Genomic DNA, 288,358 nt, shown 5'->3' with positions numbered 1-288,358 from the left:
ACCCGTATTGTAGATCAGAGAGGGTGTGATTTTCCTCCATCCAATCTTGTAATCTACTTAAGATGATACGTCCCGCGATCTTTGCAAGTGTGTCAAGCAGTGAAATAGGACGATAACATGCGGGATTATGGCGATCTCCCTTTTTATAGATTGGAATAATTATAGACTCAGCCCAGGTCGAGATTAAAGTAGTTGAACAGCAGGCGCGTAGCGTAGCACCTGCGTCAATAGTGGACCCCAGAGAGAAATATTAGATTTATAGATATCAACTGGGACTCCATCCGGGCCTGGGGCTTTTCCGCTTTTACTTGCGTTAATAGCGTCAGTGACCTCGTTTAGAGTAAATGGTAAAATGAGGTCATAGGAGTCTAGTTTACGGTGATTTATTTCTAGTGCCAAATTTTCTGAGGAGTATATGGCAGAAAAGAAGGCAACCCACTCTTCTTCCGTGATGGCAATTTCAATTTTTGGTATTTCTTCATCACATAGGAGCGGGGAGTTCACAATTTTCCAGAATTTTACAGTATCGTTCCGAATGCTTGCATCATAGAGGGATTGCCATTTTTTAAGTTCTGTTTTCTTTTCTTTATGGCATTTTTATACTCCTTCCTCTTTGAACTTAGTTGGCGTTTATCTGGGTTTTGTGAATGTAAGTGACATTTTAAATTCTTACGAGCTTGTGTGCATTCAGCATTGAACCAGCCTTTGCCCTCTTTCGCTTTCGATTTACTAAAAGTTGCCTTAAGAGACTGTTTTATACCAGCCGTAATTACCATGAAGGCCTCAATACGGTCTCGTGGACTCATGTTGTCTGCAAGACAAATAGTAAATTCGTTAGCATAATTGGTCACTAGTCGGTTCATAAAACCTATAGGTTCAATGTCTGACCACCGGATGGTGTAACCATTTCTTGCTCCCAATTCAATATTTTCTACTATCTCTTCCATGTCCCTATGTACAAGGCGTGTTGGGGAAATGTAAGGCCTAGGATTTGAGGGTTATGGTCGCTGAATATTGTGTCTTGAATGTTGTAATCAAGTACATAAGGAAAGAGGTTACTGGAAAGTAAGATAAAATCAATTGTCGGGTTGGCTTGCCTACCGTTAAAAGTGGGTTTCAATTGTGGCCTACCCTGAGTGAGGCAGTTGCATAGGATGAGGTCAAGGCTAAATAAAACTTCATTCAACGAGTTGTCTGAATTGTTGTGTATGAAGTGTAATGAATCATCTTCACCATCAGGGGCGTGAGGGCAGTAGCCCTTAGTTGAGCTGGGACACAGGTGTATGTTAAAATCGCCTCCCCACACAATATAAGATTGTTTATTTGAAGAGTCATATACTCGGTCTATATCATCCTGGAGGAGGTTGAGTACTAATCGAAGATCTTGAAAAGGTACATTATTATAAAACTTAATGACCACCAATTGTGCAATATTTTTTAAATGACATGAAATCACTTGGTAAAACATGTTAGATATTAGAGCAATGTCCTTGATTATATCACACTTATTGGATATAAAAGTGCACAAACCCCCCTTAGCCCTGCCTCGTGCGGAAGGAACGGCAGGAGTATGTAGTGTCCTATAGCCATCTGAGTTATCTGAGTTTTCCCTGAAGTAGTAATGGTTTCTGTGCATACCAAAGGAGTCAGGGCATAGGTAGAAGTTTTTTTTGGCAGGGCTCTTAGAAAGAATTCATCATTGACAAATTGCCTAGAAGAGGGTTCCATATTCGATCGTTCTTCTCCAGTGTCTGCTGCCGAATTGTCTGTAACCAGATGGGCGAGGTTCAATATTTCTGTAAGATGCTTGAGTCTGCAGGGTTCCTTGTCGGATAATAGTCAATCAGTATCTTCCATACTGAGCCCCCAAAATCTGTTCACGGTAGGAATCATATATTGCGACTCAGGCCTGGTTCTGTGATCCTCAGGACAAAGGCCAGGTCCATCATAGTTTTTGGTGCTCGTATAAAAGAAACCCAAAGGAAGCAGGGCAACACCATGGTTGGTAATCTGATGTGGATTTAAACTCCTTAAGATATCTTTAACCAGCGTAGGGGTTTTAAATGAAAGAACTACGCAATCGCCCTTGAATATTTTACAATTTCTACCCACCCATTTTACCCTTCTGACCATCTTGATGTCTTCAAAAAGTTTATTTGTCAGGCCAGGTTTCAGGCGAGTTGCAATCCAGTGCAAGGCCTTGTTCCTCAGAGCTGCCCATGATTCCCCCGTGCTCCAGATAAAGTGGGGACATTGGCAAGGACTTCCACATAGGGGGTTGCCGCAAGCAGGAGGTCAAGTATGTCTCTCCCGGTTAAAGGGGCACCCTGATAAACTTTAGGAATAATTACGTGTTCCCCTCTTTTTGGTGATATTTTGTGGGATTGGGCATTGCCAGTTCTTTCGGGTGAGGCGCAAGGGTCAACTTGTCTTTGAGTAATCTGTGAAATGATTGGTTGGGTCTGGTGCGTTAGAGGGGGCCTGGCGTTGAAATCAGTATAACAAAGCTGTTGTGCAGTTGAGGTTAAAGGGTTTATTAATTGTGGATTCAATGTTTTAAGCAGATAATCCATTTTCCCCTCCAGTTGGGTTAGACATTCCATTACTTGATCAAAGCGTGTACTAACTAATTTTTCTAGAGCAGTCGATGGCTCTGCGGTACTAGTTTTCCCTTTCACTGTATGAGGTTTATTCTTATGGTCAGATTTTTTATTTTGAGGGCAAGTTTGAACATTTTGGATACATGCATTGGGTTGTACTTTCGAGGAGCCATGTCTAACGTTCACAGGCGGCTCTTGTTTGGATGGTATATCCTTCCTTGCTAGTTGGGGTTTCCTCTTACGTTTTGGTGAGGGAGGATGGTCATCACCATCTGAGATTAAATCAATTGTATCTTGAATACAACCATTAGTAGTTTTAGACTGGATTTTGCTTCCGAAAGGCTTTGCCGGATGTTCAGGAGTTGTTGTTAAAGGGGGAGGGTTAGGGGTTACTAATGACCTATTCTGGGTGAGTATTTTCCCCTCAACATTGGTGATCTGTTTGTCGATTTCTCCCATTGCTCCTGAGATGAATTTCAGAATTGACGTATGGTTTTTTTGAAGTGAAATATCATTTACAATGGGTTGTTTCCTTTTTCCCATTATTACTAGCTGCCTTAAGCACAAAGGTTCTATGATAATTGACTGCTAGGTAAAAGTACACTTAAAAGGTGGAATAACAAACTACTGCTTTTAGGAAGATGGGGGCGAAGAAAGGCGATATGCAGGCTACAGAAATATAGTCACGGAGGGCCAAGGGAGAGAGACACAGTACCTGTTTTAGAGATATGGATACCAGGTCCTGAGCTCGCGGGGAAGATCTCAGGGGGGTGGCACAGCCCAGCCTCTGCCGGCCGCTGACGGGTGCAGGACAGGCCCGCCCTTGGCCCATGCTTCGCCCGGGCGCCGCCCAAGCGTGTCCCGCGGAGCGGGAGCGCGAACATCGATTTAAAGGGCTCCTGCCCTGCTGATCACTGCTGCCGCCTCCTCCACTTGCCAAACCGCGCTTCCCGCAGAGCGGGAGCGCGAAGATTGATTTAAAGGGCTCCTGCCCTGCTGATCACTGCTGCTGCCTCCTCCGCTTCCCAAACCGTGCTTCCCGCAGAGCATGAGCGCGAAGATCGATTTAAAGGGCTCCTGCCCTGCTGATCACAGCTGCCGCCTCCTCCGCTTGCCAAACCGCGCTTCCCGGTGAGAATCCAAAACTCTTGAGGTGGTCCATTTCCCTACAGGGGATGGACTTTACGGTGGAGCATCGCCCGGGGATTGACCACACCAGCGCTGCTGGTCTCTCCAGATACTTCCGCCTTAGCGATGAGAGCTCCCAGGAGGTTGGGTAGCTCTCCCCACTTTCAGCTGGGGGAGACACATGTTAGACCAGACACCCTTAGGGTGGTCACCCCTAATTTTTTGCCTGCCTCCCTCCACTTTTTGGACTCTGTTTTTGCTGGTTTTTAGACTCTGCACACTTTACCACTGCTAACCAGTGCTAATGTGCATATGTTCTCTCCATTTAAACATGGTAACATTGGATCATACCCAATTGGACTATTTAATGTACTTATAAGTCCCTAGTAATGTGCACTGTATGTGCCCAGGGCCTGTAGATTAAATGCTACTAGTGGGCCTGCAGCACTGGTTGTGCCACCCACTAAAGTAGCCCCTTAACCTTGTCTCAGGCCTGCTATTGCAAGGCCTGTGTGTGCAGTTTCACTGCCACTTCGACTTGGCATTTAAAGGTCCTTGCCAAGCCTAAAACTCCCCTTTTTCTACATATAAGTCACCCCTAAGGTGTGCCCTAGGTAACCCCTAGAGCAGGGTGCTTTGTGGGTAAAAGGCAGGACATGTATCTGTGTAGTTTACATGTCCTGGTAGTGTAAAACTCCTAAATTTGTTTTTACACTACTGTGAGGCCTGCTCCCTTTATAGGCTAACATTGGGGCTGCCCTCATACATTCTGGAAGTGGTAGCTGCTGATCTGAAAGGAGTAGGAAGGTCATATTTAGTATTGCCAGAATGGTAATACAAAATCCTCCTGACTGGTGAAGTTGGATTCAATATTACTATTTTAGAAATGCCACTTTTAGAAAGTGAGCATTTCTCTGCACTTAAATCTTTCTGTGCCTTACAATCCACGCCTGGCTGGGTTTAGTTGACAACTCCTTGTGCATTCACTCAGACACACCCCAAACACAGGATACTCAGCCTCACTTGCATACATCTGCATTTTGAATGGGTCTTCCTGGGCTGGGAGGGTGGAGGGCCTGCTCTCACTCCAAGGAGTGCCACACCCCCTACTGGGACCCTGGCAGACAGGATTGAACTGAAAGCTGACCTGGTGCACTTCTAAGCCACTTTTTGAAGTCTCCCCCACATCAAAGGCACATTTGGGTATACAATCAGGGCCTCTGCCCTACCACCTAAGACACTTCCTGGAGAAGAAACTTGTAACCAGAACCTGCATCCTGCCAAGAAGAACTGACTGGCTGCCCAAAGGTCTCACCTGACTGCTTTCTCTGAAGAACTGCTGCCTTGCTGTTGCCCTGCTGCCTGGCTGTTGTGAAGAAGTGCTCCCCAAGGGCTTGGATAGAGCTTGCCTCCTGTTCCCTGAAGTCTCCGGACTAAAAAGACTTCTCTCTTGCAACTGGACTCCTTGTGCGGCAAAAATTAGACGCACATCTGGCTAAAAATGATGCACAGCCTGTTCTGCGGTGAAAAATTCACAGCACGCCGAACCAGGCCGCCGCCGCTCGACTTCGCAAGGAAAAGATCGACGTGGCACCTGCGGTGCAACCGGAACTTCGACGCACGGCCCACCAGATCGACGCACAGCCGATTTGGGACAACGCCGCCCGACTTCCAGAGGGGAAATAGATGCAGCGCCTGCCGTGAGGGAGAAATTTCCCTGCACCGCCCACCGGAACGACGCAGAGCTTGTCAACCAGCCCAGGATTCCACGCACAGACCCTGGGGCATCTGAAAACCCCCAACCCGAAGATGATCCATGACCGAGTGCTGGAAATCGACACCCAGCTGTCCCTGCATGGAAACTAAACGACGTATCGACTGTATGCGGCCTGAGAAATCGACGCACACCCCTTTGTTTCCACGCTTCTCGTCCTCTGCGGCCCTTTGCGGAGATTTTGACCTGCTAATACCCAGATAAATATTATATATTTTTCTAAACACTGTGTGGTGTATTTTTGTGGTGCTATATGGTATTATTGTATGATTTATTGCACAGATTCTTTACATATTGCCTTCTAAGTTAAGCCTGACTGCTCAGTGCCAAGCTACCAGAGGGTGGGCACAGGATAATTTGGATTGTGTGTGACCCGGACTAGAGTGAGGGACCTTGCTTGGACAGAGGGTAACGTGACTGCCAACCAAAGACCCCATTTCTAACACTGGGGATCAGGGAGGACTTCTGGACATCAACACAACACTGGTGTCCTTTGCAGGGGTGCTGGCAGACATGGCCAACACTATGACGGAGGCAGTGGCACACCACTGGGCCCCTGACACAAACCAACAAACAGCCCTCCACCTCTGCTGCCGCTAGTGGACAGGAGGCCCGCCACAGGAACAACAGACCACCAGCACCCCTCCCCCTGCAGAAGGAGAACCACCCAGCAAACGTTCCCTGCGATCCTGGCAGAAGCCAGAGACTACTGCCAAGACCCCTGCCAGGAAATAAGTCACTCTTGTGTCCCACTCAGTCACCCTGTCCACCTTGAACTGCCATTGCTCCCCTTCCTATGCCCCCATGGACAATGCACCTGTGACACAAATAGACTGGACTCTATCCTGGACTTTCCTCCATCATCACCCCAGCCCACTGCACTTCCCCCTCTACTTCTTAGCACTTAAATAACACCCTTTGAAAAAGTAGAAGTATGGAGTATGTCAAATGATTTAAGTATGTATTTGTTTGGCAAGGTTTAAACATTGCAATTCAACTGTACAGTAATGTATACATAGGAAAGACCTGTAGTTGGTTGCAATGAACACACCAGGAGCGGTAACTGGGCACCAACATCTGCAAAAAGAGTTGCCAAAGGGTACAGTGAGTGGCCTTAGAATTGGGCAATCACAGCCTGCCAGTGACAATGTCAAACACAACACTGTCAATTAAATGTGAAGTTACACTGTCTTACCTGTGTGTCATTGGAAGTACTGATGAATAATTGCACTTCTGTTGTCCTCATCTTCTGCCTCCTCATCTTCACTGTCCACAGGGTCTACTGCTGCCACAAGGCCATCTCCAGCCTCCTCCTCCTGCAGAAAGGGCACCTGGCGACGCAAAGCAAGGTTGTGCAGCATGCCACGATGATCTGGTAGACCTTCTTGTGTGAGTAGCACAGGGATCCACCTGTTAGATGGAGGCAATGAAACCTGACCTTCAGGAGGCCAAAGGTCCTCTCTACTATTCTTCTTGTTGGCCCATGTGCCTCGTAACGTTCCTCTGCCCTTGTCCTTGCATTCCTCACATGGGTCAGTAGCAATGAGAGGTTGGGGCAACCAGAGTCACCTGCAAATATCGAGGGACAACTGTTAGCCACACACTAACCCTTAGGGCCCACACCATACCCATACACCAACATATACTGAGTGGGAACCAGGGCTCACCTATTAGCCACACCCTGTGCCTCTGGAGTTGACCCATCACATTTGGGATGCTGCTATTCCTCAGGATAAAGGCATCATGCACAGACCCAGGATACTTTGCATTGACATGGGAGATGTACTGGTCCGCCAGGCACACCATCTGCACATTCATGGAGTGAAAGCTCTTTTGATTTCTGAACACATGTTCATTTCGGGGGGGGGGAACAAATGCAATATGTGTTCCATCAATAGCCCCAATAATGTTGGGGATATGTTCCACTGCATAGAAATCAGCTTTCACTGTGGCCAAATCCTCCACCTGGGGGAAAACGATGTACCTGCACATGTGCTTAATCAGGGCAGACAACACTCTGGTCCGCACTATTGAGAACGTTGGCTGAGACATTCTTGCTGCCAAACCCACTGTCACTTGGAAAGTGCCAGTTGCCAGGAAATGGAGCACTGATAGCACTTGCACAAGAGGGAGGATCCTGGTGGGGTGACGGATAGCAGAGATTAGGTCTGGCTCCAATTGGGGGCACAGCTCCGTGACTGTGGCACTGTCAAGCCTATAGGTGAGGATAATGTGACTGTCCTCCATTGTTGCCAAGTCCACCAGGGGTCTGTACACGGGAGATGTCTCCATCTCCTATTCATCCGCAGTGGTTGCAAACTCTGGGTTAAAATAGTGAGCAGATGGTCATTATCTCTACATTCCAACCACTACAGTTCAATGCATGTTGTGATTGTAACAGTATTTTTCTGGAGATGTGCAAATGGTGCATTTGTGTACTGTGATGCAGTTAGGATCCATGGCCTGCACCGCCCCCTGAAATGGCATCCGACTGTCCTGTATGGAGCGACAGGTGGAAATGAGGTAATTCCGCTAATGTTGTCCGCCGTTTGGGGAGGCGGTCAAGAACCGCTGTGCCACTCCTCATTGGTTAGCATTGGGGTACAGTGGCCAATGGTGATGTACGCCTGCTGTGATGGTATGCACTGTCACGGACATCACCGCCATTTTCTATCTAATTCCTCACTTGCTACCTGACCTTCAACAGGAGAGGACCTATACTGCTTGTGCTGCTTTGACCTGTGTCTGGAACTGACCATGGCTCGTGTGACTGGGGAAAGGGTCCCTGCCTTCACCTCGGAGTTGGAGCGACTGGTGGATGGGGTCCTACCCCTGTACCGACTGCTGTATGAGCCTTCAGACCAACAGGTGAGTACACCGTGAGTACGATGCATGGGGCGTGAATGCATGGAGTGCTGTGTGTGAAGGCCAGGTGTAAGGGGGGTGGGTGGATGTCCTCTGGGCAACATATTGGTTGTGTGCTGGGCCATGTGTGTGGAAATGGTGATGTGAAGGGGTATGGTGGGCCATAAGTATAAGAGGCAGGACTGTCTGACTGGAACTATTTTGCTGTGTGTATTCCCTCTGCAGGTCAGTGCCCATCAAAAGAAGGGTATATGGCATGCCATCGCCAAGGACGTGCGGCCCTGGGGGTCTATGGCAGAAGGAGCACCCACTGTTGCAAACAGTGGGAGGACCTGAGACGCTGGGCACAGAAGATGGCAGAGACCCAGCTGGGGATGGCCTCCCAATGAAGAAGGGGTGCCCGGCGAACCCTGACCCCCCGATGGCCCGCATACTGGCAGTTGCCCAACCGGAGCTAGATGGACACTTGGGTGCATCACAGCAGCCATAAGGGGGTGAGTACAGTGCCCCAATATACAACTTGCGCCTGGTGGGGTGGTATCCGGGTAGGGGGTGTGGGCCCTGTGGGTGCCCCTAGCCCAGGCCTGGCATTGCAGGGTAGGTTTTATGTTGGGCAGGGTTCTGATGTGAAAGTACTCCAACCAAGTTAGTAGGCATCCACTACTGGGCAGGGGTCTGTGGGTCTCAGGTATACTGCAATTGGCGTTAGGTGTCCCTATCCATGGGCTGGTGACTAGCATTGTGACTGGTAGTACATTGCCTAGTGCGTAGGGCTGTTCCCTGTGTGTGAGTGTGTCGTGTACGCCAATGGTGGTGTTGTTGGCGCCATTGACCACGTGTATCCTTTGTCTCTCCCCCACCGTTTTCATTTTGTCACACTGTCCTTATGTGCATTAGCATCATCTGGCAGAGGAGCAGAAGCACCAGCGACTGAGGGAGCTGCATCCCACAGGACCCACGAGGTCAGATCCACTGACGGTGAGGGCACAGTGGGACGGAGGGCGAGGGGAGCACCACGGCGGAGACAGGAGGGGACAGTTCAGACATGGATACCTCTTCCAATGGGAGCTCCCTGGTGGAGGTGGACAGTTCTGTGCCCACCCCAGCTACAGGTACAGCCACCACCTCCCGTAGCAGCACCGCCCTCCAAGCAGCCCCTCATCGAGTTTCCTGTGCTCACTCACCCAGGAGGGTGTGCAGCTCCTTTGCTCCAGGCACCTCAGGCCCTGCCCCAGTTAGCCCTGCTGCCCTGAGTGAGGGGGCTATAGGCCTCCTGTGATCCATCTCTGTTGGGCAGTCAACCATTGTGAATGCCATCCAGGGGCTGGCAGCCCAAATGCAACAGACAAATGCATTCCTGGAGGGTATTCACACTGGCTTAGCGGCCGCCATAGATCAATCCGGGCTCTGGCCTCCTCTCAGATGGCAGCCATTGTCCCTGTTTCCAGCCTCCCCCCTCCAACTTCCTCTTCCCAAATCCATTCCCCTCAACCCCAACCTATCCCAAGCACACGGTCAGATGAGCATGCACCCAGGACAACACACAAGAGTGGACATGGCAAACACAAACACCACACTTCATCCCACAGGCACTCACACAAATACCATCCAGAAGCAGACGTACCAACATCCACTGCCTCCACTATGGCCCCCTCCTCCTCCTCCTCGTCTACCTCCCTCCCAGTTGCGTCTCCACTCACACCTACATGCACCACATCCTCATCCACTACCACCATCACCGGAACACCTAACAGTACACGCCCATCACTGGCAGTCACCACCCGCACATACATGCACACGTCCCCTGTGTCCTCTACCACTGTGTATGTGCCCCCTCCTCCCCAAATTACACAAACGCAAGCACTCAGCCATCCACCTCACAACAGTATCCAGCCCATGCACCTGCATCCAAACACAGCAGACAGACACATTCTACCACCTCTCCCTCTTCCTCCACTACCAAACCATATCCCTCTTCCTGCCCCAATGTCCCTATGAAGCTTTTCCTCTCCATCATTGACCTCTTCCCTACCCCTCCCGCCCCCCTTCCCTCACATCAGGGCGGTCAAAACTCAGGCAAGCACCTCAGCCACCCAGGCCACGGGCACAGTGGTGTCCCCAACTACTCCAAGTGGGAAAGAATCCCGGCCACCAGCCAGCCAGATGGACAGGGTGCCAGCCCCAAATGCATCAAGGAAGGGCAAGGAGTCAGTCCCAGCTGCAGGAAGGAAGGGCAAGGAGTCAGCCCCAGCTGCAGGACAGAAGGGCAGAGAGGCAGCCCCAGCTGCAGGACGGGAGGGCAAAGAGGCAGCCCCAGCTGCAGGAAGGAGGGGCAAGGGCCCTGCAACAGCAGGCAGTAGAGACAAGGGGCCTGGTGCAGGGACTCAGTCGGAGCCCCCACCACCAACCATGGTGGTGCAGCTGTCCGAGGCTTCAGGGAATGGGCTGGATCCTCCTCCCACCACTGTCAGCACCACCACCAGCACCGCCACCAGCACCACTGCCAGCAACACCAGCCCCAGTGGGCAGCCGTCCGAGGCTACAGGGGATGGGCTGGAGCCTTCCCCCACCACTGCCAGCACTGCCACCAGCACCGCCACCAGCACCACTGCCAGCACCACTGCCAGCAGCAGCAGCCACAGTGGTCAGCCGTCCGAGGTTGCAGGGGATGGGCTGGTGCCTTTCCCCACCACTGCCAGCACCACCAACAGCACCGCCACAAGGAGCAGCACCAGTGGGAAGCCATCCGACGCTGCAGGGGATGGGCTGGAGCCTCCCCCCACTACTGCCATCACCGCCACCAGCACCACTGCCAGCAGCAGCAGCCCCAATGGGCATCCATCCGAGGCTGCAGGGATGGGCTGGAGCCTCCCCCACCACTGCCAGCTCCACCAGCAGCACCACCACTGCCACCACTGGGCAGCCGTCACCGCCGGTGTTAGTCCTGCGTCCATGGGCTGTTGAGCAGCCTGGCCACAGCAAATCCTGTGGGTCAGACACCCAGGTGAGAGACTGTGACCTTGCACTCCCCAAGATCTGCATCACAGGGCACAATGCCCCCTCCAGAACCAGCGGAGAAGCCATCCACTCACTCCATCCTCCACAGGATGAAGCTCACAGGGCACAATGCCCCCTCCAGAACCAGTGGAGAAGCCATCCACTCACCCCGTCCTCCACAGGATGAGGCTCACTGGGCACAATACCCCTTCCAGAACCAGTAGAGAAGCCATCCACTCACCCCATCCTCCACAGGATGAAGCTCACTGGGCACAATGCCCCCTCCAGAGCCAGTGGAAGAAGCCCTCCACTTGAGAGACTGTGGCCTTGCACTCCCCAGGACCAAGCACAGGACATGTAGCCTCCTTCAGAGACAGTGGGCAGGTCACCCACTTGAGAGACTGTGGCCTTACACTCCCCCGAACAAGCACAGGGCATGCTGCCCCCTTCAGAGCCAGTGGGCAAGTCACCCACTTGGGAGACTGTGGCCTTGCACTCCCCAGGACCAGTGGCGTTGTACCATCTTCCGGCTGAGGTGCCCCCCATTCCCTGTCCCCCTGAGGTGCCTGGCTATTTTCGTCCTGATGCCCCTGCAGTGTTCTCTCCGTGTTGTTGCAGGAGTGGGATGGGGCCTTGGACTATGTGATGTGGCCCTATGGCCCACGGACATTGAGGACTGGACAGTGTCTCTAAATTTGTAAATATATATATATACTCGTTGATTTATACTATTTTATCTTATTACACTCACTTTTATCAATTCATTTTGTCCTTGCATTATTCCTGAGGGGTACAGGGTGAATATGTAATGTTATTGCATCTGCTTGCGTGTATGGTGTTGGGGCTGTTGTGTGTGTGTGTCACTCTCTTCCCCCCCCCCTTGTGCTAGGGAGCAGTACTCTTCTTCGCCGGCGTTGGTGATCGTAGTGGAGCAGGACGTAGAAGAGCATGCGGAAGACATGCAACTCAGGCTCCATAGTGGCTGGTTCTTCCTTGAGTCTCCAGAGGTGACGGATTGGTGTGTCATAATACAATGGGCGGAACATTGTCTTCCGCCTAGCTGTAGGCAGTTACCGCTGTGGTGCCTGTTGATTTCACCCTGGTGGTCGGTGTGTTTAAGTGGCTGTCTGTCTGAGCGGTTTCCGCCATGATCATAAATTCATATTTATTACCGCTGGCCTGTTGGCGGTATTACCGCCACTGTATCACCGACCACCAGGGTTGTAAAAAGGCCTAAATAATCCTTTCAGGAACTGCTTGATGAGCCTGCTCGACCATAATGATGGTGATGTCACTGATCTTTTGAAGCGGGAAATGGCTGTCAAGTGAACCGTAAAGAATACATGAGCAAAACCCGATTTTGCCAGATGGAGAAGATAAGGAAGGATTTCTTCCAGTGTGTATGATATGGGATGTACATTGGAGCGCTCGGACCAGATGGAAAATCGCTTCTATTTGAGGAGGAAAGTCTTATTTGTATTGTCTGGCTGAGATGCCCCTGCATTCTTCTGAATATTTAAATGTGCACATTCATTGAATTTATGAGGGAGGCTGGCAAGTGCACGGATGTGGGATACTGGTGCAGAACTTGGCCCTGTGGATACCAGCTTGCATATAACCAGCATTTCTAGTTCTGGGCTGGTTAAAAGAGGTCTAAATTTGGTTTGCCCCACTGGTGAAATATGTTCTCCAGAATCTTCTGATCGATTTCCCAATTGTGGCAAGCGGTTCTCATCCTGCTGAGAGTGTCTGCTACGATGTTCTGCTTCACCGAAACATGTTCCTCTGTTATATGACCTTTGTGATGGATGTATCATTCCAAGATATGTTGCGCTTTTTGGGACAGCATGTGAGATATTCTGCCACCCCACATGTTGATGTAGTGCATGGTGGTAATATTGTCTGTGCAAATGAGTACTGCAGAATTGGTTATTTTGGGAAGAAAGGCTTCCAAGGCAAGATGTACCACCTCTAGCTTGAGCAGGTTGATGTGAAAAAGAAGCTGAAAGTGTCCCCATTTGCTGCTGACCTGTAGATCCTGTAGATTAACTCGCCAACCCTCTAAGGAGGCGTTGGTGATTATAAACAGGGGAGACGCCTGAGGTGTAAAGGAAAGACCTATGGAAAGTTTTGCTTGCTGAGTCCACCAGGATAAGGCATTGATCATGCCCGAAGTGAATAGGATGAGGTCATTGAAAGAGCCTGTTGTTTGTATCTGCTGCCTGTCCAATTCCTCCTACAGCCGACACATGCGCAGGCAGCAGAATGGAATAGTAGAGGCGAACAGAAAGTTACTTTTTTCTTTGGGTCAAATGTGCTAGGGTCAGCAATTTTTGGTTGTCTTTCTGGTGTGGGATACACTTTGTTGAGCAAAGTATCCAGTGTGGCCCAAAAATGTTATCCTTTGAGACGGTTGAAGGTTTGACTTTTGTGCATTTAGTGCGAGACTCAGTTTGTTGAATAAGTGCATGTAGGTAGTAGTTGATCTTTGGGTGGCCTGGCAGAAGGATGCTTTGACTAGCCAGTTGTCAGGATAAGGAAACACTTGGGGGAAGATTTATGGAAAGTGGCGCTGCACCGAGTGCAGAGCCACCTTCCCTGCGCCCCTTAGCACCCCCCTACCGCCACCATGTGTGCACTGTATTTAAAATATGGTGCGCCATGGGGGCAATAGCGTCATTTCTCATGATGTTAGTGATGTACTCTGCAGGAGTAGCGCCAGAATATTGAAAAGAAAAGAAGCCCCCTTTTAAAGCCTGCTCTTGAGAATGCTTTAAAAGTGTCGTAAAAAATGGCGCAAGGAAATCTCATGGATTTTCAGCTCCCCTAACAGGGGAACGCCCCATTTGCCTACATTATGCCTGGCACAGGCATAATGTGACGCAAGGGTTTACAAAGTGGCGCAATGCATGCATTGTACCACCCTGTAAATACGGCACAGGGATTTCGGCCTCGTTGGGCCACATTAACATAAAGATTTATGACGTTAAGGTGGGGCTAGGGCATTATAAATATGCCACTTGATGTTTCTTTTTTCTCAGAAAAGCTACTGGTGGCAGGCACATTGTAAAAATGTAATGGGCAGATTTTAGGCCAAATACTGATAATGGCTGTCGGCTACTGTGAATCTTAGAAGTTTTCTATGTTTTGGGTGGATGGGGACATAAAAATATGCATCCTGGAGATCGAGGGTTGTCATATAATCTCCTTGGTTTAGCGGCTGCAGTATGTCCTGCTGTGTTACCAGCTGTACTGTTGGTAGTCTCCTCTAAAGGAGGGTTGCACTCTTCCCCTTGCTCCTAAAAAAAGTATCTTTCTGTATTGTAGGGTGCATAAAGACTTGACCGTATCAGTGTCCGTTTTGATTGCCTGGAGTGCGTCATCAACATGCTTGCCGAAAAAACCTTGCCATTGTAATGAAGGCCCAGTATTTTACTTTTAATTTTCAGTCTAAAGGAGGTGGTCTTGAGACAGCCCTGTCTCCTTAGAAGTGCTGGTCCTGCCAGTTGTCGGAAACTTGCATTGGAAATGTCCATGGCTCAATCAATGATATCAGATGAAGTGTGTTCTCCTTCCTGCAATATCTTTTTGGCTTCTGCCCTTACTTCATCTGGAAGTTTGTAGATTGAGGGAGTGATATCCAACAACACCTGGTGATCGTATCTCCTGAGAATGGCTAAAGAGTTTGCCACCCGCATCATAAGCTCGGACATTGAGGAAAAATGATTTTGATGTCATCAACGCACCTACCTCTCTTTATCGGGAGGGGCTGCTATAGGTACTGAAGGGTTTTTTGAGTGATGTGGGGTCGCCTGGGTGATCACTGAATCAGGCATAGGGCACCCAGTGAGACAAGGAGAGTGCTCTGGAGCTTTATATGTTTTATTTAGCAGTAGTAACACTGCAGCTACTGTGGCCAGGATTTTCATGGTTTTGATGCCCTTATCCCAGATGTAATCAGCAATGGGTATAGCCCTGATGCCCTTGCAAAAGGGTTCCTTAACATCATAGAGAAAACAGCCTCTTTGTTTTGTAGGCATGGGGAGTTTGAATCTCCTTGCTGCTCTCTCTAGAAGATTATGGAATTCTCCTATATCCTCAGGAGGTGAGTATACACGAGCAGGGGTGTGGAATTTTTAATAATATATCTATTTGTCCATCTAAAGAGTTGCTTCTTAAATCGACTTGTCCGGTAAAAAAATATACTTGTCCCTTTGGTGCCATGTAGTGCGGCGACAAATTATGGCAGCAATCTTATTATGTGAGAGCTGCCTCTCTGATTATACCAGGGCTACTACTATAGTAGGCCTTGAATACTTGTAATTTCAATCCCTGCTATAGCAATTTGCTTATTTTGCCACCTTTCCACAGATCTACATAGTGGGGCTGGAGGAGGCAGTAAGCAATAGTTTCACGGCTGGAATGCCTTTGATCCTGCAAACCTACTAACTTGTATGATTTAACGATTTTCACCAGCTCTTCTCTGATCTTTTCTCATAATGAGAAAGGTTGGAAATTTACTCCGGACAAGAAGTTCTTCCAGGGTTGGGAAAAAAGTGGTTGGAGAGAAAGTGAACTTGTAAACACTCAATGGATTTTTACATGAGCAAATCTACACATGCATATTTGCTCATATTTGCTTGTGCTAATATACAGTTCACTAATATTTTGTAGGAGTACGATTTACTGGTCTACTTCTGTAAGTTCTTGTGAATTCATGAAAGCCACTAATTCAAAGACATATACCGTGGGTGCACTTTTGTGACTTTCTTTAAGAATTGGGTCCCTAATTAGGTCTGGCGTTAACAAAGACATTTTGTTTTTATTAAGTAGGACTTGGACTGAATCTGGCCGAAGGTGAAATAAAATGACTGAAAGGGAGGACTTTTGATGAAATAGGAACCTGGTCTTAATTGCATTAAATTTGGTGACTGGGGAGGTAATGAAGAGTGAAAGCACAAACCTCACATATAATATATTCACATAGGCCCTCATTGCAAGTTTGGCGGTTTTCGGGCAAGACCGCCATGCGAAATGGCACCACCATATTGCCAGCAGTGTCGGTATATAAGAGTCACAAAACACAAACCGCCCAAATATAGACACAAAACCAACACCGCCAGGCCAACCCATGGCAAAAGAGTGACTGATCAAGTGTTGGCCCTGCCATGCTGAGACCATTCTGACCATCATATTAAGAGGTAACCTCCAGCACAGCGGAACATGCACGGCTTAATCTGCTGGTGGTTCCCACTGCAGTGGAACAAAAAGGCACCGCGGAAAGTAGCCAACACCACGTTGGCTAATTCGAATATCACACACCTGATAACAATACAATACACACACCACGCACATCTGCACACGCCACCATATAACACCCCCAACACACACCCACAATCTCTTGCGACAAATATGAGCAGCCGCAGCCACACTCGAGATGAAGCACACCCCAAACACAGCAAACAAATTTCACACAGCACACATTGCACAAATCAATACCACAGCCTACCAGCACACAGAGCCAAACACCCCCACATCACCACACACCCCACACTGCACCCGACACTCAAACCACATACCCACCCCACAACATGCCACGACAAAAGCATACACAGTTCACTGAGAATGAGCTGCAGGTCATGGTGGACAAGATCATCAGAGCAGAGCCACAGCTCTTGGGAGACCAGGTACAGCAAGCACCAATAGCCAAAAAGACAGAGGTATGGCAGAGGATCGTCGACAGGGTCAGCGCAGTCGGCACATACCCACGCACAAGGGAGGACATCAGGAAGAGGTGGAACAACCTCAGGGGAAAGGTCCATTCCATGGCGTCCAGGCAGAGGATAGCCAGCAACAACTCTTCAGTTGACATCCTGGGAGAAGAAGTTTCTGGACATCATGAAACCCAAGGGCCTGGCTGGCATCAGGGGAGGGCTAGACTCTGGTAAGTCATCAATACTCCTAAGCACCAACCACCCCTGCCAAGCATGCCTCCCCACCACTCTCCAAACCACTACAACCCACCCTACTGCCCCGTCCCAAACACCCCACGCTCCTCCTCTGCTTGACACACCACCCCACTCCCACCATCCCTGCTCACATGCTCCTAATGCATGGATGACAACCACAATGTGAAGAACCACAGCTCCCACAATCCAATCCAAATCAATGTCTGCAGTGCAGCAGCTGTCATTGTCATCACTAGGAAGCAAGTTGAGGCACTGCATGCATCACAACAGGGATATATCAACTATAGTCACACAACTAACATCTACCGTTTCCATCTATAGGTACCCCTGCCACTGACACCCTGCAGAGGACACCAGGCTCAGACAGCCCTCCCCAGGATGAAGGTCCCACTGGATGTCTGGATGAAGACGACTTGCCTGGGCCATCTGGGGCCACTGGACAGTCTGCCAATGGCACAGCCACCCTGGATACACCAGACCCCCCTACCCATGTGGCAACAACACCACAGCCAGACCCTGAATCCCAAACCTGTGTCCCAGGGACCTCTCAATCAGAGGTGTTCCCCATAGTACAGGGGCCAGAGGCAAGGGCTCCAACCCCAGACAATAGAGGCTCTGCTGCTACTGGGAGTGGGCACACTGCGCCAGGGGCACAGGCACAGGGGGCCAAGGGAAGTGGGAGGGGAACCATGTTCCAAGGCTCGGGACAGCCACACCAACTGACTGCCCAGGAGGCCCCCAACCAAGTCCTGGGTGTATACCAGCACACTCAGGACACAGTGGACCAGATCCTAGCTACTGTGCAGGAGACCCAGTGGCTGCAGGGGCAATACCATCAGGAGGTCATGCTACAGTGGCAGGCCCACAATACCACCATGGCCTCCATAGTAGGGGTGCTCAATGACCTGGCCACTGTCATGCGTGAGTCCACCACCCACCAGCAGGCCCTTACCACTGGCCACATCCCATCACAGCCCTCCACGTCAGTGGCAGCCAGTGGCATGGAGGCCCACCACAGGACTCGCAGGATACCAGCACCCCTACAACTGTACCTGAGGAACCCCCACACAAGCGAGGACGTCCAAGTAGACATCCCGCCGGACATGATGCCCAGACCACGACCACCGCCAGGAAGCGACCCTCTCCTGAACATTCTCCCTTGTGTGTGACTGTGACATCCTGTCGACCATCCACTCCCATATCTCCGTCTACCCATCGCCAGCAGACTGGACATGACCTACCTACTGCTGGCCTCATAACTCTGATGATCTCTGCCACCATGACCCCACTCATCACCCCTTACACTTGTCTATCCCAAATAAATGACAATTGAGCTCAGTTCATGCCTATGTATTTATTTGTCATGAGTACGCATGGAACTGCCAATACGTGTACAACTAGCAACCCATGCCCAGCACATACATGGGAGTTTGACAGAGGGGGGAGCAAAATGCCGGGAGGTCAATCGTGGAGTAGCCAGTGGCTGGAGATATGTGTCAAAGGAGGCAACAGTCCAGGCAGGGACCACAGTACACCACTACATTGTCCTGAAAGTAAAGCAAGACAGGGACAACAATCACTGTATGAGTCACAGATACCAACTCCACACAAATGCACTGTAGGAACAGGTATCCAATGCAGATATGGCAGTCAAGTACACAACCATATGACCAGTACCAACCCACAAAAACAACACATACCAACCAAATGGCCCCACCCTCACAGCACCCAGGGCCAGAACTGACCCCATACCCACTGCCGCCAACAACAATGTAGCACTGCCACCCAGTGTCGACTCCCAGGATAGATGATGCACAGATGAAACAACCCTGTGTGGCACACACATAGCAGTTGAACTGGCAGCCCAGGTAACATTCTACATACACGTTGATGGCACTACTGCACCAGCACAACATCTGCCTGACTATAGGCCTTGACCTGTACACTGTGACTACCTAAGTCGTAGGCACATGTGGCACACCCCCCCAACCCACCCAGAGCTGCAACCAGTACCGTCAGTGGACAATGACAACAGGCGGCATCAGGGACAGGGCAGACAGATTTAGAGGACATATACCACACAGTTTACACATACCTGCATCTTAGTCAAAGTAATGTCAAATCATCTCCACCCTGGAGTCAGCCGTATCCTTATCATCCTCCTCTTCACTCCTCATGTCCCCTTCATCAGCCACTGGTACAGCTACCCCCTCCTCTGCATCCAGCAATGGGATCTGACGCCTCAGGGCCAGATTGTGGAGCATGCAGCAGGCCACAATGATCTGGCGCACCTTCTGTGGCTTGTAGAGCAGGGCACCCCCGGAAACATGCAAACACCGGAACCTGGCCTTCAGCAGGCCGAAGCGCCTCTCAGTTACCCGTCTGGTATGACCGTGGGCCTCATTGTAACGGTCTTCTGCAGCTGAAGTTGGATGCCTTACAGGTGTCAGAAGCCAGGGCAAGTTGGGATAGCCAAAGTCACCTGTGTGCATAGAGGAAAGAGGCATTTCAAGGCCGGGAGGGCGATAGGGCAGGGACACAAGGTTGCAGAGAGCTGACAGGCACACATATGCAGGGGTACATACCGATGAGCCAGGCCTGGTCCCTCTGGAGTGGTGGCATTATGTGTGGGACCCTGCTGTTCTGCAGGATGAATGAATCATGCACAGAGCCTAGTTACCTGGCCGTCACCTGGGAGATGTACTGGTCCGTGAGACACATCACTTGCACATTGACCGAATAAATGTTTTTGCGGTTCCTACACACCTGTTCACTCCTCCTGGGTGGCACCAGGGCAATGTGGGTGCCATCAACAGTCCCAGTGACATGTGGGACGTGTGCCACATTGTAGAATGCAACCTTGGCAGTTGGCAATTCAGCACGTTGGAGGAACAGGATGTAGCTGCACAAATGTTTTAGCAGGGCACATAGTACATCCCTCAAGGCGTTGCTGAACATGGCTGCGGCAGCCCTGCTGCCAGGCCCAATGTGACCTGGAAAGAGCCTGAGGCAAAGTAGTGGAGGACTGAGAACACCTGCACTGTGGGAGGGTTGGCATTGGGATGGCGAATGGCAGGCAACAGATCCGGCTCCAACTGGGCCACCAGTCCCATGATGGTCACACAGTTCAGGCGATAGGTCTGGATGATGTGACGCTCGTCCAGGGTGGCAAGATCGACTAGGGGCCTGTACACCGGTGCATTCCTCATCCTCAACTGTCCATCGTACCTGGGAACAGGAGAGAGTTGGTATTATATCATGCACCGTAGACTGTGTCAATGGTGTGAATATGGCCGTAGGCCAGCATAAGGCACCCATGACGCACTAACTTTCACACACATTACACATTGGACATGTAAAACGGCAGCCACCTGTCTGCATGCATGGGACAGGTGGAAGTGAGATCATCCCGCTGGCATAACACGTCATGGTGGTAGGCAGTCACGACCGCCGTGCAAATCACCATTGGTCAACACTGTTGCCTATGGGAGGCAGGAGCCAATGGTGATCGCCGCTGGCGGTGACGGTGATGTCCGCAGTGGCCATGACCACCATTTCATGTGCTCATGCTCACTTGACTCCTGAACCTGATGCACTGCAGACCTCCACTGAGTGTGCTGCTGTGTTCTGACTCTGGTAGCCAAGATGCCACGTCCTGCAGGTAACAGGGCCCTAGCCTTCACCCAGGATGAGTTTGAGTGACTCGTGGACGGGGTCCTGCCCCTGTAAGGACAGTTGTATGGGGCACCAGAGCAGCAGGTGAGCCCAATTTCATTGTCCTGTATGTGATTTGTGTGCATGGGGGTGGGGGGCTTGGTAGGTGGCAGTGTGTATAGAGCATGGACATGGGTTAGGGGCCTAAGGCTACTTTGGGTGACAACGTGTGGGTGTGGAAGTGTGATATGTGCTGTCCACTACTGTCCAAGGGATGCCACTCTACATGACTGTGTCCTTCTGTCTGTGTCACCCATGCAGGTCAGCACCCATCAGAAGAAGGGGATTTGTCATGCCATCGCCAAGCAAGTGCGGACCCTCGGGGTCCATGCCTGGCGGAGCACCCACTGCAGACCTGGGATGCTGGGCCCAGAAGACAGCGGAGGCCCAGCTGGGGCCGTCCTCCCAATAAGGGAGGGGTGCCTGTTGGACCCTGTCCCCCCTAATGGCCTGCACATTGGCGGTGGCCTACCCTGATGTAGATGTGCGCTTGAGGGCAGCACAGAAGCGACATGGGGGTAAGTGCTCACTCTCACTTGCAACATGTGTTGGCATGGTGGCTCTGTGTGGGCACCATTGGGTAGCTGTGGCGTGGATGCTAGGTACAATGATGTCCAATATAGGTTGTGTCCATCTGGGCAGGATTGGCATCACAGGTGTAGGTAATGCCATGCAGTCATTGGTAGTGGGGCAGACTCCTCCAATGTTGAAACTGTGTGGCCACCTACTAGCTAGATGTGCTTGCCAGCTCATGGCAATTGGATGATTAGTCCTGGGGTGTTAGGGCATTGTGATTGGTCCTGACTAACCACTGTGCCGGGGTGGATCCAGGACCTCAATCAGCTGGCAGGTAGTGCATGTGTAGTGGGGTGGGTGCAGCAAGTGGTGACAGTGCTACTTGACAATAGACAAGTAGGCCTCCCAACCAGCCGTGCAGTATCTTGTTGGGTGTGCAGTCCTTTACATGCCTGTCTCAACGGCCATGGGTAGTGGGCAGGTACTGGACAGGTGTGGCGGGTATGACACTCCCCATGTACATGTTTACATCAGTCAGACCATCAGCGGTTGACATGTGCATTGTTGATGTTTCTCCCATGGTGTTCCCAAGTTGTAGGATATTCAGAAGTGGGCATAGTGTATCATGGCATGGCATCAAATGCTGATGTTCTACCCTGTGTGACTGTTGTGCTGGCATTGACCAATTACACACCTGTCTCACTCTCCCTCCCTCCCTGTCCTTCTCTGTCTTTGTGTGCATCAGCATCATCTGGTGAAGGAGAAGGGGCACCAGCAAGTAAGGAAGCTGCAGCCCACGGGACCCAGGAGGCTGACACCAGCAGAGCTGAGGGGACCAGTGGGACGGAGGGCGAGGGGAGTGCCACCAGGAATCAAATCAAATCATTAACATTTATAGAGCACGCTACTTACCCGTGCGGGTCTCAAGGCGCTAGGGGGAAGGGGGGTTACTGCTGCTCGAAAAGCCAGGTCTTGAGGAGTCTCCGGAATGCGGAGTGGTCCTGTGTGGTCCTGAGGCTGGTGGGGAGGGTGATCCAGGTCTTGGCTGCCAGGGAGGAGAAAGACCTCCCACCCGCCGTGGAGCGGCGGATGCGAGGGACGGCAGCGAGCGCGAGGCCGGTGGAACGGAGGAGACGGGTGGGGGCGTAGAAGCTGAGGCGTCGGTTGAGGTATTCAGGTCCCTTGTCGTGGAGGGCTTTGTGTGCGTGGGTGAGAAGTCGGAAGGTGATCCTTTTGCTGACTGGGAGCCAATGCAGGTGTCTCAGGTGTGCGGAGATGTGGCTGTTGCGGGGTACGTCGAGGATGAGGCGGGCGGAGGCGTTTTGAATACGTTGCAGACGTTTTTGGAGTTTTGCGGTGGTCCCAGCATAAAGGGTGTTGCCGTAGTCCAGGCGGCTGGTGACTAGGGCGTGGGTCACGGTTTTCCTGGTGTCGGTGGGGATCCAGCGGAAGATCTTGCGGAGCATGCGGAGGGTGAGGAAGCAGGAGGAGGACACGGCGTTGACTTGTTTGGTCATGGTGAGAAGAGGGTCCAAGATGAAGCCGAGGTTGCGGGCGTGGTCTGAGGGGGTCGGTGCGGTGCCAAGGGCCGTGGGCCACCAGGAGTCATCCCATGCGGTCGGGGTGTTGCCGAGGATGAGGACTTCCGTTTTGTCAGAGTTCAGTTTTAGACGGCTGAGCCTCATCCAATCTGCGACGTCCTTCATGCCATCTTGTAGGTTGGTCTTAGCGCTGGCGGGGTCCTTGGTGAGGGAAAGTATAAGTTGAGTGTCGTCGGCGTAGGAGGTGATGATGATGTTGTGCTTGCGACTGGAAGACTGGATCGATGACTGCATCTTGTGATTCTTCCTCCTATGGACGCTCCCTGGCTATGGCAAACCCATTTGGGACCATCCCAGCACCATCCTATTCCGCCACCCCCCTTACCAGCACCGCCCTCCCTGTGCCTCCCCACCCAGTTGCCCGTGCCTGCTCATCCAAGAGAGTGGGCACCTCTGCCCCTGCCTCAGTCAGCCCTGCTGCCCATGAGAAAGCTACTGACCTCCTGAGGTCCTTCTCTGTGGGGCAGACAACTATTGTGAATGCCATCCAGGGACTGACATCCCAGATGCAACAGTGGAATGCGTTCCTGGAAGGCATTCACAGTGCCTTGTCTGGCCTACAGAGATCGTTTCAGGCTCTGGCATCCTCCTTGACGGCAGCCAGTGTCCCTTCTACTTCTGTCACCCCTCCAGCTACCTGTTCCCATACCCACATCCCACTCTCCTCACTTATCCAAGGCACAACTACTGACTCACATGCATCCACATCAACAGACACGGTGCGCAAGGACGGACATAAGCACCACAGATGCCACCACCGCCATGCACACATGCAGACATTACAACATCCACACCTTACAATGACTCCCCCACCACCTCCCCCTTCACAGTCGGCACACCACTCACACCTGCAGTCAGCACCACATCAGTCACTGATCCTGCAAAATGTGCCCTCACTGCCACCATCACCACATTCTTTGACCCACATTCATGCACTCCATACACCGCTGGTGCAGACACCACAACTGTCAACACACCCACATGCAGCATATCCACACTACCTGCAGACACTACCCCAACATACACTAACACATCCCCCTGCTATCTCCCTGCATCTCCTCCCCTCCTCCTGTCAGTACATTTAAACACCCGCACTCACCCACCCAACAGTCCCCGGCACACACATATCATCCACCCATGCACCTGCACCCAAGGCATCTCCACGTACACACCTCACAACCATAGCTACTCCCTCAACTCCGAAACGTCCTTTCCTTGACCTCCCTTGTGTCCCCAAGAAACATTTTCTAGGAGTTTTCCCTGTTCCCCACCACTGACCCAGTCCCTGTTCCCCCAAGCACTCTGCTACCATTCCAATGCCCCTGCCTTCCGCCTCCCATTCTGCCATTGCCCCTGGTCATGCCCCTCCACTAGCTGCCACTTCTGCCCCCTTCATGTCCACTGCTCCTCCTGCCAAACCCAAGTCCAAGCCCACTCCCTCCACTTCCAAGGCCAAGCCCACTCCTTCCACTTCCCAGGCCAAGCCCACTCTCTCCACTTCCAAGGCCAAGCCCACTCCTTCCACTTCCAAGGCCAAGCCCAAACACCCCCCGGCCAAACCGCCCTCCTCCAAGGGCAAGCCCAAGGACTCCCCATCCAAGTCCACCCCTAAGGACCCCTCTCCAAGTCCAGACCAAAGGACCCCCTCTCCAAGCCCCAGGCCCCCCACCCCACCTCACCCCTAAGATGCCTGCATTCCCCATTGATGCCCCTGCCCTGTGGAGGCCTGCACTTTGCAGTCAGGAGTCAAGTTGGGGTGTCAGCTTGTGCCCAGTGTGGTTGGGGCAATGTGGACTTTTTGACTGGCCCTTGGGCCTGTGTGTAAATACTTTTGATTTTTCTAATGTATCTGTGCCACAACACCATTGGTATGTGTGGAGGTTGTGGGTATTGGCATGTATGCATGTGTGTGTGTGTGTTGGTAAGGGTGTTTGTTTGCGTGTGTGTGTTTGGGCGTAACTTCATGTGTTGTGTGTGTATTGTGTGTGTGTACTAATGTCGTTCCCTCCAGTGTGTGCTAGGCTGGTGTGCTTACGGTTGGTGTTGTGGTCGCCGTCGCTGGTCCGGGGTTGTTGCGTGGCCAGGTAAAGGATTGGGAGGAGTTGCAATTAGTGTGCCATGGTGCCTACAGACGTGCATGTGTTCCTGAATGTAGGTGTTCCCTTTTATATTGTTTGTTTCTGCCAGGCTTTTGGTGATAGTTATTCCGCCCCGGAAATCCTGGCAGTGTGCTACCTCATAATATGGTTGTGGGATACTGCCTGACCACCGGCCTTAAGATGGCTGCCGCATGGCACACCAGCCCTTCTGCTGTGGCAGGCTGAATTGTAACTTGGCTGTGCCTTCCCAGTACTTGTGATATGATGCTCTTCACCGCGGGCCCGCGGCCGTGCGTCCACCAACTTTACTGCAGCGGTACACTGACCGCATACTCGTAATGAGGCCCATAATGTCTAGATGGTGACGTTATGGATTTATAAGCAAACATGTTGTAGCAACTCAGATTGTCAGATATTACAATGTGAAGTTTGAATATTTTCTCTAACTTTTAAAGAAAGTAGTTGTTTTTTAGGAATGTTTATGTTAAGCAGCCCTGAAGAAACGCCTGCTGTCAGGAAACATGCGTTGGCTGTTTGTCATGAATTGTGTTTTTTGTGAAAATCAATATTTATGGACATTCACAAATAAAAAACACAATATATATATATATATATATATATATATATATATATATATATATATATATATATAAATATATAATATATGTTACCTAGTGGCGATCACCACTGGCGATCACCACTAGGCCGTTATAGTTAGGTCTTCTTTTCCATAGAAAGAGTGTATGAGGTTTGCTAATAACTTTGGTCTTGTTTGACGAATGTTCATGAAATATTCAACAAAAAAAAAGGTTATCCACCTCAGCTCCTTCCTCTCCTCAGCTCCTTACTGGAATGTTTCGGGGAGAACCGTCAGGCGGGTGCTGAGAAAAAAGGGGGACCCTAGAACGCAAGATCCTTATGCTTTTTCCATAGACTTCTCTTGGCAGGGCTACAGCAAAAACTGCTGGAAGCTAGATCTTGGTCCGCAGAGTGTGCTTTTAGTGATTTTGTGTGACTGCATTTGTCCATTTTTGAGAAATTAAGGGTCAGAAATAGTTGTATATTTTGGCAGTTGGGCTCATGAGAGTCTCTGAGACTCTTGCTTGAGCGCCATTTTAAAAACATCCAACCACAAAGGACTATTGAGTAAACAAGTGCAGGTGGGGGAGCATTGGCAAAGCCAATAGGTCTCACCTATGCGAGCAAGGGCAGACTGGTCGGACCTCACGGTATGCCTTCTGCATTGAAGACTATTTGCCAAACGTTTTTAGGGTCGAGTCTGCGATAGCATGTGCTAGCACATGTGTATCACTTACGAGATGCTGTTGTAGTTAGTAAAGGGCTTGGAGCCTGCGTGTTGCTCACCATTTGCTGGCTTTCATGGCACTCTTCTTTCCAGCTCGTAATTCGTCCACTTCAGGCCTGACATTGTTTCTGGTCTGTCCGTGGAGCAGGGAGCAAGCACTGTTAGCGCTCCGTTGGCTTATCTATTCCATAATAGTAAGTGACTGGATGCTGATCTAAGGTCAATTAACCTTTTGGCTCGTTTAGATTATATTGATTGACAAATTGATTATTATAGGCACATAAAACAACAACAATAATAATAATCACCAAAGAATCAATATACGACACACCATGACCCATTTGGTCATGAATAACCACACCTCTTAGTATCAATTAAAATATTTATTTCCCTATATTAACAATGCTAAGGTCACAAAATTATTCTCAACACCAAATGGTACAAATAAAGAAGCATCACAGGCTGACGGATTGGCCTGAAGAATCTTGGTTTAAACAAGGAAAATAAAACAATGAGCTCAATAGTTAGAACACAAAGCAATAAAATGAACATATGTGTAAGAGAGATAAAATACATTGATGCAGCAAAAAAACAATGTCAAATCATAGGCATAGAGAAAACATCTCACTAACCTCAAATTAGCACTAGCATGTTTGGCTTCATGCAAACGTTTTAGTAACATCTAGCTATGGCTCTATCAAAAACAACAGCAGAATTAAAACATTAGCAGCTGGTACCTGTGAAACAAAAATCAAATAATATTTCACAGAGTAGCACATTTACTAATCCTAAAGAGTTCAGCAACACAGCATAGCTTCATTAGGGGGTCAGCAGTCTCAGCAACAGGACAGGGGGCAAGGAAAAGGGGTGATAATTCAGAATCTGAACTCTAAGTTCTCTGTACCATCAAATTCATTATCTAAGGCAGGCATCAAAGAGCTATAGGCTGTAAGCATTGAGCGCCAGAGAAAGCATCAGCATCATTGCATGGAGCATAGAAAAATAATTCAAAATAATAGAATACCAGAATGTCAGTAGACTGACAGGCAAATCATGAAATGTCGAAGTGACAGATCATAAGAATGAGAAGTGAAGTCTCTGGAAACCAGGAAGCAATGAACCTCCAATGTCTGAATCTCAAACTCGTAATTAAACTTGCTAGACTTCTCTGATTGGCTAAAAACTTCATATGTATAGGAATCATCCAATCATAAAACATTAGCTCATCAGAAAGTAGCCCAGTATTAGCTTAAATGCTTTTTATTTCTCTGCTTCTTCCTTTTGTGTAAGCTCAAACGATATTAATTGTTATATATCGGATGCACATTTCCACTATTAATACAGTTGCTGCTGTACCATAGTTTTGGAAGAAGTAGAAACATTTTCAAATCAATTCTTCTCCTTGAGAGAAACACATTCCATTAGAAGGAACACAGAATAAACTCATAACTAAAACAAAAGAACCTTGTAATTCTAGGAGATTAACTATTACAGTTGATACTTTAGCTCAGCTTGGCATACAGATAACTACACGCTGTGACCTTGCTTGCTTGACACACAGCAGAGAACAAGTGTTTTCAGTTCTTTTGACAGACATTCAACATTAGCTCTGGTCTTGCTCTGCTAAAAGGCACAGCAGAAACCCAAGAAATAATTGTATTATTTCATCATTTATTTTTGCAGAGAACATGTTCTCAAAGAGACAGAATATTTTTTCTCATCACTAAGTTATCACATTTGATGAAACATGTACAGGCCTTTCACTAGATGGTGGCCACTAAGTGAGGCACAATTTTCATGTTAACATTTATTTTTTTATTTAAAGTGTTTCATATTATTACATAAGTATGATTACATAAAAGTTAATTATTTATGTCAGTATGTCTGCACTCACAATCCCTCCTCTGATGACTACATATATCATCACACTTACATCTCAAATAAATGTATTTATTTAATTGTACTCATTTTCTAAAACGTTGTTTCTCTCACATTTTTATAAGTTGTTTTCTTCTTTGAGTTCTTCCCATATAATCTTCCCAATTGAACTTCTTCCCTCCACTGATTCTTTTCAAATCTTCCCTTTTTTGATCACTTTCTACAATTTGCATATTCCCCATATTACAATTAGACAAATCACAATAATTGAAACTCCTTGTATTATTTTCATTACCAATTCTTTTCCCAGGTTGCCAATCCAGTTCCCACAGAAGTCAATCCTTTGTCAGCTTTTTCCCACAGTGAGCTTTGTTAGTTCTTTTAATTTAGTTTAATCTTTTCTTACATTGTTAATCAAGCCTCTAACCTCTTTACTGTTGTCCGGTATGAAGGAACAACAATGACACAGACCTAGTAATTTACAAACTCTGCCCTCATTTGCTAAAAGAATGTCTAACACAAGGTGGTTCTGAAGAGTCATAGCTCCTACACCAACCTTTTCTGTATCCAAAAGGATAATAGCTCCTGAATATCTTGCCTACAACTGTAGACAACTGTTGAATTTTAATAGAGTTCAGAACGATACCCACTGAAGGAATTATTGCTCCAAATATGTCTCCAACAATGCTAGAAACTGATTCTCGCTTTTGTCTCTTTGGTTGTAATTCAGTCATTTTAGGAAATTTACTCAAGTTGGTACATTTTCTGGAGGACTATTCCCAAGTAACATGTGCCATACCGTCCTCTAGGAAGACAGTAATATGCATTTTTCCCAGAGATATAATAGACTCCAGGCACAGGTGGGCCTTGACCATTTAACATAATGTCCACTTATTCTCAAACAAAACGACGTCTGCATTCAGGTCAAATTATTCCTGTGTGCGAACACAGTTCCAAACGTTAATGTAGGTTCAAAGAAACCCTTCACTATTTCTATGTTATTATCCTTAGCTATCTTATTGAGATCCCAAATGATAGGTACAAAAAACACCATATCCACATTAGAATAGAAATATTGGATATACTCCTGGTTATAGAGTCGTGTTAGTAAAAGGCCACAATTTATGCCACAAGTAAGCGGTAAACTATGATAGGCAATTCCCTCCTCAACAGAGGCTGGAATCTGTGTGCAAACTTAATAATTTCTCACATCCATTATATCAACATACTCACGCAAGAAGTGATAGAAGACATTAGAAGAAAGTTCTCCCTTTGAATGCAAATATTTCTCTTCTATTTTAAATCTATCTATTGTTGAAAGAGTAGGCACTAATTCTGAAGAAGCTGTTTCTACAGCTATGGTATGGTTGGTCCTACTGTTATCAAAGACAATCACACCCACAATCAATATGAAACATACAATTGCACAAACAACCAATACCCATGTATTTACAGCATCTATTTTTACAATTCTGCTGGCATGGTCTGTAAAGAATCAAAAAGTAAAAACAAATAGAAAAATATGGCTATGCAGCAAAAATAAAAATAAAAATAAAAAAGTCAGCATTTTCAAGTCTTCAGTCTTCAATTTAAATCCCTCCTTATTTTTTTCAGTAACATTCACAGCTTCATTCACACAGGACCCTTTTGTCAAAAATTGGTAAAATTGTCAGAATCAGTTTAGCAGCTTGTCAATATCAATTTATCAAAGTCTCTCAAAAAATATTTTCTTTTTCAACAAAGTCTCTTTCATTTAGTTTTCACATTTTCATTTTTTCTCAAACAAATCTCCATCAGTTTTCTTGATGTGCCAAAATATAGACCTGGAATGTTTCTGTGAAAACAAAAATTCAAAAATTCTTCTTGCCATTCATTAGTAGTTGCATATGCCCATTCAGGACCAGAGTATTTTCAATTGGCAACTCTCTTTCTTTTTGATTTTCAACCATAACTTGATTCACCATCACTCAGATTTTCACTTCTAGGTTTATTGATTTCTTTCTGTATTGGTTGCACCAGATTTGTCTTCTTTGACTTTGGACTTGTTTCTGGCCAGTTGCTACCTTTCAAAGACTTTCTTCTTAATGCTCTTTTTAGTATTGGACTCAAATTCTTCTCCATTGATGTTCTCGCATCCGGTTCAGAAGGAGTCAAATCTGTTTGGCTTGGATCTTCCTCAACTCTGTTCCTGCTGGGGTCAGTCACTTGTTTAGTCTTGTTTGTCAGACAATCTGCTTCTGAGGAAACCCTCCTCTGAGCAGGTTTTCTCTAAACCGGTTCCCTTTCTTGCTCTCTCTGGACCGGTTCTTTTACTGTTTCATTTGAGGATGTTGATGACGTGTCATCCTCATCTTCCAGGATTCCTTCCACACAAGACGTGGACAAGTCAACTGGAGCCTGTTCAGGAACTTTCCCCAACTTGTTTGTTCTCCTGTCTTGTCCTGAAATACGTTCAGGTGGTGGTAATCTCAACAGCTCTTCTTCTTCTTCTTCTGTTGGACTATTCACCTTCCTAGTGTGGCTCTCATGGATCCAGTTTGGAAGTCCTTCACACTTCACAGCTGTGGTAGTGATCAATACCACCTGGTGAGGACCCTTCCACAAGGCTCCAAACACGATTTTCTCATGTGCCTTTGGATCACAACCCAGCCACCTGCCTTCAGGTTGTGTCCTTGCTCTTTCGACTGTTGCAGTGTGGTAGCTTCCACCTGATAAGAGAAAGAGCGAACCACATCAGCTAGACCTTTGCAGTAGTCCAATACTGTATCCTCTGTAATGTTCACAAGAGCATTTGCAGGTACAGCTGGCAATCTTATGGCCCTTCCCATGAGGAGCTCATGGGGAGACAGTCCTGTTTTCTTGTCAGGAGTACTTCTCATTGATGTTAGAACCAACGGCAAAGCATCTGGCCATTTCAGATATGTGGATACACACATTTTTGCCAATCTAGATTTCAAAGTACCATTCATTTGTTCTACAAGTCCTGAGGCTTCTGGGCGGTAGCTACAATGAAGCTTCTGCCCAATGTTTAAAGCTGAACATAGCAATTTAATCACCTCATTGTTGAAGTGACTTCCTCTATCTGATTCTAAAGAGACCGGTAAACCAAAATGTGGTATTAACTCCCTAAGTAGCAACTTTGCTATTGTGAGACTGTCATTTCTCCTTGTAGGGTAAGCCTCAATCCAATGATTGAAAAAGCACACAATCACCAACACATATTTCAAACCAGCACATTCAGGCATCTCAATGAAATCCATTTGCATCCTGCTAATTGGTCCTGCAGCCATGCCTGTATGCCCCATGTTGACAACTGTTCCTTTGCCCACGTTCATCTGCTGGTAGACAACACATCTGTGGAAAACTGTTTCGGCAACCTGTCTAAATTTTGGATTGAACCACAATTGCTTGAACGGACTAACCATGGCATCTCTTCACACATTTGCTTGACCATGATAGCATTTGGCCATCTGAGTTAGTAAACTGTTTGGCAATACTACCTTTCCTTCTCCTGATACCCGTATGTCATTGTTTCTTTGTACACACTTCACTTTCAACCAATCCCTACGTTCATCTTTCCCAACATTGTCTTGAAGAGTTTTTAATTCCTCCAAGTTATCAATGACATGCATCACATAATTTGCATAGATTTAACCATCTTCAGGCCATTCTCCTTTGAAGGATATGCCGTTCAATGCGTAAAACGTTGCGACTTGGGGCGTGGCTTCGGGCGTCAAGATGGCGGTCGCACTCTAAGAGTGCTCTGGACCCCTCCGTCATCCGCCCTACGAAGCTGCCGCTATTCACACTACTGGCGCTGCCCTGGGGGTGCCCATCGGCTCCTGGACCCCAGAGATCCCCCCTGGAACCACCTACGGCATATTTGAGCCGTAAAAGCACCAGCCGCGGCTGACTCGAAAAATTCAAGATGGCGGCCGGGACCGCGGCGCTCGGCCGAACTCGAGGTGGGAGGCTCCCCTGCTGAGGCGGCCGCTCGGTGGAGGACGCCGCAGATGCCGGCCCTGCGATCCGGGGCCCGGGCCCCTTGTGGGCCGATGTGAGGCGAAACGTGTCTGCGGTGAGGAGAGAGGCTCCTGGCGGCCTGGACCCCGCTGCGCATCTGCGCGGGGGCCCGGGAGAAGTGGGGGATATCCCGAGACGCGAGGAGGTCTCCTCCGTCCGGATTGAACGAGGCCCGGGAGTCAAGGAGGGGCCGTGAACGCGACTCCGGCCGCGCTCCTGAGGGGAGCTGGCTCGCCCGGCGGCCACCCCGAGTGGAGGGATTGGCGCCGGGGACACCGACGCTGTGCCCCGGGATCCGGGCCCCGGTGGATTGGACCGTGAGCACACGAGCGGCGGCTGAAGGACTCTTGGGGGGTCGGAACCTCTGTGCAGGTATGCGGGGCCCCGAAAGATAAAACTGATCTCAACAAAGAGGCTGCCAAGTGAGACATTCCTGCTCCCAGTCATTGACTTTGAGCGCCTGGGGCAGAGTAGGTGGCCCCCCAGAGATCGCTGGCGTTGGGCCCTGGAAGACGAGGGAAATCCCCCCCCTCTCGGAAGAAAACAAAGGCACCCCAGCACGAGCTTGGCGGGGAGGGAACTCCCGATCAATACAATACAATACAACACATCACAATGGGCGCTTGAATCCAGGAAAGGACTAACCCCACCATCCTGACTGATACCGAGAGACCTCTCTGGCCCCCTGGGGGCGCAGTGCAGACAACACTTTTCGACTGGCCCCGGACGAGGGGGAGCCGCCGGAGACGCCCTGGACTGCAGGGAGGGCAAGGAGTCCTGCGAGCCCCCGATGACCTGGAGGCACGAGGCGAGACCCGACGCAATGCTGGGCAGTCGCCTGACGGTGTGAGTTAACGGAGTGGAGAGGATCGGTTCCCGTTGGACCCCGGGGGGGTGATTGGGCTGTGCCCACCAGCGTGTGCTCTGATACCCCGCCGGTAGACCCCCTCTGAGGCGGTCCCCTGTCGAAACGGCCCGGACGCAGGAACCTGGACGAGGTGGATCTGGGTGACAACCGGACACCCCCAACTTCCTGAGACAGAATGGGAAAGGACAAACCAAACAAACAACCCCCGACCTCCCAGCAAAAGATCGACCAGTTCACGATGCCAGCGGGCCCCAGAAGAGAAGGGGAAACCGCCAGTGGAGGCCCAGCGCTTGACGGAGTGAGCGCCATCCTCCAAGCAATTCAATCGTCGCAATCGGCTGTGGAGACCAAAATTGGGGAAGTGCGTGAGGACATGGGCCTTATCAGACAGGACCTCAGAAATGCAGTGAGCAGAATTACTGAGGTGGAGGGCCGGGTCTCCCAGACCGAAGACGAGCTGGCCGATCTTAAAACGAAAGTGGCCCAGCTACAAACACGTACCAGCGAGCTACACCGCCGTGCCGAGGATGCAGAAAATCGATCGAGACGCAACAATCTGCGTTTTATCGGATTCCCGGAGGGCGCGGAGGAGGATAAAGTATCAGAATTTTTGGAGCGCTGGATCAAGACCTGGATACCAGACCAGGCCCTCTCACCCTGGTTTGCAATTGAACGCGCTCACAGAGCCCTTGCACCGCGCCCCCCTCCGGGCGGCCCGAAGCGCCCAATGATCGCACGTTTTTTTAACTTTAAAGATCGAGACAACATCCTTAAAGAGGCGAGACGCTTGGAAGATCTTAAATGGGAGAACCACAAGATCCTGATATTCCCAGACTACACACAGGAGGTTCAGACCCGCCGCCGATCGTATGAGCAAGTCAAACAGAAACTCAGAGCAATGCAACTCTCATACATGCTCCTCTTCCCGGCACGGCTTAAGGTCATCATGGCTGGTAGGGCGCATTTCTTTGAATCTCCAGAGGAGGCATGGGACTGGCTGACCGAGGAGGGCGTTGGAGCCCGAAAGGGAGCCCTGAAACAAGGAGGAGAGCCCGCTCGGGATAGACCCCCCCTTTTGGGGGGACCTCGAAGGAGCCGGAGGCGCACCAGATCTCGGAAAGGGATGCGGGATGGTCTGGCCGCTCCTGGAGGTGGAGGGATGGCTGGAGACTCTGGCTCCCGGGTGGGGGAGATCTCCATCGAGTCCCCAGAAGGGCAGGAACAGATACAAGCCGAGGATGATAGACGTCTGAGCCAGTCCCCGGTGCTTGGCTGAACTGTTACACGGAGTTTTTGCTGTGACACATGGAGGGGATCGGGGAGAACGATCCGCCCTTGCGGGGCCCCTGGGGCGCGTCGTCGGATGACTCGGCGGCCCCCCGGGGTTCGCCAAACAAGATTTGAAGACTTTTCACTTATGATTGCAGAATGATCCGACTGAATGGAGGGGTCCACCACTCCACTCCCAAGACAGTCTTACTGGCTGTTATGTTCTGGTTGGGGTTAGGGGCGACAGATGCTTCCGGGGTGGGAGTATGGGGTGGGGGGCAGTTGGGGGGTGAGAAGTTTGAGTTGGGGTTAGATAGTAGCACTCGGTACAGGTTTAGTACCTCAATGTTATGTTTTAAGCGGTCATCCCTGTTTCCACTGACAGCCACCCAACAAGATATGATACCCGCGCAGCCCACGCCTGGTCCTCACTGACACAAATCATCTCCTGGAATGTAAACGGGCTCTTAGATAAGATCAAACGATCTGCAGTTTTCAACACCCTCCGCAGATACTCCCCCTCAGTGGTCCTACTGCAGGAAACTCATCTCCTGGGAACTAAATGCCCTATGCTCACACGGGGAGGTTTTGATAGGGTTTACCACGCAGGTTTCTCCAGGGGATCCAGGGGAGTGGCCATTCTACTCAGCCGCTCTCTACCTATGGTGATAACATCTACGCTGTCTGACCCACAGGGCAGATTCGTAATTGCTTCAGGGATGCTTCACGGTACACTGCTGAACCTTGTATGCGCATACGCCCCCCCAGCGGGATTCGACGCCTTCCTACTCTCACTCCGCCAGGTGGTAGCGGGACTCCCCCAGGGAACCACATTGATAGGAGGGGATTTTAATGCTGTTCTGGACCCCAGACTGGATATATCCGGGGACATTACCACTGGTAGGGCCTCTCGGGCTGCGAGTCTTAACAGATGGGTGGAGAGCCTCGGCCTCTGCGAGGTATGGAGAACCTGGCACCCTAAAGAACGTCAATACACACACACATCAGCCGCCCACTGGACACATTCCAGAATTGATTTAATATTTATGCCTGCACTAGACGTCATCGGTGTCACGGGGGCTGATATACTGCCACGAGGGGTCTCAGACCACACACCTGTACGAGTCCGACTGGGTGGGACGGACCCCACCAGGCGCCCATTATGGCGCCTGAATGCATGGTGCTTACAAGACAACGAATATACCCTTGAAATAAGAGACCGCCTTGCTCAATATTTTGAGTTGAATTTGGGAACGGTCCAGTCCCCAGGTATAATATGGGCTGCCGGCAAAGCCACACTAAGAGGGCATGCCAAGTGTCTTCTTCGTGCACGTGAACGCGCTCGGGACTCAAGAGTGTCTGAGTTGGAGGCTGAGGCGCTGAATCTGGAGCGCCAACAAACGACCTTATCCTCGGCCTCTATTCTGAGGCAACTTACTAGGACCCGAGAGGAAATCAGACATTTGGTCCTTGAGTCAGCAAAACACATTTGGAGAGCATCGGCCGCCCGAATATATGGCTGGGGGGACAAGAATGGAAAACTCTTGCATTGGCTAGCCACACGCCCCCTGGCCAATAGAATCATACCTGAGATTAGAGACGACTCAGGTGCTCTTTCCAAAGCGCCCATCGAGATAGCTCAGAGCTTTGCCTCTTACTATGCACGCCTATACGCAGAGCACCCTCGGCCCACCATTGAAAGGGAATCCCCCCTCCTGAACGACATAACTCTTTCCAGAGTCTCCCAGACGGCCAGGAGCAGTATGGATGAGGCAATTAGCCTCACAGAAATAACCAGCGCGATTGCCAATTTGGCATCAGGCAAGACCCCAGGTCCTGATGGATTCCCACCAGAGTTATATAAGAAATGCAGCGATATTCTGGCTCCACATCTGCTCAACATGTACGAAGAAGCTGAGCGGAAGGGCCACTTCCCTCCTGGGATTGATCTAGCGACAATAGTAGTGATCCCCAAGACACAACCCCCGTCGCAACACTGCTCGGCATACCGACCCATTTCACTCCTGAACACTGAAGTCAAGGTCCTAGCCTCAATCCTCGCCTCAAGACTAAGAGACGCCATACCCACACTGGTGCATCCTGACCAATGTGGCTTTATGCCTGCCCGTAGCACTAGACACTGTATTAGGAGATTACACCTAGCGTTGGCGCATCAAAAGACCCTGTCTCGAGCCCCTCTGGCTTTACTTCTACTCGACTTCGAGAAAGCCTTTGACACGGTAGACTGGTCTTACCTCGAAAACGTCCTACAAAGCAACGGCCTTGGGCCCAGATTCCGAGGATTGGTGAAGCTACTTTATTCTAATCCCACAGCACATGTCCAAGTAAACGGAGTAATCTCAGACCCATTCCCTATCGGCCGTGGCACCAGGCAGGGATGTCCATTATCCCCCTTGCTTTTTGCATTAACAATAGAGCCTCTGGCGAAAATGTTAAGGGAAGATCCGCTGATAGAGGGCTGGTCCTGGCCCGTCTGCCAAGAGGACCGCGTGGCACTGTACGCGGATGACGTCCTGCTGTACATCTCAAACCCAGCCAAAAGTGGCCCCCGCATTCTACAAATTCTAGATCTCTTCTCGGATGCCTCAGGGCTGACCCTGAACCCTAGTAAGTCCTTGCTGGTCCCTCTCCATCAATCTCGAGACTGCATAGACTGGCAGCAAAACATTCCAATACGAAGAAATAGTTTTAAATACCTGGGCGTGCATGTCTCCTTGCTCCCTGAACTAACATGGGAGCTTAACATCACACCATTAACCAAAAGAATAAAAAATGACCTCCAACGGTGGAGTGACCTCCCCCTTAACTTGTATGGGAGAATCGCTCTTTACAAGATGATGGTTCTCCCCAGACTTCTTTACCTCCTCCAGAACTTCCCTTACCCTATCCCCATGAGATGGTTCAGGGAAATGGACTCACAGGCACGCCAATTTTTATGGAATGGCTCCCGTCCTCGATTGGCGCTTAAAACATGCCAGAGGGACTTTTCTGAGGGGGGATTGGGAATGTCCAACATCCATTACTACCACCTAGCAACGCAAATACTAGTGATAAATGATTGGGTAGGGGGTGGATGGACAGATCCGGCGTATCGATTAGAACTTCAGACCATGAGTTATCCAAAGATCTTTGATGCTCTGTATGGAGGCCCGATCTCGCGTGGGACCCCGGAGGTGACCGGAGTGGTACTGCGGGGTTGGCGGACGGCCCAAAAGGTGACAGGGTGGTGGGGACGCCTCACCCATCAGACTCCACTATGGCAGGGAATACACTTAAGAGAGATAGCGAGATTGGAGGGATTCCAGAAGTGGGACAACATTGGTATTTCTACACTAGGCGATGTATGGGATGGCTCACATATGCGCTCTTTTGAAGACCTCCAGAAAATGTTCTCACTAAATAAGACGCAATTCCATAAGTATCTCCAGATCCGCCACGCCTTGCTGACAGAAATCCGGACAGGGGATAACATACCTGAATATAGCCCTATGGAGGCGAAAGCCCTGATGGGGAGCCTAGGTAGAGGAGGTGTCTCCCAGATATATCGCTCGTTGATTGCCACCACTGGTGCTGCCATGGAGGGACTCCGTCAGAGATGGGAAGGGTGGGTGGGTCCTATGGAAGAGGTAGACTGGAACGAAGCATTGGCAGCTCCACACACTTTAACGATGACGACTCGTCTCCGTCTAATACAGACTTACTATCTCCATACTGCTTACCTAACACTCGTCAGGTTGTACAGGGCAGGTCTCCGTGACGCAGCTGACTGTCCACGATGTGGGGACCCAGACGCTGACTTTTTCCACATGGTATGGTCCTGCCCAATTATTAAAGCTTACTGGGGGGCTGTTATCATGGAGATCTCAACGGCCTTACAATCTGACATCGAGTTGACGCCAATGCTGCTCCTATTGGGGATCATGGGTGACACTGGACTGAGGAGAGCAGAACGGACCTTTCTGGGGGTGGCATGCTTAGTGGCCAAAAGAGACATAATGACGGACTGGAAAGCCCAAAACGCACCAGCTTTGACTAAATGGAAAAGAGGAGTGGATTGGTGTGCTCAACGTGAAAAACTCGTTTACGAGGCCAGAGGGTGTCCGAATAAATATGATAAGGTTTGGGGAAATGGGATGCCACTACACTCAACCTCCCTGCATTGTCGACTGGCCCAGCACCAGAAAGAACCTAAACGGGCTTCCCCCTCCCCCCTTTAAAGGGTGGTAACAAGCATGGGATACTTTACAGAGAGATGCATAATCTTCACACACAGTGTACTGTCTGAGACTAGGGATTGACCATTGTTTGGTGCCCGTTGGCACCCAGTTACATGTATGTATTTCGCCTTTTTTTTTTTTTTTGTTGCAGAACCAATAAAAATGTCTTTATAAAAAAAAAAACGTTGCGACTTGATCCGCATATGCATTTCCCAATGACACATAGGCCCTCATTCTGACCCTGGCGGTCGGTGATAAAGCGGCGGCCAAGCCGCCAACAGGCCGGCGGTCTAAAATATGCAATTCTGACCCTGGCGGGAACCGCCAACACAGCCCGCCAACTTAACACTCCGACCGCCACAGCGGTACAAACAAACAGCGCGGCGGTTCCCGCCAACAGCCCGGCGGCAGACAAAGTACCGCCCACCCTATTACGACCCACCAATCTGCCACCTTTTCCGGGGCGGGAGCACCGCCGATAAGAACACGGCGGAAACAGACTACGAACGGGAAAACGCTCACCTCTACGCACTCCACGCGAGATTCCGGCAGTATGGAGCCAGAGTTGCAGGTCATCCCCGCACTCCTATTCCTGCTCATATACCAGGAGCACGCCCGGCGGCGCGGAAGACATCGGTGAGTACGGCACCTACGACACAGGGGAGGGAAAAGATTACCGGCACACACCCACCCACCCACACCCACTACAACACACACATCAATGCATTCCCACAGATCACTGTCACAACCCACAAACCACCCCCCTCCGAAATAATGCAAAGACCAAAAGAAGAGATCATAAACGGGCAGATATATTGAAATATGGACACCAGTAATCCCAATAAATAAATAAACTATGTACAAAATATATACAGCTACTAAATGTAGTCCAACCACTGTCCGTGGACCACAGGGGTCCTGAGCAAAGGGGCAAGGCCCAGTCCCACGACAAGAACTCCACGGAGAGAACACTGCAGGGGCATCAGAACGAAAATAGGACAGGCACCTCAGGGGGAAGGGAAGGGGGGGCACCTCAGCCACTTGAGTACACGACGCCAGATCCACGAGGGGACTCCATGACCACTGGGCCATCCTGGGGAGAGCAAAGCCACAGTCCATACAGTCCATACAGTGGGTGGCCTGCCCACTGGCCCATCCTGGGGAGAGCAAAGCCACAGTCCAAACAGTCCATACAGTGGGTGGCCTGCCCACTGGCCCATCCTGGGGAGAGCAAAGCCACAGTCCATACAGTCCATACAGTGGGTGGCCTGCCCACTGGGCCATCCTGGGGAGAGCAAAGCCACAGTCCATACAGTCCATACAGTGGGTGGCCTGCCCACTGGGCCATCCTGGGGAGAGCAAAGCCACAGTCCATACAGTCCATACAGTGGGTGGCCTGCCCACTGGCCCATCCTGGGGAGAGCAAAGCCACAGTCCATACAGTCTATACAGTGGGTGGCCTGCCCACTGGGCCATCCTGGGGAGAGCAAAGCCACAGTCCATACAGTCCATACAGTGGGTGGCCTGCCCACTGGGCCATCCTGGGGAGAGCAAAGCCACAGTCCATACAGTCCATACAGTGGGTGGCCTGCCCACTGGCCCATCCTGGGGAGAGCAAAGCCACAGTCCATACAGTCCATACAGTGGGTGGCCTGCCCACTGGCCCATCCTGGGGAGAGCAAAGCCACAGTCCATACAGTCCATACAGTGGGTGGCCTGCCCACTGGGCCATCCTGGGGAGAGCAAAGCCACAGTCCATACAGTCCATACAGTGGGTGGCCTGCCCACTGGGCCATCCTGGGGAGAGCAAAGCCACAGTCCATACAGTCCATAACAGACCCCACTGCCACTGGAGGAGGCAAGTTGGCCAGAGGACATCCTGCAGCCCTTCCCGAGATAGATCCTGCCCTGCCACGTCTGCCAAAGGGCCAGCGGTTCTTGCCCTGAAGGGCCCAGTTCAGCGGTTCTTGAGACGGCGGGGCCCAGCGGAGCGGTGCTTGAGACGGCGGGGCCCAGCGGAGCGGTGCTTGAGACGGCGGGGCCCAGTTCAGCGGTTCTTGCCCTGAAGGGCACAGTTCAGCGGTTCTTGAGACGGCGGGGCCCAGCGGAGCGGTGCTTGAGACGGCGGGGCCCAGTTCAGCGGTTCTTGCCCTGAAGGGCCCAGTTCAGCGGTTCTTGAGACGGCGGGGCCCAGCGGAGCGGTGCTTGAGACGGCGGGGCCCAGCGGAGCGGTGCTTGAGACGGCGGGGCCCAGTTCAGCGGTTCTTGCCCTGAAGGGCCCAGTTCAGCGGTTCTTGAGACGGCGGGGCCCAGCGGAGCGGTGCTTGAGACGGCGGGGCCCAGCGGAGCGGTGCTTGAGACGGCGGGGCCCAGCGGAGCGGTGCTTGAGACGGCGGGGCCCAGTTCAGCGGTTCTTGCCCTGAAGGGCCCAGTTCAGCGGTTCTTGAGACGGCGGGGCCCAGCGGAGTGGTGCTTGAGACGGCGGGGCCCAGTTCAGCGGTTCTTGCCCTGAAGGGCCCAGTTCAGCGGTGCTTGAGACGGCGGGGCCCAGCGGAGCGGTGCTTGAGACGGCGGGGCCCAGTTCAGCGGTTCTTGCCCTGAAGGGCCCAGTTCAGCGGTTCTTGAGACGGCGGGGCCCAGCGGAGCGGTGCTTGAGACGGCGGGGCCCAGTTCAGCGGTTCTTGCCCTGAAGGGCCCAGTTCAGCGGTTCTTGAGACGGCGGCCGGTCTATGGCCAACTGCTAATTGCCTGGTGGTGCCCTCCTGGGCAGCGGGGATGGTGCTCCTTCACTGCCCACCTGGGCTGTGGGTGGTGGGGCCCTCCTGGCCAGCTGGGCTGGGTCCTCCCTGGGCAGCGGCTATGGGGGTGGTGGGCTCTCCCGGGGCAGCTGTGCCGGTTCCTCCAGGGGCAGCGGCTATGGGGGTTGTGGGCTCCTCCTGGGCAGCAGGCCTGCTGCCTGACCTCTCCGACTTGCTGCCCTTGCCCTCCTTAGTCGTCGGCCTGTGGCCCTTGCCTCCCTTTGGAGCTGTGGCTGGTGACTGTCTCTGGGTGGTGTCCGGGGGGGATGTAGAAGGCGGGCTCCTGCGGCGACCCTTCCGCCTTCTGCTCCTCTTCCCAGGGGGTGGGCTGGCTGTCCCCTTGCTGCTGGGCGAAGACCCAGACATGCGGGCTGGCGGGCTCCAATACCCCTGCACCCTTGTCAAGGGGGCTGCAGGGCTGGTGGTGGCTGAGGTGCTCTTCTTACCCCGACGAGAAGGAGGGGGGGGCTCAGGGTCAGGAAAGAAGTTAGTAGTGGCGAGGAAGAGCTTCTTGGGACAATGGAGAGTGGTAGGTACAGTGGGAATGGGAGTGGAGGGAGAGGATGTGGTTGTAGGTGAGTCACGTTTGCTGTCTTTGGGTGCAGGTGCAGGAGGGATAGGCTGTCGTGAGGTGGATGGCTGTTGGGTGGGTGGGTGGCTGCGTTTGTGTGGTGTGGAAGAGGGGGTGACAGACACAGTGGGAGAGGACACAGGGGACGTGTAAATGGCAGTGGGGGTGGTGACTGCACGTGTGCGGACTGGAGTGGAGGGTGTGCTGGTGATGGAAACACTGGCTGATGGTGAGGTGAATGGAGGTGTGAGTGTAGACGTCACAGGGAGGGAGGAGGGAGACGAGGAGGTGGGGGTCACAGAGGTGGTAGTGACTGTTGGCATGTCTGCATCGGAATGTTGCGTGTGTGAATGTCTGCGTGATCTGTGGTGCTTATGTTTGGATGAGCTTCTCTTGGGTGTTGAGGTGTGTGCAGGCTGGTCTGATGGTGTGGGTGGGACAGGCAGAGGAACAGGAGACTGGGAGGAGGGAGTTAGTAGAGGCAGGCAGGAGACAGGGACAATGGCTGCCGTCAGTGCTGAGGCCAGAGCCTGGAACGATCGCTGATGGGCAGCCTGACCCGAATGAATGCCCTCCAGGTACGCATTGCTGCGATGAACCTCCCTCTCCACCCCCTGGATGGCATTCAAAAGGGTAGTCTGCCCAACAATGAGCGTCCTCACGAGGTCAATGAGCTCCGCACTGAGGGCAGCGGGGGTAACAGGGGCAGGGCCTGAGGTGCCTGGGGCGAAGGAGATGCCCGGCTTCCTGGCAGAGCGGGCACGGGGCGAACGCTGAGGGGCTGCTGGGAGGGCGGAGATGGTGCGCTGGGTGGCGGCTGTACCTGTAATGGCGGGGGGCACGGATGGTGCCACCCCCGCAAGGGAGCCCCCTTCCGAGGACGTGTCCGTGTCGCTGCAGGCTCCAGTCGTCCCCGTCGTGGAGCTCCCCTCGCCCTCCGTCTCACTGGTCCAGTCTGACTCTGTGGCATGGCCCTCCTGGGCCATGTGAGATGCAGCTCCCTCCTGCCCCGATGCCACTTCTCCTCCGCCTGATGATGCTGATGCACACAAGCACAGAAAGACAAACAAAAAGGGGGGGGGAGAGAGAAATAAAGGGATGTTGAGTACATGGATCTCCGGTACAGTTAGCGGACATGACAGACACAGATGCCCCCTGCACTAAGTTGCGCACTTGGGGTCCGCTACGCATTCCGTGGAACATGCCCTACACGCCTAGAGTTGACAACTGCACCCATGGATGACACGGCCCAGGGATGGCTGTACTGACAAACTACTGAGGGTGGTGGCTGGGGACACAGGGGCTTACGGGGGTGCCCAGCCTACAGATATCGCCCTGGCCTAGGGGGACCCCCAGCCCTCCTCCCCCACCCAGACACCTCCACTGCGCGACAACAGAGTAGATAATGCTTGTACTCACCCCCTTGTGTCTGCTGTGCTGCCCTCACGCGCCCATCCAATTCAGGGTAGGCCACCGCCAGGATCCGGAACATCAGGGGGCTCAGTTGACGGCAGGCACCCCGCCTACGTTGGGAGGCCATCCCCAGCAGAGACTCGGCGGTCTTCTTGGTCCCGCGGCGGATGTCCTCCCACCTCTTGCGGCAGTGGGTGCCCCGTCGATGGTGGACCCCCAGGGTCCGGACTTCCTTGGCGATGGCACGCCAAATCCCGATCTTCTCATGGGCGCGGACCTATGTGACACGTACAGGGAGGGAGAAATACCACGTTCAAGTTTCTCAGCATTTTCCTTTCCAGTGGCCCAACGCCCCCCATCCCCGCCAGGCCCAACATGCCCCCCATCCCCGCCAGGCCCCCCGCCATGCCCCCCGCCAGGCCCAACATGCCCCCCATCCCCGCCATGCCCCCCGCCAGGCCCAACATGCCCCCCATCCCCGCCAGGCCCCCCGCCATGCCCCCCGCCAGGCCCAACATGCCCCCCATCCCCGCCATGCCCCCCGCCAGGCCCAACATGCCCCCCATCCCCGCCAGGCCCCCCGCCATGCCCCCCCGCCAGGCCCAACATGCCCCCCATCCCCGCCATGCCCCCCGCCAGGCCCAACATGCCCCCCATCCCCGCCAGGCCCCCCCGCCATGCCCCCCGCCAGGCCCAACATGCCCCCCATCCCCGCCATGCCCCCCGCCAGGCCCAACATGCCCCCCATCCCCGCCAGGCCCCCCGCCATGCCCCCCGCCAGGCCCAACATGCCCCCCATCCCCGCCAGGCCCCCCGCCAGGCCCCCAAGCCAGCCAGTGTCCCCAAATCCAGATTGAATTAAACTCACTTGTTGGTCTGGAGGACCGTAGAGTAGCGCATACTGGGGGAGGACCCCATCCACGAGTTTCTCCAACTCCTCTCCAGTGAAGGCAGGGGCCCTTTCCCCAGGTGCAGCAGCCATTGTCCCTTCCAGACCGAGGTCACAGCAACACTTGCAGTATAGGTCCTCTCCTGTGAAAGTTCAAGTCGCAAGTGGATAAGTAGATAGAAAATGGCGGTGACGTCCGCGGCGGTGCGTACCGCGGCGGTGCGTCCCGCCACCGCCGGCGCCCTTCGCCATTGGCTCCTGAAACCCATAGGCTTCAATGTTAACCAATGCGGCTTTGCGCCGCGGTCTTCGCCCGCCGCCCGCCGCGGTGTGCCACGCCAGCGCATTGACCTCACATCCCATTGTCACACTTCACAGGTCAGGCAGCCGCCATTTCCAGGGCCCACATGGCTCAATTTCAACTGCGTCACACAGGCCTAGGCCTTGCATAGCCACTCAGACACGCCATTCACTGCATAGAGAATCGTTTACTGTGCTAGCTGTGAGTACGTACCTGTGGGTTGCTTGACTGTGTGCTCCATGTTGTCCTTCCTAGGCACCGTCCGCTGGGTTGGGCGAGGAGACGGATGAATCCTCCCGTGTACCGACCGCTGGTGGACCTGTCGACAATGGAAGAACGCCACATTATCCTGACCTACCGTCTTAACCGTGCCACTATCCATGAACTGTGTGCCCAGCTGGAGCCCGACCTGATGTCCCCCATCCGCCAACCCACAGGGATTCCCCCTCTGGTGCAGGTCATGTCAGTACTCCATTTCTTGGCAAGTGGGTCATTTCAGACAACCGTGGGAATTGCTTCCGGGATGTCTCAGCCCATGTTTTCGAAGGTGTTATCCAGAGTGTTGTCTGCCCTGATGAAATCCGTGAGGAACTACATCATTTTCCCTGAGGTGGGCGAATTGGCTACAGTGAAGGGTGATTTCTACGCCCTTGGACATATTCCCAACGTAATTGGTGCCATTGATGGGACCCATGTGGCTTTGGTTCCCCCAAGAGACAGGGAGCAGGTGTACAGGAACAGAAAAAATTACCATTCAATGAACATCCAGGTGGTGTGTTTGGCTGACCAGTACATCTCGCATGTAAATGCCAAATTCCCAGGGTCAGTGCATGACGCCTACATCCTCAGGAATAGCAGCATCCCTTACGTGATGGAACAGCTACAGAGACACCGTGTATGGCTAGTGGGGGACTCTGGGTACCCCAACCTGTCGTGGCTACTGACCCCAGTAAGGAATCCCCGGACCAGGGCAGAGGAACGGTACAATGAGGCCCATGGGCGTACTAGGAGGGTGATCGAACGCACCTTTGGCCTCCTAAAGGCCAGGTTTAGGTGCCTGCATATGACAGGTGGATCCCTAATGTACTCACCTAAGAAGGTGTGTCACATCATCGTGGCCTGCTGCATGCTTCACAACCTGGCTTTGCGTCGCCAGGTGCCTTTCCTGCAGGAGGATGGTCGAGACGGTGGTGTTGTGGCAGCGGTGGAACCTGAGGAGAGTGACGAGGAGGAAGACGACGGGGCTGAAACAGACAACAGGGACAGAATCATTGAACAGTACTTCCAATAGGACACAGGTAACATTTCTAAGATAATTTAGTAAATGTTAACTACTCTCCTGCATCTCTGCTGCCTGTCTATTTGCCCCAGTGTATGATGACTGAGTTTTGGCTTTTCCCTCCCTATTTCAGATCTGGGGTCCCCACTACGAGTCCTGTGCTTCGTTTCCCCATGGACTACAGCTTTGTGGCAGCTGTTTGTTGACTTCACCATGTACAAGGACATATTTGCACTGTCATGTCAATTACAATCTATTGAAATCACAGCCAGACTCCAGATTTTTTGGTGCAAAATAGGTGTTTATTTAAGTGCTCAAAATGGGATGGGTGGTTTCAAGTGGGTGGGGGCTATGGTGAAGGAATGTCCATGGCAGAGTCCAGAGTAACAGTCACACAGGTGCATTGTCCAGAGGCCTGTGGAGAGATGGAGCATGGGCAGTTCAAGGATGGACAGGGTGACAATGTGGGACAGTGGGATGACATCAGGTGGTATCCATTGCTGGCGGGGGTCTTGACATCCTACTCTGTCTTCTTGCGAGATCTCAGGGCCCTCTTGCGGGGTGGTTCTTCTCCTGCAGGAGGTGGGGGTCTGGTGGGCTGCTGCTGTGCGGGGGCCTCCTGTCCACTAGCGCCGGCGGAGGTGGATGGCTGTTCTTGGTCCAGGCTAGTGGCAGGGGCCCTTGGGTGTTGTTCAGTGTCCGCCCTGCTGTTTACGAGGTCCTGCAGCAGCCCTACCATGGTAACCAGGGTGGTGTTGATGGCTCTGATGTCCTCCCTGTACCCGCGATAGTGTTCCTCCTGCAGCGCCTGGATCTCCTGGAACCGGGCCAGTACCGTCGCCATCGTCTCCTGGGAGCGGTTGTATGCTCCCATGATGGTGGTGAGGACCTCGTGGAGAGTGGGTTCCCTGGGCCTCTCCTCCCCCCCCTGTCGCACAGCTGCCCGCCGAGTTGCCCTGTTTCCCTGGGCCTCTGCCCCCTGGCCGGTGTGCCCACTACCACTGCCCCCAGGTCCCTGTTGTTGTTGGGGTGGTGGGTTATCCTGGGTGCCCTGTAGTGGTAGACACACCGCAGATTGACGCGCCCTGGAGACAGAGGCATGGGCCCGCTGGGTGGGAGCTGTGCTGGTGTTCCCAGAGGGGTTTGGGTCTGTAGTGGCCTGGGCCTGTGTGAGGGGAACCGACTGTCCAGAGGTCCCCGATGGTCCGGGCTGGTCATCGGTGTCCAGGTCGACAGAGCTGCTGTCATCGCTGACGGCCTCTTGGGTGGGGGGTGTGGAGAATTCTGGCCCCTCCGCCGCGGTGTGTTGACGGTCGGGTCCTGCAGGGGTATAGAGGTATGGTTATAGTTTCAATGTGTGGCATATGGGTGTATCTGTGGGTTCTCGTGTCCCCAAGTGCTGGCATTCGTGTGTGGGGGCTTTGGTGAGGGTGGCTTGTGGGGGGGATGTGTATATGCATTGGGCATGCTTTGGTGATGGGTGTCCATGCTTAGTGGACGCATGCAGGCCTAAGTTTTGGGATGTGTGGGTTGTGATGGTGAGACATTGGCGGGGAATAGGTGTGCTGGGGGTGGGGGTGAGGATGGTGGTGGGGGTGAGGATGGTGGTGGGGGTGAGGGTGGGGGTGAGGATGGGGGTGGGGGTGAGGGTGGGGTTCGAGGATGGGGGTGAGGTTTGGGGTCTGATTTGGCATGCAGGTGGGGGGGAAGCAGCATTGAAGCTTCAACTTACCAGTATCCATTCCTCCGCCGACTCCTGCGAGGCCGTCAGGATGCAGGATGTTCAAGACTTCCTCCTCCCATGATGTGAATTGTGGGGGTTGAGGTGGGGGTCCTCCGCCAGTCTTCTGCACGGCGATGTTGTGCCTGAATACCATGGAACGCACCTTCCCCCGTAGGTCGTTCCATCGCTTCCTGATGTCTTCCCGATTTCTGGGGTGCTGTCCCACTGCGTTCACCCTGTCGACAATCCTCTGCCATAGCTCCGTCCTCTGGGCAATGCTGGTGTATTGTATCTGTGTGCCGAACAGCTGGGGCTCTACCCGAACGATTTCCTCCACCATGACCCTGAGTTCTTCGTCTGTGAAGCGGGGTTGTCTTTGGGGTGCCATGGGGTGGTGTGTATGATGTGTGGGGTGGAGTATGTGTATTTAAGTGAGTTGAGTGTGGTGGTGTGTGTTGTTTGGTGTGTGGATAGTGTGTGGGTGATGGTGTTGAGTGGCTGTGGCTGTTATTTTTTGGATGCTGGTGTCTCGCTCTTGCCTTCTTTCCGAATTTTTTAGCGTAGGGGTTTGTGGGTGATGTGTGTGTGTGTTCTATATTGTATTGTGTGTGTGGGAGTGGTGTGTGTATGTGTATCAGGTGTGTGGGATTCAAATCGTCCAATGTGGCTGAGTTTTGTTCGTTTGTGTGTATTCTGACCGCGGCGGTGTGTCCCGCCAATGGAATACCGCGTTTGAATGACCGCCGCGTGGATTCGTGGGTCGTAATGGGATGGGCGTATTTCTGTTGGCGTGGCGGTGGAGGTTTGGTCACCTCCACCTTTCCGCCGACCGCTGGTCTGGCGGTCTGTTGTGGCGGTCGGATTTTCGGAGGTTTGCCTTCTGCGGGTCAGAATGACCGTGGCGGGTTTCCGCGACCGCGGCGGGATTATGGAGGATTTCTGACCGGCGGTAGGCGCCTTTTACCGCCGAGGTCAGAATGACCACCATAATCTTGTGACCTCTGATGTGCACTGCATATTGCCAAAGCAACCGTTTCAGCTATTTGAATTGCTTTGACCAAATCATTCATTATTTCACCATTTCTTACTGGTGAACCAGAAGAAGTCAGGAAATGTCTCTGTGACTACAATTGGCCAAAGTCATGCACAATGCCGAATCCATATTGACTATCTGTGTAAATAGTCACTTTCAATTGAGTTGAAATGTGGCATGCTCTAGTAAGAGCCACTTGTTCCACCACTTGTGCAGAAAACACTTCTTGAAGCCATGAAGCTTCCAGTATGCCTGTGGTGACACTTTTAGCATATCCTGCTCTTAATCTTAATATGCCCACATTATCTCTCAGGCAGGAACCATCAACAAAGATACTTTGGTCATTTTATTCCAGGCAAGTATCTCTAAAATCTGATCTGGGTTTTGTGCATAACTCTGTAATTTCCAGACAATCATGTTCAGTATCATCTAATGTGTCAATGTTTGCTTCCTCATTTGGAAGTCAAGTTGCTGGGTTAAGCACTGTACATCTCTTAATGTTTACATTTGGAGACCCCAAGATTGCTGTCTCATGTCTGGTCAGCCTTTATCTGGTCAGATACTGTGTTTTAGACCTGGTAAGAAAAATCTCAATAGAATGTGGTGCCATTATAGTAAGGGGATAACCCATCACTATACTCTCGCTCTGAGCGAGGCTCTGCTCAACTGCTGCAATGGACCACAAAGAACCGGGTAAAGCTGCTGCGACTGGATCCAAAGTGGCTATAAACTCTGCCACCAAGCGATTCAACCACCATGAGACTGTGTCAAAACAGACAAAGAACATGCAACACGTTCATGACAAAACAACAGAAAATGCTTAGTGTAGTCAGGCATACCCAAAGCCGGATCTTGACACAAACTCTCTATCAAATCAGTAAATGCTTTCATACAATCCTCATTCAGCACTATAGGATCTCAAACATCCTTATGAGTCAGCTTCTGCAAGGGCTTTGAAAACACTGAAAAATTTGGGATCCTCTGGCGGCAGGAGCCCACCATTCCCAAGAACATCCTCACATCTTTCTGAGTAGTTGCTGCTGGCATTTGCAAAATAGTTGCAACTCTCTCTCTAGAAATCCTCCTAGCTTTTTTCTCAATCAAATGAACCAAATATTGCACCTTTTTCTGACAGTACTGCAATTTCAGCATGGGACACTTTATGTCCATTGTCTCCCAGGAAATTAAACAATGCAATTGTATTGTATTTATACCCTTCTTTTGTTTTGAATGCAATAAACATATCATCAATATATTGCACCAATGTTGACTGATAAGGCATCGCTAATGATTCCAAATTCGTTTTCAAGAGCTGGTTGAAAATATATGGTGACTCTGAGAACCCTTCTGTAATTCTACACCAACAGTTGACTTTGTTCAGGAATTTAAACCAAAAGAGATATCTGCTGTCCTCATGAAGAGGCACAAAAAAGAATGCTTGACATCAGTCCACCACAGTGAACCATTGAGCATCACATGGGATCTTAACCTTAATCACAGCTGGATTTGGCACAACTGGGCAACACTTAATCACTAAGTCATTTATTTTTCTCTAATCTTGCACTAGTCGAATTTCCCCGCAAGGCTTGCGCAGTTCCATTATAGATGAATTACACGGGCTGTTCAACAATTATTTCAGAATCCCTTTCTCCACAAACTCTCCTATCAATGGTCTCACTCCCTCAGTTACATCTTTTGCCATCGGGTATTGTGGAGTCTGAGGAAAAACTACATTGGACTTCACTACAACTCCAACTGGCTCTACTCCTGTTATCAATGTCTTTTCCTGAAAAATCCCAAACTTCAGTCTTAACACTTCTCTGTTAGTCATCAGGAAGATCTTTCACTCCAAATACTGGAAATAAACTGATCAAAGGAGCTTCCTCCCTCACTGTCTCATCAAAAATGATCAAAGAAAATTCTTCAGACACTGACTTTTTGTTAACAGTAAGTGTTGGGTCTTCTTTATCATCACTGTTTGAATTTCAATTCCCTCATCTGAACAGGTAGTGTAACATCTTGTTTTGCACAATAAATCCCTTTCCAGTAAGTACACGGGACTTGAATCACAAACCACAGACTTGCGCAAGCCTTTAAAATTGCCATTTTTAACCAACACTGGTTCTGTAATTGGGTTCGTCAAATATTGATTAGCAACCCCCACAATCTGAACTGTCTTCCCTGACAAGGGCAAATCTGGAACTTCTGCAGATCTCACTGTGGAGCGTGGAGCTCCAGTGTCAACCAAAAATTAAACTCCGTGACCATTCACCTTTCCTTTAATACAAGGACCTTTCTGATCTACTTCTAAAGAAGCTGCCATCACTCATTATTCTTCATCTGCACTCTCAGACATCCATTCATCGTTTATTCCATTCTCACTGTGTAATGGAAATTGATGTAGTGTATTTTACTGTGATTCACACTTGGACCTGTGACCATCAGAGAAAGCATCACCTGCTGCTGATCCATAGGGGCTTGAGGTATTTGAATTTGTCGTCTAGGCATTTGAATTTTATTGTGCCGGTACCATCTGCACTTGTGGCTGCATCTGCTGTAACTGGGGCATTCGTATTTGTAAAGGCTGTACATTTTGCATGGGCTGCATGGGTTGAAAATCTTGCATTGAGTTTACACTATTCTGAAAATTTTGAATTTGACCTTTCATTCTTGGTCCTCTCACAGTTTGAAATGAATTGACATAATTTGCTTGCTGAATCTTACACTGCTGTTTCCAATGCCCTATTCCCCTGCAAGTATGACAACATAACATTCTCTTTCCTTGCTGCTCTCCTTGAATCATAACTGTATTTAAATCCAAACCATATGATTAACACTTCCCATTCCACCACAACCGCTTCCTCTGCCTTCATTCTGAAATGTACCTAGATTCTGAAACATGCAATTTCCCTGTTGCTGCTGAGGCTGGAAACTTCCCTGAATCCCTGTGTGTGCAGCCTTAATCTGAATCACCATTGCTTTCTCCTTCAACTTTTTCTGTTTCAATTCAATCTCATCACACAGTAGTATGCATACCGTAGCAACTCATCAATCGGTTTGGCTTGCCAGCAAATCAAATGACTCTTAATTATCTGACTAATTTCTGGTCTGAGTCCCTCAACAAATCTGAACACAAAATGAATAATGTCTTTTGACTCAATTGTTTCTGTACCACTGTAATGTTTAAATTCTTTTAGCAACCTCTCATAGTATGCATGAATTGATTATTTTGCATCCTGAACAGTCCTATCTATACATGGCCAATCAATGTTTGAGGCAAAATTCTTGTTTTCAGAAATGTAATCACTTTATAGTAATATTTAATTACTTCAGGAGATGGTGCACCTGTTGCTGGCTAGTCTGCACTGAGCTCTGTGTCATGTTAGGATTAACCTGTGTGGAACTCTCAATCATGGTAAGGCTACTCTGTATTGAACTCAGTGATATGTTAACCTGTGTTGGTGCATAAGGATTCACACTAGTACTTGGACTGTTCTCTTGTGCCACATATGCTGGTGGTGGACGATTTCTTGATATCTGTAAAATAAACTCATCATCGTCTGATTCCTCATTATTAATCAAAGACCTTTCATGTTCTTTTAATGCCTGTTCTTCATCTGATGAAGAAAAACTCTTTTTATATTTCCTAAAAGCTTTCTTTGCATCCTCCTCACTGTCTTTAGACATTGCAGGAAATATCCCAATACTATGTAAGGTATTGAGTCTCCACTGTCTCTGGTTATTGTCCCACCTAGCTTCTGCTAGTGACTTCTCTGCTCTTCTAATTTTTCTCTCAAATTTCAATGCTTGTTGTTGTCTAACTACACGCTCCCAGGTCGCTAATGCCTCAAACTGAGCTAGTCTTGGTGGAGGTTTTAAACCATACATCACTTGTCTCAAATTTCCTAAAATTCTCAAATTAAATGTCCCATTTTCAGGAAACGCTAAGCTCCCTTCTTTTCTTGTGATGTTGCACAAATGTTTTAACCAAAGGCATGCTCCAGTACCTTTCTCTTCAATTACAATATATGCTGGAGTTCCTTCTGGCAGACAAATTTCTCCTACCCTAGCTGGAATATATTCATCTCCTCTAAGAGCACTTTTTAAAGCTTTAAAAAACTTCATTTTCACAAATTTATGTAACAAAATCAATAATCAGGAAGTGAATTTTAATCCCAGAATCCTCTTTATCTACCTTCTCAACCAATTGCGCTTCACGGTTGTCCACCAATCCGTTCACGACCCTTCTCACTAACCAACCTATCTCAGCGCAGCGCAAAATGACATCACACTTACAAACAGTGGCTGACAATGTCTTGGGGCTTGTCCTCCTAAACTCAAAAACATTCAAACCTAATGTAATATTATTTGCAAGCACTTCATCAAAACCAAAAAAAAAAAAAATATCTATTTGTCTATTTACTACAGGTAGGGTAATACAATCACTTCAGGAACCTTACGGATTTTCACTGATGGCTTTTCGCTCTAGCAGCTATTCTTCTTTCTCAGTTACCTAGATTTGCAAGCAAAATATGACCCGCAAATTTTACTCTAAATTGATCAATGGATACTGTCCTGGCACCCCTAGGATTCGCCAAATCTCAGTCAAAAAGACCTTGCACTCAACTTTACTCACAAACTCGACTTGCCAACCACGCCGATTGGCCTACTAAATATACAAATTATAACAAAAAACATGTTTCTCAATACACTTTTAATATACTCCAGAGTCTTAGACCTACTTCAGGGTCTGTATACCAACAACCAAGTGGACAATTTTTGAGCACCAAGCGCTACACACATGAAGTTCACCAACTTCCCCATTCTCACATTTTGGAGTACACAAACCCCTTCTTCAACAACATTTGGAGAAACCCAGCTCCCCTAAAATCTCACAAACACCTCAATCACCTGCAAAAAATTAGCTAAAGCTGTGCAGCATATGAGCTACTTCATTCGACCTAACAAAAGAACGCTGAGAACATTTCCCACCAACATAGGGAGACTCCAAAAACTGGGGACAGTCACCTTGGGTGTTTAGGGATACTTCTTCTCCATATTCTTCATCAATTTAAAAAAAATCAATATATCTCAATCAAAAATCAATAAATAATAATAATCTAAAGAGACGTAACTATTAAACTTTGGCTACCAAAACTGTTAACACGCCCTTGGCTTATCTGTTTCATAATAGTAAGTGATTGGACGCTGCTCTAAGGTCGATGAACCTTTTAACTCGTTTAGATTATATAGATTAACATAACGATTGTCATTGATACATAAAACAACAACATTAAACAATAATAATAATCACCAAAGAATCAATATACGACACAACATGACCCATTTGGCCATGAATAACCACACCTTTTAGTTTCAATTAAAATATTTATTTCCCTATATTAACAATGCTAAGGTCACGAAAATTATTCTCAACACCAAATGTTACAAATAAAGAAGCATCACAGGCTGACGGATTGGCCTGAAGAATCTTGGTTTAAACAAGGAAAATAAAACAATGAACTCAATAGTTAGAACACAAAGCAATAACATGAATATCTGTGTAAGAGAGATAAAATACCTTGATTCAGCAAAAAAACAATGTAAAATCGTAGGCATAGAGAAAACACCTCACTAACCTCAAATTAGCATGTTGGGCTTGATGCAAACATTTTAGTAACATTAATTTAGAAAACATCTAGCTATGGCTCTATCAAAAACAAGAGAGAATTAAAACAGTAGCAGCAAGTACCTGTGAAACAAAAGGCAAATAATATTTCACAGAGCAGCATATTTACTAATCCTAAAGAGTTCAGCAACACAGCATAGCTTCATCAGGGGGTCAGCAATATCAGCCTCAGGATAGGGGGCAAGGAAAAGGGGTGATAATTCAGAATTTGGACTCTAAGTTCTCTGTACCATCAAATTCATTATCAATTCCATAATAGTAAGTGATTGGACGCTGATCTAAGGTCAATGAATCTTTTGGCTTGTTTAGATTATATTGATTAACATATTGATTATTATAGACACATAAAACAACAACATTAAACAATAATAATAATCACCAAAGAATTAATATACGACACACCATGAACCATTTGGCCATTAATAACCACACCTCTTAGTATCAATTAAAATATTTACTTCCCTATATTAACAATTCTAAGGTCACGAAAATTATTCTCAACACCAAATGGTACAAATAAAGAAGAATCACAGGCTGACGGATTGGCCTGAAGAATCTTGGTTTAAACAAGGAAAATTAAACAATGAACTCAATAGTCAGAACACAAAGCAATAACATGAATATCTGTGTAAGAGAGATCAAATTTATTGATTCAGCAATAAAAAAATGTCAAATCATAGGCATAGAGAAAACATCTCACTAAACTCAAATTAGCATTAGCATGTTGGGTTTCATGCAAAAGCTTTAGTAACATTAATTTAGAAAACATCTAGCTATGGCTCTATCAAAAACAACAGCAGAATTAAGGCAGTAGCAGCTGGTACCTGTAAAACAAAAGACAAATAATATTTCACATAGTAGCATATTTACTAATCCTAAAGAGTTCAGCAAAACAGCATAGCTTCATTAGGGGGTCAGCAGTATCAGCAACAGGATAGGGGGCAAGGAAAAGGAGTGATAATTCAGAATTTGGACTCTAAGTTCTCTGAACCATCAAAATCATTATCTAAGGCAGGCATCAAAGCGCTACGGGCTCTAAGCATTGAGCGCCAAAGTAAGCACCAGCATCATTGCATGGAGCATAGAAAAATAATTCAAAATAATAAAATACCACAATGTCAGTAGACTGATTAGCAAAGCATGAAATGTCAAAGTGACAGATCATAAGAATGAGAATTGAAGTCTCTGGAAACCAGGAAGCAATGAACCCCCAAAGTCTGATTCTCAAACATTAAATTCAACTTGCTAAACTTCCATGATTGGCTAAAAACTTCATATGTACAGGAATCATCCAATCATAAAACATTAGCTCATCAGAAAGTATCTCAATATTAGCTTCATTGCTTTATATTTCTCTGCTTCTTCCTTTTGTGTAAGCCCAAACAATATTAATTGTTAAATCTGATGCATATTTCCGCACTGTTCAGTAAAGGTCTTTGTTCAGCCATTTCAAAATGCACTTTCTGCCGGACCATAGATAGGAAGAAGTAGAAACGCTTTCAAATCAGTTCTTCCCCTCAAGAGAAACACATTCCATTAGTACAAACACAGAATAAACTCATACTTTAGCTCAGCTTGGCAGACAGATAACTACACGCTGTGACCTTGCTTGCTTGACACACAGCAGAGAACAAGTGTTTTCAGTTCTTTTGGCAGACATTCAATATTAGCTCTGGCCTTGCTCTGCTAAAGGGCACAGAAGAAACACCCAAAATACTCATATTATTTCCGCATTTATTTTTGCAGAAAACATGTTCTTAAGGAGACAGAATATATTTTCTCATCACTAAGTAATCACATTTTATAAAACATGCACAGGCCTTTCACTATATGGTAGCTGCTAAGTAAGGCACAATTTTCATTGTAACATTTATTGTTTCATTTAGCGCATTTCATATTAGTACATAAGTATGATTACATAAAAGATAATTATTTATGTCAGAATATCTGCGCTCACAGCACTGATTGATTTAATTTCATTAGTGCCCGTCCGCTGCTCCTGACATGATTGAGGTACTATTTCTCCCACCCTCCCCCTCCTGCTGCTCCCTTATTAGGGATTTTTTTCAAATTTTAGTTTTTTGGGCTGGACATTACAGCTCTTTATATGAGCACCTGATTACATTACACGATTTTTTATTTATTTTTTTTAATAACAGGGTGATTAAGCGATTTGCCACTAATCACAGGATGTTGATTTAACACTGACCCTCAAGCCTGCTTCAGCACTTCTAAAATCAGCTGCTCTGGCATTACGTCACAGTTATTTTGTGCGATTCCCTTGTGACCTGCCCACTGTGAACTCAGTGAATTGGGTCACTGTTATCACGCTGGCTTTCCCATGGGTAGCCTTAGTCCAACCAGACTCCTCCCCGCAGCACGTTCTGTAGCTCAGCCCAGTCACCCGAACTGTATATCATTGTGCGGTGTGTAACCTGCTGCGGTTCCTTGGCTTCCCTTCTGTTCCTGTGTATGAGGACCTCAGTTCTTCTTACTGGTTGAGACTTCGGTTGTTACTTGTTGCCCTTACTGAGTGTACATTGTGTGTTTAGGGCTCAACCTCCTGAGCTGCCAACTAGACAATCTGTACTCTACTCTTCTGACCTCCAGCCCTGTTTCTATGCCGCTTCCTGGGGCTACGAATGCAGTGAATGACTAACCTGCAGACTGGGACTGCCTTCAGACTCCATACCACAACACCTTTTCTCCAAACAACATGAGATTTGATTTGGCTGATATCACTAAAGGCCTCTCGGAGGGCAGGGAAAAGCCTTCCACTTGGTAACGGCCAGGCTCCTGCGAGATTGCAATTATGGACCTTCCGGTTGGTATTTGTCTCTTAGCTGTAACTACAATACCTGGACAAGTCGCAGTCGCTATTTTCTCTCACATTGTGATAAATGACCATAGTTGATTAATGTTGAATTTTTATGTATCCAACCAGAAAGGATTATTGAATAAACAAGTGCAAGGTATTTTTAGTGTACTACAACTGCCTGTTACTTTCACAGCAGTATTGCTAAATAGCAGGTTGCCTAGTTTCAGATTTTCATGTTTTGCTGTGCAGAGTTGCATAGCGCTGTTTTGCTATTTGTGTGTGTGTTTGTGACCTTTCGAGTGAAGATTTATCAAGATAACAATTTGGCCTATGTATTGTTAGTTACAGAAATTCCCCTTGGAATTATTTTGTTACCTCTGAATCATAGAACCTTCTCTTACATCACCTTCAAATGCACTCTCTCTTCTGTCACACTCCGGGACTCTTGTCTACATTGTCTTGGGTACTTTCCAGTCCATCCCATGTGATCTCTTCTCTTCACACACTTATGTGCTCCAGTCCATCGTAACTGCGATATTCTCATCCCCATCTCCCAGTAATATTTTATGTTCATCCAGTATTCCCACATCTACATTTTCGGTCCCTCCATATGTACCTTTTGTCATCTCTGTGTTTTAACATCAGTCCTTTGAGTACCCTGCAGAACATCCCCTTCGTTGTCAAGGACTTGACACTGGAACAATTTGGGATGGCATTGGTCCCACTTTTATTCACAGCTTTAAGAAAGGAGGTGTATACCCCCTGTCTCAAACTATAGACTTGGTTTCAGTTGTTTTTTTCTTTAAAGTGTCCTACTCATGCTGCTCTCCATAAACAGCTTTTGTGTAGAGCAGGGGACTCCAACCTTTTTTTGTAATGAGACCTACTTGTGTCCAGTGAAACTCATTGAGTGTTACTAATGTTATTTGTGTTGTAGTAGTGACTATATCAGACGAAATTACATTAGTGGTCATCATATGCCAATTATTACCAGCACTGATCACCACAATGTTATCAGGCATGTTTGCCATCAGTAATTTAATGAAGGCTTTGTCAATAAGGAATGGCTCTACATAACATCCATAGCTGTGTTGCCTTTGTTCCCAAGATTACACAATCTGTAAAAAGTCTCCCCAGCGGCACATGATTTATCACTCAAATATCAGCTTTAGATATATGTTGGAAATGCAGTCACTGTGCTCTACAACATAGCTATTCATTCACCACTTCCTAAACAACTTCCTAAACAAACTGCACATCCCTCTCTATCTTCCTTTCTGTCTATCTGTACAGCTCTCACTGCTATATAGGCACCATGGCACATAATTCCACTACACACATACACTCCACACCACACAATTTCACAACTAACATTTCCAATACAATTCACATAATTCCGCAACATATACATCTAATACACTCCAAACCAAAACACACAGATAAAAGACATTGTCATTTACAAGGCCAGTAGCTCTAACTCTCGCAAACGCAAGACCTATTGCATTGCAAATGTTTGTGTTGTAATTGTCTTTCCAATGCCCTGACATTCACCCCATCCTCTTCTCTGGGTTAAGCCAACACGCCCTCTTTTTCTCCTTATCTGCCTTGTGCCAGAAGGTGACAACGTGTTCGCAGCTTCTCTGCACTTTCTTTTCCAGGCACAGCAAGTGTGAGGTACAGTTTGACGCCATATGCTTAGCTGTGGACCGTGCAAATTCTCCGAACTTCTCCCTCAGTTAGGGGAGGTGCAGGGTGGAGCTCAGCGTGATATACTGACCCTGTTGCGACCCGCCATTGGGGGGCGGGGGCAAGGGATTAGTGCGGTAATTGGCTTGTCTCTTATAACTTCAACCAAATTGATGGCCAAAACATATGCCATATTTTAGTTTGAATGCGTTTTGGAAATAGCCATTAGGTCATTCGAGTGGCATTTCGTTTTGTCAGACCATCATCCGTAACTTTAAATTGAGAACCCTGATACTGGAGAGGTGTGACGCAGAAACATCTTAAGGATTTCGGGGGCCGTGGCCAAAAAGTATTTTGGGGCCTTCTATCCGGAACAGCTCTTTTATTCCCTTTTTGTCCAGGGACTGACGGTGAAGAGGCACGCTGGCCCAACGTGTAAATGCGTAAAATATTATATTCAGGTGCGGTGTTTTCTATATTTTAATACAGCCGCTGTTCGCCATTTCTCATACGCGAGGTCCTTTTTCGATCTAAAGAATTTTTTTATGGATATTGCATGGTATAAAAAAACGTATCTGCAAAAATGTCTTTAATAGCCTCGATTGCATCACCCACATTTAATGAAAATCATAATAAGGTGGTATTTAAACAATCTGTTGAAGAATTATTTAAGGTCATCAGGGCAAGATACGGTAGATCAGAGCTGGCTCGCTGAAAGGCTGGGGGTCCGGCCAGTGTCCACTTTACCCATGCCTTAATACGTTTCTGGTCAAACCGAATGGTCGTGGCCATTGCATATATGCATCTTATGTTTGGGTTGGGATGGTAGGCAGAGCGAGGCCCCTATTACCGCACCCCGAGAATTGTTTTAAACCGCACAATGAGAGTAGAAGCAGTCAACAGGGGTGCGCGGACGTATTCTATTGGCATTTTACATATCACATTTTACTTCTGGCCAGGCGTTGGGCATTTTGCCGAAGCACAGTACCGGTACACTATGCCGTGTCACTGAAAGGCGCCCGAATTTTGGTTAGAACAAACCCTGGCATACCACAGAAGACATCATCCAAGGAAGCGCAAGCACTAGGGGCGCTTGTTAGATTGCTTTCCTTCCTGCTTCCGTGGGTCAGTCTGTGCGTAATGTTGATGCAGGGGACTGAATTATGAAACTACACTGTGGCCGTCCGTACCCTTTTAACACATTTACATTGTACGGTTTTGTTGGTACTGTGTTGGATCAGTTATCATTTAAAATCCGCCGATTTTTTTCACTCAAGGGGCTAACAAAAATATTTCTCAAAAATAGAAGCCGTTAAAACCATTTTGGAGTTTTTAGCGCCCGAGAATGTTTCTTGAGCCTCCAGTTTAGAAAAGGATTACGCTCCTTGTACATTTTGCGGCGAACTCACAGGGGCTAAGTGGCACCCACTGAAGTGTGAATGTGGTTTCCGGGTTCTAGAGCATTTGTGAAAAGTAAACGTGTGGACGAGGCGGCACGCAGATCTCCACCAGATATGTTAAACTGCGCCCGAGTAGCCCCGCTCTGTCACAGTGACATCTTTATATACCCTGCCTGCACAGCCAATCGCAGGAGCCAGTGCGACTCTCTTTGGGGAAGTGGGGGGGGCTGGCTGCCTGGCATTCTTCGCAGGAGTAGCAGAAGCACTAACCGAGCCCACTTCTGGAGGGCATGCGGCGTCCACACCTTTCTCACCCTTCGCTACTGGCGCGCGCTTCCTTCAGAAGCTCAACATGTTTTGTTAGTCTTTTGTCCGAGTAATGTTTACACGAAGGCAGCAGGAGCCTGTCATCCAGTTACTGATGCTGGGTGTTTTAAGGCGGTGTCGAGTATTTCGGGTGAATGGTACAAAACAGTTATTTGGTTTTGCAAACATAAATTGCAATAAATCGCATCCATGAGCCGTGTCTGCACTATTATCACACATTAACAGACAATTGGATTTAAGGATGTCGTTTTTTTTTCTTTTTTTAATTGACACTAGAAATATTAAACCAGCCAACAATCAAATGACTAATATTTATGTAGCTCGTGATTATTCTTTTTTAAGTTCTTACATCTGAAGTAGAATCCGGTGTGATTGTGAAATCAAATTTACCATTCGGTTTCCTTATATTTTTGACTGAGTCAAAGTATTAGTAAATAAAATGTGCATATATTGTTTTGGGGAAATTTGGGCCAATGATGACCCAGCCAACTCGCAGGATGAGGTGAATGAATGAATACGTAACACACCGAAATATATGCTCATCAATCGTCTCACACTAAACATGTTTATCTCGTGTGATTTAAAACCAGATTACACTAAATCCTGAATAATGATGTAATTGTATTACAAATAAATCGTTTAGTCAAAACACTGATTTCACAAGCTCTGTATCTTTGAGACCATTATCTAGGCAGCAGGAATTCGTGACCACGATTTCATCGCCTGTGCGTGGTACTCAATAACCACATGATTTTTGTGGTGTTTTTCTTCGAGCGCGTGCTTCCTTTCCACCCTACATAATTTGTTAGTTAAGCTAACGCTAGGACCCAGTAGCAGAAGGAAGGAAGAAAGATAAATACATGGAGGGGCGTGCAGATGCACGATCTGTTCGCCTCTTCTCAGCGTCAGGTTAAGCTGTTCAGATCTCAATATACATTGGTACATTTACATGAAGCACTAACCCCTCTCCCGCTAATGGGCCCGTCTAGGGAAAGCCGGCACAACAGTCCTCTTAAACCCAATGGACTTGGTATTTTGTTACCCATTTTTGTTGCTGATTGGCGGCGGCTCGAAACTGTGTAGATCTATTGTTTCCTTTTCATTTTTTTGTTTTCATGGCATGGCTCCGTCAATTAAAAGAGTGCTTTTTCATTGCACATTGTAAAAGAGTAAGGAGGACGGCTCTGTCAACTGAATTATCATATCACGAGTTCGAACCCTGGCACGGCTGCCACAGCATTCCATCCTTCGCATATGGTATAATGAATACCAATAAATGGGGTTATAATAAAACTGGATATTTTCATGGCCTAGACACGGCACAACTGCGGGTTGTAATGTTAATAGAATTTATAGAACATGGCTGCCCTAGACATGGCTTCTTAGCGCTGACGAGCGTCACAGTAGTGCTTATCCACGCACAAGCTTCGTATGAAGCGCAGTGGAAAACAAATTATTATTTGCATGACCAGAATGCATTTGTTCATGTGTGTTAAACTATGCCACACATTCAACGGCGCCGGAAATACCGTATTTGCATATTAAATTATTAAATCACGTTCTTACCTCCTCTCCGATGTCACATGATCCGCATCTATAGACCCACTAAACTGACACAATCCGGAATGTTAGAATTAGATCAGCAAATCAGTTTTAGTGGCCAAGATAGGACAAACACCAACATAAAAATTCAAATTCGGGACGGGGACATTTATCCGTTCTTGAAACACGTCTTTTAAACACCCAATTCCCTTGTTCTGGAGACCAGTTAAGTTTCCTTTTGTGCTAAACGTCTTTTTGTATTGGCAATCGGTGCTCTCTTCGGGATGCTTCAATTAGTTTTCACGTACAAAAAAAAAACCTCTCACCACTACACATCGTATTACAATAAATGACTGATTCCCCGGAAGCTACTGTTCGACTGCTTGTCTAGAACCTTCGTTGTGAAATGTATGCATTGTGTACTATCTGCATATCCACACTTCACTCTCTCTCACCCACACTGCTGGGAAGAATTTCGTGACTCAGTGTATCTTCCAGAAGTAACAGGGACGCTTTATTAATTGAATATTTTATTATAACACATGCAGTTGCGCAGAGTATACTAGTCTGTGTATTATTACTGTTGAGTGTCAGGAGGGGGCATGACTCAGAGGTGAAGTCTTGAATGAAACATGACCCCCTCTCTCCGACCCCCTCTCTCCCCCCCCCCCTCCCCCCACAATGATAATAAATAGCATAAAGTACTCAGAGCTTTTGCACATATGGGTTATGCCATGGATACTTTCCATGTGTATTTATTTTAACTAATGTGTTTAACTAGTTAGAGAATGCATTTCTGCAGCAAGGTAAATTCCCATTCAATCGATATACTATTTGTAGTATTGTTTTAATATATTATTTGTTGCATGTAATCTGCGAAGCAATTTTACTGTGCTGTGGTAATACATTTTAATGTAACCGTTGTTGTAGGGATAAACTGCTGAATGCATGTGTATTACTACATTTCCTCTAAACGTGCTACATACATTTTCACTGGCATAAGTATGTACGACATGCGCTCTAAAGTGTGTTCACTGGTGGGCTTCCTGCAATAGATCGTGGGGAAAGGCTCTATTAGTTTGTTATATCAGTTTTCTCCACAAACGACCGTTCAGTACATTGCAATGGTTTGAAGAGCGGCTTCCTTAAGGACTCCCGGAGAGGGCAGTCGGTATTGGAAAAGCACGGCACAATCTTTACACTCACGCTTGCCCTTTATTGTCTTTACATCACTAGTCAACCAACCCCAGTAGCGCTGCATAGCCAAGGGTGACTAAGATTCTCTGGTACTAGGTGCACTGGGATTACCATAACTAATGTGGGGCTGAGCTGCCAGGGACGAGGACGACTGGAGCGAGAAGGTGCTGTAGCAGGGGCGATGGAGGGGGGACGTGCCGGGACTGGAGAGCGTTGGTGGACAGTAGCGCATTAGATGTGGAGAGTGGTGGCGTGGCAGGTGTGGTGTCATGGATAGAGGTGGCGGGGAGAGTGGCATGGAGGGACACTGACCGTAGTGGGGGGTAACAGTACTGGAGAGCAGTGCTTTTGGAGAGTAGTGATGGTGGTAAACTGAACAACAGACACCCTCGACGCACGCCAAGAACCACGTCATAAAAACTCTTACTTTAACAAATAAAAGAGTACAAAGCAATACATGTTGTCTACTGGAAACCAACCCCATAAATCATAAACAGATGCCTAGATGCAATTGCATGGAGGGGAACCACGCCTAGATCCTGGGTGTGGTTGGGGAATCAGCTTTGTATGCAGTATAAAAGGCATGTGTGCCTTCAATATTCTTTTCATTTGTCACTGTTCCTAGTTTGGAAAGTATATCTGGACTCTGAAAAAATACAGTGCAAAAGTAGCCACTCAAGACAAAACCACATGTGACAAAACAAATTACGCACAATTAACAAACACAGCATAAGATGTATTGCATTCTTTAAATGTAACAGTAGTATGTTTCATGTGTGACCATTTGAAACATATGTTCGGTTATGGTCTCAAAGAGCGGAGACAAAAAAGTAAACAGTAGTGTGTGAGTATGTGTATTTTTACTATTCCATATTGTGGACGCTGTGGCGTGTTTGTGAACCACTTTATATTTTACCCCCGTGGGATTAGTACCAACTGCCGCGGGTAAAGCCTGGGCCTGTGTAATTTGTATAAAAAAAGATAAATATTGGCCAGGCTTTGTCAGCGACGCAGTTTATCTACATCGTAAATTATAAATGTATTGTTTGTAATTGTAATGTAATTATTCTGCCATACGTGTGGTACATAAAAAAACGTGTTGGAGTTGGTTACTTAGCGATATCTTCTCATGAGTAATCGGACTTTTTCAGTTAGTAGTTTGTCTGGATAAACTCGTTGTCTTATTGATATTTTAATATGGCAGACTTAATGGTGTTGTCCCCTTATTCTGCTGCGGCCACACGTGAAGGATAAACGTACAACATACGATCATTATCCGTCTTCACAAACGTTAACAACGAAACGTACAAGCGCCAAGTGCCCTAATTGTCCATAAAATAGACCCTCGGGACACTCGCCTCAAGACAACTGAGTCAAATTGTTGCGAGTGAGAAGCTACTTTATTTCTGTGTCAAAACAACTATTTACGTTTTTGGTCGGGGAATTGTTCCTTAGTGTTGGGGCACTGCTGCGGTTTCTTCAGAGGTATCACAAGCTGTAGTGAATGGCCTCGTGCAGCTGGGGCTGGGGACATGCGTTGAAAGGCCAACCATCCGTATATTTTAGCTAAACTACATCTCACTCGGTAGATGGATAAGCGGAGACACTAAATATAACTGGAACATATAGTGTTCATTAAGCTTCCGACCTTAAAGGTATGCGGAACTGAGAGCCGATTGGAGCACGGACTGTGCACCTCGTGCAGAGTTGGCTGTTACGTACTACGAGAATGCAGTGGTTAAAAGCAATACGACAACTTGGAGTTATGGTACTTATTTTATGCATTGACTGTATAAAATGGTGTTGCATGTTAAACTGGGAGTGTATACGTTAATACGAAAAATACAAATGGCAGAAAGGGCAGTCAGCTCTCAATAGATGTGCTCTGGAAAAGGGCTTGCATGGGAAAAGCGAAGTTTAAACTGGCGACCTCCTATGCATGCTGCATCGCTTGCTTTTTTGTAAAATACGACGTGCAGCACACAGCTGTGAGTCAATTTGGGCGTGGTCTCTATCACAGCTTTTTAATAGGAGGTACGTTTGTTTTTACATCGAAGTGCTTTTGTGAAGCCACCCCTGTCACCGTTGTAAACAAAGTCGCGTTCCGCTGAGGTGGGATACGCGGAAGCAGAGTCGCCTAGGGCTGTGCGCTATGCGCCTGCGCAAGATGGCGTCCCCGTTAACAAACCCCTCCTCTGTTCCGGAGGGAGACTAGCACAAAGCGAGCAGTTCTCTTAAAGCTGTCCCTACACAATCCCGATGGAGATGTATACTACACCTCACACCGCCGTTTTCAGTCACGGTTAATAACGCAGCTCTACGATTCCTTCGACAAATGGCATCAGCATTCTCCCCCCGCCCTGCTTCGTACGTGCTCGCTTGCCTGACCTCCCCCCCCCCCCCCAATCAAAATCCAACCTGGTGCGTGCACATGTTGTGTCTACTAGCTCCGTCCCCCCAAACAGTGCCGCTAGCAAGAGCACTGTGATAAAGGAAGCTGAAAGAATAGATTGGGTTGGTTTATTGACCGGTCTTGATTGACGTCCACAAAATAATTACGGCGGTCATTGTGGCACAGACAAAACCAAAGCTACGAATCAACACACTAACTTCCACGTAACTGATGCAGTGTTCTCGATGCACCGAATAGGCTATTTGTTGGGTCCTGTAATATTCCATATACACACATTTCGCATTGCGGTTTGAATTTTTCGGAGTCCAGTAGTCGGTCCAGACTGCAATACTCCGGATCAGTGTTAAGAAAGCATTGCAGTTAGCCGTGGCTTTTAGCATCTGATTTTCTGAGGCATAGTGGAAATCTGAACGAGTAGAGATGCTGTTTGATACTACTGAAGTGCACTTTGCATTGTTTCTAACAAAATGTCTATATAAACAGGACAGTTGCAACTGTTTGTAATATCTGGCAAGCGAGTCCTTAAAATGTGCGCTGCCTACTAAAATACAGCAACGCTACATTTGCAAAGATAAGTGAGCGTGGCTTTTAAAACGGTTTCAGTGGTGATGTTTTGTAAGTGCTGTCAAAGTAAGTTTTAAAAATAGCGAGCGGAAAACGAGAATCGTTAGAGTGCATTTTTGGAGTAGATCGGCCGTACACAGCAATTTGCTTACAAGTGTCAGCGCACCCGCAGAGACTACTCTCTTCCTACCGGAGTATCCGTAGCGGAGATTGGCGAGAGCTTCCGAAATGTCTAATTCAAATGTTCGACTGGCAGGATGGTGAAAGAGGGAACTGCAGCGCTTCCCTTTTCACTCAGCCGTTCGCTGCTCCCACACGGCAAAGGACAGGAAGAAGGGTAACAAGTCTGTACACTAAAGCAGACGCATATACCACGCGATACTAAAACAACTCCGCGCTTCAAAAATGTTATCGAAATTGTCTTGAGGAAGGGGCTGCACGGGTCGATTCGAATCGGGAACCTATGGCGGTGATGGCTGGTTTGTGCAAAAAACAGACTCCCATCCGAATATTTCAACTTAAACTGTCGGTTATTTTTAAGGTATGCGTAGAAGACATGCAAGATGTTTCCCCAGTGTCTGCACAGAGAACATACGTTTGTCAACACACAAGAAGAACAATACGTAGATACCTGCGACAGGATAATAAGGCGGAAGAAGGTGCTGTCGTTTGATGGGACCTACAGGTTACAGTAACGCTTAATGATCATTAGATTTTCACGTGCAGGTGGTGATCACGACTTTATATTTACCACAAAAACACCTAATCAGAAGGGATGTAAACTGTAAAACGTCTGAGGTGCCCTCTGACTTCGAGTACAAGGAAAGGGTTTGGTTAATTTTGTTTTTGGACTTCAATCAAATGAACGAAAAAACTCATCGCCCCAAGGTCCACTGTCACCCGGAATCTTCCGAAAATAAAATCATTGACTTGTGAACTCGAGGTCGTCAACCAGGTACTGGTGAGGATGTGTAAGAGACCTACAATATTTTCAGCTAACCCCGAAAACGTTTATAATAGGCTTTTGTGGAATTGTCGATTTAAAGTGTAAGCATGACAATACATACTTTCATGACAACACTCTTGAATAGGTCTCTGTAAGGAATATTTCAGAAACGTCTCCCAACTTTACCTATTTGATGCAAATGTCTAGCGTGATTTACACAACGTCTCAATACCGTAAAGCATGAGTCAGCTCCGAAATGCTCTGTTCTTCCGGGTCCCTACAGAGGCTTTGCTGTGCCACACTTTATCGATTGATGATTTAGTAGTGTGCATCCGCTGAAGGGGTTCTTTGCTTTAGAGTCGAGTGCAAAGTCCAAATAATAGCACCACGCTGGTGTCCACCCTACAAATAACGAATTCAGACCTTTTGCTTTGTACTTCAAACGCAGCAACGATTTGTCCTCTTGCGCAAAATGTGGTTTGCCTTACTCTGTGAAATAAGTCGGTTGACGAAGGAACGTTATCTGGACTACAGTGTTGACGGGACGGATTGTGTCTACCAATTTTGAACTTTCATTTTCCCCGTGGCTGTATTCTTATTGGAAGTAGAGATCCTGTCTGCAAAGTGCTCTGTAGTTAAGACTGGGATTTCCGTTAATAAGGGGGACCAGTTAATTCTTACTGGCATGTGTCAGAATCCGGCCTGTGGGCTAGCCACGGCATGGCGCAAAACCGAGATGACTAAACCTTATGTTTGCTATGGGAAGACTCTTTAAATATGACACGGGTGCCTCCCATCCATTTACCCTCAATGGGGCTTGAGGGCGCGGTATGTTGTGAGGGGAGGTGATGTGACACGGGGCAGAAACGACGAATACGACTGGCCCTCCTCTACCGTCTACCCACATGTCCGCCTGATGTCACAAGGGCAGGAGATTTTAGGGTTACACAGAGGTGCCTCAAATCTAGAAGTCGGCGAGTGTGCTTTTTTCTAGTCGAGCCACTGAGTAGTACAACTATGGATGATGGCTCCCTCCGAATGGCAGGGATCGAAAGTTTCTCGGGAGTTCACTTTATTTAATGTAAAGTGTCTCAATGGTGAATATACTTATCCAGTTAAAGAGTATACGCGGAATGCCCATGAGACTAGCCGATAAACAAGCAATTTCCAGGAAAACAAAATACCCATAAATGTGCAAGAGGGTGTTTTTTATATTGTTTTCTTTCTTATGGGGAAAACCATCAAAGCAGAACAGAGTGTATTGGTAACATTCATCATTGCCGATAAAAGCCATGGCTAGGTAATAAGTATTTCTTTTTATCTTTGTTTTAGGATAGAAAGTGCTTTGGGGATTTATAAAAGTCGGGTTCTCTTGTGTGTTGGTAACACGCACACACTGTTCTCCTGAGGAGCATGAGGTTGGCTCACATTTATGTGTTACTATACAAGCACTACATTTCTGAAGTTGGTAAAGGGTGTTTCCGTTAATAGTTATCAGGATAAATCATGAAGGACGGATATCACCCGTGTATATTCAAAAGTAATTATTTAATAACTATAAGCAAGACAAAGCGATAGAGTTGTGCTTCTTTTTCAGACGGGAGGCAATGAAACGTTTAGCTATACAATTTCTCATATAAACATGAAACAATATTTTTATTATAGAATAAATATCCTCACAAATGAATAACTGATGGGTGGTGAAGATACACAAAGTTCGGCCAAGGCAGAAGCTGAAAGGGTCCTGTACTCTTCAGTCCGACGGGACTTGCAGTCTTTCCATGTAGTCTAATACTTCGCAGGCTTGCCACAGCTCCCCTTCCAGGCCACCAACACAAAGAAAACGCACAATCCACGTGTTATGTACATGTTTAAATACATGATTGATTTCCGTTGGTTTATTACTCTAGCTCTGGAAAAAAAGCTTTTACAAAATGTCTTCGCCGAGAAACACGGCTTCAAATTCTACATTTCTGTCGATTCTCAGTACAAAAAAATGTCAACACGTTTAATCAAAAAAGTAAACAGATTGCATGCTGATTGAGAATTTTCAGTTGGCGTTATTGGAGCATAATTAATATTCCAACGATTAGTGAACGGTTCTATAATAAAATATAAAGTATCCCCTTAAAAACAAACCCTCTGCAAGCTCGCTTTATATTTATTTTTTACATCTGTATACAAATTAGATCTTCCACTCAAAAGCCTACATTTGTCAGATCACGAACGCGAGACATTTATGAACGTGACATCGGCAAAGGTTGAACAGATTTGGAGAAGTTAACAACCATATTCGAGTGCTCGAGACACAATATTTTCTTTATAGTATTTATAAATATATGATACAATACTGTTTCCTGTTATGTCATATACCAATATGGCATTCTTTAACAAGCATAATGCCACCTGATTCTTCAAAAAGCGAATCATTAAAAAAAAAAAAAAAAAAAAAAAAAGTCAGTGAAAGGAACTAACAAGGCCTTTTTTAAGCATGGAGTTTTTAAAATTGAAGTTGACATTCTTTTGATCAGTTCTGGCCAGATGAAATGGTGGCGAAACAAAACAACTGAGTTGTAACACATTCACAGTGACATGGCAGCATAGAATGTTTAATTCTATTCACATATTTAATACATTTTAGAGATTAAAACGCGAGTACTTTTATGTATTCACAAAAGTATAGCAACAGGAAGATTGTGATCCAGAAACATTCTGGAAAAAAACGGCTAATAGATCCACTGCAAAAAAATAAAAATAAAATTTTAAAATAACTCGCATATCCAAGGATAGACTACTCCAGCTCCCCCATTCAGTATTCTCATGTCAGACTTGTTTCTTCCCAGTTGACTGAAATATATTCTTTGAAAAGCAAAAGTCGGTTCAGTCATTATTAACCACTCTAGTCTTTCACAGTCAAGTTCCTGTTGAACTACATTAAAGGTCGTGGTTGGACAGTCACGTTTGAGCATCTATAAAGCTGAAGCTAGCTAGGAAATTGGCGGCCAGTGCGCAGGCCCGTGACCCTTCACCCGGACGAGGTTGCTGAGGAGCCGTTTACTGACGCCGTGCGTGCCCTGTTAGTGAAGGGGGACTGCAGGCCGCTTCCTGGTGCGCCGCTGGTGCCGTTCATTGTGCTAGAAATGTGAGGGAACTGCGGGTGCGGGGACTGCACGGGGGTACTTGGACTTGGTAAACAGGACGACGTGGAGGGTACAGCGCCGGCCGGACTGCAAGCCTTGTCGCTGCCAGAGTCACTCTCCATCCCACCGCCGATGTTGTTTAAAGCCGGGTGGCCGAGCTTCATCCGTTTACAGTTTGGCCGCACGCGGTACTTCAAGGGAAGGGGCCCGTTCTGCAAAGGAAGGAGAACAGCACTGTAAGCACATGCCGAATTAAAGCAACCACAGACAGCTGCAGTACACACAGGGCACCAATACCCACCCTTCTCCAGGTGTAGATGTAGGCGATGTCCATCAGGGTGTAGTAATCTTTCAACGGCTCCTCTTCGTACATGACATCGATCTGTGCAAAGATACAGTTTCGATACTTAGGGTATTTATTTATTATGGAGTTCCATAAAGTAATGTGTTGGTAGCTGTTGAATGGTGTGTCTCTCCTCGACTTCAGAAATCTTTAAAGCGAGTCTGGGCCACAACAACATGTTAATGAGGTAGCATATTAAAAATCCCGCCTCATCACGCCGCAGAGAATTGCACGGCGATACAAAAATTTAACACTGTACATAAGATTTGCCTGCCTACTTAACTAAAGTTAATACCTTCACAAGTTAGAACAATCGGGAAAAGATGTACTATTGTAACATTATCCCAAACAAAATTAATACATTTCGACCAACTATGTGTTATTAATACAAAGGAAATATAACTAGTCACATCAAACATCCCTTGTGCGTGATTAATAACCGATAATTATTGATCGTCTTAAGCAGCTGAAGCTCATTTGACATTCTGTTTCAAGTGAGTGTTTATTTAGAAAACAAACAGACAAGGCTTGCACTTACCGCCAAGGGAAAACAAAAAAACACACAGCAAATTGTATTTTACTACCCAACGAATTGGATAAATGGGGGGCTATTCGTTTTGTGCATTTCACCTTTTACCTATCAGAAAATCCCCCCCATTTAAGAAATGCAACAGAGTTTACCATGAACATTATTCAAATCTCAACTATAACACTTCCCACGTGGAAGAAGTCGTTCAATAGACGGGTGACAATCTCGAGAGCAGCATTTGTAATATCTGTATACGACCGTGAAACAATTGCGTACATTACCTGAAAACTACTGGGAATGTCCATTTTAGTTCTAAGAAACTTTCTCAGATGCATGACAGTCATGGCTGCCGGGCAGCGCAGATATCTTTTGTCGGTCACCTATTAATACAGTGAAAGAGAAGCCTCAGTGAGAGATGAGGAAGCTTGGAAGGGCACTGTAACAAGATTGGAAACTGTACAAGAAGTAGAAAATCTGGTGCAAGGGTAAAATCCTAAACCCACTTGAATGCAGTACAAATGAACAACTAAAAGGCCATTTTGGTGTGTTGTTCCTAATACTGTACAACATTTACTATACATTAACTATAAGCCACACTGAGTCCCAATTTTTGCGCTGAAAGCCAAGCCTCTCGTCACCAGATGCACACAGTTAAATAAACATTAACTCGATGTTGTTCAGTATACACGGAAACCAATACTTTTTCCAACATAGGGTTTAGGGTGGTCTTTTAACATTCCTGCAGGGACAGATACTTGCCTCCTCTTTTGCCTTTTCCACGTCTTTGTTGTAGCCTTCGACTTCCGATCTAAGAGAAATCCGTACACAGAGAAATGTCAGTAGAGGCTTTGTTTAATATATACAATGCTTAACTAGTCAAAGTGCATACTTGCAAGGCAGGTAGCTATCAGATGATGCTTTAACACGCACTACCTACTCCGGTCACGAATACCACCAATGCACCTTGTGAAACGTGACTATTACAAAGGTTAACGAGACATTGCACTCTTCTGGTTAAAACAAATAGCCATATACAAACAAATTATAGATTGATAGCGATTATAACGTATAGACTCTCACGTCTCCTTTAACTGTTAAAAACATGAAAACTAAAACAATTAAATAAAAAAACTAGCAGTGTTGGGGAAGCACAGATTCAAAGTGGGAGACAGTAGGAAAAGGCCAAGAAATAGTTACTAGGCAATATAAAGACTGCCTTCATCGATAGATTTGAGTCCAAAAGTACCGTGTTAGTGTCAACAGAATCAGAAGACACATTGTTGAAAGGATAAGCCCAAACGAAGCATTACATTAATTGCAATGTTAATTTAGGCGCCTCACTGTACTTGCCTATTCTGGTCAAAGAACTCAATGGAGAGGCTTATAATCTCATCATCTGCTATTATTCGTTTGTCTTCGTCGGCAACTTCGCCCCTGTCTTCGTTAGATCCGTTAGCAACTGCAGAGACAGGTTGAAAAAGTCAGGACACTGAAGTGTACCTTTCATGTTCTCAAATGCGCACGAACAACTTCAAGCCAAGACCTCCATCCTTGTGCTGTAAACGTAGAACCGTCTTAACAAAGGAAAACACACCTCGCAGACAGCACCTCTATTTCCATACCTGCTGGTCTTGGCTACATCCCCACATTTTAGACAGTAATACATAGCTCTAACTGCAAGATTACACAGGAATAATTACACCCGTATGTAGTATTAAATGATATCGGATTTTGTATCAAGCGTGCATTTCACCGAATACACATAACCAAATTGGCAACCTGAACATAACGCTGTAGCACAAAAGAAACAACTTTACCATCCGCAGAAGGGTGGGCTGCATAGAAATCCCGTCTTCTTTTCATTTCATCTACAGGAGGAAGCAGGTCGGTATGAAAATCCTCAAAATTAGCAAACTTAACATACACACGAACTTGTTTTAAAAACGATCATTTACTTACTTTTAAAAAGACCTGGCACCAACTTGTACACGATGTCTTGGAGAGTTTTATCGGCCCTGGCAATGGAAAAATAAATCAAAGTATTACAAGGTCTTCTTGGGCAGATGCAGGTATGTTTACCCACATGCAGTTGAAACACATATGGCCACAAGAGCGACAGATCAATTATGTCGTGATAAATATGCGCATCTATTTGACATTAATCACACCTCAAGTAAACGTATCGTCCAGTGATAAGACACTGTGCTGAGGTTCTAAAAAGACAAGGAGTGAAAACCCTGTCTGAATGCCCTATTAGAAGACGGCAACAGCAGTTATACTGGACATAAATCCTCGTTTTAACGCGCACGGTAAGCGTAAAGCAGAGATCAGTAATACGCTACTCAACTCCTGCGATGCTAAACGTGCACAGTTAAAATGTGGTCTTGTAAAGGGTTGTATTAACAGTACAAATCAGGCTTTAGCGAGAAATAAACATCTACATTTCAACAATGGGGGTGGAGTAGTACTGAACACAGAGGGGCTGCATTCATCTTGGGGAGTCTACTTTTAGCAATCCGATGTTTTTTTCCAATTACTTGCAACCGAAGCATTTCTACTAAAACGCGGTAGATAATTCGCCCTAGGTGATAGCCTTCTTAGGCCAGAATTGGTAGGTGACAATATGGGTTAGAACTAGGGGCGGACTGGCCTATATTGCAATCAGTCAATGCCCGAACTGCTGGTTTGACAGGCCAGGGTGTGGGCTGTTTGTGGGGCTGTTTTGAGGTCCGATGGGCGGGCTGATTTGGGGTCCGATGGGCCAGCTGTCACTCTCACTGTTGATTATCCTGATGTTAGCACAAACATTGCCCGCAGCAACTCCCCCCCCCCCCACCCCCCCCGAAAAAAAAGCCGACCTAATTTGCAAACACAAACTTCTTTTTAGGCATTTAATTATCTAATACGGGGGAATCTGTCATTCCGACCCTGGTTAGAACTACCAAGCAGTATTCAATGCCCTCGACTTGCACCACCCAAGTACGCCAGAATGCGACCTACCTTATATTGAGCAGAGGCCTGGTCTTGTGAACCTGGACATCGCATATGGGACAGTACTTGCTGGTCTCCAAATAACGCACGATGCATGTTTTACAAACTGAAAGGGAGAAAAAAAAAAAAAACACTTGTAGTCCGAGTAATAAACTGGCTACTGTGTGCACGAACAAAGAAAACGTCCGAGTTAGTTTAGTGCCTGAAAAGGGTGCACAGCGGAAGAAAACATCACATGAAAATGTCTGGTATATAATAAGAATGTTTATCCAAAATAAGTATAACCGACAGTTTACACTGCAAATCACAGGAAGAGACACACCATATGCTCCGTCTGCACAGAACGTGCTTTTATAACGGGCTACAAGTTTGTGAAATGTGTTTGGAGTTGCATTCCATTTGAAATCAATTTGTACCCTCACGATGGTATGTGTTCGTACAGGTTTAAGCACTAGGTCTTGGTTATTTTATACTTGTAAAGATTAGCTTGATTGAAATAGGTATTCAATTATTGAGTGTGAGGGCCGCGGGGTGCTAGGCTTCCCATGATAAACGCTCACAGGGTATGCAGGCACTTAGTGCTGGTTGCTTTTTTAATTGAAGTTGGTAGAGGCTAGGGATAACGACGGAGTGTATTCAATCAATAATGGAACTTATTGCAATAAAGATGGGAAGCCCGTGGTATGACAGGAATGTAAGCACTGGATAAAGGTCGTTATGTAAATAAAGCGGGGGAGGGAGTCACCCCACGGATGTACACGGTCTGCTACGTTTATAGCAATAAAGGCCAGAGGCCTGGGTACTCACAGGAATGAAGGCACTCGATGATGGTCGTGGCGTCTATGAAGTACCCGCCGCACAGCACGCACATTAGATGCGGATTTAGCTCCGTGATTTTGATCCTGGTTGTTCGATGCATGTTTGCTTCACAAACAGACCTGAAAGGTAAAGCGATATGATTGGTCAACATGGTTTCCGCGGACACCTGCCACAGACAAATGCTAGCCTCGTCTCTCATTCAGCAACCAGAGTAATCGCTATAGCAGAGGGGTTCTTTACACCGGGACAATGACTGCGCTTCCACCGGAGGTTACACAGGAGCCTCGACACGTAAGAAGCCAGGCAGAAGGTGACGACTCCAAAGTCCCTTTTTACCCGGGAGTGACCCGTTGTGTGCGGCTCCGGTAGCTCACCGGACACTGCAGAGCTTTGTTCCCCGTCATAAGCTTTTCCTCAATCACAAGATCGCCGCAGAGCTTTGTTCCCCGGTTTGTTTTGTGTTTCACAAACACGAACCTTTTTTTCCCTCGCTAGCGCTCCACACGTTCGCTCGGCACCTAGATAGCCCCCAGCCTCGAAAAGCAGCATACCCCAGCTCGCGTGCAGAAACCTCTCTGCCTTCCGCACAAAGAGCAGGGGTTCACACAATCACAGCCACATTTTCAAATACATCACCGCGTACATTTAATGTTTCCTTCAGGTTCCTAAATGTTTACCACGCTGCCCATTACCGACACAAGCCGTGCACACAAAACCAGGCAACAAAGGACGGACAGGAAGGAGCCTTTCACTGCCACTGACCCATCGTCAAGCACCTTAATGGATAATATAAACACATTTATGAGCACACATTAAAATGCGAAATTTGGTGGCAGGCTGAATGTGAGGCAGGGGCCAAAGGAGGTAATGTGCCATAGACACAATTTCATTTATTAGAGAGCACAACAAAAATTGACGTCTGCTGGTGCCCGGGCACAACCATTCCCGGGGTTGCCATGGCAACCCTTTTACACTTGGCATCTCGCCAGAGCCTGGAAATGAGGCGAGGGGGGAGGGGAGAAAGCAGCGCGCATAGGAGGGAGAAACAGAGCAGACCAGAGCCTGCCTGGAGGAGACCGAGGGCCACCGAGGAGGCGATCAAGGAGCAGGCCCCAAAGGAAGAGAAGGACCACACAGAGCTACTCCAATATATTGAAAAGTTATAATGGTGTAATACTGGGAGAAGAGACAGTGGGTATCTAAGGAGAGGTGGCAGACCGAAGCAGAAGAGAGCAGCTCCAGAGTCGCCCGAGCATTTAAAGAGTGTTACAAGTACAACCGGAATAAAAGAGAAGAGGTAGTAGCTAAATGGATATATCCCAAGAGAGGGATACGTGTTGGATGAGACGGTACAAGGACAAGAGATAGTAGGTAACCGAGATAGAAGGTAGATACATTTAATGAGGAGCAGACCCCCAGACCGCATGGGGTAGAGGCTGGTTATCATGAATGCTGGAGGTGGGAGAGTACAGCCGGAGAGGGGTATGGTCGAAGGTTAAATAGAGACAGAGGGCGACCCAGAGGAAACATTTAAAGAGGAACAGACACAAAGGAGGAGCCCGTTGGTGAACAGGAAGATTCCCATAAACGGGTGTCCAGATAGAAAAGATAGAGGGCAGTACTCTAGAGTGGTCAGATGGCCCCTTAAGACAGGAGACACCAAACAAACAAAAAGAGGTATAAACAAACTGGGTATAGGAAGACTCATTTTTAAGAGGCAGAGAGGACACGTGGTAGCGGGGCTGTCACAACAAGTAAGCAGAGCAGACAGCTTGTTAAGGAAATGTGATTCAGGGCCACGGGGAACATTGCCATTGATAAAGATAAGAGTGAAAGTGAGGTCATTTTTCTTTTATCTTTTGAGACAACTACAGAATATGGACAGAAGAAAGGTGGCAGGGGTTAACTGAATGCAGGCAGAGAAACAGGAACACTGATCACAGAAGGGCAAATTGTGGAGAAGGTGTTGATGGAAGTGAGGAGCAGATACCCAAAGGAGAAAGGACGTTATAGTTAGGTTCTGAATTTACTTGTACAAAACCACAGAAATTCAGCAGTTTGAGTTCTTTCAAGTAACTAAAACTAATGCCCTAAGGTAAGTATAAGTCGCGCACTCACCATGCAAGCCAGGCAGACAATCGGCTTTCTACACTGTGACACACAATGCAGAGCTAACTGCTCTAAAGCCATTAATTTCCATTGTGGTCTATGGCAATATCCACTATAGGGCAGTAACACCTTTTTGCGTATTTGTTTCGGGCATCAAAGTCTTCATCCCTGCGTGAGGACAGCCGTCTGTCATTCACAGGCATAGATCCCACCCTTTCCCCATTCGTCACGCAGTAGGAGTGGATGCAAGCATGTGTGATTTAGTGCCTTGTCTTCGGTACAATAAGTATTATAATGCAAATCTTGTGTTATTTTTTTATTGTACTGAGACCCCTTGTTATGCTAACCTTTCCCATGTGACACCCCAGGCCCTGGCTGCAGATCCTCGCTAGCACCTTTAGAAATGGAACTGCTGTATTTAATCCTCGTGAAACCGTTCCAAATGACGAGCAGGGTTCTTGCTTACTTGCAAAATGGATCCAAATATCAGAGTCAAGCGCAAGGAGAAAAATACGTTCTTACAGTAAAGGCAGTTATCTGCTATGGCATTATATTTTCATGCCCTTAACATTTATGCCACAAACATGGGTTGATATGCGAACAATGAATGTTAAAATGTGTGTATTCTGTGTCCGCATTTTGTTCCTCTTACTTCACATATTGCTTAATGTTGCATTCCCCAAGAGTTAGCTGTTTCATCATGCTTTGTTTCTGTGCATTGTATAGTGCATACTTTGACTCATGCCAGGAGTTTATGAGGAGCTTTGATTGAGAACGCTGGTGATGAAGCTAAAGGCAAAGCAAAGTACCTGACAGTGGGTTTGTCTTTCTGCACAGCACACAGAACAATGGTCATTTATTCCAGTTGCGAATGTAATTGAGTGTAAATGTGTGTGAAGGGGTGCGTAGAGGTTAACATTTAGAAGGCAAAATCAAAATGAAATATAGAGCTTAAATGTGAATGAGTGCAGAGTATGTTTAGGGTGGTAAATTGAGGAAGATGCGAGGGAGTGCTTTCTGTGGAGAGGGAAAAGAGGAGGTTGAAAATGTGCAGATGAATGAGATGTGAAGAGAAAAAGGGCATACATATATAATGTAAAGCACACATAACTGAAGGTCATACTCCTATAGGCCTCAATAATATTTAATTCACAGTCTCACAATTTCAGAATTTAAACATTTCCAATGTTAATTTTTTATAACTAATCATTGTTATTACTCATTTATCTTAAACAGCTAACAACTACTGATAAAGCCAATAATACTGGCAGGTTTTAGGTGTATGTCAGTTGTGTGTTATATTTCTGGATGCAATAAAATCTCAGAGAGGAACCAAAATACAGTCTGGGTGGCACACTATGGGAATCACAGAAATGTATTTTACATGTTCCCTTTTAGAGAGCCCCCACTTTTTTCATCACATTTAAAGATACTGTCTGCACATACTTCTGTATGATTGATTGCAGCCAGCAGCTGTGGGTGCTTCCTGGTGCCCGGTTAGAACATTATCTTCCAAAGGTGATGCTGCATGCAGTGCAAGACACTGGGCAATCACACACTTAAAAGGGCCTGACGTTGTCCCACTGTACAATTTGCACATTAAAGTAACTGTTGAATGTACTAATGCAGTAAGATATGGGGCAGTTTTTAATGTGTTTAGTATTTCAAGACTATATGTTCCCACTGCTTTATAAACCTTGCTTTCCCACTAAATTCATTTGTTTTCAAACGCACTGTTTGTCTATCGTTTTCAATTTTTCCTTGGGAGGAGGACTCACCTTGGACCTAACATTTGTCCATTAAGCTTGCTCACTTCACTCGCTACATAAAAGTCATACCCAACTGTTACGCCCCACCACTTTCAAATGTCCCCTGCCGCCACTGGTGAAGGCAAGGCCCACTCTTTGTAGTTTTAAAGAATTAATAACCGTAGGTCGACTGAAAGCTGCACTGTAAAGGTGGACTTAAAAAGTAGATCCTGAGACTGTCGGGACTGATAAAAATAAAAAAGGCTAGAGGAGAAATTAAAAGAGGGGATCAGTCACAAGTATACCTGGTAGAAACTTGAAAAAGCAGATGGAAATGAGCATTCATTTGCGGGAACAACACAGAAAAATTAGTCTACATGCAGGAGACCTCACTGTCTACGATTAGACAGTAAAGACTAGAGAGGAAGGCAGACCAACAGGGTGTGTGGGAACGGTGTAGAGTGAAGTTGTGGCATTAGATTGAGTGCAGCTATTGGCAGGAGAGATTGAACCCTGTCAAGAGGAAACAAACATCAAGGATGATTAAGATACAATTCTGCCACATGAACAGAGTCATGTGGGAGAACTGTGGACATCAACAGGTTAAGAGAAGAACAAGGAGCCTGTTGGAACAGGCTGCCACAACTGAACGTGACAGTTGAGGATGGAAGAAATAGAGGCCTAGGTCGGGATACCTGGCAGTTAAGGAATTAAGTTTTGCATAGTCTATCACCAGTTTGGAGTCTTACTCTATCCTCTACAAAGCTGAGGAGCAGGGCCTCCCAGAGCAGACCCTAGGTAGGAAAGAGGTGCATCTCAACAAAATGGGCAGTGCGTCAATAGGGTTAGTGAAGAACAGTAGAGTAACATGGATAGGCAGCAGATTAGAACAGAAGTGATGGTGAAGATAACAGATTCACAAGAATAACAGATTTTGTTTGACTTAACAGCACAATTCAGGAAGCAGAGTACAAAAGGGGAGGAAAAAGATGTTAGTCTACCAGGCTCCTGGAAGATGAGGAGGAAAGCATACAGTGGAGATAGAAAGGCCCAAGATCAGGGCAGTAGAGAGCAACCATTGTAGGTTGAGAGAAGAAAGCTATACCATATTGCCCTCTAGGCATACTGGGGATGGCACATACCACAAGGCCAAAGGTTGAATAGTTTGCAGAATACAGACATCAGGATCATTTTACGTGTTAACCTTTCTTTTGTATACTACACACACATTTTGAGGCAGTTAGCGCGGAAACAAAGTTTTTTTTTTTTTTAAAGCTAGGAAATGTGTGTTGAAAACTGGACTATACTATTTGCTCACTTGTAGGGGGAAAAAAAAGAAAATATGTAATTATGTAGAATTTTACAAAAAACACACTAGAAAACTAGATTCTCATTCTATTAGAAGAGTAGTTGAAGGTGTTCGAACCAAGAGTGCAAGTAACAATGAACACTGACTGACATTTTCAGATTGTGTTTACCTTACTTAAGTAGAATACTGATTAAACAATGGACATCATTAAAACTATGCAGAGTGGTTTGAGGCTATCATTATGATGACATAACCCATATTTCACACAGTCGAGAAATATTTTCTATATTTCCCAGGTCTCTGAAGTATGTGTTTTTAAACCATGTACGTTGTTAAATAAAAGCAACACAAATTATATACATCTCATGTACTAACTGCCCAATTAGGAGTAAATTCTGTGATCAGAATCGTTAAGATGATATAATTACATCACAACGTCCTGCAGCGAGTAGTGCTCTACTTCACAACGCAAGGTTAGTGATATGGGTTTCCTTTTCCTAGCAGGATTTGGTATGTTACGATTGCACTCTTGAGGTCTCATGCATTTACAACAGTGTTTTAAATGGGGTTAGAATAATTGAAGTTGATCAATAAAGGGAAAATGTGAGATGTTATTGGGAGTGGTGGACATGTGTCCCTGTTGGTGGTATGAATTGGATCAAAAAGAGGGAAGAGTGTGAAAAGCATGCTTGCAACTCCAAAGTAGACTGAAAGGTTTGGGATGATTTAGGGAGTGCAGGGAAAAGAGGTGGAAGTTTAAAAAAATAATAATAATATATATATATATATATATACACACACATACAGAGGCACACATTTATACATGCACATATTAGTCAGTCATGTCTTGTTATTCAAAGCATGAACATATACATTTATATTCAATGAAAAAAAACAAAGGTTAAAGCTTAATTATAGTTAGGAAAACATATTTTCCCTCTACAAACAAGTGTAAACTATAAAAACTTAAAAATTCTAAAGTTATAGTTCTAACTTCCATTTACAAACTATCCACCGCCTTCAAATTATTATAAGTAGTGGACCTCGTTACACCCACTAGAGCTCCCTATCCACGCAACAGTAACTATAACTCGCCACTCTACTGTGCACCATGTTCTCACTAATAATACTCCACAGTACAAGACTACACTGTACGAGACTCGTCACTTTACTGCTTGATACCACACTCAGCTACACTGAACTATGACACTGTACCCAACTGAACTCCACTCTATGCCACTATACTGTGCAACACGCTGTTACATGCAGTGTCACTCTACAACACTTTACTCAATGACACTCCACCACACTCCATTTCATGGCACTCCAGTCGACAACACTCCACTGTACAACACTCAGTTCTACTTTCAACACACCACTACACTGTTACACACAGCTCCACTCTGCAATACTCCATGGCACAATACAACACATCACACCACGCCACTGTATAACACTTTACTCCTCTGTACCCCTCGTTATCCCCGACCAAACGCCAGAAAACATTCAGTTCTCAGACAATGAAACAGGTGCAACAGGGTCTTCAACGTTTTCCAGACATTCATCAAGTGGGTGCAAAGTTATTAACAGACAAAAATACAAAAAATCACTCTCTGGTGACCCTAACTTTTACATGACAAGAGATACACATGTATTCTGTGCATGAACACACGTTACGTTTTTTCTTTTCAATTTCTACGTATAGATATGTTCGTATCAACGGAAGCTTAAATCTAAACACAGCCACATGTATATAGACAACCTCATCTACATAACCGACAAATATTATCATGTTCGAATTTTTTCCCCCTATACTGCTATATAACCTTCTAGAAAGCATGAAAATGAATATGCATTTTTAGAGGTACCCATCATATAATAATAATTTTATAAAATGTGTATTATCATAGAAAGATGCATAAAAACATATACAGAGACTTATATGTATGTGTTACATAATACTTTTATATACACATTTGTAAAGCACGAACATAGTTATGGTAGTATACATGACAGTTTTTATGCATATTTATATCTTATTTCCTTATACAATGCATACTCTCAAGTACGAAATGCATCTTGATGTATATAGCCATAGTTGGCTTGACAGATATGCATGTCCATCTAATGCCTACATATTCAAGCATGGAATCGCCTAATCATAAATGGTGGGAGAAATTATATATATATATATATCTCACCAACGTTGCCAGACATCCGAGGATGCTACTTCAGTAGCGGTCCAAACGTGGACCTAGCCATCCACATATTATTGCCAACAAGGTGACCAAGCCAATGGACCACCAGTTGTGGATTCTCAATATCTCTGATCCACTCTACCACCACAAGTTTGCCTCAATATGATATAACGCAGTTCTAGAAGAAAGTTCGCCACTGAGAGAGAGGAGTTTCCTTGTTAGTTTGTTTTATTTTAATTTGATTTTGTTTTATTTTATATTGTATTTGAAGCCCCCTCTCCTTCAATTCAAATTTTCCAAAGATTTTTCAAAGATTATTCCACTCAAACACTGATTTTTATTTCATAAACTCACATTCCAAACAGAGGGGAAATATGGTTCTTACTAGAAGGTTGAAAATTCAAAACTCCTCAAAGCGTAATTACAGTTTTTTAACACACCTGGCCGCTTTGCAGTTATTTATCCACAGCTGACCAGTTCAACCCTCAAAAAAAGGTGAATTATTTCTCCAAATAAATGCTCTGAAATACGCTTTTAAAATGCTTTAAATCAAAGCAGTTGGAGATATGTAGTTTCCACACAGCGCTCACTACCTCTGACAAGGCGTTGAAACTCTTTTCAGTGAGTAGCATGCTACTATGAAACCCAATGTGGATTAGTAGTATATGGAAATATAAATTGTTAAATTGAGCGGTGCACATGTGATTCTCTTAGGTGGATTGAAGGGGATAAAAGAGGGATAGAGAAAAGTCTAGAAAAAGTGTTCTTTGCGAGGTTATAATAGTAAAATGAGGTCTAGGATGAGTCGGAGTGGAGGTAGAGGGTATATTGATGGAAAGATATAGGATGAGACAGAACTACATTGAGAGAGTGGAAGGTTTTTTCCCACAGCAGGAGGAAATTAATTATATAGATAAATAACTACATAGAAAGGTATACATGCATATGGATAATAATAAAGAGATGTATATTAAGTCCCATATGTGCATGAATGGATACATTTTATACATATATATATATATATATACACACACACACACACACACACACACACAGTGGTGATTTGGTTGCAACTATAAGCTCTAGTTAGGACCTAGTTACCTTAGGAGGAGAGTTTTTTTTTATTATTTTTTTTTTTAGGTTAACCTAGGGTAACCTTTGCACCGAACTTTATAATAAAATTTAAAAAACAAAACAAAGTTAATCCACCTCAGCTCCTATAAAGTTTAAGGATGATCCATTAACTGCAAGCAAATGCAATTCTTCTAAGGAAAATTGAACCGTGATACTGCAAAAACAGCTGAACGGAATTACACAAAATCTGGCAGAAAAATGAATCTTGGTCTAGAAACAGCATTTTGTGTGATTTGATGTAAATCAGTTTGGTAGTTTTTGAGAAATTAAGGTTTGTATATCTGGACGGTTCGATTAATGAGATCTGATTGGCTAAGGGGGCTTCCCTGCTCCCCCATTGGCCAACTTGTTCTCATGGGAGCGAAAGGCTCCCTCAAACTTCTGTGAAAACTTGTGCTCTAAATGGTTCGCCATAACATGAAGAGAAATGTAGCTGCCATTTCAGGACAGCGGGGTGGGCGGAGGGGGTGTTTATGCATGGGTTTGGGGTGGGGGCAGGGGCTGCAGGGCCTGGCCGCAGTCCAATCCCATGCCATGCACAGCCAATAAGGACGTAAATGTGAAGGACTGCGGTGTTGTAGAGGTTGAAGAAGAGCGGGGTTAAGGTTTAGTTTTAAAGGGGAGCCTAATGGAAGGGGAAAAGAGGATAAACTGGTATGGTGCTTTAGTTCATAAGCAAGCGGAAGAGGAAAGATAAATATATATATATATATATATATATATATATATATATATATATATATATATATATAGATATTCCTTCACAAATGCCATTCCTATTGCTGAACACTTTAAGGATGGGTGCCTCCTCCGTGCAAATGGCATGCACGGTAATTACAGCAAAACAATATATATATATATTAGCGTGGAATGTTGACAGTGTTATTCTTTGCTTTCAGTGGTGAGAAGAGAGAGGCTGTGTAGGGGAGGGTTGAGAGGGCCGGTGTGTGTAATATTTGAGTTGGTAGAAGGTAGTGGAAGCATTTCGTGAGAAATGGAGATGGTGTTCGAGATTGAGGGAGTATTTATATGTAACTGTGTGCGGTAGTGGCCAAGCAGGTATAGTTGTTTTGGATTGTGGTTTGTACAGACGAGAGGGGGCCCTTGTGTGGTTGGAAGGGTACAAAGGTATGTAGGAGTGATTCGTAGAGCTGGATATTGTTTGGTGGGCAAAGGCTGATTGGAGAGATCTTATCTGTTGGGAGATGTAGATGTATGTTTGTTGAGAAAATCAATGCATGTTACTTGTGGATGGCTTCTGGTTAATTTATTTGTGCTGCTAGAAACCTGGCACGTTTATCTGGCCTTAGACCCTTCCAGGCCCAAAACAGGCAAGTTACCCTTGTCCCCTCTGCCCTTAGCCTGAAAGCTGTGTCAGAGATGCTCTGATGGGTGGGGGACTAGTATAGGCTGGTGGTGATTCCACATGATCCTCTCTATCTCTTAGGCTCACTTGTAGGCCCAGCCAAATAAGTGCACCTGAAGAAGGGGTGTGTTCAGCTTTGCAATCCACAACACGTGTCTGGGAAAACAAGCAGAGAGAGATGGAGGGAGAGAGGGAAAGGGATGAGGATAAACTAGGCCTTGAAGCAGTAAATTCAAATGGCAGACAGAACTGCACAAACCTTTATAATTAACACGTGTAGGTTGTCACAAAAAAGATCTATAGCTTAAAAGGCCCTTTTAATATAGTCAAAGGGGTACACAGATATTGGACTGATAAGCAGACTCCAGTAGTTATCGTGGGCCTGTGAATGCGGACGCAAGGGGGCAGACCCAGCAAGGTAGAGACAAATCAGAGGCTACAGAGAGCAGAGCTAGTAAGTGGTGGTTGGGGCTGGGGTTTTGGATCAAATGGGTGGTGAGTGGAGATGAATGTGGAGGTGCAGAGCAGAGATAATCAGAAATAAAACGAGCCTGCAAAGAGGTAAAGCAGAACAAAGGAGGGGGTGCAGATGCAGTCAACTTTAGTAGTCATTGGGAAATAATCATACAGGGGATGAGTGGGGAGGAAAGGGGGTGCACAATATAAGATAAACAGAACAAAGTCTACAAAGGGGGAAAGGAAGGGGCTTTTACAAACTCCAGCAAGCAAAAACATGTTGTTTTTGTACAAGAAAGCACTGAGCTAACAGGATCGGACTACAAATGGACCACTGAATGTTATCTTAAATCACAAAATAACCTTTATTAAACCAGGATTCTCCATAGATTAGTTTGCAAGCTACTGATAGTTCTCAAGCTACCTGCAAGCTCTCCTGTGCAGTGGAGTGTACTAAATGTATTGCTTTTGTTTGGCTGAATTAATATAAGTATATCAAAATTGAAAAGCGTGCATCTGATACGAAAATTGAAAAGTGTGCATCTGACCTCATAGGTTTTATTTTTGGAGAAAAATGGTTGAATTTCCAAAATATATTAAAAGCTGATATTCAGGTGATAAGTCTCCTACATTGCCACATAACATTACTTTGTGCCAGGGGCACTGCAGCTATGGCTGCTAAGTCTTATCCATGTAAGAGCATTGCAAATTGATAAAGCCTTTTATCATATTGTTTCTGGCAACCCAGTCTGCTGCACTAAAGTGGTGACTGCTGGCAACACCGCACTGAGGTGACTACTGCCTGTAATTTTACATATGATGGCTACCGATGTTGTTTTGTCTGATGTGGTCATTATTCCAACAGTACTAATATTAGTAGCTCCGATTTTCATTGAGCATAAGTAGTTTTTATTACAAATAAGATAGACCCCTGTATTAAACTTTGGAGACACCAGTATTAAACTATGTAATTTTATGAACAGTTAGACTTGGATTACGACCAAATTAAGAAAAGGAGTAAAGGTGCTCCTTTTACCTGCAGATGTGTCTGTATTCTGTGGTGGGCTGGTTATTATTTTGTTAGGAAAACAGGAGTTCTTTTCCATAATGTAGTTCAAATTGTACAGTGGTTAACAAATTTTAATTTTCCGAGGATATAGGTGTTACATTATAAAGCACTCCATGAAAAGACAGGAGTGCCGTGGAGTCTGATCATCTGCTCCTGATGGACTGTTGAGCCAAAACTATGTGCGCCATTTATTTTTCTGCTGGAGTGCAGAAACCAGATTACACACTCCCTTTTACCAGTTATGATTTGATGATCAATTTTGAAGTACTAGTGTGTTAGACTGGCATTGTCCCTCATGTCAGGTCACATTTAGAAAAAGGTTAATACTACTAAATAGTTTTAGTTGTAGCGCCCTTTAAAAATACACTATATGATTTTGAGCTTTTTTTTTCCCCAGAGGGCAGAGAGGTAGTAAACTTTAAGAATATGCGCGGAATTAAGTTTGGTATCCTTTATTTCAAAACAAGGCACACTTTTTTTTAATGATGTGCACAGATTTTCGGAAAAAGCAGAGGACCGGATACTGATTTGGTTCTATGGGAAGAGGACAGAATACTCAAGAGAAAGACGATCAAAGTTCAAGGAACAACAGTTCAATCCAAAAGAAGACATGGAAGATAGTGATAGAAGGGTGAATGACCACTGATAATCTCTCAGAAAAGTAACTCAGCCTGGAAGGGATTATGGTCTTAAAAAGGAATGCCCTGTCCAACTTCAAGTTTTTTTAATTTTTATTTATTTTTGCATTTAGGAAACAAGAACAAGCAAAACAAAGGAAAGTACCGTTCACATACAATATTCAGTAAACGTAGTCTGCTAGGAGGTTTTATATGCATCCCAACACCAACCATGCTTCGAAATAATCGATGGCACAGATACTCCTATAAGTGAGTGCACATATTACGAGGCACACATGAACGTAAGAAACGGAACTGTGGGGGATGGGGGAGAAAAGGGGAGAAAGGGGAGAAGAAAAAGGAAGCAGCGCTGCCACCTTATCGCCCATCTAAGGGAGCCCATACCCTGCTACCCCAGAGAGGAAGACTGCAACAGCTGAATAGTCAAGGGGATGCATGCAAAGCTAGTCTTCTACCTGTGCTTGGGCCACAAGGAAGGCCGTCAAAGGAGCCCATATATCACGCAGGCGAGAACCCTCTGGCATCAATTTCCAGTAAAATCACCAGATGCTCCTGGCAGTACGCAGCTTCTTGCAACCATTCATCACGTCGGGGTATCTGTGTCCTTCCCCAGCACAGCGCCACCCTACACTTAGCCAGCAACGGCAGTAGCCCCACCAACTGTGCAGTGCTAGGATATCTGCATATTCCTTATTGAAGGCAGGCATCAAGCTGTCCAGTCCTGGGGCCTTATCACTAGGCAAACTGCACCACATCCTCCACCGAGAAAGGGGCGTCGAGATATTGTCTGTGGGAGTTCTCAAGCCAGAGCAGGCTAATCTCCTCAAAATAATCAACAGCTTGGAAAGCACGCATTTCCGGCTGCTCAGCATACAGATTAGAGTAAAAGTCAGACATGAAACGCTTAACCTCCTCAGTACCTGTCCGGAGCGTTCCCGCCGAGTCAGTCAGTTCCACTACATAGTTCCCAGCCCACAGCTTGCGAAGCATAGCAGCTAGTGTCTGTCCAGCCCTCTTGCCTTCACCATATCTCCTCGCTTTCGCCTCCCTGCCTAGGAAGCATACCTCACAAAGCGTCTCCTCCTCATTCCGTGTCAGTGCCTCCCTGAATTCGGCCAAAAGGCCGACAGACCAGTCAGAAGCCAGACGCCTTTCCAAGTCAGCAAGTCGCCCCTCCAGTTCCGTCTACTCCAGTATGAGTGCCCTCAGCACCCCGTGCTGCTTAGCAAGACAAATTCTACGGATTACAACCTTAAAGGCTTCCCACAAAGTGCCCACTGAGGTCACCGAGCCCTGATTAACGTCAAAGTAGTCCACGATAGCAGTGCAGATCTCTTCCTGGAAGACACGATCTCTCCGCGCCCGCAGGGCAACCGCCACAAAAACGCGCTTGGGGCCTCCAGGCACATGCAGCTCCAGGAGAACCGGCGAATGGACCGATAGAGTGCGAGGCATATGCTCAATTGACTTCGTCCAGAGTTCCACATCTCTGGTGCCCAGCCATCTGTCGATTCTGGACCAGCTGCCATGCGTGTAGTTGACACACGTGCGCTGACTATCCCCTCCATACATTGCTCTCCACAGGTCCACCAGAGCGCCCTCAGCCATGATGTGCGACAGTGCCCTTGCAGCTGCCACATGTTGAGGTCTGGCCCGGCTCTCATGATCTGCCTCTGGGTCCAAGACCACATTAAAATCACCAGCCCACAGTAGAGATCCAAGGCCCAGCGAACCAACCAATCGTCAGACTTCCCCAAAAAACTCAGGGTCGTCAACATTAGGGCCACAGATGGACATCAGGCGGAACGGCCTATCGTGTAAAGGGCCCTTCAGCATGACAGAGCGACCCCGCGGGTCCACAAGCACCCTGCCTGTGCGCCATGGCAATCCCTTCCTGATCAAAATCGCCACACCCCGCACATAGCCCGAATACACCGCCTTATGACTCTTGCCAATACAGCCAGCCTTCACCCTTGCTCTTATTCCGATTCAGATGCGTCTCCTGCAGCATACATATATCAATAGCATGGCCCTGCATATAGGCCGACAATAATCTCATCTTGCGTCCATCATTCAACCCCCTGACCTTCCAGGTGAGGCACCGAACCGCAGTCACACTTGTATCTGCCATCTCAACAATCCCCCAAATCGCATGGCGTCCCCAGCTGCCAGACAGAAAGCAACAGTTGCAAAGGAAAGGGGAAAAGAGAGAAGGAATAAAAAGACAACACTATCAACGACAACAACAAACATTGCATGTCCCCACCCACGCTGCCTGACCCCCCCCCCCCCCCCCCCAAATCAGGCCAGCCCAGTAAACCCACCAAAACAAATAGCCCACTAAAGAACAACAAATGTCTCAAATCGGACTCATCCAGCAGGGTATTAGCGAGGCCATCCGGGAACTGCCCTGATTGGGGTGGGTGGACAGGAGCATCAGGATACCAAGACCGTCCCGGTCAGAGTAAGCCCAAGTCAGATCTAATCCAATGCCAACCCGCGGCACAGGGGCTACCGCGGTCCTCAACATCGGAACAAATGTTAATCATTGTCGCTGTCAACAGAGGCATCATCCCCCACCCCATCTGCCTGTACGCAGGCTGGAGGTGCTTTTTTTGGAATAGTCTTGGCGTATTTGGTTGCCTGTTTCGGAGCCCTAAAGAAGTGCAGCTTGCCCTTATGTAGTACACGCAACTTGGCAGGGTAAATGAGAGAGAACATAGCGTCCGCCTGACTTAAGGTGCGTTTGACCGGGAGAAACGCCCTCCGGGCAGCCTGCACCCCAGGAGTATAATCCGGAAAAATGCTAAGCTTGTTGTTATTATATATCACTGGGCGATGCTCCCGGGCCAGCCAAAGTATGGTATCTCTGTCTCAGTAGTTCAATAAACACACAATGATTGGATGTGCCGGCGTCCCCGGCAGGGGACACAGACCAAGCGACCAGTGGGCCCGCTGCATGACCAGCACCTGAGAGAGCTCGGCAGGGAAAACTGTTGTAAGCATAGTCTCCACATTGTCTTCCATCCGTCCCATGGCTGTCGTCTCCGGCAGGCCCGAAATGCTAATGTTGTTGTGGTGGGACCAGGCCTCTAAATCTGCGTTCTTATTACGGATAAGCTCCAGCAAACGTTCCATCTGCAATAGCTTCTCTCCATCCCAGCGGCTGCATCCTTTAATTCTGATGTGCGAGACTCTACATGGTCGAGACAGGTGGCATGAACATCCACCCTCTCTTTTAGGCGGTCCATTTGCTCGGTCAGATGGTCTAGCTTCCCGTTTATGTTAGCCAAGCTGTGCTTAAGGTTTACAAACATAACTTTCACAGAGGGCGGTTGGGTGTCCTGCTCCTGGGGTAGGTCGTCCGACAACCTGCCAGCCTGACTGCTTTTCTTTTTGCCCTCAAACGTCAGTTTAGGCTGCTTCTGATCAGCCTTCCTCATCACAGACAGGACTCACCACTCCACTCAGGTACGCGCCGTTGAACTCTCCAACTCGGGCATCCACTGGGGCCAAAGGGAGAATGGGAATCCGCCAACCTCCTAACATGGCCGCGGGTCAGTCACCCGCACCAGCAGCCTCCAGGTGGAGCCAGCACGCCTTGCCAAAAGGAAATTAGCCCAGGCCCGCAGCCCCAGGTCACTCCATCGATGAGCGTCGTCCTTCAGCCCCCGCAGCAGCCGCAGAATCCACAAGCTGCGGGGCCTGGCCAACACCACCAGGGACCTCCGGCCGGGAGCCAACAGTCAAGACGATAGACAAGGTCACTAGGCTACACCCCAGAAGTTGGAGGGACCGCCGTCCAACCGCGACCCCCCCAGCGCCAAGGCATTGCCGTGTCTACAGGCCATCAGCGCCTCACCCGCCCCCCAAGAGGGAGCCAGGTACAGCCCGCCCAGGCCGTTGGCACAGCAGCACAAGTGGCACGGGCCGACCAACCCACCGATCAGGCCCCACAAGATGTCGGTGTCCCAAGGCTCACGCGGCACGATTAGTGAGCCGCAGAGCCGTCAAGCGCTGAGGGAGAGGGGGGCACCGCAACACCGTCTGTGAGAGCGCAGAGAACCTAGGCTGCTCCCACACAAAACCAGCTAGGCAGGCGCCAGGCACAGCGCTGCCTCCACTCTCCGCATGCCGCCTCCACCAGCGAGCCGGAAGCACCTCCGGTCCCCGCAGCGTCCAGCCGCCTCCCCACCCAGGGGAGCCGCTCCAGATAGCATTGGGCAGCCGGTCCCGGCAGAATAAATGACAAATATAGGCTCCTGCCTGGCAGAGCCTCACTAGGTGGCAGTCACTTGCAGGACGGCCAAGCCACCCCCCAACTTCAAGTTTAAACACAACAGATATGGGCATCTATCGAAAAAACTGTGATAATTTAAATCAAGAAAATATTTTGCACAAACCAGAAAAAAGAATAGCAAGAGCAGACTGTACACACTTCGCCTACCCGTAGTAGATGACTTACGACTTGAACTCAGTACTGACATGGATCACACTGTAAATGTCTGAAGGACAATACAACCTTCACAAGTGTCCACTTCCCTCACATTCTATTCTGGGAATGCTATAGACTTTCCCCCTGTCCATCAAACAAGCTCTAGACAAACTAGAATAAAATACTTTAGAAAGGAAAAGTGCATTATTGGGCCTCATCAGCCAGTGTAGCTTAGTTCCAGTGGCACAGTAAGCAAGGGCACGTGGGCATATCCATGGCCGCTTAGGGTGTTACCTCAAGCACACAAAAGGTGATGGGAAGATGCTTGCAATAAAGAGCCACTGGCAAACACTTGGGGTAACATTCCAACCCAAAGTACTTTTACCCACCATGCCCTCTTCGTTTGGACCTAGCCATATGCAAATCATTCGCCAGTCCAGCCGGACCTACCAGCCCTTTGACCCAGGAACTATATTTCATCATATGATCATAATTGCAAGTAACCTTCAAAAGCAAGACCATAGGAATATTCCCAACAGCAATGAAATTACGTAGCATGTAAACTCTCTCGCATACTTCATTTCTTTAAAGTATTGTGTAACTTAAAAAAAACAAATTACCAATTAAAATAATAAGTTTACTAAACGACATTACTTTCAGAAAGACACTGAAAAACAATGTTTTCTTGATCAACTGAACAGAGACTATAAAGTCATAAGCATTTTAACATAGATCATGAAATACAGCCCTGAAAACTGCTCCCATATCAGATGCATCGCATGATGAAAAATCCAAAGACTGCGAGAAGTTTATTAGAGATTTTAACCTCATAGAAAAGCAAGGCGACCATTCAATAATAAAAGGGCACCTGAAATATTCTGAGTCACCACATGGGTTTAATAATTACGAAAACGCCTTGATCGGTTTAAGCTGGCTGACACAAACTTAATATGCAGGTGGTAAACATATAGGTGCACAACTCGTGATTTCTAAGCAACAAGGAACATAGAATACACACTGACCTATAGTTGTAACAAATAAGAGTTGAACTGTAGAATGATCCTTGACAGTGACCATTACTGTGGATAGTAAAGTTTCGCAGGAATTCCACCTCCCTCGTATCTCTCTTAGATGGCACCATAAAGTCACTTCTCGACAAGCAGGGCGCATGTTCTAGTTATCACAATTCCCATACACTGGAAAACAACTTGTACTCAGCATTATGGTTACCCCATCTACTAGGAGTAGATGCTGGAGCCACGCACACTCATGTTTCATAGGCAAGTGTCTTTAAAAGTTTACTGTACACACAACCATTCCCTCTTTACATGCTGAATTGTTCCGGTTTGTAACTTGCCAGTGCCCATTATACCATGCAATGTGAATAGTAAAATCTAATGGCTCTAAAGGAGAACACAAACAATTTTGCGCGTTTTAAATGTGACAAAGCTTTCAGCCTCTGCATACCACGATTTTTTATATGGTGCTTATCTGAATTAATGTTTATGTGCAGCCACTGCATGGTGTAGGTCGTCATCAAAATTGCACCAGAGAGTGAAGGAAAAAAACTGTGTACGCTAGAAAGGTGACCCCACCAGGGTAAGAAATAACCAGGAGCAGTTGCTCCTAGCCATTTAGTTTAAAGATGTAGTATCCATTGTAATGGGCATTTGCGTTTTGTTTTCTTTGTAAATACACCCCTTTTTGCCACAAAAACAATTTAAACCCCAGTTTACAGTCTAGAGAAAGTCTATATGGTGATCATCACCCACTACCAGGAGCGAACAATTGTTGGCGGAGAAAGAATGTGCATCGAAACACAATCTGAAAAAAGGCCTTCTGTTTATTGAATTATTGTTTGTTGCATGTTGGAACAGAAAAAAAAAAAACACAAAACGAACTTGGTTGGAGTATGCCTGCTTAAAGGAATGAAGCTCATCATAATGGATGGGAGGCTAACCCCAGAGGCAGGTCACTTGGGCTCCCACAACTGGAGCACATACCACAAAAAAAATTAACATAACCTCATATTTAAGATCGAACCCTTTAACGGTTGCAAACATCGACACAAACGAATTTGCCAACCGAATAGCCTCCTTGCCATGCCACTCAGCACTCTTGTCTGGCATGCATTATGCTTCACTGGTTATCTGCTTCAATCTCACACTGTAATTTGCAGTGGAGTGTCCACACATTTTGGTGAAACACTTTCCATTCCTCGTTTTCAACTACCCAGGAGCAAGGCTTTAGATAGCTGCCCTACTTCTCAACAGTTTAAGAGGCGAATGGACACTGGTACTCTAAAGGCTTGTTCAGTAGGCGCACACACATGGCTTGGAAGGAAGACAAAGCATCAGGGCCCAATGTATGAACTCCCTGACAATGGAATTAAAATTTAATCAGACCAATGATTTGAGGATTTCACAAAGCAGACTTGTGGTAATTGATGCTAGATTTCACTAGCAGGGTCCTTATTACCAGTCAGCAGCCAGTGGGATGCTCTCTGGTATGCTGGAACGATCCACAATAACCCGATGCTTATGTCATGCCTCCAAGCGCCTTGTGCATATTGTGACAGAAACACCAATGTTGTATAGCATCTGTAAGCGGATCAACGTAAAAATTGCTAAAGATCAGGGCAACTGTAACAGAGTCAATGTCTGCATCCAAGATTTAGATGAATTGTTGAGCCAAAGCCAGCACAGGCTCATTCATGGGAGTGACATATTTTGCGATCCATGTCTTCAAAGGCCCTGGTGCTACCATTAGATGGGTAACCCTTGAGGGTTATCCAAGCTTTGTAGTGCAGTGCCAAAACCTAGTTTTATTTGATTGAGTTTACCTAGGGGCTCCCTCTTCTACCTAGTCCTGTCGCATCAGTTTGCCTGTGGGTTGTCTGTCAAAACGCTAAGCAGGCAGGAAGGTGTGGAACCATTTGCTCACTGCTTCATACTTTTCAGGATGAATTTTCACATTTTCTTTTCTGAGAACTCTTTTTGGCTCCCTACCAAGCAGTCAACTACAAAATCTTTTGCTTTGTTTAAAAGGCCCTGCATGGTGCCCTCTCTTAAGCATCTATCTAAATTGGTTCCCACGCCCGTACGGATGCCTCAGGTAATCATTCCCGAATCAATCATTGCTGTGAAGATATTAGCAATCTAGAGAAATTCCTGCTCCTTCAGGAGGAGACAGACTAAAGAAATAACACGATTTAGGATTTTCTGTTACCACTTAGTATCTGCATGGACTCCTGTCTGATCTCTCGATGTTTTGCACTTTGTTCTCCTTCTCTCCACCTGAAGTGATTGTGCCTTTTGCACTAAATCTTTAAAAATATTTTCAAAAAATTATAAATGATAAACCTTTCCGCTTTTGCGGCATTAACTCTACTGTCACTCACTATGGTAACAGGGTGCATTCCTAGTGCCTACGAATTAGAAAAAACAAATAACCATTGAGGAATTATCAAGTAATTGCATGTCACACCACAGAGAACACAAGCCTTCTCTGATAACTCAGAAATACCGCCTACTATTTAAGACACCGAAGGGGCCCACATAATCAACACCCAGCTTCAGCCTCGGACTCCTAAGGAAGGACTTATAATGCTCCACAAACCAGTTACTTGCCAGGGTTACACATCACACAAAACAGTACATTACTTGAAGTGAAAAGAGTGAAAGATACAAATGCAGCATTTTATATATGTCCCACATAAAACTGGGAATGAACCATCACAAATGTATACAGTAGTGACCAGACAGTATTTTAGGCTTCAACTACTGCAACAGTGAAGCCTCTGGAATACTGCCATTGGCCAGTATGAAACATTTCCTCCTTTTATCCAAGTAAGCCACCAGAGTCTTGAATGACTCCTTCGTAGGGGGGAAACATCACTTATAATGCAGCAAATACAATACAATGCATTTACCACGAATATGAGTTTACCATGCTTGCATTTACAATTAATTTCGTTGTAAAGGCATACATGGTAAAGGTATATGCATGGTAAAAGTTTTGAAAGTAAGTATTTTTTCTGTAAAGGCATGAATGGCAAAGATGTATGTGTGACAAAGGTTTTAAAGGTAAGTACAGGTAAGTATTAAGTGATTTGAGTGTGTGTGTGGGTGTATATATATGTATAGCTTTGAGGGTTTAGGGTGGGTATGGGTTTTGGGGTGGTAAGGGGGGTTTAGGATGGGTACGGGTTGTGGGGTGTTATTGGCATTTTTAGGTTAGGTAAGGGTTTTGGGGTTGTAAAGGCATTTTTAGATTTTTAGGTTTGTATGTTTTTTGGGGGGGTACGGGCATTTTTAGGTTTTAGGGTGGATATGGGTTTTGGGGTGGTAAGGGGTGTTTAGGGTGGGTATGACTTTTGGGTAGTAAAGGAATTATTAGGGTTTAGGGTAGGGTGACCATATTTTGAGGAGTGAAAACCAGGACAGGTCAGACATAAAAGAAGGACTAAAGTATTTAGTCTCTTTTATATTGGGCCTGTCCCTTTTTTTTTTTTTAAATAAACAAAAGCGCTTTCAGTAAGTGGTCTTTCCTGTGGGAAGTACCAAGTGACAGACTAAGTGTACATATCTAGTGTGTTACTTATCTCTGACTGGAGGGTGGCCTCTTTTGTACTTCTTGGTAATTGTGTCACTAAAATAAAGTACCTTTATTTTTGTAACACCAAGTGTTTTCTTTTATGTGTGCAAGTGCTATCTGACTAAAGTGGTATTGCATGAGCTTTGCTGGTCTCCTAGATAAGCCTTAGCTGCTCATCCACAACTACCTCTAGAGAGCCTGGCTTCTAGACACTGCCTACACTACACTAATAGGGGATACCTAGACCTGGTATAAGGTGTAAGTACCCTAAGGGACTCACCACACACCAGGCCAGTTTCCTACAAGTGGGTATGGGTTTTGGGGTGGTAAGGGAATTTTAGGGTGTGTATGGGTTTTGGGTGGTAAGAGCATTTTCAGGTTTTATTGTGGATATTGGTTTTAGAGCGGTATGGGCATTTTCAGTGTGGGTATGATTTTTGGGTGGTAAGGGGTGTTTAGGGTGGGTATGCTCTTTTGCGTGGTAACAGCATTTCTAGGGTCGGTATGGGTTATTTGGGATGGTAAGGGGTGTTTAGGTTGGGTATGGGTTACTTGGGAGAAAATATATATATGTGTATTTTATACTTACCTCTTTACTTTTTACCACACATATGCCTTTACCAACCATAACTTTACAACAAAACTTTATGGTAAAGGCATATATGTGGTAAAAAAAAAAAAATGATGCAAGTGCATGCATGGTAATGACGCACACGTTGTACTTACCGAGTTGTAAATGGGTGCATGGTAAGTGCCTGCATTGTTCCTTCACCCAACCCTTCGTAGGTTTATAGTAAAATCCTAGCAGGAATTTGGTAGAATATAAAAAAAAAGACCTAGAAAAGAAATCAACTCAAATCCTTGGGAGTGGGAATTTTGAACACAGCATCTACCAATATGGACTTACTCTACACTCCATCAGCAGCAGATATTAGACTGCTTGCTTAAAAAATATACTCATATTCTTACGCAATACAACTTCTTTGTCAAACAGGAGGATTAGCAACACCTTGCACAGGGTCAAACACCGAATATGAATAGCGAAGGCGCTCGGAAACTGTTTCTGCAGATCAACCTGGTAGTAAGGGGCATTCCAATATAACAAAGCACCTTGCCTCTTCAAAGGCAGTGACCAGCCATGGATAATGGGAAGCAGATAATTACCACAAATTTCTGGTGATAAGGTCGACACAAATCTTTGCTGTTTTTCTATCTGATCTCCATGTGAGAAACCCAAAACACAAAATCCGTAGCTTCAATAATGCAGTCCTTACAAATGCCTAGAAGAACTTATAATTCATTACACACTCCTAAAATATATCCTGGATTTACAATGCACTGAGAGAACACTCAAAGTTTAACACATTGCTGGAGGCTCCTTTACCGAGGTGCAGGCCTGTTTGAACTTCACCACAAGGTGTATGATGGCATTACCTTCAAAGCGGCACATATTAGCAAAAGTCACTTGAACGACACCTATCAAAATTTTAGTGCCCCTCTCTTTAGAGACTACAAATCAAAATATCTACTATTTTTGGCTTAGGCACTAGCTTTCTAATTCCTAAATTGCAAGCTTGCCCAGTACTTCTTGGCATAACAATCTTCCCTTCAACGAACATTTCTAAAGCAAGGTAGGCAGCACACAGGTTCACCTCCCTCCCCAAGTTTCAAATGTTATCATCGTAATAATGGTACTCATGGATGGACTTCACAAACACCGTAAGGAACGGGTGCCATTGCCAAACACACTGCATTAGAAAAATATCCATCTTACTTTCCATTCAGCAATAAGGGATATCTTATCAAAATCTTCAACACCCTCGTCTTTTCACCTTCTTGTGCCGCCTGCAACAGTCTTATCTTGCCACGACCTACAAATTGGCAGTGACCTTTATCGCAAGCTTTGCAAGCCTTCCTACAAGAGGGTAATTCCTTCAACAAGTCATTTGTTAGCAAGTATCCTGGACTGGCCCACATCATGCCCCATTTACTTTGTGCTGTTTTGCTTATTTGCCTGCCCTTTTGCACCATGCACACATTTTCCTAAGAGTATGAACACAGCAGAGTGCTTGATTATCGGGGAAATCATTTGATGCACTACATAAGTTGCAATTTAACAATACGTCTGTCTGTATGTATGTATGTATGTATGTATGCATTGCTATCTATATGGTACAAACCTAACTAGGACGCAATGGGAGACAATCTACAATAGCGCAAAGTGTTTATTACACAAATAAACCACACACCTAACACCCCTAGCCAGTGCTTAATTTGTAAATTCAGAGGTGCCGGTGCTGAAAACCCTTCTCTTAAACACGAGGCTGCTGTAATTAAATCTGCCAGCACTGAATACTGAGGCAGCGTAATCCTGAAGCCATCTCGGGCCTCTTCAATCCATTTACGGCCACCCCTGCCCCTTCAGCTCATCCTGCAACTTTCTACTTTCTCCCTATATGACGTTTTTTAGTTTTTCCTTATTCCGTCTTTCAAATATGTGTCTTTTGCTCGCAGCAAATGCTTGAGGCATAAGAATAAGTCCCGGCCCTCACAAATAAGTGCCGGTGCTCAGCACTGGCAACAACAAGCACAAATTAAGCATTGCCCCTAGCACGTCTATTGCTTCCCCCCCCTCGCTCTCGACCCTGTGCGCTCCTTCTTTCACCCTTACGCGCGCAGTGTTGCTCACCCTTCCCCCACCCCATCCATTGCTTCCCTCAACCTGGCTTTATTTTTTAACTAATGCATTTTCCACTCTGGGTTCAAGTTCATCTTTTGCTCCCTTGCCCACTCCTCTGTTGCTTCCACACCCCTCGCAGTCCTTAAAATATTTTTTTCCTTCAATGATTTGGCAGGCTTATCAGCCCATCCCGCTACACACTCATGGTGATGCATGTATACACAGGGCCACTAGAAATATGCGACTTTGGGGTTGCAGCGATTTTCACATATAAGTTTGTCGCATTTGACACAATCCATCATCTGCCAAATACTATTCAGATTTTAGCAAAACATGTTGATTCTAGCTCAAACGTTTCAAAAGTTACTAAAAATGCAGCTACACTTATTGCCCTGCAGTGAAAGAAATTCTACAAAGCTGGACTTGTTACCGTTTCCTGCTTATTGCTATATTTGCATATTAAAATGCTATTAATGAGGTGCAACCAATGCCCAGGCATTTTTACCAAGTTTAAAAATGATAAAATAACGAAGTAATACTATTACGAAATATGCAGTATTATGCCGCATAATTTGGCTTTTCTTGCCGCATAATTCACCTAACCCTCTCCTGCCACAATTCCTGCGGCGCTGCGCATACAAAATCACGTATGCAGACAGAATTACAGTGGCGGCTGGTGATATTTGAAAGTGGTGGGGCGTAATAGTCTGGGTACGACTTTTATGTAGCGAGCAAGCTCAGTGGAAAAACGTGGGGTCCAGGTTGGGTCCTCCACCCAAGAAAAAATAGAAAAAAAGATTGACAAGTGGTCCATTTGAACAGAAATACATTTAGTGAGAAAGCAAGGTTTTTAAAGCAGTGGGAATGTATAGTCTTGAAATATTAAATACTTATCTTACTGCATTAATACGTTCACCCTTTACTTTAATGTGCGAATTGTACACTGCAACAACTTCAGGCCCTATAAAGTGTGTGTTTACCCACTGTCTTGCACTCCATGCGGCATCAACTTTGGAAGAATATGTTCTAACCAGGCATCGGGAAGCACACACAACTGCTGGCTGCAACCAGTCATACAAAAATATGTGCAGACAGGTCTTTAAGTGGGATGAAAAAAGTGGGGGCTCCCTAAAAGGGAAAATGCAAAACGAGATGTTATTGCATCCAGAAATATAACACAACAATTGACATCACGTAAAGCCTGTCAGTACAGTTGGCTTTGTCAATGGTTGTTAGCTGTGGAAGATAAATGAGTAACAACAATGATTAGTTATAAATAATTAACATTGAAAATGTTTAAATTCTGAAATTGTGATATTAATTAAATATTGTTGAGGCCTGCAGAAGGAGTAGGGCATTCAGTTATTTGTTCTTTAATGTTAGATATGTTTGCCCTATTTTTCTTCACATCTCATCCATCTGCACATTTTCAACCTCCTGTTTCCTCTTCAGCACCCTCTTTTCACTCTCCCCTGAATGCACTCCCTGCATCTCCCTCATTTTACCACCCCAAACATACATTGCACTCATTCACATATAAGCACTTTATTTCCTTTTGCCTTCTAAATATTATGACCTCTGTGCATCCTCTTCACACACATTTACACTAAGGGCCAGATGTATCAAGGTTTTTTGCATTCGCAAATGGTGCGAATGCCCGTTTGCGAATGCAAAAAGCCAGTTCAGAATGTAAGAAAGACATTCGGAACGCTAAAATAGCGATCCCTTAAATTTGCGACCCTGTTTAGAGAGTCGCAAATTGCGACTCTCTAAATAAGAAATCGCAAATAAGGTTTCTTTATTTGCGATTTATTAGCACATGTATGAAGCCATTCCTAAATGTGATTTGGGCATTTAGGAATCGCTATTTACCACCAGGTTGAACCTGGTGGTAACCAAGTGCAAAATTTAAAAATGCATTTTAAATGCATTTTTAAAATGTACATGTAAAGCACACATGCCCTTTTGGCATCTGTGCACCTTACATGTCCCCAAAAATAATTTTGGGTTGCAGCAGAGGGGGCTTAAGGCCCCCAGCACCCTGGGGTTTTGCATTTCCAAAATTGCGATTTCTGGTTAAGAAATCGCAATTTTTGGAAATGCAAAAAATTCGCTGATATGGGCCAACAGGCCCATAGGTGCAAATGGGTCCGGTATTGCAATTTGCGATTCGGTAATCGCATTTGCGATTTTCAAGAAATCGCTATTACCGATTCCCAAATGTGATACATCCCATTTTGCGAGTTGGAAATAGCGATTTCTTAAAAATCGCTATTTCCGAATCGCCAAAGGCCTTCATGATACATCCGGCCCTAAATGTCAAATGTAACTGGAAAACGTGACCATTGTTCTGTGTGCTTTGTGAAGACGCCAACACACTGACAGGCACTTTGCTTTACCTTCAGCCTCAGCACCAGCACTCTCAATGAAAGCCCCTCATAAACACCTGGCAAGAATCAAAGTGTGCACTAGGAAGACAGAAACAGATCATGATGAAACAGCTAACTCACTTGGTGAAAGCAACATTAATTAAAACATGTGAAATAAGAGTAACTAAATCACTTTTTAATATTCATTGTCTGCATATCAATTCATGTTTTTGGCATTAATGCTAAGGGCATGATGATAGGGACAGTTTTAAGGCCATACAGCAGATAAATGCCTTTACTGTAAGCACTTATTTCTCCCTTTGAACTTGAATCCAATATTTGGATCAATTTTGCAAGGGAACAAGAACCATGCTCGTCTTTTGGATCAATTTCACGAGGGAACAAATGCAGCACCTCCACTTCTAAAGGAGCCAGCGATTTGCATCACAGTGGGGGAGGTTAGTGTGGCAAGGGGTCTCAGTACCATAAAGATAACATAAGATTAGCATTATAACACCTACCATTACCCAAGACACCCAGTTACTCATGCTTGCATCCCCTTCTACTGCGTGAGGAATGAGGGAAAGAGTGGGCTCCATGTCAGTGAATGTTAGACGGCTGGGATGAAGAAGTTTCAGTGATGAAAGGTACACTTTTATGTGAGCTGCGGATTACATGTTTAATATGACATATTACGTCATTAGTCCGCAGAAGAAATAAAACAAGCATAACTAGCCATGATAAATTACTGGAACCATTACTGCCTTTGAGAGACGAAATCACCTACAGAGGCAGTGAAAGGAGAGGAGAGCTGAGAGAACAGATTTTCTTTTCTTATTGTCTGTAAAAAAAATAGAGCTCAAACTTACTTGTGTGCAGGGTTGTCTTTGGCATATTTATGACTTGAGGTCTTCAGGTCACACTCCTGTCTCCCAGAGAGCCCTGGATGGAGTTATGTATTGTATTTATTCCATTTCTCTGCCACAGACTGCTTGTAACGCAGGAAAAGGGGATTTTCTTTGCACAATGCCACATTCTTTTAATATAATGTGACCTCTGGTACGTAGCCCCTTCTGATCACACCCCACCATTTGAGTAAATAGGAAAGGGTGGATAATAATATCGGAGTGACATGAAGTTTTCAGAAACCCAGGATGAACAAAAAACGCTCCAGGCTGTTTACTATCAGGGCTTCTGGTGGAGGAGGAGATAAGCCAGGGACGTCACTGCGTTCTGAGAAAACGTAAGGGCTTTGCGCGGGCAAGCCCTGTCAGCCCTACAGTGCAGCTTTCAGCCACATACGGACGCAGGCGCAGTGGGGCTTTTCAAAGTGCACAACTTTCACTCGGAAAATGTTGTGCAGAAAATGTTTTACTTTCATCATGTAATTAAATATATGCTTCACTAGAGAGGCCAGAAAAGGCTAGGGGCGCAGCCCCTTAGCCCTTGAACACCAGCTGCCCCTGCAGAATTACGTGGCTATCAGCCTAGCACCTTTTTTCTTTTTTTGCCAATGTTGCACAGCATCAGCAGAAAGCATTGGTGTATTGTAATTATATCTATAGGTAAAAGACACTGAGCTTGTACTTTAAACTGATAGTACAGATGGGTAGGAGGTCTATGGGTGGTCAAGATTTCCATCTAAAATACGGTGTACACATCCTGAATCAGAGTTTGAAGTACTATAAAGCTAAAATTAGACCTACAGTGCTGCACAAAGCATAGGGCTGTGGTTAAGGGAATGTTGAACCATCTGCAATTAGAACCAGTTTCTCAGTGAACACTTGTGCACTCCGAATCGGTCACCAGTGGAGATGATGGTTCTTCAGTGATCCAGGATATAGTCCATTGGCCAACCAACAGTTCACAAATTCCCCAAGGGTCTTGGTGTTGATCAGAAAAATAAATCAAATCAGGGCATAAGAACACGACGGGCTTGTTGAATCAGTACCATGTCTCAGGAATGTTAACATGGGATAAACGTGTCAGTTTCATTCAATCTACTGGCATATTAAAAATGGAAAATGGGGACGTGGCCTGCGGCAACATGGAGTAAGACAAACTCCCCTTGCAGTCCTGACCCCCAAGGCCATAATAACACCAGCAACTGAGTCTGGGGCACCCATCTTACTCAACGAAGGAACCGCTGAGACCAGGGAGCTTGCTGGACTAGCGGGGAAAGGCGGCTGGAAGACCCACCGCGGCCAGGGGAGCAGCCGAGGTGCTACCGGCGGTCCCGTTACCGTCACCTTGCCTGGACCTCGAGGGCGAGGGCCGTGCTGGCAGCGAGAGCACCCGAGCTGGGAACCGGGAGCTTGCTGGACTCTAGCAGGAAGACAACCGGCGGCTGCAGGTCCCGTCACCGCCATCCTGGCCCAAACAGGGCAGAACAGAGTCGTACCCTCTACAATGGAGCAGGCCGGACCTAACCATGGGTAGTGTTTTTTTTGCGGGTCCCTGGGTCTAAAATTGGTGGCAACTGGCCCCCAAGCCTTCCGAGGCCTGGAGGCCTCCGGCAGGACCCGGTGATGGGGAGGGTGCCTGGGACTGGCACGGATGCCCATATACTGTTAGAGGCTCATAGGCGCTGTCTTTGGGGGGGAAGAAGGGGGGTGGGTTCTGGACATTGGCACTCTTGGTGACAACTTGTCTGCTCCACCTCCGGACCCTCCTGGACTTCTCCCAGTGGGCCTAACATGGTTGATGTTATTGGGACTGCAGCGGTGTCCTGCCAGTATTGCAGGTACACAATCTGACAGGCATCACATCATCACAGCTCCCATTGAAGAGTAAATCGGACTGTGGCGGTTCCTTGCGGGTACGGCAGTGACTTCCTGGAGACCTGGGCCTTGAGCCTGAGACAAGTACCCCACAGGGGGTTGGAGCAGCGCTGATTTAATTGGCAGACCCGGGTGCTGGTGTCGGTGGTTCCCCAGTGTGGTGATGGGTAGGGGTGCCCCCTGCCTGCCAGCGCTGCAGGGTGACTTTCCAGGCAGACATTGGATTGTCTTGACCTGGTGGTGCCTGGTGTAAAACTGGAGGCCACTTGAGCCCGCACCCCGCCGATCACCTCTGAGACACCTACTTGTCAGCTTGACCCCAATGTCACAGCCCTATGTCTTCACTGCCCGCGATCAACTCGACCCACACATCTGTGGTCAACCTGGGAACCCTCCTGCCAAAGGTGGACCCCCTGTTATGCCTCGTGGCAAATCCACCAGGGCTACCCGTGGTGCAGTGACTAGATATCTCCCTCACTTCCCTGTGGCAGAAGCCACAGCAGCCAACCATAGACTCCGCCACAGAGACGATGGAGAGATCTCAAGCTCTCACCTCCTAAGCCACCATCACAAAGACCTACATGGACAACTTCCTCAGTGAACTAAGAGCTGAGATTGGTTCTCCCAAAGCATATTTTAAATCTTGTGTCCATGATCTTCAATGTGGCATTGATGGTCTGGGAGAGTCCATGACATGGAGCAGACCCGTGACTCACAAACGGAGGACCTAGCCCTATGTCGCAAAATATCCACCCTGGAAGACCAGCAAATCTACTGTAGGAAGTTGCCTCTATACACACTATCTCTTACTTTGAGATAGTATATACAGAGTCCAAGAGTTCCCCTTAGAGGTAAGATAGTAGCAACATTAGATAATTCTAATGCTCTATTTTGTGGTAGTGTGGTCGAGCAGTAGGCTTATCAGAGGGTAGTGATAAGCATTTGTTGTACACACACAGGCGATAAATGAGGAACACACACTCAAAGACTTACTCTAGGCCAATAGGTTTTTATATAGAAAAATATATTTTCTTAATTTATTTTAGAACCACAAGATTCAAGATTTGAAGTAAATCCATAAAATGCAAGGTACTCCACATAGGTAAGTAAGGAACTTTGAATTAGAGCAGTAACATACATAGAGAATGGCAATAAGCTATTTTAAAAGTGGACAGTGCAAAAATCAACAGTTCCTGGTGGAGGTAAGTATTGGCTAGTTTTTCAGGTAAGTAAGGCATTTACAAGTTCAAGTTCCTGGGCGTAGGCAGCCCACCGTTGGGGGTCCAAGGCAACCCCAAAGTCACTGCACCAGCAACATAGGGCCGGTCAGGTGCAGAGGTCAAAGGAGGGCCCTAAATACATAGGCGCCTATGGAGAACAGGGGTGCTTCGGTTCCAGTCTGCCAACAGCTAAGTACCTGTGTCTTTGGAGGGCAGACCAGGGGGGGTTTTGTAGAGCCAGGGGAGGGAGACACAAGTAGGCACACAAAACACACCCTCAGTGGCACAAGTGCGGCCGGGTGCAGTGTGCTTAGCAGACGTCGGGTTTTCACTAGGAATCAATGGAGGGAACCTGGGGTCACTCTAGCGGTGCAGGCAGGGCATATGGGAGCTTCTCGGGTCAGCCAGGCAGAGGGTCGCCTGATGGTCACTCCTGCCCTGGAGTTTGGTTCCTTCTGGTCCTGGGGGCCGCGGGTGCAGTGCTTGGTCCAGGAGTCGGGTTCCTTGTTTCAGGCAGTCATGGTCAGGGGGAGCCTCTGGATTCTCTCTGTATGCGTCGCTGTGGGGGTGCAGAAGGGTCTTCTTAGATTACTCACGGAGTTGCAGTCACCTGGGAGACCTCTCTGCAGTGTTGGTGCTCTGGAGCTCGAGCCGAGGGCATTGGGTGCAGAGGGTAAACTCTCACGCTTCCGGCGGGAAGAGTGAGTTCTTTAAAAGTTGCGATGAAGTTGCAAAGTTGTTGCTGTTTTTGAACAGTGCCGCTGTTCTCTGGAGTTTCTTGGTTCTTCCGGTGGCAGTCCTCTGAGGCTTCAGAAGTCGCTGGTCCCTGTCCGATGCGTCGCTATGCAGGTTCTTTGAGTCTGGAGACAGGTCGATAGGGCTGGGGCCAATCCTTTTGTCGTCTCCTTTGTCTCTGCAGGGCTTTCAGGTCAGCAGTCCTCCTTGTTGTAGGTTGCAGGAATCTGATTTCCTGGGTTCTGGGGTGCCCTTAAATAGTGAATTTAGGGGTGGATTTAGGTCAGGAGGGCAGTCGCCAATGGCTACTGTCCTGGAAGGTGGCTACACCCTCTTTGTGCCTCCTCCCTGAGGGGAGGGGGCACATCCCTAATCCTATTGGGGGAATCCTCCAAACTTAAGATGGAGGATTTCTAAAGGCAGGGGTCACCTCAGCTCAGGACACCTTGGGGGCTGTCCTGACTGGTGAGTGACTCCTCCTTGTTTTTCTCATTATCTCCTCCAGCCTTGCCGCCAAAAGTGGGGGCAGTGGCCAGAGGGGCGGGCATCTCCACTAGCTGGGATGTCCTGGGGTGCTGTAACAAAAGGTATGAGCCTTTGAGGCTCACCGCCAGATGTTACAGGTCCTGCAGGGGGAGGTGAGAAGCACCTCCACCAAGTACAGGCTCTGTTCCTGGCCACAGAGTGACAAAGGCACTCTACCCATGTGGCAGAAACTCGTCTGGTTGTGGCAGGCTGGCAGAAACTGGTCAGCCTAGCACTAGGAGTCGGACTGGTATTCAGGGGCATTTCTAAGATGCCCTCTGGGTACATTTTACAATAAATCCCAGACTTGCATGAGTGTGCATTTATTGTGCTGAGAAGTTTGATACCAAACTTCCCAGATTTCAGTGTAGCAATTATGGAACTGTGGAGTTCGTATTTGACAAACTCCCAGACCATATACTCTTTATGGCTACCCTGCACTTACAATGTCTAAGGTTTTGCTTAGACACTGTACGGGCATAGGGCCAGATGTAGCAAAGAGATTGCGAGTCGCAAACGGCGAAAATCGCCGTTTGCGAGTCGCAAATGCCTCTTTGCTATATAGAAATGCATTTTGCGAGTCGGATCCGACTCGCAAAATGCATTTCCGACTCGCAAATAGGAAGGGTGTTCCCTTCTTATTTGCGACTCGCAATGCTATGCAATGCCATTAATCGCAGTTACCATCCACTTGAAGTGGATGGTAACCCAGTCACAAACGGTAAGGGGTCCCCATGGGACCCGTTCCCCTTTGTGACTGGACAAAAAAATATTTTTTCAGAGCAGGCAGTGGTCCAATGGACCACTACCTGCCCTGAAAAAATCCGAAACAAAATGTTTTGTTTTTGTTTTCCAAAGTGCAGCTCGTTTTCCTTTAAGGAAAACGGGCTACACTTTGAAAAAAAAAAAAAAACTGCTTTAATTGAAAGCAGTCACGGACATGGTGGTCTGCTGTCTCCAGCAGGCCACCATCCCCGTGAGTGCCCAGACTCGCTATTGGGTCGCAAATTGCGACCCCCCTCATTAATATTAATGAGGTGGGTCTTTGCGACCCCATAGCGAGTCGCAGAAGGTGTCTGAGACACCTTTCTGCATTCCAAATTGCGAGTTGCAATTTGCGAGTCGCTGAGACTCGCAAATTGCAAGTCGCAATTTCCCTTTTTCCTACATCTGGCCCATAGCGCTCATGCAACTATGCCCTCACCTGTGGTATAGTGCACCCTGCCTTAGGGCGGTAAGGCCGGCTAGAGGGGTGACTTACCTATGCCCCAGGCAGTGTGAGGTGGGCATGGCACTCTGACGGGAGTGCCATGTCGACTTAGTCATTTTCTCCCCACCAGCACCCACAAGCTGTGAGGCAGTGTGCATGTGCTGAGTGAGGGGTCCCCTGGGTGGCATAAGACATGCTGCAGCCCTTAGAGACCTTCCCTGGCATCAGGGCCCTTAGCACCAGGGGTACCATTTACAAGGTACTTATCTGTGTGCCAGGGCTGTGCCAATTGTGGGAACAAAGGTACAGTTTAGGGAAAGAACACTGGTGCTGGGGCCTGGTTAGCAGGGTCCCAGCACACTTTCAATCATAACTGGCATCAACAAAAGGCAAAATGTCAGGGGGTAACCATGCCAAGGAGGCATTTCCTTACATCGACCCCAAGCTGAAACATGAAGATATGGAGAACTGAAGTCAGAAGAACAATATCCGCATCTGGGACGTCCTTAAGGGCTTGGCAGGCATGTCTCCTTTGTGGCGGACCTGCTACAGGCCATTCAGGGTGAGCTGGATACCTCCTCCCCTTTGCTGGACAGGGCGCACCAAGTTGCAGGTGTGACATGGTTCACAGACCTCCCCCCAGACATCCTTACACGAGTACATTCCTACCTGAAAAAAAGAGGCTATCCTGCAGGCCTCACAGAAGAAGGCTTATCCGGTCTACCAGGGACACACAGTTCAACTGTATCAAGACCTGCCGCCCTCCACCCTGCGGGGTCTCAGGGACTTTTGTCCCGTCACAAACTATGAGCTCAACATCAGATACCAATGGGGACATCCATTCGCTCTTATCTTTATGTGGGAGGGAAAGCGGAAAACCCTCTGATCCTTAGAAGAAGCTAAACGTCTCGTGAACATACAACCAAACTCTGGGTGAGGTGGGCCCATCTCAGCTTGGTACTCTGGATCAGTTGTCTCAGTGACCTGCCTAGTCCAGTGTACTCCCCTGAAACACCTCCAACAGACACAGAGACTACCAGACAAGTGAAACCAAAAAAATACACTATTCAGCATTTATGCAACATGAATACGTTTCCGGCACTCCTGGCCCTGGCTGGAGACCCTTGATAAGCTCGGACGACCCCCATCACGCCATGGGACCGACCTTCTGTCATCTACAAGTGGACGCCTCTCCGAACATTGGCTAATGTCATGGTCTTTTGCCTAGCAGTGACCCCTGAAGCGGTCTGGTCCCCGCTGCTCGCCCTTTGTGCTGTTGGCCCACTGAATAGATACAAACAAGGACTAAACCCTGAGTTGTCCTTCTACTGTTGAGAATATGAGCATAGATGCTGCCAGAATGACTATATGTTTCTTTTAGACCCCGTCTGACTAGGGCCTTGGGGAGCTCTAGACTCAACTGCCACCAACCTACCTTTCCAACCCTGATCTGTGGGAGTGACTTCCCCTGGATGGCCGGCGCTGTTGTGCACCGACCCCACACACTTCTGGACACACTGTTTAGGCCCTGTGGGCCTGATGTTAATGTTTTTAATATGCACTGCCTCTTGCCTAAGCTACAGGTTCCTAAGGACATATTCCTCTCCACGCCCCACAAGTACACAAACGCTACCTAACTTGCATTGAGGCCCTGCCTTACTTATGAAGCTCGCACTGGTCCTCCTCCCCCCTCCCTCCTACACACACACACACACACACACACACACACACACACAAACCACCCCCCTCACAGGCGTTCCACGTCCCTGGGCCCCGCACTACAACTTAAAGTGCGAGAACTCAACTCACCCAATAAACGTAAACAGATTTGGCGATTTCTCCTTCAGCAGGACGCAGATGCAATCTTTCTACAGGAGAGACACCTCCTTTACCACGACACCCAACGTATGGCACACCTTAAGTATGCCATCTAACTCTAGTCCACCGCCACCTCCAAAACCGCAGGAGTCACAATCTTCTGTAAAGCTTCTTTCTGTGGTAAGCCTTCGTGAATAGTCCACAATTAAAATAATCGCTTCCTTAAATTCATGATACAACGTGTGTCCTGCTCACTCGCACTCCTTAATGCATATGCCCCTAACTAGGCACAAGGCGCCTTCCTTCAATCTTTAATAAAGGAACAGCTGACTCGAGAGGAGCCAGACATAATTTTGGGCAGGGACTTCAACTTAGTATGGGAACCAACACTGGACCTCAGTGCAGTCACCTACCAGAGGACGGAAGCGATATCGGCAACACTCAAAAGGGATATAACAGACCTGGGATTAATAGATGCATGGAGAGACTATCATCAAGCGACGAGAAACTTCTGTTTTTTCTCCCATCTCCTTTACTCATTCACAATTCACCATAGAATACCTCTTTCTGATGGATACAACTACCTGTGGATTCCTCACCTAATGAATACTCCCACTGCGCCAGCATTCGACGGAAATCTTCTTCCTAGCTTCTGCACGTCGACGAGGACGTCACCTTTGCCCACGCAACGCCGTCTGACGTCATACAGGCAATAAGAGGTCCTCGCCGACGTGCCGACGTCAGTTCCCTTTTTTCCGTGCCATTCGAAACAGTTATCTTCGAGGGAGCTACTGTTGCTGTTCGGCAGTTACAGTGTGTTTTTGGCTGTGTTTTTTCTCTGAGGTTACTATGTCTCAGAGGAAGTCAGGTTTTAAGCCCTATCGAGAGTGTGGGGGCAAGATGTCGGTTACGGACCCACATTCGGACTGTTTGTGGTGTTTAAGTTCCGACCATGATGTGGCCAGGTGTGATTCATGTCAGCATATGAATCCGAATGCCCTGAAGGAGCGAGAGGCCAAACTTTTTATGGCGAAGTCGAAGAAAAAGGAGAAGAGGCACCATAGAAAATCCTCCTCGCCGAAGTCTCATCGGCATCATCGAGACTCCCGGCGCCATCGGGAATCGCGGCGCCAGTCGAGTAAGGAGAGGTCTTGGTCGAGGTCACCATCGACTCAGCGTCGTAAGACTTGGGAAGTCAGTCCCACAGTCACTCCTCATCCATCGACGCCGTTGCCTTCTCCAGCCTCGCCGACTTTGCCTGGGTCTTCGGGCCAGCCGCCTTCAGTATTTGAGGTGCCACAGCCTCAAATGTTCTCTCCGATGTTGCAGACGTCGAGGCCGGCGTCAGTGTCGCCTTCGATCCAGGCACCCCAGTATCCGGCTTTTCCGGCCCCTGGAGACGATAATACCGCATTTTCAAATGCAATGTTTTCCATCTTTCAGCAGATGGCTCCAGGTGGTGCACCGGCTGGGCCTTCGGGTCCTTTGGCTTTTAGCTTGGGTGCTCCGGCTCCGCTGCGACCAGCACCCTTCATGCCCTTTCTCCCCCTGGGGAACGTGGGCTCGGCGCCGGTGTCGGCTCCGGTGGCTCCAGGGACTTCGGCTCTGGAAGTTTCGACTCCAGCGGCTTCGGTGTTTCGGCCAGTGACGCCGTCTGGGCCTTCTGCGACTCCGAAGCAGTCTTCTCTTCATCCGACTCCTGGTTCGGCGCCGAAGCTTCCTGTGGCGCCTGTTGACCCGGCGTCGGACGGATCCGGTGATCGGCGTCATTCTTCGACATCTGCTGACGCCATGTCGACGCCGAGGATTGAGGAGAGGCTGCCCTCGAGGAGACGTGCTCTCCGTCTCTTGGAAGAACAAGAGTATCAGCAGATCCTGGAGGAAGGAGAAATTGAGGACTCTGGCGAGGATCTTCATGGGCTGGACACCGCTAGTGGCCTTGATACTTCCCCTGAGTGGGACTGGTCATCTCCAGGGGAGTATACTGAAGAGGCGGCCACTTTTCATGCTGTGATAAAGAAGGCAGCTAACTTCCTGGAACTGCCTTTGCCGGTAACTGAGGCGAAGCAGAATCTGCTCACAAAGGTATTACATCCGGCCTCTACATCAGCAGAACCTCTTTTGCCGTTTAACGAGGCGCTGCTGGAACCTGTGTTGGAGGTCTGGAAGAAGCCAGTATCTTCCTCGGCTGTCAATAGGTCTGTGGCCAGGAGGTATCGTGCTGCACCAACTGACCCTGGCTTTCTTACAAGACACCCAACGCCTGAAAGCTTGGTGGTCCAGGCTTCCTGCTCGGCGAGATCTGCGCCTGGGTCTTTTCCATCAGTGCCATCGGATAGGGACTCCAAGAAGATGGATATGCAATCCAAGAAAGTGTTCTCGTCATGTAGCGTGGCGTTAAAGTCTACCAATGCTACGTATATTTTAGGGAGGTACATTTATGCTCTGATGGACGAAATAACATCTACGCGAAAGAGGTTCCTCAAGGGCTGTTGAATCTCGTGTCAGACGCTCAAGCTGCTGCAACCCAGGTTATCCAATCTGGGTTGGACACAACTGACTCGGTGGCTAGAGCGATGGGCACAGCTGTGGTTACGAGAAGACAGGCTTGGCTTCGCAACTCAGGGTTCTCATCAGATGTGCAGTCGACCCTGTTGGACCTCCCTTTTGATGGGGACAAGCTCTTTGGTGCCAAGGCAGATTCGGCCTTGGAGAGGTTTAAGGAGAGCAGGGCCACAGCCAAGTCGTTAGGATTACAAGCAACTTCTTCTACTTCCTCCAGATTTTTTAGGAGGTTTCGAGGATTTGGTCGTGGCTCATCCTCTTCCTCCTTTCAGGGGAAATTCCAACAGCCTACCTCTTCTCTCACCTATAGATCCTTTAGAGGGAGGGGTAGGGTTCGTACCAGGGGAACCTCTCAGCAGCACTCTGCCTCTTCCTCTGGAGGGGTGCAGCAGGGGAAGCAGCCTTAGGCTTCCACCAATTCCCACTCACTCCTCTCCTGTACGGGGAAGGTTACTGTATTTTCTTCACAAGTGGGAGGTCATTACATCAGACGCCTGGGTTACCAGCATTGTGAGAAAAGGCTACACCCTTCCCTTTCGGGAGTTTCCGCCCCCCATCCCGCCCCGCCCATCTTATTGTTCAGAAGAACACCTCCTGTTGTTAGAACAGGAGGTTCAAGTCCTCCTTTTAAAGGGCGCGGTGGAGTTGGTTCCAGAGCAGGAAAAGGGTCAAGGTTGTTATTCAAGGTACTTCCTGATTCCCAAGAAGGATGGTCGGTTGAGACCAATCCTGGACCTAAGGATCTTGAATTGGTTCCTCAAACAGGAAAAGTTCAAGATGCTGACCCTAGCTCAGGTGCTTTTGGCGCTGAACAAGGGAGATTGGATGGTGTCTGTCGACTTGCAGGATGCTTACTTTCATATCCCGATACTCAAGTCGCACAGGAAGTATCTCCGTTTTGTGGTGGGGTCGCAGCACTATCAGTTTGCGGTCCTCCCGATTGGTCTTACTTCAGCACCTCGAGTCTTCACGAAGGTGATGTCGGTGGTTGCAGCAGAGCTCAGGAGGAAGGGGATAGCAGTATTCCCTTACCTGGACGACTGGTTGATCAAAGCCAAGTCCCCGGAGCTTGTGTTGCATCATCTGCAGTCGACAACCCAGTTGTTGTTCGACCTGGGCTTTTCGGTGAACGTGCCCAAATCTCACCTAGAGCCCTCTCAGCGCCTCCTGTTCATAGGGGCAGTACTGGTTACAACATTGAATCAAGCCTTTCCTCCGCCTCAGCGGATTCAAGACATTCAGGCGTTGGTTCCAATGTTTCAAAGTGGAGCGGTCATTTCAGTCCTCAAGGTCCTACGTCTGCTCGGTCTGTTTGCCTCCTGCATACTGTTGGTCACGCATGCTCGCTGGCACATGAGGGCTCTTCAGTGGTGCCTCAGAAGGCAGTGGTCTCAACACAAAGGAGATCTCGAAGGTTCTGTCAAGATCTCCAGGGATGCTGCCACGGATTTGAAGTGGTGGATTGCGGACGACAATCTTTCCCGGGGAAGGCCGTTCACGCAGCCTCCACCAGTGACCACGGTCATAACGGATGCTTCCACTCTAGGGTGGGGAGCTCATCTGGGGGACCTGGAGATCAAAGGGCTTTGGTCTCCACAGGAACAGATGTTTCATATCAATCTGTTAGAGTTACGGGCTGTACGTCTGGCTCTCAAGGCCTTCCTCCCATCCCTTTGCGGTCAGTCGGTTCAGGTCCTGACGGACAATACTACCGCGATGTGGTATATAAACAAACAGGGAGGAGTGGGGTCGTACCTTCTCTGCAGAGAAGCTCTTCGGCTATGGTCCTGGGCAAAGGACCATCGATTTGCTTGGTAGCAAATCATCTGGCCGGAGTCTTGAATGTACGTGCGGACAGTCTCAGTCGCCATTTCTCGGCCGATCACGAGTGGCGTCTCCATCCAGATCAAGTCTGTCTAATCTTCCAGATGTGGGGGTTTCCTCGGATAGATCTGTTTGCCACCCAGGAGAATTCACACTGCCCATTATTCTGCAGCCTCCAGTATCCGGTGCAAGGAGCGTTGGGGGACGCATTTCAGAGAACCTGGTGCGACCAGTTGCTTTACGCGTTTCCCCCCATACCCTTGATTCCTCGAGTGTTGAGGAAAATTGGCCAAGACCGGGCCCGAGTAATCTTAATTGCTCCGGATTGGCCAAGGAGGGTGTGGTATTCCGACCTTCTCAAACTCTCACTGTGCCCTCCGCTCCGTCTCCCTCTCAGGGCAGACCTCCTCTTGCAGTCGCAGGGGCAGGTTTTACACCCCAACCTCCAGAGTCTGCACCTTCATGCCTCGAGATTGAGCGGGGCAACCTGAGTTCCTTTTCTCTCCCGCCTGATGTAGTGGATGTTATTTTAGCGGCCAGGCGACACTCCACTAAATCTATCTACGCTAATAGGTGGTCTAAATTTGTGGTATGGTGTGGAGAGAGACAGACTGATCCCTTACGTGCTCATTTGTCAGATGTTTTATCTTTTGCTTTGTCTTTAGCACAGAGGGGTTGTGCAGTGGCTACTGTTAAGGGTTACTTGTCTGCTTTGTCAGCCTTCATTTGCCTTCCAGACCAGCCTTCGTTATTTAAATCTCCTATAGTACTTAGATTCTTGAAGGGCCTTATGAATAAATTTCCTCCAAATCCTTTCGTTACGCCTCAATGGGATTTGTCCTTGGTCCTAACTTTCCTTATGGGGTCCCCTTTTGAGCCTATGCATTCTTGCCCCTTAAGATTGTTAGTTCTTAAAACAGTTTTCCTGGTTGCTATAACATCTGCAAGGAGAGTGAGTGAGTTGCAGGCTCTATCGGTAAAACCCCCTTATACAACTTTTTATGGGGATAAGGTGGTGTTGAGGACCAAGGCTGCTTTCCTTCCGAAGGTTGTTTCACCCTTTCATTTGGCCCAGACAATTACTCTGTCCACGTTTTATCCTCCGCCTCATCCTTCAAAGGAAGAAGAGAGACTACATCGCTTGGACCAAAAGAGGGCGTTAAGCTTTTACATAGACAGGACGAAGGATTTCAGGCTGGAGGATCAGCTTTTCATCGGATACGTGGGAAAGAGGAGAGGAAAGGCAGTCCACAAGAGAACACTCTCCAGGTGGGTTGTTCTTTGCATTAAAATGTGTTACTCTTTGGCAAAGAAGGATCCTCCTGATGGTATTAGAGCTCATTTCACCAGAGCTAAGTCGGCCACTTCGGCCACGGCCAGAGGTGTTCCTGTGGTCGACATCAGCAAGACCGCAACTTGGTCGTCCCTTCATACTTTTGCGAAGCATCACTGCTTGGACTCTGAGGTCAGAAGGGACGGCCATTTTGCACGGTCAGTGCTGCAGGATTTCTTGGTTTGACCATTCAGGCACCCACCACCGAGCGCGGTACTGCTTTGGGACTCTATTCATTAGGTGAGGAATCCACAGGTAGTTGTATCCATCAGAAGAACGAGTTCTTGAGTGTGCTCCTCTTGGTTTTGAGGATTGGTGTAGATTATGTATATATGTGCATTTGGATATATCTATATATATATATATATATATATATATATATATATTTAGTTTATATATTTATTTACTTGTTTTAAAAAAATATATATATATTTTTTATTAAATTAGTGGTCCATCTTCTCGCAATGATGTGTTGTTTACAATGTCATGAAATACTGCTATTGTCTCTCATCTCATTGGATTATTGTTCTCAGGCACGTAAAAAATGTTGGTACTGACGCCGGCGAGGACCTCTTATTGCCTGTATGACGTCAGACGGCGTCGCGTGGGCAAATGTGACGTCCTCGTCGACGTGCAGAAGCTAGGAAGAAGATTTGTCGAAACCTTTCATATAATATTTCTCCTGTTTGGAATTCACTTGTGTCACACCACCAAGGTTTAAAGCCCTCCAACTGTTTGACTGACTCTAACCTCCTGACTGGGACTCATGTTGGCAATCCGTTCCATGCCTTCTCCGTCCCCACTTCCCTAGCTCACTGGGAGGCTTGATCCCGAAAGGCCTCTTTCTCTGGCTTCTTAGGCTGTCTTTACGCACTGTGCGTGATTTCTTATTTATTATAGTTCTGTACCTCTCATACTAAGGCACGGCTACTGCTGGGAGGATTTATTAGTATTGAACTACTGATAATTATCCGCAAAGCCAAGACCACCAGGTAAAGCGTGTGGTATGTGTCACTGATCCAATAGCTGTGGCGACTATTCAACTACTGTATTACACCACTGTAGCCTTGCCGTCAAATTGAAGTAGAGGCAGTATTTGCTGTTCTGCTCTCCTAAAATTGTCTTTAAAATAAAATAAAGAGATGCTTGGGGAAAAAATGGAAAATGAGTGAAGGAATAACAATGATAAGGAGAATTTATGTGAACTGTGTCCTGTCTGACTAGTTGCAAATTAAAGGTTCCTCAGAAACAGGTCAATTTAGATACTGTCAAGTCTCCATAAATTCAGATGTAATTCACATTAAGCTTGCCTGAGGGCCTCCTCTTAAAAGACAGCTTTTGGCAGTGTCCTAAGGTATTGTAAATGATAAGATCTGCTCAAGCTTTATAGGTGGGGTTAAAGATCTCCCAAATATTTCATAACTGGATTCTTTTAGATTGATTTCAGAACATGCTCTACTCTGGAAAGACTGGTATCCTAAAATGACAATAAGACTTATAAATTCAAAGGAAGTGGGGCAGTTCACATAGAAATACACATAAAAGGGCATGCTAGGTAAAGTGTTCAACCATTCAGCTGCAACCGCATTGCATTATACCATGGCTAGGGTGAGCTGCTGCATTATGACGGTGTAATTTACATCATCCGTTGATCTTAGAACTAAGCGATACTAAATAGTCCATTTAGAAAAAATCATATTCATTCATGCAAACTAGAAAGTAACAAGGTCACAAAGCTATCCATCTAGGTAAAACATGTGCTTATATGTAAACAATGCACATGGACTTGCCTAATTTCAGGCTCTGTGTACAACTAAATCGATGTACTTCTCCATTCTACACACTGACTGATGTAGTCACATGTAAACCTTCAAACCAAGCTTTTCTTTGGGAGTTCAGATGACGGAGATTTTATCAGCACAATAAAAACTAGATAACACTGTTTTAATATCGCAGACACTTTAAGAATGGGCACCCTATTGCGTTTGAAAAAGTAAATTAAAAACAATGGCCGAAAGTTTGGTTTTGTCATTAGGTTAACAAACTACAGAATTACCTCAACAAATGCTCGTTTATTAAGTAACCATATGCAGTCGATGTAACACTTGAAATCTCTTCTTCTGAATAGCAAAAGGTTTGCTTTTCTTCCCTGTTCCCCTATACTGTATGGTAAGCACTTGATGGGCATTATCAGAAAATATTAATTGCCTGCTCTGATGCAGATGTGCCAACATATTCCTATTTCAGTCTTAGTTTGCATACCACCTGAGTCACCCCCTGTGTACTTTGAAATCTTCCTAATAGGAGCAAGTACAGGTTTACCAGATACTTTCATTTAAGGACATCTATGACGTGCCCGCTAAATTTAAGTGGTGACAAATAAATGATATCAGAATAAAACTACGAACTCCTATAATGCTACTGACTTGCTACATAATCATAGGAGTACACGTCTGGAATTCAATAGAAACATAGGACGTCGAGAGTGGTAAATGGTAGCAAAATAGTTGTGGAAAAGACCTCTTGGAACGTTACAAAATTCTACCGGCTGCGTATTTGGAATCTCGCTGCTTGGGAAAAGTGAGTTCAGTAAATTATTTACAAAAGTAACTCCACAAACATCCATGTGGAGAACACGTGCATAGAGTTTCTGGAGGATATTCTTTTGTGGTACCTTTTATCACTTCAGATGCCATTTCTCTTTATGAGGTCAGAGGATTGTTCTGTTTGACCATTATTCGGCCAGGTTGCTGAATCCATACCCACAGGAGTATCTTGTATTCTTTATGTATGTGCTCTTTAGCCGTATTTTTTTAAAGCAGCGGTTCTTAACCCTTTGACTTCAGGGGACCTCAATGAATTATTACTGGAAGCCAGATACCCCATCCAAAAGAATGTCCACAATTTGAACCGTAAAACATTACACAGAAATACAGAAACAAGTGTAGGCAAACACATATATAGATTATTAAATCATTTAATTGGCAAGCCAAAAATATGTACAACATTTTAATTTTAATTTCAATGGGAAGGTTGAAGTTTAGTTTTATTTCAAAACGATGAAGCCGTATGTTAGACTCTAGCATGTCAGTTGCTCACTTAGTCTCTTTTTGTGCTGAATGTATGACTACCAGTGCTTCAACTGAGTCCATCAATCAGCCATACTTCATTTTATTTGCTGTACTTGCTCTGCTCCTACTTATCAACCCAAAGGGTACCAGTTCCTTTTTAGCATTCACTTTCAGACTCTGTCATATTCCCAAACTGTAATAACATTTGTATATTTGCATGTTTCTTTTCTGTGTTTATGTGTGTGTGTGTGTATATGTATATATATATATATATATATATACACATATATATATATATACATATATACACACATGTATATGCACACACACACACACACACACACACACACACAAATCAAAGGTTACAGGGACATTATAGTTACATTCTGAATTTACTTATACGAAACCTAAGAAATTCAGCAGTTAAAGTTACCTGAGCTAACTGTAACTTGCACTCCCATAATGCACTGCTTATGACCTCACATATTACAATCACTCGGGACATGGTCATTAAAATTATTTTTTTTTAAAAGGAAAAAAACAGAATTACAGCCCTTAATGGGCTAGCTGGGCCCTCAAGGGCTCCCCGTGGCCCCTCCTAATTTATTTAAATGTTTAGTCATTAAAATACCCTTTACAGGCTCTCTGGCACCACAGGGGAAGCCTTAAGGCATGTGCATGGGACAGAGATGAAAGCTTCAGTTTTTGACACCGGGACCTGCTTTACAGGTCCCACTGTAAAAAACGGAAGTGTTTGTTGTGGCTTAGATGAAGCTGCAGAGCTGTTGCCCAGCCACAGCAAACAGCGATGTCCCGGGGATGGGCTCCCTGGGGTATAGCAGCAGCCAGCACTGGGGTGGTGATCCCCAGGACCATTCTTGGTTCCACAAAGGGGGCCGTGTGGCCCCCTCTTCAAGGTTTGGATAGCCCCGGGGAGGTGGTGGTCCCCAGGGCTTTGGGATCCCCTTTTATTTAAAAAATATTTGCACCACTCATTATTTAGTGTAGCCACTGGGAGGTGGTGGTCTCCAGGGCCATGGGGGAAACCATCGGGCCTCCCCCACTTATTTAAAGCGTTTTTGCCCTGGGGATGGTGGTCCCTAGGTGGGGGATATAGGCCCCCCCATCTGGCATTAATTACATTGATCGCCCCGGGGCAGCGTGTTACAAAAGCCCCCAGGACTTGGCACACCATGGGGGCAAAACAAATAGCGTGAGAGGCTGCATTTTAAAAAAAAAATGCTTTCTAGCCCTGGCAGAGTGTCTCAGTGACCTCAGCACCAGGGCTAAGGGGTCAGGGTGACTCTACCCTGGCCTCTTTTCTTTTTTTCCACTTTTTTTCTGGGACTCTGCTTCCTTGTCGAAGTGTTGGCAGCCAATCAGGTATCAGCAAGGGGACAGTTGGATCTGCAGAGGATCCGCATCCCTATAGATCTATATTTTTTGGCCTTAAATTACTCAAACTACTGAACGGATTCCCACCAAACCACAAAAAGTGTGATGTGCAGAACAGAATCTAGCTTCGTGACAAATCTGGTGTAATTTTGTTCTTTGGTTCGTGCTATAGGCATGTCTAAATGTCATAAGGAAAAATGAATGGGGAAAACTCGTTTTGGGACCCCACTCCCTTTTTCTCGGCCCCCGCTTCATGGATCATCTTTGAGTTTTGAAAATTTAGTGAACATTCATCAAGCGGCATCAAAGTTATAGGCAAAACAAAAAAACTCTCTTCCTATGGAAACTAGGTCCTAACTATAACTACCTAGTGGTGACCGCATCTAGGTAAATAAAATAAATTATATATACACACACACACGACACATATACATACATATATATATATATATATGTATATATATATATACACATACATACACACACACACATATATATACATACATACACACATATATATATATATATATATATATACATATATTATTCTAATATTATTTACTTTTGTAAACAGCCATGGATGCCCTGAGCAGGCCTTGTGGACCCCTAGGGGTTCACAAAACACAGGTTAAGAACCACTGATCTAGAGCAATTTTTTGTGAAAATAAACATCCGGAACATGACACAGTTTCCCAAAACTAGAGCATTTGAACCTCTGCAGACATGTGCGTAGAAGGACGATATAGATGGATGTGCTTAGAGGGATATTGCAAGTGCATATTTTGGGATTGATGATCAAGTCTGGATGCTATGAAATTTTTATATAGGCTGCCTGACAATACTGGACATACCATATTGGTTGAAGGACAGCATGTCATTCAAAGAATTTTTTAATGTGCAAAGAGTTTTGTGTGCACATACACATACATTTGCACACAATACACTGTAAAAAGAGTGTTAACAGCGGATGGTAATATTAATTTGTGCATTAAGTGTACAACTTCAGGACATACTTACCATCTAGAGCAAAAGACTAATCCACCAAGAAAAAAAGTTCTTATTTAGTGAGGCTAATGGTTAGAAAACAGTAAATAACACTGGCCAGCTTCTCTCCATGTGTGCCCAAACTACAGATACAAGACAAACATCATGCCAAATTTAATTCATTTTGACATATGTAGAACACAAACAGAAATCCTTTTCCCGTATCGCCCTAAAGTAAAGCATGATCTTGAGGCCAGAACCGTACTCAAGAGATTGGGAATAATTTCATTCCACTGCTAAAGGATGTAATCATCACTTTTCGATTACTCTAGGGATGAGCAAAAAATTCTCCTCAGCTGGCAGAGTTCATGGAGTTTTTCCCCACTCTGCATTATGCTTGGAGCACAGAGTTCCAGTAAAACTCTGCCAATCGCTGTGTAGCAAATTTTTTTGTCGCATGCAGCTTTCCAACCTTAAATTGGCAAGGGAGAATTTGCATCCCCTAGCACAATTTGTGAGCACTAGAACGCTTCTCAGCAATATTTCTCAATGCCGGGGCTCATGACCAGGTGTTTAAAAATCTGCCGCTCAAGTAGAAAATATACCCAAGTGGCAGAAAGAAGCAGCACCTTGTGGTGCGATGCATGGTGCAGTTTGGCGTGATTTTACAGTGCTAAAGAAGCTTCCGGAGCTAAACATCAGCGAGAGAGGTGTAACAGGCCAGATTCTGTCCGCGCGTGGATCTCCACAAAATCTCGCAGAGTTTTTGTGCAACTCTGCAGAATTCCGCCTAGGCCTGGATTAGACCTTTCCAAAAAGTTAATATTGGACACCTCAGAATGAATGAAGTGTGCAACTTGTTAGACTGATAAAGAGTCAGACAAATCGATTTCCCTGAATATGAAATTTACAACATAATTAGGTGGCCGGTATTACATGACAAACAATTTATAAAAAAAAAAAAAAAGAGTGGAAAATAAAGAAATACAGTAAATCAAAAGTTTGTTTTCGCTGCAGTTCTATTTTTGTGGTTTTCGCAAAGGTTGGTAATGCTCTATTATGAGTATCCTTACCTCCGGTGCTTCGCAGTAAGAGTATGATTTTTCAAGTTTGAAAAACGTGCCATTTTCAGAAAAGAAATGCCCACTCTTATGGGAAAGAAACATGTGTACATTCAGTGCTTGTATACACACTGTTCTGTGCTTTGCTATGTACACAGTGTTCATTACCACACTGTTAACACTCGGATGTTTTGCTTTGGTTAAAACACCAGACGAAAATTGAAAAAAAATAGTTAACACATTAACCAATCAGAGTCGAAATAAAAATCGTGCAGCTGGTACACTTTATAAAGCTTCATCTTCCTCATTAGAGCATCATTTAGCAGGCTAATCAGTACCAGTCCAGTCCTACATAGATTTAGAAGTGCTCAGATGTCCATGATACTAAACAGTGAATCAGCAGGCAGACAGTGTAGGACACTATAGCAAATGCAAACCATACCATCAAAAGAGAATATTGCTTCTAAGGGGTAAAACAAACAAACAAAAACAGTGAACTATAGCCCACACATCTTCAGCTTTCTATGCTCCCATACCCCTCACTGTGCCCGCCAAACTCCTTGATCTCCACAAAAACAAGTGTTTGGGGAGGAATAGCAGTAAATTGCAATCAATAATGTAGAAAACACCACAAGTCAGTAAGTGTTCTGTCACTGCTCGAGTCATGGGTGTATTTAATCCTGTTTCTGTGCTAATGGACAGAACCATCATCAAAGGAGGTGCTGTTTTGTTAGCGAGGTGGCTCCTCTGCAGAGAAAGGGTAAATTGGATTCAGTGCTGTGGAAGTTGGGAATAATTTGGGGGCGTTGTTCAAGTATGGACTCTTTTGGGTAAAGGGGCAGTTAAGGATAACAATGTCACCGGGAGTAGGTAAAAATCAACCATATTAAATAGGCCAGTAAGGGCGTGGGAGGGGGTAGAGTGAGAAAGCACAATAAAAATAAACCATATTAGAAATTTAAGATGACTCGCACACGATGGGAGACTGGGAGAATAAAATCTACCTGGTGAGGAAGAGGCAACAACAGAAAGTCCAGGGAAGGAGTGTAATTACAGAAAATTAAGAAATAGAATTGAATAAAGAAAATATATCTGGAGGCGGAAACCAGATATCTAGCAGACATGAGAAAATAAGAAAAAGGGAGCAAAAACAGGGCTGGAAACCCTAGAACAGATACATAAGCTAGGGACAAAATCAGAAAGCCTTGGGAATAGAAAAAATAAATGGATAGGCATTCGAGGAAAGGAAGAGTTAGAATTGAGGATGAAAACACAAATAACAAGAACAGGAGAACGTGTCTTTGAAGAGAAGGTCAGTTTCCTAAATGAAGAAGAAACTAGACTCCTCATAGAGATGAGCAAACCTACTTCATTAAGTTCTTTTTTTAAAAATGTTTACACATCCGAACTTTACGTTGGCATTGCTACCGACTTTCTTGCATACCCCATTAGCTCTTTGGGCTTCCACTGATTTCACTTAAAACTGTTTATGTTTGCCTTCAATATATTTACATCAAAACTTAAACAAACACTCCAGTTTGAGTGCTGACTTATATTTTTATGATTATATTACTAACCAGCTCAAGAAATCCATTCTCAAAGTAAGATCCTACTTTAAAAAATGTATCTTGTTTTGCCTACCAAATGCATTTTGTTCTTTTTTTATTTTACTAACATCTCAAGTCATGTCCTTTATCCAGTCTCGCTAATAAATTAATACAGGGCAGGCCCCCTTGCAAGGGGAACTCTGTGGACAAAAGGTCATTGTTTCAAATATAAGTACCATCCTTAATCAATTGCAAAGTAAAAGTGCACATTTAACCCCTTCGCTGCCAGGCCTTTTCCCCTCAGGTGCCAGGCCCTCATAACCTTTTGTCCACATAAGCTACCTAGGGCAAATTTCAGCCCCACCTCCCCCCACCAAACATCCTAGGGATTCTAGAGGTACCCAGACTTTTTGGGTTCACCTGAAGGAGACCAAAAAATTGGCCAAAATACAGTGAATTTTTATTTTATTTTTTAAATGGGAAAAAAGGGCTACAGAAGAAGGCTTGTGGTTTTTCCCTAAAAATGTCACCAACAAAGGATTTGCGGTGCGAAAATCACCAGCTTCCCAGCTTTCAGGAACAGGCAGACTTGAATCACAAAACCCATTTTTTCAACATAATTTTGGCATTTTACTGGGACATGCCCATTTTTACTATTTTGTGTGCCTTCAGCCTCCTCCCAGTTACTGACAGAAATGGGTGTGAAACCAATGCTGGATCACAGAAATCTAAACGTCTCTAAAAAGTAGACAACATTCTGAACTCAGCAAGGGGTAATTTGTGTAGATCCTACAGAAAATAACAGCTGAAATAAAATAAAAAATACTGAAATGGAGGTGAAATAAAACAGCCATTTTTCTCAATGTTTTACTCTGTAACTTTTTCCTGCAATGTCAGATTTTTGAAAGCAATATACTGTTACGTCTACTGAACTCTTCTGGTTGCAGGGACATATAGGGCTTGTAGGTTCATCAAGAACCCTAGGTACCCAGAGCCAATAAATGAGCTGCACCTTGCAACGGGCTTTCATTCTAATCCGGGGATACAGCAATTAGTTTGCTGAAATATAAAGAATGAAAAATGGGTATCAAGAAAACCTTTGTATTTCCAAAATGGGCACAAGATAAGGTGTTGAGAAGCAGTGGTTATTTGCACATCTCTGAATTCTGGCGTGCCCATACAAGTGTGTGAATTACAGGGCATTTCTCAAATAGACAACTTTTTTTACACACTGTCTTATAATTGGAAGGAATAAATGTAGAGAAAGACAAGGGGCATTAACACTTGTTTTGCTATTGTGTTCCCCCAAGTCTCCCGATAAAATTGGTACCTCACTTGCATGGGTAGGCCTAATGCTCGCGACAGAAAACGCAATATGGACACATCACATTTTTACATTGAAATCTGGTGTGTTTTTTGCAGCACCTAGGGAAACCTACCAAACCTGTGCATTTTTGAAAACTAGACACCTAGGGGAATCCAAGATGGGGTGACTTTTGGGGCTCTCACCAGGTTCTGTTACCCAGAATCCTTTGCAAACCTCAATTTGGCCAAAAAAACACTTTTTCCCTCATATTTTGGTGATGGAGAGTTCTGGAATCTGAGGAGCCACAAATTTCCTTCCACTCAGCATTCCACCAAGTCTCCCGATAAAAATGGTACCTCACTTGTGTGCGTAGACCTAGTGCCCGTGAAAGGAAATGCCGCAAACACATCTGGACACATCAAAATTATCAAATACAAAATGACCTGTTTTTTGGGGGGGATTGGGGAGGTGAGGGGGTGGGGGGTCACCTGCGTTTTTGGTCCTAGGCTCCGCCATCTAGGAAAACCTACCAAACCCAGACATTTCTGAAAACTAGATACTCAAGGGAGTCCAGGGAGGTGTGACTTGCATGGATCCCTCAATGTTTTCTTACCCAGAATCCTCAGCAAACATCAAATTTAGCTACAAAATAATCATATTTTTCCCACGTTTGTGTGTGGGATCACCGCACCGGGACAAATTTCCTACCACCCAGTCTTCTCGTAAATATGATACCTCACTTGTGTAGGTGGGTCTATGTGCCTGTGACAGGGAAGAGCCAAAAACATGTTGAAATTGAGGGGGAACCAAAGCGGGTCCAAAAGGGCAGTTTGGAAAAAAAAGAAAAAACAAATAATACATTTTTAGACTGACAAGTGCAGCAGACATTGTATCGGTATAGATGAGACAATGCTAGGTGGTAGGAATTTTGTGGATTCCTGCAGATTCTGGAAGGTTCCATCACAAAAATGTGGGGAAAATGTGTGATTTCCAGCGAAGTTGGAGTTTTGCTGGGCATTGTGGGTGAGAAAATGGTGCGGGTGCATGTGAAGCACACCACCCTGGAATCACCCAGATGTTTAGTTTTCAGATGTGTCTAGGTCTTGTGGATGTTTCTACATGGCAGCGCCCCAAAGTCCAAAAAGTGCAACCCTCACAAATCCAAATGGGACAATTTTGAGAGTTAGCCAAGCTCTCATGGCCCAAATGTAAAACCAAAACCCCAAATAATCAAAATGTTCTCTTGCTTGCCGTGGGATAAGATGTTTTAGTGTGCGGGGGAGAGCTGAAAGACAAGACTGTTACCCCCTTCAGTTGGGGTGGGGGCATACCAGGCCCATACTGGTTGGTAGCCACCGCCCCACTATTTCTTCTTCTTTTTTTTTTTTTTTTTTAATTCCCTGGCATCTAGTAGACTTTCAGCCCGGGGATGGGGGGTAATTGCCCCATCTGCCCACTAGTGGGCAAAAGAACTTTGGCCTCATTTATTTGGGGTGGGAGTATGGCCATGCCCCCACCCTCTTATTTTGGCAAAACAATCTTTCCTGGTCGCCGGTGGACTTTCTGCCCCCTTTGGGGGCAGATGCGCCTTCCAAAAATAGGCTCAAGTGCCCTATGAGGAGCAACCCTTGCCCAAGGGGCTGCCCCCCAAAACAAAACACACTCACACACACCAATGCCTGGTGCCTAAGTGGTTTCTACCCCCCCTGAGGGCAGTTCGGCCTAATAGAAATAGGCTGATCTGCTCCCAACCGGAGGGGAAATGGCCTAAAATAAATTTGCCCCTCCCCCCGCAGGGGAGCGACCCTTGCCTAAGGGGCCCTCCCCTTGCATGAAATTGGAACAAAAAAAAATATCCCTGGTATCTAGTGGTTTCTGTCCCACTTGGAGGCAGATTGGCCTAATAAAAATAGGCTGAACTTCCCCCAAGGGGGGGCAGAAATGGCTTAAAAGCTAATTTGCCCCCAAGGGAGCGACCATTCCCTAAGGGGTTGCTTCCCACGCACTTTAAAAAAAAAGAAAAAAAATAGGCCTGGTGTCTAGCAGTTTTTGCCCCTCCCCCCCGGGGGCAGATAGGCCTAATTAGAATATAAAATGGCATAAAAATAATTTGACCCCCCGCCCCAGGAGCGGCCCTTGCCTGAGATAGCTCCCCTTATACACAGAAATAAAAATAAAATAAAAAAGGCAGGTGTCTAGTGGGCAATTCTGCTGAGAAAGACATCAAAGGAAAGGAAAGGGCTTTCCTTTTCTTTGATGCCTTTCTCTGCCCCTCCACGTGTTCGGAAGAGAAAGGCAAAAGCATTTCTCCTCCGATCGGCGCTGGAAGCTCAGCTTCCAGCACGGAGGGGCAGGCCTCTTATGAGGTCAGCTCATGATTGCACGCTGACGTCATCAGATGCCACGGGGAAGGGGCGCTAGCACTTCCCCCGTGGGCCCCTATCTGGAATTAACGGTTACACCCTGGGCACCCGAGCAGTGCTGCCCAGGACGTAACCGTTACGTTCAGGGCACCCAAGGGGTTAAGTCATGCAAGTTGTTTTTGACCTGGATAGTAAACTAAGGGTTTAACAGTTATAATGTCCTAATTTCATCTAGGGTACTCGACAGACTGATCGAGTTATGTGTCCCACTGTCCTTAACAGTAGTATTAATGATGGGTCGAAGTTCTTTATTTTCCCCTTCGCTTCTCGGGTATGGCTTTGAGGATGTTATTAAAGTTGAAGCCTCGCTGCTTGCACTATAAGTGTATACACCTAATAAAATGGGAGCAAGCATGTGTGAGGCATTTTATCTATTGGGTAAAGCCATTGTCACGGGGGCAATGACGAAATGGACATCGGAGACTGCAGGACGGCAAAGATACCTGTTTATTTGGGTAAATAGATGTGGGTCAATGGTAGCAACCAGACACAGGCTTCTGCCGTTATTCTCACCAATTGACACCATTTGCACACCACAAGGTTCAGAAATGCCGGGCGCGGGCTGGACATACCACATCTCCTTCTTCCAGCTGAACCAACAAAATGAAAAGCAATGGTCCAGAACAAACAATAACATATTAACGAAAATTAAAAAAAATATATATATACATTAGCTAAAGTCAATAAATGAAAATACAGCATGATAAAACATAGTCCTTGTATTTCAATGGGAGAGGATAACTCCATTGCTGAACTTGTCTCTCTCCATAAGCGTACACATTCTTTTAAGGTTTACCTTTGGATAGAAAAGTGTAGGCATTGTAACTGTAATAGTATTTATATAGTGCCTACTACCACTGACGAGGCATCAAAGCGCTTATCGGCGAGTAGCACGCTAATATGAGTACAGTTTTAATATTATGAGTTAATTTGAGCAGAGGATATGTGAATTAATTAGTTGGATTGACTAGAGTAATGGAGGGATAGAGGAGGGAAGGATCCAGAAGTGTTAATTGGGAGTTTATAGCAATAGGATGAGGCTTGGGATGAGTAAAGGAGAGATGGAGGAGGGAAGAGTCTCTGGAAAGGGTTAGGAAAATCATAGTAGCAGGAGGGGTTTTGGATGAGTCAAAGGTGAGATAAATGAGGGAGAATTTAGTAGGGTCATTTGGGAGATCATGGTAGTAAACTGAGGTTTGGGTGAGCTAGATATGGAAGAGTAGGGAAGAGCTTGAGCAGGGTTATTTTGCAGATCAAAGTATTAGAATGGGTTTGGGAGGAGTCAGAGTGGGGATGGAAAATAGATTGATAGAGACATGACATATGGTGATGGGAAGACAAAGTAAAGCTTACAAGAGAGTACATTTATATTCTTTTTTTATTTATAATTTAATTTATATATATATATATATATAATTTGTATATGAGTTAGTGCTGGTGAGTGGTATTAGAGTATTACAGGGGGTGTTCATGTGTTCTGGATATGAGTGTATGAGGTGTGTAAGAGGGGTTGGATGTGTGTCAGGGGTGTTTGTGTTGTGATAACTGGAAGAGACAATATGCGTGGTGTATTGGAGTATGAGGATTATATGGTTCTGTGTAAGTGGTGAGGAGAGAGGACGGGTGTTTGTAGATGGTGTGTTGGAAGGCTGGGTATAGGTAATGTCATGATAAAAGGGGGTCTGACAGGAGCAGATAGAGGATAGTGCTGTTGGTTTGTGTGAACGGGGAGTGTGTATCTGGATGGCTGGAAGGTAAAGTATAATGAGGTTTGTGTTGTATGGGTAATGGCAGGATGTGTTAGTGGGAATGGACAGAGTAGTGTTTGCTGTGAGAATGAAGGTGTTTTACTGTTGTGTTTGTGGCGGATATGTGTATAGGTGTGGTACATAGGGTTTTGTGCTGGTTGATGAGACATTGCAATATGTATAAGGTCTGTTTGTGATGCAAGATTTGGATTTCTTTCCTGATAATGTGTTTGCATGTTGATGGATGTGTAGGGAGTAAAATCCTTTCTGGTAAGTGGAAAATTGGCCAGCATTTCTGGCCCTAGGCCTGACCAGTCCCAAACAGGCAAATGCCCTTGTTCTCTCTACCCTTAGCCACGGCACCCCGGCTGAGACGCCCTGAGCCCTAGGCTTAAATAGCCCTACTGGCCAATAGAACCCTAGTCCTAACCCTAACCAATCAGGATTTGTAACCCTTAACCCCAAAACTAATGGGTGACCCAGCCCTATTCACCAGTCATACCCCTAGTCCTCACAACCAATCACAACCCCAACCCTAAAAACAGGAACCAATAGGAATCTCAACCCTAGTACCTATCACAAACCCAACCCTAAAAACCAGGAACCAAGAGGTATCTCAACCCTAGTACCAATAACAAACCCAACCCTAAAAACCACAAACTAATAGGAATCTCAACCCTAGTACCAATCACAAACCCAACCCTAAAAACCAAGAACCAATAGGAATCTCAACCCTAGTACCAATCACAAACACAACCCTAAAAACCAGGAACCAAGAGGTATCTCAACCCTAGTACCAATAACAAACCCAACCCTAAAAACCACAAACTAATAGGAATCTCAACCCTAGTACCAATCACAAACCCAACCCTAAAAACCAAGAACCAATAGGAATCTCAACCCTAGTACCAATCACAAACACAACCCTAATCCTAAACGGTGTGACTCCAGTGACGCTATGTGGTGTGTTACAGTATGCCCACAACACTGTCTTAAAGAATTTTCTACACTAGTACCGGAGCTAACAGCACCTCTGATGCACTCACTGGCTCGTCCATTTATCCTTCCAATATGGCCATTGCTCTGAGGGTGACACAGGCTGCACTTCATAAGTTTAATACCAGCATCCACCAACAAATCAGTCATTTCATGAGATGTGAAGTGCACCACATTATCTGAGACAATTTCTGATTGGAAAAATTCCCTGGAAAAGATATCAGTGAAAAGCTCAATTACACCCTTGGCATTGGGCTTCCTCAGAAATCTCACCTCCAACAATTTTGAGACAATCTACCATGCAATGTCATATTTTGATGTTTTGGTAAAGTCTGGAAAGGGGCAAGAAAATCAATGCTCAATCTTTCCCACGCATCACTTGGGTGCTCTACAATCCCCATAGGAGGGTTCCTGCAAAGTAAGTCCTTCCCATTAACTACACACAACACATCTTTCAATCCATCGTTCAACAACCTTGTCCATTGCAGGCCACCAACATTTTTCTCTCAGTCTCTTCTTACTAACTGTCATGCCAAGATGTCCCTCATGAGACCATTCTAACAGTCTGTTCCTGATTTTACATGGAGGGATTGATTTGTCATTACAAAATAATCCCATTTCCAAAGTGAGTTCACGTTGCGCTTTACTATAGGCTTAATACTGAGGAAGTAGAGAATTTTCATGGGGCCAGCCCTTTGCCACGTAGTTCATGACTAACAAGTTCACTACCCTCTCACAACTCAGTCTTCCACTCATTTTCACTCACATGCTTGTGAGATGCCCAAAATACAATCGCACTAAACCTTCAGCGCCACCTTCATCATTCCACTCGCCTGACCGCAAAAGTTGTGAATCTTCACAGACAGGCAAACGACAAAGGCAGTCAGCTTTTTTGTTCCTGCTAGCAGCTAAATGTTTCATATCAAAGTGATATTCCAAAAGTTTAGAGTTAATGGTATTAACCTTGCAGTGGCTTTTGATGAGTCAACATTACTACCATTCAGAATCAGGATCAACTTTTTATGATCCATCTGTAAAAGAAAGTTGGTCTTGCATGAATATGGCTGGAATCTATCAACTGCCCATGTACAAGCCAGCATTTTCCTCTCGATATCCGAGTACTGGCGCTTATGGTCCTTCAATGTATGGGATGCAAAGGCGATAGTGAGGTCATCGGTATCTTTACCTTGTGACAACACTGCCCCAACTCCCACACTGCTGGCATCGACAGTGAGATGCAAGTATTTGCCTGGGACATAAGATTTCAAAAAGAAAAGCCTGAATCAAAAGTGACTTAATCGATGTACAGGCCTGTTGCTACTCCCTGCCCCAGACAAATTGATCATTTTTAGTAGCTTATACAAAGGTTCAGCAATGGTTGCAAAATTATGCATACATTTAGCTTAGAATTCACACATTCCCATAAAAGCTAGCAGGTGATCACAACCCATTGGTTTAGGTACCTTCTCAATTGCCTCCAATAATCCTAATCTGGGTTTGATTCTTTCTCCAGTGATCATGTGACTGAGATACCCAACTGCCCCCACACCAAAAACACACATCCTTCCTGAGCTTAATTCCTCTGTCCTGGAAAGCAATCAACACGTTTCAATCTTTATAAATGTTCCTCCTCTACTACTCCAAAAATTTAACTATTGTCTTGAATTGCAGAGACTCCCTTGAAACCTTGTAAAATCTGACCCAATAATCTCTGGAACACTGCCAGAGCAAGCCCAGATGGCATCCTGTAGAACTGCAACCCGCCATCAGGGGAAACTAAAGCAGTTCCATGTTGTGATTCTTCAGTAAGCATCACCTGGTGATAAACTGACTGCAGATCAAGTTTTGAAAAATACTTGCACCCATTAGTGTGGAACAATGTCATTAATCCTAGGTAGAGGATAGCCATCAACCCAGATTGCCTTTTTAAGACAACTTAAACCAATGCACATCCACAACTCCTTGTTTTTCTTATGTGCCACTACAGTAGGCGAAAGCCATAGGGAAGATTCTACAAATTCTATCACACCCTCCACACACATTTTCTGTAAAAGATCAGTCAATTCACCACGTACAATTAAAGCGACTGATCTAAGTTTATGCTTGACTGGTTCATGCCCTTCGTTGACTTTGATGACACATTTAAAATTCTTTATTGCTTCTTACTCTCCCTTAAAAACTTTGGAATCCAAGGATATAAGTGTAAACAAAACACTTTCATGCTTGGTATCTCCAACCTTTTCTAACTACAAAAGTTGCTGGGGACACTCCTGTTTCAATATGATACCCAAAACCCCTTGGTGTTGCCATCCTAGAATGTCAGGCCCCTCCACAGACACATACAATTTGTCATGTACCCTCCTAATAACCCAATAGAAGTTTTTTTTCTTTTTAAACCCCTCAAGATCAATCTTGGAACCATTATTACAGACCCTCCTCCATATTTATGTCTTGGAGGAAAAGGTCTGGTTGTAAACCCTTTTTATTAATTCTTTGAAATAATGGTAATCTTGGGTCTAGAATATGTCAAAGGAACCATGACACCCCCTCACACAGAAATCACCAATAGGATCTTTGGCCAAAGGTACACCTGTTTCAAGTATACTCACGCAAAGCACCATGCTGTCACTCATGCCTTGGTCCTCTCGCAAATCAGCAACTGTGTTGACTTTATCAGAAGGCTTAGAGGAATGACAAACTCTCGTAAAATGAGCAACCACTCCACATTTCATATATATTTCCTTTTTTTCAGGACACATTTTAAAAGATGCAATATGGCTTTTCAAGCCATACCTGAAACACAAGCTCTCAGTAAAACTACTCTTTTTTTCTTATATATGGAGTCCTTGCCAGTGTTAGATTTCGTATTCTTAACTACGCAGACAGTGTCTTCAGAAGAATTATTCAAGAATTTGGCAAACTTCTTGGAATTTTTAATACTGGTAGAAATCTCAATTGCTTCTTCCAATGACGTACCCTAGCACGTTATAGATCTGTCTTGTATTTTCTAATTAAAATATCTGGTGACTAATTGGTCTCTAGTCGTAAAACTTGAGAACTCGCATTTGGAAGCCAGAGTTCTCAAAGACACTACATATATGTTTGTTGTTTCATTAGTTTGTTGTGCACACGAGAAAACATATATCTCCTCACTACCAGGCTTGGTTCTTCATACTCATCTAATACACTTTATCATCATCAAACACAAATAACGGTAGGTGTTCAAAAAACTTCGTGTGACTCCAAACTAAGAAAGTGCTCCAAAAGCCATCTTTTCCAGTCCAGCTTACACAAAGTCATCTATTGCTCACCCGATGGGGGTTCCCCTGGAAATTGAAGTAATAGAGGTGGAGGATTTATAAATTGCCTTTTGTTGGAGTCAGTGTAAGAGAAAGTAAACGTTGGGACTAAAAAGATAATGAATAACTTTAAAAGCTGACCAATATCTTAAACCAAAGTGTTTACCAGTTTTATTTCTGAAATAGTGTATATATTTTCCACATTAAAAAAAATAGAAAAGTAAATGCCTAATTAGAAATAGTCACCCTTGAGCCACTAAAGAAATTGTATGGGTAAATACCCAAACCAAGCAACAGTGCATCCATGGTCAAACGGGGACAAACAGCTGCTCACTGCTTGATAGGCACAAGTCTGGAGTGTCTCCTAATCTGTCAATGCAGAAAGTCCATTACCTCTCGTCACCAGTGGGTTTTGTTTTTGGGGGAGGAGGTGGGGGGTGGGAGGGGAGGAATCAAACACAAAATAAGCATCCGAGTCTGCAGAACTGCAAATGTATCATTTATTTAGTTAAATAGATATGGGGCAAAGGCAGCAACCAGACACAGATGCTTCTGCCGTTATAATCTTCACCAGGTGCCACCCTTTACACTCCAAGCATTCCAGAACCGATCCACACCACCGGGTTCTGGAGTGCTTGGCACTTGCTGGACGTAACAATCATCATGACTAAAGTAAGCAACAGTAAATAGACCGCACAAGGCTTATAAGGTAGCCGGGGAGTCACTGTTCCGGAAACTCGAGACTCCTGGATTCTTAACAGGAGAAAGGGTCATATAACCCTCAATTCCAGTTCCCGCGGGCTCAATAATTACGCTCCATGTACCTGGCACAGATGTTATATTTTGCTACCTCTCCTAAAGCTGTTTTTAATAATATCAATCTCTTAACTCCGAGGATTCTCCTGCTGCCCTCAGTCTACCTTTAGGTTTGCTATACTTGTGCCATCCACAAGGGACCCGTTCTGAAACAGTAATTGTAATCTGGGTCAACAAAAATACCACATTGATTTGAAGAATGGAACCAGTTCTATGGGTCCAATTTAGACTGCATTTAAATGGCAGTTCTCATGATTGTTTTATTTTTATTTTTTTATTGCAGGTTTGGTGTCTGAGCAATAAATATTTTAAAATTGTATTTCTGTCTTTTTCCAGTGTGGCATCATTCCTGTTCATGAGATACATGTTATTGATATGCAGATTTCCACTGCTGACCACTGCTGGGCCATTTTATTTCATAATCTTCTGGCCAGCTGCTGTCTTGCTCTGGGTGGGGATAGCTGGTTGTGTCTTGAACTGCAGGCTGAGGCAGATGTAAGATCAAGTTATATTTCCTTGTTACACTGTGGACATTATTTGAATGAAAGAAAATGTCCATCTGTATGATGGTGCCAGCAGTAAGGTAGACAAAGGCTGATTGTGTCAGGTTGAACAACGTCATTACATCCCAGGCACAGCAAGGCTATTCACTCTAGGAAGAAAACAGCAGAAGTAAAATAACATGTTTCCAGTATCAGCATTAAACTTCACAGCATAAGCTGCTTGGTAGTCCCCAGTGACTCAGATTCACCTGTGAAAACGAATGACTGCATGCTTGGAAGGTTCAATATAGGTGTATTTCTCAAAGCATCTCACCCACTTCCTCTCAGTTGTAGACATTCAATATCATTACCTAAGCAAATATTCTCCTCGCATCAAAAGCGGGATTTCCCAGCCATGAAACCTCAGCCCATGTTTTCTAAACGATTTTATTTTTAAATACCAGCTTGACTTTTTTTTATGTTCCTTCCAAGTTTTACCATATATTAGCATATCATCTTGACAGTATTTAAACCATGTCACAATCCGTAGCATTGATGTCAGTGACCATTGAAAAAGGGAGGCCGAGGATGGAAGACCAAAAGTTATCCTTTAAAAACGTGTCCTCAGCAGTGACCTCTCCAGGCACCTCATCGAGTCAGACTTTATGATATGCTGCGCAGAATCTAAGATGGTTAAAGATATTTTATCCTGATAGCACTGCCTTCATTTCCAAAATGCTGGGTAATGGGTACTTGTCAACTATAACTGCTTTGTTTAACGCCCTCCGGTCATTACAGAGACTGATGCCCCAATTGGGTTGTAGGCCACAATTGCCAGCACCAACCATTCCCTTACTTTAAAGTCTCATTCACTTCTGACTTATTGTGATTTAAAACTCCCTCCGTACAGCCTTATGCACACTTATATTTAGTTTTCTAATTCTGTAAACTACTCGTTCAGCATACTATTAATTTGTGCCTAGATAGTTTTCAAGCATGCTTCTTCTGACTTCATTATTGCTAGGATTTCCTTTCCAAAATCCAGAAATTCCTCCTCTATTACGTGCATCACAACTTGAGGTTGCCCACAAATACACCCAACTCTTTTAAAAGTAGCTGACCTAAAATGTTTTCCCCTTTTCATAAATACATATACTTTCCCCACCAAGGCTTTTGTTCTTGAACTCCATGGCTGAATGAAAGTATCCCTTCTTTCTTTTACGTTGACTACTATATCCTTCCTGACGAATATCCATTTTCTGCATGTGTACTTTTACTTGAAATTTGCTGGTAAGGCCCTCATATGTAATTATTGTTACATAGAAACATGAAATAAGCACACAAATCTTATGTTCACTCATTCTTTAGGTGATCCAAAACTGATCTTCACCTAACCGACTTAGATTAAATTACTCTCATCATTTTGGCGTTATATCCATGCAGTGTTATGTTGCGTTAGAGAACAAACATGCTACTTCGAACTTTAAGGACTACAGATAGTAACTATTTAAGCATTCCGTTCGTTTCAGTTATATTCAGTGGACATACCTGTGGCATTAAGGCCCTCATTCCAACCCTGGCGGTCTGTGACCGCCAGGGCGGAGGGCAGCGGAAGCACCGCCAACAGGCTGGCGGTGCTTCCTGGGCTATTCTGACCGCGGCCGTTTCCCGCCGGTTTTCCCCTGGCCCAGGGAATCCTCCATGGCGGCGCTGCTTGCAGTGCCGCCATGGGGATTCCGACCCCCTTCCCGCCAGCCTGTTTCTGGCGGTTTTCACCGCCAGAACCAGGATGGCGGGAACGGGTGTCGTGGGGCCCCCTAACAGGGCCCCATACAGATTTCCACTGTCTGCTTTGCAGACAGTGAAAACCGCGATGGGTGCTACTGCACCCGTCGCACCCCTGCAACTCCGCCGGCTCCATTCGGAGCCGGCTTCCTCGTTGCAGGGGCTTTCCCGCTGGGCCGGCGGGCAGCCTTTTGGGGTCGCCCGCCGGCCCAGCGGGAAAGTTGGAATGGCCGCTGCGGTCTTTTGACCGCGGGGCGGTCATTCGGCGGTAACCCCATGGCGGGCGGCGACCGCCGCGGTCAGAATGACCGCCTAAGTCTTCTATAATGCAGAATGTGCGGTACCTGGGTATTACTTCATAAAACGGAGAAGGCACCTGTGTAGGAAAGTACCATCTTGCCTGGCATGTTACCCCCATTTTTCACTGTATATATGTTGTTTTAGTTGTATGTGTCACTGGGACCCTGGTAACCCAGGGCCCCAGTGCTCATAAGTGTGCCTGAATGTGTTACCTGTGTAGTGACTAACTGTCTCACTGAGGCTCTGCTAATCAGAACCTCAGTGGTTATGCTCTCTCATTTCTTTCCAAATTGTCACTAACAGGCTAGTGACCATTTTTACCAATTTACATTGGCTTACTGGAACACCCTTATAATTCCCTAGTATATGGTACTGAGGTACCCAGGGTATTGGGGTTCCAGGAGATCCCTATGGGCTGCAGCATTTCTTTTGCCACCCATAGGGAGCTCTGACAATTCTTACACAGGCCTGCCACTGCAGCCTGAGTGAAATAACGTCCACGTTATTTCACAGCCATTTTACACTGCACTTAAGTAACTTATAAGTCACCTATATGTCTAACCTTTACCTGGTAAAGGTTAGGTGCAAAGTTACTTAGTGTGAGGGCACCCTGGCACTAGCCAAGGTGCCCCCACATTGTTCAGAGCCAATTCCCTGAACTTTGTGAGTACGGGGACACCATGACACGCGTGCACTACATATAGGTCACTACCTATATGTAGCTTCTCAATGGTAACTCCGAATATGGCCATGTAACATGTCTATGATCATGGAATTGCCCCCTCTATACCATCCTGGCATAGTTGGCACAATCCCATGATCCCAGTGGTCTGTAGCACAGACCCTGGTACTGCCAAACTGCCCTTCCTGGGGTTTCACTGCAGCTGCTGCTGCTGCCAACCCCTCAGACAGGCATCTGCCCTCCTGGGGTCCAGCCAGGCCTGGCCCAGGATGGCAGAACAAAGAACTTCCTCTGAGAGAGGGTGTTACACCCTCTCCCTTTGGAAAATGGTGTGAAGGCAGGGGAGGAGTAGCCTCCCCCAGCCTCTGGAAATGCTTTGTTGGGCACAGATGTGCCCAATTCTGCATAAGCCAGTCTACACCGGTTCAGGGGACCCCTTAGCCCTGCTCTGGCGCGAAACTGGACAAAGGAAAGGGGAGTGACCACTCCCCTGACCTGCACCTCCCCTGGGAGGTGTCCAGAGCTCCTCCAGTGTGCTCCAGACCTCTGCCATCTTGGAAACAGAGGTGCTGCTGGCACACTGGACTGCTCTGAGTGGCCAGTGCCACCAGGTGACGTCTGAGACTCCTTCTGATAGGCTCCTTCAGGTGTTAGTAGCCTATCCTCTCTCCTAGGTAGCCAAACCCTCTTTTCTGGCTATTTAGGGTCTCTGTCTCTGGGGAAACTTTAGATAACGAATGCAAGAGCTCATCCGAGTTCCTCTGCATCTCTCTCTTCACCTTCTGCCAAGGAATCGACTGCTGACCGCGCTGGAAGCCTGCAAACCTGCAACATAGTAGCAAAGACGACTACTGCAACTCTGTAACGCTGATCCTGCCGCCTTCTCGACTGTTTTCCTGCTTGTGCATGCTGTGGGGGTAGTCTGCCTCCTCTCTGCACCAGAAGCTCTGAAGAAATCTCCCGTGGGTCGACGGAATCTTCCCCCTGCAACCGCAGGCACCAAAAAGCTGCATTACCGGTCCCTTGGGTCTCCTCTCAGCACGACGAGCGAGGTCCCTCGAATCCAGCAACTCTGTCCAAGTGACCCCCACAGTCCAGTGACTCTTCAGTCCAAGTTTGGTGGAGGTAAGTCCTTGCCTCACCTCGCTGGGCTGCATTGCTGGGAACCGCGACTTTTGCAGCTACTCCGGCCCCTGTGCACTTCCGGCGGAAATCCTTTGTGCACAGCCAAGCCTGGGTCCACGGCACTCTAACCTGCATTGCACGACTTTCTAAGTTGGTCTCCGGCGACGTGGGACTCCTTTGTGCGACTTCGGGTGAGCACCGTTTCACGCATCCTCGTAGTGCCTGTTTCTGGCACTTCTCCGGGTGCTACCTGCTGCTGAGAGGGCTCCTTGTCTTGCTCGACGTCCCCTCTCTCTCCTGGTCCAATTTGCGACCTCCTGGTCCCTCCTGGGCCACAGCAGCGTCCAAAAACGCTAACCGCACGATTTGCAGCTAGCAAGGCTTGCTGGCGTTCTTTCGGCGGGAAAACTCTTCTGCACAACTCTACAAGGCGAGAGGGATCCGTCCTCCAAAGGGGAAGTCTCTAGCCCTTTGCGTTCCTGCAGAAACCGCAGCTTCTTCTGTCCAGTAGAAGCTTCTTTGCACCCGCAGCTGGCATTTCCTGGGCATCTGCCCATCTCCGACTTGCTTGTGACTTTTGGACTTGGTCCCCTTGTTCCACAGGTACCCCAGATTGGAAATCCAGCGTTGTTGCATTGTTGGTTTGTGTCTTTCCTGCATTATTCCTCTAACACGACTTCTTTGTCTTTAGGGGAACTTTAGTGCACTTTGCATTCACTTTTCAGGGTCTTGGGGAGGGTTATTTTTCTAACTCTCACTATTTTCTAATAGTCCCAGCGACCCTCTACAAGGTCACATAGGTTTGGGGTCCATTCGTGGTTCGCATTCCACTTTTGGAGTATATGGTTTGTGTTGCCCCTATCCCTATGTTTCCCCATTGCATCCTATTGTAACTATACATTGTTTGCACTGTTTTCTAAGACTATACTGCATATTTTTGCTATTGTGTATATATATCTTGTGTATATTTCCTATCCTCTCACTGAGGGTACACTCTAAGATACTTTGGCATATTGTCATAAAAATAAAGTACCTTTATTTTTAGTATAACTGTGTATTGTGTTTTCTTATGATATTGTGCATATGACACTAAGTGGTTCTGTAGTAGCTTCACCCGTCTCCTAGTTCAGCCTAAGCTGCTCTGCTAAGCTACCATTATCTATCAGCCTAAGCTGCTAGACACCCTATACACTAATAAGGGATAACTGGGCCTGGTGAAAGGTGCAAGTACCCCTTGGTACTCACTACAAGCCAGTCCAGCCTCCTACAACCAGTGACTGACTTTGGAAGGCCTAATTAATTATGAACATATGTTCAATTCGATCAAACGTCTATTTTTCCAAACTGTGTGTTTAAGTCCAGAAAATAATTAAACTTGCAGGAGGATACCGATTTGACCCTAACACACTCACTATTGTTACCATATAAATTGCAATTACTATTTTACACGGCAACACAACAGTTTTCAAGTCACTACCTTTCAGATAGTTCTCCTCATCAGCTTTCACTGTACAGTATATATACATTTTATTAATATACTGAGGGATGTAAGTATTAAAAGGCTAATCCACTCTAACGCATGCTTTCTTTACCAATCTCCACAAAATAAGCAGAATTCGGTTCAAATTCCTATAGGATAAAAACTAGAATCTCCAAGGAAAGTTTAAGAAATCTGTAGGGAGCAAGATGGAAATGTATGTGAGTATTTCTCAGTTTACCAGCAAAAACTGTAACTGTATTTAGTTATTTATGGCATTACTTGAAGTTTACAAATCAAACCCATCCAAAACCCGATCAACCCACCCCTTCTATCTGTATTGCACCACGTGCTCCATTCTCTGTTATATGCTCCTCCTTGAACAGAATTTCGACATGCTTGGTTACCACAAAAGAATAAAAGAAATAACATAGGGTGTCTGCCCCCCCCACCACCCCAACACATTTCTTGTTAATATCATGCAGCATTTTCCACAACTTCACACACCTTGCCAATGTTTTTTTTTTTGCCCACCTGTGTCTGTAACAATACCCAAGTTCTTGCCACATTTAGCAACCACTCAGTGACTGCCTCAGGGAGGGAAGCATACTAAAAATATTCACTGTACAGATGATTTCTTGTTCTGGCATAACTGCCAATAAGTACAAACAAAAGACAACAACCTTAGGTAGTGACAGCAAGCATTGCTAGCCTATGCTGATATGTATCCTGAGCCATATACACAGCTTGGCCCTAGTAATTCTTTCTTATGCTTGGTCTCTGAAAAGAAGTTCTGGCAGAGACACAATATATGCAGGTAATCTGCTTCAAAATCTGCTGGAAAAATCAATGTTTTCCTGATAAAAACGTGTGCCACAGAATGGGACTGCCAACACCCATTGGTGGTCACATGCTGACAAATCACATTTTATCAATAGTCCACTAATGGCAATCACCAATGCTGCAAGAATGTCATGACTATTTCCCGAAAACCGGTAACTGACCAGATGTTATCCTGCCATCTAATCAGTGTACAATTATTTATGTGGTGGTGCCCCTGCCCGACTTTGTTGCCCCTGCCCGACTTTGTTAAGGAGCTACAAGACAAAGAGGGCTACTGGACTAAAAACATGGTGAAAGATGGAGTTTTTCCACTGGTGTCCAACCTTCTAGGACTCTGCCATCTGGGCCAAGTACACCATTTCAACACTTAACTCTCAGGGTAGTGAGGACAAGCAGTCAGATGCTCTGCAGTTTTGGTACAGCGAGAGACATGAACTCATAACTCAACAGTTAACCAACAGACAAAAACATTTTTCCAGCTGAGTGCTCATATTTTAGATAAGATGAAGTACTTAAATCTCACAGAAAAACTAAATATAGTACAGCTCAATAAGGGGCTCTATTGCGGGCTGTAATGTTATTTATGATCTTCAGTGGGTCTCTACACCCACTTTCGGTACACTCTTCCCACTGCAAGAGTTTTCTATAGTCTACAACCCCGAATGTAAAGCACGGGAACAGGCCTTTATTAGGCACAAGTGCAGCTTAGTCTGGCTAAGTGCACAATTCAGTTAAAATAGCTCTCACCAAGTTGAGTTCAACAACTAAAAGTCTGAAATTTAAATGGCTGAATTATTCTGCACATTCAGCCTCTTTTTCCACTCACACTCGGGCCCTGCTCTTTCCTGTTCACTATAAATACAGTTCTCTACCAGGAGATCTTCATAATTAGTCATAACCAGTGCAGTGTATCATCTGCTCACAGCATCCTGGAGCACTTTTTACAGGTTTACACACGCTTTTCTTGAAAAGGCATTTTTTCTAAAAACAAAATTATCATCATCAGCATACAAGAAGGCTACATTGGCCAATTCTCAACTATTGAATTAAAAAAAATTAAACACTTAAATAAGACCAACTATAAAAATATATTAATAAGAAAAGTCTTTTGTAAACCTTTTTTTTTTCTTTTAAAAGGCGACGTGAGAGAAAATAGGACATAGGACAATGTAACCTTCTAGGGTGAAACATGAAAGGTTGGATAAAAATGCTGCTGCTTCCTGAAGGCGCTGCCTACCTTCAGTATTTACGTTCCAGCTCCTGCTGACAGGACCCCTGAGCACCAAGTCAGACCTTTTCAGGATTTTTATTTTTTATTGCTGGTCACATTTCAAAACAGCCTTGCTCGATATCTTTAGGGTCAGAGAGTATATTTTTTCTGTTTTCTCTCAGACAACACGGTTTTCTTCATAAAATGTCATCCTTTTTGTGAAGTGCCATACTTGAGGGAGGAAGAAATCCCAAATAGACCCTTATGCTTTCAGTATTGTCTGCCTTCTCACCTCCCCATCATCTAGCCTCCTATCAATTCTATCTTAAGATATCTACAAGAACTTTTAAATGACAGAACATAGATCAGACTGCAGAAAGACCAATGCAGGTGTTAAGAGGCAGTGTTCAGAAGGCTGGAGGTGTGTGGAAAGATGCTCCCTCCGCTGTGTCTAAGGACGCCTCACAAGGGTACTCCAGGGAGAGATGCCAGAGGAGGAAATACAGACATGTACCGGTTTTACAACATCCATAAGATCAAATCAAAGACCCGTGACAACAGAAGAGCTGGTTCGAAGACAGCTGTCTCAAGGTCTCCGAGGTGGAAAAGTGCATAGAAGTCAAGGACACACTTGACATTAGGGAATACGTCATCAAGCCGTCCGTGAAATGCGTTTACTGCGTAAGATTAATTTGTCAGCCAATATCTACATGACCTTATAGATATTCTTGTCACTGGAGATCTCAATACATACGCTTCATATTTTTATTTTTCGTAAGTGAGGCAGTATCCCCCCACCTTAGTCTGTTTAAATCAATACTGTGTTTTAAAATTATGACTTTCAATGGCATGATACTGAGAGGCGCTTCAAAAGTTAACATACCAACAGTTCAGCCTTATTTGAGAGCCTTCATGACGGTTCTTCGCATTCATTGCCTCTTGTGGTTCCTGGTAGAGCCTGCTATAGGGGCTGTTTCTAATGCCAGCCATAGCAAAGTATGCTCCACTGCGCTTGTGGAACAAATACAAGCCACCTGTGCAAGATCCTTCTTTCTACAGGCAGACTCACCTTCTGATTCAGTTTGCTGGAAAAAAAAGTATTAGCAATCTTCTCCTTTCCAAAGGAGTACATCCTGAAAGGAGAGTAAGAAGGTCAATGTAGTTGGTAGGACATAGTATGTCATGTCCACAACTACCATGAGGACAGTGAGTGTTAATGCCCCACTCAGTGTTATGATAGATCCCTCTGGGAGGCTCTCCAACGTTTTCAGGAGAAACTAACGCATGAAGACAGAGAGAAAATTTAAGAGGTATTACAAGAGGGGATGATGTGATACAACCAAGTGATAAGTGTGGCTGCAGAGTCTGCTAACTTAAACACCCATACTTACTGTTATGGACTGGTCCTATGCGGCTATTCATGGCTCACTATGACTGTCTTGAAACCAGAGGCACAACAGAGAATTCTAAATCTGTCGTTCTCAGGAACCACTCTGTTTTGGAGTCGGAGCAGGTGACAAAATGCAGCCCATAAACGCAGAGTTGGAGACAATCCAGGCTAAAGGGCTTAAGAGAAACATAAGGAGTATACAAACCACCTCTACAAACCCTCCAACAGACGTTACCGGTAACTGAGGGCAACAGCAGCACCATCAAAATTCCTTCCAGCCTTATACCTCCACAAAACATGCAGGCAATAAACGCGCGCTACTCCCCCCTATCCTTCTTCCATTCCCCCGCAGGAGAAAATTAGGATTTGAAGCATCAACAATCATCTGGAAGAGTGGAAGAAAATGAGAAAAGACAAGTGGGTGATAAATAGAATGTAAAATAGAAATTCTCTGATGTTTTGGTTATTTTCTCAATCCATTACCTAAGGAAAACATATCGTTACCATCAAGGATTGTTCCAACTGAAGGACAGCACCATTATAATAAAAAAGGAATTTAATTGATCCCTGGACCTCAAAAAGTAAAGCGTTTACTCCCATTACTTTCTGTTTTGAAGGAATGTACGATACAAGAATATAGCCCCATTCTCAACCTGAGAACAACAGACAAATACATAAGGAAAAATAATGTTTCGTATTTTGCTCCATCGCCAAATCTATCCTCCGACTCCATCAAGGGTATTTAGATTTTTTGGGAAATTTAATTTAATTGGCATTGACAGCATACAAAATACAATATGATCATTGCCTGTTTCATGGTAAATATGATGGCCAGTGCTGCAAACACAATTAGTACCTTTACACATTAAGAATAATATGGTAGAATCAAATATACTACTCATGCCTATACAACATGTTCTATTGACAATCTGATGCTGAGAGGTGCGTGCAGTCAGCACCAAATGTATCACTATTAACTGCAGATGGGAGCATCAGAAAAGTCTGGTAGTGCTGACAGATACTGTTGAAAGTATCCGTGGGTCTATATTTTACCAGCAATAATATGCTATACGAGTCCGCAACATTACTACGGTAAGCGCGATCCTGAATCCACTTGTGAACGGACGAGAGTGAACCCTTGTCCCATCACCAGGCGGCTCTTGGCTAGCAGAAACGCCAAAGCTGTATATTTTCTTACAGATAAGAGAACTCCAATATATTCAAGCAGTGTACACATAAGGGAGCGACTTTAAATTACAACCTATCATTATGTCAAGTTTTGTAAGGTCAGTACAGCTTTATACCTGGGCAACACCATTCCAAATGCATGAAATCCGCTCCATCCCAGTTGCACCTCCTACACCTGACTTCAATAACTAATCCATATATTAGCAATCTGCTGGGAGAGTAGTAATGCCGCTACATGAATTTAAACTTTACAAGCCTACGCCTGCTGTTAAGGAAAATACTTTTAATTAGCGAACAGCAACACTGACAATGCGTGTCGAAAATTGTGATTTCAGATCTTCCCCCCGTTCAGAACACGCCCGATCCACACCCGTAGGAAGAACACTCGAGGAAAGTCTGTACAACCTAGAAATCTGACCCTTTCATCTCCTGAGTTTGTGGAAGAAAGGTAAATGTGGGAAATGCTTCCATTTTCTTACGATAATGGCATTACTCCTAGTCCTACTCCCTCGCCTTCCTTTTAACCAATGAGGCCTCCTGCCTCCCCCCTAGACCCTCCCTTCCCCTTTCAAAAACCCCCCCCCACCCTTATCCCCTCCTGTACAAAAACCAAGCCCAAGCCGCAACTCGGACAGTCCGTACCGGGAGGGTGGGAGGGAACGGAAAAGGAAGGCGAGGGAGTAGGACTAGGAGTAATGCCATTATCGTAAGAAAATGGAAGCATTACCTCCCGTCCCTCCCTCGCCTTCCTTTTAACCAATGAGACATAGCAAGAAAAACACACCGGAGACGGACATCGAGTTGCAAGACCCTTAGTTAATATCCTGCACCAAGAACATCCCAAACAGTATCTCATAGAGGATAAGACCCGGTGACCAAACACCGACTCCAAACCACCCAAGTCCGATAGCCTATAATGACGCACAAACGCCGAAGGAGAAGCCCAAGTGGCGGCCCTGCAAATCTCCACCACTGAAGTCCCCTGAAGCTCTGCCACCGTCGCCGCCATGCCTCTGGAAGACCTCCCCTGAATCCCTAGAGGAGGAACCACCTCTTTCAAGGAATAGGCCAACAGAATCAAAGATCGAACCCACCGACTCAAGGAAGCCGTGGAAGGTTTCTCACCTTAGCGCGCCGGACCAAAAGTAACAAACAGTGAATCCCCTGTACGAAAAGGAGCCACCACCCGCAGATACTCCAACAAAACCCTACGTACATCCAACAAATGCAAACGGACCTCCTCCCCAGATGAGGGATCCGGACAAAATGAAGGAAGGATGACCGCCTGCCTGGAATGGAACGAAGAATTGACTTTTGGAATAAAGGAAGGCACCGGAACCAGAACCACCCTATCGGGAAAAATCTTACAAAAAAGAAAAGGAACATGCCAATGCCCCCAATTCCCCCAACCGACGAGCCGAAGTAATGGCGACCAAAAAGAACGTCTTCAAAGATAGACGTCGCAAATCATAGTCCCCCAATGGGTCAAAAGGGGCCCCCGTCAACACATCCAAAACCAAGGACAGATCCCATGAGGGAAAAGAACGGACCGGTCGAGGAAATCAATTAATAAGCCCCTGAAAAAAAATCCAGGCATCAATCGCCCTTCAACTTGAAGATTACGCCATGGCCCCTAAATGCCTGAATAGCCGCCCACTGTACCCGAAGAGAAGCCACTGACAACCCTAAACGAGCACCGTCCTGCAGGAACTGCATCACCTCAAAGAGAGAAGCGCAGGAAGGATCCAACTCACGACTTAAGCACCAAGACGAAAACACCTTCCACTGTCTACCATAAGAAAGCAAAGTTGAACGTCTCCATGAAGCCAGCAAGGTAGAACTCAAAGCCACTGGCACCTAACAGAAACGCCCTGAATAGTTGAAACGGAGGGAACGCATATAAAAGGCCCTGCGGCCAAGGACATGACATCCCGTCCACCTCCCATGCTTGGGGACACCGAAACCGGGAGCAGAAGCACTCCACTATCGCATTCTCTACTGACGCAAACACATCCAGCACTGGAAGACCCCAAAGCCGAACCAGATGCCGAAACAGAGACCTCCGGAGAGAGAAAAGTTGAGAGGAAGGAATCACTCTGCTCAGTAGATCCGCCCGAACATTTACCACTCTCGCCGAATGACATAAGCCTCGGCCACTAAGTCGTCTGCGCGAACCAGAACCGCCAACCCCCTCAGGGAATCCTGGAAATGGACCCGAGCCAGGAATATAGCCCGCAACTCTCGCCAATTAGATGACCGACTCGCCTCCCGAGGGGACCAAAACCCCCGAATCTGAGCTGACCCCATCCATGCCCCCCCAACCGGAGAGGCTGGCATCCGTCGTCACCACCACGGGTCTCAGAGGTGACAAAGACACCCCTACCCTCAGGTGGTCTGCATCCAACCACCATTGCAACTCTCTGTGAATCAATCCGGACCCTGGAACCCCGTCCTTCAGAGAACCGGACCCTGGATCCCACCTACTCAAGAACCACGTCATCAAGCACAGGGGATGGAAACGTGCCCAAGAACCCAAAATATCACTGACGGCAAATGTGCAGTCGCAACCATAGAAGAGCTCGGGGAGCAGACAGTAACCATACCTTCTTTACCAAAGCCTGGAGAGCATCCAACCTCTTTTCGGACACAGTCACCAACCCTGGAATAGGCTGAAACCGAGCCCCTAGAAAAACCAGATCCTGGGACGGCACAAAGTCTGATTACACCCAATTAATCAAAAACCCGTGTTATTGCAGGACCCCCAGAACTTGGGCCACCTGCCTCTGCAAAAGGTCTCATGAATGGGCATGAATCAAAATGTCGACTAGATAAGGGTGCAGAAACACCCCTTCTGAATGAAGCAAAGCCACTAGAGGAGCCAGCATATTCCTGAAAATTCGGGGAGAAGATTTCAGACCGAAAGGCCGAACGCAAAACTGGAAATGATCCTGCCCCACAGCAAACCTCAGGAACTTTTGAGAGGACCATGCCCCCGGTACGTGTGGGTAAGCATCCGGCAGATCCAGTGACACCAGAAAATCCCCTTGCCTGACCAATGGAAAAATAGTCCGAATGGACAGCATGCGGAAATGCACTGTCCTGATCCAGGTATTCACCTCCTTCAGATTGAGCACCGGTTGAAAATCCCCCTGAAACTTTCCGCACAAGAAACGAGACCGCATAAGTGCCCTGACCTCGGTCGTCTAGTGGAACATGGGAAATGGCCCCCATGACCAGTAAGTCCCGCACTCCGTCCAATAATGCTCCACTCCAAGACCCCTCTGAAGGCAGAGGTGTGGGATGCACCCCGGAATCTGGAGGAACCGCCACAAAATCTATGACATAACCATTGGTCACCATATCTAGTACCCAATGATCGGTTACACTGTCCTCCCAAGCTGAAAGAAAGTGACACAGTCATCCCCCAACCGGCCCTCTGCCAGGCCCACAGCGAATGCCAGGACCCCTTCTTGAAACCACCCCGGGTCTCAGGAGTAGACTTCTTAGGTGAAAAACGCGGATGAAAACGCCGTCTCCTAAACGAAAAGGATTTAGCAACCCTAGTAGGAGAAGATCTGGAATGCTTCTTCCACCCTTTACCCGAAGAAGAAACCCCTTTATAAGGTAAGGCATGCTTCCGCTCCTTAAACGCCTTGGAAAGTATGGATGGTAATAGTTCTCCAAACAAGTTACAACCCTCAAACGGCAGTCTCAACAAGGCCGCCGTTTCCCCTGGATCAGCCTTCCATGAACGCAACCAGAGGGACCTACGAGCCCTAATCAAAGACCCAGATGCCAGAGCCGAAGTACAGACTATATCTGAAGACACATCCGCCAATAATCTGGCCAGCTGTTCCATACCAGCCAGGAGCTCCGAACACTCCGCCCCTTCCTGTACAGCCACCGCCAGTTTATCAAAGCCTTGAACCAATGATTGTGACGCATAAGCAGAATAAATCCCTGCCTTCAGCGCCAGATTCTCCGCCGCAAAAGCCCTCTTAAGACCTGAATCCACTTTACGGTCTGTGGCATACGTAGGCACACAATCCTCCGGATTGACTGCCGTTTTGCCAATTAGAGTAGCCAGAATAGAGTCCAGGCGTATTGAAGGAGGAAAAACCCCCTCACCCTCAAGTAAGTAAAGTTTCTGAAGGAATCGTGGAACCTGAGCCTTCTCCACATCCTTCCACTCACGAAACACCATATCCTTCACAGGTCCCTGGAAAGGCATGGCAAACATAAAAGGCGTCTGATATTTGAGGGAATAAAATGAGGCTCTGAGTTTGTAGGTTGAAACACAGGGAAACCTAAACTGTCCCGAACATGTGTCATCACTTCCCACATTACCTCTTCTGGAAACCTATTTCCCCCCAGATGACGTTGATGGGGCCTCATCCTCACTCTCCGATGAGGATTTTCTTGCCGCTACCGATGATTGCGCACGCTTAAACTGATCAGTCCTGGCCACGCCAGCTTGCAGTGCCCTGGTGACAGCCATTTCACCCATATCCTGCACTTCCTCACTAGACATGAGGGGAGTACCCCTGCCAGGTACCTGTGGGTTCTCAGGAAGAGCAATGCTACCCTCCCCTCCCACCTCCGAGGAGGAAGAAGAGACAACCACGTCTCTTTGCTGGAGCTTTAGGCATGGTAACCAAAATAACACTGCCTTTCATTCCAAAACACTACCCTACATATAGGACCCTGGTCCTCCCTAACAGGGCTCCACCAAACCCTAAAAAGGTCACAATCCTTGTAAAAATCCAAAAAACCACGGGCAGAACGCCCGTCCTACCTGACCAGCATCCAAAAATTGAAGTTCCTCGGTCCTCGCGGCTCCGCGGCGCGGAAACCCGGAAACTAACGCCCCAGCCACAGAGGGCCGGCTGACCCCGTCAGCCGGCCTCCAGGACACGCCTCTCGAGCAACCATGCTGCTCGTTCAAGACGCGCCCCAGCCGTAGCACTCCTCGCGGAGCTCCGCGTCCCGAGGAGTGCCTCCATCGACGACCTCCAGGCCCCGCCGTGCAGGTAAGAAAGGGAAAGAAAACCGTCTAGCGTGGGCTAGACAAAAGAACAGGAGGGGATAAGGGTGGGGGGGGGGTTTTGAAAGGGGAAGGGAGGGTCTAGGGGGGAGGCAGGAGGCCTCATTGGTTAAAAGGAAGGCGAGGGAGGGACGGGAGGTAATGGACTGGGTTCACTAAGAAAGCCTTCTACGCCGACCTTCACTGATTGCCTAATCTGAAACTATAGACATGTTTTGGGTGCCACTGGAGCCAGATAACTTTCAGTGAGTTCCTCGAGGGAAATAAATGTTCTGTATCGAAAAGACACCCAAGAATCTCATGCCCATACTCACGAGCATAACACAAGCACTAGTCACCTTCAGCACGCCTAGCCACGAGCACTAGGTCGTCTGCATCGCAGACTAAAAGTAAATCAAGCCCATCCTTTTCTTCAATAGTAGCACTGAGAGGTTCAATGCACATTTGGTCCGTATGCGACGGAAAAAACAGCTCGGGCACAAGGGATCCAGAATAACAGGCCTCTCCCTCAAGCATGAAATGCAGCTGGCGCGGAGGTCCTTGTATCCCAAAATAAATTCAGCCTGCGTCACATGATACATTTCTGAAACACCATCTACATTGGGATCGAGTTGGGATATCGAACGAAAAAAGGTAAGCACGTTATTTGTGGTAAACTAAATACGCCCCTTTTGTTCTAGAAGAACTAAGCCCAACATGAAGGCAGTGATTTCTTTCGCCAAAATCTTTGCTGGGATTTTGGTGTCCCGTGTTGAGAAGAGAGTGGTCTACAAGATAAGCATAGGTCATTGGGCTTATCTGGCTTTTAAGACGTTTGGAGCTTGGACATTGGTATCTGGAGCACACCAGCTGGGCATTTTAAGATAAAATTTTTAAATTCTTCTAATGTCAGTGGTGCCAGCAGGACCTCTCTCCGTGTGTCCTCAGGCGGGCCATGGTCAGATCCTTTACATACCCACTGGGGTTAATACCTGTAGTTACTACAAAACGACGAGATTAGTTCGGCAAAATATTACTTGAATCTATTCAACTAACCTGTAATATAATTTACAGCACATAAAGAGTGAAAGTACAAGACCTTTAAACATTGTATTCACCCCGTGGCCTTCCAGAGAATAATCTCAACTGCCTGTAAAATGGAACTTCATTATTCTTATGAATAACGAAACCAGCAAGCTACAGATTTTGTAGAATGAAGACATACACCCCTGCCCATTTGCACAGACTGCCAACCCATAGCATAAACTCTGATTAATATAAACTACAAACACACAAACTTAATCCATCACTAATTGTGGTGGGCCTGTACCCAACATCACTACAACATAAGTGTCTGTACATCAACAATTGGGTTTCAGAGTAAATCAGGCCAGGTCCATGACATTCCTAGTTCAGTTCATCCATCCATCCAGTAGGAGTGACCACAGTCAATCGGCAAAAGAGTACCCTTCAGAAGAGAGACAGTATTTTATCTATCAGAGGCTTCCAAAGATATCTTAAGACCCATCAAATTTCATAACTTCTGGGCTCAACAGCCTCCTACTTCTCTCTTGTTCCAAAAGACCAGTCACTGATGAGGCTGTTACACAAAGCATGGTTGTAAGTTCATAGGAAGTTAGAAAAACAAATCAACTCTCGCTGAGCCTCCAGTATACTCTCTTCTTTGGTGGTGCCAATCCACGAATCTCCTAAAAGGTGTTCCTTTTCATCTGGTTGCTCCATCCCAGACCATCATAACATTTGCTACCTTGTTAGACTGTCGAGTCCACATGGATAGGGTTCAGGTTCAAGGCATGTGGTTGAAGGAAAATGTCTTATCAGATCAATCTGTTGGAGTTGAGAGCAGTCCATCAACCCCATAGGCTTTCTACAGAGCTTCAAAATAACACTCATGCTTGTTATAGTACAATAAAGATGCATTTTGACAAGCAAGGAGGCACAAGATCAAGAGCCCTGTCTCTGGAAGCCCAGGCAATAAGGAAATGGTCTATTGCAAGGAATCTGCATCTCAGCAGTTCATCTTCCCAGTGCCTAAAATGCAGAATCATTGTCTCAGCAGAACAAATCAGAAGACTCATGAATGGGTTTTAAACTATATAATGCTACATGACATCTTTTGTAAATGGGGATTTGCACAAATAGACCTTTTCACAACAAGTAAAACAAGAACAGCCCAAGTTACACATCAAGTTGTTACCGATCAGGTAGGCAAGGAATTGTTCTTTTGATCAGCTGAAAAACTTGGTGTACACATTTCTTCCAGTCCTACTGATTCCATAAGAGAGTTAGAGAATGGGGTTGATTCTCATTGCCTCAAAGGGGCTGTGGTAGGTGTAGTATACTGGTCTATATTGGAACCACCAAACAAGAGATTATCATGTAGATCAGGTTTCTATTTCACATTCCGGGGCCAGATCCTGCATTCCTAATTCTCATTGTTTAACTTGTCTGCTTCTGCTCCTGAACTCTTGCAAAATGGACGTTTATATTTTAGATTTCAGCAAGTTTGCTTGAACATTTTGAAAGAAGCAAGGCATTCAACCACAACCAAATCTAGCTCTTTCATCTGGAAGATGTTATGTGTCTGGTGTGTTCATAAATGCATCAATCCAACTACATGTCAAGAGGAAGCAGTACTTTCATACCTTTTTGATTAGCAAAGACTAGGGTGCTTTTTCATGTCAACTACACCATTTTCCTTCTAACTTTCATCCAGAATGCCTCTTCATCAGTAAACATGGCTTTACATTCTCTGGACATTAAGACTTTAAAAAATCTGTATTGAGGAAACCGAAGAATACAGCAGACTGATCATCTTATTTATAAGCTATAACCCAGTATATACAGGGTTAGTTCCTTCGAAATGGTGTAGATGGATTGTTTCCTCTATTCTGATATTCGTCCTGGCCCCTTGATATAACTCCATAAAAAAAAAGAATGTTGGCCAGAGATTTTCATTTTTGATTTGTGTTTCTGCATCATTAGAGAAGTAATTTAGCTTGGGTAGACATTGCTAATCTGGGCCGATTGTTTCTGGGTGACATTTTTAAAAATGGGTGTGTTGCAGTGATGCAGTATATAGGTCTCATGGTTCCTGAAATATTACATTTTGGGGGTCAGGTATTCTTATAATAAATAAAGGAAATAACTCCTCGGAGCAAACCTTCATCCATTTTCCAAAATGGCAGCTCTATAATAATGTGTTTTAGCCATCATATTGGTAATTGATTTTAATCTTGCTTTTGTTTCAGGTTTTCTGTTAATTCAAATCTGTGAACACGAGCGCAGCAGGTGGTAACACAGGATCTTTACCTACTGATGGTGTTGCCCACTACAAAATCAGAGGACTCCCACAACAGAGAAAAATGTGTCATATGCCACACTAATCCAAAAGAAGAGCGAACATCAACTGCGCCAGAAGAGAGTGCGAGATGCTGCAGAAATATGGCAAGACGCAGCTCACAAAAGATTAAAACTGATGGGTGAAGAGGATCAAATATTTTATCATTGTAACAACAAGTGCTAGAAGTCGTGTACAATGGGAAAAAAACCTGAAAAAAATTCATCGAAAAATAGCAGAAACCAGTGAATCACAATAAACATCTGAGTCTTCTGAGAAAGCAACGACAACCAAACCCAGTGCCCATCCACTTGGAAGATTACTGGCTACCCCTTGTTCACCTCCAACAACTGATCAGGAAGCAGAAGATCTTCAGTGTGTTTTCTGTGGTTCAGCCAGATCAAAGGCCAAAGAAATTGACGGAAGAACAAAGTACAGAGTATGAGAGCCTCAAAGGGCAAACATGTTTTTATCTGCAGCTTGTTTCTTCCCAGATGAGGTTTTCAGCCGATTAGCTGATCTAAACAGCGAAGTGAATGTATTTGCAGCAGATTTGTATTCCCACCTGAACTGCATGCATACGTTCGAAAATATGAATTTACAATGAGCTCCCAGCAGCAACGAAACCACCAGCCTTCAGTTAAGTTTGTACTTTTTGAAAAAGCAAATTAAGTTTTGAAGCCACTCAAGTGCTGGCTACAGGTTCACACTCAGTGAGATTAGAGGAATAATGGTCAACACTGATGAAACTGCCCTGATCCATAACAACAAAAACTAAGATTTTTCTTGTGAGAATGTATAATGACATTCACTTATGTCAGTTTAACAAAAAGAATGAGCCACTTATGGTGTTCTCAGCTGATTTAATTCCTGAAGCCAAAATAAGATCACAGGATGCAACAAGATCAGCAGGAACCATTTTAGGAAACTTCCTGAAAGATTTCGATTTTGGATTTAATGACAAATTTTGTGATGCCTCAGAGCTCCACAAATCATGGGAGTCAACAAGAATGCCTGATGTTGTCTTAACATTTTTGACATCATTGTTTATTATCAGCAAAGCAAAACTGTTACAAACTAAAGTTCTGAAGCTCATAACAGAAGCAACAACACTGATGATGGCTTTGAAGATAAGCGAAGAAGCGGAAAACAAGCCCATGAACCGACAGGCTTATGCTGTGCAAATGTACTCTCTTTTCCGAATCATGTTTTGTGAATTACATCACGGCAAAAAGAAAACTCCGCTACACGTGATGACTGCCCACCAATCCATGACAAGTGCAAAAGTACAGAGTTAATCACCTCACTGAACAAGATTGGTGTATCGACAAGTTATAAGGACATAGTACGGAGCAGGAACTTGTTAGCAGCTCATGCTGGAAAAATCTTGTGAATCCAACAGCACACTACTTCAAAGTCACTTTACCAGGAAAGGATTTACAATTGCTGCTCTTGATAATTTTGATTTTAAAGGCAGCTTGTCTTTGTCTGGTACGTCCAGCACACATGAAAGTTCCACTGTGCTTTTTCAGGACTGTACCAATGAAGTAGCTGCTGGAAAACAAGCTGTGTCAGCTGTAGGCATAAACAAAAAAAGCTGCAAACTTATAACCCAACTGCCTTGCCAACATGTGCAAAATCACTACAGGCCATCAACATGTTCCAGTCTACCACAAAGTTTCAAAGTGGCTGAGGAAATCAACCTTCTTCTAACTGATGCTGCGGTCTGCAAAGCTGATTTAACTGAACTTATCATATCGCTTATTTGGTGCAGACAGAAGGATAAAGAAAAGTCAGTAGCTCCATGGGCTGGAATTCATGCAGTGATATCCCAGAATACTGTCCCACTGAAGAAGGTTGAGTGTTTACCAGCAAATACCATCTCCAGTCACTAACTACGCAACAGTGTATACAGCTCTGAAAAAAAAAAAATCCAAAATGTGCACGTTCAGCTTGAAAATCAGCCTATCCTGACAATTAACTGCATTGAAGGTGTGTTCTGTATTGTAACTGACATTTGTATGCGCAGTACAGTAGAATTTGATGATGTTTATCCAAAGATGGGCTTTTTCCACAAGACAACAGTTGCGTTGTGCAGGAAGATATCTCACTAGATGTGGCACAGACAATGCACTTATTAAGGCTGAAATGTTTGGAAGCAAAACTGTCCAGTCAGTATTGAGTATAACTCATTATGTCCGTTCATTACAAGGTATGCTCATCATATCTGAGGCTATAGAAACATTGCATTGAAATGCTTTCTGGAACAAGAATGACAAATTAGGTTATGCAAATCTTATCTAAGAAGTGAACAAGGCATAGGGAGGGTGCACTTCATTCAAAAGACATAATGCAAAGCCAGGCAATGCTCAATACACTCAGTTCAAAATCAGAATCCCTGAAAATCATGTTTTGAGTTTTTCAAAGAATGTGAAGAAAAATCAGAACTTTGCAAGTACTGGGGAAATGTTTTCCACATGACAGCTCTGGTGAAAAACTTGGTACATGCTGATCAGGAAGGTGATTGGGAGCTGCATGTGAAGACTGTGGAGTCACTGATTACTGTGTTTCTCGAATTCAATTGTATAAACTACCTGAGATGAGGGTCCTAGTATCTGAAAAGAGTGAAGAAGCAAGAGGTGTAAAAACCATACCTCTAGAGAAAATTCATCCAAAGACATTTTGTGATGAAAGACAGAGAGGGAAAGTTCAATATTGTAGCTCCAGATATGAAACTGGAACAGACGATCCAGAGATCACAGAAAATCTCCAAGCGAATCATTGGTCAGTCATGTAAAAGTGAATATGTTGCTCAATGGCAGCTAGTTTACCATGAAGTCCTTTCTATTTGTAAAGTTTTCAGAGAGATCACAATTTCAAAATTGATCGACCATCATGAAATTGTTGCTCAGCACAAACTTGTGGGAAAGAGGGGAGCGTTTTAATAAACATATTGACAGCCTTCTTCTTTTCATGTAGCAGCAAGGAAACCTTTTAGAAATGACTGAGCCTGTGCAACTACAGAACTTCGTGACCAAACAATGTGTGGATAATGATATAAAGAAACATCTACTAGATGTCCTGGAACATGGACCAAACATATACAGAAAATTAAAGCAGGAGAGATTGGTATTAGAAGAGATAAAGCTTTTTGACATAATCACTAAAGCTAAACTTCCACGCTTTTATTGCCATAGTAAAAGGTTTGTTCAACCAGCCCCTACAAAACAGGTAACAAAAAAACTTTTGCAAGCACAAAGAGAGATGGATGTAGCAAAAGTAAGGGGTGAATTTATCAAGGACATTCTGTCACATGATCTTCCAACAAACGCATTACCTGATGGAGATGCTGCAACCAAACCAGTGAAACACAAACTTGTGAAAGAGGTGGAAAAATAACTTTCACCTGATAACATTTTGATTTGAAAAGTTTTACTCATTGAAAACTGCTGTAGTTTTGGAATATGTATCACAACTGTGAATATTCAAGATTTAATCCATGCAAAACTTTGGAGAGGTCTTTCAGACTATTCTACAGGTATCAGTCAGTGGGCACCTTGGAAGAACTGCATGTTGTCTTTGACAGTTATCTTGAACTACCTGTCAAAGAATGCGAGAGAATCAGACAAATGTCTACAAGTGGAACAACTGACCATGCTTGCATCAAAAATTTGACACTTGTGCAACTTCATAAAATTCTGGTCATAAACATCAAACAAGATGAACTTGGAGATGTTAACTCCCGAAAACATAGCTGATGCTTCAGTGAACACTGAATTTCCAATTACTGCAAGTGGATTGATTGTCAATGAGGAGTTGGTGCCTGCAGAGATATATTCAAAATGTAAGTGCCATATTGTTCAAGAACTTCAAAGCAAATTGGAGGAAGCCAACCTTCGAGTTGTGCCACATGTTGAGTGGGCTGTTCAAAATGGTTCCAACTGAGTCATTGTACTGTCAAATGACAGATATTATTGGGCTACTTATATTTGTTGCAATGTTCATGAGTCAAGGATCTCAGAGTTATGGATATGTTATGGAACGGGCAAGAAAATACACTTAATCATGTGTTATATTCTGTACAAGAAACTTGACCCAGAGATGCCCAGTGTTCTTATCAAGGCACATATTCTTACGGGTTATGACACAATGAGCCAAACTGTGAGTGGACACATTAAAAGAGTGTTCTACTTGATCAGAAGATGTGTAAATGTTTTGGATCATGCATACGTAGAGAAAGATCAGTGTGAATTTGGTTGGAAAGATCTTGATGGGTTGCTAAAACCTACTAAATTTCTAAAGCATCTACCCATAGAACTTAAACGTACATGTACTTGCAAAACCTATGCTACAAAACATGTCCCTGTCGATATGCTCTTTTCATATGTTAACATTCTGAAAATGTACCACAAGTGATTGCTGAAACATATACAATGAACTAGGACAATGTGTCTAAAACAGGAGCGATAAACACTTTTTTTCATATTCAGATCAAAAACATTGTTTGGTGGTGGTGGTGGTCTAAAAAGATTAAAAATCATTATTATTTGTTTAATTTCTTTTGTCTATTCTTCCTCTAGTATAGCTTCATTTTGGAAAATGGCAGAAGAGTTGCTCCAAGGAGTTATTTTCTGTCTCTATAAGTCTACCTGACCTCCTAAACCTATGTTTTGACACCAAAATTACGTACATAGGTTTCATGGTCCCTAAAATATGACAAAATCTCCGCAACAGAACCACCGTTTTTTAAAATGTCATCCAGAAAATTTCTGCCCAGCTAAGCCATGTCTACCTAAGCTAAATTACTTCTCTAATGATCCAAAAAACACAAATAAAAAATGAAAATCTCTGAACAACAATGTTTTTTTACTGAGGTGTATCAGGGGCCCCAGGTTTTATGTCACAGCAATGCCACCAAGACTTTGGCAGGCCCAAGTCCATGCAGTAAGAGGCTGAGCTCCTGCTACAGCATTAAGGAGCATTTCCATTACGGACAAAGGTAAGGCCACCCATATTTACTTTTACAAGACATATTTTCTCAACACAGATTTCAGAGCAGACACCCAAGCTTCTCTGAGGAACCCATTCTTGTACTTGTAGTGTTCTTTCACTTTTTCTCTGTTTTTGTTCAATCTGGACTTGCTGTACTGTTTAGTGCTTAAGACTCATAATGAAGATCCGCAGATAAGAAGGAATAGTTAATTCTGTCAGGACCAGAAGAGAGGATTAGGCTGTTCTTTCTTCGTTTTTTATTCCAGCAGCCATTATGTAAACAACATAACCAAAACTACATTTCTCATGAAACCCTGAAAAAAAAAAAAAAAAAAAAAAAAAAAAAAAAGTCCATCCAATCAGCTTCCATAAATGCCCCATAAGGCCCTCTGCAGATAATCTTGCCTCCTTTCTCGTTTTGCTTGTCATGCTAATTTAGGATTTCCTCATTGTATTTGTTTATTATTCTTTATTATAGTTTTTGCATCTTCCCTTCCTCCATGGAGAAAGGGCAAAGGAAGACACCTCAGTTCTACTCCAACCCTTAATCTCAGTAAAAAGAGAACTAGCTTAACAGCCACCTACAGGTCATGATGGGGTACTGGTGATATGTTAATCATTAAAGGAGCAGGGTAGCTTTCCCAGTCTTTCAGGACCCCCGCCTAACAGGAAACACTGTCTCCAGTTTCTCTCAGCCCTCCTTTACAAATGGTTTGTGAAAGAGTTGTCTTGTCACCATGCTTTTTATAGTGACTTTCTGAATTTAACATTGATCTCTTATTTAAATTGAGTATTTGAAAATTGGCCAATATATCCTTTTTATGGACTGTAAAAACGTATGTTTCGAAAAAAAAAAAAATGTCATCTCAAGATATAGATATAAATATTCACTTAAAAAAACCAAAGGTTACAGGGATGTTATAGTTAGGTTCTGCCCTAAAGTAATTATATTTCTCACCCCCGCCATGCACAGTTAGCTCATCAATAATTTTACTGCAAATGTTACAGTAACATTATCAATGGTGTTCTAAAAGATGTAATAAGTGCTGTAATATCTGGGATAATTTGCAGTGCATGGTGAGGACGCAAGTTTAGGGCACGAGTTATAGTTACTTGAAATAATTAACTATAGCTGCTGCAATTCTGTGGTTTTCTATATTTAAAATTTGTGCTTAACTAGAACGTCCCTGTCAGCTTTGTTTTTTAAGTGAATTTCTGTTTTTTAAAATTCTATTTCCTAACTATAACGTCCCTGTAACCTTTGTTTGTTTAAATTAATGTCTGTTTTTTTTTACATAAAGTAATTTTAAATACTATACGTTATTTCAGCCACCTCCCATACCCACCCCACTCCTTAAAATACTGAAACTAATACCCACCCTAAACATTCCCTTGCCACCCAAAAATCTATTCCCACTTTAGACCATAAAATTAATCACCCCAAAACTCATACCCATCCTAAACCCTAAAAAGCCTATGCCACCCAAACTCATACCCATCCTAAACCCTAAAATTACCCTTACCACCCAAAACACTCATCCTAGAAATTCCCTTGCCACCCAAAAACACAGACCCCCTAAATCCTAAATGTGCCCTTCCTTCCACAAAAAACCATTACCCACCATAAACCCTAAAAATGTCCTTGCCAACAAAAAACCCATGCCTACCCAAAAACCTATACCCACCCTAAACCCTTATAGTACCCTAGCCACTCAAAAATCCATACCTACCCTAAACCCTAAATTTACCCTTGCCACCCAAAAACCCATCCCCCTCTAAACCACAGAATTACACTTGCCACCCAAAAACTCATACTCACCCTAAAATTACCCTTGTCACCCAAAAACCCATTCCCATCCTAAACCAGCCCATGCCACCCAAACTCATACCAACCCTAAACACCTAAAAATTCCCCTGCCACCCAAAACCCATACCCACCCTAAATTTGTCCTTACCACCCAAAAATGCAAACCAACCCTATACCCTAAAATACCCCATACAACCCAAAAAACTATACCCACGCTAAACCTTTATACTCCATTTGCCACTGCAAAAACACACACCCTAAAACCTGAAATTACCTTTCCCACTCAAAAACCCATGCCCACCCTAAAATTACCCTTGCCACTCAAACCCATACCCACCCCAAAATTACCCTTGCCACTCAAAAACCTATACCCACCCCAAACCCTAAAATCACCCTTGCCACCCAGAACCCCATTCCTACCATAAAATTACCCCTGCCTCCCACAAACCCATACCCACCCTATAATTATCCCACACCAAAACCCACACCCACCCTAAACCCTAAAAATTCCTTTCCCACCCAAAAATCCATACCCACCCTAAAGTGCCCCATGCCACCCAAAAACCTATACCCACTCTAAACACTAAAATTACCCTTACCACCCAAAAGTCCATACCACCCCAAACCCTAAAATTAACCTTGCCACCCAAAAATCAATTCTCACCCTAAACCATAAAATGACCCTTGCCACCCAAACCCCATACCCACCAAAACCCTCAAAAAAGCCCATGTCACTTAAAAACCATATCCACACTAAACCCTACAAATTCCTGTGATACCCAAAACCCATATCTTCCATAAAACCTACATTTGCCCCTACCACCCAAAACCCCATACTCACCCTAAAATGCCCCTTGCCACCCAAAAACCTATGCCCACTTTAGACCCTTATGTTACCCTTACCACTCAAAAACTCATACCAACTCCAAATCCTAAAATTACCCTTGCCACACAAAAACCCATTCCTACCCTAAAACATGAAACTACCCTGGTCACCTAAAAACCTATACCCACTCTAAACCCTAAAATTACCCTTGCCACCTAACAACCCATTCTCACCCTAAACCATAAAATTACCCTTGCCATCAAAAAACCCATTCTAAACCTTAAAAATTCCTGTGCACCCAAAAACCCATACACATTCTAAACTCTAAAATTACCCTTCCCCTCAAAAACCCATTCCCAATATAAACCATAAAATTACCCATGCCACCCAAAACCCCATACTCACCCTAAAATGCCCCTTGCCACTCAAAACCCCATACCAACCCTAAAATTATCCTTGCCACCCAGAAACCCATTCCCACCCTAAACCATAAGATGACTTCCCCCCCCCAAAACCCCATACCCACCCTAAAATTATCTGTCACACAAAAACCCATACCAGTCATCCAAACATATACATACTTTGCCACCCAAAAACCCATACCCACCATAAGACATACATTTTTCCTTACATCCAAAAACCCATACCTTCCATAAAACATAAATTTGTCCCTACCACCCAAAACCCCATACTCACCCTAAAATGCCCCTTACCACTCAAAAACCCATCCCCACCATAAATCCTAAAATTAACCTTGCCACCCAAAACCCATACCCACCCTAAACACTAAAATTGTCCTTGTCAACCAAAACCCCATACCCATCCTGAACCCTAAAAAAACCCATACCACCCAAAAACCCATACCCACCCTAAACCCTAAAAATATCCTTGCCACTTAGAAACCATACACACACTAAACGCTAAAAATTCCTGTGACACCCAACTAACCATACCCAACCTAAAATGCCCCTTGACACCAAACAACCTATACCCACTCTAAACCCTAAAAAGAACCTTGCAACTCAAAAACTCATACCACCCTAAACCCCAATATTACCCTTGCCACCCAAAAACCCATTCCCACTCCAAACCACAAAATTACTCCTTCTACCCATAACCCCATACCCCATCCTAAACACACCCTTGTCACCAAAAAACCTAGACTCACTCTAAACACCTTATATTCCCTTTGCCACTGCAAAAACACCTACATACCCTAAACCCTAAAATTACCTTTGCTAATCAAAATCCCATACCCACCCTAAACCCTAAAATTACCCCGCCACCCAAAAACCCTTACCCACCCTAAACCCTAAAATTACCCTTGCCACCCAAAACCCCATTCACACCCAAAAATGACTTGTCAGCCAAAACCCCATACCCACTGTATACCCTAAAATTACCCTTGCCACCCAAAAACCCATACCCACTCTAAAACCTAAAATTACCCTTGCCACCCAAACACACCCTAAATCCTAAAATTGCTTCCCAAAACTCATACCCACCCTAAAAATTCCTTTGTCACCCAAAACCCCATACCCACCCTAAACCCTAAAATTACCACTGTCATCTGAAATCCCACACCCATCCTCAGCCCTAAAAATTCACCCAAAAACACATAGCCACCCTAAACCCTAAAATACCCCTTGCCGTCCAAAAGCTATACCCATCCTAAACCCTATAAAAGCCCATGCCACCCAAATTCATACCCACGCTAAACCCTAAATTACCCTTACCACCCAAAAACCAATACCCACCCTAAAATGATCCTTGCAACCCAAAACACTACTCCCACTCTAACCCATAATATTACACTTGCCACTTAAAAACCCATACCCACCCTAAACCCTGAAAATTACCCTTGACACTCAAAAACCCATACCCACCCTACGCCCTAAACCACATACCCATCCAAAACCATGCCACCCAAAAAACACATACCAACCCTAAACTACCCTTGGCACATAAAAACCCATACCAACATTAAAAATATCCTTGGCCATACCCACTCTAAACCCTAAAAATTCCCTTGCTGCCAAATATCCATACCCACCCTAAAAAAATGCTTACCACACTATATATATATATACATACATATATATATATATATATATATATATATATAGAGAGAGAGAGAGAGAGAGAGACACACACATTTATATACCCAAACTTACCTGTAAAACTTTTATGATGAATATGCTTTTACCATTAATTTCTTTACATCAAAATTTGTTGTAACGACGTGTGGTAAAGGCATATTTGTTGAAAAGGCATGTGTGGTAATGTTGCATGCATGGCTAAAGCCTGCATGCTAATGGCATGTGGGGTTCAGCCTTAGTTGTAAAGGCTGATTCCTCCACAGCACTAACCATAATTTCTAAGACAAAACAAACTCTCTCATTCTGTTCCTTTCTAAATTAAATGTTTTACATTTTATCAAGATTGCTTCAGGATTGCCACACTTTTATCATAAGTAAAGACTGTTAGTGCTCTGCTTGTACTTTAGAACACTATGGAAGGCTGCAGTGGAACACAAAGGAATCAAATGACAGCCTGCTACTTACTGAGAATGGCAGACGGAGTTCACCTTTGGCTGAGAAAGATAGTGAATTTGCAGAAAATATGCTCTAATTTTAGCTTCTGGAGCACCTTCCATAGCCTTTAGTGGAAAATCACGAGAAAACAGTTCTCTCAAACAGGATTCATGAAATCCCTAGCAGGGTAAAATCACCTTAGAACACACCACAATTCCTAAAATTAGTATGGGTCCATCAACAAATGATTTATATTGTAACTAACATTTGTTATCACCCTTCATAAGTTCTACTTTTTGGTGACCCCCAAACCTGCAATTTACTACCATGGGCCTCACCTGATGGATCACGGTGAAACTTTTTCACGTGCAACAAAAAAAAATCACAGGGCAACGTTTTTTGGGAACAGTTTGTGAAGCTTCATCAAACGACGCAAGAGATATAGGCAAGTCAAAAAATGCATTTCCTTTGGAAACATGGTTCTAACTATACCTACTAGCGACCGCGTACGATTCTCAGAATAGCCGGCTCAGACACCAGCACTAGTCTTCTGCAGTAGCATCTTTCCAGGCCTACTGCGCGATAAGGCTTGCCAGACCCAGAAATTAATGGGTGAATACAGCAGGATGCCAGACAACATGATGTACGAGTACCCAGCATCCGCACCACAGTAAAAATGACCAGCCGCCTTTTCTGACACTGCATCTACAAAGCCCAGGAACGTCAACCTGAGAATTTAATGATACATTGCTTTCTTTGCGTTCAAAGCTTAGACCTAACCTCACAGATTCTACTTCACTATTTATAGCTGGGCCTTGAAAAAGCCCCAGGACTTCAAGCCCTAAAAGGGCCAAACATATTGGCTGACTTTCTAATCAACCCACCATAAAATACAAGAGAGGGTCTCAACACAAAACGTCCAAGTTACTGTAATAAAAGATTATTCCCAAGGCTTTAATTAGTCAAATCCTTAGGGATAATTTTTGTCCAAAAGTTATTCAAACTCATGGTTAGTTTGTATTTTTTTAAGTGCATGTGAATTCTGGAAAAATTAAGAAGTAGTGTACAGCAATACAGAAATGCTGAAAAATAGCTTTTTGTGTTGAATGTCCCTTAGGATTCTGAGCAACACTAACTGACCTGTATTATAGAGTTGACTACTAAAGTGTTAGCACATTCAAACTGGTATGCATATTATGCACTTGGTCACACAGTCGACCATTATCCCTTACCCACTTTGAAAAATTGGCCATAACCAAGAAAGTTGAGAAACACGTACACTCTATTTATATGTTTCTAATGACCCCCTTCTGAGAAGGGCTCCTGCACAAGGGAGATGAGTTGGAACTGGAGTAATCCCTCTCTGACATAGAATGGGCCAGTATAAAACAAAGAGTATGCACCCCTGCAAAGTATAGTGTAAAGGAGGCTATGTTAAAAAGTGGACTCTATTGAAATTACATTTCCGCACCAGTACACCCACAGAACCCGGCAAAATCAGATAAGTGGTGGCAGAAATGGACACAGGTGCGCTGATACACCTACTGTAGCGCTGACCAAAACAAGAGCGATATTGGCAAGGTGTCTTAGCTGATAGAAAAAAAATGTTTGACACAGATGGTCCACAATTTCCTGCCATTCCTGGACTCCCTTAAAAGGCAGACTTACCCATTTCGGTCACGTAGAGAGAAGGCCATATCATTAACATTATGTGCAACCAAGCAGTTTATCATCATGCCCTGGGGTTCTCACTTTGTCCCAGACCGGAGATCATGGCTTTATAGACTCTGGCACTCCTTAGGAATGGAAAAACTCTGATGAGTTGGATCATAAGCTAGTCCTCCTGGTCAGAATACAGGAGCCTTACATATTGTTGTTAGGAAGACTTAAAGGATCTCTCTTGCCCACAGTACTTAAATATCATGCAGCTGACCTGTGGTCAAGTTCACAAGGCCTCTCTCTATGGATCCGGATTGATCCCTCCTTGATATAGGGCCCAAAGGGAGGGAGGGAGTACCGACTGATGAGAACACTTCTTATGTTGGGACTGAATGGGGAACAGTCACTCAAAAGGAATCTAGAAGGTGGGGTAAAGGTCGCTCCTTGAGTTGCTTAGTTACTTCATTTTGTTGCTTCCATTATATCTTCACCTCTTCCTCCCACCGCCCCGCTAGTTGTAGTTGGGTATACGTGTATTCCGATTTAAAACAATAAAAACAGAGTTTAAAGATAAATCATATCCCTCTTATATTCTTGATGTGAATATTAGTTGCCTGTCAGTAAAGGCAAGTTTCGAGATACCCTGTCCTATAACAGTAAGTCTAGTAACCTGCTTGGAAAATGATTTAATGAAACAGCAGGGGTAGAAATGAATGTCCATCAACCAAGCATTCAGGGGTTCAAAGTGTCCCAAAAAAAAGTCCAAGAAATATTTTTCAGCATGTTGCCCATGAATCTAAAAGGAGAGAACTTAATGCAAAATCCATATCCTAAATAGATCAAGTTAACACGCAAAACAACAAAGGGAAACTGCCTTTTCAAATATAATGAGCATCATTTAATCAGCTTGGGACCAAAAACGCAAACGTTGCTTTTAAAAACTTCCAAAAATGAAAGGTAATTTGAATGAAACCCAGATTAAGCGCTGAAAGCAGTGTGCTTTTCTTGCGGGAAAAATCTATTGCGTTATCCTCTGTGCAATTTAAAAACAAAACAAAAAAAAAATTAGTTACTTACCTGTAACTGCAGTTCTCCAGTATTGGTATCTTTCATAGATTCACATGCTTGAATCATCCCCGTCGTAGTTTTGAAAGTCATATTTCGGTTTGCCTCCAATTGTTAAACAGCCTAGGGTTTGTCGTCAATTATCACAAATCTCATCTTCACCCCACACAGGTATTGAATTTCTTAGGAGCAATACTAGACACGGTCCACAGCAAGGCGTATCCGTCTCACGAAAGGAAGCAAAAACTAAGCTCCTTAGCACGCAAACTCTCTACAGAAAAGTTTGTTTCAGTCCACACCTACAAATCATTTCTAGGGATGATCTCATCATGCATTCCGCTGGTCCCGGATTGCAGGCTCCATATGCGACCCCTGCAAGAACAATTGGATGTACAGTGCACTCAGGTGCACGGTTCATTCGAAGACAGAGTTCGCATAACACCTATAATGCAGACCACCAGGAAGTGGTGGGCAACGCTGACCAATTTGTCCAACGGACTCACATTCCTTCATCAAGTACCCAGTTACATAGTAACAACGGATGCTTCTCTCGAGGGATGGGGTGCACACTGCCAGGATTTGCAAATCAGCGGATCCTGGAATACAAAAGAGGTTCGGCTCCACATAAACCACCTAGAGCTCAAAGCGATAGGCCTAGCTCTCAAAGCTTTTTTGCCAAAACTTCAAAACTCAAGCGTCTTAATCAGAACGGACAATACTACCAGCATGTTTTATCTAAACAAGCAGGGGGGCACAAGATCTCTACAACTCTCACAACTGGCTCAGGATACCTGGAAATGGGTACATCACGCACAACATTTCGCTCAAAGCGGAGCATGTGCCAGGACAGGTCCAACGTTCTGGCAGACACCCTGAGCAGGACAGTGATACCATACCACGAGTGGGAGCTGGACCAGGAACTTCTCGATCGACTCTTCCTTTTATGGGGCAAACCAAATCTCAACCTGTTTGCCACATTCGAGAACAAGAAATGCCAGTATTATGCAAGTTGGCTTCCCCAGAAAGGATCGTGGGGGAATGCGTTTTCGATGAGATGGTCCGGGGTCTATGCCTACGCTTTTCCTCCGATCCCGCTCATACCGAGAGTCATCAACAAAATGAAGACGGAGGGGTGTCGCCTTCTGTTGATAGCTCCCAGGTGGCCCAGACAGGTCTGTTACACTGAGCTCCTAATGCTTTCCGAACAGCCACATGTGTAACTCAAACAGAGTCCAACCCTCTTGACAATGCACCTGGGGCAAGTCAGGCATCCAGATCCATCATCTCTTCACTTGTCGGCTTGGCTCCTGAATTCAATGAGCATGTAAATCTGAATATTTCCTCAGAGTGTAGAGAAATCTTAGCCAAAGCTAGAGCTGACACAACCAATAAAACTTACAAACTTAAATGGAAACGTTTTTGTATATGGTGTGCAGCGGAAGGTATACATCCTATTTCATCTCCTCTGGAGCAAATACTACCATATCTGTTGCTTTTGGCAAAGTCAGGACTTTCATACTCCTCTATTCGAGTACATCTGACGGCAATCTCTAGATACCGTAGATCAAAAGACATGGTCTCATTATACTCCACCAGGATTGTGAAACAATTCATGAAGGGCCTGTTCCGTGTTTTCCCAACAGTCCGGAAACCTCCACCGTTATGGTCCCTGAATATTGTCTTACTGCAACTCATGAAAGCTCCTTTTGAGCCGATCCACAGAGCCGATCTCGAATTCATCTCATGGAAGACCGCATTACTACTAGCTCTTACTTCAGCCAAAAGAGTGAGCGACATTCAGGCCTTCACTATTAAAGAGCCTTTCCTCCAATTTACAAATTCTGGTGTAATCCTGAGAACAAATCCTAAGTATATCCCAAAAGTTCCTTCAACTTTCCACTTGAATGAACCAGTCATCTTAAAAACCTTTTTTCCAAATCCGCGGACAGTAGCGGAAAAGACATTACATTCCCTGGATATAAAAAGGTGTCTAAAATTTTACCTACAGAAAACACAAGTCATACGTCAGTCTGACCAGTTATTCATTGCATTTGGTGGAACAAAAAAGGGCCACGCAGTGTCCAAACAGACTATAGCCAGGTGGATTGGCCTGGCGATCCAATTCTGTCATGCTAAGGCTGGTAAACCGCTCCGCAGCAAGGTGAGAGCCCATTCTACAAGATCGGTAGCCACTTCGGCCGCACTCTTCGCTGGGGTGCCACTGCATAGCATCTGCAAAGCGGCCACATGGTCCAGCCAGCATACGTTCACAAAACACTATTGTCTCGAAGAAACAAGTAACATTGATGCAGCGGTGGGGCAGGCAGTGCTGAGGCATCTATTTCGTTAAGGTGAGCCTCTTACAACATCCCACCACCACAATCAAGGTATGTGCAATATGGTTCTTCAGTTTCGTTAACATCTAATTTTATATTACAGTGCTGATTACTCTCATATTTTGCTTCATACTAGTCGTAATACCAACGCTTGTTGATATTGTGTAAAAATGTTGTAGACTTCAGAACAACAGGGGCACATTTGGTAGCATAATATTCAGACATACAGGTTTTTCGTATTACTGTTATATTTATTAATATTATTGATATCAGTCGGAGAATTACGATAAAACAACATGCAGATTAATTCACTAATTCTCCAACATTACTGCTCGCTACTCTGATTCAAGCATGTGAATCTATGAAAGATCCAATACTGGAGAAGAAAATTAGTTACTTACCTGTAACTGCAGTTCTCCAGTATTGGTATCTTTCATAGATTCACATGCGACCCACCCTCCACCCCTGAGAGGCTCCCTTAATATACAGATATTGAACTTCACACTTGTACTTGAAAATCTGAGGGAAAGCAGCCTCTGTTGGGAGTGTTTGGGATGGGTGCTGAAGCCTGATTGGTTGGCACTGAAGTTTGGGTCTTTTCACAAAACAAAGTGTATAGGCTATAACATATCCTATGGGGCCTACCGGTTTTAAAACTTACTGCTTTGTGTATTTAAAGTTACCGTGAGGCTCCCACCTCAACGACGGGGATGATTCAAGCATGTGAATCGATGAAAGATCCAATACTGGAGAAAGTACTGTAACCGAATTACCAGTCGAAAGGATAGAGTGATTTATTTAACCAAGTCTAACTCTTTCTAGTAGATTGATTAAATTGTTTCCGCTATTTTATTGCACTCAGTAAAGTCGCCTGTCACTATACAAAAACCAGTGGGATGAGCAGGAGACTTCCTGGATTATGGCCCGCCCACCAACGACACCCCCGGGGGCAACCAGGAGACGGGATCTAGATAAAAGTCGAACAGAAAAAAAAGAAAAGGCATTACGTTTGAAGAGATAAGGTTGCAAAGATTTGGAAATGCATACTTCAAAGCGGGAAGTGAGCAAGTTTATAATACTAAATGTGAATTTCCATGTTTTTTTCTATTTTATGACAGCTGCTCTTATTGGCTAGAGGCATCAATTCCTTGTAACTCCAGCCTCTCATGTTTACCATGTCAAGCATCTCTGTGGACAACTAAAAAACATGCTGGTATAATCCCCTCTTGGGCATCCATTACTCAGCTCTTCTTTATTTGCTATTTAGTTGTACAATAGCAAAACAGAGTTGAGATGGAATAAAGATCTGTCCCTTCTTACCCCACTATCTATCCTGCTTCAGACCTCTCATTACCCCTTCTATAGTGCTTACACAACTCTTGATGTTTCCCTTGCCCCCATCCACTTCTCACCATATCCCATATAGGTTTCTTTAAAACCAGGGGACACTTCCATATCAACTCTGCCTCTGTCCCAAAACACACCTTTACCTACACCTCCAGCAGCGATGACAACCTTTTGGAAACCCCCTCCCACTTTGTCCTATCCACCTCTCACTGAATCATAAATAAGTTTTTTGAAAAACCTGCATCTTGACATAATTTTCCGTTGTCTTACATTTATCATTTATATCATTTGGTACTCCCTTTCATTTTCTTTTAAAATACTTTATTTGTCTCACTTTTATTCAGGATTTTTCACCTAATTCAAAGTCGTGTTGAGTGTCTGCCTTTCTCCAGTCCTGCACCTGCCTTATGGCTCTCGAAAGAATAAGCAGAGTTTTCTTTGCTGTCATTATCTCACCTTTCCTTTGTCAATATCAATGCCCTAAACAGAGGGCTTTTGTCCCCTGTGTGGTCAGCCTCTTACCTTTCCATATCTCGTATGAACTGCCCATGTCCTGCGATACTAGGAACTGAATTCCTCTGTCAGTTGCTGGGCTATCCTCAGGTGACTTTTTTCTGCGGACTATTTTTATTAGGTTCTGCCCCCAACCCCCTCCAATTCTACAGTTGGGTTTCTACCCACCTTTCCATTGGCTATGCCATACTCCCAGACATCTAGTATGTCTTCTCATGCACGTTTCTCACAGACTTGGTCCAGGTATTCTCTAGGACTTTGCATGGATCACATATTTCTGGCTAACCAACTTAAAATTGAAACATACAAGAAGGACTGCGAGCTATGTGGCATTTATTGTGAAAAAGGGCAGGGCAGTGTTAACTGTGATTCATAAAATAGCCATGGTCTACACCGATCAGCAGCATTGATGTATGTATGTATACAATGCAACGCTACCTAGAAACAAATGGCCCATTATTCAATTAAGAGGGTACATGCCAGTTAATAAGTTCACCAGCATTGACAGTTTATTTTAGTGGTAAGCTATGTTGGAAAGCATGGTAGATGATTAGTTCTGGTGGGGTGCTACTTGAAGCGCAGGGTATCCTTACTTTTCAGTAAGTCGAAGATTGCTAATGCTTCTCAAGTCTTTATTGCGATGGCATTCTAGCTCGCAGGAGTGTTAAGAAGTCTTGTCTTATGCTTTTTAGGTCTGGCTTAACAGTGCAGCTATCTTGTTTCCAATGTTCACATATTGTTTACAGTATACAAATTCGTCTTTGTGTCAGCTACCTTCAACTACTGGCTGATAGCAGCGAACCTCTCCTACAGCCATTGCCTTGAGGCAGCATCATTCAAATCTTGGATTGGCCCTGTAGGATATTTTTGTCTTACCTTAAAGATATTGGTGGGTCGAGGTATCTATCATCTGCTTCCAATGAAGTGCTTTTGGTACACTGCATGAGGGACTTTATAATAAAAAACGTAATACTCAATCATCAGCACACTTCGTCATACTATCCAATTCTTTACCTGTTGTATCTAGAAATTAATCCTTTTTCGTGTTTTTTTTTTTTTGTTTTGTTTTTTATCAATTTCAGCAGGCTAATTTTTGTCTGGACTTAAGTGCAAGCCCTATTGGGTTATCCTTTTTGCGTTTTCGCAATGGCCTGACCCGAAGATGGCCACTCAGTCTTGCAAAATTAACAGCAAATGCTGCAATTTTATGAAACTTTACGTGGCCATCTTCGGGTCGTCATCCGAGTTCCCTTCTTTGACTCACTTGTCTTCCTCTTTACCCGTCACCTTCCTTTATACCCTTTATACTCCCTTGTCACACACCTTCTTTCACTGGTTTCCCTAGCTCTGCTTAGTCTTTTCTTCTCACCCTTCCTATTTGCCACGCTCTGCCAGTCTTTATGCAAACGATCGTATTCACATGGCATGCCACCGACGACATTTTATTACTGGACAACAGCAAAACTACGGCCCTCATCCTCCTGGACCTCTCGAACGCGTTCAACACCGTCTGCCACCACTCCCTACGCTCACGCCTCAGCAAGGCAGGAGTCCGTGACAGAGCCCTGGACTGGGTCACCTCCTTTCTCACAGGCAGAACCCAGAAAGTCTGCCTCCCCCATTCCGCTCAGAGGCCACCGAAATCATCTTCATCATCCCACAGCCCGACCCTCTTCAAAGTCTACATGGCCCGCTCGCTAACATCGCCCGATCCCACAACCTCAACATCATCTCATACACCAACGACACCCAGCTGATCTTCTCCCTCTCCAAGGACTCTGCCTAGATCAATCTCCACAAAGGAATGAAGGCCATCACTGAACGGATGAAGAGCAGCTGCCTCATCTCAATTCCGACAAGACCGAAGTCCTAATCTTCAGCTCCACCCCCTCCACATGGGATGACTCCTGGTGGCCTGCCACTCTCGGAGCCGCTCCGACTCCAACCGACCACGCACGCAACCTAGGATTCATCTTGGACTCCTCATTATCCATGACCCAGCAAGTCAACACCACCTCCTCCTCCTGCTGCTTCAACACCCTCTGCGTGCTCTGAAAGATTTACAAATGGATACCAAACTAAACCAGAAGAACAGTCACCCAAGCCCTCGTAAGCAGGAAACTGGACTACTGCAATGCCCTCTATGCAGGAACAACGGCCAAACTCCAGAAGAGGCTGCAACACATCCAGAACGCCTCTGCACGCCTCATCTTGGACATCTCCTGTCACTGCCACACCACAGACCACCTGAGAAACCTGCACTGGCTCCCAGTCAAAAAGAGAATCACCTTCAAACTCCTCACCCACGCTCAAAGCAATGCAGAGCACCGGACCAGAATACCTCAACAGACGGCTCTCCTTCTACACCCCAACACGGCATCTCCACCAACCTCGCCCTCGCAAACCGTCCTACGCGTCTGCAGAACTACAACCAGCGGAGGATCATTCTTGCACCTCAAGGACAAGCCGTGGAACACTCTTCCCAACCACCTGCCCCAGACCAAAGACCTCCTTACCTTCAGGAAACTTTTGAAGACCTGGTTCCTGGCTGTTCGAGTAGTAGCAGCACCTCACCCCCCCCCTCTTTCTCCCCTGCTCGGCACCATGAGACCCTCACAGGTGAGTAGTGCGCTTTACAAATTCCTGATTGATTGATTGAGTACTTTAGTGTCAATTGTGGCCATCTGTCATTTCAGAGTGAATTTAGGTATGTGAGAAAAGCTTCCTTTGTAGATGCTGTTTTTGGGGGAATTTATTTTGTTGAAAGTTGTGTGTGTTTTTTCCTTTTTTGCTCTTGGGCGTTCCACTGTCCCTCTCCAGGACCAAAAAGATTTACACGCCTGCTAGCCTTCCATATAACATTTCAAGATTTGGACAAACCATATTATTCACAAAACACTCCCTTGACCTTGATCGTGTGACATTGAAGACACTTTTTGCAATCGGGATATAAAAACTCGAGTTCCTCTTCATGCTGTTACACAGGCTCTTCGTAAAGTCCAGTGAGAATGGTCCTATCACATATGCTCCGACTGCTTGCATCGCTCATATGACATTCCTTCTCTCCCCACTGGCATCAAGCAGCTTGTTCCCGAGAATAAATAATTCCTCCAAACCTAGGCAGGCAATGTAGGTTTCCACACGAAACAACCAACAATCAGTAAGATAACACAAGAGTTATGGAAGTAAATGTTATATTTGCCCAAACCATTCGATTCTGCCGTTAACACATGCAACTACTCTCTCGTTGTTCCCAGAGGTTGATAATGTAAGGCCAGGCCACAAAATAATTGAACTGCTGTAACTAATACTGTGAGTCATTTGACACCTTCACACTAGAGACACTGACTCACAATCTTTGGCCAAGCTCCACATACAAGAGAGTCGCCAACAGCCTGGTTTCCGAGGTGTATTTGAGTATCAGCAGATATCGAGGGTATAGGATGCTGTGAAACGCCACACAGAAGCAATACCAATGTGCATAAAAAACACAAAAAGACTACATTTTATGTAAAACATGAAAGTGAAGGTGGATGTGGCGACACTTTGTGGAGACAACAGGTTATATGCAATTAAGTTTGTGCATTTAAAATGGAGCAATATGGATACACTGTGGGTTAATGGCTATACACTGGACTACTAAATCACATCTTCCTGAATTAAATATTGCTCTAGCAAATAATAGCAAGGACAAAGACTGAGGTAAAGTGGGAAACAGAGTATCATGAATTGTAGAAAACTAAAAGCTAAACTAAAGGCATTATACATTTCTTTAACTGCACAGAGAACGGCGTTCTACTGCAAAACGGTCATAAGGCGGCAAGAGAGGATATGCATTAGTAACTACCCATTCCCCCAACAGCGGTCTACATATAATTTTGAACCAGAAATACAGTAATATACAGCGCTATCGGAAAGTGATGGAATTATCAGATTAAAACAAATAATAATAATAATTGTAACCGATTTAGAAGGGATAGGCAGTCCAAGATACTGTAATCATGAATTTTAAATTATGTGAGAAGGTTGGACCGATTAAATAGAAGGGAGCTGCCTACACACCGCAGATTTCAATCACTTAACCAATTAACTGCCTTCATTGATAATCTTCTGTTGGCAGGGTTAAAGCCTCAGTAGCTAGTAGAAAGACTTGTTAGAAGGTGCAATAATTGGAGGGGTCTGGCTAAATAGCCGCTCCCAACGGCCGAGTTTCAGACAGACTTTTCGATTTGTATTTTCAGTGGGAAAAAATAATTAACAGACATATATGTATAATCAATGATGACAAATACTTTTTGGGCAATAAACGAAGGATCACAACTCTGCTGCACTCTAGAATCCACATGACCTTTCTGGCACTGGTGGTATAAACGAGGGCAGGCCACCGATTTTACTTTGGTTACATTTTCTATTTCTCGAGTGAGTACAGCCAAAAAGGATTTCAAATAGTAGTATTCAAAGAGAGACTACATCTGTGGGAAATGCCACCTTGCATCATACTTTTGAAAGAACAGCATTAGAAGGCGCGTGTATTTCACTAGGCACAAAAGACATTAAACATCCAGGTCACAGATATGAATAATTAAAACCGTAGTAATAGAAATATCTTGATTAAAAGTTGTGAATGTGTGAAGCTTAGGTTCTTGGCATGTGGACAGAGGAAGAGAATGAAAAGTTATGGTGTAGGATAGATCATGCATTAGCAAGCAGCCTCCTACAGGAATTTTCTTGAATACCCAAAAGTCATAAATCTCTTTAGATCACCAGTCACCAGCAGGGTTTTGAGGATGTCAGAAACGCTTGGAAGAAGTGCAGCCGTATTCCTTTATTCATCGCCCTTGGTAAAGGTGTGGGAAATGCAGACTTCTTACTAGGCATTAAGAAAGGAGGTTTGATAAAGGAGAACTAAAAGGGTTCAAAGGCATCATATGTACACATGGCCAGTCATAAAAACTGAAATTTATATATATACGCAGGTCCAGCACTAGGTGCTCAACAGAATGATAACTGCAATGGAAAAAATGTACTTGAGACATGGGCGTATCCCTAAATGTAATTTTCAAACTCTATTGTGAATCTGTAGCAGGCAATGAGGGACAAAAAGCTCCATTCCAGCTACTTTGGAAGAAAGATCTAGATATACAACCAGACTCCAATCAATGGCATGACATTTTTGAGTAGACCATCAACTTCACACATTACTCAAGAGGTATAGAAACACTCTACAAAACCATATGGAGGTGGTGCATGACACCAGCAATTTAAAACGTCTAGACATGTTAAAGGAGTTGTATAAGCAAAGCGCACATAATACATGTTGTGGTCCTGCCCCAAGATTGCAAGATTTTTGGACAGGGTTTTAAACAATGTTACAGAGGTGGCAAGGAGCCAGCTAGTGAGATGACCTTAAGTAACTCTGGTATGAATCCCCTCATAAGAAATTTACCAATCATGCTCAAAAAAGAGCAGAATCATATCAGACACAAAGTTGGAAAAACATTCCAGATGGGGTAAAGCATAAGCCCTTTCTTAAAGATTTGGTGGATAAGGATATGGTCCATACTGGGAATGAAAAAGGTAGCACGCAGTTTGCAAGGGAAGGTTAAGAAATTCATGAAGCTTTGGGCCCAGTAGAGAATTACTTAACTAGGACTAACCAAGACCTCCGATGCCCCCAAAAGATTGCAGGTACTGACGTAACAGAAGAAATCAGCCATTTGATACCAACCAAAGTATAATGTGAGCATTTAGAAGGATGGTCTATATCTCCATGAAACTGGAATAGTTTATGTATGGATAGATTGGATGGTAGCCCGGGTTGGGGGGGGGTGGGGGATGCTGCAATAATTCGAGATTTTTTCTAGTAGCTCCGAGTGCATGCTTACATTTATGTGAAATGATCAGTAGGATATAATTTCCGGAAGGTGAATGGTCATTCTAAGTTCAATAAACATGAATGAAACAAAACGTTTGAATTTGGTAGGAGAAAATATATCAATGGATTTAGAAACAGCAGAGCCAAAATATGTGCAGAAAGCATGGACAATGAGTAATTACTGAACTAAGCCATGGGAGAAAAAATAATTTTATATATGTGCAATGTTAAAAATCGAAAAGATTTAGACTTTCAATCCATGAAAGCAAACCCGTGAAAGAAAGATAGGGTTAACTGTACTATTTACCAAAGAGAGTCAAACACTATTTAGCTGTCTACAAAGAAGTGACCTGCACCAAGCTCATTAGTAAGGAGAAAACAACAAAAGGACTAAAGCAGCTGAGGATGAAACAGTAATGGGTTGATTATTTCCCCCCAACAAACAGGTACATCTTCTGTACATCTTCTGTTCCTGGAGGTGTACATTGACGTACATCACGGAGGTATTAGCAGCCCCCCTTGAAGGCATTTTCTTTTTCAAATAACTGGAGAGAAGTAATGTGGCACAAATTATTGACGGATATCCACAATACAACTTGATAAGTAGAATGAAAAAAGCAACAGTAGAACATACCGTTTATAATTTGTTCGACTTCCGTACCAGGTAATACTACAAAAAAATAAAACTTATGGCAACACCAACAACTAAGTAAGCTATTATCGAAGACAAGGATATATAAAAATATCATGTCTACCGGATCGCATTGCCTGGAAGAATGTCAAAAGCACACAGGATGGAATAGTTGCAAAACAATCCATTAGGCAAAGGCCTTAAGGACACAGGCTAAAAGGGCCTGATCGAGATACTATGACATGAAATAGAATCATGGAAGAGGTTAAAAGCAAACAGGGGGAACATCTGGGTGGTGCAAGTGTGTTATAAAAAGTAATCAAAGATTTAATATTCTTAGAAGACTTCATATAAAGCAAAACAGAGATTAGAGACATGCACAATTTTGCTATTGGAGGAGTGTATTGTAGAACATTTATTACAATACTAAAAAAATCAAGTTTTATTCACCAGTTCACAAACAATTGCATTCCACTTTTACAAACTACAAACAACTAGTGATGGTTCAGTGTACTGCTATTATCACCTACAAATTGTGCTAAATTTTGAATAATTATACTGGAAAGTGGGACCTGAATGTTATTCATGTTTAAACAAGTTACAAATAAACGTCCTCAACAATCCATGCTTGCAGTCAGAATTGAACAGGGTTGTTATTGCAGTTATGTAATGCTTCATACACCTGATTGAGGCACCTAAGCACATTTTCAGAAGGTCAACATGCTGCATCATGAGAGAGTGCTTGGTTGGAAAAAATTTGCATTGCATGGCGATTTAGGTACATAGTGTTCTTGAGTCCTTTGTAAGCAAGTGATGTTCTTATCCTCTCTTGGGTTACAGTGCTTAATGGATGGTGTCGGAGAAAGAGTGATGGAGCACGCACACAATTCATTTAAACCTATGTGTTCTGTCACTCGTCATCCCACTCTGCAGGACTCTTATGGAATTCATGGGTAACAGCCGACCTACCAATCAATATCCTATGCAGCATACTGCATGCAAGATAGAAGCTCAATATAATATGGAGACAAGGAGATCTGCAAAGATGTACTGTATTAACATACATTTTGGAAGCGGTTATTTTAATGAGAATATTTATAATGAATTTAAGTGTCATTTGAAAGATTGGTAGAGTACATCAGCAAGACCCACATCGATGGAATATATTAAATTCATCCAAACACCTCACAGTACTGAATCAGCTTTGCTGGTGGTATCGGAAGAGCTGGGTGGATCTGCTGCAACCATTTTTCTCGATCTTAGTGCAGCATTTGATACTGTCTTGCACGCTTTGCTGCTGAGACGACTGCAAAATTGTGGGATAAAAGGCTGTGTCTGGGGCTGTACCCCCTAAATCCAACTCTTAAATTTTTATGTCTGCCCTTTGGCAGACCTTGTGGAATCTTTTAGCTTCACTTTGCTATCATAAACTGATGACATCCAGCTAGTCTTTTCACTTCCCCCTGACCAAGGGAAAGCTCTGTATCTCCTTAGGTCCTGCCTCACAGCTGTACCCAACTGAATGTGACAAAACTGCCTGCAGCTTAATGTGGGGAAGACAGAAATCCTGGTGGTGGGAAATGAGTCTCATCTCTGGTCTTCCGATTGGTGGCCAGATGATCTTGGCCCCTTCCCTCCTGCTAAACCAGTGGAGACGAATCTTGGGATCTGGATGGAAGCCAGTCTCCCTGTGCATGTTCAAAAAGCTGTCTGGTTGCTATTTGGAACTCCTGAGAAGACTCAAAACGTTTCTCTGGACTTTACCTCTTTCCACCTCAAAAAAACTGTATTCCAGGCGATCGTCTTGTTGCACTGGAGCTTTAGGAATGTTCTCCATATGGACGCATCACGCCCTTCTATTTAGTGAATGACTGCAGATGATTCGGAGTTCTGCAGCATAGCTACTTTCACACGTTCCTAAGCGCCAATCAACTTCCTCCCAGCTCTCAGTCTTACACTGCCACAATCCTCTCAAGACCATTTTCAGAAAACGGGTATAAACCAGGTTCTTTTAAGTTAATTGGATGGTTTATTTATGCCTTCTGCCTGCGAAGCCCTGTTTGGGCAACAAGGTGCTTTATTAACAAACTTGCTTTAAAATAGGCAGACTTGATGGTAGATCTCTGTGTTTTACTTTCATCTTCACTTAGTAACAAGAGTGAATAGCCTAGGAGGCCTGATGGCACCTGCATCATTGGGTACGATTGTCCTACTTAGGGTTGCATTGATATAAATGTTGCATGGGTCCACCCTTTGAGATAGATACAAATCTCGGCCAACACTGGATATAGGCAGAAGGTCAATCCATCTTATTAGGACTACTAGGAGACATTTTAGTCAGGTACATGTAATGCACCAATTACAGTCAGCAGCGGTATTGCACTAGTTGAGTAATTGCTATGATTTTTCTTGGAACTGACATTTCTGTATAAGTTTTGGACCACTTTATTATTATTATTTTTTTTCAATAAATATTTTTATTTGCATTTTCAAACATCACTAAGTGCCCGACTGGGCCAGTGGAGCAACAGTGGCAGTAGAGCAGGGGATTTCAAACTTGGAGGGGGGGGGGCTCAAGGGATACTGTGGGGGGTGCCAGGCTCTGCCCTAAAGAAGTTTTATTCAGATAAATTATGCTTTGTTTTAAGCAGAAAACAATGTGTTACATTTTTAAGAAGGTAACATAACTTAACTGCAATGTTTAACAGGGATTTGGAATTCCTATAGCTGGACACCGAGGACATATTGTTTGGGGTCAAGGGCAAAACGTTTTCATGTTTATTTTGCCCTTGGGAAAAACAGGCTCAACCACCTGCAGCACAAACCCTTTCGCCTCCAGTTTATAGAGAAAGGCACTGTATGCAGCTGAGATAATGTGTGTCCAAATGTTAATGCTGTTCGGACTTGTACTTATGTTTCATTAATGAAAAGCCTTTATTATTAGAGCAAGCGCTATAAATAAATGTTTTAAGAAAGTCACACTGCCCTACTGACAGTGGTTCCAGCAAAAAGTGTACACACATTTGAAAAGTTTAACAATATGAGGCTAAGTATAATGCTCCCAGAGTGCTCTCTGCTTAGATGCAAATGTTTGCAGAAGCTTGTAAACAAGACTGACAATTTTTTGCTTTCAAAATAAAATGTCCAGAAAAAATGCAAATAGGGGAAATAAAGTTTTGCTACTATGAACTTTTAGCTATTACTTTGAAGCGTCATTTAGTAAAACGTGTTGATGCATGCTGGTATTTTCAAAAAATATTCTTAATGGAGAATCATTGTAACCATTTTCAACAAGATTATATGAAGCATGAAAACAAAACAAGATCTGACATTTGTTGCGAGTCTTTTGGTTTCGTCAATGTGTGTCTTGTTGGGACATGGCTTTTTTAAACACTTTATTGTTGTGGGAGCTGCCATGCCCTCACCATTGTAACAAACACTGGCAAAAGCAAAAAAAGGTTTTGGTCTCAAAAAGCACACATACCATCAGTGGCCTAACAAAGGTCCTGCAGCCCCTGTGGTGCATGGGGACCACTCCAGGGGCCCCCCTCAGCACAGCCTCTGCCCTGAATGAGTCGGGGGGAGGTAGGAGGGGGTCATGTTCTTTGCAATTCCACCCCACCCTCCAGTTTTGCAATGCCACTGATTGCCACAGTAGTTCCTGGAACTGAACACAACTACTTTGTGTACCAATATGCTCCTTGAGGAAAAGCAGAATGCAATCACTCACAGTAATGACTGCTGATAGAGAAATAGAACTTTAACAAAAACAAAATATCTTTGTTAACCAGACCTAATTGGGGACCCAAATCTTAAAGTCACAAAAGTGCACCCATGTTGTAGGTCTTTGAAGTATTGTTTTTTATGAAATCACAAGAACTTACAGAAGTAGACTAAGAAATCGTACTCCTAGAAAAAAGTTGTGAACTGTATTTTAGCCCGAGCAAATATGGATGTGTAGATTTGCTCATGTGAAAATCTATTGAGAGTTTACTTTCCCTCCAACCATATTTCTCCCAACCCTGAAAGAACGTCTACTTCTGCCATTGTCAGAGGCAAATTTCCAACCTTTCTCATTATGGGAAAAAGATTAAAGAGCTGGTGAAAATCCTTAAAACGTGCAAGTTAGTAGGTTGTCAGACTCAAAGGCATTCCAGCCCTGGAACTATTGCTTACTGCTTCCTTAAGTCCAGTACGTATATTTGTGGAAAGGTGGCCAAATAAGGAAACTGCTATAGTAAGGATTGAAATTGCAAGTATCCAAGCCCTACATTGGTAGCAGTCCTGGCATAACTAGAGAAGCTATTAAGAGAGCGCTTACATAATGAAATTGCTGCCATAATTTGTTGCCGCACTACCTGGCACCAAAGGAACAAGAAGATTTTTTTTTTATAGGACAAGTAGATTTAAGAAGCAACCGGTCCCATGGACAAGTAGTTATTGTATTGAATTCCACACCCCTGGTTTAAATATGCCCAGACATGTTTAAACATTGCCATCTTAATAGAATAATTGTGAACATTTCTGAGGGGGGCCCGCTGATTTTTATTTTTTCCACTGGGGGACGGGGGTGGGGGGCGCAGCATTAGGAAGTTTGAAAAAAAAACTGCAGTAGAGTAAATCTGCTAATCTCTAACCTAAAGAGAGAGAGGTGTGATCAACCTAATCTGTCAGTCCAGTGTTCATGAGAAGTGCCCCCTCCATTGCTACCTTGGAATGAGGTCTCTAGATCAGACTCCATGTGGACACGAAGGCTGGGTCTGCATCAAGGCTACATGTAGCATAGATAGCGTTGATGGCATCTGGTAGGAATCCCTCAGATGACCTTGTCTGCATGGGATGTATTTATACAGATCTTGTCGGACCCCAGGCCCAGGTATGTTCCTAAACAACAGATAAAAAGGCAGGCTTGTGGCGTCCATTATATAAAAATTCCCTCCAAAAGTACATTATGTTCCTGTCTCACGTAAGATGGGAAAGGGACATGATGTGAATACCTACGTATATCAATTGTTTTTGACGCTCACAGTGACGCCGTCACAGAGTGGCACTGATAATGTGAAATCAAAAGATCTTCCTAACTATAAGCATTATGACCATCTTGAAAAAAATATTTAAATACGTGTGCTAAAACAGAGCAGGCTGATAGGTTAAAAGTCACTAGATGCCAGGGGCACGGTCCTGCAAGCAAGAAGGCTAAGCAAACTCCTGATTCTCATAAAAAGTGAATAGGATCCACCACACTTTATATTCACAAATGGTACAGTATCATACTTTATTATGCAGGAACCCAGGCCTCGAGAGATTTATACAATAAACCCATTCCCAATCAGCAGCATTGCTTCTATGTCAGAGGGTGACCTTCCCTCCCATTACCTCTTCTTGGATATCGTAGTAGGTCTTCCAAGGACACCAAATCTTGAAAAACTTCTTCGGGCAGTCTCTAGCTTTATATGTCCCTTTTTTTAACCACCATGTATAGGCCCATTTCTGCCCTCGATTCCCTGATTGTTGGTGTCTCAGGGGCCACCCAGTGTTTAAACCTCATCTCTCTAGGCCACCACTAGGCTCAAGTTACTAAAAATAAGTTTTGATCTTGGTATGTCTATGTCAGTAGGTACACCCAGCAGGACATACTTAGGGTCCACTGGGATCTCTTTTCCCCAGTAGTGCTCCCAGTTCACCCAGGATGGTTGACCAACGGGTTTGAACGTGTGGGCAACCCCAGAGTGTATGCAGGACTGTTGCTCTGCCCCACACTGTAGACAGCTGGGTGACGATGCCCTCCTAAAGTGATGTGGACGCACCCTGTCGTAGTATACCAAGAGAAGAATCTTAAATTGTATTAAACATAGCCAGGTTTTGATTGCCACCTCCCGTAGGTTCTTTAGGACTGCCTGCCAATCTGTCTATTCCCCCCCCCCTCCACCAATGCCTCTCATGTCTCTCCCTCAATTTCTTTAACATGTCCGGCATGTTATTATTGATTGTTTTGTATGTCCAGGAGAGTGCTTTCCCTTCCAGTTCCCCTTGGAGCAGCCTCCCCTCTAGTGGGGCACAGCCAGGGAGCCCAGTTAGATCAAGTTTCTCCACCAGCCAGGTGTTTGCGAGTTGTATGTATTTCTAATGTTGTAAGGGAGCCAGTTGATATTCTCATTGCATTGAGTCAAACATTTTGAGATATCTGTCCTCAAGCAGGTCACCCAATGTTGTAATGCCAATCCTATCCCATTCCCCAAATCCTTGGATTTACCCAATTTCCTTCAGGCAGAAACCTTCCCACAGGAGTTTCGCACTAGAGCTTCTCATACCATCTCATACACTTCCCCACCCCTACCCAGGCCTCTATGGTCAACTGGGTCGTGGGTGTCTGCAGTCCCTTCGCCCCATACAGGTAGTGTAGATGTGATTTGCATTGGAACCGACTTCTCTACACCATGTATGTGGAGTGGTCTCCTGGCGCATGCTTTCATTCGTTGGTGGCAATGAGAAGTGCTGCCCACTAGTATGCCCTGGAGGGCTATCCCCCCCCATTGTGAGGATTATGCTGAAGTGTCTGTAAAGCCACAGGTGGGTGACTTCTGTTCCACAGCAACCTGAGGACATCCCCCTCACTGTTGAAGGTTTCTTATGGAACTATGACGTATGTGTTCTGAAGAACATATTGTATCTTCTGTAGGGTGATCATCTTGTCCATTGCGGCCCTGCCAAGCAGTGTTAGTGACGGGTTCCTCTTCATCTCTGTGAAACTCCACCAGGGCAGTCTGAATGTTCAGTCAAGGATGTTTTCCATGTCCAGAGTTACATATATCCCCAAGTATTTAAACCCCTCTTTATCTATGCATAGGTTGCCTGGAAGATCCAACAGCTCCAGGTCACCCCCTACTGAACATAGGATTGATTTGTCCCAATTTATCCTGAAGCCTGAGTGGGCTCCATCCCTCTCAAATATTCTAAACACCGCAGGCAGTGTGTCATTTGAATGGATGATGTATAGCAGGACATAGTCAACATATAATGAAACCCTTTTCTTCTCCTTCCTACTCATCTTGTATGTGGAGGCCCTTAATGCCTGGATGGGAGCAACCTATGCAGGCCAGGGGTCCTAACATGAGGGCGAACAATAGTGGGGTGAGGGGGAATCCCATGTCTTGTATCCCTGTCAATGGGAAGATCTGCTGAAGTTACCCAGTTTATTTGTACCATAGCTACTGCATTATTGTATAATAGCACTATCCACGTCAGAAATTTAAGTCTGAACCCAAATTTACCCAAAGCTTGCGCCATAAAGGGTCAATGAACCACGTTAAATGCCTTCTGAGCGATCCGGGACTTTAGTACGTGGGGTTCTTCCCTTACCTGCATCACATCCAACCAATTACAGAGCCTGCGGAGGTTAAATCTTGTTGACCTCTTGGGGATAAAGTCTGACGGATCTTGGTGGATCAGGGGAGTTACGACTGCTATCAGTCTTGTGGAGAGTATCGTCACTAGAATCTTGGTCTCGATGTTGAGGGGGGGAGATCAGGTGAGAAGAGCCACATTCAGTGGGGGGAGAAAGAGGGGAGGGTGTTCCCGGCTTTCGGTATCACCACCTTCATAGCCCTGCGGAGGTCTGGCGTAAAAAATGCCCTGCTCTCTGGCTTCTTCAAACATGTTAAGCAGGTATGGGCTCAGGACGTTGGCATTCTTCTTGTAAAGTTCTACTGGGATACCGTTAGGGCCAGGTGTCATGCCCGGTTTCATTCAGTCTGCCTATTGCCACTTTAACCTCTGACAGGTCTATTCTCTCCTCTCCCCGCGGGACTCACAGTCGTCAGGCATTGGACCTGCACTCACACTAAATAGTTCTCGATTTCAGATGCATCAACTAGCAGGCGTGCTTGATAGAGCTCCCTGTAAAATGTTGCAAACTCTTTGCCCTGCTCGATATCGTGCCTTTCATTATTGGCTCCGTGTATGCAGTGCACCCAGGGTGCCTCTATCTCTTGCTTCCCTAGCCACACCAATAACCTTCCTGCCTTGTGTTGTGTATCATACAAGCCATGTCGTGTTGCTAGTGCTTGAGACTTCGCTTCATTGTGTGCCAATAAATGATACACCTTACGCAGGAGCATTATCTTACGCAGGATGTGCAGGTCTCTATCGGTACTGTGATTGCACTTGCAGGTCCAACAGTTGTTGTTCCAAGGCTTCTATTCCTTGTTTCTCCCTTTCCGTCTTGTAAGGGATGATGTTCTGCACCCTCAGCACTGCCTTGTGGGCTTTTCAGGGTGTAATCGCGGACGTGACAGTCATCATTTTTGCTACAGTACGGATCGGTCTCGATCCTAATTTCATGGGAGATCTTCTCATCCTTCAGTTCCTAGACGTTTAGTCTCAAGCACGCCTCCTGTAGCGGGGTTTTCTCACAATTGCAAGCCAGAAGGGAGAGTGGTTGGATAAGCCCCTTGCCAGGTATTCTTCCTCTTCTATCTCTTCCACCTCCCCTGCTGAGGCAAAAATATAGTCCAGACGGGAAAACGCCCTGTGTGCACCCGAGAAGCAAGAGTACTACCAAGACTCAGGGTGGTGTCGACACCAGAGTTCCTTCAACCTCAACAACTCCATAAACCCAGCCAATGGAGTCTCTGGCGTGTGTGATGTGGAAGGGCCAGAGCGGTCCATCTCTGGTTGACCACATTGTTGAAGTCTCCCCCTACCAAGTGAACGGAGGAGCCTGTTTCTAGTAGAATCTCACCTATTTTGTCTAACGTTGGTTGTTGCAGGCGCATTGGAAAATAAATATTTGCCACGGTCACGTCTTTCCTACCCCACATCCTCTTGATAGCCACATAAGTGCAGCTGGGGTCCCTACGGGTCTTCTCTATTCTAAAGAGAAGAGGTTTCCTGACCAGGATGGCTACTCCCCGGGAGCCTGTGGTGAAGCCAGCATGTGCCAATCGGGTGTAGGCCTCTCTACCTAAGAAGCTGCAATGGGAACCCCTCAGGTGGGGCCCCTGAAGCAGGACTACGTCAGGCTTGTATCTCTTAATGTATGTCGCTACTAATCCCCAATTGACCTGGTTGCCTAGGCCGTTCACGTTCCAGGACAGGACCATGCACCTGTAAGTATCCTAAATCTCTCCAGCCATTTAACTTGTGTCACTACCTGGGTGTCAGTGTTGTGCTGTGCTGTTGTCAACTGTAGATGTTGTTCTGGCATTTTCCACTCCATGCTGCGTAATCCAACTCCCCCCACAAGCATTAGGAAGTAGACCCAAGAACTCTTCCCACCCCATATGCTTCTATGAGCACGATTGATTCCCCCCCTCTCAAATGCGGTAAACTACTCAACAGAGGGATTAGAGAGGATTGTAGCTGCCCCCCCCAGCACCCCAACTAATGCATGATCCTAAATCTTGGTATAACTTAGTTTGAGCTAGTCGATCCTGTACGCAGTGGCTCTGTGGTGTCTATTTGAGTTTATTTTACTCCACCTCGGTGAGCTGGCCCTGTCCAGGCTAGAGGCACAGCGCTTTATGGTACCCCCGAATTGTCATCAGTTCTGTGATCTATGGTGTCTCTGCTTGTCTGGATGTGTTGCTTGCAGGAGGCAGACCCTCTGGTCCAATGGCATCCCATTCCAGGCTGGCTATGGCAGCTGCCAGAGGGTGCACAGAGTCTGATGCCGTCTCCTGGTGTGCTCCAAATTGTCCACACGGCCAGGACTTTACCATGTCTATCGTTTTACTTTTCTTCATGGCTGCTGATTGGTCCCCCTCTCAGTCTGATGATTGTCTGGCTTGGACAGCTGGATGGGATTGCCACCACCTCAAGTTCCCCTTCCTTTGGGTTGGTTTGCCTCTTCTCCTGGGCCTTTGTCTTTGGGGCAGGTTCCCGTCTCTGGTGCCTGGAGGGCCTTGGATCCCTGTCTCCAGCTGCCCGAGTCTCAGGCATTCCTCCACTCATCCTCACACCTCTTCAGAGGTTTGGAAAAAGTATGTCTTGCCTTGAAAGAGGACCTTCAGTTTAGCTGGGAAGAGAGCATGTACTGCAGTTGGAGGCTGCCAACTAGGCTTTGACGGAGTCGAAGGTGTGTCTTGACGCTGGACCTCGCAGGTGTAGTTCAGGAAGTACTGAATCTTAGTGTTTTCGTGGCGTAGTTCTGGAGCCACACCATGACCAGTCTTGGGGTAATAGAGGGGGAGCAAAAGGAGGTGGAAGGCTTTGGATCTGACTTCATCCAAACCCCACTCCAGCGCTGCTCAGTAGGACTGTATGGCAAGTAACAGGGCAGCGTTGTCTGACATGGCTTGTGTGGTTTACGTCACGGTTGCCTCTGTGGTGGGAGTGACCATTCTCGTATGTTTATCCATTAGGGACTTGTTCTGCCGGTCTCACTCTTTCCTCATCTACCGGTCCCGGCTACCGTCACCCGAGAGGGCCCACGGGTTCCCCACTTTCAGGGTCACTTGTGTTGTGGCATGGTGTCCAGGTCTGTCCCATGGTTGTATCCTTCCCCCTGCTCGTGCTCCTTTCTCTCTTAGGTCAGCTGGTGGTCCTAGGGCGTGAGAGGGCCCCGGGCAGTCTGAGTCTCCTGTGCAGTACTCTCTTATGGAGGAGTTCGGCATTTGGGCATTGGCATTATGTTGTCTGCAATTTCCTGTTCAGGTCCCAGTTCTGTGCAGCGGCTTATTGGCACCAATGAGGCAGATACCCGAACTCCCCCATGGCAAACACCTGCTATGGCACCTCATCTCACCTCCTTGCCAATCCTTGTCCAGGGCTCGCCAGGGCAGCCATGTCCTAAGTTTCACCCCAACACATTCTCTGGTCGAGCAGCCTTGTTCCTCCGCGTGGCAGGAGTGTTGGGGGCTCAGAGGGGGTTGAATCTCCACCCTCCTCCATTGTGGCATCCCTTTTGTGTCAGTCTGGGGCATGTCGTCCCAGCTCACCCCCGGAGCCGGGCCTCACTTATGCTGTGCGCATGGCAGGCGGCTGCCATTATATCTGCACCTGCCATCAGACTGTCTCCACCAGCGTGAGGGAGTGCAGGACCTCCGACCTCGTATCCCTGGAAGGGGTTGGGGAGGGGGAAGATCCCCCTACACCTTCCAGCACAATCCTGGGCCCTTGCAGGCCTCCTCCCTCAGGTGCCAAGTTTGCAACCCTAAGACTTTCTTGTCCATTCCAATCCCAGGCTTTTCGCAGGCTGCCGCCCGCCAGATTGACATATGCACCTCCGTGGCAAGGGGGTGGGGATCTTGCATCGGGCAGGGTTCACAGCCTCTGTGGCCTCTTTCACCTCACAGTCGTTCACGGATCTGTCATCTTGTGGGCCGAGCTGGTGCCAAATGCCCTTTTCGGGGTGCTTCCTCCAGTTACTTTGTCTCTCCTGCTATGTGGATTTTAACTTTCCTCCCCGCTTCTATTATAGTGAATTGTGCTGGATTAATCCAGATTATTCAGATGCCCGTGGCAGAGCTCTTTCATCGCCCACCTTCGCCTTCTTGGCCACCCTCCCCTGAGCTAGTCTTGGACGACTCTTAAGCAGTGTTCAGTTCTTACCTCATAGGTTGTGCCGTTTTGTGGTATAAAGACTTGAGTTTGATTCTGCTTTTTTAATTCTGAGACAAGAATATCAAATTCAATGCAACATAATCTGAAGTCTCTCTGTGCAAGATCTCTGGTTTTAGATATTCAGATAAAGTTAATGACTCCATAGCTCATACATTTAGAAATGTGTTACGGCAATTAAACTTGCAAACAGCATATTCGTTTTATCAATGTTATTGATCTTAGTTTTAAAAACCCGCTTTAAAGTGTTCTTCACCAAAAGAAAACAAGCATTTGCTATGCAATAGTACTCACATGTATTCGAGTTGGAGCTACTGGCACTGTAAATGCATAACTGGACTTTTTTGTCACATTAGTCAATCCTGATGCATATTTTGGTCCTTTTTGCCACATAATTCCAGAGGCCCTGAATATAATTAAAGGGCGAGTAGGCCTACTGGAATATATATATTTTTTAAACAGGGCCCTTAAAACACAAACTACTCCCTAGCGCAAAACATATTTACTTGGCACTTGGTACAGGCGACATTGCCCATGGGGCAATGAATAAATAATTGTACTCCAAGAATGCATGCTTACTGGATCACTGTCCCTTTACTGCAGTGTCGCGAGTTGAACAAAATGCCCATGATTTTTCACATGCTTGAGGAGAGCCATCTCACATATTATTAGTCTGGAACTACAATATGAGTTATAAAATATTGACCATTTTACAGTATAATCAACTGCAAGCTCTCCTAAAGGTTAGTTTTATAAATACAGTTCAAGTTTCACAGACTCAAACATGTGTAGTTAATCTAGTGAGGTTTCAGCCTTGTAGTCGCAGCTTGTATCACGTTATACAAATAAAACTACAAGTCCCGGAATGCAAAGTAGAAACAAACTAAAAGAGTGTATCACGCATCGAACTAGGGAGCTGGACAACTCCACGAATATTACTCAAAGAGCTGGTTTCCAGCTTGTAAGACCTAATAAAAATAAAACTACAAGTCCAAGAATGCAATGCAAAGCAGAAACAAACTAAATGAGCGAATCATGTTTTGAATTAGGGAGTCGGACAACTCTGCGAATACAACTGCAAGGGCTGGATTCCAACTTTACAAATATTACAGTTGGAATGTCCTCTTGAACAGTAGTGCATCATGGTAAAAACAGCAAAGCCAGGATTTCAGCACCTTACCAGACCTGACTGTTTTCTTCACGGACTGCAGCTTGTGAGCTGGGAACGGCTGCCTGCACAGGGTTTGGAAGCAGCCGCAGTGCACAAATTTCAAAGGTATTTAATATGGAGTTCAGTAAAGTTGTAGTATTGCTCTCAAACAAATAACTCATTCCTGGAGGCCCAAAAAACCGAACATCTTCAAAGCAGAAAATAGCTTTAAAGCGCTATGCAATGCAGCTGCTGCATATAAATGTTAAAGCACTGACTACTGAGACAGCATATATTTAAAATCTATATTGGGCCTATAGATTCCATGGCCAGCCACTCCCGGCCCCTTCAGCTCACTGTTACAGCTGTTTTTTTTTTTTCCATTTGTGACGTTTTTCTGTTTAGAGTGCATCTCAGATAAAAATGTCAAAATAACTCTGGTGATTAATGTTCTTTCTGGAGAGGGAACATACTTTTGTCTAGTGGAAGCTTGGAGTTATCATAAGGTAGCGCAGAGGGTTAATGTGCCTGATGTGAAGAACATGTGCTATGCAAATCACAACGTGCATATAATGTAAAAATGTCAAAATAACTCAGGCGATTAATGTTCTTTCTGGAGAGAAAATTGCTTTGTATGTCAGCCTTCGGGTCAAATCTCAACTTCAAAGTCACTTGAAGACTCTGCTATGTGTCCTGGTAACCCTTTGTTTTGTCCACGCTCCCTACCCCATGCTTCTGACTCCACAAAGACCTCATTCCCCACACTGGACACAGTGACACCCGCCTACAGCTGGTCCGGGCATGATGGGCAACTTAGCTTTCAACACACCTCAGGACCTGGAAGGAAAATGCTTTCCGATAAGCCTAGAAGCACTAGCACTAATAAAAAAACAAATACATAAATATTTACCATGCATTATCCGAGAAGGTAATCCGATAACCTACAGATCACGAGATTAAAAGCCAAAATCAAAAATTAAATAACTCTTATTAGGTAACAGTGTAAAGAGCAGCGCTCAAATACCACCGATTAAGTTCGCACTCTAAGAGCCATGGCAGCAACGGAGCGGAGAGAAAAAATAAAAATAATTTAAAAAAAAAGTTGTATGTTCACGCTGTGGTATATCTGCAATTTTGCAATAATCCATGTAACAGGGTGGGACAAATGTAAAGCACTTATCAATGACTTCAAGTGATTCAAATCAAGGGATTTTCGAAAGGCAAGCCCACAAACAAATCAAAGTGATGGGCGTGGCTAAAAGCCCACAATACTTACAACAGGTCAAAGCGCTGGTTTGGCCTAAAAAACATCCAAGTGCATCAATGATAGCCTTTGTGTGACAGAATATGATGTATAGTACAAAAAAGCAACGATCCCCTCGGTTGGAAATGTGGTCCTATACTTCCTTGGCAATTCGTAGAAGGCTATCAACTGATTGTTGTAGAGAAATTACATTTATTAAGGACACCGATAAGATTATACTTAGTGCTTTAAATGGGCCGGTACTCTCCGGTACTGAGTACCGGCACTTTTTTATTTTGAGAGGGAGAGTACCGGCATATCTCAAGAAAAACATAATACTTTTAATTGGAGAGTACCGGCACTTCTCACTTCTTTTTCCATTTAAAACACTGATTATACTCAGAATACATACAAAGACACATATAGACACACTGTATCAAAAAGGTGCTCCATGAAACGATGCAGTGATGTTGAATAAGTGAATTAAAGTAAGTGCTATGTTTAATGCATATATACAAAGCTACCGGCTGACATGAATGAAAAATTCAATAACACAACTTAGATTCAGAGTACAGTACAAAAGATCCATTTTAAAGTCAGTCCCGTAGCATATTTGTCAATGTTTCAACCCCAATAAATATTATTTTGAAACTAGGTCATTATCAGGACCAAAAACAAGGTAGCACAAATCTTAAGTGAATTTACTCCACCTCTTGGCACTCTTTGCATACCCCTCTTCGTATCACTAATAAGGGGATTAGGCAAAAAGCAAATAATTCAAGAAAATTCTGATCAAACATCGTCTACAGATCAGTTGTGGTTGGTTTGAAATATATTATAACTGCAGACTGATCGTATGCATCAATAACGACACCAAGTATAAACATATTTAGTAGTTTAATGGTAATTCATAGTGTCTCCATATAATATGCACAGTATGCAACATAACTGATAAAGTATAAGATTTCATATGTCTCAGTTAAGTGCATCAAGTTTAATTAAGAGTATAATATATAGATTGTTGCAGCTCCAAAGGGAAATGAATTAAATACAAATGTAACTATTTTTAAAAAGAAAAACAGATTATCAGGGATAAAATGCACTTCCACCGTTCAGTACCACAACTGTCCCTCTTATTCTTAGGCACAGGAAACCTTAAGGAAGAGCATCCATTGTTCGATCAAGTTCATGTTAAAAAACAGAACAGGAAGATTTTAACAGTGCCTGCCTAATGCAGAGGATAACCATATGTGCAATTAAGTATCAGAGATAACTCTGTAACCAGGCGCCAAAGACACGAGCCCACTACTAAACACTAGCTTAAGGTCACCTCATAGGAGAAAAAAATGACCTAAGTCACACTATGAGAATTTGTGCTGAAGTGGTGGTTTGGTGGGGTGGGGGTGTCAGCCCCAAAGGACATTGTGATAACCATAGAGGCAGATCCCAAAATTCCTTTCCTGTGTGACAAAAAACGAAGCACTTAACTGAATGTGTCAAAGTAGTTTACAGCAAGAGAAAAGGTAAAAAAAAAATAAAAAAAAAAGAAAAAAAAAAAAAAACAGCACAGAATACGGAGCTTCCTGAAAAAGGATAAAGCAGCCGATAGAGGACAATTAACCTGGCAATATTATCCTTGTTTAAATAAAGATTGAGAACTCCTAGGGACTTCATGAAGATCCTGTGGTGTCATGTGCTGGCTAGAGTCTCCTCTTGGGAGCATTTCCAGACAATAAGCAGCAGACTGCCATTAGGCCTTAGAGAGAACAGGAGGCTTGGTCCCAAGTTCAGACTGACCAGGCAGTTGATAGCTTGGGTCCAAAAGTACCAATGGGTGCAGACATGTTCTCTTCAGGTGCATGGTTATTAACAGTGGCCTTGATCAAACGTACATTTCATATCTCTGCTAGACCGAATAAAAGGTATTCTCTGCTGGTAGTTTCCGACTGGCTATTGCAGGGGAGAATAATCAGACTCCCTACCAGTTGAGCTGCCTGCGGAGAAAGGCTTTTGTATTCTCAAGAAGTAAAAATTTGTAGGATGTAGGCTCAAGGCCAAGTTAGAAGAAGAGTTCTCCCTAAACCGACAAGTATTCAAAGCATCCCGAGTTACTCCAAACACCCAGTGAACACAGCTATCATTGGAGAAGGGGGAAACTAGATTTTTTCAATAAACATCCACAATTTTATCTGACATATAGACATTTCACGACAGACTAAAACTCACATTTATAAAGTAGCCTCTAACACTTAAGTAAGGAATAAAAAGGTATCTCTTAAAAGGGGCACATGGAGGTGTCACAAGAGGGAGTTCATTAATGTGGTACACCACAAAAAAAAAGATACATTTACTGCCCCTAAACCAGTGCCTCCTCAAGCTTGTGGGCTCTAAGGTAGATATCCTCTGGAGAACAATTGCAGGGGGGTAGATCTCTTTGTAGTTCTAGTATTTTACCAGCAGTAAATGGAAAAAAATGTTAACATGACGATCCAGCTTTTATAGAAACTTTTTTCATTTCCACAGCAATCTAAAATAAAGGAAGCAAGTGAATATTAGGATATGTTGGTGATGCCAGTAGCAGCCCAAGAATGGAAGGAGCCAAAAGGCAACAGATGATGTGGTGAGAAAAGATGCAGAAGAAACAAAAAGGTACAGTTGTGATAAACATATTTAGTTAGATTAATACAGTTAGAACTTAACTGAAATGACAGATTGTTGTACAGCATAATTAATGACTGGTACCTCTAAAAATACATTTAAACTAATTACATGGTAGAATATATGAAATATCATATACATATTTTATTTTTTTTAACTGGTGATAAAGGTAGTTATAGTTAGTATGCAGTTTCCAGAGGAAAAGCATTTTTTGTTTTGCCTTTAACTTCGGTGCCTTTTGACGAATCTTCACAAAATTTTAAAAACTAGTTTGCCACTCAGTTTAGCTCCAGTGTGGAAAGTTTCAGGGTGATTTGTCAAGCAGGGGCCGAGAAACGGGAAGGGGTCCCAAAACATGTTTTCTCATATGTAATATACATAGGGATTTCAGACACCACTACAGCCCTAACCCCTGAACAGAATTACACAAATTTGGCAGAAAGATAGATCTTGGTCCAGAAAGCACGCTTTTTTTGATTGGATGAAAATAAGTTTGGTAGTTTTGAAGTTGTTAAAGGAAAAAAAAAAACACAACAACAGTATAGATACCTAGAGACGCGGATCATTTGCAGCCCTGTGGGGGACCTGCAAGTTCCCGCGGATCTAATCACAATGGAGAAAAAAAAATAACTACATAGCATACCCTCACCGTGCATGGCCAAAGGCCATGCGCAGCATGGAGTTGGCTGCATGGCCTGGCAAAAGTACATGCATGGTTGTGGTTGTATTAATGTATGTTATTTATATACTACTTTATGTTTAAAAGACACATAGAAATTCACTGAAAAGAAAAACTAAGGTTACAGTGACTTTATAGTTAGGTTCAATTTTTAACCACACAAAACCATAGGAATTGAGCAGTTATAGTAATACGTATCTGAAGAAACTATAACTCATGCTGTTAAGTAATTGTAGGCCTCAAGTTAGTTTCTTCAGATAAGTATAACTAATAAGTATAACTACAACTGAATTTCTATGGTTTTGTGTGGCTAAGACTTGAACCCTACTATAACATCCCTGTAACCTTTGTTTTTTTGTCAATATCTATATTTACACACAAACAAAATTTGAATTTTCAAGTTAGAAGTATCTGTTTTTAGAAACACTATTTCTGTGACAGCGCAAAACACAGAAAAGCTGTTGAGGGAATCTTAAAGGTAGTGTTGGTGGATTAAAACAACTTGAATCAACGCTTATGTCTTTTACTAGAAATATCAAGCTAAACAAACTTTTAATCAATCTCCCAACATCCCAAAAGCAACACACAGTTTGGATCAACAGTAAGCTGATTACTTGGTTGTCAAATACTTTAATATAGGATTGAACGTAATAATCCTTTACTCATCTTGTACCCAGTGTAACGGAATGTGACCAGAAGCTGTTACTCAAAGTCCTTAACTTTTCCACTAAAGCTAAAACCAAACATTTGTTACAAGGCGCCAACGCACTTTCGAACTGCAGCTAGCACAATGCTCTGTTAGTCAACATCAGCACCTGGAACGTTACATACAGTGACAACGATCTTTTTGGCACCAGCACACCAATGTGGAGGTCAAACCATCCCAAATGGGTGTATGTTGCTGTAGTAGGGTCATGCTGTGTACTACAAAGATGGACACTGTGGACTTAGTTAACAGAGCCCACGGTGGCCAGAGTAAGAGGCTAACCTTATTTGCAATGAATTTAAGTCTATCAAAAGCCTTCCTACAATTGCTGAGTGGTACCTCCTGAAGACCTGTGCTCTAAGTACCTTAAAATAGAGCTGAATGTCCTCTGCATAGTGGCGAATAAATACAATAAATAGAATTAATTTATGCCTTAGAGGCTCCAGGAAATTCGTTATTACAGGAGACATAGTGGTCACATCAGGCAGTCTGCATGCTGGAATACAAATAGGATGAGGGAGAGGAACTGAAAGATTGTGTTTAGACAGGCTAAACTATTCCATTAATGGTGTCAGAGAGAACATATCTAAACCGCTGCATGAAAGTAATCATCGCAGCGATCAATGAAGGCAAAAAAACAAAAACACCTTTAAAAAACACTTAGCGATCCAGCAGCACAAGGAGGACCTGCACCACTTTAACAGTGACCTTATAGGATATCTACAACAAAACCCAAATTCAAAATGTCACAAAAAACAAAAGGCCAAACAGAAGTTTGTATTTGAAAGAAGGCATTGTTTTAAGACAATCTTGCTTAGGAAGAAAAACTTAATAGGTTGAAATGCACTTGATCCTCAACTGCCAGAGTTAATTTTGTTGGCAGCCCTGAATAGTCAAACCCACTTGAAGCCGAGCAGAGAAAACGGCCTGCAAATATATAGCAGTGAATGATGCAGATGCAAAGATTTGCGTTCACAGAAGGCACAGACAATATGGCAAGTAATGAGTTGAGAGTGGGAGCCAATAGAACAACGGCAAAATAAAATACGCATGTCACTAGAATTTGACATAGGAGTCCAGGCATCAAGCCAATAGGGAGGGAATTTGGGGAAGGCAGAACGGGAAGGGTAAAGTGGGAGACAGGGGAATCAGGCATGGACAGAACGTCAGAGGGCAACAATATTCAAACAATCATTAGCATTGTCAGTAGGTCTGGTGTTGTCTGCACCTGGTGGAGATTCATTCAGAAACGTACAAGTAGAGTGGAGGTTACATGAGAATCCAGTCTAAATTACTGGAATATGGACATGAATTAAAAAAAAAGGATTATATGGTAAAATGAATCAGAGACAGGGAAACCCATGCTAAGGAGAGACTAGGGTTGTGGGGAGGGAGAACACGATAATCAGACAAAAGCCGATCAGAAAGGAAGCACAGAGGAGACAATGTCCGAAATGGACTAATGAAGTGGAGGCTACAGGAAAATGCGCCATAGACCACTGAATAAACCAATATTAATTCAAGCAGAATGTCAAGGACAGTAGGCCAGGGCCTCTGGTGGGACTAACCATAATCTGCCAATAGCTGATCAAGCTGCAAGCACCTGGGCAGATGATGAGCTTAGAAGAGTGCTACTGAAGTGGGGGTCACGCCATGTCACATGATAAGTCATTCGATTACTTGAGTAGAACATGAATAAAGAAAGATAGGGGAGGCCGAATGGGAAACAGGGAAAGAAGGCAGGAAAATCCATCATGGAGAGAACCTCAGATGGGATCAAGTGAGTCAGACAACAGGTGATCAGGCTGCATTCACTAGGGAAGGGTAGATCGGAGCGGTGCTGCCCGGAATATGAACGGGGGCAAGTTGGGGCAAATAAAAAGCGTAAAAGAAGAGACATCACCAGCGAGGGCAGTGATAACATACGAGTTGAAACTACAACGAAAACCGAACTGCACTAATTGTGTACAGAAGAGTGAGTGGAATTCAAGCAATCATGGTAAGTAAAAAATTAAATGGAATAAGGCAGACACTAACGAAGAGAGCAATGCATAAGGAGGACAGGTTAAACTGCTCTTTAATGGAGAGGAGAAAAAGGGAAATGTGAAACAGAACAGGAGGAAGCTTGAAATAAACCGCGTAAATATGCAGTTAAACTGAAGCATTAATGAGCATGGCAATGAAAAAGGTTGGACTCGAAAGAAAATGGGGATGGAAATGCTATAGAAAAAGAAGCGTTAAGTATGGAAACAAACCCGTAAAAGTAGGATCTAAAGGCACAAAAAAGCTTGCTGTGCGTGGAGCTAGCCAATAAGCAAGTGACCAGGGGCCTAGGTGGGGGGGTAATGGAGTGACAAACTCGGCCGTTCAATGCGGAGGCGGGCACACAACACCAAAACACTAAACAGCGAGAAAGGAAAAAAAAAAAAAAAAAAAAAAAAAAAAAAAAACACACAGAAGAGGGGATGGAAAAGGCCGAGAAAAGAAGAAACAGAATAGAAAAGGACTACTGTGAATCCACACTTTGAAGAGAATTGGAGCAGGAAAGAATACGGGAAGACCAGGTCTTATGGGCAATTAATAAAAAGCAAATGGACAGAAAGAAAAGTGGGGCAAGACAAGATGTGTGTTACACAGCGAAAGCCGCTCTAGGTGGGATTATCAAACCCACCCAGTAGAGTACAATTGTTTGCAAGAGAAACTACCGACACCAGAACTCCGGCTTCAGGGGAAATAAAAAACGGTGAATCAGCAGACACTGCAAGAAGCCGAATGTTACGTGTGGACAGAAAGGCTTTAAACAAGGTCGACTTACTTCAAGCGGGGCTGTGAAAAATGTGAAAAGAACAGTAAAATGGCAAAAGGTTAAAGTGCGTGGGTTAATTCGGAGGTGACTGGAAAGTACACAACCGGGCATCAAAGCATGGTTGATGAAAATAAGGGAGACCTGAAATTAAATGGAGCAGCGGTGAGTCTCCAAGTACGCAGGTACGTGACTAGGTCTCACGAACTGATTGATATCTACAACAGACACCTTACTTAGCAGAGAAAGACTAGCAGTGGGCCAAGAAAAGGGGCTCCCTGGAAGTTGATAAAATACGACTGAACAAGGGAGAGAAAAATAATAAGGGGAACCCTACAGTAAAATTACATGAGAATGAGCGCGGGGGTCATTAGCGGGTGAAAAGACAGTCTGGTTAAAGACTGGCACTCGCTGTGAGTGATGCCTGGCTTGCGATGGGACTTCTGTGACTGAGCACAAGCACCGCCTGACAAAAGCAGGACGATTCTGATAATCGCTCTATACTGGGGTCCGCTCCGTCCTCCTCGGCTCCGTGAATGACTCAAATGAGCACTCTGGTGCGAGGAGCTCCAAAGCATAGCTGTCCCGGTGCAGGATCCACATACCTCTGCTTTCGAGCTCCGCAACTTACATCGCCACGATCAGCTGTTTTGCCGCACTTCTGTTCGTCTCTAATGTTTAGCACTGCTCATAGAAAAAGACGAACACATCCTAAAAAATGCCAGAGGAAACCATATTCCGAGAGCCAAGAGTCTAAATACACACAAAGGAGCGTGGTGTTGAGGTGTGGTACCCCCACGCTTCTCACAGCTACAGCAACGCCTTGGCAGAATGTGCCAAGAGGAGCTTGGGCGCCCGCCCCTTGCTTGAAACAGCCGCCCCCACCGAGAAGGACTTTGATTTCGAGGTGCGGGACTGGGTTACTTAATTCAAGATTTTACACGTATTCGCACAATGCACTATAACAAATGCCAGTGTCGTTGGCAATCTACACAAGCAAAAATATATAATTTCCGAATAATGCTCCAGTGCCTTGCCAAGCTCGGGAGTGGACAATTCTTGGAATTCAGCCGTTTACTCTGGCACCCTGTTCCACTACATAGCCACAGAACACCCTCACAACATCGAATGAAATGCAGTGCGGCGCAAATAATACAAAACTACTTTTAAAATATTTGGATTTTGTGGACGTTTGTCGAAATAGCAGTGTACCGACAACCTTATTTGAACCGGAACTACTGCGACTGAGCAAGAAACTTATCTTAGTAACCCCCAGCACAAGATACCATGAACATCTGTTTAGAGCTAAATCGGAGACATGTGTTAAGAAAACCTATAGAAAACCTATCTGCCTGCCACACACAATTAGGTATTAACTCCCGAATAAAACTATGAATAAGCGGAAAAACACACGCACGCGTCAGACGAGGACTCGTCGAAATGCACGATTGGAAAGTGCCATCAAAATGACTCATGCACACAAATTAGATGGCACCACTTCATACTTCCGATACTTCACAATACTCAAGGTCGTGTCTGTCTGCTCAAATAAGCTGCACAGATAGACAGTTACCACCAAAACAATGTCACAAAAAAATTACTAAATTAAAGAACGGACCACGAAGTGCAGCTGGCATGTCTAAAAGTAAATAAATGACTATCACTCAGTTTTGAAAGAACAAGACGCGTCAAACCGTTCATCGATCATCTGCAAGCCTGCATTTCTCAATGGACGCTTCTTACTTCGCAGACCCGGTAAATAAGCTGATCTGATTAAACTACAACCCTAACACGACAGTACAAAAAAAAAAACACAAACACATAAGTGCCAGTTCCATGTTTGGCATCTGGGCATTTACTACCCATATGAGTTACAGAGGTGCGATATGATCTTTAAAACGTCCGAAGAGAAAAAAAAAATCTAAGCATCTTTTCAACACAGGCAAGTAAACATACATAGACCACACAGAGACATCGAGACATATTCATACACATAGGTACACTTTCGTAAATATGAACAACTTGCCATAGTTTCTTGGAGTAACATCTCCATGGAGAACAGGGACCTCAAAATAGAAGTCACTCCCGTATCGCTGCTGGTGTGCTTAAAACAGTATGGCATAGCTGTGTACGTCAGTGAAAGTTAGGGTAAAATACCATGCGCTTAATTAAGGTTACTGTATTTTAATTCTAAAAAAAAAAAAACTGTCCCTGCCGTAGTTACAGTATTAAACATTTACACCGTCAAATAGATATTTAGAATACACAGAAATGCGTGTTTTCTTAAAGGACACCTGCATCTCATTGTCTCTTCTTAAATTGTGCCTAGCGTTTTACCACAGTACATAACCGATTGAACAAGTGTACAACAATGGAACAGGATAACAACATATCAATTAACGACATCCATATAATATTCAACAGGCCTTAATCACGTCTGAATGTTGGAGCCAAAATAAGTTAAGGCGCACACTGCTACTAGCGAAAATACACATTCCCCAAGTAATGTCACGCATCCTCTCTGTCGCAGAAACCACTTATCCGTAGTGCTCAGTTCAAACCCCAAGTCATAGCAAAGGTAGGAATGCAAATCTCCAGTTTCTAAGAACAACGCAAAAGATGTTTACGGGTACGAGCAGGCGCGCAATCGATCACACTTTAGAAACACTCAGAGCAAACTCAAAACCAATACTCCACAAATGACACCGCACTGCAAACTGCCCACTCATTATCAAAGGCATTGCTGCCAAAGAAGCCTTTTCTGGGCATGACATGTAAAGGGAGTGTTTTCAACTACACCTGGGTTTAAAACAGTAGTTGTTTCAAGATCAGTACGTGCAACTGCCTGTGTCCGATACAATGCTGCGATGCCTTCAGGACACGCATCCACAAGAACTGCATTTTCCTAAAAGGTCCAAATGGTATGTTGTACCGTGGCACCACAGTCATTCGAGATATGAAGTGTGCACTTGGCAAAGAAAATGAAGGGGTTACATGCAATATACAAGGTCACACTCAACATAACGCCCATTAATAACATATTGAACAAAACATGAAGGCTTTTCAACTTTTAGTAACAACGCAGAATTCGACAGACAAATATTACTATGGGCAAGATGTTTATTTTTAGCACTCCACTTCAAAGCTAATGCGTTCATATACACTGGCATTTGTTGTTCTGTTAAGCGGCATTTATCGGTACTAAAAACTCAGCAATGATACTTATCTTCTGACAAGGCCAATGTTTGCACAAACACAGTACAGATTTCTTGATAGATGCGTTTTCTGCAGCGAGTGCCCCAGAAACAAACATGACAAGATTTGCATTGAAACTTCCCAGGGTCGAGGACCATTTATTTACATACAGACTCTAAACATGGTCTCTGCATGCGTGCAGCTGGGACACTGCGTACAAATGACATATGCATAAGAGGTCACACAGAGAAGAAAACTCGTTCAACTTAAATAATCAAAGCGACAAAACAATCGGTACAACGTCCAGATTCGTAACTACTTCAAACATGTGCTGCATCTGTTAACCACCGGTAAAACGGCACAGGAACTTTTCAGCAAGGGGGCGAAAAGGTAGTCTCCGTTAAAAGTCAACGGGCAACCGCCATCTTAAACAACCCCATTTCCACGAAGATCCTTCTGAATTTAGTTAATAACAGAAGCGCCGTGCGGCCCATCTGCCCCTAGTACCCAGTTCTGAGGTCGCTCACTTCCCCAGGTCATGTCCCTATATTTTCAGGCCACCCCGACCATTTAAGACCCCCACCCAATAGGTTTGTTTAGGGCCGACAGCCTCCTCTATCTCCAGCGCGCCCGGAGACCTGGGCTGCCCGCAACCTTTATGAAGAGCTCGTTCCCCCCAGAGGGCACGTGCAGGAACCTGGGGGCAGTGCGGCAACAGATCACGTACCTAGTAACCGCCGGACCCAAAAACGGGAGGTACGAGGCCCATCCGGTAGAGAAGGGAACTAAAGCCACCCGGGCAGCAAGAATGAGAGCAGCGCCGCTCCCCCTCCTCCCGCAGCCTGGCTCTCCTCGCTGCCTGCGGGCGCCTGCCAGAAAACCACCCACCCAGCGCCCCCCAACACCCCAGTATAGAGCCTGCCCTTCCCTGGGGCCCAGACAGACCCCCAAGCTCTGTACTTACCCCCAGCGCTGCAGAGATGAGGGCCGAGAAAAGCGGCCGGGCAGACAATGAAACTTGAAAGTCGTTCACCAGAAAATGAATGTGAGCCAAGCGGCCATCTTGGAGCGAGCTGCAGACGCTGTCACTGGCCAGGATCCCATCGCTGAAGCGCGCGCCCCATCGCGCGGAGCCCCCCAGGTAGCCGGGCTCGAACGCCGCAGTGAGTCCCGGTCCGCGACACCCGCCTTTTAGGGTGGTGGGACGGGGGAAGTAGTAGGGTTACCGGCCTCGCGGTCCGGGCGCAGCAGCGACTCACGGATATCCAACCCGCGCCTATCCGTTTGAAACGACGTCTATCTTCTGTTTGGGTCCTCCCTCTGCCCGGGTATTTCTTCCAGTGAAATATCTGTCCACCGGAACCGTTTGAGAAGGTGGATGGGCGACCGAGGGACAGAAGGGATAGCACGCACTGCCGTAGCCCTGTGCAAACTGACACCGTCCCCAAAATGGCTCAGAGTTCGCCCGCCCCGCGCGGTCACGTGGCTACCTCATTCCTTAAGGGCGGCCTGGGAATTAGTGTCGGTGTAGTCCGAGCCCCCTCCCCCGTCTGCCCCACCAGACAGGAGCAAGCACTTAGGGTACGGTGACGAGTTCATTGCCCATTCGTAGTCCCAACACTACATCCCTGCTTGAGATCCTCTGTATACTATTTTTTGCCTACAGACACAACAAAGAGCCCTTGTCTGGTCTCCCTACGTAGGTGCGCTTACCTCGAGTGGGCACACTGGGCGGCCGAGCATGTCTGAGGCAGCTACGGCGCTTTTGACAGGCAGGAGAGAGTGGTGGCTCAGTGTCCACACGCATGCTTGTCTGCCGAGAGAAACTTTATCCAGTGTTCCAATAATCTGCACGCCGGGAAGAGTTTGTCTATATTGCCCGAACCATACATTTCTCAAGTCTGTATATACTTCCATAGGTCTATTGCTTTGATACTTTAGAGGACGCACATTTGAGCCCTGCAGTTGTTTTAATTGATGTAGTGTTGGCCACCTTGTCAAATATAGTTGGCGCACTGCCAAAAACCCGCACATCAGTCGTGTTCAAAATCTTTTTAAATTATACATTTTACCTTTAGTGTCCTCCTCGCCTTCACGTGTTTCTGTCACATGGCACACACTCCGGATAGATTAAAAAAAACAAAAATATTTTATGGTCTCATAAATTACTATAGAACTCAGGACGAGACACGCGGTAGTCTTCACCCTCATGATAAAAATAACATGACCATCGACGGGATTCAGGAGACATGTCATATCGTATTGCAATAGACCCATTATTCCCCTTTAATATTGTAGTCTGACTCTCCAGTGGTGGGTGTGTCCTGATGAACGGGTGAATTGCACGAGTCCGGGACACTGACTCCATTCACTGAAACTTTCAAGTGCGGTCTGCGTTTGTCAGAAGGGTAATAAATTCAAGCCCTAACTCCTTTCATTTTAGGTTTAGGTCGCCAGCCGCGAAGGCTCGGCTGGCAATCATACCGTAACCTTGACTTAGATAGTACCAGTGGTGTTAATTATTTTCTGTGCGTGTAATTTACTTCGTGCTTCTACAACACCTGATCCAGTATTCCAGTATTAACCCGCTATTTTCGGAAGTAGGTTAGATCCTTTACACAGCCCATTCAGAAGAAAAAGAAACCATTGCAAGGCAAATGATCATAACTTTTATTAAAGAGTCACGTATATGCATACAGCAGGTTGGGGTTCATTAGTAAGGATACATTGAGTAATTCAAACGGGAAGACAGCGTCCACGGGAAAAGACGACGTTCGGGAAATGGGAAAACATTCACTGCGAAAGCTCACAATCCATTGGAATCTACATCTTGGAACAAGGAATAGATCTGGCATATAAGCCGTTTATTCAGCCGGTAATACTGAATAAACTGCTCGCTCCCAATGAAATCTTGAATCAGCTGCCGTGGGAGTAACCGACGAAACACCTCTTCTTGGAGGTGGCCACTCTGCTGGTCGCGAGGAGTATGGATGCCGTTTCCCTCACATTTGACTTGTTCTTTCCAGACCCTTTGCGGCATCTTTAAGCTTCCCGACCAAATCCTACGACAGAAAGATAACAACTGTAAAATGTTTGTATTCTGAAAAACGAGTGGCAAGACAAGTGTGCCATGAGCACTTAAAAAAACGAATTTCTTGAAATACAGCGTCTTAGTAATTAGAAAATAGACTCTAATACATTTTTTTGTTTTGTTGTTTGTACTCGGGTTTGCCAGTTTAAACAGTTTGCAACGTTTAGGAGACAAGCAACTATCACTGAGAGATGGGTGAATTGGGGAAGGTGGAGTTCATAATCCGTGGATAACCGTTACTCTTTAAGAAACTGAATCAATATACAGCCCCAAACAGAGCCTTTGCACATGTGAGTAAAAGGTCGATGCCTTGCTCATTTGCGGTAAACGAGATCGGTTTAGTTTTGAAGCAGTCTCTGGGTCGGCCTATGCAGGGTGTACGGGTACGTGAATTTCATTGCATAGGTTCACAAATACAAAACACTCTACACATAAAACCGAAACACATTATATTGTGTGTATCTGGTACGCCGGAGAATGTCTAACACTTCCCAAAGAAGCACAAACAGTATTACTCTCTTTCCAGCGAGGCTTTCCCATGCAAAGTCGCACATTTTATGCACGGATGGTCCTGGGGACTCACCCACTCCTGTTAATTACACCCCCCGTAGCTGTTTTTTTTCACTCAAGTTGTTTGAACCACTTACAATTTAATGACTTCAACTTCCCAACCCTCCCTCTTTATGTTCATTTCATTCCAACAACATTTTTGATACTAAAATGCATGACTGTAACCTTAAACTTAACTTTCTGCAAGGACAACATTGAAGTGAGGACGAGAGTACACCATCTTCATTTAGGTAGGCCCTGTCCGTAGCTTTATTCTGGACTTACTGTTTAGCAATTTAAATGTATTTTGTTCTCTCACGTACAGTAGTTTTCCCTTAACCTGTGTATACCGCATTTGGCTACAAACTTAAACAGCTGTCAGAGGCACAAGGCCCAATTAGAAGTTATTAGGGAAATATGAATTAAATGTTAATGTTCAGTCATGGGTCTCACGTGTGTTTCAGGTGCACATTTTGAAGCAAATTACCTGTAACTGCTCCATGGAGCAATTAAAACTAATGTCCGGGTGGGATCTTGAATCGGCGTTCTAAAAAAAATAATATAGAGGTTTCACATTCCAGTAGCATAAAATGCAGCTCATGTCTTGACGTGTCAGAATTCTAACAGAAAAGAATAAATACATGCACAGTACCTCTACATTTAAATTCACCAGATAAACTGGTCGGTGTGTTTTATGAACCTGGCTGGTCTGTAAGAACAAGCATTATTTATGTCAGTACAGCAGCCATAATGCAATTATTAATGTATGTATTTAGAGAACGATACCTTCGTGATACCTTTAGTTGATACTGGAGACGCCAGGAGACATCTGTTATATGAAGAGGGCATCTCCCTATACTGAAATAGTGGTAAAGTAAAAACAATTACAACTTCATACATTATTGTCTGGGCCTTGAAAAATAGACGCGAACAATATCGTCACCATCACCAAAGAAACGTGCCAATTGTAGACGGGTTTGATCATATCAGCTTCACCATTTTGTAGTTTACGGGTCAAGATATAGTAAGCAATATAAAAGACTTTTATCAAAAAGGTTCAATTGAAGACACTACCCACTGATCTTTTTTTTGCGTCCTTACAGTCCATGTCACATAAGTTAAACATGGAAATTAGTTACCTTCCAAGCAACAGGTCCAACATATGCTTGTTTTTCTGCAGAAAGAAAAAAACATTGTTGCTAACCTTTACTGATTACTGACAGAACAACACAAAAGGCTAGTTTAAGGAGTCGGGCAACACCTGATATTCTTCGCAAAAATGTTCTAGTCTTTCTTTTTCAAATTGGCAATCTTCGAGATAAGCACTAGGTAAAAAAAAGAAACACAATATCACTAGTTTGGCAATGTCTCAACTTTTTTACTCTGCATCAAAAGAAACCCCGCTAGTGTTGAGCATACCTCAGTGTTGACCTGTCTGCATTCTGTTTTACAGCCTCCAAAAGACATGCGGTGGTTGAAGCATGACAATGTTTCAGTGTCATCGGATCTATGTGGTTCAACTCTGGGCGATCTAAAGAAACAAAGCATTCCTGATGGTACGCCAATCTGCAAAGTTGGTTGTTTTTTGTGCAACCGCACAAACCCCAAAATTAAACTCCTAAGCAGACAAATGCGAATCTCATAAGAGGGACGTCAATTAAAACACAAATTAGCTATTTGGCTTCAAAACAGATTACAATATTTCAACAAAATGTAAAATACTAAATTTCCACAACCACATCGCTATAAAGTTGTATGATAGTCGGTCAAATGCTATGTCTAAACTAGGCTTTCAGGCATGGCCTAAAAGTAGTAAGTACCACTAGTTGACTTCCACCACGGGAAATGAAAATTTGAATACTACTGGCAAGACCTAGTTCCTATTTTCGGTCTTTGTCGGGAATAGTTGTCAGCTGTTTGCATTCGTCATAATTCAGAAATATAAAAAATAAATACTGCGTAGTCTGCAGTGCACCGACAGAGTGCAAGAACAAACAATGCAGAATGCCAAACAAGGGGTGCTATGGAAACAGAGGTACAAGAGACCAGCATCACTGTCACATTATTATAATCCACAACCACTTAGCCATCATTCTCGTCTGAATCTTTTAGAACAAGGCAGACAGAGCAAAAAACATCAGGGGGCAGGAAAGCTTGGTGAAACAACGCTCACGAGTCCCTTAAAATTAAACGGGTAACATATTTGCCTCACAGCGCTGTTGTGACAGCAAACATAGAAATGTTTTGGTGGTAAGGCCTACGTGTAGAATACCAGACTGAGTAATGTCCCTCCAAATGGCTTGAGCCTCTGTCTGGGGTCTCCTGAGCTGTCAAAGAGAACCCCTTGGTACCTCGCGCATGCTGTACACAAACACAAACACAAACACAGGCCCTTAGCCGGGCCTTGCAGCGTACACTGCTCCGGATAGTGCATTTTCACAGGTGCCCTTTTGACCCTCATCTCTTGCACGTTGCCTAATACGCGTGGTTATAACTTTGACATTCATCAGCAGTTGCGGGTTGAAAGCCGGACGTCGGGGAAGCTCGGAAATGCAGCTGCCTAGGCCGCGAGGGTGGCTTGGCCTGCGCCTGTTTCCTCGCAGGCCCCAGGCGGGGCTCGGCGCCATTACACGGGCTCGGGCGGGTGGGCCACCTCCTAGCAGCCCCGGCTGTGACAGCTGCATTCCCGGAGCGCGCTAAAGGGGGCTGAGACTACGGCTTGTCGCGCGGACCTCCTTCCTTCCGGTCCCAGGCTTACCCAGGCTCGCGGTGTCATCCCGGCAGCCCCCGGCCAGGCCTTGCAGCGCCGTTTCCAGGACAATGGCGAAGGACTTGGCGTCGAAGCGGCCGGGCTCGGCCAGGAGCTGCAAGCCGCGGCTCGCTGCCTCCGAGAGCTCCATTGTGAGCGGCGCTGACCTTCGACACAAGCACGTGACGCGCTCAGCTGATGCGGCGGCGGCGGCGTCTGCAGCGGCGGCGAGGCCTGGGCTCCTCGCGCGCAGCTCCCTGCCTGCACCTAGCAGCAGCGCCTGCCTGTTAGTTCCCCGGCCTCGCGCTCCCTGCAGCCCCCGCCCCGCGAGCCAGCAGCAGCTCGACGTCTCTGTCTGAGCTCGGCCGATTGGCTGCTGGAGCCTATGGACAAAAGCCTATTAATTTCCAGGCGGATCCCGCATGCCCGGCCTGCCTGCTTTAGTCCCCCCCCTTAGCACACACAGCAGTGGCCGCAGCAAGTCTCCTGTGTAATCTAAGTGCGGGTCTTGACGCTTCTCCGGGAAACGTTACTGTTTTGGCAGAAATGGAAAGCAACGTGGTTGTGGCAACCTTGTCCGGAAGCACCCCAGGGCGTCCGTTTCATAGGCAATGAATAGAGTGCAAGTGTTGTAGTGCCCCTGCTGTTGATGGGAAATGGAGCCAGGTGGCATTGCGAAGGTGACTTAGGTGCTAACGTATGCAGAAGCACTCTTTCTCCTAATTGGGTACACAGCAGCCAGAACAGCAGTGTATGCTCTTGTGCCCTGTTGCCACGACACCTGCGCCTCTAATTTTAGCGATATTCCATGCGTAGTGATAGGGTCTATAGGAACCGCCCGATGGCCGGTTGCTTTCTGGAGGCTGGCAGGCTTGTGAAGGGCACTAACTTATTATATTGGTCTCTTTCCCAGCCGCAGTTCTCTGTATTGTTCAGGTGACGGTGTTAACTCCCGATTTTCTGAAACGAGATTCTCAGGAGTCAATACTTTCCCATTGCCTATAGCTAAACTCAGATGAAATTTGCCTCTACAAAAGCAGCTAATAGAGCCAAATCAACCGATTCACTTTTGTCGCAGAATGCCGAACTCAAGAAAAAGAGGATCGTGACCTTTTAAATAAGTTTGTTCCACTCTGTAGTGCATGTTCTTCGTGGTACCGTGCTTTATCCCAAAGGTTGCTTGACACCAAAAACAGAAGCTTTTTCAATTAGTATGCCCTATCCTGTACATGGTGATGATGATGTGTATGTCACACCACAGGGGAATCGTCAACTGGTTATGATAAATGAATGGCCTGCACTTTGAGTTCTGTCACGTAGGTAATCCACAGGATCGGAGTTCATTTGAACTATGAATGTTACTTTTTAGTTGTGTGCTAAAAAAAGTCGTGTGCATATTACTTACTGTCTTGTATTTAAAACGTCTTCACGCTTAGATTTGTGTTTGCGCATTAATCACACCACACTCCCCCAGCTTTAATTGTTTAGGCCTCTAGCATTCTTGAGTGTCTCTTGAATGAAAGCGCCTGTTTATTTCCTTAACCCATACTGATGGGACATCGCCAGTTCATGTTAAATTGAACTGTGCCCATATAGTGAAATGTGTGTTTCAGGGAAACCAAGTACAACTTGAAGTTGCAGAATGCGAATTTATCATACAGACAATCCATTTGCCTTTTAGCTGTATAGTCCAGCTTTCGGGACCTACAAGTGGTATTTGTTTTGTCACCCTTTAAAGTAAGACCTGCCTACTGCATTTGAGTGGAGAGTGTGACCTTGACCCTGTGTGCCAAATGTAATTTTCAGAGCTCAAACAATTCAGGTGATGTTGCGTTAAACACTTTGAGGAGGTCACACAATTAAGAATAGCAGTGTGTTCGCGTGCATTTGAACAGAGTTGGCATCTTTTATGTTGCATTGTTTATTTGTACGCTCAGAAACTAAACACAAACCTGCTTTCCTTTTTTCTAATGCCTTTATACTTCCGAAATAGTTTAGAAAGGTGAAACAATATTGTATTGGCCTTATACGATATTGCACTGACGGACAGTATCAGATATGCTTGTTGGTATATTGTAAACCTCGCTTGCACGACAGCAATCCTGGCGTTGAAATGAAAAAATACAGTGAATGAACAAACATGAAACGAGCCCATTCTCGAGACTTTTACACCTGTTGCGGTTTTCAAGCATACCTCTAGAAACGCTTCTGTAAGTCTGACCTCATTTGGGCCTCCACGAGAAAACTGTAAGTTACTTGCACATTCAACGTCACCCCACCGGCCTATGCTTGAGTGATTGAAATTTATTTTGCCTCATTATCTGCAAAAGAAGGGAAAAGCAAAAAAACAGGTTCCCATTGTTTATACTCATTACTCTGTTTGTAGAAGGGACACTGAAGAAACCAGGAGGGGTATTTCTGAAAGAAATCAAAATGCAAACAGTGACACACTTTCCAAAGCTCTCTTGTTTCATATCTCGTTGTACAGCCCCGGTATTTAGTAACAATGGAATGGGTTTTGGAAGACGTTGTATTCAAGACTGGGTAAAAAAAAAGTTCAGCGGGTAAATGCGCCTGCTCCGACAGAGCTTACACTGTCTACCAGGGCTCCAAATAGGGTATTTCGGGTTGATGCATAGATAGATGCGTCTTTTATCCCGTCGGGGTTGAGGGGGGAAGACGGGCGGTTTAGGGGGTAAGTTATAACTGTAATTCCGAGATTTAATACGTTGGCGGCTTCGGTTGGAAACTACAAGTATTTTGTTCTTTAAAGCGACTGCATAATCGATTATAATTACTAATGTTCGGCTACAAAATGAACCTATTTATATAAGTTACATTTACAAAGTACTAGAAGTTTTTACGTGATGTTTTCACTGGCACCAACATGACGGCTCCATTAAGTTGAGAAAGAAACTGCAGATACCTGACGAATTATGAGACACATAATGTGATGTTTTAAACACATAGATGCTTCATTTGCTCTTTTTTTTATTATTGTTAAGCTAAATAGTCTGAAGCTATATTGAGCATTAGCGACAATAAGCAGGCTCTCGGTAACCCGGTAGTGTTACTAGTACAGTTCCTAGGTTATCTATAAGTGGATTTGTATAGCGCTGCGAACAGCACTAGGATTCTTCTGGACGCTTAGCAAGTTTTCTTGCGTTACATTGCAGATTAGAATAGCCTAACATGTTGTCCAACCAGCAAAATGATACTGTGGGTTAAATTGTACACAAAGCCTTGCCAGTTTGGTTAAAAGGTGTCGTCTCTGTTGGCACGACCCGACATGCGTCTAGGTAGTTTCAGCAGAGCGGCCAGGGTGCAAGAACGTGAAAAGACGGATCTTCCATTCGGGTGGGCGGTGCGCGAAAGTCTTTTGCACTGTATAGCTTCACGGAGGACTGCTTGCCCCAAGATTCTAACCCAAGCTCCAAATCCTGACTTCTTATTACTGACTCCCAACTCCCTACCCCCTACCCCCTACTCCCTCTTTCTTTTCTTTCTATTTTTACTTCTCTCACCCTTCTCGTTTCTCTCACTAAGGCTCGTTGTGTTTCTTTGTTTCTTTCTGTTTTCTCTCCTCACTATTCTTTTCCCTCCACCCCCCCCCACAACCCCCTTCTTTCGCTTTCTTCTCGCCTTCTCCTTTCTGTCTCTCTTTAACTCTCTCTTCCTCTTGTCGTGTCTTCTCCGTTCTCTCTAACCTCTTCTCTCGTTTGTTCTTTCACGCTCTCTCTAGTGCTACTTCCCGAGCTCCTTCTCTCCTATCCTCCTCGTTTCCTCTTTTCTTCTACTCACTCCTTATTTCTCCTCTTCTGTCCCTCGCGCTCTTTCTTTGGTTATTTCCAAGCGTCATAAATGTCAAACTTAAAAGATGCCTTATCATGGAGAGCGGCCATCTTTAAAGTCACATCCTGTCCTACAAGTCAGCACGCGGGACGACTACATTACACATTGAACATCAAATCTGTTGTTTGAAGATGTACAGTTTAGCGACAAGCATGAGGGCGAGTGGTTTGGCCTTAATCTGTCCCGGGTGTTTACAAACGGATACAAGCCAGACCGGGGTACAGAGCTGCAATAGCATAGATCGCTTATAACAAGCTCACTTCTGCCTCTGTCTGCCGGCTGTATTAATGAAGTGTGGAAATGCAGCCATTGGGAGGCTTTCAAGTGACTAAAATGATTAGTTGTGGAACAGGCGATTCAAAAGAGCCTGGATTAAAAAAAAAAAAAAAACATTATGAGCTGAAAGATAATGTATTCAAACGTGTGAGGCGTGTATTGCTGTCCTCATGAAGGCAGTGATAACTGCCGGCTTTGCCCTTTGATGAATACATGTCGTCTTTTGTTTTCTTTGCAGGAAAAACAAAACAGTTTCGTGACCAAGTACACCCACAGCTGGTGTACGCACACAGTACACCCACAGCTGGTGTACGCACACGTACATACAAACCAACCACATGAAAAAATACAACCGCATGGAGTGTCATGGATACACATCTACCGCGCAAATACACACATTTCCCTCGAAACGCAACCACACAAATAAACACTTACATGCAACTACTCAAGTGCCCTTACGTAGTTACACACACAGGCGCAACTAGTCAAATACACCGACACAACTACTAGAATACAGACACACACACAACTACTCAAATGCACGTATCTGGGTACGCGAATACACCAGGTGCATCACAGACACAAACAACCACTTAAATAAATACACTTACTCTGAGGCACACGCGCGCGCAAACGCAACTACGCAAATGTACTTAGGTACACATGCAAATACACCCATGGTCACAGCTTGAACCACGTAAATACACTCACACACACATTCGTAAGCGTCCACATACACCCCTACTCGCACAACTACATAAATGCACATACATAAATACGCATGTAGATATACCCCCCACACAGACGCAACCACACAAATAAACACTGAATGCACCCGCGCACACATTCGTAAGCAACAAAATACACATTAACCCGAACAGGCACATAAATACACAGCCGCACACACGGCTAGGTACATACACATGCAAAGATAACACAACCACTTAAATAAAGATACACACTCACACAAATACGCCACACGGACACACAAGCCACCACACAAATACAGGTACACACTCAACGCACAATCGTTACCAAATACCCCTACACACAAACGTCACCACTGAAAATACATGCGCGCACACAAATGCTCGTACATACTTTCACAAACACACAGTAAACACGTTCACACATACACGTACGCAAGACAGTTCACACATACGCAGATATGTACACACATACGCGCATGCCCACACGTATCCACACACACATAAATACACATGCATATGCACTTCCATCCGTTCAATCGTTTGGTTAACTGAAGTCATTGAAGCAATGTTCGCGTTGTGTGTAGTAACAATGTATGCTATCTGCCAGTGACATATCGCCGGTCTCACACAGCTGGACCGAGGAATGTCCACTATTTTGTTCGTTAGATTCAACAATAAACCAATAGAGGGGGATACCCGATGTTCTTTTAAAACACAAGTTGTGTATCAAGAGCCACGGGATAGAGATACCGCACAGTAGACTCTTTTGAAATAATTGCATTGTCAAAAAGTTCGACCCTTTCCCTCATTGGACGTATCAGGACACAGGTGACTGGAAAGTGATCGGGAGGGGCTTGGATTTCGAGCACTTAAAAGGCAATACCCGCATGTGCATCCAGAAGTCGTGTTTGGCGTGACATCTGTGAGCCTGCGCCGCATTTCAGAGGGACCCAGGTTCCTTTAGGATTGTCTCATGCATTCACAGGCTTCGAGATGCTACACCCAGTGAAAGCGCCTCGAAACAGGAGGAAGTACGGCGAAGGCCCGATTCCAACCAGCAGCGTTTTTACTACAGATTTTGCAACTGCCGTATTACGATGTCGGGCATCAGGGCATGCGGAAGACAAGCACATCTGAAAGGGGAGGGTGTCAGTAAAAAGAGGACGCTCAAATAATGCTCATTCACCACCACCGAAGATAAAGAAACGTTGATCTCCAGCCAAAGAAACTAAACCAAGCCAGCTTCGCAGTTTGTCTGGAATTCGCTGTCACTTATACAGGTGAGTGGAAGAAGACAGCAACATCAAAGATTCGCACTTAGCACCCGAGATAACACGTTCTATACAGCGCCTAGAAACGGCAGCATTGCGGTATTAATCATTACAAATACAAATACAATTATTACAAAGAACTTGCTAATATTAGCTACTTTGCACAAGAGTGGGAAAATAAATACACGATTGCTTAGTTTTTGTGTAGGATACCTGATATTGATGTTGCCTCGTGGCACTCAGTCAAACGATGATACCAATATATATATATGATTGTAAAAGCTGGTGAAACTGGACAACCGCTATTTTATTTCTAAACTTTTGAGTGTTGCCCCATATGTTAGCAAACGAAGCAGTGACAATTCTACACCGGCGGGTTAAAAGCCTACAAATACAAACTACCATTTCTATTTTTCACAATGTTTCTAACACTGTTACTGAATACTATACTCCTGGAGTGCTCTGTGTTTGTGGTCTGGCTTGCGTCTTGAAGGTCAGAAGAAAAGAGGCGTGCTTTGGGGAAGGTTTTTAAGACTTGTGAAAGGAGCGTTCTTTGAGGAGATTGACAGCTGTGAGACACCCCAAGATTCTGCTACACTGAGGATGAAACATGCTAAGCACGCCCAACATGGGAGGACAGGTGAAGCCATACGCCCTCTAGGGCCCCAGGTAGAGCGAGCCAGGTGCCCTCCCCACACCTGCTCTTCGATAAAAAGATACAGCAGAAAGGGTCCGGGCCCAGACTGCGCAGACGCAGCAGTGCGTGATGTAACACAGATGGGTGAACGGACACACCCAGGGCTCACGTTCCGGCCTGACGCCTCCCGTTAATTGACTGACTCTCTTAACTTTGGTTAATGAGCCTCTTTTGAATTTTTTTCATTTAAATATTTGCAATAAAACATTAGCATACAGCTGGGCTGTCCAACGCACCTTGACTCTGATTACACCGAATAATACAGTTTCCGTACATTAGGAGACGCATAAAATATTTGGAGTCCCAGCATGAAATACAATAACCAGCAATGGGATTTGTGGGCAGCCAGTTACAGCAGAATAGCAGGTAAAAGAGATTTCCCAGCTCGTGTCATAATATACATTTAAATAGTCTTTCCAGTTCAATAGCAGAATACCAATTTAAAAGTTTTACCAGTGAATGATTTCACTACACTTCCCAACGCCCGTCAACCATTATGAAACAACGGGCCACTCTAAAATCCTTAATGATGGTGGTCGTTGATAATGCAGACTGTACTAGAGCGAATTATTTTGTTCCCATTGGGTACTTCCAGTAAGTGGACCCTCTTGTGAAGGGCGCCACTCTGGGTCTCAAAGCACATTCACAATGTATCAACCAAAGGGGCATTTTCATATCTTAGTAACTGGCAGCTAAAGATGAGACTGGGATGACTAAAAATAACGTTATTAACCTTTTATCGGATGCCCCCTTTAAAGGGTTCATCTAGCATGTGGTGTAAGATGGGATGTAAAACCCAGTGAGACCTTCTCAAACAAAGGGGCATTATGGAATTGGTATTGTTGGTGAAGGGATCCCTTTCGAAATGGATTGTTGCTTTCTATGCACCGGGAGCCCCCTTAAAAGAGGCAACTGCTAAGTTATGTCACTGTGGACCCCACGCCCACTCAACCATGATCAAACAAAGGACGTTCTGGAATTCTTAGTGTTGATGATTGTTGATGTTGTGGGAATTGCTCAAGAGAACTGAGATTTTCTTTCTTTTTTACTTGATACCCACTTTAAATGAACCCTCTTTCACAAATAATGAACAACAGGCCACAAAGCATTCCAATATTGCATCAAACAAAGAAGCACGCTGGAATTCTTGTAATTAATGAGGCTGTACGATTGACTCAAAATATGTTTTTTTCCACTGGGTGCTCCTTTTATGGAAGCTAGCTAGGAAATGACGTCACTATGGCTCCTAAAGCCCATTCAGACATCAAACCAAGGGCATTCTGGAATCTTTCTTGTTGGTGCTTATTGTTACAGCAATGACTAGGAAGAGCTGGGTTATTTTTATTCTACTGGGTCTCTCCATTGGCTGTCTAGCACAATTTGCCACTTTGTGTCACAAAGCACACCCATACTACATCAAAGGGACATCCTGGAATCTGTATTGTTGGTGATGTATGAGTGGATAGAGCAAATTGTTGTTTTTTGCACTTGAAGCCTCCTCTAAGCGAGTCATCTAATGAATAATGTCACTATCATCAGGAAGGTGTAGGGTAGGCCAATACAATGCATGCCTTTACAAATTATATATAATTAGAATATTATTTCTTCTTTTTGGGGGAGAACTCCCCCTAAAAACGTGGTCCTAGACATCCTTAACCAATACCCACCCCTAAACCCTAAAATTACCCTTACCATCCTTTACCACAGCCCACCCTAAACCCAGTATTAAATATCTTTATTGTGTACAGTTAATTAAAGCCATTACAATAATGTAAAATAAGGAGGCAAGAGAAAAACACAACATTTTTAAAAATATCTGATTAAAACATGGTGTTTTCCAATTCGCACTGCACAGATAAAATAGAGACATTCGTTTTATTACAACAAAGTTGAAGTGCGATGTTTAAGTTAACAGCAATAAAGTGCATATGTAACATACTAATAGTTTGAAATTTCAAAACAAAAAAAGGCACTTTCTCCAAGTTTGTGCCTTGCTGAAATAAATTGCGACAATCATACTGTTGCAATAGCAGTCAACTGTCATATTTAACTAACAACACCAAAGTGTATGTGCAGAGGTGAAAATAGCAGCGTTGAATTACAATTAAAAGTGGCCATTGCACCTGAAAGCATGCTGTGTATTCCAATTTTTTTTTATTTTTTTTTAAAAAGCCCTACCAGCTAAAGTAGCACTCGTCAGTGGATAGGGTGCACTGACAAGACTGACATGAGGAATATAACAGTACATTGATGCAGTAGCTCAGTTTATCTGAACTAAAAACTTGTGACTTATATTGTGGATTGGGTGGAGGTGTACAGGTAAGCTTGTAAGGGGTGTCCACCCATATTCATCTGATTTTGAGGTGGGTAACTCAATTCTGAAGTAATCAAATCTTGTAAAGTGCTTATGCAATTTTTAATAAAGCTTGATCTCAAATGGGGGCTGTCTGCACACATTGCATGGAGCACTGAACTGCCCCAGTCACACTGTTTTTTCAAGTAACCTAGTGGGTTCAAAAAGCATTCCCCAGTGGTGACTTAACAATAAACTGAGCAACATTTGAACATGAGCCCACCTCTAAACCCTAAACTTACCCTTACCAACATTTACCACTACTCACCTTGAAATCCTAAATTTGTCCATACCACCTCTAAATCACTACCCTTTACCACTACCCACCCATAACTTTACAAATAACCTTTCCACCTTTTACCACTACCCAGCCCTAAACCCTACAATTACCCTTACCACCCCTAAACCCTAAAATTACCCTTACCACCCTTTACTACTACCCACCCTTAAACACTAAAATTACCATTATAACCCTTTATCACTACCAACCCCTAAACTCTATCTATCTATCTATCTATCTATCTATCTATCTATCTATCTATCTATCTATCTATCTATCTATCTATCTTTACCAATACTTACCATGCGTGGTGAAGGCATGCATGGCAAAGGCACAAATATTTACCTGTGTGGTAAAAGCCTGAGTAGTAAACGCTGCATGGTAAAGGCATTGTGTGGTAAAAGCTGTGTTGTAAAGGCCGTTTTTCCTCAGTAGTGCCAGAATAATGAAGCATTGATGCCCAAATGACACAACAGTGGTGATTAAATTGTCAGCAGAGGGAAATAGTGCAGCATTATGTGTACTACTTGTAGTGGCAGTCTAAATTTGATATTTGGTCATTTTAAATCACATTGGTAAACATGGGATATCCCAATACACAAAAACAGTTCCTTCTTGGGGAACATCATTTTAGTAATCTCTTCTAATTCCCATATTAAAATAGTCAGTAGACACATACAAAGTTGCACTCTGCACAAATCAAACACAAATGTACACACTTATTTTAGCAAAAAGCGGGTCTCTTTTATTCATCCCAGGTATGCTTTTAATTGGCCTTCAGTTTGGTTTTACTATGTTTCCACAATAATGGCGTTTAGATGAGCCCCTTTTCATTAAGAAAAGCTCTTCAGAACAATAATGTTCATCATATACGTAAAATCCAAGTGTCTCGCTATGAGGCACCATAAAATTGAAGGCATCAGACCTTGAACAAGCATTGACAAAATGAGTAGATCTTGACTTAGTAAGGGAGAGTCGTTGTCTTTTTTATGTTTTATTGCACGCATATGATACAATAATATGAAGGGAAAGACAAAAAATGCAACCACCTAAAAGTGGGTGCCATGCTTGCATTAAAATTGAAAAAAGCACTCAGAGATACGACTGAATTACTACTTCTTTTTTTTTTATTACAGGTCGTTCAGATCTGCCATGCATTTGGGATTAGTGAAGGAGAAAAGACTAAAGCCCAACTTAACTAAACACTCAAATTACAGGCAGCTTCGATGTTGCAATATCACATAAGCATTTTACAGTAGCAACTTTAAAAAGAAGACTGAAACTATATCAACATTTAAATGGGCATCTGATGTGCAGGCAAAACAGTGTTTAAAGTTAGCATAGAAAATAAAATAGAATACTATTTGAAACCTATTTTCCACCAAAGGATTTATTTTTAAGCAGATGTGAACAATGTGCACAGGTCCTGTGCAGACTCTCACGGTAAAGAGAGCCAGTGACCCATTGCCCCATGCTGTAAGCTGTGTGGGCAGAAGGTAAGTGTGATTCACAGCCTACTAGATCAGTAGATGAAACCAGCTGAGTAAAAGCCCCTCTATGTGTGCATATTATGCATGTTTATTTTGAAAAACAATAGTTTAGTGAAACAGATACAGCTGTCTCAAAGACCAGACCTTGAAAAGTAAATTAAAATATTTGGGTGTTTTGTGTAGTTGGAGTGCCCTCACAGAATAACTGTTGCTTTAGAACCGTGTGTGTGGGGCACCATGAATTTACATGGATAATGTCGGAAAACATTATCATGGCAGAAGCAATCATTAATTCCAACCTGCTTGAATTATATTACAAAATGTGAGTCTTTGTTCACACTGCTGCTTAAGGCCAATCCATAGACTAGCAAGTGGGAACATTAGTAGTGCATAGGGAAAGGTCCCCACTCATTAGTAACCGAATAAAGCTATAAAAAACTACAAAGTAACCAGTTACCTCTTCCTTAGTGTTTGCAACTAGATTGAACCACGTGTGTGTTTTTTTTCTTTGTCACGTTTGATCTATTTAAGATAGATTTTTTATCTTGAAATGAGCAAACTATTCAGCTGATGGTGGAATGTGCCAAGTGTAGTAAAGTTCATAATTATGCTGATTGCATCAGTTGCAGAATCACATAATTACAGTGTCCCTGACTAGGGATTACTGACACAATATGGGAAACAAAAATATTAGGTGGACAGAATATTGTGTCAAGAATATCAAAGGTAAGTGCAAATAGCTCATTAAAGGTTTACTATTCTTAAAATCAAAGTTCACATATGTGGAGTTATATATAGTAAAACTTTGCTTACCTATAGACACTTACCTTCACATAATTTTTGTCCTTGATATTCTTGACACACAATTTTTTCTCATGATATTTCTATTTCTGATATTCTGTGTAAACGCCCCTGACTACATGTACCAAACCCAACCCAGCTATCATCAAACAAAAGGGTCTTCTGGAATTCATACCATTGGTGTTTGCTCATTGTCCAGGACTGACTAAAGAACATTTTTTAAATTTTTGCATATATATCCCCTGTGAAGGGCCCAGCTAGAGAATAATCTCACTATAAGGCCCACAGGGGATCCAAAGTGACATTCTGGACTACTGTTGGTCTTGCTGGGTTGAGTAATGTGAACAGTTGTTTTTTAAATTCGCACTGGACCCTTCTTGCTTTAAAGGGTGCATCTGGTAAATGTTGTCCTGTAGATCATCACAAGCCCTCCAGACTTGTTGAATCGCATGGGATTTCAGGGAATCGTATTGTTAAGATTGTTGTTTTTCAGGCTTGCCTAATGTGGACTGGACACACGCTCCAGCTTGCATCTGAGGCAACATGGTAGTGCCCAAAGGGCTGATCCCGTAGATCAGGACATAGGATTTTTTTGGGCTGTTTGTGCGACTGATTTTTGGTTTGATGGGCAGATTTTTATTATTGTTGATTTCTCTGATACTACTACCAACGTTGCCTGCAGCAGGCACAGTTGGCTGCAGTCTCTGGTGCCCTGGAAACACTTAACAAGTGACTTTACAAGTTTAAAACTGCCCCGTTTCTCAAACGCGGGCCATTTTTTCAGTTATTTAATTATCTAATGGTGAACACTTTTAATTTGGTACCCGGGCTATTTTCTGTCCCAGTCCGACCCTGACTGTTCATTTAATTCCTCTGGTCGCCCCCGTTAAAGGGGCCGCCTTATGTCGTGAATGGTTTCACCATAGGTCCCAAACTGTACCCAGACTCTTCCATACAAGGGGCTTTCAGACCTGGCTGGAGAGGGCGGGTCGTCCTTTCACTGGATCCCCTTTAAACCGGCTGCCTGTGGACCAGTGTCTGCAGACAGCTAGAAGCATGCACTGCCATCATCAAACAAAGGGGAGCCCCGGGATCCCCATTGCTTAAGGTTGTTGGCGGTGCAGGATTGGGTAAACAGAACTAGACATATTTCCTCTGGACTTCCCCATATTCTGTGTACGAACAGTATTTGGGAGACGCTTTCCTTTAGAAGGGACATACAAAGTCGATGTTAATGATATATATAATTGTATGGAGTAATCGGCCTTTAAAAGGACTGAATCGTTTGGTTTGCCCCAGGGGGACATCACGGTAAAGCCCATCTGGAATAGTGGTTAGAGGCAGGCTTTGAAAGGCAGCCCCTTTCTAAAAATTTCATTAATCACGATCAGTCTCCGGCCTGGGTGGCGAGGGGGAGCTGCAGCGACGCCGCTAACAGATGCGGACCTGCGACGACCATGTCAGCATCCTCTAAAGGGAGAGCCTTTCAATCCTGGAGCAGCTCTCAAAACACAACCATTCTTAGTCTGAGTCTATGAAATGAGAATTGATTATTTATCTCAAACACGTAGACATCTGCGGCCTATAAGGCAAAGCAACATAAGAAAAAAAAACGCAAAAATTGTAATAATAAAAACCTCCCGCAGGGACATAGAATAAACTCTTTTGTTTGAGACAAAAGTTGAGGCAATGAGAATGGCCTCTAAAGTCGGAGTACATTTGTTGAAACTAGCAGGCGCGCACGGTGATGATGAAACGATAAAATTACGTCAAATTATCGACAGCGACCGATGAGGGGAACAGATGATGAAAGCGGCTGAAAGTTCTGTCACTTGCACAACGTTGCACACAAGACGCAAATTTTTTTTTTGAGGAATCGCTTTAAATACGTGTCCAATACAAATCTACTCAAAAGATGAAACCCTATCAGTATATTTAAAAAGCGCAAGCAGAAAAAATAATCCTTTGGCTGTAAACACTATACTGAAATAGAAAATGCAGATAGTTATATGGGGAGTTTGAAATTGGGCATTTGTGTTCCTCAATTTTTTACAAGAAGATACATGGTAACGGGTAGGGCATACCTACATCCCTCTAAAATTCAATATGCGAAGATACATTTAGGAGAAGTATCTGGTATAGAATCTGACCAAACGCAGATTCAGAAACAGATTTTTTTGTGAAGCGGTTTCGAGGTATAATAGCTCGCAATAGATACTGCCCACGGCGTTTTATTCATGTATTATTATTGTAACAGCACTGTTAGAACGTTTTATCGGTTTCAGGTGGCTGTACAAACGGCAATTATTTTATCCACTCCATGTGGGTGAAATTGTGAGAAACCTACTAGGATAAGAGTTTTCTCACATCTCCCCGGCAAGGACAGTGACCCACTGCGCTATCTAGCCTGCCTGCCTTTTTGCTGCCACGCTTGTTACCGCTCCTCCTAGAGGGTGAGTAATACAGCCGAGCGCCGGATTACTTTCTTATTTTAGCTGACCACACCCGTCCATCAGCTGAAGGCGAAGGCATCACCCCGTGAAACTCCTCTGTGTAAACTTCAAATTGTCTGTAAGCTCCTTTAACCATCCTCAGCAGCGATTAGTTAACCATCGATAAAGAAATGGTAATGATCATGTACCCGAAAGCAACATGTAGCGACGACTATTTATCCCCTTTCCCTGTTTAAGGTTTCATTTTATTTAGTTGCATCAGCTGAGCATTTTGAACGTGCTTTTGACTAGTTTAAAATTATCCCGTTCATGTTAATATATATTTTAAATCAGTTAAAATGTTACCGAAAAGCTGTACACTGGTTGAAAAATAAGGAATGAAGGCCCAGGTTGTCTTCCCTTGTCCTGACTCCTCAGTCTTTACAGAACGTTCTTGTCTCAGGGACTCTTTTTTTAACAATGCTTCTTCGGGCCATCGCGTCCCTATCTGCTCCCGACATCTGTCTTTTTAAATTCATTGAATGCTTTAGTCTCCACTATTTTCAATTTCAATCCAATAATTCACACTAGTTCCAATTTAAAATAATTACATCACATAAAATATTGAAACAATTCACACTAATACACATCTCATTGCTAGTTGTATGCGGTAGCTTTTCCTGTCAAGTTGCATTAACATGCAAGCCATAGGCTAAAATAATACTAATACTATGTAATGTTTCACGGTGGGACACGTACATAATACACGCACCTTTGTTTCGACCTCTAGGTTACCCAGACTATAATTAACGCCCAACCTTCCCTGAGCTAGGCCACGGGCCTAGGCCCGGAATCTAATTTACAGGAACCTAATGACCTCATTAAACACAGGCAGTTCACCTCATATCGCCCCACACGCACAGCTGGAAGAACAGTGACCACTTCAGTAGCAATTACATTGATCTGGATATACTATGCTGGAGCATTTTCTATGCTCTGATTGAGGTCGATGATCTTGAAGTGGGGAGGGGGCAGTAGTCTGGGGCAGGGGTTTGGAAACAAGATAGATAAAATCTTAATCACCATTTAAGTTACAGTGTAACAGGTCTGGTCACCCAATGAAAACTCAAGTTGGAAATAAGGACAAAGGTTTAAATTACAAATTAACACTTAGGTTAATGTAAACAAATCTCAAGAAAATGCTATAAAGATACAATATTACCATGGTAAAATCATATCTCCTAAAGAAGTTTAGTCTGGTTAGCATAATTCAAACTAAGCATTCAGTAATTATGATACAAAATATTAACAGCAGTATGTGGTGCTCTGAAAATAACAACTGACCATTTCTCTTCCACATTAGTGCAAGTTAAAGATTTGAACTAAATTTACCAAAGATGGCTTTAAGGCAAGCTCTCTAGAGCATAGACCATGGAAAAATAGAACCTATCAAAAGGTCATACAGGCAAAAGGTGAGAAACAAAAATAAAGCAAAAAAACTTAGAAAATGAAACACTGAATTGGCAAGAAGTACATGTAAAATGTGGAGGGTGTCAGCATTTCAGAAGCTCGGTCAAGAGTCTTCTTAGGGGTAAAGTGTAAGCCTAAGCCACACTCAGCAAAGCATGGGGCTAAAAAGGGGAAAGTCAAAGGTCTGTGCTTCTCAAAGTCAAAGGGAATCAGGTTTATGATCAGTCAGTGAAAGTCCTAGTTAAAACGATGAGTAATCCATCTGGCAACACCCAATAATCAGGCCATCAGGTGTTCAATTTTTCTCCACTAAATGGTGGATCTATATTCCGCAGGTTTATGTCTCATGACAAGCTTGAGAGCGTTACTATCCTTGGTCTCCTGAACATTACTTGCAACATTTATGAATAGGAACAGCCAATTCTTTCTCGATCTCTCGTGTACCTTTTTCAAGGTTGTTTTCTCAGGCTTTTTATTAGTAAAACAATAATGCATCTATTTCCAAAATAGCAAATCATGAAAAAATACCTGCATTGAAATGAGAAGTTAGCAGAAAATGGAAAACAATTTCTCACATTAAGGACATTTCAGGCCTAGTCAAGTAACCATTAAGCAAAGACACATTTGTTTTACACGTTATATTTAGTACAAGTTTTACTCTCTATTAATATAAATGTCAATAGCAGTTTCTCATTTAAGCTTCATGTTACATTTGATAAAATGAATGAAATTGTTAACACATATTCAACTATGGTAGAGAACTACATTTCTCAACGTTAACCTTTAACATTAGTGCACACATTACATAAACTGTTATTAATTTACATGAAATCACACTCAATTTAAATGATGATGGTTTTAAGTAAAATACCAAATGATTATACGTCTCCTAGTAAGGTTACAACACACATTATAATTTTCATACCAGTACAGTGAATGCACTCTATTGCTGAATCTGAATGCATCACTTCACATAAGTTTAAGGTTATACCACACAGTTTACGTCTCATGAGTGGAAATAGATCATGTTTATGACATCAGTGGGTAACAGCAAATTCTCCACTGCACCGGTCCCCCCTTTGATGGTGAATCAAGCCATCACATAATCAGATATCTCTTATCAGATAGGCAAGTCAAAATCTCAGAGGCCTATCTAGAAAAGATCTTCTGGATTCCTCTAGCTGCTTGATGTCACTATAACAGATGTTCTGTCTATTCTCAAGTTCTATTGCGTCCTTTCTTCTCTCCTTTTCTCCTCTCTTTTTCTGCACTCTTTTGTATTCCTTGAAAGGTCCAAACAAAACGAAGGCATACAAGGCAAATATCAACAACGGTCTCAAGATACTATCAATTATTTCACTCCCTAAATTCCCAAACCACTTTCCAATTGCTGAAAGTCCACTTCTTATTGCTGCCCATGCACCCATTGCTTCTAACTCTTTAAAATTGGTAATATTCTTAATAAATTCTTCGGCTCTTTGCTATTGTGAGGGATGAAAGTACAACATTTTTTAACTCTTAACATCCAGCAGACTCCACCTTCTTTTGCAATAAGGAGGTCAAAAGCAAGTCTGTTCTGTAAAACCATCAATCTTATAGCAACCATCTCTGTATCTATAACTAAGAATCCTCCAGATGAGCAAGTAGACATCTTATCAACTATAGTGAAAAGCTTTCTAATTTTGTATTAGTTGAGTATCACTCCAACAGATGGTATCAGAGCACCAAAAATGTCTCCTACAATTTCAGTAACAGTAGCACTTCTCTTTGCTCTCCCATGTTGTTCTCCACTTGAATCGTCATTTTGTCCCACATGATAAATCTTTGGAAAAACTATCGCCATATAACAAGTTCTATACCATCTCTTGGGCAATCTGTAAAATGCATGTTCCCACAAATATAATCAACTCCCTGGAAAACAGGATCCATTCCATCTAAATAAAATCCCCAATTTCCTTTTACTTCAAATGTATGGTCAGATTCACTCGCCCCTACCAAATTTGTGTCATCTATGGATTTTCAACTGAAGATGCACAATTTCCCTTTATGTTGCCAATCTAAGACTAATACTGCCATGTTTCCCACAAATCTCTTTTCTCTTTTATCCTTAAACCACGGTGGAACTTTTATGTTATTCACATCCTTGGCTAATAAATCTGTTCTCCTGTCTTTTACTGAATCTATGAACTTCTTTTCTACACTTGTTAAGGAACAAATATATGTTGGTGTGCATAAGCAGTGTCTAATGTCATGGTGGGTGTAAAGAAATGTCCCACTATCTCAATTCCCTTAGTGTCAGGCTGTTTTTCAAGTGTTTCAACAGAGGAACGTTTGAGAAAACGAGATCTTAATTTGAATAATAATACTGAAAATTACCTTTCCCATAGAATAAACTCAGCAACAAGCTGCAGATAACTCCATACGTCAAAGGTAAATTATGGTAAGTGATTCCCTCAGCATCAGATGCAGGCAATTGCATGCAGAGGTAGCAATCCCTAATATCTATAGTGTCAACATATTCCTAAAGACATTTTGAATAAACATTCAATGTACATTCTCCTCTAGATGCATCTACATCTCTCATCTATTTCAGACAACCCATTATCAGTAAGAGATGGTGTTTGAGGGGCTAGTGTAGCTCTAATGTCTTATCTCTTGAAGGTACAGGTAAACTTAATCCTATAAGCAGTGTAATCATTAGTATAGCTGTCACAACTACCACTCCTGCATACATGTACCTACACTTACTATGTTTGTTTCTCTACTCCATGAGTTGCCTGACTTCAGACCAATTTGATAAAGAAATGCAACAAAAGCAATGATCTCTTTCAGTCCTTCTGTTGAGCAAAGCAATAGCTAGCAATTACCTTTACAATAAAGTGTCAATTGCAATAATCTTCGTTGGTCTTCCTTAAACTTAATCTGTGTTCTTGTAAATGCCAACCCTACGATGAATTCTGTATACTCGAACTTGGATACTCCTCTTTATTCTCCACAAACTTCTAAAATGTCTCTATTAAATGCACAGTTCAAACTCGGTAATAATCAGCTCCAGGATAGAATGTCTCAGTCTATCAAGTGGCAATGACATTTCAAAGCTCAGCTCTGCCACAATAACCAGTTCAAAGTGGTTCAGCTGGATTTGAACTGTTAAAACAAAAGATTCAAAATTCTCTCTCCCAGTCATTTGCAGCAAAGTATGTCCACTCAGGTGCGGAGTACCTCCGACAGGGCACTCTTGCTCTCTTTGACCTCTGGACTACCAGTCCTTCAGTATCACTGTCACTCTGGCCAGACTCTTCAGTCTCTTCCGGAATTGTCTGTGGAATTTGCACCTCAGGCACAGTCTGCTCTTTTGACTACCAGTCTCCAGGAATAACTTGTTTTGCTACAATGCGAGGTCCTTCATCAGCATCTGAGTTTCGTGCAGTCAATGTCTCTCTGCTCAACCCTTCTGTACCTACCTCACCTGTTGACTCACTCAGACCCCGCTCAGACTGTACATGTGCTGTTTCAGTCATCTGCTGATCCCCAACAGATTGACAAAGCTGCTCCCTTCGTCTCACAGTAACCATCCCTTCAGAGACAGGGGCTGTTTTATCATCAAGGGGACTTCAAACTCTATGACTGTGGGCTGCATGTATCCAATTAGGGAGACCTCCACACTTCACAGCAGTTGTGGTGATCAAAATAACCTGGTAAGAGCCTTTCCACCGAAGGCCCAAGCACAACTTTGGAACATGCTTTTCTACCATAACCCAGTCTCTGGGACTAAGGTCATGGGCTTGCTCTTGCTGTGGCTGTGCTGTTGGTTCTCCAACCTGATGAGAAACAGAATGAACCACATCAGCCAGTCCTTTGCTGTAATCAAGAGCCATGTCACCTGTAATGTTCACAAGAGCATTTGCAGGCACAGCTGGTAATCTCATCGAAAACCCCATCAGGATCTTGTGGGGGTGATAGTCCTGTTCTTCTATCTGGTGTACTGCGAAGGCTCATCAACACAAGAGGCAATGCATCAGGCCATTTCAATGAAGTAGAAGCACACACCTTTGCCATTCTAAAGTTCAGGGTCCCATTGACTTACTCAACAATTCCGGATACTTCTGGTTTATAGCTGCAATAAAACCTCTGCTCCACCTGCAGTGCTGCATAAGTAATTTCAAGACTTCAATGTTGAATTGTGTCCTTCAGTTTGATTCTAGAAAAGTTGGGAATCTGAACTGTGGCATGAGCTCTCTTAACAACAACTTTGTTACTGTGAGACTGTAATTTCTCCTAGTCGGGTAAACCTCAACCCAATGAGAGTAAACACATAAAATAACCAAGATATATCTCAGCCCGTTGAACACAGGTAGTTCGATAAAATCAAACTGCACTCTGTTGAAAGGACCTCCTGAACTCCCTACATGGTACTGCAGTTTGTTTGCCTACATTCATCTGCTGACATGTAACACATCTGTGACACAAAGCTTCTGCCATCCTCTAAATCTGGGGCTAAGCCAGGTTTGTCGCAACAATGTCACCATTGCATCATGTCCCACATGAGCTGGACAGTAGTAATGTTTCGCCATAGGTGGTAACAAGCTGTCTGGAAACACAGTACTTCCATCACTTGAAACCCAAATATCATCCTCATCTCCTTTGACACATCCTACTCTAATTCAACCCTGCTGTTCTGCTTCTGGCTTTCTTTTGCGACCTTTCAACTCCCTCCCCTGTATGTGCTGCAGTCAGCAAGAGATTGTAATTCGCTTCCTCTATTCCCTCATTGCGATAATCTCCACTAAATACACAGGAATTTAGAGCACAATATCTGACGACCTCATCTGCATAGTTATTAGCGACAGTGATGTAATCCATTCCTTTACGATGAGCAGAACATTTCACCACAGCAATCTGATAGGCAACTGTAATGCATTTAACAATTCATATACTTTGTATCCATTATGGATGGGAGTACCAACCCTTCTGGGACCACAACTGTCCAAAGTCATGGACGACACCAAAACCATAATGATTGTCAGTGTAAATAGTCACCTTCAGCTGGTCTGAAACATAGCATGCTCTGGTAAGGGCAATCAATTCAGCTACTTGTGCGTAAAAGACTCCTTGAAGCCAAGAGGCTTTGACCACACCTGAGACAGTACAGACTTCATAGGCAGCACTCAGGTGTTCTTCATGGTCTTTCAAACAGAAGCCATCAACAAACATTACATAATCTGATTCAGCAGGTGGCGTATCTTGTATATCAGGTCTCAGTTTAATGTACAGTTCAGTAACATCCAGACAGTCATGCACAACCTCACCCTCATCATTTGCTTCATTCACAGGTAAAGGTAAAATACTGTCAGGATTTAGAGTTGTACAATGCCTCAAATTCACATTAGTAGCAGCCAAGGGCACCTGCTTCTATCAGGTTAACTTACTTCATCGTTAAATGCTGCATTTTAGTATTGGTCAGCAAAATCTCTACAAAGTGGGGAACAAAATTATTCAAAGGATAACCCATAATAATGCTCTTGCACTGTTCAATGCTGGCACCCCTTGCAGCCACAGTCTTCAAACTACCGAACAATGCAGAGGCTTCTAGGTCAAGTGTAGCCAAAAACTAGGTAACAGGCCTCTGAGTATTTCCATGTAACTAAGTCAGCACTGAGAGAGCACATCCTTCCCTCTCATATAATACAAAGTAAAACGTTTGTTGTAATCAGGTGTTCCCAGAGAAGGGGTATGACAGAGACTTTCTTTCAACTCTGAGAAGGCATGCATGCAGTTGTCATCCAATGGTACCATATCAGGCACATCCTTGTGTATCAGCTTCTGTAAAGGCTTGGCCAAAAAAGGAAACGTTGGGAATCCACTATGACAGTAGCCAAGCATTCCCCAAAGCACCCTGACCTCTTTCTGAGTTGTTGGCGGATTAATCTTCATAATTGCTGAGATTCTCTCTTGTAACACCTTCTTTGCGCCTAAGGTACAAGACTTCTTTCTTAGAGCACTGCAATTTGGTCAGGGATACTTTATGTCCATTCTCAACTAAGTGGTTCAACAGGACAATAGTGTTTCATCTACAAGCGTCTTGTGTATTTGACACCAACACTAGGTCTCCAATATACTAAATCAAGACTGAATGATAGGGCACCTCAAGGGTCTCCAGATTATTTTTCCAGATCTGGTTAATAATCAACGGGCCCTCGATATACCCTTGTGAAATTGGGCACCATGCCAAAACACGAATGCTAAACCAAAATGCGAAAAGGAATTGGCTTCCCTCATGCAACAGTATGGAGAAAAATGCTTGGCACAGGTCAGTCATAGTGAACCGCTCAAATGGAATCTGAAATCACAGCTGGATTCGGTACCATGGGACAATAACAAACCACAATCTCATTTATCTTTCTTAAAACTTGGACAATGCAGAATTTTCTGTTGGGTTTCTGCAGTCCCATAATAAGCAAGTTACATGGACTTCCCATTATCTCTTTTAATATTTCCTGTTCAATCATGGAGTTGATCACTGGAGTTATTCCTGCAATAGCTTTGGGAGTCATGTTCTATTGTGGGGTTCTAGGATAATCAGCATTTGGCTTCATTTTTATCTTGACATGCTTAACACATTTGGTGAGACCTATCTCTTTTCCTGAAAAGTCCCAGACTTCAGGTGACACTGTGTCTCTCAGTTCTGCAGGCAAATCATCACATGTCAACATCGGGTAAAATGTGACACCTGGGGTTTGGTTCACAAGTTTGAATGCCATATCTTCATCATGAGTCTGTATCTCTATGCCTCTTGGAGTGCAGTAAATAGCACAATTTAGCTTGCACTAGAGGTCATGGACAAGCAGACTCATTGGACTAGAATCACACACCATAGGTTGGTGATTCTCCTCAAAGGACTCTATTTTTACAGGTGCAAATTCTGTAACAGGACTTGTCAATTGTTTATTTGCAGCACCTACAACTTGGATTTTCTTTCCCGAGAGGGGTAGGATGGGAACCTTTACTGTTCTTACAGTAGAGCAGGTAGCAAAGGTATCAACAAAAAAAGACATGGGGTGACCATTCATATCTCCATCAACATATGGACCACCCTGGTCTACCTTTAGGGATGTGCAAAGTATGCATTTCCTCTCCCTCCTCTTTCACCGCCATAGGGTCTGATCTGAATTGTAATGGTCATCCATTGGGATCAAGGGGTACTGTTTGGATATATTCTGGTTTGTAAAAGGATTTGTGTGTACATTTCGGGTCTGATTCTGATTTCACCTAGGAACATTTGTATTCTGTTGTTGGTGCATTGGGGCTTGTGGAACTGGCATTGTCTGACTTTGGGGCACATTAAAATTGGGTACTTGCTCATCTGTGCATAAGTTGTAACGGATCCTGATTGTTTCCCTGTGTCTGTAGGAATCCACCATTCTGCATCTGGTTCTCATTTACAATATTTTCTGAATTGAAACAATGTTCCCTCTTCCAATGACCCAATTTGCTGCAAACATGACATGGTTTAGTCATTTTCAGAGTCATCACATCCATTCCTGTTTTAGGGGCAACTGGAATGCCTCGTCCTCTAACCTGCTGTTGAAACCCATTTCCTCCTTTCATTATAGGAGCTCCCTGTTGTCACACTCCCTGAATTCCACCAACATTGCCTACAAACTGTGGATTCTGACTACTTTGTGCAGCTTTCATATGGGCTATCATCAGCTCCTCTTTCAGCTTTTCCCATTGCAACTCCAACTCAACGGCACAGTACTTAGTGTATCTCAGGATTTCATCAATTGGCTTATTCTGCCAACAAATCAAATGCTGTTGAATCTCACTTCTGACCTCAATCCCTGTACAAATCTGAACACAAGATGTCCCGTGTCCTTCACCTCAATTGTCTCTGTGCCATGGAAATGCTTAAATGCCTTCAGAAATCTCTCATGGTAGGAATGTATTTACTCTTTAGAATCCGGAGTCGTTCCGTCAATTCTGAGCCAATCAACACCTTCAAGAGACACTTTCATCTTCAAAAATGAAATCATCTTGTACGTTTTCATTACTAGTGGAGAAGGAGCTTTCATCTGTGGATGCCTCATAGGTTTCTTGTCAGGCCAACCAACAGCCACTTTACATTCAATTCACAAATCACTTGGAACAACTATGTCAAACAATATGTTTAAGTCTTCCCAAACCTTGGAAAGCTTCACAAATCACACAGCCTGTCTGTACCATTCCGCAGGTTTCTCTCTCAACTTCAGGAAATCATTTGAGAATGCAGCAGTGTCATCTCAACTCCAGGGTGTATGAACATAGCCTCCGCCTGGAACCTTTCTCATAGGAAGCATCTGTACATCTTCCTTACTCACAACTGCTCTTGTCGTGGCAGATCTATCCTCACATTTTGTGCTGATTCCTTCTTCTTTGCTTAATCTTCCTTCCCATCTGTCTTATTCACTCCATTTTTAAATGTACCCAATTAATTCCCTAGTCTGTAATTTCACTCTCTGGGGGCCTCATGTTTGTAATATCTCAGTCACTGAAACTCAACCAATAACCTCTCTGTAAAGCCTTCAACTTTTCCGAGTCCACTTTATATCTCTGAGCTCAGTCAGCTAGTTTCTCGTTAGCTTGTCCTGCATGCCTTGTAATGTTTCTGCAGATGAACAGTAGTCCATCATCCCTATATTTCTCTAATTGGGCTATATAAAGAGTTCCTAAATCATTTCATTCAATTCTAGCTTAAATTTAGATATTTCTAGGGTCTTGTCCCTCTCTGGAGTCTAAACTGTTTTCCTACTTAGTTCTGAACTTCCAGTTTTATTTGGGGCATCAAGTCCTTTAAGCCAATTATCTACTTTTGTGCCATAAGTCCCTTTATTTCTGCTGGAGTATCTAATAAAATCTCTCCTCAGGAAATATTGGAATTCGTAAAATCTGGGGCATTTGCAACAGAAATTGCAGAATCTGGCACATTCAAGGGTATTCACCTATTGAAAGTACTACAGCCAATATTTGGAGTAGAGGCTGATCTGGGTAGGAAAAATGGTGGGGTTCCTTAAGAAAACCTGGCATCAGGAGTAAATCCTATCTGACTTGTTGTTGGTTCTGGGTCTGCAATACGCATATGATTCATTTGTCTTGGCACTAAAGGAATTCTCCTTATTGCAGATGTCTTGAATTGTCATTTCATTACACAAGACATTTCTCTGTAAAGGAACAGTCAGAACAGCAAATGTATGTGTATAATTCCCTATTGCTCCTGGACCATACAATGGAACTACAGTACCTATGGTCACAGGAACAGTCAATGCATTCGGAGTGGTTAAAGCATTTGGACTCTGAAGAATTGTCATCTCTATGTTTCCTCCTGTCTAATTTAAGCTTGGCTCTACAGGTGCAGTGAGTATGTCAAATGTTTCACTTCCCTTAGTCTCAGTACATTGCATGGTAGGGGACAATTCAGCTCTTGCTCTTATATGAAATCATTGTCTTAAACATCTTCACAGTCCTCACCTTATTCTCAGTCTCCTTGTCCCCTTCCTTCTTTTTCTTTTCCCTTGGTTTAGCTTTCTCTTCTTCGTTGCTAGTTAAGGCAGGATATAATCTAATTCCCTCAATTATGTCTGTTCTCCAAGCTTTTTGTTGCTTGTCCCAGCTAGAATCTAGACAAGTTCTCACTGCATTCCTCACTCTTTCCTTGTATTTCCCTTTCTGTCTCTGATGTGCTATGTGTTCCCAAGTATTAACTGCTTCAAATTGTGTGGGCCTAGGAAGCGGTTTCATCTCATATAAAATTCGCCTCAAATTCTCAATAATTCTCAAATTATGTGTTCCATAGGGTACACCTTCTTTTGCAGAAATCTAATGCCATTGTTCAAGCCAAAGACACACAGGAAGACCTATGCTCAACATCGCATAATGACCAGGTTTACCTCCGGTTGGAGTCTCCACTCCCTCTCTAACCGGTAAAAATGCATCTCCCTTCATAAAACATTTCAATGCTTTAAAGAATTTAATTTTTCAACCAAAATTCAGTAATTCACCATTGACTTTGTTCACAATGAGGAAGTGATTCTTCACCCATGATCCTCTGCTCAGTGTACACAACCACTAACAGCGAAACTCTCTGTGATGTAGTCCACCAATACCAGTGTGGCTCTACACCAACCGTCCTATACCAGCAACGCACAATGTCCTCCTTTACAATTTCTCTCACACTCACTCTCTTGTTCAACTCTAAATGTGAAGTAATGCAGGCCACTTTTCAACAACAACTTTGTCTTCTCCACTAAAGAGGAAAATTAATCACTTCAAAAAATGGTTCAGAGCTACACTTTCTGACCTACTCCCACATTCACTTCTCAAATTACACCGCTACCAGTGGGGTGTCACTCAGATTGATACTGTTTTTCCCTGTGCACTTGAGATTCACTATACCAACCTCTCACAACCACACAAAGAAAGTCCCTTACTGATGTTACTGTTGACAAAGTCCTATGATCAGCACGGCTTACACATCAGACAAGAACAACAAGTGTCTTCTACGCTTGTGTGATATCCCGGGATCTTATGCCATGATGGCCCCAATAACCAACTCAACTTCTTTGCAGTAAGCACCACTTCAACTTACCTCTGTTATACACCTCACAAGCATCACAAATCATCACAATTTAAGCATAGCAATACAAAGTGCAACCCTATTGATACTCACACATCCGTTGCATTGGAACAACGCTGGAACTCCATCAATCCTCCAAACGAACCATGGGGACAGAATTTAGGCTGGGTTTGGGCAAGTCCATAAGGACACACTCTCTATCCCTCTCAAAGCTAAAACGTGATGCTTTCTATCTGTCTCCCTATCTGAGGGCTAAACCATGATGTTTTCTATCTGTCTCACCACCTGAGGACTAAACTGTGGCATTTTCTATCTATCATCCTACCTGAGGACTATACTGTGATGTTTTCCAGCTATCTCCCTACCTGAGGACTAAACCGTTCTCTGATAACAGCTTTGCTGGAGAATTTTCTATGCTCTAATTCGAGGTCAAAGATCTTGAAGTCCGTGCGGGGGTGATCTAGATAGTTAGGCAAAATCTCAATCAACATGTAAGTTACAGTGTAACCAATGTGGCCACACAACGAAAACCCAGTCGGAAATAAAGCTGAAGGGTTTTATTACAAATTAATACTCAGGTTAATGTAAACAGATCTCAAGAAAATCCTGTAAAGATACAATATTACCATAGGAAAACCAAACCTCCTAAAGAGGTTTAGTCTGTTTAGCATAAAGCAAACAAAGCATTCAGTAAATGTGATACAAAATATTAACAGCAGTATCTGGTGCGATGAAGCTAACCGCTGACCATTTCTCTTAAAAATTAATGCAAGTTAAAGAATTTAGCTAAATTAACTAAGGATGATTTTAGGACAAGCTCTCCAGAGCCTAGACCATTAAAAAGTAGAACCTAACTAAGGACCTAACTAAGGGACATAAGGACAAAAAGTGAGGCACATAAATAAGGCAAAAAGAATTTGGAAAATGAAAAATTGAATTGGCCAAAAAGCATGTCAAATGTGAAGGGTGTCAGCATTTCAGAAGCTCGGTCAAGAGTCTTCTTAGGTGTAAAGTGTCAGGCTCAGCCACACTCATCAAAGCATAGGGTAGAAAATGGAGCAAGGCAGAGATCTGTGCCTCTCAAAGTCCTCGGGAATTTTCCGCACACTCAATCAGTGAAAGTATTAGGTAAAAAGATGATTAGTCCAACTGGCAACACCCAGTACTCAGGCCATCACATGTTCCATTCTTCTCACTCTGAACGGTAGAAATAGATACATCAGATTTAGGTCTCACAGCAAGCTTGGGAGCTTTACTGTCTTTGGTTTTCTGAACAGTACTTGCAACAAGTATGAATAGGAACATCCACTTCTTTCTTGATCTCTCCATGTACCTTTTCAAAGGTTGTTTTCCCAGGCTCTCTATTGATAAACTAATAATGTATCTATTTCTAAACTAGGAATTCATGAACAAATACCTGCAATGAATTGACAGGTTAGCAGAAACTGGAAATCAGTTTCTCAAAGTAAGGACATTTCAGGCCTAGTCAAGTCACCATTAAGCAAAGGCACATTTGATTTACACGTTATACTTAGTACACATTTATTTCTTAATTAATAAATGTCAATCACCTTTTCTCATTTAATCTTCATGTTATATTTAATAACACAAATGAAATTGTTAACATGTGTGGAAGATAAATATATTTCTCAATGTTAATCTTTAATATTAGTGCACACATTATATAAACTAATATTGGTTTACATAAAATCACATTAAATTTAAATGAGGATGGTTTTAAGTATAATACGAAATGAATATATCTCATAGTAAGTTTACAACACACTTTATACTTTTCCGCCCACTACATTGAATGATGTCTATTACTGAATCTGAATGCATCACTTCACATACGTTTAAGGTTATACCACACAGTTTGTTAAGCCTCATGAGTACTTATAGGCCATGTTTATACCTAGGTCGTCTTTACCAACATCTTTCTGCAATCACCATTTTATGCTGTTCGTTTAAGTCTTGTTTGCAATCGCTTTTTCTTGATATATAATCTGTATTTGGAGTTTCTTTTGGCCCAGGCCACAATGATTGACACAATGTTCCTCTTCAAGTTTCACTTCTGCATTTCTTTGCAATACACTCTAATATGCAATATCACAGATAGACACAGACCAAAGGCCGGGCACAGTTCCCCCTCAACAATCTCCCTGCACTGTTCCTTTGTTTAGTTTTGACACAATCTTTTCATAAGGCCCTCTCTCTTTTCACCAAGCACTTATTGTCACCCGTGAGTCATACAATGCCCCACCCTGAGCTCTGCGCCAGTCTTCACCAATTACTTTCTTTCAAAGGGAAATAGAGTATTTCCTTCACATTTACAGTTTAAACTACTTCTCTTTAGTCATTTCAGGTCAGGAGCCCGACTCATTCTTCTATCGAATCAATTTTCCAAATATACACGTGACCTAACAACAACTTACATCTTAGATAAGGGCCATTCAGATAAAGCTAGCTCGCATATACCACACTCTAATGCACACAGCAGTGTAATGTAAATACTTACAGGGCAAGGAAGGCTGCTTAGAATACCATTTGCATAAGCCAGGCTATCAAAAACTGACCACTCAGCTTATTGCAAAATGTCAAAGTCCTTCTGAAACCCTAGCCATACACATGACACACTATAAAGATATTTATCAGGACCAATCTCACTTTGATTTCACATTAACCGACATGAACCATTAATAAACATGACTCTTACAAAATCCCTACTAATCTCAAACAACTAAGTACAAGACGGTAGCCAGATTACAAAAGTGCTTCTGTGCCATACTAATGGTAGAAAACGTGATACACATGCTCATAACATAAGACAGGATAACATAAAATTGTCATTTTTTAATCATAACCTCATTTCTGCACTATCTTAGATATATGACCTTTGACTGCTTAATATGAACAAGTATCTCAAAATTCTTCAGTATTGGATCTTTCATAGATTCACATGCTTGAATATTCCCCATCATTGCAGTGGGAGTCCCACGGTACACAGAAAAACTTTACATTAAAGTTAATGCAAAAGGCATTCAGTTTAATAGCTTATCAGTGTTATTAGAAATGTCCAAAGTCGGGCCAATCAGACAACAGCACTCTTTAGAACCTCTACCACAGAGGCTCCAGTCTCTCAGATTTTCTACTGCATGTCATGTGATGGAAGTCTCCCTGAGCTTTGCTCAGTTTAGTATTTCTGAAGGAAAATCTTCTGAAAACCATTGTTTTGCCTCTTGGACCAGTGGACTGCGACTTCTAACATCAGGTCTACAGCCAGGCAATGATTATTTCACCCCTTCCACACCTGTGGAAAACTAAGGCTCCACTGTGAAGATCCTCACAAGGACTGCATTTAATGCCTTCACCCAGACCACCAGCTGAAAGACTGTAAAATTTGTCGCACTTTTTCTCAGAAAACTCTGAGAGACAGAAAGGCTAGACTACCGCTGTGGCTGCAAAAGCTTAAGGCCAAGGACTACCCTCTATCTGATGAAGTCAGCAACATTTCTGTAAAGACTGTGGCCTCTAAAAAGAAAAAGATCTGTGGAGAGTTTGTCTCCAAAATCAAGTAAGGCAGTCAAGAAAACCCATTTATTAGAGGCAAGAACAAAGGAACATCCAACCATCTCTAAAAAACATACTACCCCATGAAAGGGTCCTTCTAAACCTTCCATGCCATCTGCTATGTCTGTACAGGTGAAAAAAAACTACCAGATCTCTTCCCCTGCCGACAAAAGCAAAAAAATGCAAAAGCTTCGCCCGAAGAGGAATATTCAGATGACAGACTTTTCAGAGTGGCTCGTAGCCATTCAGATTTATGCATTAAATAACAAGAAGCGGTTGAAGAAGACCAACAGTATGAAGAGCAACCATATGCTCCTGATCCATTCTTATACCAACAAGATACCACCTAGTCACAACAATGGCAGCAGGAACCTACAGTGCAAATGCCAGCATCACTGTTCACCAATTTACAACATCTGCTGCAGATTCTCACCATCAGGGTCTGCAACACCATGCCACAGACACTGCTCCAGAGACCATCGCCTCTAGGGCCTTCTCCCAAAGGTCAATCTTCAGCCTTTCCAACAACTTTAGCACAGTTGCCACCTTTGCCTACTCCATCCACTATCTGCACTTGTAGGGGATGATCCACCTTCCTCAGATGAGGACCAAGAAGAGGGTGAAATTCAAGACACCTCCTCAATTCCCAATGAGTGTGATGACCACCAGATACAGACGCCGCCCCCTTCTACTCCACCACCAGTAGATTCTCCACCGGAGGACCGTGGTGGATTTGATAGTATTATGAAATTAACTGCAAAGAGATATAAGCTTCCCATTGTCACAAAACAATCTGAATGCTTTCTTTATGACTTTAAAGAGCAATCTAGGAAGTCAGTTTGTTCTATCCCAATAGTGGATTTTATTTGGGAAGAAGGCCTTAAGGTAATGAAAACTTCATCCTCAATATCAGCTGTACTTCCCAGATTGGACAAGAAGTACAAAGCGCCTGAGAACTCCCAAGCATGTCTGGTTGGCCAACCTAAACCTGACTCAGTGATAACACAGGCGGCCCAACACAGATCGAGAAATCCATATTCTTCCCTTTCTGCACCTCTGGATAAGGAAGGGAGACACCTCAACAGTATCGGGAAAAAGATTTCTACAATGGGGGCTACAACTTTTCGATCGACAAACTGCTTGGCAATCCTAGGGCGATACAACAGCCAAATGTGCTCAAACATCTCATAATACATTGACCTCCTATCTGAAGATGCGAAATCTGAATCACAGAAGATTCTACAGGAGGGAAAAAAGATTTACGCAGAGATCATACACTGTGCCATAGATGTGTCATCACAGGCTTTCGACAGCTAGCTGGGGCTGCAGTACTAAGACATGAGAGATGGCTAAAAGCTACCTCCTTCTGCCCGGAAGTTCAAACAAAGATATTAGACATGCCATAAGATGGTGAATTGCTGTTTGTTAAGCATGTTGATGATGCACTCCAGTCTATGAAAACAGACAGTAAGATGGCAAAATCTTTGGGCATCCTCCACTACAGAAGACAGCCCTTTCGAGAAGGCAGGGGTAGAGGACTATTCTTTTATGGAGGTGATTACCATCAGTACCAAAAGTACCAGCCTTACCAGGGCCAATACCGTCAACCACTACCCAACAACATCAGCAGCCTTATAGGCAACCACCATAGGCAACCTACAGACACCATACCAGAGGAAAGTCTTCCTATAGAGGCAGAGATTCTTCCAAGAAACAGTGACCCCCCCAGGCAACCACCTCCACCTCGACTACTCAAATAGGGGGCAGAATTTCCAATTACCTCCATCAGTGGTCTTAGATCAGATCAGACCAGTGAGTCCTTGATATTATCACCCGGGGACAAACCCTGAAGTTTCAGCACACCCCTCAGAATGTCCCACCACGAGGACCATCACCTACCCGCTTGAAAGAGCTCTTATTGCAGATTACCATGATGATGTGCAAGGGAGCCATAGAAATGGTACCGAAGTCTCAGAGGGGAACCGGCTCCTACTCTTGTTTCTTCCTTATTCGGAAAAAGACAGGATAGAGTGGCACCCGATCTTGGATCTTCATCAACTCAACAAGTTCCTGAAAGGACAATCATTCCATATGACCACACTTCAGTATGTGTTACACCTGCTGAATCAAGTGAATCATATGACGGCCTTGGATCTCAATGCTTATTTTCATATCCCAATACACTTCAGCTACTGGAAGTTCTTGCGCTTCAAGGTAGCTGGCAGTCACTACCAATTCAAGGTGTTACCATTCGGTCTGAGGTCAGCACCTCAAAGGTTCACCAAGGTCTTATCTCCAGTAGCAGCATATCTCAGACAAAGAGGAGTTCAAGTATTTCCGTACTTGAATGATGCAAGAGGAAAACATTCCCAGGGTGGCAAACATAGCACACCAAGTGGCCATGGTCATAGCAACATGTCTATCTCTTTTGCATACTTTTGGCCTTTCAGTCAACTACCAAAAGTAACACCTAACTCCCTAAACCAGCATCACCTTTCTGAGAGCTGTGCTGGATACTGAAAAAGCAAAAGCCTTTGCCTCCCAAGAGAGACAGGAAAAGATTCACAACCTAGCACCACGCCTCACCAGAAGGAGGTCCACTTCTGTCCGGATCTATAAGTCTTTCCTGGGGATGCTTTCCCTGTTGCATTCCCCTTATACCAAACTGCTGTCTCCACATGAGATCACTTCAGGAGGAGTTGGATAGTCAATGACTCCAAATCAACGGATCTTTTGACAATATCGTTCAGATAATGCCCTCAATGAAGCAGGCCATGAAATGGTGGTTGCAGACATCCAACATCTCTGAGGGTCTCTTCTTCCTGACTCAGATTCTAGAATATGTCATGGCCACAGATGCTTCCTTTTAGGGCTTGGGGCGCTCATCTCCAGGACCTGAGAATGAGAGGAAAATGGACTACCCAGTAACCAGCGCTCCATATCAAATTGCCAGAATTAAAGACCATATCTCTGGTGCTCAAATCTTTCCTAACCAAGATCAAAGGATCATCAGTTCTCCTCCGAGCTGTCAACACCACAACACCACAAGCATGTACTACCTCAACAAGCAAGGTGGAACACTTCACCAGCATTATCTCTTCATGTGCAAAAGATATGGAAACAGGCCCTTTGACAGAGCATAACTCTCAGGGCAGAACATGTACCAGGAATGTCCAACACCCTTGCAGACTCACTAAGCAGGAGCACCACGACCTGCCATGAGTAGGAACTTGACCAGCAAACTCTCAATCATCATTTCCTTCATGGGGGCAAGCCAAGCTTAGACATCTTTGTGACGAGAGAGAACAGCAAATGCCAGAACTATGCAAGTTGGCAATCACAGAAAGGATAATTGGGGAATGCATTTTTTGTCAGATGGTCAGAAATTTATGCTTATGCTTTTCCCCCGATTCCACTGACCCCAAGAGTTGTAAGGAAGATGACGAGAGAGCCTTGTCGAGTGTTGCTCATAGCTCCCAAGCAGCCTCACCAGTTTTGGAACAGCCTCACATTCCTTTGGAACCAATACCAACCCTGTTAATGATGAACCAAGGCCATGTCCATCAGCCCAACCCAACTTCTCTTCAGTTGTAAGCCTGGCTCCTGAGTTTCATGAATTTGCTAAACTAAATATTCCTTCTGATTGTCAAGAGGTATTCACCAATGCTAGAGCTCAGACTAAGGACGAGACACATAAACTCAAATCGAAGAGATTTTATATCTGGTGTAGGGCCCTTTGCATTGCTGGACTGGTCTGCTTCCTGTTGCTTATTGTTTAATTTCAGTGTCAAACTGGTACTTATATGTTGGGCCCGCAAACCCGGATATGCCCCAGTAAAAAACTTCTGAGTTGATCATTTGCCTTTGCAGGGACCAATGCTTGTTCACAGAGACCAATGCTTGTTTGCAAAGACCAATGCTTGTTGCAACTAATGCTTGTTAGAGACCAATGCTTGTTTGGGAACACATGTTGTACAAGCCTCCAACATCCCTGTGACTCAGTCTGGGTGTGGCTCCCCATGAATCAGACTGGGTGTGGCTGGATGCAGCAGGTACTTAAACCACACCCCGCCTGAGTGAATTGCATGCTGTAAAGGTCACGGCTGCAGAGAAGGAATCTCTGCTCCTCTGCATTTGATCTTCACGTTGTGTTCTGTCCAGCACTTTGGAGGCCACTTCTGGAAGAAGAAAAAGAGACCGAGGGAATTAACCCTTAAAAAGGCGTTAACGCACAGCATACGATTAAAGAACATTTATTGCTAAAACTTGATACTTGCTGACTTGAAACTTGATTAGCTAATGTTTCCTAAAAGGGCACATCTTTAGGTTTTAAGGTCATCAGGATGTTTGTTGCTTGTCATTTTATTACGCTTATTGTAGTTGCTTGCATTATACCACAGAAAGGCGTTTCTGTTGAACAATTATTATGAAAGCGATATACTGTGAATACGTTTATTATCACTAAGTTTAATGTGGCATTGTTGCTCGCGATACAATGGACTGTGAATACGGTTATTATCGCTGAGTTCAAAGTGGCATTTACATTATTTAAAATTGTTGTTAGTGATGTGGAACATTCTGAGTTTGGTGCTTAAAAAACGTTAAAACTTATCTTTGCCATGCTCAAAATTACGCTGTGATGTAACATTGATAAGCCGGTTGTTAATGAAGTTGAACGCTATTGATTAACCCTATGTTTTCACAGTAATAAAACGTGAACCATAATCCTTGACGTTAACCCTAGGTTTTCGGAGTGATTTAAACACTGAATTGCGTTCCTCGCAATACTAGCAAAGTACAATTATTAATCTATGAATATCTGGAGAATCTAATTCCCTGAGAGTTTGTTCTTATTATTGTTGCCTATGTAAATGTCTATGAATCAAGTGAGTCACATCTTGGGAAATCTCATCAAGGTGAAACATGCAAGATATCTAATGAATATCAATGAACATCTAGGTAGGCTTAATTGAGGTGACGAGGGGCTAATCTGGAATCACTGTGGGAGTAGTTATAGACAGTATAGGAGGTTCAAGGCTCCTATTTAATACAGGTAATCTACATTGTTTCTGAAAATTCCTAGAGAGGGAGGGAGCGCCATCAAAAGTGGGAAAGGTGACCCCAACAGTTACATCTAGCTTGCACATCATAGTTCAACAGTAGAGTATACATGGGTTATGAGATATTAGTTTTTTGAGTGATGTGTATTTTACCATGGGAAAAACCGACTCTCCAAGAACCATCACTAGGCTTACAGATCCAGCCCTACGACTCCAGTGTCTCTCTCCTTCTCTCATCCATTCCCCTTCCCCCAGGACATTGCAGTGTCAATCATGTGTATTTAAGTGGGAGGCACGCAACGTTTAGGTGCAATTGGTAACAAGCAGCTTGGCCAACATTGTGTCTCTGTGGGACTAGCAGGTTAGTGCTTGACATAATGAGGCGCAACCAATGCCCAGACAGTGTTGTCAAGCATAAAAATGATGAAAAAATGAAGTAATACTATTACAAATTGTGCCACATTATGCCGCATAATTTGTCTTTTCTTGCCGCATAATGGACTGAACCCTGCCTCTCCTGACACATAATTCCAGTGGCTCTGGTCATAGGTCACTCCAAATACATACTTTGAGTCTAAGTGCACGGTTGCAATCTTTTCCTTGGCTATAATGTAGCCTCTTGTAGGAACTATATTCTCTGAAACCTGAGCAGATCTCAATTTAGCAAATTAAAATTTTTCACAATCTGATATAAGCTACAAACAGCAAGCCCAGTAACCAGGACACCATCATAGCTTATGTAACATGACCCTTGAACAGAAATACTAACTCACAGTAAGAAGTAGGCACATAAGTTCAGTCCAAATGGAAGTACCCCATCCTCACTGGTGGGCATTAAAGAGTCAGAGTTCAGAGCTGAACATCGGGGAAGGGTAATGTGAGGAGCAGACAACAACATAATGACATGCTAGGGCAATCAGGCTATAGAGACATTCTATGCTTTTGTAATGAGGAGAAGTGCAACCACAGAATGCAGGAACAGTTAAAGGAGAACTCAGCATAATATTTTCAAATGCTTCAACAAGATTTGCAGCAGCTGTCACAGACCTTAAACATTGCGGGTGCCGAGCTGCGATTAGGTATAGAATTGTAGAATAATAAGCTATGAGTTTCTTACTTTCATGACAATACAAAGTATAAAGTTTGGCACATTCATGGTAATAATAATAATAATATTAATAATAATAATAATAATAATAATACATTTACAGCTTCATAAACCACTGCAAGGGTTTAAGGGTGCCTTTTCTGACAATCTTGCAGAGCAGTCCAAGTCCCACTGTCTGAAATACCCAGCTGTACCCAGAAAAGTACCTACCTGGGAGATAGTTACAGGCAGGGCAACTTACAAATGGCTTCAACTTGTTCAGAACACAGGTGGTGCTTGGCAGCGGAGATCTCATGACCAAGATTTTGTGCTTGGGGATGACAGAACTGTAATTTCTCCTTTAAAGCTTTATGACCTTGATAAGACCAATGAGTGAGGAGATAGATGGAGTCCTCCTTGAAAGTATTTTGAGTAACAGATGTCAAAAGAAAATTGTCAAATTATTAGACTAAAGTGGAACCTCGGGGTAAAACCAACATATATAGATCCTTCATCAGGGCCTGGGAAATGGAGGGGACCTCATAAATCATTGAGGAAGTCAAGTCCCTGAAAGGTGAGACCCTCAGGATGTGAACAAGAAGACATTGTGACTCTCCTCATGTACAGGGATGGAGAAAAAAAGTAAAACAGAAGTCAGCCACAGTAAATCATTGGGTATTTGCAAAGATGCAAGAAAGGAGGGTGGCAGGCAGAGTTGGGGGCCACAGGTAAGCTTGGCATAATCATGTTAATATTGACACTAAAATACTGGATAAATCCTGCAATAAAGCATTGGCATTCCCCGCCTTGCATATCGGGAAAATCAGGGCATTACATATACTAACAATGGGTACTGAAGCCCCTCCCTTGCTTAATCATATCTTCCATTACAGGATGAATCTCTTCCTTCATTTTAGGTTTTAACAAGTTCTGTATATTCTGGGTAGCTTCCTCTGAGATTTACTTCACTGATTCTATGGATTATATGAACCCCACAATATTGGCCCCGGTGAACCACAGTGTAGAAGGTACCTGTGCAAGTAACTTGGTTAAATCAGGAGACGTGGCAATTTCATTCAAATTACTTGGGTTCTTGTGCTCCCACACAAAAGTGCAAGCACATATGCTTGTCCATGGGGTATGTTTCAGACGATCCCTTAAACCAATCCGTTTTCAGCAGGCGTACATCTGCAATTGCATGCAATAACACATCCTTTGCAGCTTTGAATTCTCCTTCATTGCAAGACGCAACCCTTGACCATGCTAATTTCTCCACCAAACTTTCTCTCACCTCGTTCGGCACCACTACTTGCAACAATTGATTCACATCCTCCTGGTTAGGTCAGTAAACTTCGAACACAATCAGTAGTTCATCTCAGAAATGAGTGGGGATTATCGATGTCAGAGAATTATTTCTTAATTCTCAATAAATCAGAAGGGGTCTAAAGGACATGGGCCATAATTCTGCCTCTGGTACTGGGTAGTTCCTCAAGGGAAGAAGAGTAGAGGGGGAAGGGTCCTTTACATCAGTGTCACTTGAATGAGGAGAAAGGAAACACCTCTTATAAAATTCTATGCAGTTTGTCTCAAACTTTAAAGAGTAATGATAGGGCTTTGTTCTCTGTAGTCTCTATGCCATGGGATGGATTGTACCTCGGTCCTGGACCACTCCACAGTAATGGAGTCAGCCTCTTGTCTGCTTGCTTTCATCCCTCTACGAGGTGCTTTACAGTCAGTCTGTCATATCACAGCACTCAATTGTCCATTACTTCCATATGGTTTAGCTGTCAGTATTCCCACAGGTGCTGCTCCATTTTTGGGGTGCATCAGCGGCTGTACCCCCAGCCCCTGCAGCCAGCATGGCTAACATATCCCGCAGACCCTTCTCTCTCATGTCCTCACTATCTTTCTTTTTTTTGTGGTTCAGTGATCTGGGGGAATAGATAATGAGGAGGAGACAAAACAGTTGGGGAACAAATCCTAACTCTTCCTCAGAAGATTTATTTGGCACTGTAATTACTCCTGAATATTTCTCATACCTCATATTTGGGTTTCATGCTTATGCTTCTGGTTCTCCTAATGCCATTTTAGGACGAGAGGCCATCTATTTTATTTTTAGGATTCTTCAGTTTCTTCTGTAAGTTTCCTAATCTTTCTATAGAAACGTTACCAGGCTCAGGTAAGGACGTCTTCCAATCCTTGTTATTTAGCCCCACCCACTCTTGTAAATTCTTTCATGTGTCTTTACTGTATTTTTGGTCAATATATGGGCAGGAGTCTCTTTCGGCAGCGGCTCGCTACATTTAGATTTCTCTACCCCCATCTTTGCTCCTTGTTGATCACTTGCACCTGGGTAACAAGGAATGAGGTCTGCCAGCCTTGAGCTTACGGCTTATTCCATGGAGGGGGGAAATGAGACAGAAAAACGGGATAAGGATTCCATAATAATAATTCGTCTAACTGATCTCATGGAGATTGGAAGGGAAGGTATACCACATACTCCAAAAGATCCCTTGCATTCGACAACCCTTCTGTCAACACCCAGAGGGGCCAGTGAAGGGGTTGGATGGGTACATCAGAGGGCCTCTTTCTCACACACATTCCTCCTACAAGGATCTGTGTTTTTGGGTCTTGACACTCCTGCCTATCTTCACTGTTCCTGCACTACTTCTAGACCTTGCCCACTCTAAGCAATAGATTCACACATATACAAATTTTCTGTTGATAGGCCCTTCCCAATCTTAGCTGCCCAGACTATCTAGGCAACAATTGTGCGCACACTTTTTAATCAACACTTTTCATCCTTAAAATAATGCAGGCCATGCAAACAAGCAAGCAAACAAAAATAATGCAAGCACAGTTAGACATTACTTGAATTTTAGGTTCAACCATGCACATGTTTTTTTTCTAATTCTTCAGGTCCAGTCCCAGGCTGAGCTCCACCATTGTCCCTCTGGCTGTACGTCTCCCTTAGCTCTTGTACCTGCAGTTATTATGTAGAGTACGGTCCAGCACTCTCCTCTCTATGCTGCTGGAGGTGATTTGCTGCTGCCAGTGGACCATCTGTTAAGATAATACATATCATGTTGGGAAGCCAAAAGTCTAACTCATGTTTAGTGCAAAAATAGTAATAATCAAGAGACAATTGTCATTTCAACTGACCGTCAGTTGGAGGTTATAATGCTAAAATGCACGCCAATTTCAACAGTTAATATACATTTATCTCATCATGTTGGCCTATTGAGGGGCAAACAGGAAAGAAACGTTATACTTTCAGGGAAACTTATCTAATGCGCTTGTGCAGGATCCTTTCACAGAGAAAATGCACAACATCTTTGAAATGAAAGGATAAAATGCATAGGCATACTGCTGACTTCATTCATTTCTTAAACTTAAAATCATGCTTCCAGTTGCCAACATTGAAAATGAGGCTGTGCTTTACAGTGAGATGCAGGAAATCTGCAAATGTGGTACCATGAATAAAATGGTTACCAGTTGTACTATCCTCATGAAATTTAGCAGACATGTAGAGACTAAAGGGCACTCCAGATTAATTAACAACATTTATATTTGATTATAAAACATATCAGTGCATGTTATGGTATACAGATGTGCTGGAAAATGGCCATCTCTGAAGGGTTACCCCAAACTTTTTGCCTTCCTCCTCCTCCTTTCCTGACCTCGTTTTTGTTGGTTTTAGGATTCTGGGCACTTTACCACAGCTAACCAGTGCTAAAGTGCACGTTCTCACTCCCTAAAACATGGTAACATTGGCTTATACCCAGTTGGCATATTTAATTTACCTGTAAGTCCTTAGTAAAGTGCATGAGATGTGCCCAGGGCCTGTAAATTGAATGCTACTATTGGACCTGCAGCACTGATTGTGACACACACATAAGTAGCCCCTTAACCATGTCTCGGGTCTGCCATTGCCAGGCCTGTGTGCGCGGTTTCACTGCCACTTTGACTTGTCATTTAAAAGTACTTGCCAAACCTTAAATTCACCTTTACTTACACTTCACTCCTAAGGTAGGCCCAGGGTAACACACAGGGCAGGATCCTATGTAAGTAAAAGGCAGGACATGTATGTGTAAATTTTACATGTGCTGGCAGTGAAAAACTCCCATTGTCGTTTTTCACTACTGTGAAGCCTGCTCCTCTCATAGGCCAACATTAGAAATTCCCTTATATGCTTTTAAGTTGCAAATTGTGATCTAAGAGGAGTAGCTTTGTCCTATTTGGTATGATTGGAATAGTATTGAGAAATCCTACTTACTGGTGAAGTTGGATTTTACATTTCTATTTAAGAAATGCCACTTTTAGAAAGTAGACATTTCTCTGCCCTCACTGCCACCTGTGCCTTACAGCCTGTCTCCAATCCACATCCGGTGTGTGCTGGTTCATAGCTTCCCTTGTGCATTCCACCCAGTCTGCCATGACCACAAGCCCTCTCCTCTCCCCACACCAGGGCTCCTTGCAGACAGGGCTGGACTGAAATGGGAATTTGTGCACTGCAAAACCACTCTTTGAAGTTTCCTCCACTTCAAAGGCACTTTTGGGTAAATATACTGGGTCTGTGACCACACCTAATAGGACACTTCTGTATCTACAACTGGACTCTGTCAGAGTGACTGGCTGGTGGCGCAAAGGACTCATTTGGACTGCTGTGCTGGAACTACTGCTGACCTTCTTGTTGCCCTGCTGCCTGCTGACTCTGCTGCAAAGACTCTGCCTTCCTCCTCAAGTGCTCTCCAAGGGCTTGGATTGAGCTTACCTCCCGTTCTGTGGTCTCAGGGCTATCAAAGACTTCACTAAAGAAGAAAAAATCCAGCATGTCGGAAAATCGATGCGATGCCTGCTGGATTGATGCAGCGCCTGCTCCACTGCTGAAAAATCACTGCATTGCCTGCCGGATCGATGCAGTGTCTGTTGCCTCTGCTCATCACTTTCTGGTGTTTCCAAGCATCGTCCCTGGACATCAAAATATCCCTGCATCACAGTGAGGAACTAAGGTGGGGCTCCTGGAAACCGATGCATCGCCTTGCAGCGTGGGAAGAAACGATGCATTGCCTTTGACACAATGGAAACATTTATGCATTGCTTTACTTTTTGACGCATTTCCTCCTCTGCAGTCCCTCTGCTTTGTTATTCTTGACACATCCCAGGTGTGTTAAAAGGACACAACTACTGATTCTTGAGGATTGAGACTCATTTAAACCTTTTAAAAGTGGTATCTTGGCTTGTGCATATTGGATTTTTGCCGTTTTGGTCTTATTTTATTCAGGTAAATATTATCTATTTTCCTAAACTGGTGTGGAGTATTTGTTGTGGTTTTTTCACTGTGTTACTGTATGGGTTATTGCACAAATACTGTACACATGGCCTTCTATGTTAAGCTTGCCTGCTCTGTGCCAAGCTACCACAGGGTGAACACAGGACAATTTAGGCTGTTTTGTGACTTACCTCGACTAGGATTGTCGTCCCTACTTGCAAGCAAAATACAATCTGCTTAATGAAGATCAAAAGGATACTGGACCATTCTTCCGGCAGAGATTGGAGGCCCGAGAATTTACATTGTCTCCCGTTATGGCCCAGTCTATGACTATACAAGCCCACTACAAAAGGAAGGATGGGAAATGTGTAACTTGCCGGGTGAGGTTTTCTTAAGGGGGTGGTTGAGGGGGTAACTTCTTTTCCAGATACCTTTTTGGACTCATTCAACCCTTTCTGAACTCAGTATAAGATATATACTGAGAACATATGCAAAGATACCTGGTCCCACCTAGGATTATGTGACATTTGGAAAAAGAAAAATGCAGCAGCCAGATCCTGTACTTTTTATTTTGATCACTTGCGTTCTGCCTCCAGAACTGAGATATTCTTAGGGCCTCCCTCTGGTTCTATTAAAGGTATTATGCACCATGCCAGTATTTTGTCGGATCACTTGACAGTAATTCTTAGGTGTGCTTTTCCCACACCTGTTAAAATGTAGTGGTGGATTATGGATACGACCATGCTTTTAGAAGAAGATCTTATTGATTTAATTATTGTAAGAATTTTGAATTATTTTACATATAATGTATTGTCAACCGATGTGCTCATTGAGTGGGAAGCTTTCAAAAGCACTATCAGAGGAGTCTTAATAATAATTAAACTGTTTAGATTAAAGAAAGAGAGAGTAGAGATCTGTTGTTTTTAGAGAAGAGGGTGCTATGGTCATGAACAGTTCCGACATTTTGTGAAAAAGGTGGTGGAAGATGAAGGAGAAAGTGTGGGATTTTTACCTCCAAAGGGAGATGGTTAGCAAACAGACATTTCAGTGCCAGATTTTTAAGCAGGTGTAGGAGGCTGGACTGGCTTGCAGTGAGTACCAAGGGGTACTTGCACCTTGCACCAGGCCCAGTTATCCCTTATTAGTGTATAGGGTGTCTAGCAGCTTAGGCTGATAGATAATGGTAGCTTAGCAGAGCAGCTTAGGCTGAACTAGGAGACGTGTGAAGCTACTACAGTACCACTTAGTGTCATATGCACAATATCATAAGAAAACACAATACACAGTTATACTAAAAATAAAGGTACTTTATTTTTATGACAATATGCCAAAGTATCTTAGAGTGTACCCTCAGTGAGAGGATAGGAAATATACACAAGATATATATACACAATAGCAAAAATATGCAGTATATTCTTAGAAAACAGTGCAAACAATATATAGTTACAATAGGATGCAATGGGGAAACATAGGGATAGGGGCAACACAAACCATATACTCCAAAAGTGGAATGCGAACCACGAATGGACCCCAAACCTATGTGACCTAATGAACCTCCTGTAATACCCAGTGAGGCCTAGGAAGGCTCTCACCTGAGTCTGAGTGGTAGGGGGAACCCAATCAATAATTGTTTGGATTTTCCTTGAAGTGGTGCAATCTGTTCCCCACCAACAAGGTGTCCCAGATAAACCACCTTACCCTGCCCTATCTGGCACTTTGAAGCCTTGATAGTGAGGCCTGCCTTTTGCAGGGCCTCCAAAACTTTCCATAGGTGGACCAGGTGATCATCCCAGCTGGAGCTAAAGACAGCTATATCGTCCAAATATGCTGCACTGAAAGCTTCCAGCCCTTGCAGGACTGTGTTCACCAACCTCTGAAAAGTGGCAGGTGCATTTTTCAACCCAAAAGGCATTACAGTAAACTGGTAATGTCCTCCAATGGTTGAAAATGCAGTCTTAGGTTTAGCATCTTCTGACAATTTGATCTGCCAATACCCTGCAGTCAAATCAAAAGTGCTTAGATACTTGGCAGATGCCAGTGTATCTATGAGCTCATCTGCCCTGGGTATAGGGTGAGCATCAGTTTTGGTTACCAAGTTGAGACCTCTATAGTCTACACAAAACCGCATTTCTTTCTTTCCATCTTTGGAATGGGGTTTTGGTACAAGTACCACAGGAGAAGCCCATGGACTGTCAGAGTGCTCAACCACTCCTAGTTCTAACATTTTCTGGACCTCTTGCTTTATGCAGTCCCTGACATGGTCAGGCTGCCTATAGATCTTACTTTTGACAGGCAAGCTGTCTCCAGTATCTATAGTGTGCTCACACCAAGAAGTGGTACCTGGCACAGTAGAGAAGAGTTCAGAGAATTGATCTAGGAGGTTTATGCAATTGTCTTTCTGCTCAGCAGTAAGGCAATCAGCCAAAACTACACCTTCCACCAGAGCATCTTGTTCTGTGGAAGAGAAGAGATCAGGTAGAGTATCACTGTCTTCTTCCTGTCCCTCATCAGTTGCCATGAGCAGGTTGAGATCAGCCCTGTCATAGTAGGGTTTCAGGCGGTTGACATGGAGCACCCTAAGGGGACTCCTGGCAGTGCCTAAGTCAACTAAATAGGTGACTTCTCCCTTCTTTTCAACAATTGTGTGGGGTCCACTCCATTTATCTTGGAGTGCTCTTGGGGCCACAGGCTCCAAGACCCACACTTTCTGCCCTGGCTGGTACTGAACCAAAACAGCCTTCTGATCATGCCATTGCTTCTGGAGCTCTTGGCTGGCCTGAAGGTTTTTACTGGCCTTTTTCATGTACTCAGCCATCCTTGATCTGAGGCCAAGTACATAATCCACAATATCCTGCTTAGGAGCTTTTAAAGGTTGTTCCCAACCCTCCTTTACAAGTGTGAGTGGACCCCTAACAGGGTGTCCAAAAAGAAGTTCAAAGGGGCTGAAGCCCACTCCTTTCTGGGGTACCTCCCTGTAGGCAAAAAGGAGGCATGGTAGAAGGATATCCCATCTCCTGCGGAGTTTTTCAGGGAGACCCATAATCATGCCTTTGAGAGTTATATTAAATCTCTCCACCAGTCCATTTGTTTGTGGATGATAGGGTGTTGTGAACTTGTACGTTACACCACACTCCTTCCACATGGCCTTTAAGTATGCAGACATGAAATTGCTTCCCCTGTCTGATACTACTTCCTTTGGGAAGCCCACCCTGGAAAATATTCCCAGGAGGGCCTTTGCCACTGCAGGTGCTGTAGTGGTCCTTAAAGGAATAGCTTCAGGATATCTTGTGGCATGGTCCACTACCACCAAGATAAACCTATTGCCTGAAACAGTAGGAGGGTCAAGGGGGCCAACTATGTCAACCCCTACCCTTTCAAAGGGAACCCCAACCACAGGCAGTGGAATAAGGGGTGTCTTGCCACTGGCTTGACAGGTTTCACAGGACTTACAAAATTCCTTTGTGTCCTCAGACATCCTAGGCCAATGAAACAATGGAACCAGTATGTCCCAAGTTTTCATTTGACCCAGGTGCCCAGCTAGGGGAATGTCATGTGCCAGGGTTAGGAGGAACTTTCTGTACTCCTGAGGAATCACTAATCTCCTGGCAGCTCCAGGTTTAGGATCCCTATGCTCAGTGTACAAGAGGTTGTCCTCCCAGTAAACTCTGTGAGAGTCACTGACATCCCCATTAGCCTGTTTGACAGCTTGCTGTCTGAGACCCTCTAATGTGGGACAGGTTTGCTGTGCCACACTCAGCTCCTCTCTGGCAGGCCCCCCTTCACCCAAAAGCTCAGCTTTGTCTGCTTCCAGCTCCTCTGGTGTAGGTTCTGCACAGAGAGGGAATTCTTCTTCCTCAGAAGTAGAATCCACTGTAGAGGGAGGGATAGTAGGAAGTGGTTTGCTTCTACTAGCCCTAGCTTTAGGGAGCACTTGGTCCATTGTTCCAGGATCCAAGCTTCCCTGTCCTTTTTGCTTTTTGGCCTGAGCCCTTGTCAAAGCAAAAATATGCCCTGGGATGCCCAGCATTGCTGCATGGGCCTCCAACTCCACATCTGACCAAACTGATGTCTCCAAATCATTCCCTAATAGACAGTCTACTGGTAAATCTGAAGCTACCACAACTTTCTTTGGACCAGTAACCCCCCCCCAGTTGAGATTTACAACAGCCATGGGGTGGCTAAGTGTGTTGTTGTGAGCATCGGTTACTTGGTACTGGTGACCAAGTAGGTGTTGTTCAGGGTGGACCAGTTTCTCTATGACCATAGTCACACTGGCACCAGTGTCCCTGTAGGCCTGAACCTCAACACCATTTATTAGGGGTAGCTGCTTGTACTTATCCATATTAAGGGGACAAGCAACTAAGGTGGCTAAATCAATAGCCCCCTCAGAGACTAACACAGCCTCTGTGGCCTCCCTAACAAGGCCAACCCCAACTAAGTTACCAATAGTGAGCCTAGCTACTCCCTTGGATTGGTTATTAGTAGGTTTGCTCCCACCACCACTGCTATTAGTAGGGACACTAGGTGGGTGTAGCAGTAGGGGTTGTAGTGGTAGGAGGCTTGGTGCCTTTCTTTGGACAACTGGGATCTGTTGTCCAATGGCCTTTTATTTTACATAAATAGCACCATGGTTTATTTTCCTTGTTCTGATTAAAAGAGGATTTGGGCCCACCACCCCCACCAGAGTGTTTTTGTGGGCCTGATGAAGGCTCATTTTTAGATTTGTCCCCACCCTTGTCAGAAGACTTACCATCCTTCTTTTTGTTGCCATCTTTGTCACCCCCTGTATGAACTTTTCTGTTCACCCTTGTTCTGACCCATTTGTCTGCCTTCTTTCCCAATTCTTGGGGAGAGGTCAGATCAGAGTCCACCAAGTACTGGTGCAACAAATCAGACACACAATTATTAAGAATATGCTCTCTCAGGATCAAGTTATACAGGCTGTCATAATCAGTAACTTTACTGCCATGTAACCACCCCTCCAAGGCCTTCACTGAATGGTCAATGAAATCAACCCAGTCTTGTGAAGACTCCTTTTTGGTCTCTCTGAACTTTATCCTGTATTGTTCAGTGGTTAAGCCATAACCATCCAGGAGTGCATTCTTAAGAACTTGGAAATTATTAGCATCATTTTCTTTCACAGTAAGGAGCCTATCCCTACCTTTTCCACTAAATGATAGCCATAGGATAGCAGCCCACTGCCTTTGAGGGACATCCTGTACAACACAGGCCCTCTCAAGTGCAGCAAACCACTTGTTAATGTCATCCCCCTCCTTATAAGGGGGAATTATCTTGTGCAGATTCCTGGAATCATGCTCTTTTGCAGGATGACTATGGGGAATACTGCTGCTGCCACCATGGGTTTCTAAACCCAGTTTCTGTCTCTCCTTCTCTACTTCTAAAGTCTGTCTATCCTAATCCAGCTGTTGCTTCTTGAGCTTCAGTCTGGTTTGTTCCACTCTCAATCTATTGAGCTCCCTTTCTAACAATCTGTCACCAGGGTGGGTGGGAGGGACATGCCTTGAAACAGAAGTATGGTGAGAATGGACAGAAGGAGACCTGTCCCTTACAGAGGCCACCCTAACAGCTTGGCTAACAGAAACATCACTACCAGTATGGTGAGAATAAATGATTTTGCTATGATGTGAGACAACACTATTTGTATGGTGTGGCTCATCATCATTACCAACTATGCTAGACTGTCTAGTAATGGGCAGGCTAGGAAGTTTATTTCCTGAATCTTTTCCTGGGGGAGTCCCTGGATCAGATTGAGAACCATTAGCTACTTTTTCAACAGATGGGGCACTTCTAGCCTTATCCTGTTCTCTAAGCATGTTAAGTAACAGTTCCAAGGAAGGATTCTTCCCTACACTCAAACCTCTCTCTACACAGAGACTCCTTGCTCCTTTCCAGCTAAGGTGGTCATATGCAAGTTTGGACAGATCAACATTTTGGCCTGTGCCAGACATTTTTAGAGAGAGTTAAAGTGATAGTAAAAGATAAAAAGTTTGTCGGAGCTTTTAGAAAGACAGAGAAAAAAAACTTTTTAAACTTTTTAGAACTTTTTAGAAAGTTAGAAGTACTTTTCAGCACTTAGAAAAGAGTGAAAAGAGGAAATGCAAAACTTTTTGGCTATGTGTATATACACTGACCTTGTTTTGTATATTTTTCTCTTATGAAAAGTACAATGACAAGAGTGGTAAGTAGTCTCAAAGCACTTATCCCACCGCTGCACAACCAATGTAGGAGGCTGGACTGGCTTGTAGTGAGTACCAAGGGGTACTTGCACCTTGCACCAGGCCCAGTTATCCCTTATTAGTGTATAGGGTGTCTAGCAGCTTAGGCTGATAGATAATGGTAGCTTAGCAGAGCAGCTTAGGCTGAACTAGGAGACGTGTGAAGCTACTACAGTACCACTTAGTGTCATATGCACAATACCATAAGAAAACACAATACACAGTTATACTAAAAATAAAGGTACTTTATTTTTATGACAATATGCCAAAGTATCTTAGAGTGTACCCTCAGTGAGAGGATAGGAAATATACACAAGATATATATACACAATAGCAAAAATATGCAGTATAGTCTTAGAAAACAGTGCAAACAATATATAGTTACAATAGGATGCAATGGGGAAACATAGGGATAGGGGCAACACAAACCATATACTCCAAAAGTGGAATGCGAACCACGAATGGACCCCAAACCTATGTGACCTTGTAGAGGGTCGCTGGGACTATTAGAAAATAGTGAGAGTTAGCAAAATAACCCTCCCCAAGACCCTGAAAAGTGAGTGCAAAGTGCACTAAAGTTCCCCTAAGGACAAAGAAGTCGTGTTAGAGGAATAATGCAGGAAAGACACAAACCAACAATGCAACAACTGTGGATTTCCAATCTAGGGTACCTGTGGAACAAGGGGACCAAGTCCAAAAGTCTCAAGCAAGTCGGAGATGGGCATATGCCCAGGAAATGCCAGCTGTGGATGCAAAGAAGCTTCTACTGGACAGAAGAAGCTGAGGTTTCTGCAGGAACGAAAAGGGCTAGAGACTTCCCCTTTGGTGGACGGATCCCTCTCGCCGTGGAGAGTCGTGCAAAAGTGTTTTCCCGTCGAAAGAACGCCAACAAGCCTTGCTAGCTGCAAATCGTGCGGTTAGCGTTTTTGGACGCTGCTGTGGCCCTGGAGGGACCAGGAGGTCGCAAATTGGACCAGGAGAGAGAGGGGACGTCGAGCAAGACAAGGAGCCCTCTCAACAGCAGGTAGCACCCGGAGAAGTGCCAGAAACAGGCACTACGAGGATGCGTGAAACGGTGCTCACCGAAGTCGCACAAAGAAGTCCCACGTCGCCGGAGACCAACTTAGAAAGTCGTGCAATGCAGGTTAGAGTGCCGTGGACCCAGGCTTGGCTGTGCACAAAGGATTTCTGCCGGAAGTGCACAGGGGCCGGAGTAGCTGCAAAAGTCGCGGTTCCCAGCAATGCAGCCCAGCGAGGTGAGGCAAGGACTTACCTCCACCAAACTTGGACTGAAGAGTCACTGGACTGTGGGGGTCACTTGGACAGAGTCACTGGATTCGAGGGACCTCGCTCGTCGTGCTGAGAGGAGACCCAAGGGACCGGTAATGCAGCTTTTTGGTGCCTGCGGTTGCAGGGGGAAGATTCCGTCGACCCACGGGAGATTTCTTCGGAGCTTCTGGTGCAGAGAGGAGGCAGACTACCCCCACAGCATGCACAAGCAGGAAAACAGTCGAGAAGGCGGCAGGATCAGCGTTACAGAGTTGCAGTAGTCGTCTTTGCTACTATGTTGCAGGTTTGCAGGCTTCCAGCGCGGTCAGCAGTCGATTCCTTGGCAGAAGGTGAAGAGAGAGATGCAGAGGAACTCGGATGAGCTCTTGCATTCGTTATCTAAAGTTTCCCCAGAGACAGAGACCTTAAATAGCCAGAAAAGAGGGTTTGGCTACCTAGGAGAGAGGATAGGCTACTAACACCTGAAGGAGCCTATCAGAAGGAGTCTCTGACGTCACCTGGTGGCACTGGCCACTCAGAGCAGTCCAGTGTGCCAGCAGCACCTCTGTTTCCAAGATGGCAGAGGTCTGGAGCACACTGGAGGAGCTCTGGACACCTCCCAGGGGAGGTGCAGGTCAGGGGAGTGGTCACTCCCCTTTCCTTTGTCCAGTTTCACGCCAGAGCCGGGCTAAGGGGTCCCCTGAACCGGTGTAGACTGGCTTATGCAGAATTGGGCACATCTGTGCCCAACAAAGCATTTCCAGAGGCTGGGGGAGGCTACTCCTCCCCTGCCTTCACACCATTTTCCAAAGGGAGAGGGTGTAACACCCTCTCTCAGAGGAAGTCCTTTGTTCTGCCATCCTGGGCCAGGCCTGGCTGGACCCCAGGAGGGCAGATGCCTGTCTGAGGGGTTGGCAGCAGCAGCAGCTGCAGTGAAACCCCAGGAAGGGCAGTTTGGCAGTACCAGGGTCTGTGCTACAGACCACTGGGATCATGGGATTGTGCCAACTATGCCAGGATGGTATAGAGGGGGCAATTCCATGATCATAGACATGTTACATGGCCATATTCGGAGTTACCATTGTGAAGCTACATATAGGTAGTGACCTATATGTAGTGCACGCGTGTAATGGTGTCCCCGCACTCACAAAGTTCAGGGAATTGGCTCTGAACAATGTGGGGGCACCTTGGCTAGTGCCAGGGTGCCCTCACACTAAGTAACTTTGCACCTAACCTTTACCAGGTAAAGGTTAGACATATAGGTGACTTATAAGTTACTTAAGTGCAGTGTAAAATGGCTGTGAAATAACGTGGACGTTATTTCACTCAGGCTGCAGTGGCAGGCCTGTGTAAGAATTGTCAGAGCTCCCTATGGGTGGCAAAAGAAATGCTGCAGCCCATAGGGATCTCCTGGAACCCCAATACCCTGGGTACCTCAGTACCATATACTAGGGAATTATAAGGGTGTTCCAGTAAGCCAATGTAAATTGGTAAAAATGGTCACTAGCCTGTTAGTGACAATTTGGAAAGAAATGAGAGAGCATAACCACTGAGGTTCTGATTAGCAGAGCCTCAGTGAGACAGTTAGTCACTACACAGGTAACACATTCAGGCACACTTATGAGCACTGGGGCCCTGGGTTACCAGGGTCCCAGTGACACATACAACTAAAACAACATATATACAGTGAAAAATGGGGGTAACATGCCAGGCAAGATGGTACTTTCCTACAGCAGGGAAGGGAAAATTTGTGGGCAGTTTTTTGGCCTGGTAGGCTAAAGAGAGAAAAACCCCATAATTTAATCAGATGAGTAAAAAAAAACAGTACAAATCTATTTATGGGTGAACCTGATGAAATTAAACACTTTTTTAATGATTGTTACTCTAGTTAGTATCAAGACGATCAGTATGGCGACTTGGGTCTGCAACAACAAATCAATCATTCCCCTAATGATATAAAATTACCTTCTTTGACATCTAAGCTTCTGCCATTTTAACCTGTCCCACATTAGAGAAAGAGGTAAGGGAAGTAATAGGACAGCTCTCCCAAGCTTTAAGGCCCCTGGAAAGGATGGCATTGGCCACAAATTTTATAAAATCAATCAATCAGGTAGTAATTATATAGCATGGCTTATCACCCACAAGGGTATCGAGGCGCTTTGCTGGGGTTTCATTCGAAGAGCCAGGTCTTTAAACCCTTTCTGAAGTCTGTCAGCGAGGGTGAGGTACAGAGGTGGAGGGGCAAGTGTTCCAGGCTTTGGTGGCAAGATGGGAGAAGGAGCATTTTCTGGTGTGGCAGTGGCATGCGCGGGGGATCTGTGCGAGGGCAAGGTGTGCAGAGTGGCGGTTCCTATAGGGGTGATGGAAGTGTAGCCGGTGGTTTAGGTATGCGGTCGCTGGTTGTGGAGGTGTTTGTAGGCATGGGTCAGGAGCCTGAATTGGTATCTCTTCTGGGCAGGGAGCCAGTGGAGGTCTTTCAGGTGCTGGGTGATATGGGCTTTTTTGGGCAGGTTAAGGATCAGTCTGGCTGCTGCATTCTGGATTGACTGGAGTCTTTGCATGAGTTTGGTGGAGGTGCCTAAATTTAGTATGTTGCGTAGGCTAGTCGGCAGGTGATAAGGGCATGTATCACAGTCTTCCTGGTGTTGATGGGGAGCCACTTGAAGATTTTGCCGAGCATGTGGAAGCAGGCTGAAGAAACAGCATTGACCTGTCATTTCATAAAGAGCTTGCTGTCTAATATGATGCAGAGGTTGTAGGCATGGTCTCTAGGTGTGGGCATGGGTCGGAGTTCCAACAGCTACCAGGAGTTGTTCCAGAGGGCTGTGTATCTGCAGATGATGAGGACTCCCGTCATGCTTTTATTGAGTTTTAGGTGGTTGTTCCTCATCCATGCTGAGATGTCCTTCATGGGTTTATTGAAGTTAGCCTTCATTGTGGAGTGGTTGGCTGAGAGTGATAGGACTGGCTGGGTGTCATTGGCGATGATGTTGATGTTGTGCGCTCTGACAATGTCTGCAAGAGGAGTCACGTAGATGTTGAAGAATGTAGGGCTGATGGATGAGCCTTGGAGGACGCCACATATGATATGCTTGGTTTGGTGAATGGGGGAGGCAGAATTTCTGGGTGCATCCTGTGAGGAAGGATGCCAACCATATGAGCGCGTCATCTGTTATTCCAATCTGGCATAGGCGACTGATGAGAGTATGGTGAGAGACTGTGTCGAAAGCGGCAGAGAGGTCGAGCAGGATCGGTGTGGCTGATTCTCCTCTGTCAAGTAGGGAGAGGATGCATTTGTTGCAGCGATCAGAGTTGTCTCTGTGCTGTGATTGATTCTGAATTCTGAATAGGGGTGGAGGGTCAAGCAAATTGTTTCTTTCCAGGTGATCGATGAGTTGTAGGTTGATGTCCTTTTTCAGTACCTTGGCAGGGAATGGGAGTAGAGAAATGGGACGTAAGTTCTGGAGTTCGCTGGGGTCTGCCGAGGGTTTCTTGAGTAGGGGTCCAGGCATCAGGGAAGGTGGCGTTGGTTAGCAAAGCATTGATGATGGCGGTGAGCTGGGGGCTAATCTTGTCTTTTGCTAGGTTGAAGAGTCAGTGAGGGTTGGGGCTGGAAGGTGCTCCCGAGTGGATTCAGAAGGGTGGCTGTGTCTTGTGCGTTGAGCTGTCTCCTTGTGTTGAGCATGAAGTTGGCAGTGGTGCTCATTTAGAGGCTGTGAGAGTTGGAGGGTTGGGCATCGAAGTTCTTGTAGATGGTTGCTATCTTGTTGTGGAAGTAGTCGGCGAAGATGTCACAGAGTTCTTGCGTGGGGGATCACGTTTTCCGTGGCTGCTGTGCAGGTGAACTCTCTGACGATTGTGAAGAGTTCCTTGGATGGGTTAGCGTTGGTGTCGATGTGATGGGTCTGGGCCTCTCTCTTTGTTGCTTTGATCTGACAGTGGTATTCATAGAGGGTAGATTTGAAGGTGGCTCTGTCGGTGCGGTTCTTGCTGGTGCGCCATTTTCTCTCGAGCTGTTTGCTCTTGCCTTTTGATGTGCTGAGTTGCAGGGTGTACCAGTTGGTTTGTTTGGCGGGTCTGTGTATTTTGGCTGCTTTGTTGGGGGCTTTGGTGATCAAATCGTTGATCTCCTGAACTGCAATGTCCAGGTTGGTGGTTCCTATGGGCTGTGTGCTGCCAAGGACATGCGTCCATTGTTGCAGCGTAACCTTAGACCAGCTGCAGCGGGTGTGCTGAGTAGTTTGGAGGTGGTGTGGACATTTCCGGCGATTGTGAAGTGGTGAAGTTTACGATGGAGTGGTCCGACCAGGTGAGTTTCGAGATGTGGAGGATTCTGTTGCTAGACAAGAAGATGGGATCTAGCTTGTGACCTGCTTTGTGCATGGGGTTAGTGACTAGTTGTTTGAGGCAACTCCAGGAGGTCGGTGTAGTTGGTGTCAGTGGGGTTGTCTAAGTGAAAGTTGAAGCCTCCCAGGAAAACGTAGTGTTCGGAATCGATGGCGAGCAGGGTGATGAAATCAGAGATGGCATTGCTTTGGCCGGTGCGTTGTCCTGGTGGTCTGTAGGCGAGGGTGCCTTTGACTGTGGTGTAGCTGGAAGTTCATATGTTCCATGATTGGAGTGGTTTTGTCATTGGTGATGGTGGAGGTGATTGTGTCCTTGTGTATGATGGCTGTGCTCCCTCCGTATCTGTTTGTGCGGTCGCAGTGTTTGATCTTAGAGTTGCTGGGTGTTGCAGTGGTGATGTCTGGGGTTGATGCTGGGTTGAGCCATATCTCCGTGATGAAGGTTACGTCGGGCAATGGTGGAGATATTGTCTCAGATTTCGATGGCGTTTGCACAGTGATCTGGCATTGAGCAGGAAGCATCTAAGTTATTTGGGTGGGGTCTGCGTTGGCGCATGTGGCGTCTTGCGAGGCCCAGGAGGGGTGGTCAGTTTCAGAGTGAAGTTGAGGCAGCAATGGAGATAGGAGAAGGGACCTGTTATGCAGCGGGGCAATGTGAGGTAGCAGTTTTTATTGCGACCTGGATCCAGGGAGCGATGAACAGCGAAGGAATACCTGTGGACGTCTGGAAGACCAGGGATCCTGGCGTTGGGTGAGATCTGGGTGTGGACAGGCACAGACGGGCTTGCCTTAAGCAACCCTCTGCGCGGCCGCAGTGTCACCTCCATGAAATAGGCCTGGGAGGGGAGCTGGGCGTGGGGAAGGCAACAAATGCGGGAAGCGGGACTGGCCCTGGGACCAGGAACCTGGTGTGCGCTGGTGGGGGCTGACAATCCGGCAGAAGCCAAAAAGCAGGCAAGGGCTGCCAGCAAGGCAGGCAGCTGGCTGCAGCGGGGAGAGCTGGAATCAACCTGCCCTTGGAGGCTGTTGATTCAGCTGGTGTGATAGGTTACTCCCATCTTAATTGGCTCCCGACTACCCTATTTAATTATTTGTTGAGTGGTGGATGGGCCCTTGATTTATTTTGCAGAGGAGTATTGATTAATTTCCTCAAACAAGGAAATTATTGATTATGCCACCATCATACAGACCTATAACACTTTAGAATTCTGATTATAAGATGTATGATAAAATGTTAACAAATTGGATAAGTACCGTTGCTTCTCTTTTTTCTCTAATGGCCAAAATAGATTTATTAGTTGTTGGAGCTGATACACAACCTCCATTTTATATCAGAATTTATTGATACTTTCACGACTTGGGCTGTTCCAATGGCCATTATTTTTCTCAATGCTGAAATTACTTTTGGCTTTGTGAGCTGGAATAGCTTATTTAAAATTTTGGGAAATTTTAAATTCCCATTCCAGCTCACAAAGTCAATCCATGCCCTATATCAAGGGTCCGCATCACAGCTGATTACTAAGAATTTCTCAGCTGGTCAAATAATTCTCAAACGGGGTATGCAGCAGGGATATTCTCTTTCTCCTTTAATATCTGCATTCTTTATTGAGCTCTTGGCTTAGCACATTAGTCAGAGTGCAAATATTCTAATGTCCTTACCTTATAGCTGTTAGCTGTTAGATAAAGCTGTATGCAGAAAATATTACAATATTTTGACCCCACTAGGTCTAACATAGACTTAGCGTTGCAAACATTTAAAACATTTACAGGCTTGGGAGACTACAGGGTTAATGAGTCGAAGACAGAAGGTCTCCCAGTAGCTCTGAAAGAAAATTATAGGGTTGGCCTAAAAGGAGGGCTCCAATATACAGAGCTTTTTTTTTTAACAATCATAACCCAGTAATGAGAAAGGTTTTAAACCTTCTGGAAACATAGAAGGCTCTCCTACTATCAATAATTGGCTTCATAGCTCTAATTACATTTCCAATTCTACCCCAGTTTCAGTTTTTTGACAAGCTCTCATAGTTTAGAAACCTCTTTCCTGGTCAAATTGGAAGAGGCTCTGGTATCATTTGTGTTGAGCATGAAACGTCACTTGTGTTAAGCTGAAAGTATTACAAATGACTAAGAATGAGGGTGGCATAGGATTTCCTGACTTTAGGCTATAATATATGGCATCTTTTATATGACAACTGCACAGCCTTTTCACTTGGAACTCTAACTTTAATAGCTCAAGCCTCATGCCAAACAACCATGATATACCAGCAGCGGCTCCTCCACTAAGACGGAGGCTGTGCTTTATGCAGTGGATGAAAGGGAAAAATAAAATGATAATAATGTAATGTTATTATCATTTTATTTTTCCTCTGGAGAAGGGTTAGCACAGGGCTGGGCTGGAGGAGGGCTATGTGCACATAAGTGTGCATGACGCTTTGGCTGGCTGTGTTGGGCCATCCAAACAGTCATGCGCATTTTGTATTTCTCCACCCGGCTGTATTGAACAGCCGGGGAAAGAAAGGTCCCAGGGCCCTACTCCCTGTCTGAGCACCAAAGCAGGGAGATCAGACCAATCACGACGCTGGTGTCATGCTGTTGATAGCAGCGTTGTGATTAGAGGGGAGTCTGGAAGCCTTGTGCTACTGGGAGTCCGAGGAGGAAGGAGAGATGGACCGTCTCTTCCAACATAAAGGTACTTTTTTTTATTTATATATTGTTTTTTACTACCCTCCATCCCGCCACCACTGTTGACAAGTGTCCGCCACTACATATACATGATCTGCATTGGTATATCAAAACCTCCCAAGATGGGTGTCCATAAGTCACTAAATTACATCTAGACCATGAGCCAGAAATTGTTCTCCAAATATGATATCCCCATTATAAATGCAGAAACACCTCTATAGTATTGCTGTCATCTATCGCCAAGTTTGAAGGCTGAGACAATACATAAGTGGTCTGAATTAGCTATAATAAAGATAGGACATTTTTATGAGAGATCCAAATGTCTGCTACCAGTTATCCTTCCACCTCCCAGCCGATGAAACAACTGGGGCAGCCGCCATACAGTTTCCAGGAGCCCCCAAAATTTAGAAACTTGTGGGTTGCCGCGGGTCTCTACCTAGGGCCCTAGAGGGTCTCTCAGATAGGAATATCCCCTCGGATGGTTGATTTTGACTTATGGAGAATGGGAGGGAGCCTCAACAAAGTGGAGCCCAAGAGCTGTATTCGAAGAAAAGCTCCCCACTTGTTTGTTTGGAGCGCCCTCCGGACTGTGCCCCCTATGTGGTGGTGCTTACTGACGGGTGCTTACTGACGTTCCTTCTTTAGCACCAGGTGCTTGTGAATCCACGGACCAACTAAAAAACAAGACTTGTCACTGGCTGAGTAAAAACTGTGACTTTGCTTGTAAGAATCTTAGGGATATTTTGTTTGTCAGAAGAATTGATTGGGTTGGGCCTCGAGAAAAAGTGGGAAATGGGGATTCTATTATTGTATATTGCAGATATCCAGGTCTGGCCCAGCGGCTCCTATTGACATAAAGCCTGGCTTCCCAGAGAAAGTGAACGATTGGTATGGTCCCCTTGGGCTTCTTTTATAATCACACCAGCTGTCTGATGACTCTCCAATTAGGAATCCTAGAAATCCCCATCTAGGGCAGGGAGTCTTACAGCCAACTAATACGGGGTATGGTTTTATTAGTATTCCTGATCTGGAGGGGGTGGACTGACGCCATGCAGGGAGATTAATAGTGGGCATGGTAGAACCACCAAATGCTATTAGGATCATGGAAGATCAGGGCGGAAAGACCACAAAGTGTTGTCTTATTTCATGGAATGTAGCAGGGTATGACACTAAGCTATCAGATTATGAATGGTTGAAGTTTTTGGCACCGTATGATTTTATTCTACTTCAAGAAACCTGGTCAGATGGGCTGGCAGCCTGGGATGGTTATCATAGGTTTGCAGTCCCAGCTGCTTGGCCCTAAGGAGGTCACCCTAAATGGGGTCTAGTTACACAAATTTGATTCTCTAAAATAGCAAGAGCGTATCAAATTATCTGCAACCATCAGGGAATATTGATTGTTTGTGTAGTTTTTCCAAACAAATTTAATGTCTTGTTGGTAAATTTTTATAATGTTGTCTGGGACTCCAGTTGCCAAACCAGGGTCTTTTTTTCAGTTGTTCAGATTTTAAAGTGTAGATTGGAGGGGTTTGGTCTGGAGTTCTGAGCTGTTTTGTCAGGGGACTTTAATATCAAAATAGGGCGGCATAGCACAGTGGTGAATCCTTTTGAGGTGGATCATGAGGTATATATAACTGAGGGACCAAAGGAGGGATCAGGGACCTGATTAAGGACCTACGGAGCTTAGACCTCTTAAATACTTGCGATATGGAAGATGTAGGTATACGTCAGTCCCCAAATTTTGTAGGCAGAGGGGCTGAAACAACAATTGATTACATCTTTGTGTCCCCATCTTTAAAAAATGTGGTTATGCATGGTAAGGTAGTAGAAAAACACTTTAGTGACCATAACCCCCTCACGATTTTCCTTGTTTTTCCTGAGATTTTACTCAAACCAGGGTGGGGAGGGCCAGCTTTGGTGAGGACTAAAGATCAGGGTAGGAAACTTGGTTGGAGACAGGTAAATATCCAGCAAGTAGTAGAGAGGGTGGTGGGTGAAAATCTAAATTTGATTACAGGTATAATTCTGGCAGAAACACCCATATCAGGGAAAGTCATGGATGTTATGCTTATAGTAAACGTAGCTTTTAAAGATTGTTTGGTGGTAGCAGCTCAGTCCTGTAAGTATAAGGGTGGATGGTTTAGTAAGCCCTGTTACGAGGCAAAGAAAACCCTGAAGAAGGCTTTAAATGAACATCCAAGAGATAAGCCCCACGTTAGAGATGCGAGGGCTCAGTATAAAACTGTTCTGAGTGCAAGAAAGTTAAAGCTAAAGGAGTTATCCTGGGGGAAATTGGAATGTGCAGTAGCTTTCAAGAACACAGGCCTGTTTTGGAAGGTTGTAAACAGGGGTTGCATTGAGACAGAAACATCTGAGGGCCTGGGCTGCAATATTGACCCTGAGATTTAGGTGAGTCACTTTTGTAGGATTTTTCAGGGGTGACCCCTAGGAGAGAAAATGGGTAAACAATATGATGATCCCCCCAATTTAGCTATCACGTTTACTCTCTCAGAGGTAAGGAAGGCGCTACATGAAAGCGCTAGTAATAAAGCCCTGGGACCAGATACTATCCAAACGGATCTCTATAAATATTGTCCTCAGCTGTGGGCGCCTATCCTGCTCAATGTCCTTAATGCAGCAGTTAGCGTGGGATTTCCTGCCACTTGGAGATCAGCATGTATTATTCCTGTGTATAAAAAGGGGGACCGAAGTGATCCTAAGTCATATTGCCCAATCTCTCTCCTTGATTCTTCTGCTAAAAGTTTGGGACGGATTATCTTAAGGCGCTTTGAGGTCTGGATGGCTGGAAATGCAATTCTGAGCAGGGTGCAATACGGTTTTAGGGAAGGGCTTGGTACCCAGGAACAGTGTTTAAATCTGCTTTTGTTGATTGGTAAATACACGCAAGCCAAGAGGGGCACTCTGTATCTTGCATTTATGGATCTTAGTTGTGCCTTTGATAAGGTTAATTGGAGTAAGCTGAGGGAGAGGCTAATTTGGTTGGTATGGATCCATAAATCGTGGAGTTGCTTCGTTATCTCCACTTAGGAACTAATGCTAATGTGAGGGTTGGGCCAAATGGGGAATGCACGGATTCGTCTGAGCTTAACAGGGGCGTACGCCAGGGATGTGTCCTGGCTCCTACCCTATTCCTTTTGTACACAAATGGGCTGTATGAATTTTTAGCTGAATGATGTAAGGATGCTCCTAAAATCAATGGTAAGAGTGTCCCGGTATTGATCTATGCGGATGATGCAGTATAAATGGCCCGCACCATGAATGGTCTTCGTGAGGCAGTTAAGCATACAAAATTGTTATGTCAGCTTTAGATCTAGAAATAAATTGTAGCAAATCACATTTTATGGTGTATGCTAAACCATTGAGTAGGGTGGGGGGGCTGATGATAAATGAGCAAGTTATTAGTAAGGTTCAGGAATTACCCTATTTAGGGGTTAATTTCGATGATAAGAGCACCTGGAAATCTTGTATTACTAGGAGAGGGGTGCTTTTTAATATTACAGTTGGTGCCGCGTTTGAGTTTGCTGCAAGGGTGGGAAATAAACCCATTAAGCCCTTGCTTGAAGTGTATAGGCGCAAATGTCTCCCAGTCCTTTTGAATGGGACTCCACTTTGGGGTTATACGGACAATAGGGCTCCTCCGATAGAGGAGAATCGCTTCTGCAGAAAGTTTCTAGGAGTTGGCCAAAATACCTCTGGCTTCTGTCTGCATACTTGATTGGACCTAGACTTCATTGAAGATACCATCAAGATTACTCCTTTCATGTTATGGATCTCCATATGGACTAATGAGTTTGCTTCCTTCAACAGAGAAATCATGCAGGATTGCATGTTGTGTGATCACGTGAATAACATTCCCTGGTTGATGTACATAAGAAAAGTAGCCATTGCACTCGGGCGGACAGATATGTTTGAAGAGGGTTTAACCAGCTCTGACAAACGTTGGGCAAAGGAGAATTTCTTTAAAATCTTTGGGGCCAAGAGAGAGGAAGAGGAACTAAGGAAAAAATCAGTAAGGGATTTCATAATGTTAAAGATTGGGGTGGGTCCCGAGGCATATCTCTTTGAGATAAGAAATGTTAGGGAAAGGACTCTCATCTCACGATTCCGTTTGAGTGTTATCAGAACAAATTTGTGTTTCCCGCTAGGCCAGTTTGATCAAAAATCTATAAAACTGTGCCCTTGTGATGGAGTGTCTCCACAGACTCTAATTAATTTTACTTTGTTCTGTGACTTTTATACTCCCTTTAGGCAACGCTACTTACTCCCCTTATTGAGGTCCAGGGGTTTTGTGCAATATCGCCCAGCTTTTTGTGGCTGCGTATGGCTTCTGATGCGCTGGTGGGGCAGGGGATAGGATCTTTTCTCAAGGCAGCGATAACTTGGCGGAATAATTTAAACTATTTTTAAGTGTTTTTTAAAAATGTTTACCATTATCGAAATACTATTTCTGTGATGAAATTTTGAATGTAATTTTTATATGTGTTTAAAATCATTAGAAGCCATGAGGTGATAAACTATTTGGTTTAATGAAATTCTTTTAAAATATTATCTAAAATTACTTAATAGGCAGGATAGCCGCTGGATTGTAATTTTGCTAGTGATTATCTTTTATTATCCTTTGCTGAACAATGATTGTTAGTGTCATGTGATGTATTGCTTATTTATTTTTATGGTTGATATTCTTCAAACCAAATAAAGTGTTTTATTCATTATGAAGGATCCAGTATAAAATCTTCTCAAAATCTGTTTATGTCTCATGAACTTCATAGACCTAATTATTTTATTACTTTATAGAATCCATTATTATATGTATGCTCAAAAGAGAGCCATTCTACGTAATTTAGTTGGAGAAGGCATAAATTCCTCTAGGGGCTTAGTGTAGAAGCTGCTTATGAGGAAAAAGTTATCCTATCCTTTAGTTTTTCCTATAAAGAGCTGCACCCAAACTCTGATGAAATTTCAGAAAAAATTAGATTAAAATGGACAAAGCATAGTGGGGTATACTTAGAAGAATCGTTTTGGCAGAGCTACTTTGACCTTAGCTATTCCTAAGTGAGGCAAACTTTCAACATATGGTGCTTTTTAAGCACTTGGGTATCTGGGACGAGCTGGTTATGTCCTCGGCCACTGCACTTGGGTGCAGAGGACGTAACCAGCTCGTTCTGCACCCGGCCTACAGGTGGGAGTGCTAGCACTCCCCCTGTGTGCCCCCCGCCTCTGGGCAGGGATGGAAGGGGAATCTGCTCCCTTTCCACCCCCGATTGCCCCCAGTGACGTCTGATGACGTCAGCGCTCAATCGCGTGCTGACCTCATCAGATTTTGGAAAAGATTAAGGACGTTCCAGGCAAAGTAATGGAAAATATAAGGAAGAAGCGGGAAGTGTTTTGGATTTTTACCCTGGACACATATGATAAAGGTCTTAATGAGTGTATACCTTGGGAGAATGCCTTAATTTGAACTCTTCTTGATGTGGGTTTTCTCGCTTAGAAGTGAATGGTTTCTTTTCCTCTGCTGGGCAGCATTTGCTGTTTTTTTTTTTTTTCTTTGAAGATTCTTGATTCGTCTATATACAATTAGAGAGGTCTTGGTTCATCCATGGCAAGGGAAAGATGTTGATGTATATATATACTTTTGTCAGGACTCCCTATGGATGTGCTGTTATAAATTACTGTAGGAGTTTTTGCTTCCTTTTTCATCTCTATGTTTATCTTCTTTCTTTATTTCTTATCTTTTATCTTTTATTGTTTATTCTTTAGTTTTTACGTTGTATTTCTATTGTGGTAGGGGTCTTTTTCTTAATCAGTTGGCTATATTTATGACCATTCCAAGATGGCCGACCTTATTCTCTGACGGTATGTTCTTTGCAATCCGGATTATTTTTTCGTCTTATTTTCGGGCTTTTTCCTAATCAGTAGGTTGCATTTATGACCATTCCAAGATGGCGGACGCTATTTTCTGATGCTCTTTCAGTACGAAATCGCGCGATTTCGTTAGTCGTCTCGCGGTTTCTACCGCGATTGGTAATTGAATGCCTGACTTCAAAATGGAGAATGACGCATTTGGCAATCTTTTATCGGGCGTTCTCGTGCCATTGGGAAATCGGTGCATTAGAAGGTAGGGTATTTCCTCTCCAAAAACTATAGTTTTTCATCTGAATGAGGGGTTCTTGAGTTATTGTTGAACCTGAAAGGAGTAGTCTTTTAGTGTATACGATTACTATCTTGTATACATCGAGGATTTTTACCACTCAACCTTGAACTAGATGGGATGGTGAAATCTTAATTAAGAATGTTCCTAATACATCTGAGCCGCTTTCTGTATTATTAGGGATAACAGACTCCAGTTAATTTCTTAGAATAAGAGATAAGAGAGAATATTCGAGGTAGGGGAACCCTATTTTTGTTATATTCTTGATTTTCTTTTTCCCCGTCTCTTTTCATGTATAGATGGAAGACTGATGGAAGCTGTGGGTACTTATTCCCCTAGAAATCCGGTTATTTTGAGGACTATTTTTGGTATGTTAAGGAATAAGTTATTGTTTCTATAGGGAAAAGATTGGTCTCTTAGACTTATGGATTTCTTTTATTGACTTAAGGTTTTCTGCTTTGAAATAGAGATGGATCTGTGAATCTGGCTGTATGCCTGTATAAGGAGCCCCATGTGATCAAAAGCTGAAGCTAGAGAATCAGTCTTTCTGTGTTCTCTTTATGAGGGAACGCACCAACATTGTCATCTGGTATTTAATATTGTTAATACATCTACTGTGGAGATTAGTCTGGGAAATCACATATATCTGATGGTGTTCTCTGCATGTATTGGGTGTTTTTAATTTTCTTGCACCACCTTTTGGTGTTGAACTTTTTTGGTTTTTATTGGTTTTTTAATCACTTTTTATTTATCTTTTCACTTGATTTCTTCGTTCGTGCACTTTGGATCTTTTTTGATGATAATTGGTTTGTGGTATCATGCAGGTGGATAGCTGAATCTCAAGGAATTGGATTAAACGTATTAGTATGGTATTTCTTATTGTTATTTTTTATGTTTATCAGATCTGATTTGGATGGGAAAGACGAGAATCTAAAAGATCTGCGACATTAGCCATCTAACATTAAAAAGGAACTGCCCTGATGAAGGCGGCTTTACAAATCGGAGGTTTGCCGCCGAAACGCGCGTAGGCTTAGTTCCTACAGTTGTTATAATGGATTATGAACTTTAGGGTCCAAGTAATTTTTCTTTATGAATTAGGTGGAGACGCGATCTGGTTCTAAGTTACAACATGTCACAACTGTGAATAGTATTAAGGCTTTAAAGCAGTGCCGTAGAGAAAGCATATATTTAATTTGTATTTTATTGTACTTTGGACAATTTGGATCTTTTGTTCTTTTTTCAATGTTATGTTTCCATTATCTTTTGTGTTTTGTCTCGTATGACACTTTGGGGGTCATTCCGACCCCGGCGGGCGGCGGGCACCGCCCGCCGGGCGGAGACCGCCAAAAGACCGCACCGCGGTCAAATGACCGCGGCGGTCATTCTGACTTTCCCGCTGGGCCGGCGGGTGACTGCCAAAAGGCCGCCCGCCGGCCCAGCGGGAAAGACCCAGCAACGATGAAGCCGGCTCCGAATGGAGCCGGCGGAGTTGCTGGGGTGCGACGGGTGCAGTGGTACCCGTCGCGATTTTCAGTGTCTGCAAAGCAGACACTGAAAATCATTATGGGGCCCTGTTAGGGGGCCCCTGCACTGCCCATGCCAGTGGCATAGGCAGTGCAGGGGCCCCCAGGGGCCCCACGACACCCGTTCCCGCCATCCTGTTCCTGGCGGTAGAAACCGCCAGGAACAGGGTGGCGGGAAGGGGGTCGGAATCCCCATGGCGGCGCTGCAAGCAGCGCCGCCATGGCGGATTCCCTGGGCCAGGGGAAAACCGGCCGCGGTCAGAATGGCCCAGGAAGCACCGCCAGCCTGTTGGCGGTGCTTCAGCAGTCGTTGGCCCTGGCGGTCGGTGACCGCCAGGGTCAGAATGACCCCCTTTGTCTCTGTCTATTCACTGTATATAAGTGTGTGTGTCTTTCCCTGTGAATATGTAAATATTTATATATTTAACTTTGATTATTGTGTTTTCTTGTTGTACATACATATGTAATAAACATCATTTTTTGTATTTCAGTTATCTTGATTGTTTGGTTGTTTTACATTGTAGATAACAGTGAACATTAGTTGTAGCTCATTCTCTTTTCTTGTACTCATCAGAGGTCACCCCCATTGCGCTGGAAGCTCGGAAAAAATACGCTTGCATTTCTCTTCCGATCAGGGGTGGGGGCAGGCAGAGAGACATGAAATGAAAGGAAAGGCTTTTCCTTTCATGTCTTTCTGAGCATTTCTGCATCCCGATGGTAAAGCGATCGGGCTGCAGAAATGCCCACTAGACACCAGGGTTTTTTTTTTTTTGTATATAAATAATGAAGGGGAGTGACCCCTTGGACAGGGATTGCTCCCCCGGGGGGCTTTTTTTTTATTAAGCCTTTTCTGCCCCTCCCTGGGGACAGAACAGCCTACTTTAGGTAGGCCAATCTCCCCCCAGGGGGAGCAGAAACCACTAGGCACTAGTTCTTTTTTTTCACTTTTTTACATGAGGGGAGCGACCCCTTAGGTAAGGGTCCTCCCCTGGGGGACAAATTGTTTTTAGGCCATTCTGCTCCCCTAAGGGGCAGATCAGCCTATTTCTACTCGACCAATCTGCCCCCAAGGGGGGCAGAAACCACCAGACACCAGGGATTTTGTATTTTTACGTCAATATCACGCAAGGGGAGCAACCCCTTGGGCAAGAGTCGCTCCCCTGGGGGGCAATTTCATTTTAGGCCATTTATGCCCAACTTTGGGGCAGATTGGCCTATTTGTCTTAGGCCAATCTGCCCCCAAAGGGGGCATAAACCAGTGGACACCAGGGATTTGTTTTTGCACCAATTTCATGCAAGGGGAGCGTCCCCTTAGGCAAGGGTTGCTCCCCTGGGGGGCAAATTTTTTTAAGGTCATTTTTGCCCCCCATGGGGGCAGATCGGCCGAAACCACTAGGCACTAGGGATTTTTTTTATTTATTTAATTTTTTACAGATGGGGAGCGACCCCTTAGGCAAGGGTCATTCCCCTGGAAGGCAAATTTATCTTAGGCCATTTCTGCCCCCCTTGGGGCAGATCGTCCTATTTCTATTATGCTGATCTTCCCCCGTGGGGGCAGACACCACTTAGGCACCAGGGATTGTGTGTGTTTTGTTTGAGGGGGCAGCTCCTTGGGCAAGGGTCACTCCCCATGGGGACACATTACTATTGGCCATTCCCGTCCCCCCATGGAGGGAGATTGGCCTATTTTTGTGCCCCCCCCCCAGGGGGGCAGAAAGCCCTCTAGACACCAGAGAAGAATTATTTTTTTTAAAAGAGGGTGGTGGTATGGCCATACCCCCACCCCCAAATAAATGGAGACAAAGTTGTTCTGCCCACCAATGGGCAGATGGGGCAATTACACCTGATCCACTCCCCGGGGGAGGCGGGGGGTCAGAGGGCATACTAGATGCCAGGAAATTAAAAAATAAATAGTGGGGTGGTGGCTACCAACCAGTATGGGCATGGTTATGTCCCCACCCCAACTGAAGGGTGTAACAGTCTTTCAGCGCTCCGCAAACTAAAAAGATCTTATCCGCACAGCAAGCAAGAGGACATTTGATCATTTTGGTTTTACCTTTGGGCCGTGAGAGCTTGTCTAACTCTCCAAATCGTCCCACTTGGAATGGTGAAGGCAGCAGTTTTTGGACTTTGGGATCCCGCCATGTTGAAGAATCTAGGGTAGCTAGACACATCTGAAAACTAAACATTTGGGTGAGTGTAGGGTGGTATGCTTGACATGCACCCCGCACCATTTTCCTACCCACAATGCCCTGCAAACCTCCAACTTGGCTTGAAATCACACATTTTCCCCACATTTTTGTGATGGAACCTTCTGGAATCTGCAGGAATCCACAAAATTCCTACCACCCAGCATTGTCGCATCTATATCAATTAAAATTCTGCCCCACTTGTAAGCCTAAAAATGTTTTTTTCCAAACTGCCTTTTTGAACCCTCCTTGGTTCCCCCTCAATTTCAAAATGTTTTTGGCCCTTCCCTGTCACAGGCACTTAGCCCACTTACACAAGTGAGGTATCAATTTTATCGGGAGACTAAGGGGAACGTTGGGTGGTTGGAAATGTCTGCCGATGCAGTGACCCCATTTAGAAATGTGGGGAATATGTGATTTTTTAGCTAAATATGAGGTTTGCTGAGGGTTCTGGGTAAGAAAACACTGGGGGATCCACGCAAGTCACACCTCCCTGGACCCCCTTCAGGTGTCTAGTTTTCAGAAAGATCTGGGTTTGGTAGGTTTCCCTAAAGGGCTGCTGAGCCCAGGACCAAAAACACAGGTGCCCCCGGCACAAATGAGGTACCATTTTTATAGGGAGATGTGAGGGAATGCCGGGTAGAAGTAAGTTTGTGCCTCCCCTCAGATTCCAGAACTTTGCAACACTGAAATGTGAGGAAAAAGTGTTTTTTTGCAAAATTTTGAGGTTTGCTAAAGATTCTGGGTACCAGAACCTGCAGAGAGCGCCACAAGTTATCCCATCCTGGGTTCCCCAAAGTGTCTAGTTTTAATAAATGTCCAGGTTTGCTAGGTTTGTCTAGGTGCCGGATGAGCTAGATGCCAAAATCCACAGCTAGGCACTTTGTAAAAAACAGGTCAGTTTTCTTTGGGAAAATGTGATGTGTCCATGTTTTGTTTTGGGGCATTTCCTGTAGCGGGCACTAGGCCTACCCACACAAGTGCAGTATCATTTTTATCGGGATACTTGGAGGAATGCTTGGTGGAAGGAAATTTGTGGCTCCTCTTAGATTCCAGAACTTTCTATCACCATAATGTGAGGAAAAATAGGTTTTCTTTGCCAAAATTTGAGGTTTGTAAAGGATTCTGGATAACAAAACCTGGCCATAGTCCCACAAGTCACCCCATCCTGGATTCCCCTAGGTGTCTGTTTTTCAAAAATACATAGGTTTGGTAGGTTTCCCTAGGTGCTGGCTGAGCTAGAGGCCAAAATCCACAGCTAGGTACCTCCAAAAAACACGTCAAATTTCAATGTAAAAATGTGATGTGCCCATGTGTCGTTTCCTGTCGCGGGCATTATGCCTACCCACGCAAGTGAGGTACCCTTTTTATCGGGAGACTTGGGGGAACTCAGAATAGAAGAACAAGTGTTATTGCCCTTGTCTTTGTCTACATTTTTTCCTTCCAAATGTAAGACAGTGTGTAAAAAAGACATCGATCTGAGAAATGTTGTAATTCACATGCTAGCATGGGGACCCCGGAACTCAGAGATGTGCAAATAATCACTGCTTCTCAACACCTTATCTTGTGCCCATTTTGGAAATACAAAGGTTTCCTTGATACCTATTTTTCACTTTTTATATTTCACCAAATGAATGGCGGTATACCCGGTATACAATGAAAACCCATTGCAAGGTGCTGCTCCTTTATTGGCTTTGGGCACCTAGGGTTCTTGATGAACCTACAAGCCCTATATATCCTCGCAACCAGACGATTCCAGCAGACGTAACAGTATATTGCATCTGAAAATCTGCCATACCTGGAAAAAGTAGAAGAAAACATTGACAGAAATGGCTCTTTTTTCACCTCAAGTTCAATATTTTCTTATTTTAGCTGTTACTTTCTGTAGGAAAACCTTGAAGGATCTACACAAATGACCCCTTGCTGAATTTTGTCTACTTTTCAGAAAGGTTTAGCTGTCCGGGATCCAGCATTGGTTTCACACCCATTTCTGTGACTAACTGGAAGGAGGCTGAAAGCCCAAAAATAGTAAAAATGGACTATGTCCCAGTAAAATGCCAAAATTGTGTTGAAAAATGTGATTCAAGTATGCCTGTTCCTGAAAGCTGGGAAGATGGTGATTTTAGCACCGCAAACCCTTTGTTGATGCCATTTTCAGGGATAAAAACACAAGCTTTCTTCTGCAACCCTTTTTCCCATTTAAAAAAAAAAAAAGGGGAACCCACAAACTCTGGGTACCTCTAGAATCCCTAGGATGTTGGAAAAAAGGACGCAAATTTGGCATGGGTAGCTTATGTGGACAAAAAGTTATGAGGGCCTAGGCGCAAACTGCCCCAAATAGCCAAAAAAGGGTCAGCACCTGAGGGGAAAAGGCCTGGCAGCAAAGGGGTTTATGGATAGATGGTATATCTCACACCTTGGACGCTGAATAAAACGTTCGCCTCCATAGCTGGAAAGTGTCCCAAATTTAGGTCCACATGTACGACCCTTTGGTATTGCGGTGTGCAATTTGCAAATCTCTGCATTTCGCAATACCAAATGCACAAAAGTGTTACACACTGTTTGCGAATCCCAGTGGGTTTGCAAATGACCCACCTCATTAATATTCATGAGGTAGGTCGCAATTTGTGACCCCATTGGAAATGTCCGCTCTCACAGGGATGGTGGCCTGCTGGGACAGCAGACCACCATGTCTGTGACTGCTTTTACATAAAGTAGTATTTCAAAAACAAAAATGAGAAGTTTTCTTTTCATTTTTTCAGAGCGGGCAGTTCAAAAATATTTTCGCATGCATTCACAAAGGTGAAGGGGTCCCATGGGACTCCTTCCCGTTTGCGAATGAGTTAGCACCAATTTGAAATTGGTGCTAACTGCAATTGTTTTGTGACCGCATTCACGGTCACAAAACAGTCATACATCGCAATGCGACTTGCAATTAGGAAGGGAATGCCCCTTCCTAATTGCGGCTCACAAATCCTTTGCCTCTTCTACCCATCCTCGGTTGTGTGGGGTCTCACAGGGCTCTTCAATTAGTCCCACACTGTTTAATGTATGTTTACTACCCATCTAGCCGAAACTGTCCAGTCACATGGGCTTGTATTAGTGTCATATGCTGATGACACTCAGATCATCCTGGCCCTGACACCTAAGCACTCAAACTCCCTCTGAACTAAAATCCTGCCTCAGGGTGGCTACAGATTGGATGTCTAGCAGTAGGCTAAAGGTAATGGCAATAAAATGGAGGTTCTGGTTGTAGGCAATAATAGTTCTAGGTGGCAGGAACTCTTGGCCAGACTATCTGGGTGATCACCCCAAGCAGTAAAAAGCCTGGGCGTCTGGATAGACGACAAGCATACAATGGAGACTCAAGTTAAAAAATTGGTAGGTTCATGCTTTGGGATTCTAAGATCTCTAAGCAAATTATTGCAGATGCTCCCTTTCCCCACTAGAAGAATAGTGGTGCAGAGTCTTATAAATTCCTGTCCTGATTACAGCAACTCTCTCTGTATCTTGAGAGCCTCAAATGTGTGCTCAAAGGCTCCAAGTGGTTCAAAATGCTGCCACAACCATCCTTCAAAAATGACCTAAGCATGAATCTGCCAGTCCAGCCCTTATAGCGCTGCACTAGCTTCCAGTTCCAAAAGGAATTCATTTAGCGGTTCTTTGCATCACACACACCAGTCTATCTATGGGAAAGTGCCACCTATCATTCGATCTCTGCTTACCCCTTAGAACCCAGGAAGGGCCCTTTACTCTAGGAACCAGGAACTTCTGGTGGTGCCTAATTTCAGAAGTCCAAGGAGTGGGGCCGCTCTTCTGCATTTCTCACCTCCAGGCTCTGAAATGCCCTTCCAGCCTCCCTGAAAACGTATCTGACGGAAGACCGTTTTAGAAAAATGCAAAAACCCACCTTTTCCAAATGTGGTTGAGGAAATGTTCAACTCAGTTTAGTGGACGGGTTGTGTTGCATCTAGCGCTGGGGGGCCCATTGGGTAGCCATGCGCTGTAACTGAAATAAATTGAATATTTGCAGACATTGTCAAATAAACTGGATCAACTGGCTACAATAAAGACATATCTATCCTCTTCTCCTACTTTCCCTATACTCTAGAGTGAGTCTTCCTTGTGCCAAACCTATCTGCATAGGCTCTTTCAATGCAGTAGGCATTGAAGATGGCACAGTAGGATTTCCTACTACATAATTTGGTCTTCATGCATATTGCCTATATTCCTTGCACTGATTATTGATCTGCTGTTAACTAGGGAAGTAGATCTGTCAAAGGAGTGGTAGTAGCGGTCCTGTTCACAACATAGGCAACAGCATCTTTCAGTTCTTTCTATGAACACGATACAAGGTGGCTGCTGCTACCTCATCAGTTCAGCCTGCTTCAGGCAAAAGTCTCTGGCAATGTCTTGGGAAGCTTGTTTTACCTTTGGCAACTTCCTTTGGGCTTCTTACATAGTTTGACTGCATTTGAAGTTGGAATGGAACCTGATCATAAAGTCATTGTCATTTTAAGGGTCTTGTTGAAGTATAAAACAAGGTTGCTCAGGTTACGTCATCTATATAAGAAAGGACAACATAAAGGATACTCAAGCCATATCTGTAGGAAAAAGATATGATGTTTTCAGGACAAGCAACCAACACTGTGCTATAAATTAAGACATTTATCTGAGATCACCTACACAAGTTACAGGTGGTGCCATCCATATTCCAGTAATTGCAGAAGCAACATTAGTGGACCCAGTAGTTTCAACAGTGGTCGTTAGAGAACTTGCAGTTTCTACAGGCCCAAACGCGTTACTACCCGAACTGGTGGATGCAGAAGAGAAGGAGATGATTAAGCCTTGTATATAACTAAGATGATCCTGAAAAATGCCAGTTCAGCTTTAGCAATATATAACTCTCTTGGCTCATCAGCATTATCTGAGTTAGAGGTGCAAAGAAACAGACAACCTATTCCATGGCCTGTCAGGTTTTCAAAAAGATTTGGGTCTGGATGATAGCACACTACCTTCTCCTGTCATAGTTGGACTCTTGCTCTAGGCAAGACTGCTGGTTTAAGGATGACAGTACTTATGTTTGTAGGCGACTATGCCTATCCTACAACAAGTTGCAGCTATCGTCCCAACCCTTCCGGCTCACTATCAGCATCTCACCAAAACCCAAACAGTTAAAGGTGATTTGTGGCAGCCTTTATGTATGGACCCAAAAGTATGACATCTCAGTGAGTGTCGTGGTTAAACGGAGATTACCCCTTTCTCACAGATATATCATGTCTCATCCAAACACAGGCAATAACGAAGATGCAGTAAAGTTTCAATAGTTTTTATTTAACACAACTGCAATCTGCGATAAGTTGCATGGACTGCAATGATTAGGATAATGAACAGTGCAAGAAACAGAATGGTAAAGACAAGAGTCGCTATTACAAAGACCCCCACCATCTTGCAGTAGCATGAAAAGACATAGGTGTGTAATATGTCCTGATACCCTAATATGATAGGCCTAACCTCCTACCTAAAGGAGAGCTGGGTATGTTAAACCTAATCTGCCAATGCCATGTCCATGAGAGTAGCCCCCAACCCTCATTACCTTATAATGAGGTCTCTATCTCAGACCCTGCAGGGACACGAAGACTGGGTCAACGTCAAGATGACATGCAGCATCGATATCAGCGATGGTGGCGATGCCCTCTGGTCGGAATCCCTCTGATTATCTGTCTAAATTGTGATGTATTTATACAGATCTACTTGGACCCCTGACGTAGGTGTGTTCCCAAACAATAGATAACAGCCATGCTTGGGGCGGCAATTAATATAAACAATTCCCTCGAAAGTATATAGAGGGAAAGTCCCTAAGTGTGAACACCTACTGTTTGTTTGTCTTTGTCACTTGATCTTGACGCCTTAACGCGGTGGCACTGATAATGCAAAGCATAACAAGTGGCCTAACTATAAACAAGGCAGCCATCTTTGAAGAATTAAATACTTTAATGGGCTAAGACAGAGCAAGCTAAGTAGGTTAAAAGTCACTAGGTGACGGGGGCACGAGTCTGCAAGCCTAAGGCTAAGCTAACTCCTGTTATCCCATTAAAACAAACTAGGATGCACTAAACCCTCCCCATTGCCATAACAGGTATGATGAAGGTACAGGAACCCAAATGCGAAAATTGCTCTGAAATAAAACACTAAAAGCATAAAACTAGCTAAGAAACAGTTCAAATATGTTAAAAAAGTAAAATATATTTAGCTAAAATACATACAGAGATGTTAATGTCAACCATGACAAGCACAGCAGGCCAAAGCAAAGTCAATTTAAATAAATATATTTAATCGGGAATGGCAAACAAATTCATCAAATTATTTGCTATAATCATGATCTCGAAGAGTGTCATCGAAGTCACCAACCAAGGACCTCAAAAATGAGTCCACATCATCAGATGTTAAATCGATCGCCGGGCGGGCAAACGGATCCACAGAGCAGTAGTGCATGTCAGTCTCTTGTGCAGGTCCACCTGCAGCAGTGCCATTGTCGATAGGAGATATTAGAACGGAGGGCTCATAAGTGGCCTCGCGGAGCAACCTTAGTTTCAAGGGGCATGACCGTGTATGAACCCTCATCGGGGACATCAGCAGTTCGTGGTTCACAGGAGATGCCGGTGCAACAGCAAGACATACTGAAGGCAGGTGTTCGAAGAGGCACCACATGCAGCGGAAAACTGGTTGTACGCACCAGAGAAGTGGCCGAAATGACAATGACTAATCATGCTCCAATTCCACCAGCAAGGGGGCACTGAAGATCCGAACCATGCGTTCACGGCACAGTTGAGTTGGTGGGAGCGGCTCCATTGCTCTGCGTAGCTGAAAAGAAACAACCACTGTGAATCAGAAGAAATATCAGTAGTAGTCCGCCAATCAATGGCAAAATAATCGGAAAACCACCAAACACGCTTGAAAAGAGCAAATGGATGACTGATGGGAGAGCGAATGGAAGGCTGATGGGATGACTCTGAAAACAGTCTGGAAGATGGACACAAAACCAGACTCGACAGCCTTAAAGAAATGGACAATCCCAGCAGTGCTTGAAGCATTGAATATTCTGGATACCAGTTCTCCAAAGTGCTTGGGGAAGTTGGTATTTAATATGGATTGTATCTCGGCTGATGATCTCGCTATCTGGAGATCATACGTCTCTTTAGCGGATGTCAACGTGACCTGTTTTTGAAACAATAGCGCCTTTAGTCTGCTCAGCTTGTCATAATTTAAATTTTAGAGTATATATGTGGGGCCATATGTCAGATACTTTTATCTCTCATGTGGGGGGGAATAAAACATGTCCGCAACAAGTGACGACCTTTGAGACCGAGATTGGATAGGCAATTCCTGGTCACATGCCACAACAACTTTGATCGCTCAGTACCACATAACTTCCATTGGAAAGTACATGAAATACCGGTCGAATCAAAGTGACAGGAGTACCCTTCTGAAAACAGCCAAAGCTCGCGACCCCCGCATTGCAAAGGCCATGAAGGGACACCTGCTAACATATCATTGAATGACTAACAGTAGTCTCACATTCGCTTCCGCTAAGAAAAACCTCTGTTTTGCCGTTCAAACATCTATAATCAAAGGGCAGCTCCCACTCTTCCTTAATATAGCTATCGCCTAGATGCTCGAACCTGCCCACCGCAAGATGTTTCAAGCAACGTGAGAAACAAAAGGTCGAAATGAGCAAGTTAATTATGCCATGTAAGAGACAAATAGTTGAAGGACTCTCTGCTACCGTGAAGGGCAACTTATCTAACTTCTCAATGTGAAGCCTGATGAAACTAGCTTCCCTTTTAGCCATTGTCTATTGTTCCACAGAAAGGTTAAAAGCAGTGAATAATTCACTCCTGTTAATATACTTCCATGGGATGCGGCCATTTTTCAGCATCTGTAATGTCCAACCTAGCTGCATGATGGAACGTAGCTGTGTTTGTCCATGATGTAACCGGGACAAGTCTGTCTGAGTAATATAAATAGCAGATGGCACAATGTTGGATAGTGAATAAATCCTGTTGGACAGAGTGTTCATGCCGTTGTCGACAACTGCTAAAGCTTTCTCTAAGTTTTCCTTATCTAATTGCCTTAAACGTGCAGCAGCTTCTATCTGTGAAAGTTTCCAGATCTCATTATACATAGCATATAAGGACCATTTAGAGCGCTGTTTCCTAAGACCTAGCAGAAAATCCTGCAAGTCTACATTGTCAGAAAGAGTGTTCAGGTGTTTTTGAACTGCGGCTAACGTGTTAGTCTGTACCCATTTTTGGAACAGTTTACCCACACTGTATGTTGTAATTATACCTGTATGTTGACCAAATACAAAACGAGGATCTGGCCTGTTAATTGAAAAACCCCCTGAAGAGTTAAAAAACCGTGCTTGACACCTATTGGTGTCAGTCGGCCATATTAACCACCCCCCGGGACTGGAAAGTGAAGAATTATAGGTACCAGCCTTAACCATCGCATCTAGCGTGTCCTCAGTGATTTTAAGGAAATATTGCCAATCATTAAACTGTGCCGGTGTGGGGATACTGGGCGTGTTCATGTCTTTAATTTTTGCTAATCCCAGACAGGATGTCTGTTGAATCGTGTCATTTAAAAAGATAATTTGCACAGGAATCAGGCATGCTGTAAACAAAGCTGCTTTACCCTGTATCTGCCAATCTTGTGTTCCCCATACACTTTTGAAGTCAACAGTGCTCTTCCAGTATTCGTAACCTTCAACTGCGAACCGGGAAACAAAGGGATCTGAATAAATCAGTTTTGTGTTAGTTAGCAAAATTTTCCTAATTTGTGAAGGAGGTAACTTAAAATAGTATGACTCCGCATTTTTCGTGTCATGCCCAGAAAAATATGTAAATTTATCTGTATAGTGTTTTGGGCTCCCCACTGGTGGTGTTGAACAGTGTTCCCACTGTGTATAGTTCGATACTGGCCTGCGTCTAGTGGCATGGTGTAGGTAGTAATGTCCCCAGTTGTTGTAACAGAACATTTCCCCATAATTCATTGCATGTTCATATACATCATCACTTTCAAATATGGAATAGTCCTTCATTTCAGCTAGCACGGAATCAACTGTTTGGACATCCCAATCATCAGATACAACATCAGGTGTAATCACATCTGTCATAGATATTTTGAACATGTATGGTATTTTAATAACCTCAGTAGGCCCGTATATATCAAAGGGAACATTGTCCCACACAATCCCATCAGAAATCGGTATTGCTGTAATATTCACAAGGGACAAGTCTCTTCAGACCTTATGTGAGGAATGATATGGAGTTAAGACTTCATCCACAGGCTCAACAGAGGATCGTTCAGGAATATAATGACCATTTATAAGTAAAAAGAAACCAGTAACAAAACCAACCCAAATAAATAATGCTGAAAATGTCAAACAGAGCCATAAATAGTTCCATGGGTAGTTTAAATAATTCTTTTTAAGCCATTGATCCAGCTTTCGTATTTTTGGAACATTGTCAATCACAATAGTGGATGAGTCTGAGGAAAAGTCATCAATGTCTATGAAATTGCCAGAGGCAGTCTCTGCAAATACTGGAGCCGGTGCATTACTGGTACATTGATCCACTTCACGTGGAGGCTCTTGGTAGACAGTGTCATCAGTCTGTGAAGTGTTCGTGTAAAAAACAGCCAAATCTTGGACAGGTGTTGTCATTGAAGTGATGACTGGAACGAGCAAGAGTTCATTTTCCGCCCTCCCCATGCTTGAGGAGGTATCTGTGACAGCGTTGGACATTGTTGCATAGTCCGTAGTAGTGTTGTTCATTCTACTATGTAGAGGTATGTTCTGTTGGGTAGTGAGAGGGGATCGGGAACCACCCAAGGGACCTCTTGATCTACTGTGAAGGATCGGCCACATGGTGTATTTTGATGTCATCAATGGAAATGAATCTGTTCGTTTGGGAACCAGGAAGTGGTGGTAAAATGACAGTCCTGGTACCTTGAATGCCCAAGACCGGTACAGGTGCTCTGTATGATGGACCGAATTCCTTCTTCACAGCGATCTTCTCACAAACCAGATCCCCAACTTTAGGAATCCAGCCAGTCGAAGTTTTCGCTAAATCCCTTATTCCTAAGGTGGCAGCACTGGTAGATGATTTATCATCACGAAATTGCTGAAGCTCCTGTAAGACTGTGAGACGTTCATTTATGTCAAATGGTGTTTCTGCTGCCACCATACCAGAGGCATCAAGATCTGGGACATACATAGGTATCCCAAAGAGAACCTCATAAGGAGTGCGTCCCCCCAAGGACCGCCTTGGCAGATTATTCAGTGCTCTCTGGACCCCATATAGGTGATGAAGCCAACTGCGGCCTGAACCTAATACCCAAGCTATTAAGGACTGCTTTAGATCACAGTTCTGCCTCTCCACGACCGAATTTCCCTCGGGATGGTATGGTGAGGAGTAATGGAGTTCAACACCCATCGTCCCCATGGTGTCCCTGAATGCCTTAGAGGCAAATGCAGCGTCCTGGTCCGAATGGAATGCTGCAACCGCATATGTACCGATAAAGATCAGCAAGTCTTTTATAACAGTTCAAGTGTCAGCCGACCGCTGCAGCCATTCCCACAGAAATCTAGAACAAGAATCTACAGCGACTAAGGCGTATTTGTATGCACCATCAGGTTGGAGTGGACCACAATGATTCAGGTACACACATTGTAGTGGCCTGCTGGACACTAAGAGGGATGTCTGTGGTGGGCGTTTGATATTGGAGCCCTTTATTTGCTGGCAAATGTCACAACAAAGGACATATTTCTTTGTCTGCCTCTTTAGACCAGGCCACCAGAAGCGTTTCTGTAAGAGTGTTATCGTGGCCAAAATACCAGCATGTGCAGAAGCGACACCCTCATGCGCTGCTTTTATTAGATCTAATCTCTGGTCTTCGTTTGGGATCACTCGATCTCCAACCCCAGGAATTGTTGCATAGGCAACATTCTGTGCACTGATATGATAAGAATAATTTGTAGGGTACCCTTTCAGAAGAGACTTGCCTGCAGCCGAAGCTTTCACGGCAGTCAGTATTTCATTATCCAATCTTGTCTCTGAACGAGTCACTGCAGCCACAGAACCCATAGCTACTGCAGATTTGGCTGCTACATCAGCCAAAGTGTTGCCAGTAATGTGTACTCCTACACGTTGGTGGCCCAGTGTATGTACTACATGGACACACGTTTGCTTATTCTTAAGATCAGCCACCCTCCCCCACAATGTCTTGTGTTTAATGGTGTTCCCTTTTGAATCTCTAAACCCGTTCAGCTTCCAATGATTAAGATAATCATTGTATGACTGGACACAGTAGTATGAATCGCAGACTATCAAAGTCAGGCATTCTGGCTCTGTGTGTTCTAGCACTAATATAAGAGCTTTAAGTTCAGCCAACTGAGCTGTGCAGTCCCCTAGGGTCTGCATGTCGGTGTTGTGTGGGTGGAAGACTCCATCTTCCATCACTCCGCTCACAGCTGCGCAAGCGGCTGAGTACTGATGTTCGGTACCTACAGCTGATTGTGCTGAACCATCAGTGTAGATGACAGTGTTGTATCTGTCAAGTGGCAATATATTTAGAGGAGCGGGTACTCCTGTTCGTACTGGAGAAACTCTTGTGTCTGAAGTTTTGGATCAAACATATAGTCAACATCAGTGGCGGTCAGAGATGTTGCCCAGTGAATCTAACGTGGATGTAATGCTTTAGCGTTAGGAACGCTTGCTTTGGTGACAGCCTCTAAGGCCGGCACCGGGGTAACGACAATAATGCGTTTCCCCTGGGCAAGTGGCCTCTCCTTAATGACAGCCATCTGAACTGCAGTCAGAATCTTTTCTGTAGGTGCAAAACGTTGTTTTGCGTTTGAGTATATGTGAGTATGTGAGTTTTGTATAGCATATGTACGTGTATGACTATTTAAATGTCTGTAATCAATGACTATTGAGTAGGAATGGTCTGGCTGAGCAACGAGGAATAACGGGTTATTCATTGCTGATGTACAGGGCTCAATTACTCCCTGATACTCAAGCTGAGTTAGGATCTCCCTCACTGGAGCTTTTGCTTCATGTTTAATAGGATATTGCGGCTGACGTTGGGGTGTAGACCTAACGGGAATAACATGACAAGGAGACTCCTTGTCCCAAACTACATGATTGGGATATAACGCAGGTGCCTGTGCTAAAGCCCATTCAACAGCATAGGCTTGTTTTTCTGCTCCTGGAACAAGATTAGAGAAGGAAGGCAAAATGACATATTCCCCATGTGGGAGCTTACGGACGTGCTCAGGTGGCCAGTCTCTTTCGGCCAATAGGATGTTACTTGTGAGTTCATCCCAAAATATCACACCAATGGTGCGCTCCACATCTCCCTCTTTTTGAATTTTTAAATCATAAACCCTATTGGGTGGGAGAACACGGCTGTCTGCAGTCTCAACCGCAATAAAATCGCTAGTTGCTGTCGCATCCAGATGATCTTTCAGACTCTCGTGACATATCGTGATCTCTGCTGCGCTGTCTCACAGTGTCACTGCCTACTTCTTGTTCCTCAACAGTGGACACAAGTGTAAAGGCATTTTTAGCTGACAGTGCTGCCACCTTTTTCTTTTTAAACTGTGGCTTTTGCTGAGGAGTCTTTTCTTCTTTTTTAATTGTAGACTGCGGCAAGTCTTTCTTTTGTTTCACGTATCCAAGACGTCGATCAGGACGGCCCCCTCTCTCGCTACGTCTATCCGGTGTGTCTTGAAAGGAACGAGAGGGACGTGAATCAGTATATCTGTCTGGAGTTTTAATATTCTCCCTATTTCTGAGATTGTATCTCCTTTCGGAGTTCTCCGGGTGTGGAGAATCAGCTCTCTTATTTCTTCTATCCTTAAATTCTTTTTTTTTCCCAGCGCTTTTTAGAGCCCTCTTGTGCCTGCTTCGTACCTGCCTTAAGGGTGGTACTTTGTAATTCTAATTTCTTTGGCTTGGCTCCAAAACTATCCCACCCTATATTAGTATAGGTGTCGGAAATTATTTTTGGTAGCTGTCTCTCCTCTTCCAATTGTGGAGTTTCTCGGAGACTCTGGCGTATTGCCAGTGCTACTGCTGCCCCTTTAATATTACTGAGTATTATTGAGGAAACTGCGTCAAAGTTACGCATTAACTTCATCCCCAAATCTAAGGCTGGTGCAGCCCCGTGCTCATTCTGTATTTGTTTTAACACTTCCGGTAAATTGGCAAGTGTCGGAGTACCATGTGTGGTAGTATATATAGCAGCGAAGACTGAACCCCATGTGGCTCAGTCACCCACCAAGGGAACCATCCCAAAGGGCAAGCACATAGTGAGGAGTCTATGTTTCTTCTGTGGTCTCGTATGGGGAAACACAGCTTCCAGCTGGTTTGTTTTCTGGGCTATCCAGAACAGTATTTTCTCTCGTTCTGTGGGTATTTTACCCATGATAGTATGCACTGTTTGTGGATTCATCCCAGTAGCCAATTGGTATCCACCAGGTGCTGGTGGAGCTGGACGCGCTTGTGTTCAAAAATTCGCATTACAAACTGAACTAGTCGCCTATATAATGTCACTAATTCATTCTATAAATTTTGCAGATCTGCAATTTGCATATTTGGTATGTCTGGGTCATGTGTGTACATGGCAAACATAGGCCATGTTGGTCCATCATTACTTAAAGGACCTAGCCTCACTCTTTATAATACATGTGGTAAGGCGCCTTCAAACCAGTTCTGATCCTCTTGGTATGTGAGCGATATTTCATGATACCGGTATGCTCGGTACCGTTGAGGTACGTTTGCAATTTCGTATGTGTGGAATGTATGTGTTCTTTGGTCCACCTCGGGAAAGGTGACCCAACAATAAAATGTTTCTGTTTGGTATGCTTCATTAACTTCTATTATCAGAGTAACATCCCCGTGCTCTGGTGTAAGGCCATGCGCTAGTAGGTGTTGTGTTAGTGCTTGTCTAGCATTTTCAGGAGTTTCTATGGCGTTAGCCATGTTCGTTTAGAGAAACGGAACACCAAAATGGGGAGTAAAGTCCTTTTATGAGTTCAAGCTCGAACAACCTACAGCCTAATGAGGTGTTACTTTTTCAGCTGAGGAGGATTTTCCCAAAGACCACAGACATCTCCGTTTAATGGTACTTAGGGTACTTGTTGTCTGTGAGACAGTGATAGTCGGGGTATCCATAAATTAGTGCCTAGACACCATCGTTGGTGGCGTCATGTCGTAGTTGGACTCTTGCTCTAGGCAAAACTGCTGGTTTAAGGATGACACTACTTATGTTTGTAGGCGAATATGCCTATCCTACAACAAGTCGCAGCTGTCGTCCCAACCCTTCCGGCTCACTAGCAGCACCTCACCAAAAACCCAAACAGTAAAAGGTGATTTGTGGCAGCCTTTACGCATGGACTCAAAAGTATGACATCTCAGGGAGTGTCGTAGTTAAACAGAGATTACCACTTTCTCACAGATATATCATGTTTCATCCAAACACAGGCAATAACGAAGATGCAGTAAAGTTTCAATAGTTTTTATTTAACACAACTGCAATCTGCGATAAGTTGCATGGGCTGCAATGATTAGGATAATGAACAGTGCAAGAAACAAAATTGTAAAGACAAGAGTCATTATTACAAAGACCCCACCATCTTGCAATAGCATGAACAGACATAAGGTGTGTAATATGTCCTAATACCCTAATATGATAGGCCTAACCACCTACCTGAAGGAGAGCTGGGTATGTTAAACCTAATCTGCCAATGCCATGTCCATGAGAGGAGCCCCCAACCCTCGTTACCTTGGAATGAGGTCTCTATCTCAGACTCCGCAGGGACACGAAGACTGGGTCAGCGTCAAGACAACGTGCAGCATCAATATCTGCGATGGTGGCGATGCCCTCTGGTCGGAATCCCTCTGATTATCTGTCTAAAGTGTGATATATTTATAAAGATCTACTTGGACCAATGACATAGGTGTGTTCCAAAACAATAGATAACAGACATGCTTGGGGCAGCAATTAATATAAACAATTCCCTAAAAAGTATAGAAAGGGAAAGTCCCTAAGTGTGAACACCTACTGTTTGTTTGTCTTTGTCACTTGATCTTGACGCCTTAACGCAGTGGCACTGATAAGGCAAAGCATAACAAGTGGCCTAACTATAAACAAGGCAGCCATCTTAGAAGAATTAAATAATTAAATGGACTAATGCAGAGCAAGCTAAGTAGGTTAAAAGTCACTAGGTGACGGGGGCACGAGTCTGCAAGCCAAAGGCTAAGCTAACTCCTGTTATCCCATTAAAACAAACTAGGATTCACTACACTCCTCTACCCTAAGGCAGAGGACCAACAACAAACATTACTGTAGTGGCAAACAAGGAAGAGGACTAGATGGGTGAGAAGCACTGGAACAGGAGTTTGAGCAGGAGTTGCAGCTCACATGAAACAGTAGACATCAACAACCAAAAGATCACTTCATGAGGACTCTGTTATGCATGTAAACATTTAACATATTATGAGATACCACATTTACCAGAATTGTTCTCAGCAAATAAATAGAGATTGACACTCAGCATTGAGGAGATCGAGGGTTGAATTGACTTTTAAAGGCACTTAGTAGAGAATCAGGTATGTTGGACGAATCAGGAGTCCCAAGTTATACTGAAAGGTTTTTGAGGTTGAATACGAACAGACTTGACAAAAAAAAGCAGAGGAGAAGAAAAAGCTGGATGCGATCTAGCACAACTGTGAGGAAGCCCAGCAACCCTCACTGGTGCTAGGTGGAGGTGCAAATTCCATACATGCGCTGA

General features: G+C 44.7%; 1 protein-coding gene across 3 annotated transcripts; it reads right to left on the bottom strand.

The window, feature by feature from the left end:
* Positions 1-69,073: 69,073 nt before the first annotated feature.
* Positions 69,074-207,198, bottom strand: BMI1 (BMI1 proto-oncogene, polycomb ring finger). 3 transcript variants are annotated; one of them, XM_069211389.1, is made up of 14 exons: positions 206,862-207,143; positions 205,523-205,634; positions 205,365-205,428; positions 205,243-205,277; positions 204,591-204,650; positions 75,245-75,375; positions 74,447-74,543; positions 73,406-73,461; positions 73,264-73,314; positions 72,797-72,905; positions 72,206-72,254; positions 71,728-71,826; positions 70,876-70,956; positions 70,320-70,786 (listed from the first exon to the last, which is right to left on the bottom strand). In XM_069211389.1, the coding sequence occupies exons 1-14, from the start codon at positions 207,001-207,003 to the stop codon at positions 70,460-70,462; spliced, it is 1,413 nt and encodes a 470-aa protein (XP_069067490.1). In that variant the 5' UTR covers positions 207,004-207,143; the 3' UTR covers positions 70,320-70,459. The 3 variants fall into 3 exon arrangements, with proteins under 3 accessions (XP_069067488.1, XP_069067490.1, XP_069067489.1); XM_069211387.1 differs by lacking the exons at positions 204,591-204,650; positions 205,243-205,277; positions 205,365-205,428; positions 205,523-205,634; positions 206,862-207,143 and adding an exon at positions 201,428-201,919 and having other exon boundaries at positions 69,074-70,786; XM_069211388.1 differs by lacking the exons at positions 70,320-70,786; positions 70,876-70,956; positions 71,728-71,826; ... (4 more) ...; positions 74,447-74,543; positions 75,245-75,375 and adding exons at positions 203,110-203,525; positions 204,756-204,812; positions 204,901-204,961 and having other exon boundaries at positions 206,862-207,198.
* Positions 207,199-288,358: the final 81,160 nt, after the last annotated feature.

Source organism: Pleurodeles waltl, chromosome 10 (genome assembly GCF_031143425.1).
Source record: "Pleurodeles waltl isolate 20211129_DDA chromosome 10, aPleWal1.hap1.20221129, whole genome shotgun sequence".
NCBI classification, from domain to species: Eukaryota; Metazoa; Chordata; class Amphibia; order Caudata; family Salamandridae; genus Pleurodeles; species Pleurodeles waltl.
The sequence above is the reverse complement of the archived record's forward strand: the minus strand, read 5'-3'. Positions and strand labels throughout refer to the sequence as shown.

What these genes read in the sequence shown, in the direction of transcription:
- BMI1 (XM_069211389.1), bottom strand. Translation starts at nt 207,003, where the DNA reads ATGGAGCTCTCGGAGGCAGCGAGCCGCGGCTTGCAGCTCCTGGCCGAG. An exon ending in TTGGACCTGTTGCTTGGAAG is followed by an intron (nt 204,651 to 205,242) that starts GTAACTAATTTC and finishes TATTTTTTTTAG; the next exon opens with AACGCCGATTCAAGATCCCA. An exon ending in CATCGAGTGCCTTCATTCCT is followed by an intron (nt 74,544 to 75,244) that starts GTGAGTACCCAG and finishes TCTCCCTTTCAG; the next exon opens with TTTGTAAAACATGCATCGTG.